This window comes from Nycticebus coucang, chromosome 17 (genome assembly GCF_027406575.1).
Source record: "Nycticebus coucang isolate mNycCou1 chromosome 17, mNycCou1.pri, whole genome shotgun sequence".
Lineage (NCBI taxonomy): Eukaryota > Metazoa > Chordata > Mammalia > Primates > Lorisidae > Nycticebus > Nycticebus coucang.
In genome coordinates, this window is record NC_069796.1 from 3,165,698 (window position 1) to 3,454,055 (window position 288,358).

Consider the following 288,358-nt stretch of genomic DNA (forward strand, 5'->3'; position numbering starts at 1 on the left):
AATGTGAAAAAGATACAGTCACACAGAGCCTTGATGGAGCCCCTGTCATCCCAGGGTGACTGTGCACATGCCCGGGGCTGCACCTCGAGTACTCCCTCAGAGGGGTCACACTCTGGGGGAAATGCACTTCACTAAAATGGACCATTTAAGACACAAAACAAATAAGCAAACAATAACAAGAAACACCACCTGAAGATAATTGGATCCGTTTTCAGTGTTCCTACAATATATTACCTAAAATATCTAGTTTTGAACAAAAAAATTATAAGAGGTGTGACCCACGCCTAGGGAAGACAGCCGGCAGGAGAAATTGCCTGCGATAAGATCCCAGATGTCATATTTAGTAAAAATTATACAAATACATTAAAAAACTAATGAAAACCATGCTTTAAAAAGTGATCAAAAAATGGCAATGTCTCATCAAATAGAAATCAACAGAGAGATAGACATCAAACAAAAGAAACAAAAATTCTTATTTTCACACATATGCAGATATAAATACCATTAGCATTATAAAGATATATGATATAATCTACTCATAATATTATGATAATTAAAGATTGTGCATATAAAACATACACTTTTAATCAACGTGAATTAATTATTATCACTGACATATTGACTTAGCATTTTCAAAACAGATAATTATGTAAAACATTTTATCCGTGTGTTTGTGACAGAGCCAAGTTGGTTGCCACGGACAAGTGTAAATGGGACAAAAACTAGGGAGATGACAACAAAAATAATAATAAAATTGTAACAATTGACATTTAATGTTTGATGTGTATGTGCCAAGAACTGTACCAAGGGTTTTGCATAAATTTGTTCTTTAGTCTTAACAAACTTTCTATGAAGTAGTTGGTTTTAATATATACATATTTTTAAATTCTAGGTCATGAGAGGAAATTTACACTCTAGACTTATTAAAAAGTAAACACATACCTCCATATTTCAAACTGCTCCTAAAATAAGTTAAACATTTATCTATAATGAATCCTTCTATATTCTACAACACAGATTCAAGTACCTAAATAATAAATTTTTCATAAAGTATTGTTAAGTGACTTAGCTGTCACAGGTTAGGCCTTCTTGCCCTACAAAAGCTAGCTCCTTGGTGGGGATTTTATTTCTGCATCCCACAGAAAGGTAAATAGAGTCAGCTCTGAGGTCGTCCTCCCGTCATGTCCCTGGAAACCTTCTCAGCACTGTGACAGGGCAGCGCGCACGGACGCGCATCAGCCCTCACGCTGGACGTCTCTGCAGGGGACAGGCGGGCTTTTCTGAAGGGCCCATGGGGTCACAGTCCACCCCCAGCCAAACCCCACGCACCTGCCGAGCCCCGGCGCACGTTCCCAGTCGGGGAAAGTATGTGCTTAGAGGGGACTTCACCGACTCTAAAATCCTCTCCGTGACATTAAACAAAGCTTTAACTTCCATCGCATTTAAATCATCACTTTGCCATCTTGTGCCTGTCAGCAAGGGGTAGCAGAGGAAGGGAAACCAACCGTGCCCCAAGAGGCCCTCTGCTTAATGTCACCAAACCGAGAGTGTCAGCTGATGTTACCCTGCCCGGCTGCTGGGTCCGCGGCCCCAGCGCGTAATAAAGGACGGCGTCACCTGACGGTACACGTGCCCGGCTGCTGGGTCCGTGGCCCCATGGGTAATAAAGGACGGCGTCACCTGACGGTACACGTGCCTGGCTGCTGGGTCCGCGGCCCCATGGGTAATAAAGGACGGCGTCACCTGACGGTACACGTGCCTGGCTGCTGGGTCCGCGGCCCCATGGGTAATAAAGGACGGCGTCACCTGACGGTACACGTGCCCGCTGCTGGGTTCGAGGCCCCAGTGTGTAATGAAGGACGGCGTCACCTGACGGTACACGTGCCTGGCTGCTGGGTTCGAGGCCCCATGGGTAATAAAGGACGGCGTCACCTGACGGTACACGTGCCCGCTGCTGGGTTCGAGGCCCCAGTGTGTAATGAAGGACAACGTCACCTGACGGTACACGTGCCGGGCTGCTGGGTTCTGGCCCCAGTGTGCAATAAAGGACGGCATCACCTGACGGTACACGTGCCCGCTGCTGGGTTCGCGGCCCCAGCGTGTAATAAAGGACAATGTCTCCTGACGGTACACGTGCCCGGCTGCTGGGTCTGCGGCCCCAGCGCGTAATAAAGGACGGCGTCACCTGATGGTACATGTCCAGCTGCTGGGTTCGGGCCCCAGCGTGTAATAAAGGACACAATGTCTCCTGACGGTACACGTGCCTGCTGCTGGGTTCTGGCCCCAGTGTGCAATAAAGGATGGCGTCACCTGACGGTACACGTGCCCGGCTGCTGGGTCCGCGGCCCCAGCGTGTAATAAAGGACAACGTCACCTGACGGTACACGTGCCCAGCTGCTGGGTTCTGGCCCCAGTGTGCAATAAAGGACAACGTCTCCTGACGGTACACGTGCCCGGCTGCTGGGTCCGCGGCCCCAGTGTGTAATAAAGGACGGAGTCACCTGACGGTACACGTGCCCGGCTGCTGGGTCCGCGGCCCCAGCGTGTAACAAATGACGACGGAACCTTTTCGTGTAGCTTTGGGACTGTTGGGCAGGAAAAGACATCTTCTAAATTAAGCATAAAATGAGTAGAAACTCTGCTGAAATCCATAAAGATCTCGGTACAAAGGATTATAAAGCGCTCTAGGCAAGGACCATGAAGCCAACATTTGCTCAGGAGCCGCGCTGTTTTCCAGAACTCCATCATGTACAGAATGCATGCTTCTAACGGCTACAGATTCTGGACGTCTGAGTCAGGCAGTTATCCGGTGCAAAGCAGAGGCCGCTCTTGCTAAATCAATTTTTTCCGGCTTGGCTGATTCCAAGAGCTCCACTGAGACCTGCCTCAACCCAAGAATAATTCACAAGGCCCCTTGGTTGCTTTGAATTCTATTTTAGTTCAAGACATTTTTTATTTCTAAAATAATCTTCATCTGAAACATAAACGGCATGTCCAATTGCATCCAATTACATTTGCCTGTGGAATCATTAATTCATCAAAAGCTGTCACCCTTGGTATTGGGATCTGGTAAGAAAAATAAGAATTTTGTAATATAGAATGAAGCTGCTTTTCAAGAATATTCCAGAGCAGGATGATTCTCAAGAAAAAGATGCAGCAGCTGGGTGACAAAATATGCAGCTGCTACGAAACAGGCCAGATTGTGGGGAGCTCGGGAGTGGTTCTGGAGTGGTGGGGAGGAGGACAGAGAAAGCAAGCAGAGAAGGCTGTTTAAGGGAAGTGACAAAATCTGGGAGCCTGCATGTTGGTGCCTTAGTCTGAAACTGCCTGGACATCTATGACCTCACAACCATCTCTGTGACATTCAAAGGAAAGAGTGCAAACGACCAAGGGCAAGACCCAGTTCCCGAGAAGCTGGCGCTGGTGTCTGCGTAAGAAGTCACAGGCTGACAAGAATCAAAGACCCTTAGCTTACTTGGTAGAATTCCTTTGCAAGCAAGCTCTTCAAAAACACATATTACCCATTCCGCACACGTATTTATTTCCAAAATTCTATCATGGGAGATTTCTACTGACTAATAACATCAAGGCGATAAACAGTTCCTGCCACTGTTTAACTTGCCCCAGCTAGACATCAAACTGTGAAAAAAACTTCAACTGTTTATTGGGTTTAAAATGTTGTTTTTAATTTCCTTTCAATCCTTAAATTTCCATTAATCTTAAAAATGTTGTTTTCTTGCTATGAGTCCCCCACTGACTGTAGGCTCAAGAATTTTTATAAACCACAGAAATATTTGTCTCAACTTGGGAGGTGATTTCTAAGCCCTGCATTTATTGCCTACTGTTAAGAGATAGATGCTCAGGACTATGGTTGGGGCCCCTCACCACATGTGGACACATGTAAGCACAGATGCTCACTTCAGGAGTTAGCAGAGTTAACAGCCTCCAGTTTGATCACTATAGTAAATGTCCACAGTGGTCAGCAGAACACCAGAACCATTTAGAAATAAAATTACAGAATTGACCTGCACTTGAAGTAGAAGAAAACAATGACGTTATTTTAATAGAAATACAAATTCTACTTGTCTGGAATATTGACCATCAGAAGAACATTTGTGTTTCAGTCAATCCTTGTAAAGACTGGTATCATTACAGGATTTCTGGCTTAAGGAAATTAAAAGAAATCTGTAGAGAGGCAACCTTTTAGAAGATAAAACACTAGCTTCCATCTCAATTGACATCTTTATTAGAGTGTGGAAGTTTGTCAAAGAAGCGAACTCTGGAGAGTAAGACCACTGGGTCTTTGAATATTTACACTGTAAAATTTACAAAACGCCGGCCTGAGTTAAACTCTAAGATTTCTGCATATTTTTGTTATTGTGTGTCAGTGGCCCAAGCTTGGACCTGTCTTGTGTTCTTCACTAAGAATCAGAGTTGACCAGGCGTGCCTGATTTTATCTGCTAGAGACGTACAGGAAGGTACATTGTGGGCTGGGCCAGTCTTCATGAGGGGAGGTCTTATCCTACTCCCAGACTGGGGTCTGAGCCAAGTGGTAAGTGTGGCTGCAGGCAAATATAATTGAGTTACATTTATGACGTTAGCCTTGGTTAGTCTTTGACTAAGAAAATGGGAGCTTGAGTCAGAAAATCACTCTCTTTGGTTCTTCTAAATATTCCCAGATGTGAGGACTGTACCCTTCACGACTCTGGATCTCAGTTTTGTGCTGGAATCTGGTTTTTGACACCGATGCTGGTGTTGTCACTGAGGGCTTCAGCTGCAGTGACAGACACGTACTCATGGCTTTTACAGCCAGAAGCCATATTGAAGGGTCAGAGTGTCAGAGGAATATGGCAAGTGTTTGTGAGGAACCAAAAAGAGACGAGCCTTGGTCTCTTCTGCTCTCTTCTCTTCTCGTTACAGCAGCAGCGTTCTGCTAAGCTCAAGTCTAATACGGTCATTGCTCCAGCCTGGAATTTTGCCTTTTTACAAAGTCATAACCTCTTCCCTCCCAACTGCCTCATAAATTTGGATAGCAGTAAGAATGTGGTTTACGCACTTGGTGCCTTTACCAAAAGAGTCAGCATGTGACTAGTCGTTTATGTCACTCAATCTTCTCTCGCATCTCTTTGTAATCTCTTCGTAATCTCTGTGTAATCTCTTTGTTCAGACTCCGGGATTTTTTCTGTGGGTGACGTGTATTGATTTGAAAGCATGCAGCGTATGTGATACCCCGTTTCCCCGAAAATAAGACATCCTCCAAAAATAAGACCTACTTACAGGAAAGATAAGACGTCCCCTGAAAATAAGACGTAGCACATCTTTGAGAGCACACCTTAAAATAAGACAGTGTCTTATTTTCGGGAAAACAGGGTATCAGCTGAGCTCACAGGGCAGGCTCTGAAAAATTATGCTTTTGGTCTGACAGTACAATTGATATGAAAATTGTAATTGGTTAATGAATATAGAACATTTGAATAATATTCATTTTTCAGATTATTTTCATCAATTAGTTTTGCTATTATCATAAATTCCTATTCATTTTAACTGTCACTTACCAAAATAGGAGCAATATGAATAAATTGAGTGAACCATAGATAAACAGGAGCAGGTCTTATTTTCAGGGCGCCTGGCTATCCTGCACAACTGTGAGCATGAGGCCGCTGGCCTGCTGGCCCTGACCAGGGCCTTGCTCCTGGATCAACACTCTTCAAGCTTTAAGATCTTTAGCTTACAAATGTTGGTATATTGTTCAATTGCATTGCTTTTTGACAATCAACTCTGAGACTCTTTAAAAGAGTCTGGACCGCATACTCTTATTGCTATAACAATTATATTAGGTTCGACTTCGCTTTCCCTATTCAATAATTTCTTTCTACTTTCATGTTTCTTGACACTTTTTCAAAATTTGTCCTCGATGTAGTCACTATAACATATTTATGTTCATCTTACTATTATAGAAAGAGAAAATATCCTGGTTTCTTTTAAGCAGGCATTATTTTAAAACACACAAGTCATAAAATATGAATCCAAAATATTCTTAATAATTAATCTTAATACTTTAAACACACAATTCCTATAATATTAATCCAAACTATTTTCAGTAATTCACAAACATCCTTTGGTCTGATTCACAAACTTTTAATTTCCTTTAAGGGAGGGTCACTGTAAAAACGTAAACTGCTTTGTCCTACAGCACAGCAGAGACATCACGAGACATCCAGGCTGACTTCAGGGAACTGAATTTCAGATTGTGCCACTTGTCTTATTGCTGGTCTTAGAAAACAATTCCATTGCATCCAAAAGGCATGATCCTAAGCAGCATAAGAACGCTCTCTTGTCTCGTCCTCACGTTTCCCACGGTTCCTGACGCGTCAGTTCATTTGTTTAGTCACTGGACGTAGAGCCACTGCTGCACCCTGAACCCATTTATAGTCTATTTCTTTCTCACAACAATGATTACCATGTTCCTTTTACTGACGTTTCTATCTTGATTAGGCAGCTGTTGCTAAATTATCTCAATTCTCACATTCATCACTCACAAAGGAAATCAAAAGTGCCGTGAACTTTATTTCAAGCAGTTTATACCATTTTTAGTCTTATGTTTTGGATGTCTACCTTTTCCAAAAGTGCAAACAATCTTTCTACCTCCCCCCAAACTCACGTTTTAATTATATCATTAATTATACCATTCCACCTTCAGCTAAGATGATTGAATTGTATTAGATGTATATTTTAATGAAAACAAACATAAAATATTGATAAAATATTTCCCCATTATTTTTAATTATTATTGGTACATAACAGTTGTACATCTTTACAGGTTACATGTCTTGATATAGCTTTACAATGTAAGCTAATCAAATCAGGGCACTTGGGGTATCCATCACCCCAGGATCATTTCTTTGTGTTAGGAACACGCTAATTTCATTAGTTGGTTATGTTCAAGTTCACCCTTACTTATTGTTAATTATACTCATTTTGGGTGACCATAACTTCATTTTTTGATTATACTGCCAGGAATACCATGTTGAGGGAAATACAGTTTGTTCTAACAAACAATCTATATTTTTGTGCCCGTTAACCTTCCCTCTCCTCTGCTACTCCTCCCAGCCTCTGGTAGCCGTCTTCTACGCTCCCACATACGAGTGAGAACCTGTAGGATGTGCCATCCTGCCCCTGGCCTGTTTCACTTACTGTTCTCCAGTTCCACCCAAGTTATAGCAAATGGCAGGACTCCGCTCTTTATCTGGCTACACGATATTCCCTTACGAATCCCAGGTCTATGTCTGTGCCTCCGCAGGTGAACACTGAGGTTGATTTCAAATCTTGGCTATTTTGACTCCTGCTGAAATAATCCTGGGAGTGCAGTGACCTCTTAGACATGATGTCCCACCTTCTGGTTCTATACTCAGTGCTGGGACTGCTGGGTCACAGGGTAGTTCTATTTTCAGTTTTTTATGGACGTTCCACACTGTTCTCCATAGCGACTGCAGTAATTTACATGTCCACGAACAGTGTACGAGGGCTCCCTTTCTCCATATCCTCACCCACATTCATTTCTGCCTGTCTTTTGGTAAAATACATTCCAATTGGGGTGAGAGAATATCTTGCTGTAGTTTTGATTTGCGTTTCTCTGATGACTAGCAAGGCTGAGCATTCTTTCATACACCTGTTGGCCATCTGTATGTCATCTTTTGAAAATGTCTATTTAGATCCTCTGCCCATGGTTTAGTCAAATTATTTGTTTTTTTCTATTGAGATATTGAAGATTGTTACATACTCCAGTTATTAGTCCCTTGCCAGATGGGCAGTATGTCAGCCTTTCCTCCCACTCTGCGGATGCCTCTCTACTCTGCTCACTGTCACATTGGCTGTGCAGAAGCTGGTTAGCTTGTGGGGTTCCAGTCGCCCAATTTCGCTTTGGCTGCTTGTGCTTTGGGGGTTTTACTCAAGAAGTCCTTGTCTGAGTTATTGATTGTAAAGAGAAAGTAGAGACATAAATTGGGGTAAAAAAATCATTTAATGAAATAATAAAGAGAACTTCCCAAACCTAGAGAAAATTTAACACAAACTGATACTCAAGACAATATATTTAAAAGTGAAGCAAGTAAAGGTCTTAAATGGTAGTAAATTTTCTACACTGCACTTAAAACTTTAAATTATTGATACCAGTAGACTTAGGGCAACCGCTATGAAACCTATGCTAGCTATACACTCAAAACACCATGAAGTAAGGATGGAATCCTAAAGCACCTCCAATTATCCCACGGGAAGTTATTTAAAAAAGTAGCAAATACTTAAGAAACAGAGAAAAAAAGGGTACCATATAAAAACGGCACATTTCAACCCTAAAACAGCCATGATTACCTTAAACTTAAGTAATAAGAAAAAAGAAATTTGACAAATAATATTAAGGTAACTTCAGCAATAATAAAACCCCTTCATATCATCTACTGGAGACATGAGGTGATGAAAATGAAAGTTTACCTCTGTCAGAACCCCAAACTTATCATGAGAAAACAATAGACAGAAGATTAGGGACAGTCTTCAAACTAATAGGCCAGTAATCCTGCAAACTGTCCCGGTCACCAGAAGTGAGTAAATTCTCAGAAACCCTCACAGTCAAGAGGATCCTGAGGAAACGTAACTACTGGACACGGTCCTCGAAGAGAAAAAGAACATTAGTGGGAAGCTGAGGAAGCAGGAATAAAATGTGGATTCATGTGATTACTTGTGCATAAATATTAACTTATTAATTTCGACAATTACACATTAATGAGAAAAACTGGGTCTGGGTATTTGAGAACTCACTAGTCTTTTCCACAAAATTTCTGTGAATCAAAAAATTTTCTAAAGTAAGAATTTTGTTTAAAAATCAAATATCAAATTATTATCAGAATCTAGTTGAAATAGCTATCTTACACCTTTTTCCTCCTTCAAATGCTGAATCTGATTATTTTACAACACCCCTAGTCCAAGGAGTGACAATAAAACAATGAAATTTGTGCATTTTGGAAAAAAGATGCCATTTAACATATTAAAAACATCAAAAAAGGCCAGGTTCAGTGGCTCATGCCTGTAATCCCAGCACTCTGGGAGGCTGAGGCAGGTGGATCGCTTGAGCTCATGAGTTCAAGACCAGCCAGAGTGAGACCTTGTCTCTAAAATTAGCCAGGCATTGTGGCAGGTGCCTATAGTCCCAGCTACTTGGGAGACTGAGGCAAGAGAAGAGCTTGAGCCCAACAGTTTAAGTTTCTGTGAACTATGATGACACAGCACTCTATCCAGGGTGACAAAGTGAGATTCTGTCTTAGAAAAAAAAATAAATATATATATCAAAAACGTAGGAATAAATCTAAGAAAAGGTGAGCTGCACAGTGTGGTACGCAGTGTACTTATGCACCGCTCAGTGACGTTCCAGTCAGCAGTGGCCCGGTGTGTGAAGGTGTTCAGCAGAACTCCGAGGGGACAAAACCTCCGTTGCCCAGACATGGCTTCGTGATGTTGACCCTGTGTAGGGCTAACCTCGTATGCGTGCTTGTGTCTTAGTTTTTAACAAAAGTTTTAAGTATTTAAAAATATTACTTTTTAAACTATACAAAAGCTTACAGAATAAGAATATAAAGAAAGAAAATATTTTTGTACAGCTTCACAAGGTTCATATTTTAAGCTAATAAATGCACTAACGTACAGTTATGATTTAATAAAAAATGAGGAGAAAAAATAAAAGTTTACATAGTAATAATGTTGCTCTGAGGGTTAACTTATTATTAATGAACTAAAAATTTTAATATATTGACTACAGCCCAAGCACGCAGTGTTTATATGGTGATGTCCTGTGTGATCACATTAACTTGTCTCTCTTTCTCTGACCCACCCAGAGCCACTGTCAGGCTCCCAGGCCCATTCCTGGTGAGGATTCCACACAGGTGTGCCATTTTTTATTTTTTATACCATATTTTTGCTGTACCTTTCTTATGTTTATAATGTGGTCTATGTTAAGATGCACACGTGTTTTCCATCGCGTTACAGTTGCCTCCGGGGTTCAGTGTACCAGCTGAGAGTATTTGCCGTACAGGTTTCAAGTTGAGGGACGCAGCAGGGTTTACCATCTAGGTTTGTGCAGGTGTATCCTGTGATGGTCACATAATGGATGAAACAACCTAATGTTGCTATTTCAGAATATATCCCTTTCATGAAGAATACATGACGGTAAAATGCACATATTACTAATACAATATATAATTGTGTACTAATAGCTATACACTATTATTTACTGATAGTGGTTCGAAAGGGGTCCCTTATGTACTTTCCACCTAAGCCACGGGGAGTCTTTCTTCCAGGAACTGGAGACTATTGCAGCACTGACTGCCCAGCGATACAGGCACCACCTGCGGCGTGTGAAGCCTCTGGGACTAGAGGTCAGTACAAGGCGCAGGGCTCCAGTTCCACTGTGCTTCTCTTCCCCGACCCACGGTGTTTCACCACCACTCCAGTCATGACCTTGCCCAAATTGTCAACAAGCTGTACATAAAACATAGAAAGCAGCAGCCTCATGATAAATATGCCACAGAGAAAAATGAATGAAAGATAATATCCTACTACAGAAACATATTTGTGTCACAAAGAATGTAATTTTGGTGAGTGACTCAAGGCAAGGATTCCACATCTTCTTCTTTTTTTTTTTTTTTCACATCTTCTTTAAAAGAATGAGCCATACAATAAAACAAACGTGCCTTACACCAGCACCATGAGGACACCTTGGCATTTCTTTTTATTTTCTGACAGAGTTTTACAAGTTTCTCTCTAATGTTTCCATCAATCAGTAGCTGAGTATATAAAACTTGTTCCTGTGTCTCTGTTAAACTACAGAAAACATTCTTTGATTAATTTTTTCTAAGTCTGTATGTTTGAAATGTTCATTTGAATTTTAAGTAATCAATCTCCTGCCACTTTCAGCCGGCCCCATACGTGGGCCAACCACGACATGATTAGAGAGCGTCCCTAGGACACCAGAGACTGTGACCCCCGTCTGAGTGAAGCCCCACAGTGCGGCTGAGGGGAGGTGACAGGACATTGACAGGGTCCCGGCTCGGAGAGGAGCGATGGCACCACAAAGCCTTAAGATTGTGTTAGTCTAATGACAATTAAGGTTATGGGGGGGGGGGAAGCAGAAAGAGGGACGGAGGGAGGTGGGTGGGGCCTTGGTGTGTGTCACACTTTATGGGGGCAAGACATGATTGCAGGAGGGACTTTACCTAACAATTGCAATCAGTGTAACTGGCTTATTGTACCCTCAATGAATCCCCAACAATAAAAAAAAATAAAAATTAAAAAAAAAAAAAAAAGATTGTGTTAGTCTGTGTGACTGGGAGGCGACTGATGGAGCACAGGCGCAAAGAAGAGCCGTGTGTAGACTGAATCTGCTTCTGCCAGCACGGGGCAAATGATGGGACCATCAGAAACGTGTGTCGGAAACTGTTCCACTGCATGAACTAGAAGGCTGAGGCTGGAACAGCAGAAACGTTGACAGCTGAGAATCAAGACGGGAACCCCAGAAGTAAGACTCAAAGGGCAGGAGAGTCAGGCACTAAGGAGATGGGTTTTTACTGGCGTTGAACTGACAGCATTATTCTAGTTTAGTAACATGAGAATTTTCATTCTTTCCTTTTTTAAATTTCAGACCCTCTCTTGAATATACCTGTGTTTCTCTCTCACGTGGACATAGAGATGTTTTTCTATTGGTTTCATCTTGGCGTTGAGCACACTGGATGCTTGCCTTTCCTTTCTTGCCACACGTTACTAGGAAGAATGTGTTTCAACTCCATCCAGGGAAATACAAAAGATGTAAAGTCTCCCTCTTTTTTATGTCTGAATAGAATTCCATGACATACACATACCATAGTTCATTAATCCATTTGTGGGTCGATGGGCACTTAGGTTGCTTCCACATCCTGGCAATTGTGAATGGAGCTGCAATAAACATTTCAGCACAGATAGCTTTCTGATAAAATGATTTTTTTTTCCTTCTGGGAGGTTACCTAGTAATAGGATTTCTGGATCAAATCGAAGGTCTATATTTAGCTCTTTGAGGATTCCTTGAACATTAATTTGGAGATATACCAAAGTTTATGTACTATTTGGTTTTGCAATATTAATTTTCACCACCACTGATTTAAAAGTAGCTATGAAAGACTGGGCACAGTGACACCTATAATCCTAGCACTCTCAGAGCATAGTTGGGTGGATTGCTTGAGCTCAAGAGTTCAAGACCAACCTGAGCAAAAATGAGACACCCATCTCCACCAAAAATAGAACTATCCTGGCTTTGTGGCAGGCACCTGTAGTCCCAGCTACTGAGGAGCCTGAGGTAAGTGAATCACTGGAGCCCAAGAATTTGAGGCTGCTGTGAGCTATGATGTCACAGCACTCTATGCAACATGAGAGAATGAGACTCTGTCTCAACCAATCAATAATAAAAATAAAAGTAGCTATAAAATGAAATGTGCAGATTAATATTTATAAAAGTAAACATTTCCTGAGACTCAGTTTGCTAACACTGCTAAATACATTCTTCTCTAACCTTCAGATAATAAAACCTAGAACAAATTTGCACTTGTTCTAGGTTTTATTTTGGTTAAATAAGGTTTTAATCACTTGGAATTAGGTAAAATAAAATTTAGTTTTAAATATCACCTTAAATACTGCAACTTTAACCCCATAGAATTAACTAAAAAGAGGAAAGTTTATAGCTAGTAATGCCTATCAATGTGAAAAAAGAAAAAAATCTTAAAAAAGTAACTTCCCATCCCAAGAAACTAGAAAAAGAACAAAGTAACCACAAACTTAGTGGGAGAGAAATAATAAATATTAGAGCACAAATAAATCAAATAGAGAATAGAAAAAGAATTAAAAAATCAACAAAACTAAGAATTGCTCTCACAAAATAACTAAAAGCAATATAACTTAAGCTAGACTAAGAAAAAAGGGAGAAGATGTCAATAAATTAAATTAGAAGTAAAAGAGGAGGCATCACAACAGACACCCCAGCAGTAAGAAGGATCATAAGAGACCAGAAGGAACAAATTTATGCCAACAAATTAGATCAGCTAGAAAAAAAAAAAAAACATAAATTCCTCGAAACATATAATCTACTGAAATTGGATCAAAAGAAAAAGAGAAGGAATGCACCAATAAGAAGAGATTGAATTAGTGATAAAATACCTCCCAACAATAAAAACCCAGGCCCAGGGACTTTACAGCTGAATTCTATCAAACATTCTCCATTTTTCCCAAAGAATGTAGAATGTAAATGTCTTAACACAATAACTAAGAAAATGCCAGGAAGGCTATGTTAACCAGTGTGATGAAATGTGTCAAACGGTCCATAAAACCAGTGTAGGGTGCCCCATGATCACATTAATGTACACAGCTATGATTTATTAAAAAAAAAAAAAGAATGGAAGAAAAAAGAACCCCTCCTAATTTATTTCATTAGGCTAGCATCAACCTGATATCTAAAGGAAACATACACCAAAACAAGAAAGTTAAACTCCAATATCCCTGATAAACATAGACTTCTCAATGAAAAGCTAACAGACCAAATTCAGACCAAACTAAAAAGCTCATATGCCATGACCAAGTGGGATCTATTTCTGGGATGCAAGTATGGTTTAGAATATGCAAATCACTCCAGCAATGCACCACATTAACCAAACAAAAAGAAAAAAACCCGCATGATTATTTCAGCAGATGCTGAAAAGGCATCTCACAAAATTTAACCTTCATTCATGATTAACACCCCTAGCAAAATAAACACAGAAGGAACTAACGTCCACACAGCCAGGGCCGTACATGGAAGGCCACAGCTGACCCAGTCACCAGGGAAGAGCCGACAGCTTCCCAGCCTGCAGGGCAGAGGGACTACAGTGAATGGTATTGCATTGCATACTTGATCTTAAGTGACCACACATAAGCAAAAAAAAAAAGAATTAAAGATTAAGAAAATTTAAAAAGTTTTAAAGTATTTTGCTAAATAAAAGCTAGCTTATAACCCTGGTTATTACCATCATTATGGCCATCCTCATACGCAACAGTCATTTGGTTCAGATGACTTTCTTTTGCCTTGCTTCATAAAAAAGGTGCTTCAATTTTTTCTAGTAAAGAAAGAACCTACAGTGACATTGCCATGGCAGAGGTGCCATTATTGACATTGCAAATGTCACTCTCCTGATCAGGACTGACTCTGGGTGGATGCCTACAGTTCTGTGACTAGAGATAACATGAGGCAATGAACCCCTCACAGCGTACCCACGGGGGAGAGGGAGGAGGAGTGCGGGGGCCTTCTGGGAAGACTCTTCAGACTTAATAGCTCTCACCAGTGTCTGCTGGACTGTTTTCTTCTTATTAGTTTAACATTACAGCTTCGGGTAGCCAGATACAAAATGAGCTCAGTCATGATTTTAGCAGATTATTCCCCATTATTTTAGCAATTTAGTTTAAGGCTGCTTATCATTAAAGGCGCTTTCCAGTGACTTACCCACAAGGTTTTGATTAACAAAGAACGTGACTCTTAAAGCACACACAGAGTGGAAGTTTATGCCACATGAGCAAATCACAGAACTTGCCTTTCTGCTCAACTCCTGGTTATTTCCGTGGCGTACACTGCTGATATTTAGCTTCAGTTTAATAAATTTGAAATGTGCTTCTGAGCATACACAAACAAGTATTCTGTTTCCACATATTTCCATTATCGTAGTCAAGAAAACCTTTTCAAAACCGAAGAGTTGATGGGGGGGATGGCTGTATTTCCAGCACCCTGGGAGACAGAGGGGGGTGGATTGCCTGAGTTCAAGACCAGTCTAAGCAAGAGGGACACCTTGCTTAGGAAAATAGAAAATAGAAAAAAAAGATTAGCAGGGCTGTTGTGACGGGCACCTGTAGTTCCATCTTCTAGGGAGGCTGAGACTTGAGCCCACAAGTTTGAGGTTGCTGTGACTGGGCAGTCACCATGGCACTCTAGCCTGAACAACAGAGTGAGGCTCTGTCTTGAAAAAAAAAAAAAGCCATATAAGTCCTCTGCTAACTGAATGGACCATTCTTGGCCAACGGGACCCAAGAAACACTTTAAAACTGACTTCTCAGCCATGCCTGGATGGGAGAGATAAAGCGAAGTTACCAATGTGTGTGATTTGCCTTTCATGAATATTCAAGATCCTGTAGCTTTTGAATATGTGTACGCACTGCCCACGCCACTCGTATAAACCACGTTCCCTCTGTCTGTCCTTTGAGGCACACGTTCTGGCTTCTAGCCAGGGCTCTGCTTCCCAGCCTTTGGAATGGCTGCCCAACAGGCAGATACCATTTATGAGAAACAGATCTTCCTTTTTCCAAAATATAAGTATCATTAACATTTTTAGTTAACAGAACTGTTCTGTTTTTCCCAAAATAGGGCCATTTTCTCATAATAAGTCTAAAAGCACTGACAGGGAAAATATAATTAAAGATAAACTCTTTCCAATCTGGAAACCTCTTCACAAAGGTAGAAGAAAAAGAAAACACTTTTATTATTGAAAAACCATTAACAGCAGAATGTGACGCACATCATAGCGCACTCCATTAAAGAAGTTCCAAGAACAGAAAGAATCTACACACCCTTAGACCGCCAAACAGACGCACACAGCTCATTAAAACATATTCTCTAGATTAGTAATTTGTATGTAATTTCTATCAGCTAATTGGCTTAATCCAAAGGAAAAACAAACATCTTCTGTCTTTAACAGGAGGTGATTGTAGACCAAGGAACCTACTTAAGTTATACTTGCGGGACGTTCAAATTTTTATTTATTTATTTATTTTCAGGAAAGCAAAGCAACACTTGATGCCTGCTGAACTCTGTCTAACTGCTAGCTTGAGCAAGACACATTGGTTGCTCGCTTTTCCTTTAGGTAATACCATCCATTTGCAAAGCTGAATCTTCCACAGTTGCTATGATAAAAACAATGGTGTAATCAGTGTGGGATAGGAAAGAAAGGTGGTATTATCTAGTTTGATTTCAAGGTGCACACGTTAGTAATTGCAATTATTTAAAATGAAACAAAAGTATATTTTTTCTTTTAATTTATATGTATTGTTTTTCAAATAACTGTCAAACTGCAGGAAATATTTACTAGTTTTTTGCAATTGCAATTGTTTAGTGAATAAACTCAACTGTTAGTCATTTCTTTGGTTCCAGGTGTGCTAGGGAACAATTACCAAGATGCTAAGTGTGCCATGAAAGGAGAAAATTCAGGAACCCCTGGATCAGTACCCAGTCTCTGCAAAACTATTGCGCTCATCATGGGATTGCAGTAAACTCACCTCATTCTGTGCTTCTGTTCTGCGTACTAATGATGGGAAAAAAGACATTTCTTCTCTCCACCCTCTGATGGGTAAGTGCAGATTCTAAAACAGCCTTATCATCTAGGAGGAAAAAACACTAATCTGTGGTGATGTCTACCCCAGACTCCACACTTCCACCTCCCGCTCCCTGGGTCCACTGCTGTACTGTCGTGGAATAGTGAGCATATTATCCATATTTGCCTGTGCAGGAGAAGGAATTCAGAAAAAATTGGTTTTCCATCAAAATAAAAACATCTACTCAACAGAGGGCCAGACCACCTGGGCCTGGCAATTCACTGAAAAGCAGAGATGCTCTGACAACATAACACTTCATAAATTAGTCATTAATGTTAAATCCAGCAGTTTTGTGATTGATGAAGAGGATGTGACAATGGGAAAGTCCTGTCTTCAGCTCAGTGGGCGTGGCTCATCTCATGTCCCTTCTCCGAGGTTTCCTGGGTACAGAGTGAACATCCACAGTGAAGCGAATTACCTGGGCTAGAAGCGAGAACAGAAGGAAGGATCGGGGAGAGAAAAAGGGCGTTAAACTGCGAGCCGTCCACGCCGTGTGTGTGTGTGTGTGTGTGTGTGTGTGTGTGTGTGTGTGTGTGATCTCCTACCATTCTGGACTCCTGAACCGTTGCCAGCAAAGGTCATTCCCTTCAGCTGGAGTAAAACACAACAGCCGTGCAATTTCCTTAATCGACTGTGTGCCTTCCTTCCGCGCCTTGCATTTATTCCCATCCTCCGTTTCTTTTGTTTCATTTCGTGTCTTCTATTATAATGGTTTTAATGTGCTTACCCCATCTCTCCTTGGCCCACATTCAAACCATTTTCTGTAGGTAATCAGCTCTGGTGTGTCTGAGCCTGCCTCATCCCAGCCTGCCCTGTTCACAGCTGTCTTTCAGAGCAGTCTTCTGATACTGTCGAGGACACAGCAGCTTAGCTTTTTAGTTTCTAGCAACTAATTGCTCTGTTAGACTCATTTGATTAAAACCACAAATCCATTGACATGTGTGCTGCTTAATTAAAAAATAATAGGTTAAGTCAGACAAAAATTCAAGAAGGGCTTCCATGATACTGAGTCTCTAAATCCAAAGTCAAATACTAAGTCACCGCAGGATTGCTGCATAAAACGTGCTCAGAAAGACTTTAGGACAAATTGAAACTACATCCAAGAATTTGCATTCCCCTTATCAAGGCAGCCTGGACCTTTCCCTCAGCTTGACTAAGCTTCAGACAGTCCTTGTGCTGATTCTGGACACCTGACCTCTCTTAGAACACTTTCATTAAGAACCTGTAATGTTGGTCTTGGCCAGGGGTGGTGGTGCCTCACACCTGTAATCCCAGCACTCTGAGAGGCCCAGGTAGGAGGATGCCTTGAGGTCAGGAGTTCAAGACCAGGCTGAGCAAGAGCAAGACCCACCCCAACCCCCATCTCCACTAAAAACAGAAAAATTAGCCCGGCATCTTGGCACACACCTGTAGTCCCAGCTGCTCTGAGAGGCTGAGGCAGGAGGATACCTTGAGCCTGGGAGTTTGAGGGTGCAGTGAGCTGTGACCTCTCTGCACACTCTGCCTAGGATGACAGAGGGAGACATGTCAAAAAAAAAAGACCTTGTAAATTCTTTCTCCATCTCTTTCAGATGTAAATATTTTTTAAAAGCTTCTTATAATTGAGGAATGCCTGTCTTGAGGAGCTGGGAGCAGTTCTTTGACAAGCAATCCTGGGGAGATGCTGCCCATTTCCCAGTTTACAACTGCGCTGGGCTCCCTGCTCCCGGTGGGAAGGTGTGAAGCTACCCACATCCTGCAGATGTGAGAAGTTTGCTTTGCTTTGGATAAACCCTGCTGGCGAGCACAGCTGCCCTGCGTTCTCCTGTCACCCCCCGTCCTAAGCACCCACCTGGGTTTGTTTCCGTGAAGTTGAGTTCTCTCTCTCCTTTGCAATAGCCTTGACTGAGGTCTCTTGTCCGTCTAACGTTGCCTGATGCAATTTTTGCTTTGACACCCTACTGCCTGAGAAACATTATAAAAAGTTTTCAAAACCATCCATTTTACTGTATAGTATTTCCCAGGACTGGCTCTGGACCGTCTGCTGGAGGTTGTAGAGCTGAAAAGTAAGAATCCCGAAGCATGAGCATTTTCATTTCCAGTTTGTATCAGTGATTGATTCGCATTTCAGATTATTAAATTATCATACATTAATAAAAGAAATAAAGTTTGAAAATAAAACTAAGAAATTTGAATAAGAATTTTATCATTCTTGATATTTCCTTAAATTATTTCTTTAATACATATTGCTAATAGGAAAAAAAAAAAAAACATTTAATCTGGACCTGGATATGGCACTCAGCTTATTCTGCTTTGACGTAGTAAAGACTATAAAGCCTTGACTATAGTAAAACCCAATATGTATTCAATAAAGAGACCCACAATGATGTTTAGATGCTGTCCTTTCCTGGAGAATAAAGTCACTGTACACAGTGTTTGATGCTGGTTTTTGTCCACTGTTGGGATAGGATTGTTGATGGGCTTGGGAAGCAAAGTCTGTGCCCACTGGAACTGCCATTAATTAAAAAAGAGAGGGCCAGAGAAGGGGATAGAGGGGAGGGCATGAGACGGTGGGTTCAGGTGCGGCCAACTGAGTTTACGAGGCCTGTGCTTCAGCCCCCAATCACTAAGAGCCTAGCTATAGGGAGACAGGTTGGGGTCAGAGTTTCACATTTGGAAGGTCTGAGAGGAGAAGAATTTTCTGGAGGAGAGAGGAAGCCTTGAACTCTTGAGGTAGAAGAAAATATGGAACAAGGAAGAAATTGGTATTTTCTAGAGAACATGGGGAAATTGAAATGATAGATAAATGTTCATTTGTAAATAGAATGAAAAGAGTTGTACATAAAAGCTAAAAATAGGCTTACTAATAGTCTGCCTTCTCTCTCTAAAGTAAAAGGCAGTGTCACCCACAGTAAATGATATTAGGAGACACACTCAGGGCTTCTAAATGCCTGCTCCCTTGTGGAGAGCTCTAACCAACCAGCCCGCGTGTGGAGCCAGGCAGGTCATTTGTAATCAGGCACTGCCTGTAGCGTTATGTCAACCCATCACTTTCCAAATGACTAACACAGCTGTCACTGTCCTGAATAAACATCTCAGCAGAGCTGGTGAATCACTTCCATTGTGTGTTCTGGTGACAATTTGAACATTCCATCTTTTCACAGCTTTATTGGCTGTATGTAAACACTGGCTGGGTGGTGGGAGGCTAAGGCCGCTCTGTAACTGGTGCTAAGCTTGCCTATAAACTCCTCCTCAATGAGATGCTCTATGGCCAGGTGCAGTGGCTCAAACCTATAATCCCGGCACTTTGGGAGGCTGAGAAAAGGGGATCAGCTGAGGCCATGAGTTCAACCAGCCTGGGAAAAATAGCAAGTCTTCATTTCTATAAAAAGTAAGAAAAAAATCCAGACATGGCAGTGCACATCTGTAGTGCCGGGTACACAGGGGGCTGAGGCAGGAGGATTGCCTGAGCCCAGGAGTTCAAGGCTGCCGTGTGATTTGATGGGGCCACTGCACTGGGTGACAAATACAAGTACTATGGGGAAGAAAGGAGTAAAGGAGGGAAGAAAGAGTGAAAGGAAGGAAGGGGGGAAGGAGGGAGGGAAGGAGGAAGGAAAGAAAGAAGGAAGGAGCCTTGAGAACAAGTGAATAGTATTTTAATACTATTTACTGATGACACTTCTGCAGGCACAGGGCTTGGCCGACTGTGCTGTGCTTCCCTTACTAGACTTCACATTCCCAGCGGGTTATCACATGGTGGAGATTTGAGGCATCAGCCCTGCATCAAGCAAGTCCGTTGGTGCCATTTTACCAGCCTGTGCTCACTTCATGTCTCCATGTCACATTTTGGTAATTACCAAAATATCTCAAACTTCCCCGTTATTACGTCTGTTCCAGTGACCAGTGTCAGTGTCATCCTTTCTGATTCACCTGTGCAGACTTCATCCTGCGGGCGTCAGCTACAGAGCTTGCAAGGGAGCACTTCCCCTACATGATTTTCTCTGATTTTAAAAATGGATTAAAGGAGCCTGAAAGCCTCGAGTATTTGCAACAGGACCCTGGGACCTTCCTCCTTCCCATACAGCAACGTCTCTGTGAGGTCAAGAATTCAGAAGTGACTCTAAGAGGAGGACAGGAGTGGGCATCCAGCCCCGCAGTGACTGAGGAGAATGTGGAAGGAATGGCTGGAAAAACAATCCAGGGTTGAAACACAGTCAGAGTTACATGAGAGCCAAAACATCTCATAAGGACCTTGGGAACTCGCTGAGTAACTGCAACCACTTCTATCAAACCGGATGCCGAAGGCATTAGTTACTCAAACACCACATCCAATCTCCCACTACATGTATGCTGCTCCCTTCTCTTTTAATTTTATAATAAAAAAATTAAAAAATAAATCAGTGACATTTAAGAACACTGACCTGGCAGTCCAGATCGGATCACAGCAGGATTATGTTCCAACCAGGAAAGTTCCATCCAATGCTGCCTCACGCTTTGACAGAGGAGCAGGCGTATCTGTGCTGAATGCGGTGAAGAGAGGCTGGTCAGCTCCCACAGAGGCGAGTCTGCAGGGCACTGGGATGAAACCTTGGTTTGCCAGTTTGATCCAGAGAATATGCATCAGCAGCAGTGTGGGATCTCCTGACGAAAATCCCCCAACAAACTACTTTGAGGTCTCATCTAACTCCAGTAAGATTAGCCCACATAACAAAATCCCAAAACATATTCTTAGTAAAGTATCTCAAGAATGAAAGGAAAAGTATCCATTGTACTCAGCCCTACTATGAAACCAACTTACAGCTTTCATATGAAAGCTACAACCCAATTATAGCCCAAGAATATGGGGAAAGGGGAGAGGGAGGGGAGGGGAGGAGGGAGGCTGGGTGGAGGGAGGGTAATGGGTGGGACCACACCTACGGTGCATCTTACAAGGGTATATGTGGAATTTACTAAATGTAGAATGTAAATGTCCAAACACAATAACTAAGAAAATGCCATGAAGGCTATGTTGACCAGTGTGATGAAAATATTTAAAATTGTATATAAAACCAGCACATTGTACCCCATGATTGCATTCATGTACACAGCTGTGATTTAATACAAAAAATAAATAAATGAAAATCCACCAACAAAAATGAAGTGGCAGAAAGGCGATGGTGGCAACTGTCTTCTCCCAAAGTGGCCACGCCACCGCTGCTCCTCTGGAGGTGCAGGGACCGTCCCTGCTCAGGGAAGCCCACAGTGCCCCGACCCAGAGCTGTCGGGAGGCTTCAAGAAGGGAGCCAGAGAACAGAACTTTGGGGGCCATCCTGCACCAGGACACTGCGTCTGCCCTCACAGCCAACATCGCCATTCAGTAAACTAGTGACCCCTCCGCCTGCCCTACAGTCCTGACCTGGCCCCTGTGCCCTACAGTAAAGACATTGCATGCACAGGTGGTGGCTCTCCAGCCCTGAAGAAGCTGCTCACCCCTACCAGAGTCAGCTTAGGGCACCCCAAGAAAACAAGTGGAAAATGTGTTTTCAGAAATGGTTACAAGAAGGGAAAAGTGCATAGAATGTTGCAGCAATTATTTTGAGAAAATATAGTAACCCAAATGACTTTACATTCTTAACTTTCGTGAATCCCCAAACTTTCATAGTGATCCTTGTACCATAAGTATCAGAGTATCGTTCATGGTCTCCGTTTACTTCTTAAAAGTTTCCTTTGAAATAGTCATTGGTTCATGGGAGGAGATGCTAGTACCGACAGTGAAAATGTTAATATTTTTAGTATGTATGGAATTCATGCTTACCAGAAGAAAGAAAATCTGGTCAAAATTTCTAAATTTATTTTTTTTGGTTATTTTTTCTGTGCTTTTCAAGGACCAATTTTTTAAGTGGATGATAGTTTAAATAGTTATTTGTCATCTTAAAATGAATTCTAGAATAGTGTAAAAAAATTTACTCTTGGTGCATATCTGTGGAGAAACCCATGAAATGAGAAATATATGTCAGGCTATTTCTAACCTAGAAAAAGGTCAAAATAGGGAAAGCTACAGCCACAAAATAATGTTCATTAGTTACTACTTCTTCTAATTGGACATCTTCCCACTGGCATACAATGAGAATTCTATCAAAATTAGTAGAAGAATAGGAACAATGAAAATGAGAAAATACAAATGAAATTTTTACAGAATGTCCAGAAACGCTCCTCCATCAAGAGCAGAAAAAAGGTTCAGAAAACAGAGCATCTTATTGCGGTAGTAAAACAACACTGCCACCTGCTGGTAAAAATGTAAATTACAAGCCTGGAAAGGCCACGAAAGGATTTAACTTTAAAAGTTTTTTACCTTGGGCAGCCTGTGGCTCAAAGGAGTGCGACGCCAGCCCTGCATACCGGAGGTGGTGGGTTCAAACCCGGCCAAAAAAAAGGGGGGGGGGGATAGTGATATGGGAAATTTCAAACTGGAGATGGAGAAAAGGGAACACTTCTACATTGCTGGTGGGAATGCAAACTAATACAGTCCTTTTGGAAAGATGTTTGGAGAACACTTAGAGATATAAAAATAGACCTGCCATTCGATCCTATAGTTCCTCTACTAGGTATATACCTAGGAGACCAAAAATCACATTATAACAAAGATATTTGTACCAGAATATTTATTGCAGCCCAATTCATAATTGATAAGTCATGGAAGAAGCCCAAGTGCCCATCGACCCACGAATGGATCAATAAATTGTGGTATATGTACACCATGGAATATTATGCAGCCTTAAAGAAAGATGGAGACTTCACCTCTTTCATGTTTACATGGATGGAGCCGGAACATATTCTTCTTAGGAAAGTATCTCAAGAATGGAAGAAAAAGTATCCAATGTACTCAGCCCTACTATGAAACTAATTATAGCCCAAGAATTCAGGGAAAGGGGAAGAGGGAGGGGAGGGGAGAGGGGAGGATGGGTGAAGTGAGAGTAATTGGTGGGACCACACCTAGGGTGCATCTTAGAAGGGTACAGGTGAACCTTACTAAATGCAGAATATAAATGTCTGAACACAATAACTAAGAAAATGCCATGAAGACTATGTTGACCAGTTCTATGAAAATATTTCAAATTGTATATAAAACCAGTACATTGTACCCCTGTTTGCATTAATGTACACAGCTATGATTTAATTTAAAAAAGGGAAAAAAAAGTTTTTTACCTTGAGACTGTCACATTTTTATGTCCACTGCTTTAAAATTGCTTAATTTACTTGATAAAATATAATTTTCAGACATTAAAAGATACAATACCTATAAGTAAAAGTTGTGAATTGTGTTCTTTTAATCTAAGAAGTTCACCCCAGTATACACTAATGAAAAAGTGTATATTTGGACCATAGGTCCTGGGTTCAAGTTTAAAATCTGACATTAGCTTTGCGGATTTGACAACTTAATCTTCTTAGGCTTTGGTTATTTCACATGTGAAACAATAAATAGTGGCATAGTGAGTACATAACATGAACACATCCAGCATATTACTCAATGAAACTCCTTTTATAAAATTAATATAGGTCCTGAGTGGGAACTGTGCCTGAATTCTCCAAAGTTTTAGTTTTGGAAGTTCCACGGGTGACCTTAATTGTAGCAATAGTTGCCAACTCCTCAACCCAAACGCTAGTTAATGAATTTTGAAAGATAAGGAATAGATACTTTTGCATAGTTTGAGAGGGAGAATTGTAGTAAAATCATAATTATTCCTTCTGAATAAGTAAAATGTGGATCCAAAGACAGTAAAGTAACTGGAAAAAGTGAGGTCTTAGGAGGCCTTATTTTTACCCCTTGCTACCTTCAAATATGTTCTGCAGAACCGACTTTTTCCACCCTCCTGGCAACATTCTTAAGTTCCATAGCTACCCTGTTTCCCCGAAAATAAGACAGTGTCTTATTTTAAGGTGTGCTCCCAAAGATACGCTAGGTCTTATTTTCAGGGGACATCTTATCTTTCCTGTAAGTAGGTCTTATTTTCGGAGGATGTCTTATTTTCGGGAAAACAGGGTATATGCTCATCCTAGGTATTAGCAAGGCATCCCGTTTCTTGAGCCTCCAATTAGACCTGATTGTGTGATTGTGGAGAGAATCCCACTAAGGCAGGTGTCCTCAAACTTTTTAAACAGGGGGCCAATTCACTGTCCCTCAGACTATTGGAGGGCTGGACTATAGTTTAAAAAAAAAAAAAAAACTATGAACAAATTCCTATGCACACTGCGCATATCTTATTTTGAAGTAAAAAACAGTTTGAGGACGCCTGCACTAAGGGAAGGAGGGCAGGTGCCTCACTAGTCCCTTTTGCCTCTGTGTCCTTGGCACCGGGGAAGACAGGAACAGGAGGGGAGCTGGAAACTTGTGCCCCCAGGGCCTGTGCGGTCTCTTGCTGATGCTGGCTGAGCTCTGTGCTCTCCTCGTGGAAGGCCCTTAGGAGCTGCTTCCTGTTTGAGGAGCTGTTGTAGGTTCACGTTGACCTCTGGATGGGCTGATTTCCAGACAGGCTCATGATCTCCTGAGCTGCCTCCCCCACAGACCTACCCCATTTTGTCCCTGACTGTGGTGGGACCTTGATGGAGGGACTGCAGGGCCAGGGTTCCACCAGCCCAGCACAGGGGGCTTCCAGGTACCTCACTGCCTGGGAAACTCTCACTCGCAGATGTCCCCTCGAGTCACGAGTGCAGCTGTTCCCTTCAGACTCCTTCTGTTTGAGTCGTGGCTCCAGACTTACGCCAGGACCCCATCTCTGTGTCCTGTTACCCGCCTCGGCATGTCAGGGTACACACTCCCATCCAGGGGGCTGCACCCCACAAACGTCCAGCTAGAAAGGAAAGGCTGACCTCTCTTACAGACATCTTCATTCCTCCTGAGATTCCCTGAGGGATTCCTGTTCAACTTGGAGGAACCCCTCAATGGTTAACTTTCTAACCCTGTTTCCACTATCATCCTTTCTTTTGAAGCTGACTTTTCGGGGGGGAAATTGTATGTAGTAAAACTTAAACATACAAATCAATGATTGTTTAAAAAGACACAAATATTGCTGGGCCTGCTGGGCCTTCTAGAGATGTGATAATCGCTAACTCTTCAATACAGCATTAGCCATTTCTCAGAGAGTTCTGCCTTTTTCAAAACAAGTGGCACAACTATGATGATGGAGCTGGGAAAGGAAAGGGAGCCTCCCCCAGATTAAAGCCTCAGAGACACGCACTTTTCTTTCCCAGGCTTTCATGGCTTTATTTCCTAGATATTTCCTGGTTTGTTATATGCCCTTGTTGATTTTCCGAGGCCCAGAGTGATGGTTTTGACCTCACTGTTTAGGTTTGCTGCCTGATCTCACTTGAGGATTTAGTGACTTCGGTGAAGTCACTACTACCAACCCCAGAGGTTCTGCCCAGGCAGTCAGGTGCTCGCGGTGTATGAGGCAGTGATTCGGAGACTGATTGTGGCGTATCAGTGTGACCGATGGGACTCTGAAGAAGCCCAACACTCGCATCCCCTGACCTGTTCAATGAAACGCTTACCTAGACCCCGCGGTAAACAGGCGTTGCCGACGTAATTAAGATTACAGGCCCGAAAGCAGGGAGTTATCTAGGACCGCCCAATCTAATCACACGAGCTCTTAAAGGCTGAGAATTCCATGTAGGTGGCGACATAAAGACGCAGCAGGCGACAGAGCAGGAACCAGGAGCCGGAGAAGTCAGAGGGACCCAGCTGGTGAGGAGCTGACTTGCTATTGCTGGTTTTGCGGATGGGAGAAGCGCGGAGAGCGCAGGAGCTGGAAACCGTGAGAGGTGTCTAAGGCACAGGACAGCTCCCACATGCTGTCCAGCACCGAACAGGGGCCTTGGCTCCCTCTGCCCGGCACTAAAGTTGCCCAGAAAACTGAATGAGTGAGCTGGAGAGCGAATTCATCCAAAGCCTCAGAGCTGAAGGCAGAAACAACAATTTGATTTCAACTTTTAAGACCTGGGAACAGGGAAGCAGGTGAACCACAGGGTGCCCGGACTTCCGACTGACACACCCATGAGATAGAAATGAGTATTTCTTTAGGACACTAAATTTGTAGTAACCTGCAACATCCACAATAAACTCTCACAGTCCAATGCTGGACAAATAAGGTGCTATGAATACTGCGGGCAGGTTTCTCAGTCTTAGGGAAAGGATTTACAAGAAAGGAAAAGGAAGATTAATATGAACTCCAGAGAAACACAGAAGTAGACACGTGGACATGCAAATCGTGGCTTCCAGATGCCATTCATTGAGGACAGGAACCAGGACAAGAGGACCCCGGCACATGTCGTGGTCCTGGACAACAAGGATGTGCTCCAGTCACAACGTGGGTGCTTCAAATAGCAAAAAAAAAGACAGCCTTAGGGTGCTGCCAATGTCCTGATGGAAAACTATTTGACAAATTCCAATTAATACATGTTAAAAAATGCAGTAGAAATAGAAAATCACCTCAGACAAAACCCATACTAAGCGCATGCAAGAATCATCAAGAGATGCCAAATTGGTGGATGAAAATTATAAAACTATACAATGTATCCTACTCATATAAATCATTTTTCAGTCCTTCATACTTATGAACTATTATGTGAAAAAATTTTCCTAAGATATATTTCATAATAAATGTGATTTATATCTAATTGAATACATCTTAAGAGATACTAGAAATCACTAGATTAACTTCCATTCACCTAACTCAAAAGGACATGGATCTCCCATCCCATCCTTAAAATGTATTTGCATTCATAAACAGACATGAGGCAAATTTCAAAACCTGTGTCATTTCATAAAGTCAAACACGTAAAACAATCTAGAATAAATATTCTCATTTAATAAAAGGTATATATTGTATATACACATATTTTGTATAATTGTTTACAGTAAAGGAAATCTTAAAGAAAATAGTCTAAAATTGTATTTACATTTACATAGTAAAGTCAATCGCATACAATTCTCTCCAAGTATAAGAGTTTTACATTTGTATTCTCTACAAATGAGAAAATCTAAATGTTAAAAAGGTTTAAGTCATATTCCCATTTATGTACAAAATCACAACAGGACGACTTATAAATTAAGCTTACTTATAAATTATTATAAATTGTGAAAAATACATATTATGAACTTGTTCTACAAGAACCTTGTCAACTTATATGATCAAAGTGGATTACAAAGTAAAAATGACTGTGCTAAGTTACGGTAGTGTCTGGACCATTGTCACAAAAGGAGGTATTCTTTCTGAATATTTGTGTTATAAACAGAAGAGCTTGACTCTAAGGGCCAAAATTATTTTCACGTCTACGATTTGCTTTAAAAGGTACACTGAACACAGTGCAGGCCTTGGCAATTAGAAATCTTCGTGACCGCCACTACTATAACCTGTTTATCAGACTTCCTATGCATGGGGTGATTTTTCCCTTTTCTCTAAACTAAGTAGCCCTGGTCTGTGCACCTGCTGTCTCCTCCCTCATGTCTCTTTAGTGAGCTCCCCAGAATTTGCCCCCCATGATTTGAGAGCCATGAAATTCTTCCACTCTATTCCCTGCCTCCACACAGAACACAGAGGCCCAAACATTCTTTCTGCCTTGGCTCCAACAGAAATTAGCATTTAAAAAAGTAAACCTCAGGTGAATAATAATAAATATATCTCTATCTATCTATCTATCTATATATATATATATATAATGTGTCCTACTTGCCCAGTCCCTTTGGTTGCTATCAATTTCCTGTTTGCCCCAAACCCGGCTTTTTGGTTCCTACCTGCCTTCAATCTCTGGTAGTTGTACGTACATTTCCAGTTTAAGGAGGTCTCTCTCTCTCTCCCTCTCTGTTTCCTGACCCCGGCTCCTTCCGTCTAACACCAAGTGTGCTTCTCCACTAACTCCTAACTTGTTCCCTTTCCTTGAATTTCACTTTATAATTAGCACTAGGTTCTGGAATCATCGTTGGCCATAGATTACCTCAAAACATGGTCTCTTAAATGCTGATAATTTTTAGTGTTTCTGATCCTGGTTTCCACTGGCAGGTCCTTACTTGAAGCTTATATTATCTCGATCACAGCATATATGAAACACTGTAAAAAACTAACCTAGGGGAAAGCCAATAGGAGAAACCTGATAATGGACCTTATTAACTTCTATTTAATACAAATTTCAAATGTAATCATGTCCAGCCTTGAACTTCAGCACACTAATCAGTAAAATTTTAACCATGATACAAGTTATTTTTGTTGACATTTATGCATCTAGATTCTCCATATTCTAAGCTAAGGTGGGGTAAATCTGACCTCAGAAAAAAAGAGTGAAGTTATAAAGTTGTCAGGATTGAGAAATACTTTCAACTATCAAATAAATGCTTCAGTTAAAGAGTAAGGTTTAATGTTCTAATCCAACAACAGTAATAGATGTATTACATGCCAAACACTATTTTAGGTACCACAATTAATGTAGTAGGTGGTTGGCTTTTATAATAATAAAAACTAAAGTATTAACTATGTAAGTATTTGTCAATACTTCATTAAAAAATCTTTTCATATCTCATTGGCACTTTTCTTTACTGAAGCTGGTACTTTCCTCTGAAATATATGTAATTGAATAATACTATCACAGACTCATAAAAGTTAAGTGTTAATATCAACAATATCGACACATTACCTCCTGGAATTCTTGGGTTAAGGTGAAAATATGTGTATACAATATTGATACTTCTTTGTTTTCACATATCTCTATTATTTTGTGTATAAATATCCTAAATAAATACAATCATATCGAATTGCATCAAACATAAAATAAAAATAATAGGAGTTAACTCAAACAACCAAAGCAAAGATCATTTAACACAAGAAAGGTAATTAAAGCATTATATCCCCTCAGTAGGACCAATAAAATATGTGTAATTATTTAAATAGATGGTTTTATTTTATTTTACTTTCTGTTTTAATAGATTTGAGGATATAAGTTGAATTCCATCACATGCATGTCCTATATAGGGTGAAGTCTGCCTTTGATGCACCCTAGGAGCACGTACGGCACCCCCAAGGAATTTTCATCCTTGCCCCTCCCACCCTGCTCCCTTGTGGGTCTCCAGTGTTCACAATGCTGATATTTCTATTCACTATATACTCAGACACAAAGAAGATGACTAATCTATATTCTAATAGTTTAGTAGCTTGTTTTAATAAGGAAAAGCCAGATTAGCGTCTGCAAATTTCAAAACAAATTATATGATAAAGATGGTTTAAATTCATAGGCTTTCAATAATAATTCCCAGAAATCATCACATAAATGTGATTACATTTTTATACCATAAATTTCCTACATAAACTCCTGGCATGAAAAATTAAAATGAAACAAGTTGTAGAAGGGATAGGAATCATCATTGTTTTCTAAAATGTAAACTTTAAACTAATGGTTAGTTCTTTTTCTTATTAGACAATGGGAAATAAGTGTGTCTGTGTGTGCGTGTGTGCGTGTGTGTATGTGCCCCTGTGTGTGTGTGGTGAGGCTTTTGGTGGTCTTTGAAGGCACGGGTCTGAATCTCGTATTAAAAAAACAAATGCGTCCACACATGTATAAAAATCCCTTTGATTATAAAACATATTTTTAAAATATTATTGTTTCTATTGGGTAAATAATGCTGCCATGGCAAAGAACGTTCTTGGAAACGGAGGTGAATTTTTAAAATCGTCTCTTTGTCTTTACCCTTCTTTTCCTCCTTTGTTGAGATCCGATTGTGCTGAAACCGTCGTCACAACTGCACTCTGGCTTTCAAATGACACATCTGTGCCTGGTGGTGGTGGTTTATACAGAAAGATTGCAAACCCATTGAAGAAAATGGTGATAATTTTGCAAATGACACCTGAATATAAAAAGAAATTAATCGTGCATGCTGAGAAATTCTTCGTGAACACAAACTCACTACATTAAAGGGAAGAATTACATGAGCATTACAGTTATATGTTTTAAATTTTTAAAACATTAGGGAGAAAAATAAAACATTTGTATAAAATTCAACAAACCAGCATTTATTTTCTTTCCAAACAATAATAATGTACAGTAATAATTATCCTATTGATTGTTGTGATTGCATATTCTCGTAAAATAAGTATTGCATAGGATTAAATAAGCCCATATTCAATTTATAAATATAACAGGATACCACATCCATAAAAATCTGAGCAACAAAAGTCTATGACAAAGGAAATGAGCTTACATCATCTTTAAACCTGAATAATAACATGCAAGATTTTCATGTCCAGGTTGGAAAATAGTTAAGAAAATAAAATCTACTTGAGTTCTTTGGAGAAAGCTTATTCTTAGGAGAAAGCTTATTTAGTACTTAACCAGATCTACTTATTGTTATGAGCCAAAAATATGAAATATTAAGATGTACTTTACAAGCTTTTATTTATTTTCCAAAATTCTGATTTTGAGCTCAGTTATGTGAAGTGAAACTCGGTCCAGCTACCCTATAAGCATTTCATGAATGCTGACAGAAGTAAATGTGGCCCCACAGTGTAGTTTCCATAACAGCTGGTTTATTTTTGCTAATCATTAGTATTTTATTTTAAATGTATATTTGAAAAACAAGAATGCTCATTGATCTAACCAGTGTCAGATTCAAGGGAAATTACTTACATAGGTACAACTGGTATAATCTTTGTTTTTGAAAAATGAAAAGTGTATTTGTTTTTTGGGGGGAAACATTCACCTTCATCACTGAGTAGAACAAGGAGAAATTCATTATGTGTGCGTGTTGGCCCAAAAGTACAAATGAAGTGACTAAGTTTAAAACATAAACACATTAATAAAAATGGTTTTAACAATAGGAAAAGTGATGGGATGATTCATTTTGTCTTTTCTAGCCAATATTTAGTCTCCCATTGTTTTTTGAATTTATATATTTATTTCTTCAGTGGGTAGTCTGTTACTCCGTCCTTGTAAATTCAGACGGTATACTCTGGGTTTAAATGCTGTAAGAATAATAAAGCCTAACTGAATACATGTGTCAAATAAAAGCCGTGAAAACCCCAGAGTATATATGTATATATATGTATGTATCGGTGAATATATATAGTCAGGATTTCTTTATTTTTAAATATTTTAACTTCTTAGGATGTTTTTGAAATTTGAAATTTTATCTTACTAGCACAAACTATGCATTGTTCTAATTCCTAAATCTCACCTTAACTTCCACATATTGTTTAACTAAGACCATAAAACAGCAAAAGGCAAAAAGGGTTACATGTCATAGCTACCTTTCTAAACCATACAGAGGTTTCTCACAACATGCCTTAGAGGAAAAGGATACTTCTCTAGTTCAGCTCGACGCATGTCCCAGAGCCCAGACACCCTGATGGCAATCATTCCAGAGACTTTCTCAGCGTTCTATTTGAACTTTGAGGTATACTTTTCAAAACATTCTGAGAGAAGTTGTTTAAAAAATACAAAATGTATGATGTAATAAAAGCTAGTATCTTATTCTCTCCTGTTTAACACTGAGCCATGCAGACCGCATTACAAGCTTCTTATGACAGTTATGGTAAATAATCACATGACGGTTCAACAACGTGAACTGAACATTCCAAAACAAGTGTGACCTATGTGACCAAGAAGGCTTTTGGCGGCATCATCGGTTTACTCTAAAGTTACCAAGAAATCACCACTTACATATGGCTACTAGCATGTGGGCCATCTTGATGTTATCATAAATCCAGCAGGCTCCTTTAATCCCACATTCATTCACATCCCACAGAATACACGTGCTGTCTATCGTGAGGCCAAATATAATTGGTCCAGGTATTGTGCCTAGAAGAATTAGGCGAAATAAACATGAGTGAAGATTATAATTTGTAATGCATATTTATTTATTTATTATTATTTATTTATGTGTGTGTTTGTGTACAGATGAGATCTTATTGTGTTCCCTAAGCTGGTCTTAAATGCCTAGTCTCAAGTGATTTTCCTGATTCAGACTCCCAAAGTGCTGGGATTACAAGCCTGAGCCACCATGCTCATGTTATAATTACAGAATTTTATATGTATGGTCATCGATAGATTTCATTCACTAAAAACTGCTATTAATAAGTTCACATGCAAATTAATTCATTGGCAAGTCCAATGAACAGGCATAAAAATTTTAAGAATTATATGTAATTAGTATGTATTTCTAATCAACTCAAAAAACATTTTAAAAGAAATCTCTAACATACACTGGTTTAACATGTAATTAAATAAATATTTTAATTCATTGTTTTTCTAATACAATGAATGAATGTGCCTTTGAAATTAGCTACAATGTTCTTATAAAGTCAAAATAAATTATTCTTGAAACCCAAATAAGTCTGCTAAACTACAGCATCTGTGTTATGTGGACACGTGTGAGCATGAGCATATACCTAGCTGGGCGTGTAGGGGTGTGTGTGCATTGCAGTGTGAATGTGTACGCACACAGGCACACACACGCGTGGTTTTTCACACTAACATTTGTAAGATTGTCACTATTTGTACATGCACACCGTCATCCCCATGACGCAACCAGATACGAAACATTCACAAAGTTTACAAACTTCCAATTACTACAAATAAAAGACGTTATTTAAGGTGGTATTTCTTAGATAGATTTCAGCTGTATCTAGTCTGTCCTTTCACGACATGTAAGAGTCAAAATCAAAAGAGCATTTGATTAGAGTTAGGTGTCATGTTCCAGGCTCATTTCCACCAGTAATTGTGTAATAATGGGCAGGACCATACACCCCTTGGGGCACTAATCTATTCATTCAAGAAAATGGGGAAGTTGGACAAAGTCATCTCTAATATTCCAGCTTTTTGTTAGCATTTTAATAAATTATCTTAACATTATATCTGTTATGTTTCTCTCTTTCTTATTATTCTTCCTATTATCTGGGGCTTTATAAAATTCTCTAAGTTTCTTCTTCTAATAGTTCTTAACTAGCCACAATATTTATGCCACTGAAAAATTCTGGCATTATTTTTCATTGCTTATATAACACAGTAGTGTCACAAATGGAGATAAAGGGAATTATGTGTTAATGATAATATTTTATGTTGCAAATAAATATGATACACCTTTTAAGGCTACATTTGCAACAGAATTGAGATCAATAGGTTCCCACTCAGGCAAGTGAAAAGTAAACTCACTGCTTTCTTATTATCTGTAAATAAAAGCACATCTCGGGCGGCGCCTGTGGCTCTGTCGGTAAGGCTCCGGCCCCATATTCTGAGGGTGGCGGGTTCAAACCCGGCCCTGGCTGAACTGCAAACCAAAAAATAGCCAGGCATTGTGGGGGGCGCCTGTAGTCCCAGCTACTCGGGAGGCTGAGGCAAGAGAATCGCTTAAGCCCAGGAGTTGGAGGTTGCTGTGAGCTGTGTGACGCCACAGCACTCTACCGAGGGCCAGAAAGTGAGACTCTGTCTCTACAAAAAAAATAAATAAATAAATAAAAGCACATCTCAAACACTGGAAAACAGCTTTCTTCAACATTTCTCTTCCACTATACTTTAATTACTTGCTTGGCACACAACATAAACGAATAAACCAATAACATGTATGAACCAAAATGCAGCAACAGTTATCAACGAATTAAGAAAAACGGCATACCAAATAATCGAAGCAACATAAACTGAATTCCCAATGCCAGAGACCGCTGCCTGTGATTAACACACCTGGAAATGCAAATATATATGAAACAAAAATGGTGATATAGTATATTCATCCCTTGAGCAAGTTCACATTTGTACCTGCTTAGTATTACATGTTATGTACATAAAAAAACAAATTATTTATAAGAGCATATAAATGGTTTAACCTTCTGAAAAGTTACCTGAACTAAAAGAGTCAAATAACACCACAAAAGACACTGGCCTCTGTGAATTTTAACAAATACAAAGCGAAAAGACATTCATTAACCAAAAATTTTTATTAAAAACTCTCAAAGATTATGTATAGAAGGAATGTATCTCTGTATCATAAAGGCCATATATACAAACTCACAGCTAACCACACACTCAGTGGTGGACACCTGACTGCCTTTCCTCTGAGATCAGGGACAGGACAGAGACGTCCACTCTCACATCCGCTCAACACAGCACTGTAGGCCAGCGCAATTAGGCAAGAAAAATAAATAAAAGGTATTCAGATTAGAAAGAAATAAGTAAAATGATCTCTTTGTAGATGATAAAATCATATATGTGGAAACCCTACAGATGACACCAAAAAAATGTTAGAACAAACAAATGCATTTTTTTAAGTGTCAGGATATGAAATCATAATACAGAAAATCAGTTGCATTTCCAAACAGCAACATACACAAGAAAGAAACCAAGAAAACAATACATGTGCCTCATGAATATGATTTCAAACTACACAGTCCTTACCACATAACGTTTTGGCTACAAACGGACTGTATCTATGACAGCAGTTTCCTAAGATTATAAATGGGCTGAAAAAGTCCTTTTGCCCTGTGACTCTGCAGCTGTCATGAGTCACAGTGCAGCATATCACTCGAGTGCTTGGGGTGATGCTGCTACAAATGACCAATGTGCCCTCAGTGGTGTGAAAGGGCAGCCATGCAACTATGTACAGCATGCAGCCCTTAGCAGGGGTGAAATGGCCAGACCACCGGCTCCTGTATTCACTGTACTATGCTTTATCATTGCTTTAGACTGTACACCTCTACCTATTACAAGATGAACTGTAAAAGAACGCCAGGCAGGTCCTTCAGGAGTTGTCCCATCACCACAAGAGATGCCGGCTCTACACGTTACTGCCTCGGAAGATTTCCCAGTAGGGCGTGGAGGGGAAAGATCGTGACCTCAAAGATCCTGACGCCCTGGCAGCTTGGGGGGGTGTGTGTTTGTGCCTTAGTCTTTTATTTTGTTTTCAAAAAAAAAAACCTTTTAAAAGTAAAATAATAATAAATTAAATTAACTTTTAAATACTTAAAAGCTTATACAATAAGGTTATGAAGAAAAAACATTTTTTAAGTCAGACAATGTGTTTTTAAAGATAAGTGGTAGTACTAAAGAAAAGGTAAAAAATAATATTCATAAAGTAAAAAAAGGGAGCTAAGGTTAATTTATTATTGAAGAAGGACATTTTTAAAAATAAATGTAGTGCAGCTTAAGTGTACAGTGTTTATAAAGTCCACAGCATCAGTGTATAACATCCTAGAACTTCACATCCACCCACCTCACGCAGAGCAACCTCCAGCTCTGTAAGTCCATTCATTGTAAGTGCCCTACACAGGTGGACCTTTTATACTGTTTATGCTATATTTTTACTACAGCACTTCTATGTTTAGATGGACGAACACTTGCCCTTGTGTTACAATTGCCTCCTATATTTGGTCGGGTGACATGCTGGGAGGTTTGTAGCCCAGAAACAATAGCCTGTGCCACTTAGCATAGGTGTGCAGGAGGCTGTACCATCTGGGTCTGTGTACATAACTCCATGATGTTCGCAGGGCAAAATTTCCTAATGATGCATTTTTCAGAATGTATCCCTGTCATTAAGCAATGCCTGACTGTACTCAAATCTACACTAATCGCACCTTGCAATTCTGGCATAAAAACAAACATAGACCAATGGAAAAGAATAGAGATACCCAACATAGACCCACATATTTACAGCCAGTCGATCTTTGACGGGGTGTTAAGAACACACACTAGAGAAAGAACAATTTCTTCATGAGTGATGTTGAGAAAGTGGATATCTACACACAAAAAAATAAAAATGGACTCTTCCCTTAGACTATATACAAAGATCAATTCAAAATAGATGAAATAAATATATAACTTAAAACTGTAAAAATTCTAGAAGAAAATATATGAAAAATGCTTTCTTTCTTTCTTTTGTTCTTTCTTTTCTTTTCTTTGTTTTTTTTTTTGGCAGTTTTTGGCTGGGGCCACGTTTGAACCCACCACCTCCCGTATATGGGGCTGGCACCCTACTCCTTTGAGTCACAGGCACTGCCTGAAAAAAGCTTTTTGACATTGGTCCAAGCAATTTTTTGGATACGACACCAAAGTATAGGTAACAAAAGCAAAAATAGACAAAGGTGATTCATCAAAGTGAAAAGCTTATGTGCAGTGAAAGAAACAACAGAACATGGTGGCACCTGTGGCTCAAAGGAGTAGGGCACCAGCCCCGTATGCCGGAAGTGGTGGGTTCAAACCTGGCCCTGGCCAAAAACTGCAAAAAATAAGAAAGAACAGAACAAAAAGACCACCTAGAATGGGAGAAAATATTTGCAGACCATACATCTGATAAGAAATTAATATTCAAATATATGGGAACTAAAACAACTCAATGGCAAGGAAATGAATAATCAAGTTAAATAATGGGCAAAAGACCTAAACAGACAATTCTCCAAGGAACCCATACAAATGTCCAAGAGGAACATGAAAAACAGCATCACTAATCATGGGGAAATGCACATCAAAACCACAATGAGGTATCACTGTACACCTGTGAGGATGGCTGTTATCAAAAAGACGGAAGGCAAGAAATGTCAGCAGTATGAAGAGAAGGGAGCCATGGACACCACTGGCTGTGATGTAAATTGGTACAGTTATTAGGGGAGAAGCTTAGTGATCCCATGTAACAGAGCAATCCCACCTCAGAGCAGACAGCCAGAGGAAATCAAGTCAGTCTACAGAGAGTCATCTGACTCCTGTGTTCATTGCAGCATCATTCACACTAAGATGTGGATCAACGCACAAGTGGGCAACAAAAATGTGGTCTACAATTCTATTTAATTTACCCTTGTAATTGTCCCCGTTGTCATTGTGACCATGTGGATGGACCTGGAGGACATTATGCTAAATGAAATAAGCAGGTGCAGAAAGACAAATACTGCACAACCTCATTCATATGTGAATTCTTAAAAAGTCAAACTCAAAGAAGTACAAACTAGCACGGTGGTTGCCAGGGTCTCGACGTGGGGAAATGTTGGTCCAAGTGTGTGGAATTAACTTGAGCCAGCGTCTCGTGTACAGCATGACAACTGTGGTTAAGATTCCTCCATGTACTTCAAATTTCCTTAAGGAACAGACCTTAAATGTTCTCACCACACACATACACAAATGGTAACGATGTGAGGGAATGGACATGTATATTAGCTTGACTGTAGTTATTACCTCATAATGTGTGTGTATATGTGCATAAATATATCAGAACATTACATTCTGTACTTTAAATAAATATAATTTTCATTTGTGAATAATATCAGAAAAACTAAAGTGTATTTGTGAATAAAGCTGAAAATATTTTAAAAATAAAACCAGCATTTGTACGAAAAAAAAAAAAATACTTATTTTTGGCTATCACTGTTCACTTAAGTTGCAAGCATATGACACTTACTCAACTTCTATTAACTTGAAACCAAGCTCATACCTATAGGATCAGGGTACAAATTTGGTACATGACAAAAGAATTGCAGAAGCTCAATCTGATTTCAACAATAATTATTTAGGTAATTACCATTAAATAAATTGAGACATAACATTGGCACGCAGGACAGATATATGAGAGATAAAAGGTATCAGCTAAAAATAAATCAATAGTTGAAAGATGATTTATATAATTTTAAAAGAATTTTCTTTTTTTTTTTTTTGTAGAGACAGAGTTTCACTTTATGGCCCTCGGTAGAGTGCCGTGGCCTCACACAGCTCACAGCAACCTCCAACTCCTGGGCTTAAGCGATTCTCTTGCCTCAGCCTCCTGAGTAGCTGGGACTACAGGCGCCCGCCACAACGCCTGGCTATTTTTTGTTGCAGTTTAGCTGGGGCTGGGTTTGAACCCACCACCCTCGGCATATGGGGCCAGCGCCCTACTCACTGAGCCCCAGGCACTGCCCCATTTTAAAAGAATTTTTAAAAATCATTTTCTCTCTTTTCTAAATACCTTTGATTTCCATATAGTATAATGTTAACCATTCAATGTTTTTAGAAAGAATCACTAAACTTTCCTTTCTTCAAAAAATGTGAAAATCTGGCGCATGAATATTAAGGAACAAAAACTGGAAATGTTAAAAGCGAGTTTGTCAGGACAGATATGGAAGCAGGACAGGTAGAAAATATTTTCGTAAAGTGGTATAGAAGAAAGGAGAAGAACTGAAAGCTCAAACCACAGGCAAACGGCCAGGGTGTAGCCAGCCTGGTATCAATAGCAGTGTTTACAGGAAGATTTACTATCACGGTACCTAATGTGTAAGGTATAATAGTGTCAGCATCATTCTGATTCTGCATCTGTGTAGTGTATTTTGTCCCTGTGATACGTGTACTCAGATAAAACTGATGTCTTGGCAAAGTAACTAGGAAAATGCCAGGAGGGCTATGTCAACTAATGAGATGAAAATGTGTCAAATGTTCTATGAAACAAGTGTATGGTGTCCCATGATCATATGGATGTACACAGCTATGATTTAATAAAAAAAGAAAAACTGACACATCCCCAGCTCACCACTGAAGCTTCCTGAAGGAAGGAGAGAAACCAACATCAAGTACATATGCCAGGTAGGCAACGTCAAGACACATTCACATACATAGTCTCATAAATCTCATATATCTGGGATTCTATGAGGTAGTTTATTCAGTGCCACAGAATTGATGATCCTGGAAGGGCTGAACCAATAACATAAATCCCACATTAGCTTGAGTCCATTTTCTTCCCATGCAACATGCTGCCTCAGGGAATGCCAACTTCACAACATCATACACACCTTAGGATGGACACAGTCGTGGGAGTACCAGCCATAAATGTAAAGATGACGGTAACAAGGAAAATGCCAAGAAACACAGGCAGGTTTGCACACCGAGTCGCACACCTCCCAGCTTCAGCTTCAGAAGCTAAACTCTCTGCAGCAGATGCTAGTTTTGTTTTCTTCTCAATACAGGAACAATTGTAATACGTCTAGAAATATTAGACATAAAAATAATGCAAGTGTTTATTTTGAAAATATATCCTTTTAAATTGGGTGATCTCTAGACATGGCAAACACTCTCACACTGTCTCACTCCATATACAACAAATGGTACTGGAAAAAAGGAGTTAACACTTAGGAAATCAAGCAACGGGGAGCAAACCATATTTATGGAGCAGAATCATCTGTATTTGACTTCTGTGGTCATTACTTTAACTGAAAACAGATTGGCTCAGGACTTGTAGGAAAAAAATAATAACAATATAATGATTACCTGATCTCACACATTTTAGACTACTTTGAATAAAGCAAAATTGCTCAAATAGTGTTCTCCTGCTAAGTTTCTTCTTTCCTATTGTGAAAGGCCAAGAGACATCTACGGTGACAATCTCATTATCTGCAGGATAATTTTGACAAGGGCCACAGTAAAATTAACTAGTATGTTTCAAAACTTTGGGGAAAATGCTGCTTTTTGTTTTGTTTCAAAGTATTAACAGGGTACATATATTTTCAGTTACATGGAAACCTTTTGTGATGCTTGAGTCACAGCTGTAAGTGTGCCCATCACCAGATAGTTTCACCGCACCCGTTAGGTAGGTTTTTGCCCATGCCTCCTTCCCCATCACCCCTGCTTAATCCCCATTAAGTTGTACATTCCTCTGCACATGGGGCAGTCATCAGTTAGTTCTAGTTTAATAGCAAATAGATGTGGTGCTTGTTTTTCCATTCTTAACATACTATGTCCATCACTTATGATAACAGTCTGTAAACAAATCATTGCAAAGACATTAATTCATCCTATCCCATGGCTGAGTAGTACTCTATGGTATACAGACACCACATTTGATTAATCTACTCATGAATTGATGGGCACTTTGGCTGATTCCACATCTTTGCAATTGTGAATTACGGTGCAATAAACATTCAAGTGCAGGTGTCTTTTTGATAAAATGACTTCTTTTCCTTTGGGTAGATACCCAGTAGTGAGATTTCTGGATTGAATGGTAGGGTAGGTCTCTTTTTAGTCCACTGAGGCATCTCCAGACTATTTTCCCTAGAAGTTGTACTAATTTGCATTCCCACCAGTAGTGTTAGAAGAGTTCCATTTTAATCTGCATTTACACCATCTGGTGTTTTTAGACCTTTTAATAAAAGCCATTTTAAGAGGGGCAAGGAGATACCTCACTGTGGTTTTAATTTACATTTCCCTGATGATTAGTGACATTGTCTTTTTTCATGTTTTTTGGCCGTTTCTCTTCTCTTGAAAAGATTCTGTTCATGTCTCTTGCCCACTTTTTAATAGGGTTGTTTTTTGTTGTTGTTGTTGTTGCTTATTCATTTGAATTCCTTGTAGATTCTGTGTATTAGCGCTTTATCAGATATATAGCTTCTGAATATTTTCTTCTATTCTGTAGCCTGTCTACTTTCTATTTTTTCATAGCTATATCCTTAGCTCTGTAGTATGTTTTTGGTTTAATCAAATCTCCTTTATTTCTGCTATTGCTGAAATTGCCATTGAGGTCTTAGTCATAAATTCTTTGTCTAGGCTCATAGATAGAGATTTTTTTCTACATTTTCCTCTAGAATTCCTATGGTTTCATGTCTCATGGGTAAGTCTTTTAGTCAATTTGAGTTAATTTTTGTAAGTGGTGAGAGGTAGGAGTCTGCTTCCATCTTCCACATATGGCTATCCAGTTTTCCCAGCACCATTTATGGAATAGGGCTTCACTTCCCCTGTGTGCAATGTGGTGTGTTTTGTCAAAGATCAGCTGGCCGCAGGTTTTCGATCTGTGTTTTCTACTCTGTTCCACTGGTCTATAACTCTATTCCTGTACCTCTGTACCAATACCACACTGTTTCGGCTACTATAGCTTGTAGTATAGTTTGATTTCTGGTACTGCAATATCTCCTGATTTGTTCCTTTTGCTTAAGATTATTCTGGATACTTGGGCTCTTTTCTGTTTCCAAATGAAGCATAGAATTATGACACTGGTATTTGGATGGGGTTGCAGTGTATCTGTAAATCACTTTGGGTGATATGGACATTTTAACAATGTTGATTCTGCCCATCTATGAGCATGATTATCTTTCCATTTGTTTGTGTTCTTTGCAATTTTTTACCTCAATGTTTGCAGTTCCCCTTGCAGAACTCTTTCAGCTCTTTGGTTAAGTATATTCCTAAGTATTTTATTTTCTTTGTAGCTATTGTGAATGGTATTGAGTCTTCAATTTGAATCTTGGATTTAACTATAATTTTCTGAATTTTTAAAATTGTTTGACCTTCTTACAAGGGTATAGGTGAAACTTGGTAAACGGTCTGCGAAGCTAGTGAATGATGCCCCATGATTATATCAATGTACGCAGCTATGATTTAATAAAAAAAAAAAAGAAAAAAAATTGACCAAAAGCAAACTGTATCCTTCTAAAAATACGTTTATGACAATTAATAAAAGTTGGTACCTCATTATCCTTAAAGTTATTTTATATAAAAATAACATATTAAATATTTCACATATATGCATAAATATTCATATATAAATAATATGAAATATTGGAAAGTAACATGATTAAAAAATCATAACTATTACCTTAGTAGATAAATATTTCAGTTACTTAAAAAGTTTATTATGCGTACTATTTCATGAAGGCATTTTACATTTCAACTCCATGTTTACTATAAATCTTTTTATACATTTAAGATCGTAATAAAAGCAGAGCAGAGCCAGAGAGATCAAAGAGAAGTGGTAATTTCCTTATTACAAAGGTGAAAAATGAACATTTGGCAGAAAGCAATTCTAAGACCACTGGCACTGATTCAGGAAAACCAAATACACAGATACCTACAAAATTGACTATGATATTCAACAACCGGATGTATCAAATAATGAAGTAACTCAGCTTTTAAAAATCTTATAAAGAGGAACCTAGAACAGTATTTTTTACCTTGATAACATTATAACTCTCATACATAAAGAAGTATATATTTGCCTGCAATATAACTGCTAGTCAAAATATGTTTTTATAATTTGGGTTATTGGTGTGAAATATAACTAATATTATATTACTGTGAACGAATGTTCACAGGTGCTTATTACATTAATATACAAATATTTTGCCTCTCTGAAATAGTCCACAAGAAAAAAAATCTTGTGAATTAATTGTGATATGAATTGGTTGGACATGTCAAAAAATAGACAAATAGAAAATTATGAAGTCAAAATAATCTGCTCTTCTCGAACAATCCTAGAAGACAATTTTCTGTGTGAGATGGAAATTTTCTAAGTATTTGATGAAAATATAAATATTAAATTAACCATATCAAAATAATTAATACCATTTCAAGTGTACTCTGGGAATTGGACTTTTTATTTTTGTTTCCTTGTGCAGGACAGGATTTATGTCTATACATTTCTACTTACATCAATAAAAGTCTTAAATAATAACTCCTTGCCATAATCTTTTAACCAAACTTAGTAACATTTGTTGATCCTATTTATATGCCAAAAATTAGCTATGTATTCACTTCTCAAAGAAATAGTTACCTACCAGGTAGCTCTGATTCTAGGACATTTACCATGCTTATTTAATCTTTACCGTGGAATTTGATTCCTTACAACTCACACAATCTCCTATTTTCTCAAGGTATGTTGAAACTAAAGTCATCCCAGATGCCCACTGGTTTGAAAGTTTGCAGATTAAAATCATAAAAATCTTCCTAAAGTCTTATATAAAGTTTTGACAGGTCCTTTATATTAACAACCTGATTAGTTTTACTACAAAGATTAAATTGTGCATGGTCTTCTATAATTTTTCATAAATATTTTTATAACAGATTTTTTCAATTTTTGTTAGGTAATTATTTAAAAACATATAGAATATTGGGCAGAGCCTATAGCTCAGTCAGTAGGGCGCCAGCCACATACACCGTCAAACCCTGCCCCGGCCAGCTAAAACAACGACAACTGCAACAAAAAAATAGCCGAGTGTTGTGGTGGGTGCCTATAGTCCCAGCTACTTGGGACGCAAGAGAATCGCTTAAGCCCAGGAGTTTGAGGTTGCTGCGAGCTGTGTGATGCCACGTCACTCTACCTAGGGTGACAGCTTGAGACTCTGACTCAAAAGAAAAAAGAAAAAAAAATATATATATATATATATAATAGGTAATATGAAAAAAACAATCTTACCATCTTCAATTTATCTTTATGTGGGAATTTATATCTTTAAAAGGAATGTCATTCATGGGTGGCACCTGTGGCTCAAAGGAGCAGGGCACCAGCCCCATATACCAGAGGTAGTGGGTTCAAACCTGGCCCCGGCCAAAAATAAGGAATGTCATTCACTATCCCATATTTCAAATATTTAAAATTGTCTTACACATGTAAATCTTACATATTTTATTCACTTGTTCTTTTTAAGTTATCACATTACCTATTAATGCTTCATATACTGTATACTACTCGTGATCTAAATATTAGTTATTCCCAAGGCTCTCCAATTTAACTAAGATTATAGATTCAGTACAATAAAACTCTGTCTAATTCTCTTACACTACTTATATTCAATAAAATAACATCCAGGTAAACGTATGTGCATTCTGATTCAGAAAAGTACATTTCCATTTGAGAATGAACTCATTTGCACATTTTAAAATGTATCTATGGTACGTCAAGTTAAATACTTATTAGTTTCTATTATATACGCTGTATATAGTAAAAACAAGTGAAGTTCTTTGCCTTCAGGATTTTAAAGTGCAGTTGAGAAAGACCATATATGGCTGATCCTTGAATAACGTGGGTTTGAACTGCCAGGTCCATAAGTGGATTTACATAGATTTATAGCATGTGAAACCCATGATTAAAGAGGCCCAACCCTTTGATATTTATGAATGGTGGACCATGGGTTCTGCAGGGCCAACTGGGGGACTTGATATGGGGGATATGGGTAGGGGTGGGGGTCCTGGACCAACTCCCCATGTACACTGAGGGACAACTGTAAAACTATAAAAAGGTAAATGATATTTCACTACAACAACAGAAGTGATGTTCCTAAGATGTATACCAGTAACTGCCAAATTGACTTTTCAGCAATGATTACGTGAAGTGTGAAGCTGGAGATTCTGGGGGCTACTTAGTGGAAGAAATCAGGCAGGAAGAAAAGAAAAGACATTGCATAACCCCCACAGAGGGATCAAGATGGACCCTCACAAAGACACAAATATGTCGCCTCATTAGGGGTAGGAGAGCAGACGCAAGTTACCTTTTGTTTATTTTTTGAAACTGAGTTTAAACAACCTGCGAAGCAGGGAGAAAAATATTGGACTCCGTCTTCTCCACAGAGAGGATAATAATATGAGCGCAGACAGCTGCAATTGGCATTACAAGGGGCTACGAAATTTCCCAGTTCTCCTGTCCTGTAAATAAGAAAGGAAAGAAGGGTGGATTATCTATGTCCTAATTTTTAATGCTTCTGCAGTTCAGAAGCATTGTTGTATTTTGCCATTCAGTAATTTATTCACTCCCTCAACACTTTGTCTGTTTTTACTATGTACAGTGTATATAGGAGAAACTTCATAAAGCAAGTAAAATTTCTGCCTTTGCACAGAAAGTTCTTACGGAGAAGAGGCAGTAATTACAATAGTTACATCCGTAAGAAGAAAGATGAGCCAGACTGAGTGAAGAAAGCACGTTTCTCATTTGACGTCAGACAACTCTTTCTCTCGGGGAGCTGATTCTGTGGACTGTGGGGTACGAGGCGGCGTCTCGGGGCCTCCACCCACCACATGCCAGTAGTGTTCTCCTTAACTATGGCAGCCACAATACCTCAAGGTATTACCCAATATCTCCGAGAAGCAGGCAATATTTTAAACCTGGGAGGATAAATACATTCATGTTGTTGAACATACTGGTCTTAATTGAAGGCAAAACTAAGTTACTTTATTTTCCCCTGCCAAGTATGAGGGAGAAAGAAAGAAAATCCTTGCCTTGACACCAGGCCCAGTGTTGTTTCTGCCTCTTACAAGGGAAAAGCGTCTTTATAATAAAGAACTTCCCTAATCTCTCCATACTCATTCACTCAAACAGCACATATTGAGCAAGTGCTAGGCCCTATGATCTATAACAGAAATGCAAAGCTAAGTGGGGCAGTCTCTGTCCTCAGACGTCACAGTTTGGAAGTAGAGATGGGCACAGATAATTAACCACTAACTTGCTAAGTGTGGCTACCGGTGTCTGCAAAGTGCATCTTAGAAGCACCAGGGGTGGGCGGCGCCTGTGGCTCAACGGGTAGGGCGCCGGTCCCATATGCCGGAGGTGGTGGGTTCAAGCCCAGCCCCGGCCAAAAATAAAAAAAAAAAAAAAAAAAAAAAGAAGCACCAGGGGAGGAAACCAAACTGGAGCTGAAGTTTGGAAAGGAGGGGCTGGAGGAGGGACTAGCGGAGGGACCAGAGGAGAGGTTGGGAGAGGAGGGGCTGGAGGAGGGACTGGGAAGGAGGGATGGAGGAGGGACTGGGGAAGGACTGGGGAGGAGGGATACAGGAGGGACTGGGGGAGGAGGGATGGAGGAGGGACTGGGGAGGGACTGGGGAGGGACTGGGGAGGAGGGATACAGGAGGGACTGGGGGAGGAGGGATGGAGGAAGGACCGGGGAGGGACTGGGGAGGAGGGATGGAGGAGGGATTGGGGGAGGAGGGATGGAGGAGGGACTGGGAGGAGGGATGGAGGAGGGACTGGGAGGAGGGATGGAGGAGGGACTGGGGAGGGACTGGGGAGGAGGGATGGAGGAGGGACTGGGGAGGAGGGATGGAGGAGGGACTGGGGAGGGACTGGGGAGGAGGGATGGAGGAGGGACTGGGGAGGAGGGATGGAGGAGGGACTGGGAGGAGGGATGGAGGAGGGACTGGGAGGAGGGATGGAGGAGGGACTGGGGAGGGACTGGGGAGGAGGGATACAGGAGGGACTGGGGAGGAGGGATGGAGGAGGGACTGGGAGGAGGGATGGAGGAGGGACTGGGAGGAGGGATGGAGGAGGGACTGGGAGGAGGGATGGAGGAGGGACTGGGGAGGGACTGGGGAGGAGGGATACAGGAGGGACTGGGGGAGGAGGGATGGAGGAGGGACTGGGGAGGGACTGGGGAGGGACTGGGGAGGGACTGGGGAGGAGGGATACAGGAGGGACTGGGGAGGAGGGATACAGGAGGGACTGGGGGAGGAGGGATGGAGGAGGGACTGGGGAGGGACTGGGGAGGAGGGATGGAGGAGGGACTGGGGAGGGACTGGGGAGGGACTGGGGAGGAGGGATACAGGAGGGACTGGGGGAGGAGGGATGGAGGAGGGACTGGGGAGGGACTGGGGAGGGACTGGGGAGGAGGGATGGAGGAGAGACTGGGGAGGGACTGGGGAGGAGGGATACAGGAGGGACTGGGGGAGGAGGGATGGAGGAGGGACTGGGGAGGGACTGGGGAGGGACTGGGGAGGAGGGATACAGGAGGGACTGGGGAGGAGGGATACAGGAGGGACTGGGGGAGGAGGGATGGAGGAGGGACTGGGGAGGGACTGGGGAGGAGGGATGGAGGAGGGACTGGGGAGGGACTGGGGAGGAGGGATACAGGAGGGACTGGGGGAGGAGGGATGGAGGAGGGACTGGGGAGGGACTGGGGAGGAGGGATACAGGAGGGACTGGGGAGGAGGGATACAGGAGGGACTGGGGGAGGAGGGATGGAGGAGGGACTGGGGAGGGACTGGGGAGGAGGGATGGAGGAGGGACTGGGGAGGGACTGGGGAGGGACTGGGGAGGAGGGATACAGGAGGGACTGGGGGAGGAGGGATGGAGGAGGGACTGGGGAGGGACTGGGGAGGGACTGGGGAGGAGGGATACAGGAGGGACTGGGGAGGAGGGATACAGGAGGGACTGGGGGAGGAGGGATGGAGGAGGGACTGGGGAGGGACTGGGGAGGAGGGATGGAGGAGGGACTGGGGGGAAAGGGTGAAGCAGTAGTGCTGGAGGAAGGACTGGGGGGGAGAGGGTGGAGGAGGAGGGGTGGAGGAAGGACTGCAGGAGAAGAGTCTGAAAGGCTGAGGAAGGGTGAGCCTGGCTAGTCGAGTAGAGGAAGGACACTCCAGAAAAAGCCAGTACAAAGGCACAGACTTGGGAAGCAGCAGCCTCCATAGAGAAATATGAATGATGTCTGAGCGGAGGGAGGTGAGAAGTGGGACTGCAAAGGAGACAGATTCCTGAGAGCCTCGTGGGTCTCCTTTAAAACAAGGAGTTTTAACTCATTACTGATAAAAGGTAATTATTAAAGCATTTTTAGACTGGAAAATGACATCATCAGAAGTTTGTGGTAAAGAAATAATCCTAGGACTTGTAGAAAGTATGAATTTAAAGGAAATGGACCTGGGACAGTACCCCAGAGAGTAAATGGTGACAAGGTAGAGAAGTGAAGCAGACGGGGTATAGAAAGCCCTGGGTGTATCAACAGCAGACGGGGTGCAGAAAGCCCTGAGTGTATCAACAGAATCAGAGGGATTTGGTGACTGACTGATGACTGATTATGACTCTCTCTGTTAAGGATGTCAGTGTTGCGGGCAAATCCTACTGTCTAACTCGGTATTTAGGTGGAAAAGAAGAGCCAGTTTTGGAGAAGACATGATGAATCTGGACTTACGTATACTGAGATTAAGAATCTCAGATTTGGTGAGGAATCTGGCCTGGACCTACCTTAACATTCATTTGCATATAAATGTAGCTGATGAAACCCACCACAGAGTGCAGAGGAGAAGAGCACAGGAGCCTTGGGGTCCATTTATTTAAAACACAGAGAACCCCACTTATGTGTTAGACAACTCAAAGTGGCAGAAATACGTCTAAATGTGAAAGGAAAAAGAAGATGGAACCAGAGCTAGAAATGGGCAGGGCCAGGTACAGAGAAGGAGGAACCTGGGAACTCTTCTGCACAGGGGCATAGGTGAAATTCATCATGACTGAGACACCAAAAACAAAGGCAACAAAAACAAAAATGTGAGACTGCAAACTCATACAACCTTCTTCACTATGGAGAACCCTCAAAGAACTCACATTAGACCTCGCATTTGATTCTGCAATCCCATTCCTGGGCATCTACCCAGAAGAAAAAGAAAATCCTTTGACTATAAGAACATTTGCACCAGACTGTTTATCATAACTCAATTTATAATCGCCCAAACATGGAAACAACCTAAACGCCACCAACCCAGGAATGGATCAACAAGCTGTGGTCTATGTACACCATGGAATACTACACAGCCATTAAAAGAGATGGAGACTTTACATCTTTTGTATTAACCTGGATGGTGGTGAAACACATTTTTCTTAGAAAAGCATCACAAGAATGGAGAAGCAAGAATCCAATGTACTCAACTGTAATGTGAAGACTGTAGATAATCTAATACAAGGTGGGGAGTAGGGGAATGAGCAAGTGGGGAGAGGGGAGGAGGGAGGGGCATGAGGGATGACGGTGTACAGCACGCCTCTTGGGGGTGGGACACAATTATAAGAGGGAATGCATCTAACAGATGCAATCAGTGTAACCTAATTCTTTGTACCCTCAATGAACCTGAAACAATACAAGAAAAGGAAAGCGTATATATTTGGAAATGCATACATCATGTGTTAATCTGATATTAATACCAAAGTATTGAAATATATTTACCCATTATATGATTCTGACACACCAGCAAATGGCTCATTTTCACAGTTGGCATAAATAAATATAAAACTCAGCAGAAATGCAACTCCAGACGAGAACAGTGCAAACTTCATTGTATTTTTACATGCCAGTTTGAATTTTGAAACGAGGAAACCACCTAAAATCTGCCCAAGAGCAGCTCCAGGAATTAAAACAGCCCCTAAAGAAAAGGAGGAGGCAAAGTGAGCACACCCAGTCAGCAGCTCATCATACATTGCAAACATCAAAAACAAGCACCAGGATGGTTTTCACATATAAAAGAATTCATCTTACACAGAATTATATGCATAAATGACTTAATAATTCCACTAAGTGAGGAATTATTAAACTTAATGTACTGAACATTAACAGTAAGACATAGTCTCTTTAGCCTTATATATGCCCTTTCTCAAGTTCATACAATAGATTACTTAATGTCTGAAAATCTGCAACTTTTACCAAACTCAGTATTAAATTTAAATTTCAAGGAGTGCGGTATCCCAATTTATATGCTATGCAATAAATAATGTACTAAGGTAAAATTATTCGATTAAATTAGAACAAATAAAATACTTTACCTCCAAGGGTAGCTGCAAAGCTGGATGTCAATCCAAATTGATTTTCTATAAATTTTGGTAGAAATGTAGCAAATCCAGTAGTAACTAAAGCTTCTGAAGAACTTGATAAAACTAAGCATATAAAGACGGTATTCTTCATCAAATTCTAAAACAATAAAAAGAAAAAATACAGTGCACCAAATGAATGTGATTGTATTACAAAGGACAGCATAAGAATACTAGCATGATAAAATGGCAAAATTTTTAATAAATACAGTGTAATCATCTATAAAATGGCATCATTCTCTCCAGCACAAAAATATAATGATAAATAATTAATAGAATTAAACATAAAAAATCATGGGAACTCTGCATATCTGAAGCACCTCTTGGTTGACAGATAACTCATCAATACAGTACTTACGACTTTTTTGCATTCAAGGGGTCATGGAGAGATGGTTAAAGTCTCGTTGGGAAAAAGTCCTTTCCCAAGTCTTACTGTAGATATCCACACTATACATTTACCCCTGATTTGATCTTTTCATTGTTATGAATTCCCATCTCCAATGAACAAAGAACCTAGGCCAGCACAGAAGGAGTGATTTCTAAGCACCCAACTCATAGTATTGCTCGATGATTCAAGCACCAGTAACTAAGAATATTAGATACAGGCTTACGCAACCTCAATAGGAGTCTATAATTCTAGACCTCTCAGAAGCTTACCTACCTACAGATAATATAGAGATTCATTGTTTTAATATATTTAACCACAAAATGTAAACCAAATTATAGTTCTGAAATATGAAACACAAAAAAATGTTTCATAAAACTAAGCAAAACACACATGCAGAGGTTACAAATGGATGAGAAAAGGGATTTAGAAGTCAAAGCCAGATAACTAGTAACATAAGAATAGGAGGTACAAAAGGAGAGAAGTACCTGGATGAAGACACAGTTTAAAGCAGTATTAATAGTAGTAGTAATAGTAGTATTGTATTAGTAGTAGTAGTAATAGTAGTAGTACTAGCAATAATGTTAATAATCGTGATGGCAGCACTAGTAATAATAGTAATAGTAATATCAGATTTTATTAGTAGTAGCAGAAATAGTAGTAGTAGTAATAGTGTTAATAATAGTAGTGTTGGTGGCATAAGTAGTACTAGTAGTAACAGTAGTAGTAATAGTAGGATTTATTAGTGGTAGTAGTGCTAATAGTGCTAGTAGTAATAGTAGCAGTGATGTGGCACTAGTAGTGTTAGTAGTAATAGTAGGACTAGTAGTAACAGTATTAGTGGTGATGGTAGTACTATTACTACTAGGAGCAGTAGTAGTAGTAGTAAGAGTATCACTAGTAGTAATGGCATTAGTACTCACAGTAATAGTATTAGTAGTAGTGATGGCAGCACTAGTAGTAACAGTAATATTTATTAGTGGTGATAGTAGTGCTAATCGTACTAGCAGTAATAGTAGTACTAGTGATGGTAGCACTAGTAGTGTTAGTAGTATTAGTAGTGGTAATAGTAGCACTAGCAGTAATGAAAGTAGTACTAGTGGTACTAGCAGTAGTAGTGATGGTAGTAATAGCAGTGGTAATAGTAGTGCCACTAGTAATAGTAGTAGTTGTGATGGTAGTATTGGTAGCAATAGTAACAGCAGTAGTATTAACAGTAGCGCTAGTAGTAATGAAAGTAGTAATAGTAGTAGTGATGAAAGTGGTACTAGTAATCACAGTGGTAATAGTAGTACTAGTAGTAATGGTGGTAGTGGTAATAGTAGTAATAAAAGTAGTAGTAGTAGTAATCACAGTAGTGATAGTAGTACTGATAGTAATAGTGCTAGTTTTTTTAGTAGTAGTAGCAGTAGAAGAAGAAAAGAATTAGGTCTCCATATTGGAAAAGATAATAGATTCCTAGGAAGACTTAATGTAAAAAGGCATACTTAGGCATAACCATGTAAATTTCCTGAAATCAAAGATATGTGAAAAATAAACAAACTTACAGAACACATATGCTTCTCAGAAAAATGCTACCATGAAACTTCTCAAATGCAACACATTTAAATAGAATAGAGTAAATAATACCCACAGACCGCTGGAAGAATTATAGGGGAAGAATCTAAAGATCTATTGATCTTGTCAGAAATATCATTGGTAGATTAGAGGCTATTTATGTGGTTTCCTACCCAAGGGAAACCAGAAATAAAATCCTGTCTCCACAGAGACCTGAGACCTGAGTACAAGAGAGATGTCAGAGGCCAAAGGATAAAAAAAACAAAGGTGAGCAACAACTCTTGATGGTAATATAAATTGACATTTATAAAATAAAATACATGGAAAGATATGAAATAAAACAAACTTACTATAAGGGAAAATAATAGTAGTTGGAATTAAATCTTGAGAACAATCTCAGCAAAAGACAAAAATGTTCCCGTATGTGGGCAGAGGAGAAAGGTGGGCTAAGTGGACAAGTGAAAACATTTTAAGGCTTTCATTTGACAAGAGGCCAAAAAAAGTAACAAGAAACAAATAACTTCACATCTTGTAAAAACAAAATCAGAAACTCCCATGTGAACAAAGGTTTTATGATGCTAACCAGAAAGAATGTTCTTCTGCGTATCATCAAATACGATAAAACACTCCTTTCTTAGCTTCCAACCACGTTACCACAGACCACTACCTTTTTCTTTTTCTTTCTTTCCTTTTTTTTTTTTTTTTGAGACAATCTCGAGATGTCACCCTGGGTAGAGTGCTGTAGCATCATAGCTCACAGCAACCTCCAACTCTTGGGCTCAAGCAATCCTCTTGCCTCAGTTTTTCTATTTTTAGTAAAGACAGAGTCTCATTTTTTTAGCTCAGGATGGTCTTGAACTCGTGAGCTCAAGCAATCCACCCACCTTGGCCTCCCAGAATGACCAGTACCTTTTTCACAAAGGAAAAGTATCAGTTTGTCACTTTAAAACCTGTATGAACAATTCAGTGATCACTGATCAATCCATCACCTCAGGGCTGTGGTGCTCGCAAGAAGCCACTGGAGACTCATGCTGTCAATAAGATACTTCGTGCTCTTTCAACCATTCTCTGGACTAATTCTCATTTGCCTAAAGGATCATAAAACTAAATCTTCAGAATAGTTTATAAGGGCTAGAACTGCAGCAAATAAGCAAACAAAAATGTATTAAGAAAAGATTTGTATGCGTCTCTTTACGAGTGTGTATACGTTGCAAGTGGGGTTTTTAATGTGTGTATGTAAAAAATACACAAATAATTCATATATGCACAGGTGACTTGTGCATGTGTATGTGTCAGAGACAGAGAGAAAAAGTCTTATTTTACCTTCAGTGCAGCTGGAAAATCTTTAATACTTTTTCCAAATTTCTCATCTGTATGATGCACGGATATACTGTTATTCTGATGAGCTTGGGAAATTTTTCCAGCTTGAATTTTTGCTGTACCTAAAAACGGTAGTAAATGCACATTCTCTATCACTTCGTTCTTCATTGTTAATAAAAGATTTACTTTTTAATTGACACGCAGTTCCACAAGTACATAAATTCTGTAACGTAAGAAGCCAGTTCCTTTCCTTGTCAACACAATTGTGCAGATACGTAGAGAACCAGACTGTTCTGAGACAGTATTCACTACCACTCAAGGAAGTTCCAACCAGTCTCAACCTGAAAATGAGACAATTCTACTCTAATCTCATAATTGAGCTTTTCATTTAAAAACTCTTGAATTGTTTCTTCCTTCCAAATGGTTCTCTTTATGTATGTAAGGGCTTTTTTCTTTACTCTTTCTAACATGCTTAGCAGATAAAATATTACCATCTGTTACCAGGTCCCTTTGATTTTTTTTTTTTTTTTGTGGTTTTTGGCCGGGGCTGGGTTTGAACCTGCCACCTCCGGCATATGGGACTGGCGCCCTACTCCTTGAGCCACAGGCGCCACCCAGGTCCCTTTGATTTTTAATAGTGGTATTGTGACTAAATCTGAGAAAACCAATAAAAAACTTAATAAGTCCACCTACTTCTACTCTGCTGACTTTTCTCTTGCTAATTTCAAAAAGTTCCTCATCTATCCTGTTGCAAATAATGGAAACAACTAAGCCCTTCAACTTAAAGATAAATACTTCTACAGATGCGGATTTAACTTCACACTTACACAGAAGCAAGATCTCGGTGGGAAAAAAAGGGTATTCCTTTCTGTTAACCCTTTCTTTTTGGAAAGAATGTCCAGTATTTCAATATGGTAAAAAATGAGTACACTATAGTATGACTTGGGTGATAAGTGAAAAACATAAGCACTTGTACTTCCAACTATCAACAATTAACATGATTGACCAAGGCGTAGTGAAGTTAGTGGTGACCTGAATACAACCTGATAGTTGAGCTGGGTACAGTGGTCATGCCTGTAATGTTAGCGCTTTGGGAGGCCAAGGCAAGAGGATCACTTGAGGCCAGGAGTTCATGACCAGCCAGCCTGGGCAACATAGCAAGACCCCATCTCTACAAAAAAATCTATTTTTTTTACTTTTTTTAATTTGTTTTTTATATCAAATTAATATGAGGGTACAAATTTTTAGGTTACATTGTTCTCACTTCCAGGGTAAAGTTCCATGTGTAAGAGCCCCTCACCCAGGGGGGCGTGTTACGCCCCCTCACAATGTGCAGTAGGTGAGATCCCGCCTCCTCCCTCCTCTGTCACTCATCCTCTCCCTCCCCCCCACTTCCCTCTACCCCCAAACTAGACCATATTGTGTTTCACTATTCTTATGAGCATGTAATTGTTTGTATATTGATTTTCTTTTAATATGGAGTGCATTGGATATTTATTTTTCAATTCTTGTGATACTTTACTAAGAAGGATGTATTTTAACACCATCCAGGCAAATGTAAAAGATGTATAGGTATCTACCCAGAAGACAAAAAATCACTTTACCATGAAGGCATTTGCACCCAAATGTTTATTGTGGCTCAATCCATAATTGCTAAGTCGTGGAAACAACCTAAGTGCCCATCAACCCATGAATGGATCAACTAACTGTGGGATATGTCTACAAAAAAATTAGCCAGGCTTGGTGATGTGTGCCTGTCATCCTAGCTGCTTGGATAGCTGAGGCAGGAGGATCACCTGAGCCCAGAAGTTCAAGGTTATATGAACTATAGTCACATCACTCTATTCCAAGTGTCCTCTGTGACAGAAACCCTACCTCTGAAAAAAAAAAAAAAAAAGGAGATAGCGCATCTTGCTACACATAAAGCAGGATTCCCAGTGAAACGCTGATCAAGCACTAAGGAGGTAAATGTGCACACGGTTTTATCAATTATTAACTGGAAATATAGGAATATTAAGATTGCTACCCAATTATTTCCTAAAATAAAGACAGACATTCAAACGTTTGCATAAAACTGACAGAGTGGACCTATGGTTCTCATTAATCATATAGAAAACAACACTTGGAAATAAAATAAAACTCTACTATTGAAAGAAAACATGTTTACCTGGCAAATGTTTTGGAAAGCAAGAAAAAGGAATTATCAAAGACCAAGCAAAGATCCAAGCTAAAAGAAATCCAATCCACCAAGCTCCCAGCCACCGGGGATCATCCTCAGTGACGTCAGGGCTGCAAAACACAAAAACGGGAGGTAAAAGCCGAGTCTACCTTGTTAATTAAAACTCAGGTATCACAACCATAGACTGTAGACTTAGAATTATTATAACATCCAAAATGTTCATGGAGCCATTGGGACACATCAGAAAATCAGTAGCAGATATAAATGAGCTACAAGAATAGCGGTTATAAAGTATTTTAAAATGACAAGTGTGCCATGAAAGTTTAAAATATTTAATAGCAAATATTAGCATGATAAATATTTGAAAAGATACATAGACTTCCTGAACATACTCTAACTTCAGGCAAGTTTTCTCCTCTGGTGTTTTAATTAAAGACATCTCACAGAAAACACTGATCTATGTTAAAAGCTTATTTGTTGTGCTTCAGTTGTGGCATTTCTTAAAATGTAAAGTTATTCTTAAAGTGATTTATCAACAATTTTATATAATGATCTTCATATTTTAATAACGATCAGCCCTTTCAGAAAACACACCACTCCTACAACTCATGTAGCTTTTTATTGAAATGGAAATGTTCTTTCATGTAATTCTCTCTCTGCTTCCAGAGCTTCTCCCACACACCTGTCTCTAAAGATTAACCAGTCACATGCCCATGACCACATCTTCTTAGTCACTGTTTACGGCCACACAAAGAATTGGTCGGTATTTTTCCCAGTGGCACAAAGAGAAAATATGACCTCACCAAAGGCCACAAAATTCTCTATTCAGGAAAAAGAAAAGGTAACTCAGTACTGAAGAGGGGGGATGTTGGAGTCAAAAAAATATACTTCATGTCTTGGCTGTTCACTCGTCAGTGTGCATCAAACTAATTTATGGGTCTATTGAAAGAATTAAATAAGATAGTTTATGAAATAAGTTAACACACACCAAAAACAATTGTAGAGAACGCACTGTAGGATAAATAAATATTAGTATTATCATCCTTCCTTGTTGGATAAAGTCGCAAAACTGTGATCTGTCTGACATTATCAGAGCTACCAAGGAACTTACTCTGAGAATCACAGACTTCTGAGACTCTTCAGGCTCTTTGCCCCCAAATAGATCTCTGAAAACATAAGAGTCCTACTATGTGTTTTTAAAAAATTTCATCAAGGGACTCTGTAAAAAAAACCTTATTGATTATTAAGGACACGACTACCCTAAGAGATGGCATAGCATCAATCCCTGGAGCAATGTGGCCAAAATAAGGTAGTTTATACAAAGTATTTATATTTGATTTTGTTTCTGAAAAATCCCTCATGCTGTACTAAGGAAGTACTGTTAAATGTTGTTTTCGTGATGTTAGCATTATTAAAATAAAATCAATTTAAATAAAGGAAAAATAGATACTGCCTTGCCTGTGCCCCATAGCAACATCAATGTACATGGTGAGCAGTTGTCCTCCCAGCACATAGCCGATCGCGGGACCCAAGATGGACATGGAGTAGCCAATCCCTGCAGAGGAGCAGAGACACTGAACATAGTCACGTGTGCAGCTCTGCCTTGCAAGGCTGACAACAGTCAACAACTAAACACATTTTATCACAGAACAATCTAAGTGAGTAGACCCAGCGAATTGCACATATCTTCACTACCAATACACCGTTTGAATGGCATCCTTTGGTCAATGGTCAAGACAAGAAAACTGAAATGTATGACTGGATGTAAAGGCTGTTTGAGTGTCATAATGATTACAATAAATCCATAAGTAATAAATACACAGAAGTTCCGTGAGCTGGTGGCAGGGTGGTACCTTGTACTGATGCAATGATTATTACTATATACAACATCGTTGAAAAAAACAACATAAAACAAAAAGCTTCTGCAGGTCTGCACAACTGAGAAAGCGTTCTTCATTTTGCCTTTTAGAAGCTGACCCTGAAACCTGGATCTTCTGAGAAGTCTGTTTCTTATAAGCCATTAGGTTAAAATTCTTGTTCTTCCTGACCTCCCCCCCACCCCAATTTTGACATGCAGCAGAATTAAATGAGCCTATTTCTAGCTGTCAGAAATGTATAACTTTGCCATATATGCTTTTGAATTTTTACAGAACAAAATTTATTTATCTGTTTGTTTTCACCAATCATATCTTTTTATGGTGGCTATTGTTTTTCCCTTTAAGCTTCCAAGTATTTCAGGGTGCCAGCTAGATATAATTTCACTAATTTTTCCTTTAATTTTAGCTGACACATAATTGTCCACATTTATGGAGTCCACAATGATATGTTGATACATTTATACAACATATAATGATCAAATCAGAGTAATTAGGAACCCATCACCTTGTTTATCATTTGTGTGTGATGGGAACATTTAAAATCCTTCTAGCCTTTTGAGATCATACATCCTTGCTTTTTCATGGTTCTATGTCACTACATTGATATTTGCACATCTCAAGTAACAGCCATCCTTCCGGTTTTACTAAGTAGCTTTCACAGGGTGTGACTTGTCGGGTACATGAACCGACAGAGTTGGCTGGGTATGGGCTTTGCTCTGGTTCTAGGTGGGACTGCAGCATGGTCTCCATATGAGTATTTCAGCGGCAATCAAAGCAGCAGTGTCTGTGACTCCCTCGGTGGCTCAGGCTGCAGCTGTTTCAGGAGGCTGTGTCACAGCAGTGATCAGGAGAGACACCCAGGGTGAGCCAGTTCTCAGGCCGCTGGGGACAAGTCTGGGCATTAGTGATGTGGGGGGTTCCTGGGCTGCCAGCCCCTGGCTCCCAGGCAGTTTGTGGGGACATGCAGCTTCCTTGCTGCTATAGAAGGTGGATTTGAAAGGAAGTAGGGGCATGTCCCAAGTGGGGAGGTCCCAGGCTTTCCAAGCATTGTGTGTGCGTGTCAGAGGTGGTGGAGGTGGGCTCCGTGCAAGCCAGCTCTGGCCCGGGTGGCACGTGCAGGATCATGCTGGCAGTGGGTTTCCACAGGCCGGTCCTCTGGCAAGGGCAGTGTTTTAGATGCTGGCAGTAGCGGCCAGTGCATTGCCAGGGAAGGTGGTGGAAGGCCAGGTGCGCTGGTCCTTGGCTCCCCAGGAGGCTCACATGGAGCTGGTGTGGTGGCAATCGGCCTCAAGCAGGCTGGTCCTCTGGCCTCTGGTAAACACAAAGCAGACACAAAACAGTCCTGGTCAGCAGCAGCAGGCCCGTGAAGGCAACTCTCCAGCGTGGGGAGTGCATACTTTGGCTCCCCAAGTCCAAGGGGCCACTCTCCGATGTGCCCAACGGTCTGTCCCATGGGACGCAGGGTGCTGCGTGGTCCTGAGCACCCGAGACATATTTGCACAACTTGGTGAGACAGTGCTGAAACCGCATCCTTGTGAGGGATGTGGGAGCTGTCACAGGACCCCAGGGATGTGGAGATGTGAGGGCTGTGGGGGACTCCCAGCAGATCGTTATCTGGTTAGTGGTGGCTCCAATCTCGAAATGGTGCTTGGCTGAAGTAGCTTGGGTCCCAGAGAGAGAGTGGGAGTGACCCAGGGTGACTTCCCTCTCTGGAAGGATGCAGTTATGTGGGCCCAGGGCCTGTGAGGGCCGACATGATGTCCTCTGGCTATGACCGCAGGCATCTGTGGTGGGAGTGGAGACTCTGGGGACATCCTGCTGATATTTCCTCCTGCAGTGGGGAGTCCTCTTGGCTCTGAGCCAAGCCAGCAGAGTGCGTCACTTCTCTCCACTGTCATCCCACTTCTCCGCATCTCAGAGTGTCTTTTAATTTCCTTGCTGAGTTAGTGTTCTCTCTTTGATGCCCCACTCACACAGGTACCTGCTCTTTGTTTTGGTCCTTATTCAGGGAGGAGTCAAGCACTGCGGACCTGTCATCAATCATCCTAACAACATCTCCAGGAAAAAACTGTAGGGGAACACCAAGGTCCCAGTCAATACCATCTTCCAGGTGTTTGCTAACTGCTGAGATTCTCATTCTCAAGAAGAAAAGAACAAGAAACATTAATTTATACCCCAAACTAAGCATGTGTCCATGGCAGGAATCACTTCTGCACTACCTCAAGTCTCCAAATAAGAGCTCAGGCTAGGTGATCTGAAAACATATAGGAACTTCTATTTACGTGCTGACTATCTTAATTTATATTGTAGCTGCATTTTAAATACTAAAAAACTAGTAGAAAAATTAATGTGCAGAATGTATAAATAATCAAGCATAAACATGTAAAGGATTCATGCTCAAAACATTTGAGGATAAAAATACGCAATCATCACCCAGACCGGCGGGGCCTGTCCCTGCTCCCCGTGGACGTCACCCTGTGGGCAGGCGATTTAGACGGGACTCTGCCTGGGTTGCTTTTCCCACGGAGGTTACTGACTTGATACGGTGAGAAATAAGCAAATGACTAAAAGTAATGCTGCATTTATCTAATGGAAATACTTATGACGACTTTACAGCTAACTCTTTAACAGCCTATTTTATGCTTTATTTCAAAATAAACAAGTAATCATGGAAAACGACACTGTGGCAGTGAGCTCACCTATGTAGAGAGAGGACTTGTGTGTGGGCACAGAGTCGTCGATGAAGGCTGTCCCCAGGGTGTAGAGAGGAGTCCCGCCTGTGCCCAGCAACAGTTGTCCCAAGATGAAGACGAACAAGTAGTTAGAAAGAGAAGAAGCTGAAGCGGTGCAGCTCGTACTATTCCTCGTACTTAAGCAGGTGTCTTTAGGAGGAAAGGAAATTAAATCGTGAACTTATAGAAATGTAGTTAACTGCTTAGATATATATCATACAAATTATACTTGCTTAACCTAACATTCTTCAATTATTTCTTCCAATCATTTCATTTTGATTATATTTAATCTATTTAAATTATATATGTATATACACACACATACATATATATATATATAACTGGAAAAAATGATAAAGTATTTCCATGTCAAAATTTAGAAAATATGGAATAAAAATGAGAAATAGTTCAAATGTAAATTCATGAATTGTCAGGTAAGATAATTTAAACACAATTGAAGCAAGGGGTGCCAGAGAAAGAAATTTTTCAGATTAAGAAGGAAAAAGCTGGCCTTTATGTTTTTCCAGATCAAAAGTACGGTATGACTATCATATTGAACTTATAAATCAATACCTTATACACATTTTAAAAATAAATTTAGGTTGGAATGTTTTGACCAAAATATAGTAATCCACCCTCCGTGTATATCTGTATGTATACAGACATATATATATATATATATGCTTTTTTTACTATAAAGAAGCAGTATTAAAGTTATATCTAGTTATTTTTTTATAGCTCAAACTATTTTATTAAGTTTCATTTTTCAAAGCAATCTTTAAGCCTATAGGATGTTCATCTGAATATTATCAAAGTAAAAATGGTTACCTTTAAGATTTGATCAAGATATTTTTCTAAAAATTGTATTCAAACTAAAGACTGCCTGTTTTAGCAAATTCATACTTTCTAAACTCGGCTGATAATATTAATGAGCTAAGATGTTTGTTGAAAATAGTCTCAGTCCTTTCCTTTAGAAACTGGAGTGATCCTCAAGAACATGCATGGTAACAGCAGCCTCAGCTGACTCTGTTTTCATTTCTTTGATACTAGATCGTTTCCTGGCAGATGAGATAAGCACCAACCCTGAGCTTCTTATCATTGGTATTTTTCACATAATGGAAATTGAGAAATTAAGCTCATGATCATCAAATTTATAAGATGCAAGGTTATGTGTAAAATATGTATTTGTACAGTTCAAATTTAAAAAAAACTCTTTAATATTGTATCTACTGGGCGGTGCCTGTGGCTCAAGGAGTAGGGCGCAGGTCCCATATGCCGGAGGTGGTGGGTTCAAACCCAGCCCCGGCCAAAAAAAAAAAACAATATATATATATATATAAAATATAATATATTGTATCTACTTAAGTTATAAAAGGTTGATGAATATTTTGACAGACAATTCATATTTATAATTATGCTTAGTTGGCTGTATTTATGTTTCTTCCATGGCTATGTTAGACATTTGATTTGTAATTTCTGGTTTCAATATTTACTTTCTTATGGTAGTAATTTGTTATTAATTAACACAATGAAATTGACTATACTTACACATATTTCCTGATTTACTATTTTTTCTTATTTTGCAGAATAGGCAAATCATCCTTTTTATAATAGATATGTATGTTTTGTGGTAAGCTAGTAGAATTTTGCTTATATGAGTATTCAGGGGGGTTTGGTGTTTCTTTTTTTCTGAGAAAAAGAAATCTACAATGTTTCAGCATTCTTTTTTTTTTTTGCAGTTTTTGGCCAGGGTTGGGTTTGAACCTACCACCTCTGGTATATGGGGCCGGCACCCTACTCCTTGAGCCACAGGCACCGCCCCAGCATTCTTATTTAAATAAACATATCAAGAATATCAAGAGAAAGATAAAATTCTTCTTGACCTCGCCTACCCTCAGTTCGTGGAGGTAGCCCAATTTAACAGCTCCTTTTATAACTTTTCTGTCATTTAGTCACATACTCACATGTTGTCTATCCATTTAATTTTATTAACACGTGTATGGTCACACTAAAACAGGGTATCTTTATATTCAACAACATCTAGTTTTCACTTACTATGTCCCAGGTTCCTTTGATTTGCACTTAAAGTTATATGTAAGTTTCTTTGTTGGTACTGTTATAATATTCCATAGCACAAATGTTCGGGAATTTATTTACCTGTTCTACCACATATATTTAATCATAAAATAAACAATGTAGCATTAGTACTAATTATTATATTATACATTCACTCCATCTACATTACTTTGTTATTCCTATTACAATGTTGAGTTGTGTATTTTCTAAGTTTACCTTGGCACATTTGTTCAAGTTTATTTGTAGACAGATTACAAACCGTGGAACTGCTAGATCAAAGTGAATAAATATTTATAATTTGATGTTGCCAAATTGCCTTGTCAAAAAGTTACACAAATATTTGAACCTACCAACAATTCAGCAATACTTCACATAATGAAGCATAAATGACTATATCAGTATCACTGGTTAAAAAATGTAATTTTTTGATTTTCATTTCTTAAAATCATCAATGAAATTAGCGTTTTCCCATTTCTTATTGGCCACTGGCGTTTTTTTCTGTGCACTAACTTCAAATTTGCTTTATAGGTTTAGAGTTTGACATGTGACTTACAAAACTCTTCCCTACTCCATGAATACATAAAAATGGTCTTTATCATAGCATTTTTATGAGTTTATGTTTAAATGACATGCATATCTGTTAGCGAGAGAAGACAAGGACCCAGCATTGTGTTGGATTAAGCAAAAAGCACATCTTTCACCAATGTCCCTGCCAGCAGCCTCATTTGAGAACGGTCAGTGGTGGTCACTGACCCACAGCCCCTCTCCAGCACAGAGCTCTCGGGATGACTTTGGCTTTCTAGGGTTTGAAAACCTGACTGAAACTCATTTTACAGTCCTTCATAAAATATGTAATAATTAAGAGATCTATTTATGAAATCTGATACAAAATCTTACACAAAATTGCCCATGAAGTAATTCACTGAATTCAAAAGTGAAGATGAAGAAACACTCCCTGCAAAAAAAAGCAAATGTCATGGACGAACCGTCTACAGAAAAATAGAAAAATGTCATCACAATGTAGATTTTTAAATTACTAATTAAATTATATATTAAGTATGGTGATACTTAAAAAAATGAAAACAACTGCCTCTTAGAAAACAAGAGCTCAAGAAAGGGATTTAATACACTTATGGAAATGAGATAAGGGAAAGAAAAAAAAAATGGGCTGAAAGAACGCAGGATGGATGTGAAACAAAAGAACCAAAGTATCAGCAGCGACGGTCAGACTGGAGCAGCAAAAGACGGCTGAGGCTTACAAGAATAAAGAGAACAGACGAGAAATAGGAACAAAATTAAATTAAAAAACTAAGACATCAGGATTTAAAAGAGAGAAAATTATAAATATAAAATTCAGACAAATGAATTAGGACAGGAACATATACATATTCATAGGTTCCTTTAAGGAACCGTCCCTGAAATAAAGATGGATTTGTAATTTTAAAAGGGCATACAGCATCCTGGGAGACGCCGATGGAAGACCTTACTGGAATTTACAGATGAAGAAAGACTTTTTTGAGTAGTCAGAAGGTAAGATAAAGTCACTTACGCAAAGAGAAATAATCAACAGTACGCTTGGCTTCAGTCTGCTCTAAAGCCACGTTAATCCCCTAGAGGCGATGAGGGAATGTTGAAAGAATAATCAGTGAAAGACAGGGGGACCCACAAATTTTTGTGTTCAGTGAAACTCTCATTCAAATATAAAGACAAAGACAAATATTTAAATGTATTTTAAATCTCATGGAATGAACCTTCCCTGGGAAAAAAATTGCAGAGGGTACATTTCCGTCCACAGAGAAACACTTCATTTAGAGAAGCCATGTGGACCTGAAGATAATTAGAAACAAATATAAAATAATTTATTAAATTTTGCAGTTTATAAAATATCTAGATTTACTTACTCTGAGAATTCTGTAGTACATTATTAGTTGAGGAAACCCTGTGAACCCAAGATTTCATCTGCTAATGGGGAGTCAAATCATTTCTGAAAAATACAGCTGGTTCTCCCTGTCCACAAAGTCACCCAAGTGCAGACCAAAAATACTCAGAAAAAAAAGAATAACAATGCAACAATAAAAATAATATATATTTTAAAATAGTGTGACAAATATTGACAGGGCGTTTGTATCGTATTAGGTGTTATAAGTAATCTAGAGATGATTTAAAACACACGGGAGCATGTAGATAGGATATACGCAAATACTACCCCATTTCACAAAAGAGACTCCCAGGCCCGGGAGCTTGGTATCCGGGGGAGGTCCTGGGACCCAGCCCCAGGGACCCACTTACAGTAATTAAAAGACATGTGATTTGACGATACACCACAAGAGGGTGCTCCTGTGTTATTTATAAATTTAAAGGCACGTTGTCAACAAAATTAACGATTAGAACTTCACACAAGGGACAAACCAGTGACCACTCCTGCCCACTAATATTGGCAGGGCCTGTGGCAAAAAGACAAAAGAAAATTCACAAACCATATGTCAAAATATGTAGAAGTTCAACACCAAGCTCAGCCTCCATCCCACCCAGAGCCCGGTGGCCTGCGGCTGCCAGGTGTTTCTGTAAAGATTTGGAGGCTAAAGGCATGTCTTGTTCCCTGAGCCTACCTGGGTGCCAGGGGTAGGGCAGGACGGACACTATGGTCAGAGACAGGGTTCCACTCTCCCAGCCCCAACTGACAGGATTTCCAGGAGGTGCCTGGAGGACGTAGAGCCCTGGGGAGGGGCTGAAGAATCAGTTCTCCAGGGACCCAGCCTCCCCAGTTCCCTGCACCAGCGCCCCTATGATGCCAGCTTTAAATAAAAGCAGGTTTCCTTCCCCTGGCCCCACTCCCCATCTCCCAGCTACTGCCCTGTCTGAACTTGCACTTTCTGGTCTGGGAAGTTTAGCTCACTCCTATAGACTTCTACTATAGCTTCTGTTCATTTATCCTGTTGCAAATCCTTTGAAAACCTTTCTCATAAAATTTGAAAAAGAAAAAGTATCTTTGAGTTTCGATGTTTGTGATCTGTCCATCCCTCTAAGCTCAGACCTCAGAGCAGGGCCCCTCTTCCTGGGGCCTGAGGGCAGCTGGTGGCAGGAGATTTGAGAACACAGCAAGAACAACACTCTTCCTGAAGGTAAAAAGAAGCACTCTAAGGTTCACATTAAAATCCCTTTCTGTAATCGGCAGGATGTGCTGGATGGAGGGTGGGGTGGAGAGGGATTGCACACAGAATCTTGCAGACATTTTCTTCCCTGCGCTATCTCTGTGGAAACTGAATAACCAAGAGCCTTTCCCTACTAAAATAGAAAAATCCACCACACTATGTGGCAGGTGCCTATAATGCCAGCTACTTGGGAAGCTGAAGCAGGGGGATTGCTTGAACCCAGGAATTTGAGGTTGCTGTGAGTTAAGTTGATGCCTGGGCACTCCAGCCTGGGCAACAGAGTATCTCAGAGAAAGAAAAATCTTCTTTACAGAGGATACCAGCAAGTATTTTTAGTACTGTTTATCAACTGTCACAGCATTTCTGTGCCATTACAAGTGCTTACCAAGTGTCACCTCACTTCTAAATGATTACAAAATACATAGGAAGACAAAGGTTTTGTCTAATTTGTGTACAAATGATAGAAGTATGCATTTATATGTATCATAAAGTTTTAAACATTACCTATTAGATGATAAAGTTTTAAACATTACCTATTATATACTTGTTATTTTTTTCCCTTAATAATATCTAACATTTCACAAAACTAGTACCCTATGAAAGACAATTTTGGAAAACAAACCTAATTAGAAATAAAGCAAAGGCGTTAAGTAAAATAAGACAGTCCCAGATAGTCAAAAAAAAATTAAATTTAATCCTCAGATTTAAATCTGAGAGGGTTGGTGTTGCTGTAAGTTAATGATTGCTATGGACAAGATTTCAGATTTTCAGATTTTTGCCTTTCTCTCTTAATCTCTCTCCCTCCTTTGGCGTAAACATCCACTGGGATGATTTCAACTGTGGAGATGACTCCAAGTCTTAAATTACTTTTCTACTAAAATCATACTCATTGTTCAATTCCAGCAACGCAGACCCTGTCCTGTTTCCCGGCATCTTTTAATTGGGTACATAACAGAGTTCCTGTGCAAGCATCAGTCAGTCATCAGCAGTCAAGGTTAAGAAGGAGACAGGGGAGATTACAGCTCCCAGGAAGGCTGGGTGAAGGGCAAACAGGGACATAGGGTAATGGAACTTTTGAAGAGGCCAGATAATGGTGCAAGTGGGAGAGATCAGGGGGAGAGCAAGGCTCATCTCCTCAGACAGACGTCTTAGCTTCTCAGCCTAAGCTGCTAGTTGATGGTCTCAGCGGCTGCACTGCTGATTTCCCCACACAGGGACAGTCACGTAGACATTCCCCTGACAGGGCACCTTCAGACTCCTTTCTTCTCCATCAGGAGTATAGGAGTGGTTTTTTGCAGGCTGTACCCTGTTTTTTGAAGGGCCTGTGGGATCTCAGCATATCTATTCCCACAGTAGATGTCTTTTCAGGCTGGGCAGAGCCTGTCCTACCTGCACGGAGAGAGCATCTAAAGTCTCAGCATGGGCTCCTGCCAGGAGCTGCTGGCCTGGGACAGGGCCTCTTCCCAGTCCCTGTGCCTGTGCCTCAACATGGAGCAGGAACCAGACTTAGAGGACAACCGGATGCTGGGGGATCAGCTGTCTGGGAAAACAGGCCCAGCACATGGGGATGCCATGCTGGTGATTGGTGCTGGGGCGCTGCTGGGCAGCCCGGAACTCCTCCTCAGGGAGTCACCACGTCTGGCTACTCCATGGTGGTGTCCACGGGGAGAAACCTTGCTTCCCGCCATCTGCACTTGGATACGCCATACTGTGCCTTGAGCACCCATGAGCTTCTCTGAGTGAACCTGAATAACACTGGGCCCTCCTTTGTAGCAGAGATAACCGAGCAGCCCAGCAAAGCCCTGTATCTAGGATGGAAATTGCACGGAACCCAATAAGATATCGCCCTCTGGATAAGGGTAGCCCTATAGGTATAGGTGTAAGTTTAGCCCCTAAGAAATAGTTTACGAGTGACCCGTCCCAGCACCTGAGGTAAGTACTCTGTTGCCCCTCGTCCCATGATAAGGAAGGGCAGACAGTGGGGAATATGTTACAGAGGGAATGGCCAGGAAACAAATGGCAGAAGTATTTTCTATCTCTTCAACTTCTGTGGAACTGCAACCTGCATCCTGCCTCGGGCCAGGGGTTGGGAGGGACAGGGGATGACTGTGTTTATTGTGCCACAGGAGGTAGCTCAAAGGAATCTTCTCAGCTGAAGATAAGATGAGTACAAATCAGGAGATCCTCTTAGCCAAAGATGGGATTAATCTAGGAGGAGGTCACAAGACTGTTGCAGAGGCCACAAAATCTTGACCCAAGATGGGATTATAGGATCAGAGCCTTTACAAGCTCTGTGCTTCTGCTCAGAATGAGAAATGTGGATTTGAAACCACAGCCTGCCATTTTCTTCCTTTACCGGCAAAGTAATAAACTTCTTATTCCTTCTCCTCAAAACAAAACAAAAGAAACTCAACTTCCCTTTGGTAACTAGGACCTCAAAACTTCCCTTTGGTAACTAGGACCTCGAAACTCTGCTACTTTGTGAATGTCTCTCCCTGTGGAATATTTAGTATAAAGAAATAAAAAAAGATTTGGGAACAGACTCAGCTTCAAATTAAGGGGATAATGACTATGTTCTTGATGGAAGCATTCATTCCTGGGGACCAGAATGCAACAAGACCAAGGCAGGAGGCACATACTCCCTTCAGTGGATTATGAGATTCAGTAGTCAGAAGCACCAACCCACTGCCACTCCCCAGTTCCTGCCCTGCACCTTCTGGCCACAGAGAACCCAGCACCACAGGTGGATTCCCCCGCAGTGCACCTGCTATGCTCTGTAGAGAAGAAAACTTTACTCGGCAAGTCGTGCCTCAACAGACATCGCTCTGTCAAGCCAGTGGCTTCTGGATACTCAGGTACATGTCAGGACAAGTGAATTCCATGACTGGGAGTCTGTTACCATACTTCTTTTGTAGCAAAAGACTTTCTTGGTCAGAAGTGATGTTGTGTATTATGTAAGATGTCACATAAGTCAAACAGTGCTGGGTGTTGGTAGAAGCATTACAAGCAGAAAAAACAAATTCACGTCTAGAACTTGTTTCTACCCCAGGAAGGAAAATTGCAACCAGCACAGATATGTAAATAAATAAGTAAATAAAAATAAATAAACAAATAAAAGTCCTTTTCACTCTCCAGATCATCCAGTCAGTTTAACACTATCTGTCTTTTGTGAATTTGAGAAAAGTGAGGTTTATTACAAGAATGTAAGATTAAATTAGATTTCAAAGTGAAAATCTCCTTGTGTTAATTCCATTAATTAAACATTTATAAGATGAGTAATATGAGCCAAGCATATTTTAGCCGCTTGGAAAGATGAACTAATTATTACTCTTGAGTTCCCCAAAATTCCGTTTAATGCAGTAATAATGATAATTAATAACATAAAAGCTAATGCCTTACAATTGCCAGTTGTGTGTTAGAAATATTATAGTAATAAAAAAATTAGGCAAAATGCAAAAAATTGAAAATGTCAAAATATAACAGATCAATATGAAAAATAATGAATAAAAGTATAAACTAAACAATGAAATGATTTAAATGACACATTAGGGCTGTAGAGGATACTTCAGTTTAAAGTAACCCAGAGCCCTGTCACAAATTTATATCTTGGAAAATGGCATATTTAGCAAAAATGAAAGGAATAATATTTTATGCTATGTTTCAGACCACAATATTATAGTGTTTAACTATATATTAAAAGTGTTCAACCACATCATTATGTATTTTTTTAATACTAGGTTCATAAAAATGTCCAAAGTCAGAATACTTTTATTACATATTCATGGATTGTGTTTATAAAACTGAAATTAAAAACAATTGATAATACTATGGAGATAATAGAAAATACCATTTACTAGAAGAAAATGGCATGGGTGTAAATCATTTTTTAAGAAAGAAATATTCTCCACTTATTATTGCTGTAGACTCCAGGAACAATTTCGTAATATTAAAGATTTTTAGAATGTTTTTAATAAATAGGTGAGTACAACTTCTCAGCCTCCACTTGCCCTCTTCCACTGTGTCCAGGGATAACAGCAGAACAGGACCCACAGAAAAGAGCACCCGGCGAGGCGCCGTCTGGGCAGCAGGGACAGGGCTTTCTCAAGACACAATCACAACATCTCGGTGGGATTGCAGGATGTCCATGAACCCTTAGTACCTCCTCCTTTCTCCTTTCCCACCAATAATGACTAAAGAGAGACTTTACTTTCTTCTCACGGGAGAAGTACTTATGCCCTTATTTCTGAAGGAATATAGCTGATGAAGAGGAAGTGGTTAACACACCTGAAAGCTCAGCACAGAGCCAGCTCCATCTGGAGAGCGGGAGGTGAGGACGTGGGGGAGCGGAAACAAAGGACACCCACAGTTTTCTAACGTGGAAGAAAGAAATGGAGGATGATGACGGAAAATTAAAAGGTTTTGTGCCCAACAGTCACTATTATCCTACTAATTTACTTAAATAGTCTTCTAAAACTATGTAAGTTCAGGCTCGGCGCCTGTGGCTCAAGCGGCTAAGGCACCAGCCACATACACCTGAGCTGGCGGGTTCAAATCCAGCCTGCGCCCGCCAAACAACAATGACGGTTGCAACCAAAAAATAGCGGGTGTTGTGGGGCGGGCGCCTGTAGTCCCAGCTACTTGGGAGGCTGAGGCAGGAGAATTGCTTGAGCCCAGGAGTTGGAGGATGCTGTGAGCTGTGATGCCACAGTACCAGGGTGACAGCTTGAGGCTCTGTCTCAAAAATAAATAAATAAAATAAAATAAAACTATGTAAGTTTGGTGTCATCTTTTCCTGATATGTCCAAGAATGTTGTTAAATTTTGATATGTCATTTGACTTTTTAGTATTACCTGATTGTTTTCATTTAAAATAGTAACTCTAATTCCTCTTCAGATGATCTAATTATAGAATACCTAATTATTTTCCATGAACAATTATATTAGGAATAAAAACAAACAAGAGAATTTTTCTTCCAGTCTACTGGAGAGGGAAAAGGTATATTCAAAAAGAAATTGTTGATTCTCTTCTTCAACAATGACCACTTTACAGTTTCTTTTCTCAAAGGGCATATAAAGATTATTTGGACCGTAGGTATGCCACAAGTTATTACCCAAATATTCACAAATATTTATCGGGCACTCACTTTATACATTAACACCAACCCTGCCCACAGGAAATACAGCAGTGAAGAGACTGATTTGGTCCCTGGGCCAGTGAACTTACTTCTAGCAAACATCAGGTAGGTTTTTGGTAGGTGGGGTATGACAGAGCCATTCCATATGTTTTCCTGTATAGGAATGTGACACTGCACAGCTCCAATGACCAGCAGTCATGTAAGCCAGGGATAGTGAACCATGAGTGGCCTATTCTGGCCCAGTGACCACTTCGTAAATAAGAACTTATTGAAACACAGCCATCCCCTTTTCGTGGCATGTTGGTAACTTCCGCATGCTGTAACACAGAGTTAAGTAATTGCCACAGAGACTGAATGACCCGTAAGCCTAGAGTATTTACCATCCTGCACTTCACAGAAATGTTTGCTGGCCTCTTACTGAGGTTACAAAGGCTATTCTGGTATCATGTCACTTCAGAAAGTCTCTCCCTATCCTCCTCATCAGTTTCCATATGTATGGAAACAGATTCTCATTTTGTTTTGGTTTTTGCTTTTTTATTGTTGAATGATTAAAAAAAAAAAAAAGGACTGGCATAAATGAACTCCCTCATGTCCTGCAATCCATGAACCACCTTCATTTCCTTTTAGTAGATTATTTTGAAATAAAAATCTAAGACAACATATTGCTCAACTTTAAATATTCCGTGTGCTGTAGATAGTATTGTCCCAAAATTATTTGCTGCCCGCCAAGGAAATAGATTTACGTCATTGTCTTATTGACATTAGAATTAGCCTGTGTAGATTTAAGCATATAAGTTGCTCTTTCCAATAAACATGAGGGAAGGGGATGTATGTCACTTCAGGACTGATGCTTTACAAGCCTGAGTGACTGGGCATCCTTTCCACAATCTGTAACGTGTAAATGGAGGATCTCAGGTGGGATGGTTTGGAAATTTCTTGAGAATTTTGGCCCAAGAAAAGCATATAGAGTGAATGAGAAACAGGCAGGGTTTGCAAGCCATCGAGATCTCAGGGTTATTTGTTACTAAGCAAAACCAGATCTTTAGGTTAAGTGCCTCTCATTCAGCCCCTCGGCAAACACAGTCAGAGAGGCTACATTGACCTAAGCATTACGCAAGATGCCGAGGATACAAGAAAAAACACACCCCAAGGGCTGTGCTGCCGAAGAAAACGGAGGAGGCATATTTTACCAACTTCTCTTATGAGTATGTTCTATATAAGACTATATATAAAAGAATGTTATATATAAGACGGTATAAGAAGTCACTGAGGTTGAAAAGAAGACAGACCAGCTAGTGACACTGGTACCCAACAAGCAACATAACAGTGACGTCTCTAGGTTTTATTTTTGCATCATCTATCCCAGATTTGGACGTAAATAAGCAGCAACTCAGAAATGTCAAAAGGAGACATATACCAAAAAAAAAGCCATGCGAAAACCCCAATCATTCTATCTAGAAGATCAAAAAAGGAGCAGCCTAGCTAAGCAGAAAAATTTAGACAATCGCTTTAGTCAATTACCATAGGAAACAACAACAACAAAAAACAGCGGTCTCACCCACACCAACCTCAGCAATAGACAGAGGCTGCAACAAGGCACCCCAGTCGCCGTCTAGGTTGGTGCTGGAGAAGGAGGCAAGAAGGGACGTGGGGCTTCTGTCTCCACCAAAGCTGATGAAGGACCCTACCTGGATGCCAGCGGAGTCTGCACTGGCAGTGAGAATTTCCATCCCCACACAATCTCCAAGGCCCTTCTCTTCCTCCCTGCAGTGTGAGAGGAAGCCTGGTGAAGAGCCACAACTTCCCCACAGTCAGAGGGAAGAAGGGCATGCCTCCTCCGCTCTGTGCTGTCTGTAGAGAAGGCCTGAGGAGGAGTACCCAGTCACCCTACCCCTCCCAGACCAGGCGACATTAGTGGAGTTCCAGTGGAGACACAATTGCAACATCCCCCAACAACAGCAAGGAGCCTGCCTCACTACCAGATATCAATCAGGGCCAGCGGGGAGCTTGGACTCCTACCCCACCCAGCAAAAACAGGGCACCACCCACCCCCACCTCAGACTCATCAGCATCAGAAAAAGCAGCCAAAGCAGAAGGTTTGAAAATATAAACGCCAAGATGACGCCTTATGAACATACAAAAACTAGAGCAAACACTCAGAAAGCTACACAAAAAAATCCTCAAAAACTGGTATGGATAGACCAAAACAGAGTTCTCAATATAAAGTTCATGCAACCCACAAGAAGGCGGGAAGCAGAAAACAGAGAAATGAAATTAGAAAGAACAAACCAACAAAATACAAACGTGCAGGCGATACACTCCACGTAAACCGTCTGAATATCACCATCAAAGACAAATCCTGGCAGAGTGAATTGTAAAACATAACCCAACTACGTGTCACCTACCAGAAGCTCGCTGAAGTGGAATGGTATGAATAGGTTGAAATTTAGAGAATGGAAGAAAGATCTATAATCCAGTCATTCATCTAAATAAGGCAGGTGTAGTGTCATTAATACCAGAATAAAACCAACTTCAGAGCAAAGAAATTTACCTGCCCCGAAGAGGGACATCGCAATTAAAAAATAGTCACACTGGCTGTTCCATTCCTATGATCCTTGACTAAGCCGGATGATTTCAGCTCCTTTAATTCAAGTGACGGGAGAGGAGGGGAGGGGAAAGTGGAGGAGGGTGGGGGACTGGTGAGCTGCACCCAGTGTGCACCTTGTAGGCTACACAGCAGACCTTCTGAGTGAAGGGTTCAACTACAACTTGGCCTTTACCTGACAAATGCAAACAGTGTAACCTAATCATTTGTACCCTCGTATTAATACGAAATAAATTTTTTAAAAAAAATCAATCTACCAAGAAGTTTAGCAATCCTAAACACACATTCACCAATGACAGAACTATCAAACTTAAAGCAGAAACTTACAGAAGGAAAGGAGAAACAGACAAATTCACAATAACGATTGGAGATTTCAACACTGCTCTCTGGGCGGCTGATAGATACAGCAGGATGTGAAGCCACTTGGCAGCCACGTCTGCCAAGAGCATCTAACTGACATTTCCAAAACGCTGCACTGACCCACAGCCAAACACACACTTTCTTGTCAAATGCCCAGAGGCCATATACCAACGTAGACCATATCCTGGGACATAAAGCAAATCTTGATGAATTTAAAAGAATTAAAACCTTGAAAAAACTCCAAGATATCATTATGCTCTAATTGGGTAAATGAGGTGAAAGCTAGGCTGATTAGTATGATGTAAGCACTCCAATTTGTACAAATAATCAACACACTGAAATTGGCATAAATGTATTTATGATCTATGTACAAATGACTTAATGCAAATAAAATAAAATTCAAAAAGTCCAAGATATCAATAATGAAATAAACTAGATTTCATTGTTGTTTTTAGTCGACAATAAAACCAAACTAGACACTGTTAACAAAAAGATAACAGGATAGTCTCTAAATACCAGAAACCAAACAATACACTTCAAATAATCCATGTGTCAAAGAGGAAGTCTCCAAGGAAATTAAGAACTACATTGAATTGAGTGAAAATTAAAATGTAATATATCACAATTGTGAAAAGTTAAAGTGGTACCAGAGGACAACTTATAGTTCTAAAAATGCATCATTAGGAAAGAAGTCTCAAATCAATAACCTGCACTTCCACATCAAATACCAAGAGGAAATAAAGGCAACAAAATGAATCCAAAACAAGCTGCAGAAGGACAATCAAGAGAAAGGAGAAATCCATGGATTCGAAAACAGAAAAACCACACAGCAGAGCAATGAAACTAAAAGTCTGTCCTTTGAAAAGCAGGATAAAATTGCAAGTGATATAAGAGAGTAGGGACTATTACCAATGTCAGGAATCAAACAAAAGAGTTCATAACACATTGTGCAGACAACAAAAGGGTAGCAGAAAAATACTCAGAACAGCCAGCTCTGTACAATAAACTTGGCAACTTAGAGGAAATGGGCCAATTCCACAAAAAGCACCTTGACTCTCACTGAGTGAGTGGATCTGAGTGGCTGTTATGGATAACTGTTAAGGATATTACACTTTTATTTAAAAACTGCCCAAACTAAAGCCTACAGGCCCAAATGACTTCACTTGAAGAATTGAAACAAAAATATAACAAAAAATTAAAACCAATTCTAGACAATTTCTCCCAGAAAACAGAAGAGAAAGAACACTTCCTCACTCATTTGAAGCCAGTAATCCCCTAAAATAAAAACCAAATAAAGATCGTTAAAAAAAGAAAATTACACATTGGCATGTGGCATCCTCTATGGATATGTGCATGTGTGAACTCCTAACAAATTATTATCAGATAGAATTCAGAAATGTATCAAGAGGACTTTACACCATTGTCAAGAGTGGTTGAAAGACTGGCTCAATATTCAAAAATTTAAAAAATGTACTCTACTATATTAACAGGCTAAAGAAGTAAAATCACATACTCTTGATCATATGATCAGAAACCACAGGAACAAACAATACGAAACAAGCCTTTGACAAAACCCAATGATGATTCATAATTCAAAATTTTCAGAAAAAAAGTAATAGAAAGGAACCGTCTCAACTTGCTTTAGAACATTTATAATAAAAACCTGCAGTAGCAGGTAAAAGACGAGAAGGTTTTCTCCCAAGACAGGAAATAAGAAGAGTGCCCAAACGCACCACTCTTATTCAAAATGGTATTGGAAGTTCTGACCATGAAATAAAGCAAAAAAGGAAAAGTAGGCATACAGAACATGAAGGAGGAAATAAAACTACCCTTATCTGTAGAAGATGTGACCGTCTAGATAGAAAAACAAACTCCAAGAGATCCACAAAATAACTCCAAGAATTAATAATTAAGTTCACAGGATACAAGATAAAACATAAAACATCACCTGTATTGCTGAATATTAGCAATGAATACAGGGAAACTGAAATTTAAAATACATGATCTATCATTATCCAAAAAGCCCAAAAGAGATAACTAACAAAACATGTGTATCACTCATATGTGAAAACCACAAGACATTGATGAAAGAAATTAAAGATATGCATTTGTGTACACGTATGTGTGCACGTGCATATATATGCGTGTGTATATACGTGTATGTGTGTATATATGTATCTGTGTTTATCTGTGTATATATGTGTATGTGTATATGTGTGCATATGTGTGTATGTGTATCTGTGTGGATGTGTATATGTGTGCATGTGTGTACGTGTATCTGTGTGTATGTGTATATGTGTGCATATGTGTGTACATGTATCTGTGTGTATGTGTATATGTGTGCATATGTGTGTATGTGCATCTGTGTGTATGTGTATATGTGTGTACGTGTATCTGTGTGTATGTGTATATGTGTGCATATGTGTGTATGTGTATATGTGTGTACGTGTATCTGTGTGTATGTGTATCTGTGTGTACGTGTATCTGTGTATATGTGTATATGTGTGCATATGTGTGTATGTGCATATGTGTGTATGTGTATATGTGTGTACGTGTATCTGTGTGTATGTGTATATGTATGCATATGTGTGTACGTGTATCTGTGTGTATGTGTATCTGTGTGTACGTGTATCTGTGTGTATGTGTATATGTGTGCATATGTGTGTATGTGTATGTGTGTATATATGTATATTTGTGTGTGTGTTCATGGATTGGAAAACTCAACGATCCTTCCCTAGTTAGTATGTAGTTTCATACAATTCCTGTCAAAGCCTATTAAGATATTTTGTAGACATAAACATGGTTATTCTAATAATTGTATGGAAATAAAAAGAATTAGAGTGTCGAGAAATTTTTAAATGTAAGAATGAAGTGGGAGGAAGCAATCTGCCATATTTTGAGACTTATATATCTACATAATTAAGATTGGGTCACCGGTGGAGAACACACAGAGATCAACGGGACAGGAGAGAGATCTTGAAATAGATCTGTACATATTTGCCCAACTGATTTTTGACAAAGTGGCAAAAGCATTTCAATGGTAGAAAAATACCCTTTTTAAACAATGGTGCTGGAGCAAATGGATGCCTATAGGCGAAGATGAATCTTGATCCAAACTTCATATCCTGTGTAACCATTAACTCAAAATGTATCAAAGACTTAAATGTAAAATATAAAACTATAAAACATTTTTGAAAAAACAATAGGAGGATATTTGGGGGAGCTAGGGTAGGCCAGGGGCTCTCAGACCTGACAAAAGCTAATCCACATAAGGAAACAATGATTAAAATTAGACTTCATCAAAATTAAAACCTGTTGCTCTATGAAAGATCCTGATAAGAGGATGGAAAGACCAGATGAAGACTGGCTGGATAAAAGCGTTTGCCAGCTACCTTGTAGCAAAGACATAATACTTAAAATACACAAGTAGTGCTCAAAATCCACAGTGAAAAACAAATAATCCAGTTAGAAAATGGGGAAAAAGCATGAAAAGATATTTCACCACGGAGGATATGCAGATGGAAAATTAAGTACAGGCAAAACACTCAATATCATTAGCCATTAGAGAAATGCAAATTAAAGCACAGTGAGATTTCATTACACACCTATCAGAAAAACTAAAATAAAAAATAATAACAATACCTAATGCTGGCAAGGATGCAGATAAACTAAATCACTAATATATTGCTGATGGGAATATAAAATGTTACAGAGGCTCTGAAAAATTGGCAGTGTCTCAAAAACTTAAACACAGAATTCTCACATGCCCAGCGTTTTACTCTTAGCCCGCTATCTCAGAGTGATGGGAACTACACTCACACAAATATCTGTACACTGATGTTAGTAGTTTTATTTGCAATCAATCACCAAAAATTGAGAATAAACCAGATGTCCTTTCACAGTGGAAGGATTAAACAAAGCATGATACATCCACGCCATGGATTGATAATTGGCAATACTAACAGAAACGAACTAAAAATTGATTTTTAAAAAAAGTAATGAATATTCATTCAGACAATTACACACAGTCACAAAATGTAATTCTACAATATTTTACCTGTACAATTACTTAAATATTGTAAAACATTTAAATATAAAAATGTTCATAATGAGGCAATTTATAATACAAAGCGGTTAATGTAAATATTCAAATCTCTGAAAATGGTTAAAATGTAAAATGGAATCCTATTCAAGAAATAAAAATGCTTACAAATTTTAAAATATTATATATGAATACTATAAAGAAGAACATAGGCATGGTAAAAACAGTAAGATGAAGTTGTTTTCCTTAAAAAAAAAAAAAAATGAATTGGGAGTCATAGACCCACTCTAACCAGAAAAAAGAAATGTATTAATAAGAAACAACAAAAGAAGGTGGATTAAGTAATTTATAAAATGAACGAATATAAAAGCACAAGGATTCTGCAGTGCCATCTATATTAATCTCAAATGATGTTCAAAACATATTCTAGAGTAAAGAGAAAAAGGACATATCAAGATTTAAAACATTATTTGAATATGTATGTATACATGTGTGTTTGTGAATGTGATGTACAAATGTGTGTACATGTCACCAAGCGTCCCGGTGTGAGGATGTGGATAAGTGTGGGCTGCTGACTGTGCAGTGTAGTCACGTGTGATTTGTGCACACACGTAGGAAGGCGTCCATACCTTACAAAAGACCAAAGCTTTACAGTAGGTAACCAGGTTGCATTACTACAAAAAAACACTTTACTTTATTCCTTATTCTATTGTTATTTGTTTTCTTCTATTTTCTGAATGCTTTACAAAGTACTGATGCTTGAAATCAGAAGAAAATTTAAGATATTTCAGTAGAGGGAATTTGGCTATTTGAAAGGCAGTATTTTAATGTGTTATTCTAAATGCATACAATTTATCTGAACTACACCAAATAAATTACTTTCTTGTCTTATAAGAAGAGTACAATCTTAGAAACATATCTAATTAAAATATTTTCTAATATGTTACTTTAAAAGAGGTTAGCCAGACGATAAAGATGTATCAAGATGAAGAGGTCCCTGTACAAAAAATAAAATAAAATAAAATAATGTACATAAGGTACAAGTCGCCACACGTAGGGAAAAATGGGAAACTGCAGCTGTGTGTACATCTATTTATGAAATAGTCACGAAATATTTTCTACGTACTGTTGTAGACACGGTGGCCATCAAGTTTGTTGTACACTGTTTTAAATTGCACATGAACCTTATGGCCACGCTGTGTGTGTGTATATATAACATATACTGAAAGATTTTTTATATTATTTTAAACTACTACTTCCAATAACTAAATGAAACAAGAAAGACAGTTACTTAATTATATGAACGTCATTATTATTCATTGCTACTATTTAACCAGAATTACCCCCATCAGAACTGGCCTCATCACTGCCTATGATAATCTCCTATACTGTAGTAATTACTTTTGTCATGATTTAGAGCTGAAGAAACTAGCTCACGTCTGTCTGACCCTAACACCCCTGCTTGCAGCTGCCTGTGCAGAGTATAATGAGTTAACAGTATTAAAACAGAAAAACTACCTTAAAACACACTTGGCCAATTTGTACATTTTTAAGAATAGTGACTAAGAAAATTAAGTTTCCTCATTCCTTTCCGGCCGCAAACCACATTTTTTACTAACGTTTCTGAGGAAGCTACAAAACAAAACAAAAACCAACATTGCTTCAGCATTACCTTCCACACCTTATGTCTGCTTAGAACAAACTAGGCCTGTGCCCTGAATGAATGCCTGATCAGAGCATTTCACTTTATGTATGAAAATAAATAAGGTCTATGAACAAGTAGACCTGACTTTCTAGAATCATCCTGACATTAGGAGCACGGAAGTGAAATCAACACTTAACAAGTAACTAAGATAAAAAGCAAAGTGGAGTATCAGAGCATTCAGCTGCTACTTCTGAGCTGCTCATTCTAGCTTCCTTTTTCAAGTTGCAAATTTTTCAGATCCTAAATCTTACTCATAAAAGTCATATTATGACAAATAATTTTTGCCTTTCATAACACAACTCTTCCTAATACAGTGGCCAAACAGAAAAAAGAAAATGCCCCGTTATTCTTTAGCCCAAGTTTATGGAAAATGTGAACAGTGAATCCCGAAGCGCCTTTTCTTGCATTCCCCATCCTCACCATGTTCTGCGGAAGGACAAGGCATTCGATTCCTAACACGCATCTGTAGAAGGATCCATTCATTCATCAATGTATTTGACAACTCGATAAGTATGTCTTGAGCACCTGCTCTGTATCACGCATTGAGGTGCTCACCCTGATAAAGTTTCTAAACTCAACAAGGACTTTCACGACCACATTCTTAGACCAAAGACGGCAGTGGGCAGAGTTCCCACCTTGGGTCTCTGGGCCATCTGGGGAAGGGAAGGAAGAGTGACGGGGGAGACAGAGAGAGGCAGCAAGTGTGAAGCTCTCACCCCCTAGTCAGAGAGTTCAGAACGCTGCACCTCATTCCCCTAACTAAAGAGTTAGACAACACATTTGCTTTTACAGAGATGGATGCAATAAAGAGATCTGTTTAAATGTCATGTTTTTCCAAACTCATTGAACCATGGAACACATTTTCAACACAAGTCTTGACACCTCTAGGAACTGTGCTCTGCAGATCGTACTTTAAAATGCTGGGACCTGTTTTTCTCTTGGATTTTTAAACATCTACCCAACAGCAAACTATAGTTTGTGAATTGAACTGAGTTTGTGCTAACATCTCACTAATACACTTTTTCCTGTTTATTTTTCCCTGCAAGTTTCCTCTATCTCAGAAGCTTGGGTTAGGTTACAAATTTTACCCAAACCAGCTACATTAAAACACCTGATACTTCATGAGAGTTATATAACTCCTATTTTAAAAGACGATATAAAGCAATAATCTCCTCCCCCGCCCCAGTTGACGTATCCTCTGAAATAAAACCTTTCTTTCTTGACAAAAAATAAAAGCCATAATCTTGAAAAGAAACCTTTCTATGTATACAGTTTAAATTGTTACAGAATAATCAGACCCTAAACTAGACATGCATATCCCAAACTGGACTAAGATAACCTGGATAATTTTTTTAAATATTGATTCCTAAGTCACATTCCAGACTGGCTAAATCAAGATCTCTGAGGGGCAATATTAAATAACAACAATTCAGGGTAAGTCATATCATCTAGGCAATGTGGGGAGACTAAAAGGCCTTTGACATAAAAAATCATGATGGTTTCATCTGGAGCGCTGATGATCCCTAAGGTATCTCTAACCCTCTTACTCAATGGTGATCGCTTGTTTTATTATACCATTATACTTTCTAACCTAAGAAGTCATCTCTCCTTTTTAATTCCTTTATGCATTTCAGTTACAATATAACCCAAACCTAAGAAAAGTAAAAGTACTTCCCATAAAAGAAGTAATAATATCAAAGAAGGAAGATCACTCTAAGTCCAGGCAAAATTAAAGCATCTGCATTGAATTAGTAGTTTTAAAATTCTAAGATCTTTGTCCTGAGTCTTTTCCAATCCAGACAATCATTCCATATTAAAAAAAAAAAAGGTACTGTAAGAATATAAGATTTAGGACAGAAATCTAGTCCAACCGTGAGTCCCAATCTAATTATTTTCTTAGCACACATTTTTAAGTAGTTGACCAGTAGAACCAAATTTCTTTGATCCAACTTTCTCCCCGAAATACCAGTGTAAAACCTTAGAAATGTAATCCTGCAGCTAATGGGAATGTTTATCATCAAAGGTTACATTTTTTTGAGGGAAATGGAATGGAAAAGAGGAATAAGGAAATAATACACCTGGGAAAAATTATGCAATTATTGGTCAATAAATAAAAAGGACTTTAGTGGATCAGTAACTATTTTTCTACAATTCTTCGGTATTTGATAGTGCCTTCCCTCTTACATACTTGAAGAGACAAAAAATCGTTTTGTTTAAAATAACATGCATCTAAAAGAAATCAAAAAGTGTTTAGATGAAAACAAAATGTCGCATGGCAAAGATGGATTTATTGCATTTTAAATATTTTAAAGTTACATTAGAATATGTTGTATTAATGCTTTCCATAAATATTTCAAAAGACAGTTTTAAATATGCTTTAATTTGAAAATGTTTTATGACATTATTCTATTTTCAGGTTAGCATATTAAAAAAATGAAATCAGCTCTTGAAAGTTATGTATTTATTGGGCGGCGCCTGTGACTCAAAGGAGTAGGGCGCAGGCCCCACCTACCAGAGGTGGCGGGTTCAAACCTGCAAAAAACTACAAAAAAAAAAAGTATGTATTTGTAGGTCGGGCCTGGTGGCTCAGGCCCATAATCCTAGAACTCCAGAAGGCCAAGGTGGACAGACACTGGAGCTCATGGTGAGACCAGCGTGAGCAAGACATGTCTCTACTAAAAATAGAAAAACTAGCTAGGCATGTGCCAGGCTCCTGTAGTCACATCTACTTGGTAGGCTACATCAGGACAACTGCTTGAGCCCAGGAGTTTGAGGCTCCTGTGAGCTAGGATGTTAACAGGGCACGTTAGCCTGGACAGCTGAGTCAGACTGTGTCTCAAAAAAAAAAAAAAAAAAATGTATTTAATTTTCTTAATTTTAAGACCTCCTCCTTTTTTTGAATCTAATAACAAAAAGTTAACTTTGATAATCTCCATTCAAAGATTATCATGCTTATGTTTCCATGAAAGTTTCCCTTAAAAACACTTTCTCCCAAACCTACTTATTATTGGAGAATAATAAAAAATTCAAGTTGGCCAAGGGTGGCTCATCCCTGTAAACCTAGTACTCTAAGAGGTTGAGATGGGTAAATTGCCTGAGTTCAGGGGTTTGAGACCAGCCTGAGCAAGAGGGAGACCGCATCTCTACTAAAAATATAAATATTAGTTGGGTATGGTGGTGGGTGCTACTTGGGAGGCTGAGGCAGGAGGACTGCTCAAGCCCAAGAGTGTGAGGTTGCTGTGAGCTGTAATGCCAAAGCACTGTATCCAGGCAAAAAAAAAAAAAAAATTCAAGCTGTTTTCAAGCACACCTTTCTACTTCTACTAACTCTGAACCTCCTTTTGTGTTATTCTCACACCTGGAGAAATTATACATGCTTATCCCGTTTCATATTTTGTTCTCTTCTACTTACGAACTTCGCTGTATTATTTTAATCTCCACTTACAAAGATCACCCCATCCAAAGTGAACATTCACTTTTGTTTCCCTCAGCTTAAAAAAATAAGAACAACAAAAAACTCACATAGGGTATGTTATTTTCCATTTCAAATTAAATTACATGCACGATTTCAATTAATAAAATGACGCCTTAAAGTTATGCTCCGCGTTGTTTCCTAAGATTGTGTACCCCTGGCTTCTAATTTATTTACAGGAAGCTTTCAACTAATTGTTTTCCTTTTCCCACTTAAGTTACCAGTTTTCTTCTCTACTCTCCCTAAAGTGAGATAAATAATTCAGGTTTGGGGTTATAGGTTCCCATATTTGTAAAAGTGGATGTATTTAATTGAGTAGACAGACAAACTAAGTTTTAAAATACAGACCATTATGCTTGACTACTTGAAATTGGGAAGAAATGGTTTAAATTCATAAAAGTACTGAAATCATTCAATATAGTTTATGATCTACCATGACTAATAAGCATAAAAATTTGAAACATTAAAGATTAAACATTAAACATTTGAAAGATTAAACATTCACTATGAAGTCACTTCACTTTGTGCCCTAAGGTTTGGTAAACAAAAGCGTGGGGGTAGCTTTATGATTTCTAACACTCCTTCCATTCTGATGTCTGGGTTCTTTTATAATAAAAGAGAAGGGACACTGAGAAAGGGGCTTTGAGGCGGGTCGGGGGAAACCTGGTCTGTGAACCAGCCGGTGTGGAGGTCCCATGAGAACGCGGGTTTGAAGGACGGAGTCAACCAATGACCTCTGGAATGAGACAGTGACCAGTCCCCCAGGGCAATACTGCAGGGAGGCCGGAGGCCCATGCAGGACTTGCAGCCAATTTTGGATAAAGCATTTATACCCTGCCCGCCTTTATTTCCATCTCTCCTTCATGACAAGGACTTCCTCCTCCATCTCTCTTTGGAAGAGCTCTAACCTTCCTTTTTATTCTTCTAAATAAAGATCTCTCTTTGTGTGGCTTAAAGGAGGAGGGCGCCGGCCCCATATGCCGGAGGTGGTGGGTTCAAACCCAGCCCTGGCCAAAAACTGCAAAAAAAAACACTCTTTGTTGCCCTGAAACTTGTGGAGGTCATTTTCACTCTCTCTCCGCACTGCCTGTGCCGCTCCAGTTTTATTTTCAGTTCTACTCACTTTTGCTTTCAGGCACCACCATGCCTTGGTTGAACTTTCTAGCTCAGCTGAGTAATCGAACCAGGTCAACTGGGTTCAGGGAACCAGGACCCCCGACCCCAACCTTAGATATGCAAAGGCAATTTCCATCTTGAATTCTATGTCTGTTACATTGTACACACGTACACACACACTTCATAGTCACATGTTTGTGTTAAGGAAAACTTGCAGGAAGGGAAAAGAATGCAAAACTTCAAAATCGTAACTAGGCGTTTGTGTACACTGATGGGGGAGAGTAACGAGTATCTTCCTTCTTGAAAGTCAGAGTGACATTTTATATCAAAAATGAGAAGGAGGCAGCCCTTTAAATTCAGTGTTTGTACTTCTAGGAATCAAGCCTAGTAAGTACACATTTTCATAAACACATGTGTCTGAGGATATATTTTGCAACATTGGATATAACGTGGCATCCATACTTAAAAACTCCGAACCAACCCCTGGCTTCCCATCTCCAGTTCTGGTTTCAATGGCTCCAGGTCATCAAGCCAAATGCTAGGGAGCCAAGAGGCATCCCCTCCCATAAAGCCCACGGAGGCCTGTCCCTTCTTCCTCTAAAACACGCTGAGAATCAGTTCCCTCTCACCTCCATTACAGCTACCCTGGTGTCAGCCACTGTTATTTCTCACGTGAACTGCCATGAAAACCTCCTGAGTTTTTTCCTCCCATTTACGCTTGTCTCCCAGAACTCCAAAAGCCAAAATGACCATTTTAACACACAAATAGAGGCAGGGTGTAGTGGTGCACACCTGTAATCCTGCCATTCTGGGAAGCTAAGTCAGAGGTTCCCTTGAGCTCAGGAGTTTGAGACCGGCCTGAGAAGGAGTGAGAGCCCATCTCTACTAAAAATAGAATAATTAGCCAGGTGTGGTGGTGGGTATATGTAGTCCCACCTACATGGAGGCTGAAGCAGGAGGGTCACGTGAACCCAGCAGTCTGGGGTTGCTCTGAGCTAGGCTGAGAGCTAGAGTTCCATAGAACTCTAGCCTGGGGCAACAGAGCGAGCCTCTGTCTCAAAATAAATAAAACACAAATAAGATCCCGCATTTCCCTGTGTAAAATTCTTACACAACTCTGCCCTGCCCTTCAAGCAAAATCTAAACGCCCCTCTGGTGTCTACCTGCCTCTCCAGAACACTCTCCCTGGCTTTGATTATGCTGCTGCCAAACTAACAATTCCTAAACTCTACCAAGCTCTTCTCTGCTGCAAGGCCCTTAGTCATGTTTTTCTTCAGCCTGGAAAGCATCTTTCTGGCTCCTTGTTACCCAGTTATTACACAGTAGCCTTCCTGGGGGATACATTTACTATTTCCTCGGAATATCCTTTCCCTTCATCTACTCACCTCAACTTTCAATTATCTTGTTGATTTTTTATTGATTGTGTATTTCTTCCTGCTCATACATAAAATTCAGATGGCATAGACTGTTCTACTGCCGTTATCTCAGTTCCGTATACGTCCACATCAAAACTTACCTGTTGTAAGAATGGCAGAATAATCTAAGGGCCACCTGAGTTTTTCTTTCATTTGCCACAGATAAGCCATTATTTAAATTATGAGTCTTAATTTAGAGGAAAGAATTTACAGATCAGGCAACTTCTCCATCTAATCCATTTCAGTAATCTACATCTAATCCAATAAAATAATGACAATTATCAAGTAGAGCAACAAGAACTTGATGAAAACCCACGTGGCTCTCAGTAGTGCACTAGCAGTTTGTGATCTGGCTTCAGAAATCTTAACTTCATCTCCAGCCCTGCAGACACTTTAATTTGTAGCCACTTCCTTTTGGGAAATATAAATTGTTCAGATTGGCTGTAACTCCAGGTGTGTATGGCTAGTGATGAAGCTGAGATTACTGAAGACAGATCAGGCTTTTGTAAGGGAAGGAGAGTTTACGTTTTAGTTTGGAGAGTCACAGACTGGGGTTAAGGTTGGCTTACTCTAACCGCCAGAAAGGCATCTGATCAATGAGTGGGTGAGGCCTCAATGCAGCACAGAGATTACCAAGCAAAGGCTCTCCACCAGTAACTTTCTCCTATCATAGAATCAGTATCATGTTTTCTTGTGTGACAGATTGAAATTCAGATTTTCCCTTAGATCTGAAAGGCATTGCACTGTAAGCCCAGGCTGCAGGATGTGCCTTGTTCCTAGAACAACTCCCAGTGGAATCACATCAAGTTGGCCCTGTGCAGTTTTGTTCAGTCTTGAGTAACGTGCTAGAATCTATATAAGTGCTCTTTGTACTGATAACATATTGCCCTTATCTTATCTATTCCACTTTAAACACACTCTCTATTCATCCATCTCCTTGCATGTTCTGTTTTTATTTCAAAAATGAAGTCTCTTTACCTAATAAGTGCACTGCTAAAAACACACTGCAACATGTATACTTAGTTATAAAAGTATTTTCCTATTTGTTGTCATTCTAGAATTGAAAAATTGATCTTGGGAAAGATTAATACTTAATGTTTTAATCCATTTGTGTTGCTATAAAGGAACACGAGGCTGGGTAATTTACACAGAAAGGAGGTTTATCTGCCCTTGGTTCTGTGGGTTATACAAAGACAGGGCACCAACCTCTGATTCCAGTGAGGGCCTCTGGCTGTTTCTGATCATGACAGAGGGGGAAGGAAAGTCAAGCAGGCAGTGAGAGAGGAAGAGGGAGGTGCCAGGCTCTGGTTAATAACCAGCTCTCCAGGGAGCTAATAGACTAAGAATCACTCACTTCTTACCTCTCACCTTGCTGGTAGGCCCAGCGGGCATTGATATGTTAACGAGGGAGCTACTGCCACAACCCAAACACCTCCATTAGGTCCTCACCTCCCACACTGGGATGAATTTCAACATGAGGTTTAGGGGGACAAATGTCCCAATTATAGCAATACTAATTTTTTAGCAATACTAATATTAACATACAAATGTAGCTGTGGCTCAAGCGGCTAAGGTGCCAGCCACATACACCTGAGCTGGTGGGTTCAAATCCAGCCTGGGCCCTCCAAACAACGACAGCTGCAACCAAAAATTAGCCGGGAGTTGTGGTAGGCACCTGTAGTCCCAGCTACTTGGGAGGCTGAGGCAAGAGAATCACTTAAGCCCAGGAGTTGGAGGTTGCTGTGAGCTGTGATGCCGCAGCACTCTACCCAGGGTGACAGCTTGAGGCTCTGTCTCAAAAAATAAAATAAAATAATGCCTATTGTGTAGCTGGCTCCAATTCTCCTTTCTCTCCTAAGCCTTTTCTTACTTACTTAACCCCTGAAAGCTTCTAAATTTGTAACCACATGATTTTATTTCCTCCTTGCTATTAGGAGTCTCAGGAAGGACATAAAATGTTAAGGTCTGCTTTCATTAGCACATTTCTCTGGCTCTACCATAATTGTTTTTCCATTAAAAATGATTTTTTGAAAGAATTTTAAGTAATCAAATTTCCTTCCTTAGCCTTTGAATCACGTAGTTCTTTATCTAACCAGAGCAAAACAACAACATGGGGGAATGCTCTGAAATTCTGTCTGTAAACCAGAGCCAAAAGTGGAGGCAGTTTCAACAGTAAAATTTTCTCAGGAAAAGTCCCACTCCTATAAATGTCACCCCTCTTTGTCTCAAATCAAGTATCAACATGTTCAGGTCCCAGAGCTGTAAGCAAAGAAAATAAAAGGGAAAAACTCCAGCTCTCAGAACTCCAGTGAGGTCACAACACCTGGGAAGGAAAGCAGTCCTCTCTTCTTGAGAAGGGTTGTATGTAAGGTAGGAACAAGAATCAAAGAATTAGTACCTTAGAGAACCACTGAAGCAATGAATAACGTACAGCCCACCTCTGCAATCTCGCACATACCTCACCCAATTCACATCATCGGAGAAGCAGGGAGCTGGAGAAGAGAGGTAAGCCCTTCCTCAGCTGTGCACGTGAGTCACAACACAAAGTTAACAACCTAGTTTTCAGGTGCTTCTTCAGATCAAAGCAAACATCAGCGCCACAGAAACTTACCTTCAAAAATGGACCCCAGCTGATATTCTCCACTGAAAAATTGTGGCAAGGAAAATACAAGTGCTCCCAGGCCTATCATGAAGGACGAGAAGGCCAGCCATCTGGGCTTGTGACCTCGCTCACCGAAAAATGAGACAAACAGAGACAGCACACAGAAGGCGATGTCGTAGCTGGAGGAGATGAGGCCAGTCAGCGAGCTCTTCATTTCATAACGCTTCTCAATGGTGGAGATACTAATATTGACGAGGCCATTCACTACAACACCTAAAGAAAGAGAAAAGGACATTTGTACACATTATTACAACTTTACCATTTTCATTATGATTATGAACACAATCTACTAAAATTCGATTGTTGATTTTTTTTTTTTTGTATTTTTAAATGTGCCAATTTTAACTGTCTGGCAGTGTCCTAGTGAGGCAACCTGAACATGCTTTATTTAAGATAAGATTGCTTTTTAAATGTACTCTTGCGAGTTTTCAGGTGTCCAGAAAAAGTGATGATTGCTTGTGCTCCATGTACTAAATCACAGTTAACTATCCACAATTCATTTTTCTTTAAATGACAAACAAAAAGTCAGACTGTCCAGCCCCATGAAGCCAGTTTGCTAGAGTTCCCGAGAGTAGTGCACCCATGGACCTCACTCAGAAAAAGCATAGTCACAAGGGACCCTCGGACCATCACAGCCACGCTCCGCTGCTTCCCGAGTTCCTCAGTCCTTAAACACATTTATCCATAACAAGAGAGCACCTTGATTCGGTCCTAAGAAGGAGACATTGACCTCTCTAATCTCTATTTTTTCTAATACTATTATGGATATTAACTTGTTTTAGAAGTTCTGCAAAAATAAACATAAGCTAAGGGCCTATTTTGGCCAGTAGCATTCTAAATCATAAACAAAATAAACAGAAAAAGTTAAAAAGAAACTTACATTTCATCTGCTTGTTATAACTACGATGAAGGAAAAGAAACAAGGAAGGACCGAAAATCAAGTTTGACTTTAAAATGTTTTGTCCAAACAGATTAAACTTACAGGACTTTAAACATTAGTATAAACTGAAAATAAACAGCATCTGGTCAAATTTCAACCAGTAACTTCTTCTACTTAAGAGGTATTAGGAACTGTTTTCCTTCACTAGTTAACGGAGTACACGCAGACACGGTTTCTATAATTTCTTTAAATGTTGCTTTATCAAGACTACTACTTTCAGCTTTATCAAGCTGAAAACATATCTCAAAAAAAGAAATACAACAAGTTTCAAAAGTCCAAACATAACTTGTACTGTTACACTGGCTTAATAAAACTATAAACTAATTTACAATTCCTGAGATTTCAAGATAAAAGAAAGGCATTTTCATAAGGAGACAAAGCTTTAATGTAAAAACTTCCCCCATGCAAAAACCAACTTCCCTACACAACCACAACGCTACTAATTAAAAATCAGTCGAGAGAATGTATGGTCTTTATTTATTTTTTTTAATTTATTTATTTTTATTGTTAAATCATAGCTGTGTACATTAGTGCAATCAAGGGGTACAATGTGCTGGTTTCATATACAATCTGAAATATTCTCATCAAACTTTTCAACATAGCCTTCATGGCATTTTCTTCGTTACTGTATGTAGACATTTGTATTCTGCATTTAGTAAGTTTCGCCTGTACCCATTCTAAGATGCACCGTTGGTGTGGCCCCACCCATTACCCTCCATCTACCAAAACCTCCCCTCTCCCTTCCCCTTCCTTGGCCCTTTCCTCATAGTCTTGTGCTATAGTTGGGTTATAGCCTTCATGTGAAAGCTATAAATTAGTTTCATAGTAGGGCTGAGTACATTGGATACTTTTTCTTCCATTCCTGAAATACTTTGCTAAAAAGAATATGTTCCAGCTCCATCCATGTAAACATGAAAGAGGTAAAGTCTCCATCTTTCTTTAAGGCTGCATAATATTCCATGGTATACATGTACCACAATTTGCTAGTCCATTCATGGGTCGATTGGCACTTGGGCTTCTTCCATGACTTAGCAATTATGAATGAGCTGCAATAAACATTCTGGTACAGATGTCTTTGTTATATTGTGATTTTTGGTCTTCTGGGTATAAACCTAGTAAAGAAATTATAGGATTGAATGGCAGGTCTATTTTTAGGTCTCTAAATATTCTCCAAACATCTTTCCAGAAGGAACATATTAGTATGCATTCCCACCAGCAGTGTAGAAGTGTGACCTTTTCTCCACATCCACGCCAACATCTCTGGTTTTGGGATTTTGTTATGTGGGCTACTCTTACTGGGGTTAAGTGATATCTCTTTTTTTTTTTTTTTTTTTTGGCCGGGGCTGGGTTTGAACCTGCTACCTCCAGCATATGGGGCTGGCACCCTATCCACTTGACCACAGGTGCCGCCCATGATATCTCAAAGCAGGTTTGATTTGCATTTCTCTGATGAATAAGGATGATGAGCTTTTTTCATGTGTTTGTAGACTGTGCGTCTGTCTTCTTTAGAGAAGTTTTTCTTCAAGTCCCTTGCCCACGCTGAGATGGGGTGAGGTTTTCTTTTCTTTTCTTTTCTTTTCTTTTCTTTTCTTTCTTTCTTTTTTTTTTTTTTTCGTTTTGTTTTGGTCAGTAGATTTATTTCTATCTCCTTTTTTTTTTTTTTTATGTTGGGGATTCATTGAGGGTACAATAAGCCAGGTTACACTGATTGCATTTGTTAGGTAAAGTCCCTCTTGCAATCATGTCTTGCCCCCAGAAGGTGTGGCACACACCAAGGCCCACCCCCCTCCCTCTTTCCCTCTCTTGCTAATACGTTTGAGTTCTCTGTGGATTCTGGTTATAGAGGAGGACTCCCCAGGCAATTGAAGCAGTATCAAAAATACACTACTGGGACCTGATCAAACTAAAAAGCTTCTGCACAGCCAAGAACATAGTAAGTAAAGCAAGCAGACAGCCCTCAGAATGGGAGAAAATATTTGCAGGTCATACCTCCGATAAAGGTCTAATAACCAGAATGCATGGTCTTTAATGGTAAAACTTCTCTTCTGGACTTGGATTATTTACAAAATATTCTGAGACTGTGACTCAAGTGACCAAGAAATATGTGCAGGCAGATTCAGACTAACCTTCATCTCCCCCTCCCCTCCGGTGTGTCCCCTCCGTGACTTCCCGTTTCTCCCTCTCGTCCCCTGCGCTGGACACACAGCCCCCTGGCAGCTCTTGCCTGTCCTGTTTCCATGAAGGGAGCCATTCTCCCTCCACCCCATCGCTCATGCCTCCAAACTCTCTTCAGCTCTCTAACTCCTAAGGGTATAAAATGGGCTTAATCCGCAACTCCCAAAAGAACCTAAAAGAGATCGCAGCTAGAAAACAGAAGCTGGAAACCAGCGTTAGGCTCGCCCTCCGCAGCGTGGGAAGCCTACGCTCCTGCACCGCGGGCTGCACTGGGGCCTGCAATTCTCTCAAACTCAGGAAACGTGAAGGCAGAAACCCAATCAGATTTCAAATAGCTTTCTCCTTTGAGAAACAACCTACTCTCCGAAGTCCTTCCCCCAAGAAACAATGTAACACAAAATCCCTTTAACAATGGATTCAGGGAAAGGTATCCTTCTATGATGTAAAGTAAGATCCCCCTGGGTAAATCTGCACCAAAGGCAAGTTCTTGTAATCTTGCCCAGAGGTGTAGGATCCGCTAAACTGAGAACACAAAAAAAGGCAGGCAGGTGGGGTAGGGGCAGAAGCTCGTACAGCGACTTTCAAATGCTGCCCTAAAGGGGAAGCTAAACCTGGAAGGCAGGAGCCGTGGCTGGGCCCCGGGGGCGCGCACGCGAAGCACAAGCCTGGGGCTGCCGCGCGCGCCTCCACCGCCTTGGGCCGCACCTGCCAGGGGACCGCACCTGCCGGGAGACCCGCACCTGCCGGGGAACGCACCTGCCGGGGACCGCACCTGCCCGAGGCCCGCACCTGCCAGGGGACCGCACCTGCCCGGGGACCCGCACCTGCCGGGGGACCGCACCTGCCCAGGGACCGCACCTGCCGGGGACCGCACCTGCCGGGGACAGCACCTGCCCGCCGCTCCCGCTCTCCGCGCCCCGCACCCACCTTGCGTGAGCGCCAGCAGGCAGTAGTGCAGCAGGAAGCCCCGCGGCGTGTTGCAGCGCTGCAGACACCGCGGGTGGAAGCTCCCCCAGCCGCACGGCCCCTCCCCGGGCTCCGACAGCAGCTGCGGCCCGGGCTGCTCCTGGGAGACCCGGGGCGCTGCTGAAAGCGGAGGGGGCTCAGGTGACTTCTGGGGCTCCTGGGGCTCACGTAGCTGAGAATCCTCTCTCCGGGAGACGGAGGACGAGGCAGACACGTCCACCTGGGATGGCGAAGCGGAGGAGCGGCGCGGGGTGTCCGGGCTGGGGACGAAAGCCGGGTTCTCGACGCCCTTGGAACCCTTCATGGTCAGGAGGGGCTCTCCCGACGCCGGTGGCTTGGAGCAGCAAATGCCAGGTCACTGTCTGGCTCCTCGCACCTGCAGGTGACAGCACCCACGTGAGGGAGGAGTTCCGCCTCCCCGCCCTCCCTCTCCTGAGGCCGCACGGACCCTCCTCCTCCAGCTCGGCTGCCTCAGGCGCCACCCACCACCCTGCAGGCTGCGCGCTCTGCCTGCGGCGGTGACACACCTGTCGGGTGGGGCCACCTGGACGCTGGGCGAGGGCGTGCGGCCCGGCACGGGTGGGGCCAGAGTCCTGCCGCCGCCCCAGCCGGGAATCCGCCCTCCAGGCGCCCCCCGCGCACCTTCCCCGGAGCCCCGGTCTGGAGGATGAACAGAGGGCGGGATGGGGGGGGGTCCTGTCCAGAAGCTCCCCCAGGCGCGGACCCGGCACCTGTCAGCGGCTGCATCAGGAGATCCGTCAGGATCAGACCCTGCGCCGCTTCTGTTCTGCTGGCCGGGACTCGGAATAACGCGGGGGGTCACCGGGCACGGGGAAAATGGGAAATCGCGGCTAAATGCAGCTTTATTCACAAGATACTCAGTACAGAACTTTACAGAACACTTACAAAATATTCTCTGCCTGTTGGCCTCCTGGTTTTACGGGCACGCGCACGCGCAGTCTGCTCTCCGCGCCCGGCCGTCTCGGTCCCAGACACCTGCTGTTGCGTGACTTTTTCTGTGACTCTGGGGACACTCTGTACTTGGAGTCCCTGAGATTCTCGATCGAACTCTTACCCGTCATCTTCCGTAGAAACAGAAAACCCCCCACCCGCTCTGCCACCACCACTAACATCAGCACAACCACCTTTTCAGTTTTACTTCCCCAGAACCCAAAGAACCGAAATTAGAAAACTTAAAAAGCATACCTAGGACGTTCCCTCTGCTGTGTGTTATTAAGGTCCCAGTGCTGACATCTTCCCGTGGAATAAGAGAAACACGCTGAAGAGCTTGACACAATCGTGTGATAGTCACAACTCACTTGTTCTTTCACCCTCAATAAAGAAAATATTTCCTAGGGGCCAAAAAACACTGCCCCAGGCTCGGGGGTGCACTGGGTGGGCCAGGCTGGCCACTCCTGCCCTACTGTGTGTGCGGCCCTGGCCCTCCTGCCAGCAGGAATGCACAGCGGCTGGCCACAATGTGGTGAGTAAACACTATTTTGTGAATCTTTTGTTTCGGTTATAAGAGCTGTGTTTACTGGGTTGAGGGATTGAGATACAAAATATATATCTTCGCACAGGTGTGCGTTCTGTTCCCTGTTCCCTAGCGGCCAAAAAGTCGTAGGCCTAGAACATGAGGAAAGGGTAAAAGTTGATGTTAAACGTGTTTGAAATGTCTGTTATACATCCGTGTTTAAGCTCTATAAGAGCAGTTACTAGCATCATCTACACTTTAGATGTTGAAGAAAGAGCATCCTGGAAAGGATCCTAACTCTCCAAAGTCACATAGCTGGACCCTTGTTAAGGATTTGAGTTGAGCTCTCTGCACCAGCGTATCCTGCCTGGACTGGGCACTTTCTGTCTCCTAGTTACTGTACTCTACTTCAGCGGGGTTACTACGCAGCAATTCAAAGAGATGAAACTCCTATTTCTCTGATATTTATGAGGCTTAAAATAATGCTTCTCCGGATACCTGAGATTTTGATCATCATTTTATCTATGGAATATCTTTGAAGTAAAGTACCCAACCACCAAATTTTGCTTTGCTGAGATGTGGTTATGGGCTATCAGGGTTTAAGAATATTTTGCAGCTTTGAATTAATAAATTCAAACTATATGATTAAAATCAAAGTGGTACCCTTCCAACTATGTATCAGATCCAAGTTAATCAACTGGGATTCAAATGTAAACTAAAAATCAAAGCAGCATAATCATAATGCACTTAAATTTATACTATCTAAGGAGAACTCTCCGATTGTAAAGGGCTAGAGAGTAGAATTTTGTTGAAAGATTAGCAGAAATGCTGTTGCTTCATCTTGTTCTGACTGAAAGGGTTACCAACGCCACTTTCCTGTTCCCTTACATTCTCTATGCTGCAATAATGGAAGGAAGGGGGCCCAGGTTTTCAGCAAAGACCAAAAAAGAAAACAATAAAACTTGGTAGGTTTCATCTCTAATAATGCTATAGAAAACTGTCAATTTTTAAATAATTCCTTAGTTGATGTAGGTTAAATCTGCCTCTGCTGAGAATAGTCAAAATATATTAAATTTCGGAAGTTAATTGATAAATTGCTTTCTTAAGGTGAATTTCTTAAAATGTATTTTTCTTTTTTTGTAGAGACAGAGTCTCATTTTGTCACTCTCAGTAGAGTGCTATGGCGTCACAGCTCACAGCAACCTCCAAGGCCTGGGCTTAGGTGATTCTCTTGCCTCAGCCTCCCGAGTAGCTGAGACTACATAGGCCGGCCACAATTCCCAGTTATTTTTTTGTTGCAGTTTGGCCGGGGCCAGGCTCCAACCAGCCACCCTCGGTATATGGGGCTGGCACCCTACCCACTGAGCCACAGGCGCTGCCCTGTTGTTTTGTTTTTGCTTGTTTGTTTGTTTGTTTTTTGAGACAGAGCCTCAGGATAGAGGATGGCAGAGAGAACAGAATTCAAATTTTCTAGTAGAATTCCAAAACTGTACACAGGAGCAGATGCCCTGCCTGGGTGTGGGTATAATTCTCTTCTTCCTCATCGGCAAGTGGACAAACCAAGGTAAAGCAGCTTCCTGAGAGAAGCCGTCAGGATCATGTCACGAACTCCCCTGGCCCTGACCCAAGGGATTATACTTCTCTCTCCCACATAGCTATGTCCACGGGATAAAAACACACTGATGGCCTATCTTGTGCGTGTTTTTAATATTTTCCTTCTGTGTTTTTAATTTATGTATTGCCTTCCAATTGCAGACTAAATGTGCATTCTTTAGTAGTAAAATACTCTGGAGCTCATAGTATATTAAAATTGGAGGGATCTTCACAACGCCTAACCACAAACATGATTAAATGTGGCGATTGTTGAGATCATTAAAAATCCTCTGTTAAAGACTTCAACGTCATGGAATCTTATTTTACCAAAATAAAGGCAAGGAAACAATCTAATTGATCATTGTAGTGTTCTGCATTTATCTTCTCTATTTTAGATATTTCATACAATGTATAACTAAAAATAATTATATCTAAGAAAAATATTTAGTGCTGAACTAGATTATTTCCAAAGCTATTTTAAATTACAGATTCACAGAATAACAGTGAGAGAAATGTAGCTATGCTTTTTTCTTTTAATCATGCTAATTAAGTGATATGCATGTAAAATTGCTGAGTATAATTTTTAAAAGAAAATGTATAAACTTTCAATATAATAATTTCATATGAAAACCAACCCAATAGATAGTAAAGAATATACTATGGTGTATAAATTACTGTAAATTATCAATTTAAGTTTTTCACTGACCTGTAATTATTATAATTTACTAGAAACACCATTAAACCCTATACAAGCACACTTATGATACAAATATCACAACATTATAGGAAAGAAATTTAGTTGTATTTTTATGTATTAAGACAATTTTTAAACTGAAGAAATTTTTTTTTATAAATTAGCAATATGTATATCATTTCTAAAATAACTTTTCTACTCAAGATCTGATTTTGGTGCCTGTAAAAAGCCTTCAATATGCTATGATTCTAAAGGAGCATAGTCAAGACAAGGTGCCACCTTTGTAGAATGCAGAAACAGCCAGATGGCAGCCAGGATTGTCCCATCACACATACAGTTGAACCCTACCTGTTTCTTAGCAAAGGAAAGTAGTAAGATGATGACAGTTATGCAAACATAGATTTTTAGAACTACATGGGACACCTAGATATCATTTGTTCTAGCAGCCTGCCTCTGGAAATTTTAATGTCAAAACCACTGCAAAGTTCAATGCACTCTGATGCAAAAAAGAGGCTGAGAACAGTGAAGGTAAGAGAGGAATTTTCACGCATTCTGTCATAGTAATCCTTTCTCAGTTTAGTGGCAAATAGGAAAAGTTTAGAAGAACTAAGAGATTGGGGAAGCTAGCAGGCTGCTATTAATTAGCAAAAAAAAAAAATCACTTATAAGTGCAAGTTAAAAGTCACAGAGTTCAAAGCAGTAGACACGGGTTAATTTTTAAAACCATTGCACTTCTGCTTTATAATTACTTGTGGAAGCTCTACAAGGACATTACTTGTGGGTGGACAAGGACAAAGATTTTGTAACTCACAAAAGAGGTAGGAAAACCGAGAATTGCTTCAGTGACTATGAAAGGGAATGCATTAACCCAACTGTCTGCCCTCTGGAGAGGAGGCACGATAATCTCCATGCTCCAGATCATCAGAGCAAACAAAGATTTACCAAAGGACTGGAGGAAGTAAAAGCTTTCAGCAGTGCTGAAACAAAGATGAATTTTTTTAAAATATAAAAAACTTAAAACCTAACATTAAAAGTACAGCCAATGGGCAGCTGTATTGCAGTCAGGATGAAGTAACAGAAACCAAATTTAACCTCCACCTGAAACATACAGAAGGAAAAAAAAAAAAAAATACAAAATGTATGAAGGGGAAAAAAAAAGGCACTGGATATAAGATAATGAAGGACAGTGTCCCTGAGAGACTGTAAGAACTTAGGTAAGCAGTTTACTTCTGTGAGATAATTTTCAAGTAATTGAGTGGGAAGGGACCCAGGATCCACAGAGAACTCCCTAATGCTAGCTAACATTGGTATAATTTGCAGACCAGAATGCTGGAGAGGAGAAAGCTGGCAGAGGAGAGGTGCAGAATGTGGATAGCACATGGGTGCAAGGTAACTGCTCTAGTCCAGGGAAAGAATCACCCCAGGGAGTAGAAGGGCAGTGGCCAGTACTCAGCTAAGGTCCAGTGAAGGTAGAATAAGGAAGTTTTCAGACACCTAAAAATAAATACTGAAACAATTCATCACCCAAAAATCTACACACAAGAAAAGTTAGAAGAAGTCCTGCAGGCAAAAGAAAAAATGGTGCCAAGTGGAAAAATTGATTTATATAAAAGAGTAAAGGGCACCATAAGTGAGGAAATGGATGTAAGACCCATGGATATGCATATAATATGTTTTTCTTAATATTTTAATGTTTTTAAAAAATAATTACCTGCTTAAGCAAAAAAAAAAAAAAATTAAGAATAATAAATAAAATATTGTGGAGTTTGTAGGATACGCAAAGGTAAAATGTATGGAAATAGCGCACAGGCCAGGAAAAGAGAAACGCAAGTCTGCTGTTGTGGATGTTCTGCACAGAAACAGGTACATCATACGTGCACGTGTCTGACAGGTGAAGGGATGTAATATCGAAGAGAGAATAAGATGATGATTTGCAGGATAAACACTAGAGAAGTTTCTAGACTAGTAACAATAAAAAAGAGCCAAAAAAGGAGATAAGTGAAATCATGAAAAATATTCAGTTAATTCAAAAGCCAGTAAAAGAGGACAAAGAAAACAAAGAATGGATCGTATGGAAGGAAAACCAGCAACAAGTGATGACTTAGACCCAGCCATGCTAATACCACACTAAATGTAAATAGTGTACACATTCTAGTTGAAAGGAAGAGATTGTCAAATGTGGTATAAAAAGCAAAAAGCAACTACATTACTGCCTACAAGAAACACATTTTTAATTAAGGTTAACAGACTAAAAGTAAAAGAATTGGAAGGGCAGTGTGTATCATCCTTAACTAAGAATGGCCTGTACATGTAACAGATGAAATGGACAAATTCCTCACCAGACAATTACAAAGAGGTAATGCATAACCTAGACAAATTTGCTTCTGCCAAAGAAGTGGATTTGTCATGAGGAGTTTTCCCACAGAGAAAACAGTAGGCCTGATGACATCAGTGGTGAATTCTATACAAATTCTACTGGAAAATCAAGGAGAAGGGAACACACCCCAGTTCACTGTGTGGTGCCACAGTAATATGTCATTTGTCTGAACTTCATCATAGCATCTGCCAAAAATTACCCTGTGTCTTTCTGGATATGATAAACGAATGTGGGCTAAAAGAACAGAACCTTTAGTTCTATTTGTACGGTTGAGACAGACTATCCATTTTGGTTGAATGACTACAGCAAAACAGTGATTGAATAACAGATTAATGTCAGCGTAGAGAACTTTAACAAAAGCTAAAAATATCTATTAGATAGGCTTTTAAACAATCCCATAAGCTTAAAGCAATAAATAAAGGCTATTCCAGAATGTTTTTCTGCAATTGGTGAATTGGTGGATTCAGGGCTCTAAGTTCCTCCCGCTTTTTGGTTTTCTCATGTGAGAGGTTTTTTGTTTTGTTTTATTTTTGCTACAGGTAACTTGGGGGGGAGAAGGAAGATGTTTGCACTGGGTGTTTCTCGCCATTATTTAAATAGATCATAGGGAAGTTTAACCCATATACCACTGACCAAATATTGGTCCCTTGTCCCACCTAGATGTAAGAGGGGCTGGTTTTATAGTTGTTATCTGTGACCAGGAAGAAAATAAAACAATTTAGTGTAATTATCTACCTGCTGCAAATATGATGAATATCATGAATACTTTGTATAACAGCATTATGATCAAATAAGCATGACCCCATATCTAGTGAGTTGATACAGTTTTAAAAAATTTACAAATCAAACTTTAAGATGAGAGAGATTTGACTTAACATCAGTAAGTTAAAATTACATGTCAAAAGTAAATGAATGGAAGTCCGGGGTCCAGGCTGAGATGTGCTGTGTGTTCTGCACATCTCAGACGATCTCACATTGTCGCGTTGACCCTAACGTTGCACCAGGTGAAGAGCTGACTAAAGAGAGCAGCCCCAGGATAACTGAAATGGAAAGAATGACTGAAATTTATCACATGGAATTTAAAGAACTATGAAATTTTAACCTGAAGAAAATATATAGAGGTAACATGAGAGCTGCCATAAAATACTTGAGGGAAGGTGTCATCTACAACAGAGATTAGATTTGCTCATTACAGTTCCTACCGTTAGTGTGGCGACCACATAGAAGATTGAAACAGGACCTGCACCTTTCACCCCCTAAAAAATTAATACATGATGGACAGCAGATGCAAACCCAAAATGATGTGAATATGTGATAAGTTTATTATTATTGTAAATGAATTAATAAATATTAAACTGGTACATTTTAATTTATAATATAAGAAGTATTGATAGCCATTTTCTACATAAATATAAACTCTCTGTGATCCAAAATAATTTCTAACAGTATAAGGGGTATTAGGACCAAAAAGCTTAATATCCACTGAAACAGCGGTTCAAAACAAGGTACATTTCCACAGCACATGAGAAATTCTCCGTCACTGGAGGAGGTAGGTGGTCAGTTATTAGGAATATCATGGGAAGCATTCAAATCACAGAAATTTGATTTGCACAACCACGGAAGCCTGTTTTAGATCTGAAATCGATGATGCTAAAATTCCATTATCACTCATTAATTTCATAAAATACTGACAGGAACATGCATTTACTCAAAATTTGTTTTGTCAAAGGCCTATGTAATGTCAAAGCCATAATTAGAATTCTGTCATCTCTCCACTAGACCATTACTATTCCTTTCCTGAGTATCATCCCATCATTATCAACCTTACACATACCTCTAGGCCTTGGCCAGGTGAACAGACTGTTCTGCTCTAACTGGACCCACTCATGTGCTCCCTGGCTAAAGGGTTGCTGGTGTGGATCGCCCTTCCTTTCTTAGTACTTGGTGACTGAATAGACCACAGATCTCAGCCTTCTGATACCCTGTTTATTCTGATTCTCACTGTTCACCATGTCTAGGGCATTCAAAGCATGTATTAGCAAAGAAAGAAAAAAAGATTCAGTGCAGGGATGTGGGTGGGAAGTGAGAAAGCAAAGATAAAGCAGATGGAGACGGACAGTTGGTAATGCTCATGTCCATCCGCAGGGGGAGATGTCACCCGACACCAAGGCGCACACCATTGCGCCCACTACTTTCCCTGATGATGGGCCTGAACATAAAAGGGCTCCTGAATGGATGTCACCGAGGACTCGCTAAAGAAATTAGTAAGTACAATGTTTTTTGAGCAAGAAAAATATTGTAAGAACGAACATTAATTAGTTGGTCTACAGAATTGGCTATAACATTCAAGCATGATGTTGTGTCAACGTTTTGGATTCAATGACATGTTGTTTTATTATTTCCGTGGGATAGAAGTTTACACCTGTATTTCCTTGCCAAAAAAAAAAAAAAAAAGAGTAAAGCCAAAAATCTGAAGTGAGACTGAAGCAGGAAAGTAAAGCTCCTACAAGATACTTGCAGTGGCACCAGCCAGAGGAAGCCGACCTGGAAAATATCTGAGAGTCTCCTACAGCCAAAAGGTACCCTGGAGAAAACTTCAATAGCTCCAGACATTTTGGCTTTTATTATCTAGATATTTTTTAAAGTGGCCTATGTGTTATGATTCCTGCTTCTTTGACAGCAAATGCATTGCTCTCCCTACGGACGGGTTCCTGCTGGTAAAACCCTCCAACAGCCACATGTCTGGAAGGTTCTTGAACTACTTCCTCCTTAACCCCCCAGGCTTCTCGGGGCGGAAGCCCCTAAAGTTACCAGCTGCCAGAACTGCCCCGTCCCTGTATGGATTCATGTAGTTGAGGTACGTGGGGGCATTCAAGAGGTCTGGGAAATAACCGAAGTTGCACATAAAACATTGCATTTATATGAATTTGTTCAGGAGTGCGAGTCTGTACGTGTCATCAGATTTTTTGAGTGCAGTATGATCCCCCCAAAGTTAAGATCTCCTGGGTTAGAACCAGTCTGAGATGCAGTTAAACTTGCCTGTATCTCACCCTGGCTTCTTGAGATTTCTCAATAGAAGGTACACCAAAACCCAAGGGCTCTTTGCTAAATTTTTTCATCTAAAACATCATTTCAAAGAAGGACAGAAAGAACAAAAAAATAAATAACTTCCTCCAGGTGAAAGAACTCCTTCAGAAACTCTGCCTTTCCTATTCCTACCAGTTCCTTAAATTTGAAAGTCACGTAACACCCACAAAGACTCCCACAAAGTCACGCAACACCCACAAAGACTCCCACAAAGTCACGCAACACCCACAAAGACTCCCACAAAGTCACGCAACACCCACAAAGACTCCCACAAAGTCACGCAACACCCACAAAGACTCCCACAAAGTCACGTAACACCAAGGGAGCAGAAGTGCAAAGACTTTCTCTAGGGAAATAAAATTCTTGGAGAAGGATGACTCGTATATATTTTTAATTACATAAATAAAAGACCTGAAAAGTGATAAATTCAGTTTTTAAAAAATCAAGATCTCACTAATATCAGGCATTTTATTTTAAAACTACCCCCGTTTACATTTCCTATTCAGTAAGTAAATAACTTCAGCTCACCCATCACCTTCACTGGTGACCTCCATCCTCCATATCTCTATTTCAATAAACCGTCTCCCTAAAGCCAGAAACCTGAGAAAAAGCCTCATTTTTCCTCATCTCTGATTTGTCATGGTTAATTTTGTGGATCAACTCGATTGCACCATAAGCTTTCCAGATATTTGGAAAACCAGTGTGTCTGCGAGTGTTTTTGAATGAGCTTCACACTGGATCAGTGGACTGGGTCAATTAGATGGTCCTGCCTGGTGTGGTGGCCCCCTCCAATCAGGTGAAGGCTTGAGCAGCACAGCAAGACGGGCTCCGGTTGAGTAACTAAAATGTTATTCTTGCTCTCTCTCTCTCTCTCTCTCTCTTTTTTTTTTTTTTGTTTACACAGAGTCTTACCCTATCATCCTGGCTAGAATGTCGTGGCAATGAAGCTTGCAACAACCTCAGCCTCAAACTCTTGGGCTCAAGCTATCCTCCTACCTCAGCCTCTGAAGTAGGTGTGACTTCAGAAGCCCAACACAATGCCTGGCCAGCTTTTCTAATTTTAGCAGAGATGGGGTTTCACTCTTGCTCAGGCTCGTCTCAAACTCCTGAGCTCAGGCCATCTGCCTGCCTCGGCCTCCCAAAGTTCTAGGATTATAGGCTGAGCCAGCGCACCAGGCCCAAAAGGACATTCTCACGGCCTACAAGTCCCCTTATATTTCAGCCCTTGCCTCCATCCCCCCCCAATCTCAAATCACTTCACCCTTACTCAGTGTGCTGTAAGGATCTCTCTCTACCTACAACACTACTCCCCAGGGTCTTGTAAAGCTGATATTTTTCTCAAAGTCAGTCTCAGCATAAATGTCATGTCAGGGTGGTTTTCTTTGATTTTATTAAAATAGTCACTGTCACACTCTTACACCCTCACACACTCATACACACTCACAAATACACACACATACACTCATTCACCTCGTCCTGTTTACTTTCCTATGTCTTTTACACAATTCACAAATATTTTCCCCATTTTTTAATTATGGCTCTCCTAAACCAGAGCAACTTTGAATTTCCAGTTGTAGCAAAATAAGGTTCAGTACATGGAATGGAATGAATCAAGCACAGACATGAAAAACAAGGAAGGACTAAGGAATGACCACAGATGGGAGAGACTGGGATTAGACCCTGGAACATAAAAATAAAGAAGAAGAAGAAACACGGGTAGAAAACGTGGTGAAATCTGAATAAAGTTGCAGTATAGTTTTTAAAAAGTGATGTGATGTCAAGTTTGAGACTAGGCTGGGAAGGACTGTGACCTCCTCCTTGCACTTGGCCTCCCCGGCTCCTCCTTCTTGCGTGCTGCTCTGATAAAGCAGTTTCCATTTGAGCCTTCCTGCAGAGAGGACCACAGGGCAAAGGACTGGAGGTGGCCTCTGGTCAACAGCCAGTGGAGAGCTAAGGCCTCAGTCCGACAACCACATCAGCAAGTTTGGACACAGTCTTCCCCACATAGCTGGAGGCAGCTGCAGTCACACAGGGATTCCAGCCCTGGGTAGACGGCGCTGAGTTTCCTGACCCACAGAAATGGGTGATAAATGGTTTTGTTTTGAGCTACTAAGTTTCGGAATGATTTGTTACACACAACCAAGATGCATGGTTCTGCACTGCTGTCATTTTCATAAGGAAGAAAAGTGTCTTAAGGAAGTAAAATACCTTGTCCAAAGTTATATAAGCGACAGAACTGGAGTTTGAATCTTTGTCTCTCGGATACAAAGTCTACGGCTTTAGTCATTGCATTACAATGTGCTCACAAGACTCTGTACGACAGTAGTTATATTTCTACTACTGGAATAGTTCTAAGCCAGGATAAACTTTCACAAAGCATCCCAACCTACTGCCAAATCAAATTCAGAAAAAAGAAGAAAATGCTCCTTACCATTTAACTTACGTCACAGTAAAACCGTGTTTGGGAGGAGGTGATTATTCACCACAATTCAAATGGATAGCAAGTAATTATTTTAACGAGTAGTTAAGTTTTCTCAGTTGCTTGGAGATACTTTTCGCAATTAATTTTCCGTGAGCCCAGAGATGAAAGTTAAAATCAGACATTCTGTGAGATTCTATAATGAGTCTGAGGGGTTTCAGGGCGGATCAAGGGAAAAGGTATGACAGGAGCTTTACTGGGGCAGCACTTGACAGGCGTGCATGTGGTCAAGGCATAAACAATACCATCTCCAGAGGCTGCAAGGTGTGAGGGGAGGAAATGGGGAAAGTGGGTCACCGAGGTACTAATATGTCTTGGTAGTATTCCTCAGCAGGCCCGTAGGGTGTCTGGGTTAAAGAACTACAAAGGCCTGGGGTCTTTACAGCGTCAGGGTGTATCTTATCTATGTCTAACAGATGTTCCATAGTTTCCCAGGACAGGCAAAGCAGGCAGACCTCAAGCAGCTAAATATCTGTTATTTGGGCTATGTTGGAAATGACTGGAAGTGTGAAGTTTGAGCTCACGAGCTGCAGATTCCTGTGATAACAACCAACCTCAGGGTCCTCTCTGAACCGTCCGTGTGCCTGATTCATGCTGAAGTGCATCGGCAGCTGACTGGGCCGGATGGCAACAATTTGCCTGGAGATACCTGACAACTAAAATAAAACCATAACTTCAGTTCTTCAGCAGGTAACTCTGAAGTATCAAGGAAGTATTTGCTAAAGTATAGGAGAGGCTCCAAATTCTTTGAGAAAAGTACTGGCCGCTTACCAGGCCTTGCTGCAGTTCTGCCCTGCACACTCCATGAAGCGGGGGGTTTCCTCCAGCCAAAAATAAAAAAATCTTGTTACTTTGGATAGCCACATCTTATTCTGCTACTGACCACCTTCTATTAAAAAGGAATTGACTCTTTTAAATGATAACAACAATTTTGAATTGCAAGCCTGTGGCTAAAAGTACAGCTAGGTCTGGAGATGATGACTCATGCGTCTAATCCCAGCACTCTGGGAGGCCCAGGCAGAAGCCAGGAGGGTCACCTGAGGTCAGGAATTCAACCAGGCTGCACAAGAGCCAAACCACACATCTGCTAAAAATAAAAAGTAAATTAGCAGGGCATGGTGACACACATCTGCAGTTCCAGGTACCCTAGAGGCTGAGGCAGGAGCATAGCTTGAACCCAGGAGTTCAAGGTTTCAGGTTGCAATGAACATTGAGGACTCCACTGCACTTTAGTCTGGGTGACAGAGTGAGACCCTGTCTCAAAAAAAAGAAAAAGATAGAAAGAAAGAAAGAAAGAAAAGAAAAGATGGGTTGTAACAGTCTAAGCTAAGGCAAATGTTAACAATGAAATTTTCTGAGTTTTCTAAGCCTTATATTCAAGCCAGAACTCTAGGAATTAGAGAAACTTAGTTCCTGATAGAAACATCTTTGCTAAGCTGTAATTTGGTATCTGTCCTTTTCAGGATATGCTATTATGTCACATTACAACAAATTGATCCTCAAACTGTAGTGCCTGTATTTCTAGTCCAGCCCACGTCAGTGGGGGTGTGGGGTGTTTGCATTTGCCTGTTCCCTGGGGGCTCAGGTGGCCTGTGGATCCACTGACTGTTCTACCTTCCAAACCATCGTAGACGTGGAGCAGGAGAAGGCAGTCTGAAAAGTGGCCCATTTCACACCTACTCACGTTTCATTGCCCAAGATTAGTAACACCTCACTTCCAGGGACTGAGCGATCTTAGTGGGGAGGGGTGAATGTTTGACCGATGCCGTCTCTGTGATGGTGCCTTTCTCCTACATTTTTGAGAATTAATATGATAGCGTATTAGTTCTTTGTAGCTGCTTCAATGAATGACCACAACACAAATTTATTATCTTAACAGTTCCGGAGGTCAGAAGCCCAACCCAGGTTTCCCTGGACTAAAATCAAGCTGTTGGCATTTCTTGGCTTATAGCTCCCACTTTCGCCCACTCTTATGTCACCTCGCTCTGACACTTGCTCTCTGCTTCCCTCTCTCACCATTTATAATCTTGTGAGTATATTCACCCTGGATAATCCAGGATAATCTTCTCGTTTTCAAGGTCAGCTGACTAGAACTCTGATTCCATCTGCAATCTTGATTTTCCTTTGCATGTAACGTTAACACATTCATAGGGTCTGGGGATCAGGGCATGGACATCTTTCTACTAAACATGATACAGTATAACAATGGTTTGTATAGGGCAGCACCTGTGGCTCAGTGAGTAGGGTGCGGGCCCCATATACCAAGGGTGGTGAGTTCCGACCCAGCCCCAGCCAAACTGCAACAAAAAATAGCCGGGCATTGTGGCAGGCGCCTACTCGGGAGGCTAAGGCAAGAGAATCACCTAAGCCTAAGAGCTAGAGGTTGCTGTGAACTGTGACACCACAGCACTCTACTGAGGGTGACAGAGTAAGACTCTGTCTCTAAAAAAATTAAAAAAAAAGGTTTGTATAATGTCTGCATCCTTGCTCTTAAGATAATGTTTATTATGCTATGCACTGACCTTTACATAAAATTCTCATTTAAGAACTGGTAAACTTCCTTTTATTACTTCACAAGAAAGAAGTAACAGGATAGGTTTTCCTTTCTGTCTTGGAGACCAGGAAGAGGGAAGTCGAAAGCAGTAATTCAGTGCCACAGGCGTTCCTGTATCAGTCTCCGGAACAAGTAAATCCTGTTTTCCTGTAGTCTTACAATTTCTTTCTCCTTGAGAAAAAAAAAAAAGCATACTTCCTGCTATTCCCAATGCTTTTAGAACCAAAAAGAGGTATTGTGGAGTATATTCATAGAAAAATAAAATAATATTAGCACTGCTAAATCGAACAAAAGTATAGAATACTAGGTGCAAAGTGAAAGGAAGAAATATTGAACATTATTCTGCAGAACAAACTTTTCCTTTATTTTATTTACAACCACGTAAAGACCAAACCATCTATGTACTTGGGAGAGAGAATATTCAGGGAAATGAAATAGCATCTCTTTCCTTGAGGAACATAACATTTATCTGGGGAGATGAAACCACCTCCATAAAGGTGTAACTGGGTAATCTAGCCAAGAAGAAAAGTGTTTTATAAATAAATGCCGTAAGAGTTGGATTATGAAGCAAAGAAGTAAGAATGAGTAATTATACTGAGAAAAAAGTCTGATGGAAAGAATAAATGTTAGAAATTCTGAATTAAAAGCAAGTTAGAAGTGTTTGTGTCAGAAGGCCTTAATCTTTTCATAAATGCTGTGACTTAGGGACAAAAATACCAAATAAAATATAAGAAAGCTAAATTCTCAATATATTAAAAATATTATGCCTCACTAGAGTTGATTGAGTGGCTTAATTTTTGAAAACGTATCAATATGGTTCACTTTGATAAATAGATTACTTATTCATTTATTTATTTGGGACGTGGTTGGTCTTTCCCCTCAGTGAGGCTGGAGTGCAGCAGGTACAATCCTAGCTAACCGTAGCCTCAAACTCCTGGGCTCAAGTGATCCTCCCCTTCAGCCTGCCCTTGAAGAGGCTGGGATTACATGCCTGGGGCAATTTTGACAGATTAAAGAAGGAAAGTATAATGTTTATGTCAGTAGAGGTTATCAATTCAGATAATAAAAACCTTCATAGTAAAGGATACATTTTTCATTTTTCATTAACACACAATAATTGTACGTTTGTGTGTTGCACAGTGATATCTTGATAAATGTATATACAATGTGTGATGATGAAATCAGGGCAATTAGCATATCTGTCACCTCATACATTTATCATTTTGTGTCAGGAACATTCAAAATCCTCTTTTTTAATTATTTGAAAACATGTAATAAATCATTAACTGTAGTCATCCTAGAGTAGCATGGGACAGCAGAACTTGCCCTCCTCCCCGGCTGTGACTTTGTGTGACCACCTCCTCCTCCCTCCATCTCCTCTGCTCTTCCCTCCCCATGGTCACGTGTATTCCGCTCTCTGCTGGGTGAGGTCAACACGTTTGGTTTCCACACATGAAGGCGAATGTGCAGTCTTTATCATTCTGTGCCCGACTCACTTCCCTTCACATCGTGTCTTCCAGGTTCATCTGTGTGGCCACGAATGGCAGGACGTCATTCTCCTTGTGACTTAATAGTATTCCAGTCTGTGTGTGTGTCACACTGTCCGTCCACACTGCTATTACAAATCACGCTGCAACAAGTGTGAGGGTGTGGATATCCCTGTGACATACTGATTTCCATTCTTTTGGATAAATACCCAGTGATGGGATAACTGGATCCCACTGCAGTTCTATTTTTAGGTTGTGTAAACGCCCTACTGTTTTCCATGTGGCTGTACTCATTTATGTATGATATCGTTATATGAAGAACAAGTATTTAAAAATCTGGGACATTCCCAAATATTTGGAAATTAAATAACCAATTTATAAGTAACCTATGGGTAAAAATAATCCAGAAGAGATATTTTAAAGTATTGGGCATCCCCTTAAGTGCCATATGAAGGAAAAGTTGCATAACAGCTGGTGTCTTTGAACTTGTCCACCATGAGAGCAAGAGAAGGCTGCATTGTGTGGGAAGAGGTGACCAGCACATAGGGAATATTTTGTAAATATTTTGTACATACAGGGTACATCTTGCTACAATTTCCCATTTTCTCCCTTGTATGGTGAGTCCTTTGGGACACCCTGTATTTGAACTGAATGACACCAAAACACATCAATACATGTAAAGACATCTACATAAGGTTTCAGAAAAAATAGATCATTTTAGGGTGGCGCCTGTGGCTCAGTCGGTAGGGCGCCAGCCCCATATACCGAGGGTGGCGGGTTCAAGCCTGGCCCCGGCCAAACTGCAACCAAAAAATAGCTGGGTGTTGTGGCGGGCGCCTGTAGACCCAGCTACTCGGGAGGCTGAGGCAAGAGAATCGCTTAAGCCCAGGAGTTGGAGGTTGCTGTGAGCTGTGTGAGGCCACGGCACTCTACCGAGGGCCATAAAGTGAGACTCTGTCTCTACAAAAAAAAAAAAAAAAATAGATCATTTTAAATGTGCATATTAGAAAAAAGTGTTTAAAAAAACAATTACCTTCGTTTAATATCCTAGATTAAATAAAAGGAAACTGACCCAAGTATTCACAAAGGATGAAATAATAATGTAAGAGAAAAACTGGTGAAATAGGAAACAAACAGTAGAGAAAAATTATCAAACCAAATGTAGATTCTTTAAAAAAATGTAATGAAGTTAATGCATTCCTAGCTAAACTCATAGGGAAAAATGAAAAAACACAAATTATGGCTATCAAGAATAGAAGAGAGTAACTTTACCACAAATTCCACAGATATTGAAGGGAAAAGAAAATATGAGAATCAATTTTAGAAATATTTGAAATCTTAAGTAATGTTGGCACACTCATTGAAAGATATCATTAATCAAAATTAACAAGATATAACATGAAAAATTGTAATAACTTTATATATGTTAAAGGAATTGTATATACAGTTAAAAACATACACACACACACACATACAACTGCAAGATGATTTCATTGACATGGTCTATCAAGAAGCAAGGGAGGGGTGGGGGAAAGGAAGAGAAGAGAGAGGGAAGGAGGGAGGGGGTGGGGTCTTGGTGTGTGCCACACCTTTTAGGGGCAAGACAGGATTGTAAGAGGCACTTTACCTAACAAATGCAATCAGTGTAACCTGGTTTCTTATACCATCAATGAATCACCAACAATAAAAAAAAAAAAAATTGAGATAAGTAATATCAATATAGCAAAACTCAGGAAACAAAAAAAGAATTCAGTAACATAGGCGAGTTATTTGTTGAGGTCAGCATAAATCTCATACAAGAACAAAGACATTCTGGCATGAAACTGGAGGTGAGAAAAAAGACATTATAAGAAAAAAATAAAAATATTATTTATGAGCATACATTCAAAATTCCTCAAGGAAGTATTAGCAAATCAAATCTAGCAATACATTAATCGTGAAAAGTTAAATGGATGCTATGTTAAGTTATAAAATTTGCTTCATCAAAATGCAGTATTAAAATGTAGAACAACAAGCTACAGAGAATATATTCATAGCATGTATAACTCTCAAAGACAGAGTTCACAAAAATTACATAAGATAAGAAAAGAAATATGACCCTCTGAAAAAGCTACATATTTAGATAACTCACAGAAGAAATAAGCATTGAAAACAAGATTAAAAAGAATATTCGAAGCTTAATAAATAATTGGTGATACCATATTGCATCTATCTGGCTGGAAATAACCACGCTGACCCAATCAAAATGGTTCAATGCTGCTGACAGACCGTTAATTTGACAGCTCAGTTTCAAAGAGAAGCTTGTCAATGTCTGGTAAGTTTGAAAATGTTCATGATATGGGCAGCGCCTGTGGCCCAAAGGGGTAGGACCCTGGCCCCATGTGCTGGAAGTGGCGAGTTCAAACCCAGCCCCAGCAAGAAACTGCAAAAAAAAAAAAAAAATGTTAATGATATGACACAGGCATCCTTACGGGGGTGGATATATGCGTAGGTGTGTGGATGGGTTTGGGTAAATATGTATGACTAACTATGTTCTTTCATTCCCTTGAAGATTTCAGCCACGAACACCAAAAGATTTATAAATGAAAATTAATAGAAAAATTGTTACAGCAAGAAATGTTAAACAATTTAAGTGTGTACCACTTAAATTTACAGAGTGGAATACCATACAGCAAAAAAATAGAGCTACACTTATAAAAATGGATGCAGGTCAAAGAGAGGCTGACTGAAAAATTCCCTAAAATAAAACACATACGATCTGTAACATTTTAAAATATGCAATATCACATATGTTACTTAAGGACATAAACATATGAGATAAAAGCTGTAAGTAATAACCAGCAAATTCAGAACAGTTGGCATCTCTTAGCTGGGAGAAAAGGGCATCAGTGAGAAGTTAATTTCTCAAAGTAAGTGGTGAATAGATAGTGACTTACTTTATACTGAATTCTAATATTCGTTAAACATTTTTATATGTTTGAAATCCTGAAAAATGGCTCAATTTGTTCAATATCCCAGCAATGCAAGGCCATACTATACTGTCAACTTGATTGAAAGCTAGAAGTTAATATCAGTGGTTCCTTTTCTTTCCTTGTTCCTGGGCACCCAGTAGGAGAGACCTCGTCTTTTTAAGGTGAGAACTGTTATAATAAAACTTTGCTGACAACTCTCATGGAGAAGATGCACAGTTACTAAGAACCTGCTGTTAATTCAACATATTACATTATTATTTTGTATTCTTTTGTATTTGATTAATCAAAATAGTACTCACATGAGTTTTTCGTGTTTCATAATTAGGGGAACTAAACCAAAAATGCAAATGAAAACACTTAGTGGTCACATGGCTCTGTCAGACCTCAGGGAAAGCCTGGCCTCACGTCCCAGCTCCTCCCCGGGGTCCCTTGGCCTCCAGGGTGAACCCCTCATCTGCGTCACTCGTCCCCAGTCCAGCAGTCAGCACAAGCACAGCAGGAATATTTCTGGTCTGGTCCCTTTGCACAGGCTTCTTTCTAAAAGGATATGGAATGTCAAGGATAAACATTTGTCTAATTTGCATTTCCTTCTTTAATCACTAATACGGAAATTTGTATTTTTAATAATAAATTTTATTTTCTAATAAGACAATGTGGTAAGTTAAACAAGTAAGTAAATCTTATTACACTAAAGACTATTCTATGTAAATGCTTTTGTTAAATTTTTCTACTTTTATTTTCCGCTACCTGAAACCTGTTCTGTAAGACACACACACATTCTGCCCATGTCCACAGAGGAGTCTCGCCTCATAATTCTTGCCCAAGCAGCTATGAATTTTTGGTGATTATGCATTTTGAAATCAAATGTCCCTTCTCTTTACTACACACTTTCTTTTAAGCAATTTTTTCCCTGAAATTTATGTACCTTTTAATGCCTTTTATATGGTCTATTTGCTTATTTCTCACCAACTTTTAAGAAACAAAACTTACATAATTGTGGTGGGTAAATGCTGGATGCTTATCCAGTATATATCCTCCTCCTTTTTAAAAATAAGTAACCCCAGGTTTTTTGTTGTTTTTTATTTTTCTTTTACGATTACAATGTATACGTGTAATCCCTCTCCAGTCTCACTGCGACTAGTGAGGTTCAAGTGACAGTTCCGGACAATGCCTCTAAGCAGGCAAACAGGTGGGGCTTTAACATGTGGCTTTTCATGTTTGTCTTGGCTCTTCACTGACGCCTCCTGTGAGGATGTCAAGCTGCAGCATGCAAGTCACGGCTGTGGAAAGCAAATATTGAGGATGTCAGAGCAGGAAGCCAGAAGGAACCCGGTCCTTACATCTGGAGCCTCTGCCCGGCCCCAGGCCACTTCTCCCAAACTCTCGTTAGAGACTGATGCCCCTTAATAAATAAAAAATGACTTTAGCAGATACCCACTGGACTGCTGTCTTGTTCTCTCACCGACTTTTCCAGTTAGAACTCTCGCATAAGCTTCTCAATTCAGGTTTCTGGGATTAAGTTGGTGGTTGAGGTAATAATATCTGGAATTAGTCATCAGTTTCTGGCTCTCCTTTGCCCTGCTGTTCTCCAGCTCTGCAGTCACAACACAACTGCAGCCGCGGCCTGCTGAGTCCTGGACCCTGCACGGATCCTCTCTTGTGAGCAAAGATTGCAATGTCTGCAAATCTTACGTGACCACATCTATTTCTTAATATGAAGGATGGGGGGAATCTGAGCAGCTTCATGAGAGGTGGCATTAATTTAAGGAAAAAATTACTGTCAAGGGCTGAGCTGAGCTGAAGAGAGATGAGCTTTCAGGTGTTGGAGTAGTCGACTAAAACAGTCAGACAAAATCATGAAACGGGCAAGATTTCAATCAGTTCCTGGGATAGCATAAGCTAAACGTTTTCCAAGGGTTAGGGGAGATCCCTGCAGAGTTGGAATTGCCTCACTGCTGCGGGAACTCTGAACAAAAGCCTCCTGCCAGGTCACAGACCCAGGGGCTGGAGGTGGTGGAGAGAGAAGGGATGGCCAGGAGAGGACACTGCAGAACACTTAAGACAAATGTCTCTGTGGCATCCAGATGATAAGGCTTCCCAGAGCATCTAAGGGGGGTCTTGCGCCCCTGGTGAGCAGACCTCCCACCTGAAGGGTCTGGGCCGGGGATGCAGAAATCCTGGTGGGGGCAGGGAGTGGGGGTTGAATCCTCCCAGAGTCTACCTAAAGGCCAAATCCGCTGTGGAGAAGGCAGCTTTTCCTGTCTTCTATATCAGATAAGAGGAAAATGTATTTATACTGTCTTCAACAATTGCCATGTAATGACCCTTCCAATGCTTTTTGTTACTTTAAGTGGACTGCCTGGTATTATTTCCTTCTAACTTAAAGGACTTTATTTGGTATTTCTCATGAGGGTTGCATGCTGCAATCAATTCTGTCAGTCTTTTTTTGTTGTGGTGGCTTAATGGAAACATCTTAACTTTGCTTAATTCTTGAAGGATGTGGGCAAGACCAGCAAAGTAAGAATCCAATGTACTCAATTCTAATATGAAACCATCTAACACATACGATCTAATACACACCCTCATAAGAGAAAAACTGAGATGGATTCAAGGTGGGGGGCAGGGGAACAGAGGGAGCAGAGGGGAGAGGCGGGAGGGGCATGGGGGTTCAATTATAGAAGGGACTTCACTTAACAAATGCAAACAGCCTAACTTAATTGTATGCATTTAGAGGAGGGATTATCCGATGTTCCAATGGGGTCTAGACATTTATATACCTTCATTTCACAGGGGAGAGGATAATAGGGAATATAGGTAATTTTGTTTAGAGGCAATTAATGATTAATAGATACTTGGGAGACTAAGTGGATGGGGGGAAACAGATTAACTTGTAGATGATTCTCTTTGCAAATTAAATTAACCTGAGAGACAGGTATAAAGTTTAAAATGATTTGGGTCAGGTCTGTGTTATTCTCAATCTTTCTTGAAGTACATTGAAATAACTGGGAGGGGAGGAGAGGGAAGTCAGTTGCTCCTTTTGATGAGTCCAGTTTTTTCATGAAGATAGAGGGAAAGCTCCTCCAAGGCCTTTTAATCTCTTAGAGTCTTTAATTCAAAATATTCTTTCTACTATAGAGTCTCATTTGGGGTGAAATCTCCAGAGCTCTTATAATCCTGATGATGCCAGCAGATCTCTGAAGTTCTTTTCATTTTTCTACATTTTGTTTGTTTTTGTTCTTCAGATAGAATAATCTCTTTTGACCTCTTTCATTTTCACTGATTTATTCTTCTCTTTTTTTTTTTTTTTTGGCTGGGGCTGAGTTTGAACCTGCCACCTCCGGCATATGGGACCGGCACCCTACTCCTTGAGCCACAGGCACTGCCCACACTGATTTATTCTTCTGCCAGCTCAGACACATTATTCAACCTCTCTAGAGAATTTTTCATTTCAGTTGTAGTACTTTTCAACTTTAGAATGCCCATTTGGTTCTTTTTATACTTTCTACCATTCACTGATATTTAATATTTTGTTATTAGGACTGTCATGACTTCCCTTGATTCCTTTTTATAATTTTGACACTAAAAAGGTATTTAATGAAGCTCAACTTTTGCTGCCAGCTGGCCGGCTTCATTCTCCTGCTGCCCAAGAGGAAGCTGACGTGCAGAGACAGCAGGAGATAATAAATAAGAAATGACTGTAGCAGATAGATACCCACCCAACTGCTGTCTTGTTCTCTCACTCACTTTTCCAGTTAGAACTCTCGCACAGGTTTCTGAGATTCAGTTGGTGGTTAAGGTAATATATCTGGAAGAGGCTCCAGATGTAAGGACCGGGTTCCTTCTGGCTTCCTGCTCTGACATCCTCAGTATTTGCTTTCCCGGCCACAGCCGTGACTTGCATGCTGCAGCTTGACATCCTCATAGGAGGTGTCAGTGAAGAGCCAAGACAAACATGAAAAGCCACATGTTAAAGCCCCACCTGTTGTCTGCTTAGAGGCATTGTCCGGAACTGTCACTTGAACCTCACTAGTTGCAGTGAGACTGGAGAGGGATTACAGCAGAGAAAGTGTGTATTCCACACAGCACCAAGAGGGAGATGGGAGAAATTTCTCAAATCTGCCCTCCTAAAAATTGAGGGGATCAGGCTTTTAAAGGCAGTTTGGTGAGCAGAGGTTTGGGCCCTAGCTGGGCACACGGGGTCTGCTGAGGGTGGTTTCAGGGTGGAGCTGTCCATTATTTGGTGTGGGCCACCATCTGGGTGGGTCAGTTACTGGAACGCGGCTCCCTGGGTGAAGAGTTCAAGACCAGTTGAGTCGGTTCCTGAGCGTGGGTGTGTCAGTCAACCCACCAGAATGCAGGACATGGAAGGTATCGCAAAAACTACCCCTAACTTCCAAATGGGTGATGTTTTCTATGGAGACGTTAAGAATCTTTATAACTACCAGCCATGTCCTCTAGCATAGCAACTATAAAGAAGGGAGCAAGGGGACAGTGGCCAGCTATTACCAAGCAAAGGAGGGGACAGGGGGTGACTATTATCATTATTTGAGCTAAACTAGCTCCTTTACAGAGCCGGGGCCCCTTAATCTAGCTCTCTCTTTACGCCCCTCCATGAATTTGTAAGGGCAGTTTCATTTTCATTGTTATTGAAAAAGGAAAAAAACCTCTTAACTCGGTATTTCAGGAAATCTTATACCAAATAGATAATATTGTACAGATTATTTTCATTACATGAATGAATTTGTGTAGTGGAGAAGTCTAGTTTACCCACAACCCTAAGAGTGTAGATTGTGTCCAACAGGTAGTGTTTCATTTTGTATTCCTCTTTTTTAATTTTTAAAAAGTTTTTAAAATTCTTTCCCCATATTTATAACTGTTTCACTATTTGATCTGCTGAATCCTACATTTGAACCCCTTAGATAGACATTTTTATTGGATTCCTTTTTGTGTGTATGGATTGCGTTTTCTGACATTTGATTTTGTTCTTTGTTTCATGATTTTTACTAAAAGCCAAACACTTTAACAAATGCACTGTAGCTGGATTCTGGATTTGGACAATAGTGACCTGCCTCTATCAATTCTGTGCAATCTATCTCCCTTATATTATAGAACCTATGCTTGTTTTTTTTTTTTTTTTCTTTTGTCTTTATTTTTAAGCCTTGCTAGAGATCACCCCTAGGTCAGCATAGCTTCACAGACAGCCAGTGATTCATCCGAGGCTATCCCCATACACCCTGAGATGCTGAGATTTCCACCCTTTGCTGCTGTATGTGTGTGTGTTTTGAGAGTACTTTCAAAGTTCAGGGAATTTACACGTCTATAACTTTCTACATTCACAAATCCTTATATTTAGCCAGAGGATTCAGCAAGGGGCAAGTAGCTCAGTAGGAATTTTTTGTAAGTGAGCTTAAGTCTTCTGGACAACTAGGGATATGAAGGGTATTAGGGAGTGACCACATTTGACCACATCCTCTTAATTTTCTGAATGACGTACTTTAGCTGTATTTTTATATTAGCCTTCCTTGGTTGTTTTGCTACTGAGATCACTACTGCTTTTGACAATGCCTCTGAGAACATTTTTTTTTTTTTTATCAAGTCATATACACATAGATCATGAATACATTTATGCATACGTGGGGTACAATGTGTTGATTTTTTTATACAGTTTGTTGTGCTTACATCAAACTAATATAGGTTTTGCCTCTTTTACTTGATTATTGTGTTAAGACATTTATATTCTACACTTGACAGATTTGACTTGTACCCTTGCAATATGCTCCATAGGTGTGGTCCCACCTTTTACCCTCCCTCTATCAAACCTCCTCCCTCCCCTCCCTTCCCACTCCATTTCTCTCCTTCATCCTGGGCTATTTTTTCTGTACTCTGGTCTAGTCTGCACCTTCCAGGATGGCAGCAGAACTGTTACATTTTATGGTACCCCTGACGTGCCTGGGGGAAACTCCTCTCCACCATGGGGCTGGAGAGGGAGGACCATACTTTACCTAAAATGCCATATTTCACTATTCTTATCAAGATTCAGTTGATTTTATTGAATAAATATTTCTCGATTTGTAACCTGCTACTAATCAATTTCTAGTCCGTAAGTGGTCATTTTCAATTACTCTGTTTGGCTTTGCTTTTGTGCCAAATAACCAGTCGGCCATTCCAGAAGTCTCACCTTTATTTAATTTTACATATGTAATTGTTCATAATCCTAGAATGTACAGCCTTTGACTATTTAATGGAACTACTGGCCTCATTGTACTGCCCTATGTATATATATATTTCTTTGCTCTTATTGTCTATTTTTCAAATGTAAATCTGTATCCAGGACATATTATAATTGATATAAGCTAACTTAAACTCTCTTTGGAAAGAGGTAGTGGAGAATTTGGGCAAAACATGTAAAGTTATTCATTTATTTTGAAATAGTGATTATAGCCTGTAAAAGACTAAAAATTATTTTTGACTATACTAAAACCAATTCTCTGATTATAATTATGGTTGCTGTTGCTGCTGTTTGAAGTCAAACACTGTTCTTCTCAGTGCTTGAAACCTGTCAGCATTGAAGCTTTATGAGCTTGAAACAATCAAACCTATTTTCATGCATCTATATAGGTCTTTAAGGTAAATATTATTTTTTCTTTAAAAAATTCAATGGTGGGGGCCAGGTGCAGTGGCTCAAGTCTGTAATCCCAGCACTGGGGAGGCCGAGGCAGGTGGATTGCCTGAGCTCACAGGTTTGAGACTAGCCTGAGCAAGACCCCATCTCTCAAAATAGCCGGGCATTATGGAGGGCACCTGTAGCTATTTGGGAGGCTGAGGCAAGAGGATCACTGGAAGCCAAGAGTTTGAGGTTTTTGTGAGCTAAGATGTCACGGCACCCTACCAAGTGTGACCAAGTGTGACTCTGTCTTAAAATAAAATAAAACATCCAATGGAATAAATGAGTTTAATTGTGATAAAGAACCAACAGTAGATATTATTTTAACACGTACAAAGATCAGTAAGGAAGAATTAAATTGTAACAGGAATACCACATCTTTAAACAATATTGAACAAACTACGATTGCTTGTAATATAATAATTTAAAAAGTTGAAGAAAGACAAAAATAAGCTGAAAATTACCTATATAGTATTCAAATGTCTTTCTTTCTGTGAGTTGACTCAGAATCTATTTATTTAAAAATCTTCCTTTAAAATAAGCAGATACGTTAACTTCCTCGTTTGAATTACGTATGCTATCTAGGTGGCTCAGACACTGAGATGGTAGCACCTGGCCAGGCATGGTGGCTCACAACTGTACTCCTAGCACTCTGGGAGGCTGACACAGTGGATGGACTGCTTGAGTTCAGGAGTTCAAGACCGGTTTTTGCAAGAATGAGACCCTGGCTCTATTAAAAATAGAAAAAACTGGTCAGGCATTCTGGTGGGTACATGTAGTCCCAGCTACTCGGAGGCTTAGGCAGGAGGATCACTTGAGCCCAGGAGTTTGAGGTTGCTGTGAGCTAGGGTGACACCATGGTATTCTAGCCTGGGCCCCAGAATCTCAAGAAAAAAAATAAAAAAGTATGCTGCCTAAAATAATATGCTACTTGGTGTAGTAAATCCAATTTTAGGGACCAAATATATTATCAAGTCTATAAGGAAATTTTACGAGATAAGAGGTTGACATGTAGAATTTAAATACTTGTTAAATTATAAAACATTATACTTCAACAAAAGCAAATTCAAACACATTTTCTTAGGAAAATTTGTCCTAGAATCAAATTCAAGATAACGAAGAAGGCGTGCTCCCTTTACACTAACTAAGAAACAGTGAAGAATTCCCTGGCAGAGACGTAATGAAATGACCATGAGGAAGGCTCTGTATACACAGGCTCATCTTGAGAACGCTTCCACAATATATGTATAATAGGATATTTTTCAAGCACAATCTACACACAAATAAACTTATTAACAAGAATATACTCATGTGATTAAAGTTAATAAAACTTTCCCTTCAGGGAAGAAAATATGATAAAAAAAATTGTACACCTTTTTCAGGTTTATCTGGTCCTCTGATTTGTATCCCTGCATTCAGGATAGAATTCAGTGTTTGTGGATGAACACCATGGGTCTGTCATCACATTTCTACCCAACGAGGCTTTTTACTTTCCTGGCCAGGGCTTTAACTATCACACTGCCAAGTGGTTATAAATGGCTTCAATTACCATTTCACTAAGAACGTAATCTTGGCCTAATTATCTGTGTTTCCTCTTGGTAAAATAAGTAAAAAGATGATGTACGGATGAGTTTCAAGGTTAATTTTGATTCTAGAATAACACACATCCTGTCATGAATCATTAAATCCGGAACACGGCACATCTCTCTACTTGTTAGAACAGACAAGCAGCATCTGTGGAAAGCCCGTTTCACACTCAGTCCTGAGTCAGTGAAAACACAAGGAGAGGCTGTCCTTTCTCGCCAGCCTTGTCTAAAACCGTAAAAGTTCAGTGTGATTAAGAAATAAAATAAAATGCAAAGCACTATGTTAGAAAAGGAAAAATAAAACCATCCCCATTTCTAGATGACATGAATGATTTTCTCTCTAGATAAACCACCCTCCCAAACAATCTAAAATAAAAAGCAAGCTCCTACAACTCCTAAGGGAATGTTTGCAAGGTCAATAGAAAATATTAACACACAGAAACCAATCACATTTTTTCTACTTACAGTGAAAAATATAATTCCATTCATGATTGACCCTACAAAAGAAAGAAGTATAAAACTGAAAAATACACGAATACAGAATCTGTATTCTGAAAGAGAGAGATGATTACTCTGAACAAATCAGGATTTTATTTGGGTCAAGACTGTGCCTCAGATTGAGTTCTTTTCAGTTTACATCTATTTCTGGACAGGGCTCATCTCATTCTGGAATTTCATTCATTCAGACTGTATTAGGAAAAGAATTAAGATGATATTGTTTAATAATAGCCCCCAGCATATTTTTCCCAATTGCCTTTGAAACACATCCTTTTGAGGAGAAATATTTACCTATAAAGAAAATAATTCAGTGCTTGAAACTGATCATTTAAAAATTAAACTATATTGGGTGGTGCCCGTGGTTCAAAGGAGTAGGGCGCCAGCTCCATATACCAGAGGTAGTGGGTTCAAACCCAGCCCTGGCCAAAAGCTGAAAAAAAAAAAAAAATTTGAACTATATCATCCACCTGAGGAGGGTGTGTTTGTGTAAGTTTTGAACACAAGCATCTTTGGTTTACAAAATCTAGAAGGCTGTTCTGACCTCTTGTCCTCGGGAACCCTCCGCAGGAAACCAGTCAAGGCCCAGCCCAGGGAATCAGTAAAATTAGAGGATAAAAAACATGATAGGAAAGAGAAGTAAAATGTACTAATATAATGGATACATACAAAACATATAATTTTAAAGAACAGCACATTGAAACAATTCTCTCTTTAAAAAAGAACTAAAAATAATAAATATAACAACCAAGGGAAGAAATAAGAAGATAGCAAGAGAAGATAGAAAAAACAAGGACATTAATAAAAGAGTGTGGTTTTAAAAAAAATACAAAAGCAAGGACAGAGAGGATCAGGAAGGAAACAAAGACGAACTTGGAAGAGGGAAGAACAGATTATTTGTAAAAGAAAGTGATGATACCAAAGAAATTGAAGCGACCAATTGAATCATAAATAGGAAAAAGAATTAGAAATAAAACGATGGATACAATACACAGGAGAATTAAACATCTGTGTTCAAGTTTTCATTTGTTTTCCGTTGTGTGTCTTTTGTGATTGATTTATTGTAGGGAGGCGAAGTCCTTTGCTGATACAAACAATTTATCCCATCCTGTGAGTTCCCTTTATTCTACTAATGTTTTTGAATGAACAAAAACTCTTTTTTTTTTTTTTTTTTTTGTAGAGACAGAGTCTCACTTTGTCGCCCTTGGTAGAGCGCCATGGCATCACACAGCTCACAGCAACTCCAACTCCTGGGCTTAGGCGATTCTCTTGCCTCAGCCTCCCGAGTAGCTGGGACTACAGGCGCCCGCCACAATACTTGGCTGTTTTTTTGTTGCAGTTGGGCTACGGCTGGGTTTGAACCCGCCACCATCAGTACCTGGGGCTGGCACCCTACCCACTGAGCCACAGGCACGACCTGAACAAAAATTCTTAATTTTAATATAATTCACTTCATTAATTTTTATAATAAGCTTGTTTTGTCTTATTTAAAAAATCTCCCTTCCATAGTCAAAATATTTCATTCTAAACACATTTTTAATATTTAATAGTTAGATTTGCAGGCGGTTAGGAATGAATACTTGTGTGTGTGGAATGGAGGCAGGAGTCTAGCTTCATCCTCACGTTCTAAATGGTTATCAAATTGACCAAGCACCATTCATTAAAAGGACAGCATCTTACCTAGTGTATAATTTTGCTTTTGTCATAAATTAGATAAATATATGTAAGTGAAAATGTGATTCTGGACGCCTTAATCATCTTTGTTTGGCTTGTAAACACTATACCATATGAATTACCATAGCGTGATATAAACACTTGGTACAAGTTCTTGATGTAAATCTTGGTCTTTTTCAAACTTGCTTTAGCTGTCATTAATCTTTTGAATTTTTACATTAATTTTAGAATTAGCTCCTTGGTTACCACCATAAAAAATAATTATATTTGTTTTTAGTTAAAATGAGTTATAGAAAAATTGGGTTAGAAATGAAATCATAATAATATTTAGTCTTCCAACCCATGAACATGGCATAGCCTCAATTCTTTTGGGTCTTTTTAAAATTCCTTTAATAATATGTTGTAGTTTTTCATGTACATTTTTTTTTCATTTTTATTGTTTTTTTCCCCTTTCTATATTATAAATATAATAAAGTATATGAAATAAGTATGAATCTGAAAAGTACACAGACAAAATCTATATTCTGAAAGAGAGAGATGATTACTATGAATAAATCAGGATTTTACTTGGGTCAAGACAGGGCAGAGTGCCATGGTATCATCATAGCTTACAGCAATCTCAAACTCTCAGACTCAAGAGATTATCTTGCTTCAGCCTCGGGAGTGGCTGGGACTACAGGTGCCCACCACCACGCCCAGCTGAAAACACACACGTCTTTATGGCTGAGTCGTATGACTGCATTTTCTTTCTCCTCTTATTAGTTGATGAGCACTTTGTTTATTCCATATCTTTGCAATAGTGAATTGTACTGCAGTAAACAGATGATTGCAAGTATTTTATATATATAAATATATGTGATTGCAAGTGTTTTATATATATAAATATATATTTTTATATATTTATATATATTATTTATATATTTAAATATATTTATTTATATATTTATATATAATATATAATATGTTATATGTTTTTATATATAATTATATATATAACAAACACTTGCAATCATCTGGCTAGATACCCAGTAGTGAGATTGGGGGAGATTGCTGGGTCGAATGGTCTTTTGTATCACGCTGGATGGAATTGGAGGCCGTTGTCCTAAGTAATTCCAGAAAACCCAATACTACATGTGGTCACTTATAAGTGGAACTAAGCTGCAGGTTTGGAGAAGCATACAGAGTTGCACAACAAGCATCAGAAGAGGGGACCGTGGGAGGGGGGCTAGGAAAGAAACATCACCTGTGGGCACAGTGTACGCCCTTCATGTGACAGGGACTCTAAGACCCAGATTTCACCACCACACAATTCATCCATGTAACAAAAATCCACTTGTACCCCTAAATCTATAGAAATTAAAAAATAAAACAAATTATCACCACACACGTTGTTGTTCTTAATTCCCTGAGAATGAAGGCCTAGAAATTAAGAAGCAATTTCAAAACATGATTTCTTTCTGCCATCTTTTCTGTAAGATTTATTTCATCAGAAATATGAAGGTACTTTAAAATACCATTGTCATACGTACTTACCCCAATTCACAGATGAATACCATTATTATAGGTGTACGTAACAGCAAGTAGATGGTCTTGCTCTGTAAGCTAATTATCATGTAAGTAATTTCCTCTCTGTGTGTAAAAAACGAAAAGTGTTATCCAAACACATAGAAAAAGGACTGCAGACCAATCTTGCCTTCTTTACTTATCATAATATTTCTGGAAAAAAAGACAAAAATGCCTCTTAAAAAAGATTGGTAACTTTAAGATACTTTATTTTTTTTTCACATGTGGGTAAATAGTTGTATTCCTTATATTCTTTTCTAAGCTTAGATATTTTTAGATAGACAAATGTCTCCTGCTGTGCCCCAAGCATCCGTACAATGCTAACCAGGTTTGTAACCTGGGAGGGCTGGACCGTGCCCCGTGGCCTTGGTGTGCGGTCAGCTGTCAGCTTCAGATTTGTGTAAATGCCTCTGTGATGCCCACACAGCAGCAGAGCAGCCTCACATCGCCTCCCTCAGTGCACCCTGGTCCTTAACGGGAGGAGTGACCTACAGAAAAATGGTCAATTTCCATAAATCCAATATTAAACCCTGGATGAGTAACACAACACTTACCTATTAGAAAATTGCGTGTTGGGCGGCGCCTGTGGCTCAGTGAGTAGGGCGCCGGCCCCATATACCGAGGGTGGAGGGTTCAAACCCAGCCCCGGCCAAACTGCAACAAAAGAATAGCCGGGTGTTGGGGCAGGTGCCTGTAGTCCCAGCTACTCGGGAGGCTGAGGCAGGAGAATCACGTAAGCCCAAGAGCTGGAGGTTGCTGTGAGCTGTGACGCCACAGCACTCTACAGAGGGTGGTACAGTGAGACTCTGTCTCTACAAAAAAAAAAGAAAATTGCGTGTTGTGCTACCATTAAGATGGATCTTTATAAAACAAACACAGTCCTATGTCATTTAACAGGGGCCTGTTCATTCCGAGAAGCACACTTTAGGCTATTCTGCCCTTGTGCTCACACCTGCCAGCTGTGGCGCTGCCCCTGCGCCCCGCGCGCCCCTTCCTGGCAACACCAGCTGCAGGTTTTGTCTGCTCAGGGGTCACGACCAGGGAAACCACAGGAGATGGCGCTGGGGCTGAGAGCCTGCTGTTCTGCTGTTCATGCATGGGGAACCCCACAGGGCACACTTCTTACAGTAAGCCTGCTTATAAGAAGTTGGATTTTAGAGTCATTATTTGAGAAGAAACCTCTAAGATTTTGTATTCACCGTCATCTGCTGCCAAACGTTTCAGTTAATGATGCACCAGGTATACCAGGGTGGGCCAGTAAGATTGGAGTAGTCCAGCTTTTTTGTGTGAAATATGTCATGCAATTAGATAAAAATAAGTATACATTTTCTCTTATTTTCTTATCTAAGCTTTTCAAATTAGACAATTGGGGATGGGATTGGAGGGAGGTGTGGGGATCAAAATGTATAATTAACGCAGAAGGACTACAATTAATGGTTACAGCTACAAGATACCTTCTGTGTCAATAATCAACACTAGATAAATAAATGTATTACCAAAATCTTCAATAAGAAATCTTCAGACCCTCAGAAAGTATTTTCAGATTGAAGGGTTGGTTGTTTGTTCTATGGGGTCTCACTTTGTCGCCCTGGGTAGAGTGCCATGGAGTCATAACTCACAGCAACCTCAAACTCTTGGGCTCAAGCGATTCTCTTGCGTCAGCCTCCAGAGTAGGTGGGACTACAGGTGTCTGCCACCACACCCTGCTAGTTCCTCTATTTTAGTAGAGACTGGGTCTTGCTCTTGCTCAGGCTGGTCTCGACCTGGTGATCTCAAGCAATGCACCTGCTTTTCAGAGTGCTAAGGTTACAGTGTGAGCCACCACACCAGTCAGATTGAAGTTTTAAAAACCTAACATGGTGCTGTATGACAGGCAAATAAGACATTATAATAGCAAATGTTAAACATACAAGGAGTGCTTATAAAAACATCAGATTGAACACACACCTTTACTTCTCAATGTCTGCCAAATAGAAATAACAAAATAAATACAAAACTAAGAGTAACTAATAGTTTCTGGAATGAACAGTAACAGTGCTGAAAACTAGGAAGTTTGCCATTAATAAACCAAAGATTGATACCTTTCTAAACTACAAAATGGAGATTAAGTGCTAAATATTATAAGCAGGAAATCTTCAATCCAATATAAAAGAATAACATGAAAAAAATAAAAGAATGGGAAACTAAAATTTTCATTGCAATTATTTTAAAACTTTGAAACACATGCAATTTGAAGAACACAAATTTTTATCAATTCTAAAACACAAGCATTTCCATTGTATTAGTTTGTATGCAAACCTTTACAGTTTTTCTTCCTTTCTTCTCTCCTTTCCTTTTTCCTTTCCTTTCCTTTCCTTTCCCCTTCCTTTTCTTCCTTCCGCTCTTCCTCCCTCTTTCTTTCTTTTTTTTTGAGACAGAGTCTCACTTTGTCACCCTGGGTAGAGTGCGTGGCATCATAGTTCACAGCAACCTCAAACTCTTGAGCCCAAGCGATCCTCTTGCCTCAGCCTCCTGAGTAGCTGGGACTACAGGCACCACCCAGGACATCCAGCTATTTTTGCAGATGGGCCTTGCTGTGCCACAATCTGGTCTTGAACTCCTGAGCCCAAGCAATCCACCCACTTTGGCTGCCCAGAGCATTATAGGATTATAGGATAATTAGGATTATAGAAATGCGCCACCATGCCCGGCCTTACAATGTTTCTTTAAGCAAAATTAAGCACCAGAAATAATGGAGTCTATGTGGAAATATTGTAGAGGTAAATCACTCAAAAACCTATGTGACTTTGTAACCCCAACTATAACAAAAACATTCAGAATATTAATAATTCTTAGCACGGTTAAGTCCCTGCTAACATTTTTATCCAGCACCACAGTCAATCATAATTTTGTGGTTCTAAATTCTGGGATTCACCTTCCACCTTTAAGATATAGGTCATTAAGAGTATGAATTCCCAAAAGAGACAAGTTTTCATCAAAATTTAAAATATAACATTGGGAAATATCCTTGCAGCTTCTTCATCGGTACTTGAAATTCTACCAGGTACATTAGCACTGTCCGAAGTGTAGTGATTCTTAAAAACATTACATCATTCAAAACCAACTCTACAGGAAGGTAGGGTTTTTTGTTGTTGTTGTTTTTTAGCATTTTTAAGACTTAACTTATTAATAAGATATTCTTTATAATAGTGAGAAAATGTTCCCTAATTTTAAAAAACATGTTAAATTGGTGTTAACCCATGGAAATCCTGAGCGGTGGTACATTACTTCCCTAAATTCTCTAAGAATTAGTGATACACACACATTTGTCTGTAGCAGAAAGCTGTATTTAAGTCTTAACACCACTACCCAATTTATTATTATTTTTATTATACCTTCCCTGGTTTATTTTATGGAAAAAAGTGAGAAAAACATATATCGGTTCATATGAATCTGTACGAATATAGATAATATGAATCTGTACAAATATTGATAATATGAATGTGTACACACTCACATACTTACCACACAGGTACACCTTGCAAGCACCTTCAAAATGGCTCTGAATATTACCATTTTCCCTTATTTCTTAGTTGTATAAATTTCTAAATAATATTTTTGGTCAGTAGAACATTAAGAAATGATATAAGTAATCTAAAATTATTCAATTTTAATTCTCCTTGTAAAAGCTAAAACTACTTCATACATTAAAAACATTATCAGAAATGTTTTACAGGAAGGCACTTTATTATGAAAATGTAGATCCTCATAAGTACATTTCCGCTACTTTGGTAAATATCATTTTTCTCCTTTGAAAGTATGGCACAGCAACGAATCTTGTAGAATCTTTAAAGGAGAGACGTGAGTTTTCACACTCTGATCCTCACATGTTCCGCAGTCCTATGGTTCAAATAGAGGAAGCAAGTATTGAGTTTCACAAAACTTGATTCACTTATAGATTTCTAAAATGCATGTTAAAGTTGAGGACGAAAAGTGCGTAGCAAGGTAAGAATAAATCCTGGTCCCCACTGCCTCTGCCAGCCTTGTCCACGAACAGGGAAATGTTGCTGTTTCCAACCTGGGTCATGGATTAGTGTGAATAACAAAGGAGAAATTTTGTTCAGTTATCAGTTCTCCCAAGAGAACAAAGAGACATTGTAGAGAACTTTGTTGTTTTACAACCATCTTATTTGTATATAACATTTGGAAAATATAATGTGGATGGATATACAATGATACTTAAAAAAGTTACAGCAAAAATTTTCTATGGAAGTACATTTTTACTTAAATTGTTGACACATCTCCTACATTTAAATGTGACTATTTCTTCAAGTGAAATAATTATGATTAATCACAAAATGAAGTACTATATAAAAGTACAAAAAAATGGATATCCACTCAGATTTTCAGGTAGTCCTTACAATAAAATTCAAGTGAGTCTCAAAATACAAAGGTATATTGTATTATTGAATTTTATGTCTACAAAAATTCAAGGAGCATGAATATATTTATTGTAAAATGTCTAATTAACCAAAGACATTCTCTGAGGAAGTCCGTACCTCACAAGTCATGAGTAAATAAAATGCTACATTTTGAAAGTCTTAAAAATGTCTTTGTTTTGGAAAATAAATGTGACTTTAATTTCAATTTTTATTATATGAACTGAATTGGCATATCTAATTTTATTTAGAAATATATTGAGAAATAAATGTCCACAGCCCAAAGGAAAAATACTGCGCATAAACTGTAGGAACCTAATTAATCCCACTTCGCAGAGGGTCGTATCTAATAGGATACCATAGCAGTCAGAATTAGCCAATATATGTTTTCCCATTTCCACTTACCTTTTTCACAGTATTACCTTTCTATTGAAAGCATGAAATGTGTATGTCATTTTAAAAAAAAAAATTAAAATACAAAGACTGTATGATTATATTTATATTCAAAATGGAATAAAACAAACACATGAAGTCAGACGATTATTTTCACAAACTCATCCTAGAAAAGGTGCTACAGACCTCCTTGCTGGATATCACTTTGGTCACCAGGAGGTGACCAAGGAGGATGCTTCAAGGCAGACCTTTGTCACAGTCAGCAATGATGTAGGCAGCCCTTTCTTTAGGAGGCGTTCACAAACTTAATTGTCCAACCTTGATTATTTGATTATATGAGGCATGTTCATTGGAACATGTAGCTACATTATTAGTTTAAATTTTATTACCATAACGTTCCATGGATAGATAACATATAATTCTTACACAATGATGACGGGGCAGGAATACATCACTTCCTTCTTTTTTTCTTTGATTTTATTTTTACGTTCCGCACGAGTGCAGTCGAAATGTCAGTGCTTCTCTTTGCATACCTATTGTATTTGACATATGCAACAGAAGTGAAGATGACAGTGCATAATTTGCCAAAAAAACCTGAATTAAAAAAGAAATACAGAGATCAGAGGTGTTAATGTGTTCAGAAGAAAAATGTTTCGTATGTGGAAAAAAGTGCCATTTACCAAAAAAAGGTTAGTATTTCATCTCTAAAGGCACAAATTTCCCAATTATAGAATGAGATTAATGCACTAATCTTATATAAAGTTACTTTAAAGGAGATTTACAAAATGTTCGTGAATCATTTGATTTCTTAGACCAATAGCCCCCCAGAATGAAAGTTTATGCTAGTCCTTCATAGAATTTGTTCATTCTAAAACATAAAAAATATATTCTATTTTCAAAACTTAATTATCAATAGGAACTGGACCTGTTTAAGGCACTTCATGCACTTTTAAATCTTTCTGAAATATTAATTATTTTCCAAATAGAAACAGCAATAATATAGAAAAATTAATTGTGCAAGGCTGTTTTCATTTTTGTGTTTCAAGCTTCAGAAATATAACACATCACAAGCATTACATAAAAGTACCTGAACTTTGGAGGCAAATGACCTTGTGTTTTAAAGTCAAAAATAGTTTAGAGCAACAATATCAATTATTTGACAAAATATTTTCAAAAGATAAAACAGGAAACGTTAATGAATCCATGTCATTTATAGTGGCACAATAAAATTTCAGACATTTTATAGGAAAGAATACTATTTTCCAGTTGTAGTTATCACTGAGATAGTTGTAACATAATAGCATTGTAAAATAGTAAATAATAGATGAATAATTTTAGTGGAGGTACAGTTTGCGAGGTAAAGTTCAGCAATTATGAAAACAGAAGTGTTTCCAAAAAGAAGGGACTAGTTGTGTCAGGCAAATTAACTGACAACAAAAAGAAAACAGATAATATATTAAAATATTCTGTTTAACAACTTCATAGAGTTAACAAGGAAGAGAAAGGTTAGCATTACAGGGAGGGGAAACGTGGTGCAGTTGAACCGACTTCACTTTTTTTCTCTGACATCATTTCCCATGTTGTACAGGAGCAAGAGGCTAGAAATCAAATATTTTCTTTGGCAGAAGATGCTGTTGAAAAGCAAACTTTTCTGTAGGCTAAGAGGGCTGGAGTGACAAAATTGAAGCAGGTTTCAAACAAATGGTAAGACATTTGCTAAATCCAGGCTTTGCTGAAGAGAAAGTTCTGATCACCCACCATCCACCCCTTGAAAATTTCAAGTGAGTAGTAAACCATATCAAGCCAAAGCTGAACCAGTCCAATTAGAGATTGAATTAACTCACCATCCAATCAGGTAAATGAACAGAAGAAAATGTTGTTTTCTAAAGGTAAATATTTGCTTCACCTATAAAGTTTTTATACAAAAGGCCTGGAATGCAGTCAAATATGGCAAGGCATATGAAAGAGGAAGGAAATAATATATTTAATCAAAAGTGGAAGCAATCGATAAATACATACTCGGAAAATCATGAAGCCTTCTGTCCTTCTGAGCCTGACTTACTTCACTTACCACAATGTACTGTAAGTTCAACCATGTTGTTGCAAAAGACAAGAATTCCTTCTTCGTTAAGGATGAATAGTATTCCTTTAGGTGTGTATTTTATTTTCCATGTATCTGTCAGTGGGCACTTAGGTTGCTTCCATAGCTTGGCAATTGTGAAAAATGCTACAATAAGCATGGCGATGTACATATCTCCTCAACATACTGATTTCACTGCTTTTGCATATACAACTAGTGAGATTGCTGGACCATGTGATAGCTCTACTTCTAATTTTTTGAAAACCTCACTATTGTTCTCCATAATGGCTGTACTATTAATAATTTGCAGTCCCACCAAGAGCTTATAGGGGCTCAGTTTATCCACATCCTCGCCAACATTTGTTAGCATGTGCTTTTTGATAATACACATTCTAATGGATGTGGGGTGATACCTCATGGTGATTTCGATTTGCAATTTCCTCATACTTCGTGATGTTGACCATTTGTCACATACCTGTAGGCTATTTGTATGTCGTTTTTTGACAAATGTCTTTTCAGCTCCTTGGTTTATTTTAAAAACAAATCAGAATTTTTTTTCTTACTACTAAGTTGTTGGAGTTCTTTATATATTTTAGATGTTACCCCTTATCAGATGCATGGGGTGCAAATATTTTCTCATTCTATAGATTGTCACTTCATTCTGTTGATAGTTCCCTTTGCTATACAGAAATAAGCTTCTTGGTGTGATATGCTCTCATTGTCTATTTTTGCTTTTGTTGCTTGTACTTTTGGGGTCATTTCCAAAAATCACTGGCCATATCAATATCAACAAGTTATTCCCCTATGTTTTCTTTTAGTACATTTATAGTTACATACATTACATTTAAGATTTGAATCTACTTTGAGTTGATTTTTGTATATGGCGTGAGATAAGTGTCCAAATTTATTTACATGCATGGGGCTAATTCTCTTTTCCCAGTATGATTTCTTGAAGAGATTGCCCTTCCCCCACTGCATGCTCTTGTCACTTTTAAAGATTGTCTGTAAAAGCCATAGATATACTTACGGGCTCTCCATTCTGTTCCCGTGGTGTATATATCCATCTTTACATGTATATGTCTGTCTTCCCTTAAAAAAATACTTTAACTATAGTTATTTTTAATACTTTTGTTGTTTAAGTTTTACAGTAAAGTTAAAAGTGATTTATGAACCATGGTTACAGTAATAAAGTGTTCTAAATTTGGCTATATTTTCACTTACACCAGTGAGTTTGATACTTTTTTTTTACCTTTTTGTGTGGTTAGATAGCATTCTTTTATTTTAACTTTAAGAACTCCCTTTAGTATTTCTTGTAAGGCAAGTCTAGTAGTCATGACTTCCCTTAGCTTTCATTGTCTGGGAAAGTTATTTCTCCTTTAGTTTTGAAGGCCAGCCTTGCCAGGTACAGTATTCTTGGTTGGCGGTTTTTTTTTTCTCTTTCAACATCTTGAATGTATCATTTCACTCTTTCAGCTTGCAAGATTTCTCCTAAGAAATCTGCTCATAGATAGTTTTCTGTGTATGGATAGATTGCTTTTCTCTTGCTCCTTTATAATTCTCCTTATCATTGACTTTTGAGAATTTGACTACAGTGTGTCTCTGTGAAGATTTCTTTATATTTTATCTATTTGCTGTTTGAGGGTTCCATAAATCTGGATATTCATTTCTCAATACATATTTGGGAAGTTTTCTGTTTTTATTTCTTTAAATAAGTTTTCTCCCCCTTTCCCTTTCTTTGTTCCTTCTTGGACTCCCATAATGTATTAATTGGTTTCCTCAATGGTCTCATAATTCCCATAGGCTTTCTTCACTGTTTTTTATTCTTTTTTTTTTCTCATACGGTAATTTCAAATGACCTAACATCTCATTGATTCTTTCTTTTACTTAATTGAATGTGCTATAGAAGTTCTTATGAAATTTTTTAGTTTAGTTATTATGTTCTTTACCTACAGAATCTCATTTTGGTTTTTTCATGCTATTTATCTCAGTTAAATTTCTTATTTTATTTGTATAATTTTCTGATTTTGTTTATTTGTCTATCTCTGTATTCATGTAGCACACTGAGCTTCCCTAAAATGATTAATTTGCATTCTATGTCAGGCACTTCATGAGTCTCCATTTCTTTAAGGTTAGTTACCAGTGCTTTATTTTTGTTCCCTTGATGGTATGGTATTTTCCTCATTGTGATCTTTGTGGTCATGTGTTAAAATCTAGACTTTTGAAGAAGTAAGCATTAATTTTAGTCTTTGTATACTGGATTCATTCAGGGAAACCCTTCACCAAATACTTGGTCCAGAGACTCTGGGAAGGCTATTTATCAGGGTCCATGGGTAGGCTTGCTGCTGATGGAGTCCTTGGGCGGGCTGGCCTGGTGTCTGGGTCAGTAGATGGGTTGACTCACAACCTTTGTCCATGGAAACTGGCTTGGAAGCTAGATCTGAAGTTTGGGTCTACTATGGTAACCCTGTTGACTGGGCCTTTGACACTCTCAGTCTATGGGGGCCAGCCTGAAGCCAAGGTTCGTGAGGCTGATATGTCACCAGGGAAGATTTTTGAGCCAGAGTCTATGTGGATTGGCCCAGTCTGAATCTGAAGGAATAGTTTTGGAGCTTGAGTCTGTAGAGGCTGGGTATCGTGGTCTACTGGGGCAGGCTTTGACCCTGGGTGCCCTGGAAAACCATGCTGAAGCCTGAGACCACAGGAATGGGCTTGGGGCTAGTACATGCAGTGATGGTCTGGATATGTAGTCTGTAATTACCAGCCTAGAGCCTTGGGCTTCAGAAACCAGCTTAATGCTTAGGGCCACAGGTGCTGGCTTGGAGCTGAAGTTTGTGCATGCCAGACTTGTGTGGAGCAAACCTCTAATTGGGGTTTGTGGATGCTAACCTGATGTCTAGGGTTGTGAGAGTCAGCTTGTAGTTAAGGAAGACCTAGAGCCTGAGTCAGCCCACTGGTGCCAGCCTGGAGCCTGAGGCTGTGGGGCCCCCTAGAGCTGGGTTTCACTGGGGCAGGCCTGGCTTGGGGCCCATGGCAAAGTCAAGTGCTCACCTAGTGCTCATCCCTCCACAAGAGGTTATCTTGCAGAGGGAATCTCCACACTGTGCTGCCAGGCTTGGGGAGGTGACGGGAATGATGTGAAACTGCTTCCTGTCCTATTCAGTGAGAATCTGCTCTTATTTTTGTTCTACTCCTAACAGCTCTGTTCTCTCACCTAATTACCTGAGCCTTGTGAAGGCATTTTCAAGTGTGGATGGTGGGACACATTGATGTTTCTGTGAGGGAAATATCTAGCTGGTCTCCTCCGACCCCTAGAATTCTTATTTAGGGCCTCAGAATTTATGTTGTTATTTATTAATAACAATTCCAACAGATTCTAATTCATATAACTAATTGAATACATTTTAAAATATACTAACTTAAACTATATATAAAGATTAATAATTTTTATTATTTGTATCTTCTTTAAGAGATTATTAGAGGGCTCTCAAGGAGTTCACCAACTTTGTCTATTATGTACACTGTTTGAAAACAGCTAGCCATGTTACAATTACATCTAAAATAACAGTTAAGTTTCAGCAATGGTTTAAGTCTTACTTGGATTGGCGCCTATAACTCAGGCGGCTAGGGCACCAGTCACATACACCAGAGCTGGCAGGTTCAAATTCAGCCCGGGCCCAACAAACAACAGTGACAACTACAAACAAAAATTAGCTGGACAGGGTGGCGCCTGTGGCTCAGTCGGTAAGGCGCCGGCCTCATATACCGAGGGTGGCGGGTTCAAACCCAGCCCCGGCCAAACTGCAACTAAAAAAAATAGCCAGGCATTGTGGCGGGTGCCTGTAGTCCCAGCTGCTCGGGAGGCTGAGGCAAGAGAATCGCTTAAGCCCAGGAGTTGGAGGTTGCTGTGAGCTGTGTGAGGCCACGGCACTCTACCGAGGGCCATAAAGTGAGACTCTGTCTCTACAAAAAAAAAAAAAAAAATTAGCTGGACATTGTGGCAGGCACCTATAGTCCCAGCTACTTGGGAGGCTGAGGCAAGAGAATTGCTTAAGCCCAAAAGTTGGAGGTTGCTGTGAGCTGTGACGCCATAGCACTCTACGCAGGGTAACAGCTTGAGACTCTGTCTCAAAAAAAAGATGCCCTTAAGAACAATTTCTAGTCTCGCTGAATTTCTCTGAAAATTTTAATTTGACTTCTAAAGTGTCATTTTGAATTTTTGATTTTGTTTTTACTTTACTCAGATAAGTTTGCTGAATAATTGACTAATTAATTAGAAGATATTGCTCTATACTTTTATCAAACACATATTTATTTTGTTTTTTTTAATTTTTTTATTGTATTAAGACATTTATATTCTACATTTACTAAGTTTCACATGTACCCTTATAAGACGCACTGCAGGTGTAGTCCCACCAATCACCATCCCTCCACCCATCCTCCACCCTCCCTCACCTCCCTCTCCCACTTCCCTCTATTCTTAGGTTATAACTGGGTTATACCTTTCATGTGAAAGCCATAAATTAGTTTCATATTAGGGCTGAGTACATTGGATACTTTTTCTTTCATTCTTGAGATATTTTACTAAGAAGAATATGTTCCAGCTCCATTCATGTAAACATGAAAGAGGTAAAGTCTCCACCTTTCTTTAAGGCTGCATAATATTCCATGGTGTATATATACCACTGTTTATTAATCCATTCATGGATCGATGGGCACTTGGGCTTTTTCCATGACTTAGCAATTATGAATTGGGCTGCAATAAACATTCTGGTACAAATATCTTTGTTATAATGTGATTTTTGGTCTTCTGGGTATATACCTAGTAGAGGAATTGTAGGATTGAATGGCATATCTATTTTTAGATCTCTAAGTTTTCTCCAAACATCTTTCCAAAAGGAATGTACTAATTTGCATTCCCACCAGTAGTGTAGAAGTGTTCCCTTTTCTCCACATCCACGCCAACATCTCTGGTCTTGGGATTTTGTGATATGGGCTAATCTTACTTGAGTTAGATGACATCCCAAAGTAGTTTTGATTTGCATTTCTCTGATGATTAAAGATGATGAGCATTTCTTCATATGTCTGTAGGCCATGCACCTGTCTTCTTCAGAGAAGTTTCTCTTCAAGTCCCTTGCCCAGCCTGCAATGGGATCACGTGTTCTTTCCTTGATTATACGTTTGAGTTCTCTATGGATTCTGGTTATTAAACCTTTGTCAGAGCCATATCCTGAAAATATATTCTCCCATTCTGAGGGCTGTTTGCTTGCTTTACTTACTGTGTTCTTGGCTGTGCAGAAGCTTTTTAGTTTGATCAAGTCCCAGTAGTGTATTTTTGAAGCTGCTTCAATTGCCTGGGGGTCCTCCTCATAAAATACTCGCCCAGACCAATTTATTCAAGGGTTTTCCCTGCACACTCTTCCAGTATTTTTATAGTTTCATGTGTTAAGTTTAAATCTTTAATCCAGTGAGAGTCTATCTCTCACTACAGTTAATGGTGAAAGGTGTGGGTCCAGTTTCAGTCTTCTGCAGGTTGCCAGCCAGTTCACCCAGCACCGTTTGTTAAATAGGGAATCTTTTCCCCACTGAATGTTCTTAATTGGCTTGTCAAAGATCAAATAATGGTAAGTAGCTGGATTCATCTCTTGGTTCTCTATTCTGTTCCAGACATCTACTTCTCTGTTTTTGTGCCAATACAATGCTGTTTTGATCACTATCGATTTGTAGTATAGTCTGAGGTCTGGTAGCGTAATTCTTCCTGCTTTGTTTTTATTTCTGAGTAATGTCTTGGCTATTCGAGGTTTTTTCTGACTCCATAAAAAACGAAGTATTGTTTTTTCAAGATCTTTAAAGTATGACAGTGGAGCTTTACTAGGGATTGCATTAAAATTGTATATTGCTTTGGGTAGTATGGACATTTTAACAATGTTGATTCTTCCCAGCCATGAGCATGGTATGTTTTTCCATTTGTTAACATTTTGAGTTATTTTTCTTCTTAGAGTTTCACAGTTCTCTTTATAGAGATCTTTCACATCCTTTGTTAGATAAACTCCCAAATATTTCATCTTCTTTGGCACTACTGTGAATGGAATAGAGTCCTTAACTGTTTTTTCAGCTTGACTATTGTTGGTGTATATATAAAGGCTACCAATTTATGAGTGTTGATTTTGTAACCTGAGATGCTGCTGTATTCCTTGATCACTTCTAAGAGTTTTGTAGTAGAATCCCTGGTGTTTTCCAGATATATAATCATATCATCTGCGAAGAGCGAAAGTTTGATCTGTTCTGACCCTATATGGATACCCTTGATCGCCTTTTCTTCCCTAATGGCAATGGCTAAAACTTCCATTACAATGTTAAAGAGCAGTAGAGACAATAGGCAGCCTTGTCTGGTTCCTAATCTGAGAGGAAATGATTTCAATTTAACTCTATTCAATACAATATTGGCTGTGGGTTTGCTGTAGATGGCCTCTATCAGTTTGAGAAATGTCCCTTCTATACCAATTTTCTTAAGTGTTCTTTTTTTTTTTTTTTTTTTTTGGAGACAGAGTCTCACTTTATGGCCCTCGGTAGAGTGCCGTGGCCTCACACAGCTCACAGCAACCTCCAACTCCTGGGCTTAAGCGATTCTCTTGCCTCAGCCTCCCAAGCAGCTGGGACTACAGGTGCCCACCACAACGCCCGGCTATTTTTTGGTTGCAGTTTGGCCGGGGCTGGGTTTGAACCTACCACCCTCGGTATATGGGGCCGGCGCCCTGCTCACTGAGCCATAGGCGCTGCCCATTCTTAAGTGTTCTTATCATGAAGGGATGCTGGATATTATCAAAAGCTTTTTCTGCATCAATTGAGAGAATCATATGGTCTTTGTTTTTTTAATTTGTTTATGTGCTGAATTATACTTATAGATTTATGTATATTGAACCAGCCTTGAGACCCTGGGTTAAAACCAACTTGGTCATGATGTATAATTTGTTTGATGTGTTGCTGGATTCTGTTAGGATCTTGTTGAATATTTTTGCATGTATATTTATTAGTGATATTGGTCTATAATTTTCTTCTCTTGTTGGGTCTTTTCCTGGTTTGAGGATCAGGGTGATGTTTGCTTCATAGAATGTGTTGGGTAGGCTTCCCTTTTCTACATTTTGGAACAGGTTGAGTAATATAGATACAGTTCCTTTCTAAAGGTTTGTTAGAATTCTGTCGTGAAGCCATCTGGTCCCGGGCTTTTCTTTTTAGGGAGATTTTCTATGATTGATGCTATTTCAGAATTTGATATTGGCCAGTTCAACATTTCCACTTGGTTCTGGCTAAGTCTTGGAGGGTGACATGCTTCCAAGTATTGGTCAATTTCCTTCAGATTTTCATATTTTAAGAATAAAGTTTCTTGTAATATTCATTAAGGATTTTTTGAATTTGCTGTGGAGTCTGTTGTTATTTCGTCTTTGTCGTTTCTGATTGATGAGATTAGAGATTTTACTCTTTTTTTCCTTGTTAGGTTAGCCAAAGTTTTATCTATTTTACTGACCTTTTCAAAAAACCAACTTTTTGATTTATTGATCTGTTGTATAATTCTTTTATTCAATTTCATTTAATTCTGTTCTAATTTTGGTTAGTTCTTTTCTTGTACTGGGTTTGGGGTTGGAATGTTCTTCCTTTTCCAGTTGCTTGAGATGTCCCATTAAGTTGTGAACTTCCTCTCTTTCTGTTCTCTTGAGGAAGGCTTGTAGTGCTATAAATTTCCCTCTTAGGACTGCCTTTGCCGTTTTCCAGAGGTTCTGCCCATGTCTTCATTGTCGTTTTGTTCCAAAATTTGGCAATTTCCTTCTTAATCTCATCTCTGACCCAGCTATCATTCAGCATAAGGTTATTTCCAAGTTTTTGTATGAGTATGCAGATTCCTGCTGTTACTGAGTTCAACTTTTATTCCATGTTGGTCTGAGAAGATGCAAGGAATAATTTCTATTCCTTTAATTTACTGGTTAGACTTGTGCCCAAGATGTGATCGATTTTGGAGTATGTTCCGTGGGCTGATGAGAAGTATGTATGTTCAGTTATGTTGGGATGAAATGCTCTGTAGATGTCTGCTAAATCCAAATGTTGGATGGTTAGGTTTAAATCTAAAATTTCTTTGCTCAGATTTTTACTGGAGGATCTATCCAACACTGCGAAAGGAATGTTGAAATCTCCAACTATTATGGAGCTGGAGGAAATCAAGTTGCTCATGTCTGTTAGAGTTTCTCTTATAAATTGATGTGCATTCTGGTTGGGTGCATAAATATTAATAATTGAAATGTCGTCATAGTGGGTGTTACCCTTAAGAAACATGAAGTGACCATTCTTATCCTTCCTTAATTTTGTTGGTTTAAAGCCTATTGTGTCTGCAAATAGAATTGCAACACCTGCTTTTTTCTTATTACCATTTGCCTGAAATATGGACAACCATCCTTTCACCCTGAATCTATATTTATCTTTTAAGGTAAGAGGTGATTCTTATATGCAGCAAATATCTGGCCTGAATTTTTGTATCCAGTCAGCTAACCTGTGCCTCTTTAGAGGACAGTTTAAGCTATTCACATTAATGGAGAATATTGATAAGTCTGGTAAAATTTGGGGTATCGAGTTTTTCGAAAGTCCAGGGGACATTTTTAATCCTTTCACCACTGTGGAAGTTGGAGTTTGATCAAATGTTTCTGAGTGAGTTTACTTTTGTGGTAGAGGATTGGGCTTGTCATTATGGAGGATAGGTCTGAGAATATCCTGAAGAGCTGGTTTGGTTATGGCAAATTTCTTCAACATATGAATGTCATTAAAGTATTTAAGTTCTCTATCATAAACGAAAGTCAGTTTAGCTGGATACAGGACCCAGGGTTGAAAGTCCTTTTGCTTTAGGAGATTAAAAGTCGGTGACCACCCTCTTCTAGCTTGAAAAGTTTCAGCAGAGAGATCTGCAGTCATTCTAATATTCCTCCCTTCGTAGGTAATGGATTTCTTATGTCTGGCTGCTTTCAGAATTTTCTCCTTCGAATTAACTTTAGTAAAGTTAATTATGATATGCCTCAGGGATGTCTTATTTACTGAGTCGTGCTGGGATTCTGAAACTGTCTGCTATCTAAGTTTCAGAATCTCTTGGCATGTCTGGAAATTTTATTTCGTAATTTCATGGAGAAGGGCCTCTGTGCCTTGCAAGACCACTTCATCACTTTCAGGGATTCCAAATGAGGCACATATTAGCCTTCTTTGCATTATCCCAGAGCTCTCTGAGAGAATGATCCATTTTTGTTCTCCATTTCTCTTCCTCTTTGAGAGATTGGGAGCATTCAAAGGCTTTGTCTTCAATGTCAGAAATTCTTTCTTCTGCTTGCACCACTCTGTTACTGAGGGATTCTACTGTATTTTTCAGATCTTTGAGGGCTGCAAATTCTTGCTTCAGTGCATCAAAGTCTTTGGTGGTTTTGTCTTTAAATTCATTAAATTCTTGAGACAACTTTTGAATTTCTCCTTGAATTTCTAATTCTAACTTTTGAATTGCTCCTCAAATTTCAAATTCCAAATTTTCCTCTATTCTATTAATCTTGTTTGCAATCCAAATTCTGAATTTGATTTCTGACATCTTGGCCAGCTGTTTATGAATGGGATCTTCAGTTACATCTGCCACATCTTTCCTTGGGGTGGGGGTGGGGGGTTGATCTATTCTGGTTATTCACGTTACCAGAGTTTTTCCACTGATTCTGCCCCATGATTATTTTACACCATTTGATTTTTCCCCTGGAGCTTTGTCGAGGTCCCATATAGTACTATGGCCTGGGAAACTGGGGACCTGTTTGGTGTGGTGGGGCTAAGGGGTTCTGTCTTGTTTTCAGCTGGTCTCTGTTCAACCCTAGTGAAACAGTTACTCTGGGTTGAAGTCTCAGCTGTGGAGAAATACCAGCAATTAAGTCACCCTGCCCCCCACAGGCAACAATTGGAAAAGGAAAATCAAACTTTCCTACAACCACACACCCAGTAGTCCTTAGGCGATTGGCTCAGTTCAAAGGGTCCAAATCAATTGTCTCAGTCAGCACCTGTCTCAGGTGGGAGAGTTTCAAAGGTCTCTGGTAACTGGATCACAGTGGTCTGGTGACTACTCTGTTATGACTTGCTCCAGTGCTCTGTGGAGTCATGAGCACCCACCCAGCAAATAGATTAGTCTGGGAAGGTTGATGCCTCCTTCCCCACCTTGCACCTTTGTCACAGCCAGTCACTGATAGCCCCGCAGGGCTGTGACCCAGTTACCTCTAGTGAACAGATACTCCAGGGTTTTGCACCTGTCTGAATCACAAGCAAATCTATATCTGCTCAGCCAGGCCTCTGCTCTCTCCCTCTATCCAGCAGGGTAAATGAGGCATGACAACTTTGGGCGCTTGATGGAAGCTGGGGGTGTTCACTCAGGTCCAGACCTGCCCCTGATTAATGTCACCGACAGAACAGAACAGAATAACTTTGCGGGAATTTGTTTCTGACCCTGCTAAATTCCCCTGCAGAAGAGAAGCTGTTTTGAGTTCCTAGAGCCTGTGCTTCAGGCCCTGTCTTTGCTCTTGCAGGTTTGTATTCAGTTAGCTGTCAGTTCTAGCTTCCTGCCTTCCTTTGTCTATAGGCTGATGATTCCCTGAGGGCTGGGTGTGTCTTAGGCTCAGTAAAGTGGTCCTCTGGGTCAGCCCCGCCCTGGGAATTTTCCGGCTCTGCGTGTGTTTTCCGGCTCTGTGTGTGTTTTCTTGTCTCCATGCTCCACCCAGGCAGGTACCGCCTCAGGCAAAGCCTTTACTCACGGGGCCTGTGTTTTTGTCCCAGATCTGTTCCGCGGTGGTTGCCACCTGAGAAAATGCCCAACCTCCTCTGGTTGCCCAGGGAGACGGGGAGTGTGGCTTCGGAATATCCGGGAGTGAGCCTTATTTTTGCCGAAAACAGCTGCTGCTCTGCACCTCGGGGCACTGCCGCTCTGGTGTGGTTCTCTCTCAGCCGACCATCCTCTCCTCACTCTCGTGCCACAGAATCAGCACTGACCAGCTGTAGTCTAGGCCCTGTCCACACCCCTCAAGAAATCACCCAAGAATCTGGACTCCTGGGGGACAGGCCTCCAGACCACAGAGTGAGAGTGGAGGGGAGTGCTGGGAGCTCAGAATTGCAGGTAAAGGATATATACAGTTTTACACAGTTTTACCCCTAGCAGGAGAATGCCATGGTACCCTAGTAGGGGAGGTAGGTCCAGTTTTTAGAGGGTGTCCCCCGTGGAGTGGAGTGGTAGGACCTTTGAACTCTGGTCATTTGTTTGTGGGGCACTCCGAGCTGTTCTCATGGGGGAGGGGACTCTCATCCACTTGGTGATGGATTCTGTACCTTTTGTTTGTATCCTTAGTGTTGCAGCTCGCCTTGGCATGGTTGATGTGCATTCTTCAACCTTCTCTCTTGGTGCAGCTCTACTCAACCAGATTACTTGCTAAATTTCTGTCCTTTAACTCTCCTTCTAGACAAGAGCCTCTGTGGAAAGCTGGCTTCAGTCAGCCATCTCGTCTCCGCCCTCCCAGATATTTGTTATTATTAACTAATAGTCTTCAATTATGTGATTCTTTGAATTACTGAACCTACTCTATAAGATCACTAATATTTTAAAGGCTGGGGGGGTGTTCACTCAGTTCCAGACCTGCCCCTGATTAATGTCAAATATTCAACATACAAAAAAGTAATTATACAATAAAATCACTGAATATTTATGCTGATTAAGACTTCAGAAATTATACAGTATAATATCCTCATTTAACAAATGAGTAAATTAAGACCAAGAAAATCTAATGATCCAGTGAATTTTTTAAAGTATCCTAAATATCGACTTTCCCAACACCTACACCACATTTTATACTACATGGCCTCTCAGTTCTCTGCATCTATTTATTCAACAAATGCTAAATGCTTACTATATTCAAGCACTGTTAACATCATTGAACAAAAGAGGAAATGTGACATTTATAGTCAAGTGTGGTCTTAACTATAAATAACTATAACTTGATGATCTTTAGAGGTACAAAAATTTTGCTCAAATTTGTGCATTTGGAAATATACACACAAATGTGTGTATATATATGTGTGTGTGTATATATATATGCAAAATTACTTTCCTTATAAAAATTCTGCTAATTAAAAGCAAAAAAAAAAATCTGCTAATTATAACCCTTTATTTGGGGTTACATGGAACTGTTGTGTATTTAATGTACGGATTCAAATAAATAAATTCTATAGTACTTCAATTTCCAAACTATTTTCTACGTAATTATACAAGACTCCTTTCATATTCAAAGTATTTTTTTAATCCATGGTGTTTTATGATTCTGCCTTTCCATAAACAACTGTAAGTTTTGAAAATAATTTTACATCTTTATGTTTCTTCAGCAGGATGACTTACATATTCCCATCAGTTGGTAGGCCATTTTTGTCACATTGTAGATCCAACAGTGTCCCGTGTCCCCACATGTGTTGGTATCCCGAAAAGTGCAAGAAAATCCTTCTGATTTTTGAAACGCTAGTGGTCCAGGAATAGTCCCTATGAAAAATACAGTGTTTGTAAATTCTACATGAAGAGACTATAAGTCAGGATCAAAATTATTTTCTTCTAACATTAAGCATATTTTATACACATATAAACACACATACATGGATCATAATATAAATTTGTCATCATATCAATATTTAAAATTATGTGATCATTCACTCAGGATTGATAACCATTCCAAACAAGGTGAGTTTTCAAAATATCTGTATCCCTGTAGATATAAAACACTCAGTACATTTGCATCTTTTTAGAACATTGTACATGCTGCTATTTAGACAACATCTCAATATTTTGTTGAGTTCTACATGAAAAACTTAGGAGAAAGTTTTTACAACAGAGAGACCAATGTACTGATTTTGTGAACTCAGTATGCCTTCAAAGGTCTCTAACTGCGAAATCTTCAATGACTGAAAATGAATTTGCAGCATTTGGTATCCATTGTTTATCAAGATTGAGAAAAGTAACTGAAACTACAGATTCTTTGGTGTGTGTCTGGTTGCCCCAGAGTCAAACAATCTCAGATCCTAAAGGACAGCTGTGCTGCTGGACGGAAACCTGACATACTGTCTGAGATAGCGTCCCCTCAGCAACAATGTGATTTCCGACTAAAAGGGAAGGCACATACAAACACACACACACCACACTCACACAGACACAGAGACACACACACCCCTGACACATCAGAATCAGGTTCTCAAGCTAAAAGAACTCTGAAGGTTGATCATCTTCTTTAAGGAAATATCGGGCCCCCTCTCCCCTCCTGACTCTTCCCTCCCTTCAGATTTCCCCGTCTCAATTGCACTCCTTTTATGGCTGGTCAAAGTGAAAAAACGTAAGCTACTAATTCACCTTTTCTGTTTCCTGCCATCTTTTTCCAATCCATCGTGAATCTTTGCAACACCAATTCCAAACATATCTTGGACACGTTCGTGCTTCCCATCCCCATTACAACTCCTAAAATCCAATTCATTATAACTTAGACTTCAGCAAGTCTCTCTTTTCCTCCACATTTATAAAAGAATTTTTCCCTCCTACAGCAAAGTTATCTTTCAAACATAAATCAGATAAATTCCCTGATGACAATCCTGCGGTTCGTAGGGATTGTCTGTGTCTACAATATCATCTCATTTGACTCTCTCCCTTTCAAAACCACACCAGCCTCCCTGGCTTCTTATACTGATGCAGGAAACTGGACGTGCACTGGCCACGGGCTATTCTCTACACTACTTCTTACCAAGCGGATCATTGTCAAAAAACAAAGATATGCTCAATTTTTCCAAGTTCAAAAAGCTACTTTTAATCACACGTGGATCTAGCTATACAATTTCTCCACCTCCTGTCAGAGGCACTGCCAAAGTTTTCTGCATTCTTTTATCACATGCTTTTCCGTCCTCAATCCAGTCCGATCATGTCTCCAAACCCCTCCAACATTTTTAACCAACTTCTTGAGTCAGACGTCTTCACAAAGTCAGAATGTGGATTTGGAATCTAGCTTTTGCTATGTAAGAGAGCCAAAGCAAACTGTACATTACCCTCGGCAAAATCAATTTGTTCTTAGGAAAAAAAGTAAGTCTTTTAAAACACCAGGTTCAGTGTGTGTTAGTGATTAAAACATTCACAATACTAGTCTAGGTCAGCGACTTCCCAAACACACAAGCGCGGTGGGCATAGCTGCAGGTATTTCACGGGAGCTAAACAAACAAACCATTTGTAGGAGATGATGAATATATTTCAGATTAAACAGATTGTCTCTTCTGATCAAATATGATGCAATGTTTCTGTGTCCCAGGATGAGCTTTGAATTAGGCCTTCTCTCTTCACTTCACTGGCCCCTACACTCTGCCAAGCATCTGCTTTCAGTCATTTACCCATTATTTTTTGTAATCCTATATCCATGTAGACAGACATATCAAAAAAGAAACAATATAATAAAAGGTTGCCAAAAATCCATACCAAATATTCTCACAATCACAAAGCTTATCCCCAAGGCCAGAGTCCGCAGTTTGTCAGGTAAGGTTCTGAAAGCAAAGAGCAGTGGTATCAGCAGCACGCCATTACTTCAGAGAGCGGACGTTACATACAAGGTCAACGTCTATACGAAGTGTCCTTAGCCAGCTGACAGACTTTCCACTGTCCTGCTGAGGGACAGCAACTCCACTCCTGTCTCCACATCCTGTCCCTCGCCAACCAATTCCAAAGCTCCTTGCTCTGTCCAAGGAGGAAGGATTTTATGGCTCTACTTGGCTTACCTTTCTTTTGCCTAAAATGTAAAAGGAAGTTTCTGCCCAGTTTTACATGACCTCTAAATTTATAGTTTTCATCCATATCTGTCTTGTAAGACATCAGTCTTAGGTATAAATTCTTATCTTGAGCAAAATTTGCTCTTCCCCTGGTTCTCCCTGATTGAAAAGTGGAGCCGTCTTGGCTAGGCTCCGTGGCTCACCCCTGTAACCCCAGCACTCTGGGAGGCCAGGGCTTGAGTTTGAGCTCAGGAGTTTGAGACCAGCCTGAGCCAAGCGTGAGACCCTGTCTCTACTAAAAATAGGGGGAACAAAAAAAAGGAGCCATCATTTCATGACTGCTCAACCTGGACCCTGCAATGAGATCCCTTTTCTCACGCACCACAGCCAATCACTAATCAGTTACTGTGATGTTTGGTTAAAAAATGATACTTTTTTCATCATTTTCTTTTTGCATTTTTTCATCTCTAATTCCACTGGCTTATTTCAAGCCTAGGTATTTTCCTAATTTATCTCCCAATAATCATCCTCATCTACTTAGTCCATTCCCCATAGAAGAGATAAAAGTATTTTTCTTTTTTCTTTTATTTTTTTTTGAGATAAAGGTATTTTTCACGATGAAATTCTGATTATTTCTAGTTCCATCCGGCTGACCATAGTTAACTCAGTCCTATTCCTTGTCACCTTCAGACTTTCACCCCATCACCATCCGCGTTCACTACATTTTAGAAGCTTCTCCCCTCACTGGAATCTTTGCTAACCTTGTTCCGACTGTGTGAAGCACTCCCCTTGCCCTTGGCTCAGACATCACTCCTTCCGTGGTGCCCTTCCTAAATCCCCAGACTACCTTGGACCTTCCTGTGACTTTTCTCATTGCACTTGTCTATATTTTGTTGCAGTGTGTTTTTATCTGTCTTGTTAGTGTGACTACATTTGCTCTGTCTGCTGTGCTACCTGCTCACGGTAGCAGGGACCTGGTTTCCTCACAGGGCTTACCTACTTTCCTGCTTGAATCCACACCAGCTGTCATAATTAGGAAGACATAAATATCTTAAAGTACCCGAGGGGTGGAAGGGAAAAAGTTGGAGAACTGGTTTTTCCTAATGAGTAGCTTGATGAGAAGACACAGATAAATCAGGAGTCCTTTTCTGTGTGTGCTTAAAATTTCTTGAAAGGAAAAGCAATTTTCTCGTTCTTAGCCCTGTGAGACCTCCCTGTCTGCCAGCAGTGACCCGTGACCTGCCCCGAGAGGCCTCTGTCAGCATCTGGCCTGCACCATAGACATGCAGGCATCTCAGGGGCAGCATCACACGCCCGCTCACCTCTGAAGACTCCTATGCACGCTGGAATTTTAGCCCCTCCAGTCATTTCTGACTTTAAACACATGATCTTTATCATTTAACCCAGGTTTCCAGTTCTCCACAGGAGGCTTGGCCTGCTGCAGACCCCTGCATCCTGTTCCATTTCCACAGCTTTAATTATCACTCATTTATAATCATTTCATAAGTTATGCCTTTGGCTTTGACTTTTATTGTACTCTTAAAAATTAAAGTCTGTTATTCGAATTTGGAATATAATGATGTACTTTGGAAAGCGAAACAATATAACGTAGGCACCCTGGAGAGACTTGCTTGCTTGTACGTGCACCCCTATTTCTACCCCACCTCCTGAACGTGATCATTTCAATTACTTTCTTGTTCTCATTTTTTATTCAAATACAGGTAGTGAGAAATACATATCTATGCCTATCTTTATATGCCACCCAAGAAGCAGAGTACTATATTCTTTATTTTAATTTTTTTATTATTAAATCATAGCTGTGTACATTCATATGATCATGGGGCACCATACACTGGTTTCATAGACCGTTTGACACATTTTCATCACACTGGTTAACATAGCCTTCCTGGCATTTTCTTAGTTATTGTGTTAAGACATTTACATTCTACATTTACTAAGTTTCACATGTACCCTTGTAAGATGCACTGCAGGTGTAATCCCACCAATCACCTTCCTTCTGACCATCCTCGCCCCTCCCGTCCCTCCCTCTCCCCCTTCCCCCTGTTCTTAGGTTATAACTGGGTTATAGCTTTCATGTGAAAGCCATACATTAGTTTCATAGTAGGGCTGAGTGCATTGGGTACTTTTTCTTCCATTCTTGAGATACTTTACTAAGAAGAATATGTTCCATCTCCATCCATGTAAACATGAACGAGGTAAAGTCTCCATCTTTCTTTAAGGCTGCATAATATTCCATGGTGTACATATACCACAATTTATTAATCCATTCGTGGATCAATGGGCACTTGGGCTTTTTCCACTTTATTTTGATTTTTAATGGAACTATATATTCTTACTATCCCTTTCCACATGAACACAGAAATACTTCCTATTCACTTTTGAGAGTTGCTTAATATTTCATTGTTTTTTTTTTCCTTTATTTCTTTTTTTTTTTTGCAGTTTTTGGCCGGGGCCGGGTTTGAACCCACCACCTCCAGCATATGGGGCCGGTGCCCTACTCCTTTGAGCCACAGGCACCGCCCAATATGTCATTGTTCAAGAGTGCAATCCTTTATTCAAATGGTCTATTGTTCCCTCGCATTTAGTTTTTCCCAGTGTTTGGGTTGTCCATATCACAGATTATCTATATAGCGTTTTCTATAACACATGACATAGATAACTTTGCAGATGTTAATTTATCTGCATGCAGAATATCTGTGATAAAATCTACAAGAACAAGAGCTGGCATGAAAGCTAAACACTCTGTAATTTTATAGGGTATTAAAGATACCTCTAAATAGAGGCGGACCATTTTGTACTCTCTGAAGCAATATACAAGAGTTGTTGTTGCTATGTAGTTTTAAACACAGATTCTGTTATCGAAGTTTTATTCTTGTCAACCAGACATACTACAGAAAGTATTACCACATTACAATCCTAATTTTTATCCCCTTTATTATGACCGTGTCTAAACAGCCTTTCATATTAGTCCTTACATTTTGTGTTATTGGATGCTTGCCTGCTATTCTATTTGGCTACTGATCTTAAGAGCACTTTACAGAGTAGACGCATTCATCTTTGTGAGAGATATGAGTTGCAAATTAATTGTTGCTTGACTTTTGACATTACTCCTTATGATTAATTTTGTGAGTAAAATATATCAGTCTTTCCCTCTTACTTGTAGATTTTGATTCATAGCTCAAGGCATCCCCTTTTAAAGAAAATAATGAAATTAGCCAGTTGTTTTAAGTAATATAAATATTGATATTTATATTTGATATTTTCCAGTATTTGTGTTATTTAAGTTTTTACATTTAAGTCTTCCTTCTATATGAGTTTTACTAGGTATATTAAATGAGCCATAAATATATTTACCCCCCAAATATATCCAGTTATACTAAAACCATTTTCAAAAAGAGTACATCTTTGCAGTACTTACTAAAGATTTTATTCTCTTTGCATATCAAATTACCATATGAGCTGGAATCTACTTTTAGGCTTGTTATCACTCTATCTGTAAGTCAACACAACATTTTACTTCAAAGTATTCAGGTGTGTAAATGTTTTTGTCACATAGATAGCTTTTATAAAATTTAAGTCATTCTATTTTGTTACCTTTAATTTGGCTTAGCATTTGTCTCAGTTCTTGAATAACTGAATTCTATTTATTTCAAGGCATCAGTGAAGTAAATGGTGAAATCTGTTTGCACATAGTCCGTGCTCACTGGGGATTCTTTCACTAAGGTATCCCCAGGTTTATATTGGCTGGTTCTAACTTCCCTGATTATAGATTCTTCATCTCTCTTTGTTAGTCTGTTTTCTGTTGCTAATAATAGAATACATTAGATTGGGTAAAAAAAAAACCCTCATTTCTGTAGAAATCCAAAGTCAGGATGCCTCACCTGAAGACTTGCCCCACACTGGTAGGAAGTCTGTCCAGGGTCCTGAGGCAGCACTCCCTGTCACACAGGGACAGGACAGGGGGCACTAGCCCAGGTCCCCTTCCCTTCTTACGAATAAATCCCCACTCCAAGGACCTCATCTAACCTAGTGACCTCCCAAAGCTCCCACCTCTCAAACACAAATCCCGGCAACTTAGTACTGTTACAAGGAGGATTGAGGCTCAGCATGACGTTCGGAGGGGACAAAGAGTCATACCATAGTAATCACTCAAAGCAATGTTTCCTGAGTTATTCACATTAAGACCGTTTATAGTTGTAGGGAAGTTTGTTGATGTTGAAATTATTACTTCACATTTTCTTTCCTTGAGAACTCTTTGTTTCTCCACAGTCTTCTCCAGAGGAATATTGCTGTTGAGAAATTTATTCCAAATTTTTTTACTTTCATGTGTTTTTATATATATTTTTATATTTCTTACCTTTAAATCCAATAATTTCCCCACGATATATCTCAGTGTTGATTACTCTGGGTCAGTTTCCCTAGATGCATACTGTATTATTTCAATATGTAGACTCAACTCTTATTTTATTCCATCATTTATTTGTTATTTGATATTTTTATCAATTCAGCATTTATTCTGTGTCATTATTTCAGTAAAGTTTAAATATTTATTGTTTGATTTGGTATTCTTCTTTGGGAAGTCCAGCCACGTGTATACTTGATTTCCTTTTCCTGTTATCCAAATTTGTCACTTTCCTCTTTCTTGTTTTTGATTATGTTCTCAATCTCTCTCTCTCTTTGGTTTTTTATGCTACCTAACATACTTCTTACATTTCATTTTCTTCATTGTGTAGATTATTGTTTAGTTTTAATTTCTGAAATATTTTCTTTTTTATTTCTTTTCTGATTTTGTTCCATTCTTACTTCATTACCTCCTCCGTCTAGCTGTGGGGGGAGCAATGGAAATTATTTTGTTGATTGTTTTCATTTAAACTTCCATTTAGTTCCATTTATATTTTTATCTGATTCATGGTAACATTTTTGGTGCGTATTCATTGTCTATAGTAATGTAATTGTCTATAGCAATTATCATTTCTTTCATGACAATTGTTTTGTATGTAGGCAAAATCTTTTTCTTTCTTACTCATATTTGAGATGGATTTTCTTAAACTAGATGGACAGGGCTGTAAAGGAGGAAGATGAGCCAGGATTCCCAATCTTCAAAAGTGCAGGATGATCTCCTCTGATGGTGTAGAAGACCTATGTGCAGCAACACCAGCTGTGCTCCTCCAAATCTGCCTGACGTCAAAGGAATTTCTACTGCCAATCTCGGGTTTCTAAGATCTCTTCACATTTCTTGCTTTAATAGGTTATGCAATTATTTGCAGAAGATGTATTTGCTGCCACTTTTGGAGATTGGCCGCGTCTGGACTCCTGGGCACTTACTAAGCCTTCTCTCTTATTCTTCAGCAGGATACTCTGCTCTATCTGCCTAGATCATGCTTGCAGAGCACCCTCTTGAGATAAGGCTGTCTCTTACAGAGCTCACGTGCATGCTAAAAGCACCTGTCCTTAAGCAGGCATAGTTGCTGAGGCCTGTGATCCCAGCACTTTGGGAGGCTGAAGCGGGAGTGGCACTTGAGGCCAGGAGTTTGAGACCAGCCTGAGTAACATCTTTTCTCTAAAAAGAAAGAAAAAATTAGCCAGTCAGGGTGGCATCCCCCTGAAGGTGGATTGCTTGGAGCTCAACATTCAAGGTTGTAGTGAGCTGTGATCATACCACTGCATTCCAGCCTGTGACAGACTCTCAAAAAAATGAAAGAAAAAATAATATCCAAATCTGTCAGTTGTGAGGTCCAATTTTGGCAACTTACATGCGATTTCAACTTCGTCATTTTTTTCTATCTCTTGCTTTGAAACTAGAGTATGTGTGTGTGTGTGTGTGCGCGCGCGCGCATGTTACTCTTGTTGTTACTCTGTCTAGTTACCAAGGGAAGTGAGAAGATTCAGAAATAACCTTGTGGAGTGTTACCATCATCTCTGTCATCCCACTTCAGGGAACGTATGCTTAGGGTTTTCATGTGAGCTTTAAAGAAAGCATGCTCAATATAATACTGATCGCATTCACTCTGAGCTTTCTTTTCCTGAATTTTCTATTTTAGTTAATAGAACCATCATTAATCCAATTCCCCAAACTTGAAGCCTGGACATAATCTTATATTTCTCCATATTTTGTACCAGGCACATTAAATCAATAAACCCTTTTATCTAAACTAAATATTTCACAAATATTCTACCATTTTTATGTCTAAATTTCACCACTACCTCTAATGCCTTTTCTTTTTCTCCAGCTCTTCTCCTCAGATCCACCTTCCACACCATCTTCAGGGTCTTGACCTAAGCGCAATCTGATCACTATTATTCCTGAGGTTTACGGTCTCCTGTGGCTCTGGGTATGCACACAGGATAACCCTGTCCACGTTTACATGGCAACACAAGGCTGTCCCTCAGCAGACCCTGACCAGCCCCTGCTCTGTCCCGGCCGTATGTAACTAACTTCTTATCAAGACATTTTGTACATTTTTGCCTCTCCTTTCACGGTTCACTTTTCCTGTTAAGGCGTTGCCTCCAACCTGCTTACATTTTAAGAAATCTCTTCTCTTCCTAATCCACCTCAAGTCATACCTCCCATGGCATTTTCAAATCATCTCAGATAGAAATGATCCTCTTCCTTTGTTACCTGATCAACCCGTAATGGCTCCTCGTGACTGAAAGATTTTTGTTAGCATCTTGGGGGAAAAAAATGGAATAAATGACCAACGATTCCATTGCTATAATAAAAATAAATATCAAGTAGATTCCATATAGATAGAAATAATATATGAATAATAAATGTTAGCTCTATTTTGAATCATAATAAACTTATGCACTGAGATTCTGAGTTATTACTCCCTGTACTGATGACATTGATGTTTCCTTCCAGATAAATAGTCAATAAATTCCTGTAGTCGGTGAATCAACATTATAACTTAATATAAGTAAGAATTTTGTACATTTGTGAATTTTTCATGTGTGCTGAATTAAATAAATACCTTCTTTTAAGTTAAAGTTAATTAAGCTAAATGTGATATCTAGACACTTTATGCAAATGAATTACTTACGAGAAAGAGAATGAAATATGTACAATGGATTTTGACAAAGAATAACTTTCCTGTCTGTATTTGCTACCATGAAACACAAAGCAAATCATTTATTACAAAATTATAAAATTTTCCAAACATCACTTTTTTATCTATTAAACGGATAATGATTCTCGATGAGCGTCCTTACCGGATGACTGCCATGGTGAGCGGGACACCAGAAAACCCGGAAAATATGATTATAGAGGACATGAAAGCAATGAACAAAGGTAATGTATAGCACTTTGTATCACATTTCCCCAGGCTGGCATCGATAAAATCACCTTCTTTGTCTGCGGATATTAGTCCCTCTTTAATGCAAGAACAATTGTAGTACGTCTGTGAATATTAAAGAAGGGAAACAGTCTTTCAAAAATATAGTCACGCAACAAAAATTTACATAAGGAAAATTAAATCAGTAACTATAGAGAGACTGGCCAATTTTATTAATATAAGCCTATGATTTATTCTTCAGACATGAAACATGAGTTATGAATTCAAGATATTTTGCCTGACAAAGAATTAGCGTATTAGTGTGTGTGTGTGTGTGTGTGTTATTATGTATGTGCCATTATAGTTATTTACGAAAAGTTCTATTAATGTAAGAAATTTCCCTCAAAATATATTTAAAATATTTCAGTGTCATAGTAATGGTTAGACAGCTATCAAAATTGAGGGCAATTAAAGATAAAGAAAAGAATAAAGTGAGATTTTAAAAAAGGCAGGGAAAAATTACAGAGGATATTGGAGCAGAATAAGGGTGTGCTGGACAGGTCAGGCAAGGACTCGATGGGGAGTGATAGTGAGCAGAGATGTGAAGAAGGTGGGTGGCAGCGCTGTGGTCGTCTGGAAAAAGTGTGTTCCAGGCAGGAAAAAAGTACTGGAAAAGCCCCGTGGAGACTGACAAGTTCAAAGACAGCAAGGAGAACAGCCCTGGCAGGAGCAGGATGAAAAAGGAAATGAAGGGTGAGAGGAAGGGCCACAAAGTGGTGGCAGGCGCAGGAGGAATGTGACAACTCTGCTTGTCCCTCTCACTGATGTGAGGCCAGGGGAGAGAGGTGTCTCCGTATAAATGACATCTTTCAAAGGATCATGCTGACTGCTGTGTTGGACCAGTGGACTGCTTAGACAAGGGGAGAGCAGGCGAACAAGGTGAAAAGCAGGTGGACTGGGGTGTGAGACAACAGTACCGGGGGCCAGAGCAGTATCAAAAAAAGAAATGCTGAAAATGGGTAGATTCATCAGCATTTCCTTTGCAATCAGAAGTGAAAGGAGGGGTTAAAAGGTTCTAGAGTGAACATGGTCACCAGAAGGAAAAATTCGTAAGGGAAGGGCCTCCCCAGGAGAAGCGAAGCCTGCGGTCAGAGGGAAGCCAGGTCGTGGCTCAGGCAGAGAACCCGCGCTCCAGGTTCTCTCTCCCCATCCTTCTGAATTTTCACTAGCATTGCACCTCTTAGGATCTTAATCCGGTCAGAAGCCAGAGCAGCAGGAGAGCTCTCAACCTGCAGCTGCGCATCCCGAGACAAGCAGGATGGAAGAGAAGTTGGGAAGTGGACCTGCAGGACGGTCATAAGATGTAAGTCAACTGCAGGTGAGGGTGAAAACAAGGAAGGCTCAGTGAGCTGACGGCAGAATCAGAAGACAGGAGGCTGGGGAAGGCTGGGGACCTGAGGAGTGCAAGTGAGGGGGAGCGTCTCACACCGGGTGGCTGAGACTGAGGTGGTAGACCGGGAAAAGTTACTGAGCACTAAGGGCCGAGGGTGTGACTACGGCAGGACGCTAGATGAGGCAGGTGCAAAGAATATTACCAGGAAAATATAAGTCAAAGAATTTTTGTATGCGGGCCTTCCCTTGCTTAAAGTTTTATTTCGTTACAATTATTTTTATTGGTATCGATGTTTTCCCATTTTAAATTAATATTCTTCCTATCCAATAATCAGCAATATCTGAATCAGATTTTACTAATAGCTTCTGCTTTTGTTGAGTTTTCCTGTAGCTCTATTATTTCCAGCAGGGCTAACTGCCATGTTGGGTGATTTTGGACAGATTCTGTTCCGTCTTTCAATTTTTATAAAAAAAAGTTTTCTCCAAGACAAATGTTTTTTTCTCTTTTTAATTTTTATTAAGTACCAAATGCCTCCACACAATCTGAGTCTTTGTACATTATTTCTATCACTGTTATTATGTTTAATTATTCCTAAGGAAAATGTAAAAAAATAAATAAAGAGTTCCATGAAATGGAAAGAAAGCCCATAAAAGGCGTTCCCCAGAAAAGCAAGAAAATGTTGGAGCTATGTAATGGATGGACTGTTTAGCTCTTACTATCTCAAGAGAGATAAACACCAAGGTCAAACAGGTCTACTGTAAACTGTGATGACCTGGGGAGCATTTAAAAAGTCATTTGTGTTCCTCAAATTCAGGTGGAGAGCAGAGGTAGGTGGAGGACAGGTGCAGCAAAAATTCCCAGAAGTTAATAATTTATAATTGGTATATGGGAGTTCATTATTCTTTTTTCACCTTTAAAACTTTCCATAGTAGGATATTTTGAGGATTTTAGGCATAGCATGTAACACTTAGGCAGAAAGGTTTTTTTAGGGGTGTACAACATTTTTTATATAAATGTTCAATAAAAATCTGAATATATATTATTAAATTTTAAGCCAGTGAAAACATTACTATGAAGAATTAAAAGTTAGTCAGGTATACCATTATAATATAATTTATATTAGAAAAATATAATTCTTGCCTGTAATAAAATTACATATACATAGCAGGAAAATATACTGTTACATAGGTATAAAATTAATAAAGGACTGGCAGATGCTGGCATGAATGTGGAGAGAAGGGAACACTTTTACACTGCTGGTGGGACTGCAAACGAATACAACCTTTTTGGAAGGACACATGGAGAACCCTCAAAGAACTCAAGCTAGACCTCCCATTTGATCCTGCAATCCCATTACTGGGCATCTACCCAGAAGGATGAAAATCCTTTTATCAGCATGTTAGGACACTTGCACTAGACTGTTTATTGCAGCTCAATTTCATAAGTGTCCAATTTCTAGTGCAAGTGTCAATAATCTGTAAGATGCGAGACTTTGTACCACATTTTTACCTTTTAACTTGCACTAGACTGTTTATGGCAGCTCAATTTACAATCGCCAAAATGTGGAAACAGCCTACATGCCCACCAACCCAGGAATGGATTAACAAGCTGCGGTATATGTATACCATGGAATACTATTCAGCCATGAAAAATATGGAGACTTTAGATCCTTCATATTAACCTGGATGGAAGTGGAACACATTCTTCTTAGTAAAGCATCACAAGCATCACAAGAATTCTTAGAGAAGCAAGAATCCGTATTCAATTCTCATATGAGGACAGTTGATAACCTAGTAGTACATGGTAGAGGGTGGGCGAAGGGAAGATCAGAAAAGGGAAGGAGGGAGGGAGGTGGGGGTAGAGGAGAGCAGAGAGAAGGAAGGAGAGAGAAGGGTGGGTGGTCACAGTGTGTGACACACCTTTGGGGGGCAGGACACAATTACAAGAGGGACTTTACCTAACAAATGCAACCAATGTAACCTGGTTCTTTGTACCCTCAATGAATCCCCAAGGATAAAAAACAAATTAATTAATTAAAAAATGAATAAAGGACTTTATCCCCCGAGTGAGGTGGCATGATACCTGTGTATAAGGAAATACACCCCATGCTGCTCTCTCCAGTTCACAAACACCAGCCAGACAGGGAAAGACAAACATGATGTTTAGAGCCAGACTTCACACCTCTGTGCAAGTGAAAAGGTAAAAATGTGGTACAAAGTCTCGTATCTTACAGATTATTTATGCAACTTTGGATATTAAAAAAAAAAAAACCCAACCCAGTAAGATCATCTACTGCTTTCCTTGAGAAAATAAGAAAATGTTTTAGGAGGTGGTAGAAGGCTCAGAAAAATAAGAGATCCTGATGGTAATGGCCACGAAAATGAGCAGACAGGGACATTTCCACACGGTCCCCATCCGTGTAAATAATGGAATAGCATACATTCACTTCAAATCACTCAGATTACTGCCCTGGGATTCAAATCCTCCTGAACACACTCATCTTCCTACTGGGGCAGAAAGAAAAACAGCAAGGTGTGGAATAAACATTTCAAATTCCTCAGCAGAAGGAAAAGCTGGGAAAGAAGGAATCAAGCGGCTAGTACTGGTCAACCCCTCAGTGTGGTAAAGATCCTCGTTCAAGGTTTTGGGAATTGAGTCCCGCTGACGGGTGGCCCAGAACTAAGACAACTGGAAGGCAGAATGCTCTCTTGAGCTGTGTTTTTGCAACTCTGCTATGGCCAGGAAGTAAATAGCAATTCCCCCCAGTTTTATAATTATAGAACTGGGGTGATATAATACATGTAGACACATTGTAACCTAACAGAATCTATTCCATCCCTGATTTCCATAAAGTCTCTGTGTGGTGATTACATAAAGAGAATTTTCTTTTCTTTATTTTAAAATTAAAAAATAGAAAACAAGAAAAAGCTTTGACAGAGAGCTAGGGATAAAATGTAAACGTCTACGAGGTGAGCATCTTCCCGGAGAGGAAGAAACATTAAGATGATTACCTTTTTTTTGTCTAACACTTTACCATGCGTGCAGCCTGCAAAGCACGGAGAAAAATATTCAATATCGTCCCTTCCACAGATAGGAGAATAAAATGACGATGAGCATTTACATTGCTCATTGCAAGGAGCCGTGAGGATTCCCAGCTGCCCGGTTCTGTAAAACAAGGTTGAATATAATCACATTACCACTGTTTTTAACTTATATGTGGTAATTATATCAGATTTGATAGTTGATAATTTATAATTATCAATGCATACATCAGGATATCAATCAGGTTTATAAGAATGTAATTTTTGAAATAATTTCTTCTTTAACAGCTTGAGTCAGGAATAACTGGCAGGTGCCAAACTGAACGTAGGTAGAGTGTGTAACACAAAAGCTTTTGAGACGCGTACACCTCCCCACAATCAGGCTTACAGACGGCTGTCTGTCTGGCGCGTCAGTGGAGCCTCCGCCCCCTGGATCACACTGATTCATTCTCCCGTTGTTCCTCACTGGTTTGAATTTCCTGATGTTTCATGAAACGGAATCATGCATATGTATTCCTTGGTTCCTTTCAGGCGGCTGGTTTTTATATGGTCTTGGTACAGTGCTAGACCTCCAAGGTTCATTGTTGTTTGATAAATATTTAACTTCTAGCTTCTTAAGAAACTCTCCAACAGCTCCCCATAGTGGCTGTGACATGCTGCGTGCCTATCAGCAGTGTATAAGACTTTCAATCCCCCCCAGATTTCTCATCAACTCTTGATATAATCTCTTTTATTTTGGACATTCCAACAGGACTGTCACGGTTTCCTACTGTGCTCTTTAAGGTGCATTTTGCGCGTGACTAGCGATGCTGACCATCCTTCCGTGAGCTTGTTTTCCATCTGTGTCTATCACTTGGGTAAATGTCTGTTCTAATCCTTTGCCCCTTTCCATGGGGTTTTTTTTCTTAGTGTTACACCCTGAGGATATTCTGAAAACAGTTTCTATGTGAGGCGTGTGATTTTCACATTCCTTTTTACACTCCACAGCTTATTTTTTTCATTTTGTAAACAGTCCTTCAAAGAGCAGTTTTCTAATGTTGGTGAAATTCAATTTGCCAATTTCTTTCTTTCTGCATCATGTGTCTGGCGTCATAGCTAAGAAAATATTTGGCCAAACAAGGTCAAAAGTAGTTTTCCTTATGTTCCTGGAATTTTGCATTTCACATTACATCTATAATCCCTTTGAACGGATTATTTTATACGGTACAAAGTATGGATCAAAGTTACTTTGTTTGCATATAGATATCCAATTATTCTAGCATAATTCATTTAAATGGCTGCATGTTTTCCACTACATCTTATATTTACCCTTCAAAGATAATTCATGCGAGTACACGTGTGTGAGCTGGTTGCTGTAGCGTCTCTACTGATGCCTTTATCACTTTCATGACCAATGTAGCTTTACAAAAGTTCTTGAAATCAAATAACGTTGGCTTTTCTCCTTTGTTGTTCTTTGGAATTGTTTGCATATCTATATAATTTTTTGTTTATAATCAGGATGCATTTATTTTAAAGTCAGAAATTATAAGAATTTCTATATTGAAAAACATCAACGTTAAAAACTTTTTTTAAAAAAAATAAATAAAGCAACCAGTGAGAATGGGGCAGTGCCTGTGGCTCAGTGGGTAGGACGCTGGCCCCATATACCAAGGGTGGCAGGTTCAAACCCAGCCCTGGCCAAACTACAAAAAAAAGGAGAGGAGAAGAGAGGAGAATTTTCATTGTACCTAGAACCTGGACTTAAACCAATGAACATCACAATTCATTTCATTTTCAAATTACTGACAACCAAAGGGGTCTCAGACTGCCCCAGACATCACACAGGCTGGTCTGGAGAGATACAATTTTCCCTGGTGCTTGGCTCCAGGAGTAACAGAGAGAGCACAGGAATCCTGAGACAGACGTGGTGAACGATGCCCTTGGCTTCAGCAGTGATACCGACACACTCTTCAGTGGTCACATGCTTGTCATATCCACCCTCCGTAAAAACTGGAGTACAACATCAAATCCCAGGTCAGCCAAGACAGTTTTGCAGGTGGCCAAACTAAAGCCCCTGGGGTACATGTCCTAACTTGTGAGTGGAATCACAGCATTTAGATAGGGCTCGAGCACCTTAAATACATGAACTGGTTTAATCCTCGTATTAACCCCCTCCTGGTATGTTGCTACCATAATACCCCTTTTACAGAAGAATAAACTAGGTACAGAGAAGTTAGACAACATGCCTACTGTTATACAGCTAGACAATGGGAGGCCGGGGGGTTGGACCAAGGCAGGCCGGCTCTGGCTCTCCAGGCTCCTCACCAGTAAGCAGCACAGCCCCAGAGAAACAGCTACACATTCCTTTTAACTCACACTAACTTCTTTTTTTCCTGTCCACCCAGATACCGCACTTTGCCATGTATAATGTGCATTTATGTTTTTGGCTTTCAGGGGGAAAAAAATCTTTTAATTTTTTTTTTTTTCTTTTTTGAGACAGAGTCTCACTTTGTGATCCTTGGTAGAGTGCTGTGGCATCAGAGCTCACAGCAACCTCAAACTCTCTTGCCTCAGCTTCCCAAGTAGCTGGGACTACAGGCACCCACCACAACCCCTGGCAAGTTTTTCTATTTTTAGTAGAGATGGGGTCTCACTCTTGCTTAGGCCGGTCTGGACCTCCTGAGCTAAAGTGATGTGCCTGCCTCAGCCTCTCTGAGTGCTGGGATTACAGGTGTGAGCCACTGCACACGGCCTAATCTTTGAATTTTTTATTTTGTTTGTTTCTATTTAGGTACTTGTTTTTTTTTTATGTTTACCATTTTTTATTGTTTTTTTAAGTTCAGCATACAAATATCCACTGTATACCATTAGCAATGAGATACATAGAAATAATTATTCAGAAATATATAGTATTTCTACATGGAAAACTTCTAATTATTATTAAAAATATAAAAAGACACGTTTGTATATGTTGAATTTTATTAATGATTTTTTTTTTATTTGTTTAGGTATTCCTTCTGTTATAACTCTAGTTACTGTCTTTCTAGGGATATCACTATACTACATAGCAAATTCAGTTTGCTCTGGGGGGTCAGAAGGATTGTAGCAAACAGTGGACCCATGGGGGGGCATACGTATCCGACATTGGGATTGGGTGTTATTATCATTATGTATATCTATATAAACTTAAAAATTATTTTGCAAATATGTAAAAAAGAATGTGCTTGGATTTTGATTGTGAGTGCATTAAATAGAAACATCAGTTTGAGAATTAAAATCTCAATGAGTCTTCCAACCCACAAACACGAGTCTTCTCCACATTTAAAATTATAGGTCTCTAATTTCTCTTAGTAATGTTCTATAATAAGAAGAATATAGGTCATTCACATTTTTAATCAGATTTATCTTTAAGCATTTCTTTTTCATGACATACGTACTGTTACTAATGGAATTTTTATTTAATATCAGTTTTTGCTTATTTGTATATAAAAATCTTAAATTATTATATCTTGGTCTTGTCTTCTATAGTATTTGTCTTGATATTATATTTAATGATATTATTTTTAATACTAGTTTCTGCTTATTTATAAGTAGTATATAGAAATACTATCATAGATTTTTGAATGTTGATCCTGTGTCTATAATCTTGCTACATTTATCTATTTCTAGAAGCTTTATAATTTTCTTTTTTTGTTCAATTATCAGACTATCACAGGGGTACAAATGTTTTGACTACATGAATTGCTTTCGTACAGTTTGAGTCAAAGTTATAAGTGTGCCCCTCACCTGGAGAGTGGACATTGTGCTCATTGGGTGTGAATTTAACCCTCTCCGCTGCCCCCATCTACTGCTTTCTGTCGAGTTTTACTATAAAATGTGCACATGGGTGTTGATCAATCAGTTCCAGTGTAACAGTGAATACATGTGGTGTTTTTTCTTTCCATACTTGCAAAACTTGGCTTAGAAGAATGGTCGCCAATTCTATTCAGGTTGTTACAATAGGCATTATGTTAGCTCTCCATTTTTGATGGCTGCGTAGTGCTCCAGGACACCACGTGCCGTGTTATATTAATCCACTCATGTATTGATGGGCACTTGGGCTGGTTCCACGTCTGTACAACAGTGAATTGTGCAACAATAAAAATTCAAGTGCACGTGTCTTTTTGATAAAATGGCCTCTGTTTTCTCTTTAGGTAAATACCTAGTAGTGAGATTGCTGGATCAAATGGTAGGTCTTCTTTAGTTCTGTGAGGTATCTTCATATGACTTTCCACTGAGGTTGTACTGGTTTGCCCTCCTGTCAACAGCGTATAAGAGTTCCTTTCTCTCATCTTCAAAGCCAGCATCTGTTGTTTTAGGATGAGTTTATAAATTTCTAAATAGACAATCGCATCTTTAGTAAACATGGTTTTACTTCTTTTTTTCCTACCCAGATGCCTTTTATTCTTTCCTCTTACATTATTGTACAGTACCGTAATGGCCAGAACCTTCACAATAACATTAAAATAGAAGTAATGAAAGCACATGTCCTGGTTTTGTTCCTGATCATTCAGTATTCCATCAGCACCTCCGTCTGCTCAGGCTGCGAAGATAAAATGCCATCGACATGAATAACAGACATTTACTCCTGACAGTTTGGGAGGCCTCAAAGTCCAAGACCATGCTGTGAGCAAGCAGAGGGCCTCTCTGTGTTTGGTGAGGGCCTCTTCCTGGACCGCGTGCTGCCGCTCTCTCAGCAGGTCCTCATGCAGAGCCAGGAGGGCGGGCTCTGGTCTCTTCCTCTGATAGGCTATGAAGCTCATCCTGAGGACTCCACCCTCATGATCTCATCTCTACCTACTTACCTCCTAAAGCAGCAGTTCTCAACCTGTGGGTCTCAACCCCTTCATGACAATGAAAATACATCCTGCCTATCAGATACTTACATTACGATTCATAACAGTAGCAAAATTACAGTGATGAGGTAGCAATGAAAATAATTTTATGGTTGGGGGTCACCACAACATGAGGACCTGTATTAAAGGGTCACGGCATTAGGAGGTGTTAGGAAGGTTGAGAACCACTGTCCTAAAGGCTTTACCTCCTAATTCCTGTGGGATTAGAGCTTTAACATATGAAGGGGGAGGGACACAAATATTCAGCCCATAATAATTTTTAAGAAGGTTGCTGCTATAGGGTTTTATAAATTCCCTTATCATATCAAGGCATTTCCCTTCCATTCCTAGTTTCTCAGTTTATTAGGAATGAATGGTGCATTGTATCCCGTGAGGGTTTCTTTTGTTGGCATCTATCGAGATTTTAATATAGCTCTTTCATTTTTAGCTCGTTAATATGGTAAATGATATCAGGTGGCTTTTAAATCAGCCTTGCAATTACTATGATAAATATTGCTTGATCATGATTTGTTTTCCTTTCAATGTATTATTAGATTCAGTTTGCTAAACTTTGTGTAATTATTTTCTCATCTATGCACCCTCCTGCTAAAATATTCTTTGCTCTCCAGTCTACTTTGTGTGGTATTATACTCCAACTTTCTTTTCATTACTGTTAACATGATACACCTTTCCCTATCTTTTTACAATTAACCCATTAATGTCTGTATTTGAAATGTATTTCTCTTAGTATGTATAGTTGGTTCTTGATTTTTTTATTGAATGTTCACTGCCTTTTAATTGAGATATTTAGATCATTTACGTTTAATATGATTACTAACATGGTTAGGTTCAGATACATCTTTTTTGTGATTTTCATTTGTTCTATACCTCCTAAAGTTTGGTAGAGAAAATACTCTGGTAAAGATGTTTCTCTGCTGGGCAGCCTTTTGATAAAGGAGAATAGACCACTCTGGAATTTATTTTCTGAAGGGGTTTGGGGTCACGTGATGAGGGGGTCTTAGAGTGAGGAATGAAGACTTTGCATTAAGCAAAGTATTGGGGGACCAAGGAACACTGGGAGGAGCCTTCCTGCATAAACCTCAGGTCTTAACATAAACAGGAAAAAACAGTTAAAAATTACTTATTAGACATCGGTACTAGAAAGGGGGAACATGGAAAGTGTCAGACAGAATGTCTCCAATTTGGTTTTGCAAAACTGCAGACCTTAAACAAGACCTCTGCCTCCAGGATTAAGAGACCCTTGAAATCTAGAGAATTTTTACCATGAGCATTAAGCCTGGTATTGCCACACCTCACATGTACATTCTCCCTTGGCAGCCAGTTTTCTCATCTCCTGCACGTACACAGCTCACATGCCATTCTTGTAATTCTCCTGGTATCTCAAGCAGGAAGCAGGTCTTGTGCTAAAGATCAGGCTCAGTCTCCCCTATAATTTCCAGATGGTTGCTTTCTCCCTCCTGATGCCCAAAACATAACAGGAGTTTATTTTTGTTTGTTTGTTTGTTTGTTTTCTTTTACTATTTTCACCTTGAGAACCTGGTGGGACTTCTGGAGATAAGAGTCATGAACGTTTGTGAGTCTGCCTAAGACTAGACCCCCACCTTAAGTTTTTAACTCTCAAGCTCTCACAATCCAATTCCAGTAGTTAGTCAATTACTGTTTCAGATTCTTCTTCAGCTGGGCTTCTGCTCCCAGTAAGCTACAATTCTCCGTATTCTTCTGTCCCTCCAGTTTGGGGAGATAAGTTTGCCTGGTGATCTCTGATGTGTCTGAGTTTTCAGTATCGATAACTCTTTCCTTGTGACAATAGGAGTGATGACTACGAGCTCTTTGCACATCTGAGCTGAAACTAGAAATCCTACTCTTCTTTGTGGTTTTGTATAACTCTTACAAATGTAGAAACCATTCTGAGTTTGAAGACCACACAAGAACAGGCTGCAAGAGGCTGCAATCAGAATTTGACTATAGTTTTCCAGCCCCTGGCTTAGAACATTTATAATTAATTATTGGTTTTGGTTACATTGAGGGTGATTATTTTATTACTTGTTTTCTATTTGTCCTCTCTGCTTTTAATTCTTCTCTTTCTCTTTCTTTGCCCTATTTGAATTATGTGACTACTTTCACAATCATATTTTAATTTTTCTATTGGCATTTTGACTACAACTCTTCATATCTTTTCTATAGAGTTTTTTTTTTTGTAGGATGATATACCTAAACTATATATATATATAGTGCAAAAGAAGTGTGCATTTTTAAGAGAACTTTGATCACTCCCCAAGAGTGTACAAATTGAAAGTAAAGTAGATGTATGCAGTATGTCAAGGTACACTTGACCAGTAATGGTACCTTCAACTCAACTTTAAAATAGATACCATCTCTTAAAATGTTTGTACATTTTGGCACTCTCTGTAGGTGTGTATGAGTGAGTGTGTGTGTGTATACACATATATATTTACATTTAGGTATGCATGTGCATCTAAATCTTATATAGACAGATAGCACTTACCAACGTCAAGGTGATATTTTAACACTCTGCTTATATAATAAAATATAGAAGCCTCATAGTTATATAGGTCCTTTTACTTTCTGCTTTAGGTTATAGTTGTCGTATGTATTATATGTATATTCATGAAGTGCTAACAGTGTTATAATGTATGTTTTCAATAGTCATCTATATTTTCTATCTTTTTTTTTTTTTTTGGCTGGGGCTGGGTTTGAACCCCCCACCTCCGGCATATGGGACCGGCACCCTACTCCTTGAGCCACAGGCGCCGCCCAGTAGTCATCTATATTTTAAAGTTATGGTGAAAAACCAATCTAGGTTCTCTCATATTATTTCGTGCATTCTTCCCTCATCCTCCAACTTCCAGGTTTTCCTCTGATATCCTTTTAGATTGCAGAGATCTCTTTATCTTTTTTTTTTTAGCACCAACAGCAAATGATAATACATTCATTTTATTTTCATTTTTGAAATGTATTTTCACTGGACATAGAATTATGAGTGGACATCTCTGTTCTAGAAGGACTTCACAGATACTATCTTCTGACCCTGTGGTTTCTGATCAGAACCCAGAGTCACTTGCCTTGTGGCTCATATCCATGACACTTCAACATTTTTCTTATTTGATGATGCCAATAGGTCAATCCCTGCAGGCTGATTCTACTGTTTATTTTGTTTTATACTTATGGGTCATGTCCTTGTTCTACTTGATAATTTTTTTTTTTAATGGAAGGCCTTTGCCTTAGGTATTTTGCAGCGTAGGATCATACTCTCTCTATGATACAGAGTGTCAATGGACATTACTAATCACATAGAGACCCAGTTAACTCTTGGCCAGACTGCAGTACTTTAGGAAGGTCCCACTCCTGGGTCTAAGCCTTACACAGACACCAGCTGAGAACACGAAATGTTCACCCAACTTCCTCACCCAGCACGTTCTAAACTCATCCTCTTACGCACAGGGCACCACAATTCTGCTGGAATTCTGTGGCTTTCAGAAGACTTCTGCTTGATTTTAGCCCCTGACTTCATAACTCAGCAAAGGTGCTGAGTGGAAACCCCTCAGGGTGATGAGTCGAGGTGCTGGGAGAGGTATTTGTTCACTTCTTTCTCTGCTCTAACGTCAAGGCCCCCCTGTCTTCCTCAGTTCTGTCTCTTCAGGCTCAGGTGTCTGTCAAAATATTGCTGCTGGCTTCTCATCATCTTTCTAGACTGGATATGCTTTGTCTAATCTAGTAACAACATTCTTTGTACCATTCTCTCAGCTTCTTGCCAGTGTCCACAATCAGCCAATATCCTCAGGGAAGAGACAGCCGCAAAAACTTACTCCTCTGTTTTCTGCTTTCTCCAAGTTTTTGGCCTTTAAATTCCCCGTTGCCTGAACAACTCTCCCAGGCCTTTAAACAAATGCTTTTGACTTCATTCTTCATTTGGCTTTTCTAACTGTTCTCACTGGCAACACTGGACCCCCACCGGATACTTCCCTGAAGCTGGAAGTGGAGGTCTGATTCTCCCGTCTTACTCACTTGGTCCTCTGGTTTCCAATTCCAGTTTTGTTACCTGGCATTGAATATCGACCTCTGCCCAGTTCTGTGAATTTTTGCATGCTTATCTTAGAGGTGATATTCCTAAGCTTTCTTTCAGAGCCACTTGAGCTGCACTCATCAGTATCTGTAAGAGGCAGACAAACCAACTCAGGAGCACGAGGTCAGATCACACTGCACAGGCAGTACCGTCTCTCACTCGCTCCCCGCCCTAAGGCCGAGTCTCACTTCTGGGTACTGAATCTTTCCAATGGGTTTTTTCTTTAGTACTTTACGAGTGTATGAAAAGTCATATCACAAAATGTCATTATAATACCTGTGCTCTTGCCATAAAAGTTAAAACTGTCCTCTACATTTTTTTTATACATCCCATAATTCCAAGAATGATATGACCAGACATCATCTGACAATTAAGTTCAAAAACACATCTAAGGAAAAGTTCTACCTGCCTCATGGCTGACTTTCACTACACTCACCTTCAAAGTGCCCGTTTGGGGAAGCTATCCACCCACACCAGCACCCAGTCCACCCTTCAGAGCAGTTTAAGAATGCTTTTTCTGGAATGGCCATCAGAGCTATCATGGTATTGCCCTGGGTGAGCTGAATGCCATTAAAATGTCTTCCTTTCAATATTTCCTTTATTGACGGGTAAAGATGCCACTGGGAGCCAGATCAGGTGAGAAGGGAGGGTTTTCCAGTTCAGCTATTTCTCCCTCACAGACAATGCCCTGTGAGCTGGTGCAGGGTGGTGATGCAAAAACCATGAGTTGGCGAAAAGTTCAGGTTGTTTCATTTAACGTTTTCATGCAGCCTTGTTCACACTTCCAATTAAGTAAATCTGCTTGACTTTTTGCCCAGTCGGTACAAATTCATAATGAATAATCCCCCCTGTTTCAAAAGGTTAATGCATCATTGTGACTCTTGACTTAGACCGGTGGAACATTTTTGGTCATGGAAAATTGCCTGACTTCCACTGTGCACATGGAGGCTTCGCTTCAAGGTCATTTTGGCACAGCCGTATTTCATCACCAGTGATAACACAGCCCAAAACATCATCTTGCCTCCCCCAAAGGTCCTGGCAAACCTCCACTACTTTTTGCTTTTGTTCACTGGTGAGCTCTTTAAGGACCATTTTTATACGCACCTTTCTCCTGCCAAGATTTTCAATTAAGATTTTCCTAAGTGTTTCTCTATCAAAGTTTATTTGGTCTGCTTTGCTTCTGTCAGCCAATGATTTTGAAGCACAGTAGACAAATTTTTGAAATCTTGTCATCAGCTCTGCTTGTTCCTGGCCACCCTGACCTCGCTTCATGGGTGACACCCACTCTCCCCTGAGAAAACCATTTGATTCATTTGCTCACTGCCGCTGTCTTCATGGCATTATCCCCATAAACTTGAACTAATATTTCCATGATTTCACTTCCACTCTTGCCAAGTTTGACAAGAAATGTAATGTTTGTTCATTGTTCTTGTTCGAGCTCTGACATTCTCATGACAGCACAGAAAAACACACAACAATAATGAACACCGCTCAGGAAAACACCGCCCCATGTGACATGAACACAGCTGTGAGCCCCCGGGACACACCAAATTATGAAACCTTACCGAGTCACTGGCACTAGGCTGCCAAGGTAAGTCCACAGTGACAAGGTCACAAACTTAATTGTCAGACCTCATATAAAGGTTACTGTGTAAATAATTATTAACTAAGAAATCTTCTATTGAATTATAATGTAAAGGTCTAATATGCAAGATTATAATTACCCATAGTAGTTTTCACTGATTCCAGCCATCTGGGCCTGATCACAGTGTATAAAAATTATAGACACAAGTAGTATAATTGTTACAGTAGATGTAACTATTATAAACATCATAAGGGCTCTACTGGACATTTCTAATGTGGAAACAATGTAACCTCCCAGAAACTGGCCAAGTGCGCCTCCTGGAATTAAAACAAGCCCTAGAAGAAAAGAAAAGGAGAAAAACACAGTTAAGAAATAATCAGCTTGTAGTATAGATAACTCATGCATTAATGCAATCTCCTCTGCTCTAAATGTGTAGTAAACATATATTTAAATTTTAAAAAAAGTCCAAAAGTTTAAAAAGATAGTAAATGTCAATAAATTTGAACCTTAAACACAGATGTGTTTGTTAGGCTGACACCATAAGCCTACTGAATTTTAGGACAGTGATAGTGAAGTTTTGCTTTTATGTAGCACTAGCATTTAAAAAATACCCAGGAACTTAATCCACGCAAAACCAAAGATAGAAATTGTCTTACAGAGAGATATTATTAACAACCTGAGCAGATTTACACTTTATCACAAAAGGCGTGATTACAGTGTTCAAAATTCATGCAGATTTGTTAAAAGAATTGAACCAAGCTACTCATTAGTTCCGTGAATGGATGTGCAATGTTAACAGTCTCACAACAAAGAGGGACTCCAGATTAGCCACTGTAAAATGGTTTTGTGTTTAAGCATAAAGAAAGCAGAGAAGGAGGAGAGGGGGGAGAAAGACATGGAGGAAGGGAAAAGAAGAAATGTATTAAAAAATAACCAGAGGAAGACAGCACAGTAAACTCATACTGATGCAAGCCCCTATGCTCCTACTATATAGCAAGGATAGATTCAATTATGGGCCCTGAGAGCTGGCACACACACACACTCACACACACACACACACACTCACACCCAGGCACACCCAGGCACACACCCATGCACACACAAGATTCTCTATCTACTGCTATGGCTGTGAGTGGTAAACTTTCTTTCATTTCTGACCAGTTTTGTGTCTTCTTGCGGCACTCAAGAAACTAAGTTAACTTGTTAGCTTGCAAACAGGGCGAAGTTCAAACCCATCATGGATCTTAGTACTTTTAGCAACAAGGATGGAATGCTGCCAGAGAGAAGGCCTTTTGGAGCTGCAGGCTGAAGTGGACAGCTCCCCAGAAAGGGCCACGGTTCCCGTTAACTCTGCTCTAAGCAAAGGTGCTTCCTTGCCCATCTGGCCATCAGCCCCAGGTCTTCCCCACTGTCACAGTTACTACATGTACTAAGATTCCTTCTGGTTAGACAGAATATCCCCCTGCTTTCAGACAATGGTTACCGAGATGTGCAACCACACTGCATGGAGAAGGTAACTCTCTAACCCCTCTGGGCAGGTACCAGGGAACTATCAGAACTTTGCTGGTGGGAATGAGAGAATGGATTCCGCCATTGTTATTTAAATAAAAACTAATAGCTGGGCTGAGGGTAAACTCCTTTTGCAGTCTCCCTGCCAACCCTGGGTTATTCTAAGACAGCAACAAAAGAAGGCCTCCAAGTTTTTCACAGTGTGTCCAGAATGCTATAAGGTAGCTGTGCTGGGACCCTCTTAGGAAGATTTTCCTAAGACAGACAAATTTGGATTTCTAAATGTACAATTGTATATACAGTTCCTAAATGTATAAGTGGTATATTTATGTTACAAGCTGGTACAGTGAATGCGGCTAAACTTTACTAAAGTAACAGTGGAACTCGTTAAGTTGCTCTCATAGAGTCCAACAGAGACAGCACAGAATCCCAGGAGAAGACAAGAAAGGCCCGCCTTGGAGTATAGACTTACAGACAGCAGGGATAGCGAGAGATAAAGCATCTCACGTGAACAGACCCCAAGTCCAGGGGGAAAGGTTATCAGGAGCTGGAGCCTTACAGCCGATTAAAAACCACCAAACTCAGATGTTGCTCCTGTGGTCCCTGCTGATCCAGACGCAGCCAAGTAAACAGACCTGCTCCCTAGACTGAGAGCACTTCACGTCCCTGCCTGAGGCACTTCTGGAATCCTCATCTGTATCCCGTTGGAAGCAAGGACAGAGCCTAATTCTCATTTATGCTGCAAGGCCGCACATACACACTTACAGTGTTCTCTTGGGAATAACTAACCTTGGCTCTCATTTCCTACAAAGGGCTGGGTAGTGTAAGTACCACTGCCCTCTGATACCCAAACCTTTCACTGACAGATGATATTCTGCTGGGTAAAGTCCAGAAGCCTCAGATTCAACAGATCTTTCTTTGGTATTAACACACCTTCACCAGCAAAGGTAATAGAAAAATTCCAAAAAAAATCCAGAAGACTGCTCATCAGCTCGGGGCGGGAGGGGGCTGTGCAGACAGAATCACAGTGCTGAATCCCTCTGGAAGTCAAGGGAAAATTGCTGTCTCCCTTCCTCCAACCAAAAGGCAACCTAGTGTCACCGTGGCCTCCGAGTATGAGAGACATTAGATGCCTTTCTCGGGCACTCTGCTGGGTCTTCCCTATCACCGGACTCACGGTGACTGTAACCCACAAACCTACACTGAAGTCAGCCATCCAGCTGGGTTATGCTTTGAGGTGCTACACATTTATTGACCCCTTCAAGCCGCAAATCTCCATGACTGATAATTTTGTGCACTAGAGCCTCTGGGGAGAAGGAGACAGCACCCCTACACACCAGGAGCACCCCTTGGCATGTGGGACTCACTGAATTCCTAAAACAGCTACCATTTGAAAAGCGCTTACTAGCTCACTGCCAGCCACTTGTCAACCCCAAAGCCCTGACTCACAGAGATCTTAGAACTCTGTGAACTGAGTTACAGACATGTTTTCAGATGGACCAATTCAAACTTATAACTATTTGGCAAGCATTTGTCAAGTGGAAATGATATATTCAAGAAAACTGGGGTAGGCTGGGCGGATTGGCTTGCCCCTGTAATCCCAGCACTCTGGGAGGCTGAGGCAGGTGGATTGCCTGAGCTCATAGGTTTGAGACCAGCCTGAGCCAGAGTGAGACCCTGCCTCTAAAAATAGTTGGGCACCCTGTAGTCCCATTACTTGGGAGGCTGAAGCAAGAAGATCACTTGAGCCCAAGAGTTTGAGGTTGCTGTGAGCTGGGATGCCACAGCACTCTACTGAGGGTGACTGGGACTCTGTCTCAAAAAAAAAGAAGAAGAAGAAAAAGAAGATAGGAGTCGTCATAGTTGACAATCAAGTGTTTGTAGAAGCACCACTATTAGATGATTTAGCTGTCAGGAGACTGGAAACTTCTCCAAAATGAAGTGGCTCTTGCTTACCTAGGGATGCCTCCTGGAAGGATTAGTGATATGCCAATTATCTCCACAATAGATGAAGGCCAATCAAACAAAATGATACAAAATTTTTGCCCTTGACTTTGGTTTAAATAATGAATGACACCACCTCATCTCTGGAAAGCACTCGGCCTCACTCACTGATCAGCATTGTTGACAGAGTTGCTCCAAATTTCAGTTTTGAAGGCAAAAGTGGAATCTGGAATTGCTAGTACATTACGCTATATTGGATTTCATCTCAGGCTCAGTGGAAGGTCAATCCAGAAACTTAAGAAAAAAGGCCTCTCACTTTTAAAAATACACCCTGAGGACTAAAGGATCTATCTGTCCAGCTGACGGGGCCCAGACCCTCTACCAGGCGTCCTCAAACTTTTTAAACAGGGGGCCAGTTTACTGTCCCTCAGACCGTTGGAGGGCCAGGCTATATTTAAAAAAAAAACAAAAAAAACTATGAACAAATTCCTATGCACACTGCACATATCTTATTTTGAAGTAAAAAAAACAAAACAGGAACAAATACAATCACACCACCCCATGTGGCCCGCGGGCTGTAGTTTGAGGACCCCCCTGCCCCTGGGGTCAGAAATGTAGGTGGTGTCTTCCAGGTGTTTGAATTCTGCTGATAAAACCTTAATCAAATGCTGTAAGAAACAAATTAAAGGTACTTAAGCCCAAATATCTATTGATTAGATCAAACAGAGTGGCCAAAAACATGTTGTATTCATGAAAATAATTATTATGGCTCTGGAAACGTGTCTGTGTCCTGCTGGGCTTTCTAAATGATTTACAGTCTGATAAGCATGTGTCCCCTACCTAAAAATCTCTTCAATCCAGTCAAATTTTCTGAACACATTCACATTCATTTTCTATTTGGTGCCCATGTTTTTTGTTTCTTCTTATTTCTGTTTTGTTTTTGGTTAATTGACTCTCTCATATTAATTGGTTACTATTTTTTATTGGTTGCCCTAAAAGTTACAGGATTTGTCTTGTACATTTGATAGCCTAAAATAATGATTGCATTTGCCACTTTCCCATTCATGGTGGAACTTTACATTTGCAACCTTCATGGTGGAACTTTACATTTGCAACCTTCTTTGGAGTCAATTTTCAGTTTCTAGGAAAATTAAATATGTGCATGAGGACAATTCCCCATTAAGACCTAAATCTACATAAGCCGTTACAAATGTACACCAGGTCTATCAATAAGCCCGTTCACTATACATGGAATGGAAAAGTTGCAGCAACTTCATGTCCATTAATAAGATAATAAATGATGGTACATTCATAAAACAGAATGTCGTGGCACCACTAAAATGCATTAAATAGATATAGATCAACATGAACCTGAAGAGCATAACTTCTGATGATGAAATAAATAGCATAAGAGCATGTCCAAAATAATGCACACAATTTAGAAATAGATCATGTACAGGCAAGCACATGAGCAGTAAAGATGTGCCAACATGTGCGGGAAGGATGTGCTGCAACTTCAGAAGATGTTACTGTGAACAGGAAGGACGAGGGAAGGTTTGAGAGAGCGACACAGAAGTCCTTACAGAGCTTTACGTGCTAAAACTATTGACACAACGATGGCAAAATTCTCATAGTTTTTAAATTTGAGCAAATTGCACATAGCGTAGTTAGGCGTATTATTCCTTGTATTTTGTGTTTGTGTGAAATATTTCACAAGCATGTGTAAGAAGACTTTATGCAAAGTGTCTGAAATGTCACAATGAGAAAGATCGTCTACCTGAAATCACGGTCGCAAAACTGGACGTTAACACAAACTGGTGCTCTAGGTAGGTCGGCAGAAATTCAGCAGCTCCAATGAGAACCAGACTCTCTGAAGCTTTACACAGAGTGAGGCACATAAATATTGGATTCTTTATCAGAATCTGAAATAGAAATAAATTACCCGTCAATTCTTTTATGTTGTAAAGTTGAAGAGGAATAGATATGTCCATTCAACTGTTAATGTTCAATCTGCAAGCTATTGCCTTTCCTAATCTCAACAGAAAATATACAGACAGATGGATAGCCCCACAGAAATCTATTGAAGCAATTCACAAATATACACATTCTAAAAAAGACAGGAGCTGTCTGACCATTTAATGAGACTCGTGACTGAGACTCGTTTTAATTTGCTCTCCAGGCCACATTTAACTTGTATTTGTGGGCTTGGAAGTTTGATGTAAAGATTAGGAAAAAATAAATAGATAAATCATTAGGCAGGTATCTAGAATTTCTTTCTACTTTTGTTTACATACTTAGAAAACACAAAGCAAAGAAAATTTAAGGAACAATCAAGAAAAAATCACTAGGGTTATACTCAAAATTCTATTATATTTAATACTTGGAATTCCACCAACACAAAGAATGATGTTGCTTAAATTCTGCTTTAAACTTGTTGAACTTATTAAGAACTCCTATTAAGATGTAAGAAAAAAAAAAAAGATGTAAGGGTTTACCATTATCAATTATACTATTATACTACACAGAGTAATTAAAAAGACAGCAAATTAGATAAGAATAGTAACTTTCAAGCTTATTTGTATATTTCCTTGGTTCTATACTTGTCTTTGAAAATATTTAGCATTGTTTTATGTTTGTGTTCATGTATTTTTAATAAGTTTAAAGTTTATTTTTCTGGCCTTAAACAGAGTCTCATAGGTGTGGTTGTTCTGGGGCATGGAGAATACATTAGCAGAGATAAGATTAAAAAATTGTTATCCACAGTAGACAAAGTTGCTGAAAATACCACAGAAGCATCATAACCCAGCAAAGGACCCTGAACTCCCTGGATCAAGCAGCATTAGAAGGGCCTTAGGCTTCCCCTTTGCCAACCACGGAGTGTCCCTCCACTCATCCTTCAGTCAACACCTCAGGAGAAGTAGAGACTCGTTTGGACAAGATTGTCCAGCAGGCCAAATGGCTATAAGACTACAAACTACTGTGCCTCTCAATGAGCAATGCAGTTAGTTTCCCAAGGGGCTAGGAAATTTCTTCCCACCTAGTCTTCAAACCCTTTTCGTAATCTCTGTATTTCTTCTCTTGCTGTCAGCTAAGATACTTAACGATACGCATAACCAACTGATGTCAAGTCCACTCTAGAAACTAGAGTCACAGCAGCATGGCTTACAGAGTTGACCCCAAGTCAGCTAATATAAATGTTGCCCGGAGGCATTATAACCTCCACCAATCTTCTGCCCGTTCGCTGGAGCTAGTGGGCGCTGTCCACCCTTCCCTACCCTGGCCTGAGTTACCCCACTGGCTCTAAGTCTCTCTGACACACACACCCGACTAGTGGAGTTGGGGGGCCCAGGGCAGGCGCCACGCCACCCAGGGCCAGCACAGAACGCGACACACACTGGCCGTCAGCAGCCTATGGAGGTGTCCACCAGAAGGGCACATTGGTACCTTCTCCAGCTGACAGACAGCACAGACTCTTGTGTCTAAAATGAGACATAGCAGAAATGGGACCAAGTGGCCGTAGCAGGGAGGAATTGGTCACACACCCCTGAATGACTAACTGCCATAGAATCGTCTTCCCCATAATTGAGCAGATACTAGCCATAGAAAATGTAGGTAGTGTATCTCCTACACCCAGGAGCTTCCCAAACTGGCCCCATAGACCCCCCGAGACCACTGACTGGACCCCTCACCCCACCCTGCCCTGCTGTCCCACCACAGCTCCAGCTGGACAGGAGACTGACCTGCAGGTGCTCTTTCCTAAAAACAGCCGCAGACCTCCAGCCAGTTTGAGCTGTTTACAGAGACCACTCAAAGCATCTGTATGCTCTATGGTTCACCTTCCAACAGGAAGAACCAAATCCCACCCCATTGTAATGTTAAAACTCCACCCCACAATGAACAGAGAACATGAGTCGCACAAATGTTAGTCCAGTGCTCACAAACTCGACTTCCCTCGCATACATTCACAGACTTTCCCCAAACCAGCAAATACACCGTGGAGCTCAGCCTGGAGGACGGGTCAGCTTCCCCTCCCGCCTCAGGGCATGGGCTTCCTCAGTCACTGCACCCCCTCATCTGTAGATTGTCATCCCCAGAAAGAAAGTCCCCTCCCTTTTTTTCCTCCATATATCTTATGGTCATTTGTTAATGGTGATTTAATAAAAAGACAACAGTGTATAGAAATAAGTAAAATTTCTGATTGTATATAAGTAAAAAGTAAAAAATTGTATACAAGCAAAAAGTAAAACATGATTTTATACAACATACCCATTCATTTTAGGAAGAATTAATATAACGAAAAGCGTCTACCTATTCTATTCTTTTTTATTCTATTCTATCAAAGATCCATCAAAGCATTAAGGAGGGAGAAACTCATGTTGCCTAGGAATATAAGACTTGACAGAAGCTCTTTTGGAGAGCAGAAGAGAGAGAAGGACTTTCTGAGCAGATAGATCAGCAGCTACGGAGGGACAGAACAATACAAGTACTTAATGTGTCCCAGGAAGAGCAAGGGGCTGGAATGTGAAGGCGATGAGGATAAAATTCTGAGGAAAAGAAACAGGAAAATTCAGGCGACACTGTTGGGAAGAGTCTCGAGAGTCCTATTAAATGCGTGTGAAATTGATCTACTAAGTAATCTGGAAAATGACTTGGGGAAAAAAAATCTATATATGAGCAAAAAAATTCTGCAAGAAAGATTGTGGGTTTTTACTCCACGGTCTCTGTACTGTAGACCTTCTCACCTGGAGAAGCCGAGAGTTCTCCGTTTGATCTTCTATGAAAGAAAATCTTCTATGAAGATCTTCTATGAAATGAAAATGTTTGTGGGAACATTTGTTAACTTCTAGAGTTCTCTTCTAAGTCATTTAAACATAATAAACAAGTATTGCTGATACTGCCAGGCCATCTCATTAAATTCCATTAAATAATAGAAAAGTAAAATTAAAAGGAAAGAAGAAAAATACTTGCTACCAGTGCCCGACAGCGGCCAACTTCTGGGCTATGCTGCACATGTGAGGTAAGACAGATATTTCTCATTGTCTGTAACATTAATAGGTTAATCAAAAGACTTCAAAAGACCCATCAAGATATGAATCGAACATCTTATGGTTATTTTCTTACGTTCACTATTGGAAAATTGCACAAGTTAACTTAATCGGCTTGTTTGCATACAATATTTTACTTTACCCAGATGGAAACAGACAAATCCTTGATATTCAATCCAGCTTCTGGATCCTTATATTTTCTGTCAAGCAATTGAGGCTGTTTATGTTTCCCAGCTTTTATATTTGTTGGAGCTGTATGTTAAGAAGCAAAAGAATCTTATGACACATTCGGAGATCTAAAATGCAGACATATAGCACAGACACATATCCTAATAAACTCAGCTAGTCCTGGTTTGGCAAAGGAGCTATTTCTGAACAAGTAAAGTCAATCTGATGAATTATAAGACCACGTTCTTCTCCAACACTGCTATCTTAAAGAACATTCCGTGGCAGTGCAAGTTTTCTGCGTCTTTGCTTTCTAATACTGTGCTACCAGCTGCCTATAGCTATTCGGTACTTAAAATGCAGCTCCTACGACTCAGTAAATGAATTTTCAATTTAATTTAATTTAAAATTTAAATAGCCATACTCAGCAAGTGGCTGCCATATTTGCCATAAAATATTAAAGAATAATCTTTGATGTTACTAAAAAAAAAATTTTTATGCCAATTACATGTTCAGTAATTAGGAAAATATTAGATTTCTCTGACTTTACATGTATTTTTCAGTGTTCCCAAAATAATGTTCATCATTATTATTTTATCCTACCCCAATTCTATGGGGTAATGCACATATTAAATAATGCTAAGTAAGTAGATTTACAAATGCTTCATCTTTAGGGCATCTTATGAACTCTAGATATAAATCATTTAATTTTTTTATTTTAACACATTGAAAGGGGCCAAGTTTAATTCTGTTACGTGAATATATTTGCACCACTGTGCTGTTTGGCCTTTCAATACACCCAATGCTTGAGTTATAAAGCAATTTTAAAAGAAGACCATGAAAAGAAAAATATAAGCACTAACAGAATTCTGGTATGTAAATAAAGTAACAATTGGCGGCAGAGCTGTTTCTTGGTTCAGATAACACTAGCGCCTGGGATGGCACCTCTATGGTGGACGACTATGAGGACCCGCGTGTTCACAGAGAAACGAGCACAGCCAGGTGCTGAGGACGGGGGCCAGGGCGGGGGGAAACTACTGGCTATTAGTTAATGAATTATATTTTTATAGTCACCTGTTAAAGTGGGTGGAAAGCATGATAATGGTATTAACGTAGACCATGCGATAAGAGTGACAAAAATAAAATCAATCCACCAGGACTGTGTCCACTGATTACTGACATCGCTGTCTGGAACACTTCAATAGAAATAAAATAAGAAGGTCAGCTTTGGGTATTTTCTTACAACAAAGCCATAATCAAACAGGAAGTGGGGGGGGGAGGAATGGAACGTTTTCTGCTGATTTGTCACTGTTGTTTGTTTTGTTCAGACGGAACGGCTGCCAGTCCTCCAATTACCTGGTTTTCTCTTGTCTTGCAAGATCCTATTTTTTCCCTTTTCTTTCTCGGTCCTAGCATCTATCAGGTGGTAAAAGGTGCTTATTTACTCCTATTGAACTTTTTCTCCATTAGAGGCTTTAAATTCGGAAGACTCTCTCTTTAAATCTTGCCTGTCCTTTAAAATCATTCCTGCCCCCTCCAACATGAAAGACTCGTATAACACAAACTATAGAACCCTGCTGAAAGAAATTAAAGATGCCACAAATACAGGAAAAGGTAGCTTGTGTTCATGGACCAAACAAGGGGATTAATATTAGTATGTTAAAATATTGCTAAAAGATTTAAATCCAAGACATTAAGTGATAAAAATCTTAGAAGAAAGTGTGAGGAAAATTCCTGATGTTGGACTGGGGAAAGATTTTTATAACAAAGACTTCAGCAACCATAGCAACAACAACAAAAATTAATAAGTGGGATTTAATTAAGTTCAAATGCTTCCGCCAGACACAACAAGTAAAGCAACGTTCAGAGTGGGAAAGGTATTTGCAGGGTAGGAATCTGACAAAGGGTTGATAACCAGAATCTACAGAGAACTCAAATTAATCAACAAAAATGAGTAAACATTCCCATCTCCCACTGAGCAAAGGTATGAACAGAACCTTCTCTGATGAAGACAGACAATGGTGAACAAACATTTGACAAAACGTTCATCATCCCTGATCATCAGAGAAATGGAAGTCAAAACAACCCTGAGATATCATCTAACCCCAGAGAGAAGGGCCTACATCACAAAGTCTCAAAGCTGCAGAAGCTGGCATGGATGTGGAGAGAAGGCAACACTTTTACACTGCTGGTGGGACTGCAAACTAAAACAACTTTTTTGGAAGCAAGTACCAAGAATCCTCAAAGAACTCAAATCAGACCTCCCATTTGATCCCGCAATCCCATTAGTAGGCATCTATCCAGAAGAAAAAAATACTTTTATCATAACAACATTTGCACTAGACTGTTCATGGCAGCTCAATTTACAATTACCAAAATGTGGAAACAACCTAAATGCCCACCAACCTGGGCATGGATTAACAAGCTGTGGTATATGTATGCCATGGAATACTAGTCAGCCAGTAAAAAAGGTGGAGACTTTACATCTTTTGTACTAACTTGGATGGAGCTGGAATACATTCTTCTTAGTAAAGTATCATAAGAATGGAGAAGCAAGAATCTAATGGACTCAGTTCAGATATGAATCCAGTAGACAGTTAAATAAATACTCATAAGAGAAAATCTCAAGTCAATTCAAGGTGGAGAACAGGAGAACAAGGCAACAGGGGAGGGAGTTCAGGTGTCTGGCAAACCTCTTGGGGGCAGGGCACAATTGTAAGAGGGACTTTACCCAACAAAAGCAGTCAGTGTAACCTAATTCTCTGTACCCTCAATGAATCTGAAACAAACAAACAAAAATCCTCAAAAAAAAAAAAAAAGTTAAAATAGAATTACCATATGCTTCAGAACCAAAGGAATTAAAAGCAGGATCTTGAGGAGATATTTGCAAGCCCATGTTCATTCAGCATTATTCACAACAGTCAAAAGGTGAAAGCTAGTTAAATGATCATCAATAATAAATAAATAAGGAATTTAGGGTTATATACATAGGATGGAACACTATAATATTCAGGCTTATAGCAAGGCAGAAATCCTGTTATATGCTACCACGTGCATGAAACTTGAAGTGAAATAAACCAGCCACAGAAAGACAATACTGCATAATTCCGATTTTATAAGGTGGCTAATATAGTCAAACTCTCAGGAACAGAAAACGGAAAAATCATTTCCCCTTTTGCAATATTAATAAGTTTCCGATATCTGTTGCAAAACAAGGTGCATGTAGTCAACACTGCTGTACTCTCAAAAATGTTTAGGATGGACCTTTCAGATGCATTTATATGTACGTATTTGTGCTTAGCAGTCACATTTTCTAAAAAATATGGTTATTACAAATTAAATACATGTCTTTATTTATAAGCTACAGTATCTGTTCAGTAAATATATACAAAAGAAAAGAAAATGGCTTACATTATCTCAGAAGTGGACCTGTTTTGCAAGACCTTAACTTGTGGTGCTCCGATCACATACCCCAAGGCATATCCAAACACGGACGCAGCGTCTGCAATGCCTGCAACCCAAACACGAAAAACCAAACAGTCTGACGAGCCTGCTTCGCCGGAAGACGACAAGAGTCAGCTGACGGCGATGGATTGCCCTGAAAGGTTTCCAGGGCACTCAGTAATTGTCAAAGTTGTCCCAAAGAAACAGAAGTTTATATCAGCCAGATATGCAAATGTATATTTTATATATACAGTATATTCCATATATATTTGATAGATAGATGATAGAAATAGAGAGAGAGATACAGACAGACAGACATAGAGAAGGAGAACACGGAGATTGATTTTCAGGAATCGGTTCACCTAGTGGTGAGTCTTCCAAGTTCCAAACTTATAGGTCAGGTCACAGTGCTGGCAATACAAGTAAGAGTTGATCTCACTGTCTTGAGGCAGAATTGTTTCTTTGGGAAACCTCTGTCTTTGCTCTTAGGCCCTTCCACAGTTTGGGTAAGGTCCACCCACATTATGGAGGGTATCTGTTCTACTCAGAGTTTACTGATTGTAAATGTTAATCACATCTTTAAAAAACTACCATCACTGGGCGGCACCTGTGGCTCAGTGGATAGGGCACTGTCCCCAAATATCAAGGGTGGTGGGTTCAAACCGGGCCCCAGACAAACTGCAACAAAAAATCGCCAGGCGTTGTGGCAGATGCCTGTCGTCCCAGCTGCTTGGGAGGCTGAGGCAAGAGAATCGCCTAAGCCCAGGAGTTGGAGGTTGCTGTCAGCTGTGTGACACCACAGCACTCTACCAAGGGCGATAAAGTGAGACTCTGTATCTACAAAAAAAAAAAAAAAATCACAGGAACATGTAAACTGGTATCTCAGCAAATCTCCAGGCATCATAAGCTAAGCTCACATGAAATGAACCATTAGACATACCATATTATCTGTGGAAGTGTTGGTGCTTTCTGGGCATGCACAAATAACTTTCACTGCTTGGAAAATATCCCTTGAAAGGATTATAATTATAGTTTTGTTAATAGAATTCAAAAGTTAAACATATAACATGGTTATATAATTCATTATATCCTCATTTAATCTGTATATTTAATATAAATAATATATTTGTATTTATATTTGGTAGGAATATAAATTCAATGTATCTTACTTCATTTTAACGCGTGGCTCTATAGCAAGGTGATGCTCTAACCTTCTCATGCCCTATCTTCCACCTTAGCGGAAGATGGCAGGGTATGGTAACAGGGGAAACTTCTCCGTTTTAATCGCTGTTTAGTAGAGCCAAAAGTGAATTCCACAGACTTGCTGCCACCCTGAATCAACACTAATAAATGATTGCATTTTTTTCTAAAAGCAACCACAAATATGAATATCATCTATTTTCCTTTACTAATGTGACTTGTTTTACCTGTGATGAAAAATAATTATTTTTGTGAAGAATATTATTTTTTCAAGTTGCCGTCACAATAAGTGTATAAAAACAACTTTGCATTATTTTTCCAAAAATGGTAGTGAGATTACTGTATGTGTACAAATGGATGGCCAGAACCTATTACATTGTAAGAAAGTATGGACTGTTCTGAGATATCTCCAGAATTACTGATGGTAGGACACAGCCGCATGAAGGCTTTGTAAACAGAGGATGCCACTCTGTGTTCAATTATATGCACATCTAAATATGGATGTACACATACACACACACAGAGATGAATATACATGTATGTGGGCCATTAAGGAAGTTTGGAGATACACACAAATCATGAAACGTAAAATCCGTGTGGAAGGGAGCAAAGGAAGGCCTGCCAGCAACACCGGTAAGCCTAGCAAGTTCAAACACACATGCAGGAATCAGAAAGGACGCTGCCGACTGAACCACCACACAGTCTATATTAAAAGACCCACGTGAAGACCCCACAACTGGATCATGTGGCCAGAGCATAGGCTTCACTGCTTAAGACAGTATGCATTTTTTTCTATCAGTCTATGCATTTTCAGTGACATCAGATGATGTGTCTATGATTCTAAATCTCAAGCGGCTCCTCAGAATTAGGTAGTTCAATGTGATTTTGAAGTGAAGGACATCAGTTATCTATTATGACAACATTATTGTAGTGCTCCATATCCGCTTATCCAGAAGCTCAGGGAAAACATAGAATGAGTCTGTCAATCTTTTTAGAGGGGAAGAAACTTACCTAAATAGATACCCACTGAGTGTGTGGCGAGGCTATCTTCAAGGAAGGTCACCCCGAGGATGTAAAGAGGCATTCCCGCTATGCCCTGCACCATCTGCCCCAGGAGGAAGTAAAACACGTATTTTGTTTTGAAGCTGGACATGCTTCTCCGGCAGCCACTGATAACCTTCAACTCCTGGCAAATATCTTTCGAAAAGATGGTAATTATTTTTTTTGTTGTTGTTCATTGAATTTAAAAGTTAAATACACAACACATATGCAGTATTATTTCTCAAATATTTTACTTTGTAGAAGCTATTTCCACCATCATACTTTTTCCAGTTAGTCAATAGGTTATTTGTGTATTGAGAATACCAGTACCACAGTCATCGCATTTTCAGGGAAATGCCGTAGTAAAAGAAAACTCGTGCAAATACTGAAAACAGGCACATATGCATATGATAAGCCAAAACATAAATGTGCACGCATGCTTTACGCCTGTATATTTACACACACGTGTGGGACATATTCCTCCTAAATTTGGCATCCAGTTCTCCTGACTTTTGATCTCAGATATGAATTATCGAAGATTAATCTTATGAGTTTAGTTCTATGTTCACTTCCTTCGCAATCTTTATATTAAACCCATGTCACTCTAGTTAGTAATTTCCCATTTTAGATCCCATAACTTCCCGGGCACTGGGACGAGCCACTCCATGGTAAGCGTTTTCTCGGTTAGAGTTAGTCATGTGCTAGCCACTGGATTTTCGATGCCTCCGGGTCACGGCATATCTCTTCTGCTCAAATTTCCATGGTTACAGAACGGTATTAAATAAATGTTTGTGTAATTGCCTGGGTTGCTCATTTCATAGATCTCGCCAACGCTAGTAAATCATGTTGAATGTGGGCATTTTCGTTGAAATTTAACAAATGCTCTTAAGATATTGTTGTGGAAACCCATAAAGTGCAGACTACACAACAGCACACAGATAAACACTTTCAGCTGGTTTAGTACCTGTATGGAATGATATTTGGCTGCCTATCAAATAAGAGGGGTTCTCTAGAATTTTGATTCCAGTCCTGATGGTTCCATTTCATGTAGATACATTAACTTTGTTATAATGGCAGTGTCTCTGTGACCTTTCCGACATCACCAGCCCCTCGTTTCTTGAACACCTGTCCTCTAGATACTGTACTCCCCTAAGCTACTTACTTTAAATATGCAAAATGGTAGCAACAAACCTCCCCCAATGGAAACTTCGAGCATTTGCACTCTGACCTTCGAGCATTTGCACCCTGTTTTTCCAGCTCACTCCTCCCAGTAACCCAATGCCCTCAACAATGCATAATGTACTCCCTGGCCCTGGTTCCTTTCCCATCTCCATCTCTCTTCCAAGCCTTTATTTCTCTCATCATCATCTAAACCCTTCATTCCCTGGCAGGTCAGGTCACGCAGGTGCTTGGTAAACTGCAAGCTTAGTCAAGTTCAGTTTTCCTCACTCTGTACCTAAACCTTTAAAGCTGAGCGCGGCTGGAGAAAAACACACAGCGAGGCAAATCCGACTTTGAGTTCATGATTAACAAACTCAAGGAAGTCCTTTGTGCTCCCAATAATCACCAAATACGTCCCTAGTCCATTCACCCCTCCCTTCTCCTAGAAAATTCAACCCGTTTGTTTCTTTTGTCCTGGAGATCACAGACTCGAGCTCTCTATTGACAAATATCTGAAAGCAGATATTTTCCCAATAGAATAAAACAAATCTCAATGAGTGCAATGCACACAATTTGGGGAATAGATTATACCCTTAACTTAGACTTAAATGATTACAACCTTAAACTATAACCTTGACTTATGAAAATAATGGATGTGACCAAAATGTATCCCATAACAATCTGAAATAAAAAATATAAATATGTAAACAAAAAGACCAAAAAAAGAGAGAACTTAAAGAAATTTTTTTAATGACACACATTCTCCACCCAACACAGACAGTAATAGTTAAGTGAGAAAAGTCTAAAATCTTTGTGTGAATCACAGATGAGAGTTTGGATTAAACAATGTTTTCGGGTGAACAGATCAAATTGGGAGCAGATTTGAGACTGACAGCAACCGAGTCATTGTAAGACTACTCAGCAGCCTGGGGTGTGGGTAAAGGAAAGAAGTGTGGTTGGGCCAAAAGCTTTCCAGGCCAGAAACTACCCTGTTTCCCCGAAAATAAGACAGTGCCTTATTTTAAGGTTTGCTCCCAAAGATGCACTAGGTCTTATTTTCAGGGGACATCTTATTTTTCCTGTAAATAGGTCTTATTTTCAGAGGATGTCTTATTTTCAGGGAACCAGGGTACCAAGGGCAGTGGTACAAAACAGCTCAGAATGATCATCACAGTGCGTTTTTAACATTTCATATTAACATGACTAATTAATACTTTATATTATGCATTATTAATAATAAACTTGATGTTTCCTATTAAGGGACATAAAGTAAGCTACAAATGAAGGGAAGTAACGAGGAGAATCTGATGAAGGAAGGAAATAGGCTTCACTACACCAGAGGCTCCAATGAAAGAAAATAACTTTCATCTTTGTCAGGTTAGGTTGGAAGAACTGGTGGGTGTAGTCAGAGAGCTGGGTAGTAAACATTTAGGAAGTTCTCTGTAAGGTGGCAACGTGCCCACGGTGTGGGTGATCAATTAAATGCACATGTCCAGACACTGAAGATCAGAATGTGACGCAGGTGTTCTCGTGAACCCATGGAGGAAATTCAGGTTTCACCTCTCACACATGTGGTGGAGTACCGTGACATCTAAATGTTGACTGAGGCCCAGGGGTTGGAGATAACACGTCAGAAGTACAGAAGACTGTGGTGGGATTGGGGCAGCAAAGAAAGAGTAAGAAGAGCTTCTAAAGGGGCTCCAAGAGTCACCCATGTCTCCTCTCTGTAAGGGAAGACGAGCGTAGCCTGAACTGGGAAGAGGTCAGGGCAGGTGAGAAAGTCAGAAATGAAGAGGATGGGGAAGAGTAGAGAAGGTCAATACACACGTGTAAGTGAACGCATGTGCTCATAAACTGAGATACGAGCATGGAATGGAAAAGTCGTTACAGAAGAGTTAAACTCAGAAGCAGAATCAGTGAAATGCCTACCTGGGTCAGTGTATGAGACGAGCACTCTCCTGCTCACTGTTGACCGTGTTTATTGCCCTCCTCTTCTAAGCACAGATCCTCCCCCTAAATACACTAATTACATATTGTTGCATGAATTTTATGCTCTTAATCACAAAAAATAAAATATGTAGAATCTAGATGCTATAAAGAAATCACAAAAGGCAGAAAGACTGCACTGTTCCTACCACCAGGACCCCCTTGAGTACCGGTGAGCATTTCCAAATCGTAACCAGCAGTGTTCCCTAACTTTTCACACTTTCTGCCCAGAATAAGGTTAAGGGAAAGAGAGGAATGAAGTATTTTCTACTCCTTTCTTCCCATAAGTCATCTTCTAGTTTAACTAGCTGTCAATTGTTCCATAAATGCATGGGCATATATGTGCATGTTATATGTAGTGCGTATACCGATACATACATTGTTTAATTTATGTATTATTCAGTATATTAATGTTAATTATTACATTTGTTGTATTTCACATGGACTATTTTTATACTTAATATATTGTAAACACACACCACAAATACACATCATAAGCACACTTTGTAAGCTTCATGGGCACGCACACGCATTCACACACACAGACATCCCCCTGTCTTCCCCCAGATCTTGCTAAAATCCATTTGAAAGTTGCAAAATGGGTAAATGTATTCCAACACAAATATAAGCGGGTACATGACAAGTACAATACACAATAGTGTCAAAAATATAGAGCTACGGAACTTCAAATAACCTTAATCTAGTGGAAATAGTGAAAAGACTGTGGAATAAATATGTTAAAATGACCGGGCATGGTGGCTCATGCCTGTGATCACAGCATTTTGGGAGCCCAAGGCAAGAGGACCACTTGAGGCCAGGAATTTGAGAGCAGCCTGGGAAAGATAAGGAGACCCCAGTCTCTTCAAAAAAAAAATTGTCTTTTCATTATCTAGGCATGGTGTCATACAACTGTAGTTCTAGCTACACAGAAGACTGAGGCAGGAGGATCACTTAAACCCAGAAGTCTGAGGCTGCCGTGAGTCTGATCATGCCACTGAACTCCAACACGAAGGACAGAGCACAGTAAAGGAGTCTCCCATCTTTCAAAGATTCAAGTACTATTGGGTGGCGCCTGTGGCTCAAAGGAGTAGGGTACCAGCCCCATATACCGGAGGTGGCAGGTTCAAACCCAGCCCTGGCCAAAAACTGCCAAAAAAAAAAAAAAAAAAAAGAACAATTCAAGTTCTATTTTGAAGAGCAGCTCCCATTTTGAAATGGGAGGAATAGCTACAAAGGATCTGATCTTTCTTCTTGTGTGTGTGGCTCAGGTTTGTATTTATGTGTGTGCACGTGAGTGTGTGTGGGTGGGTGGTGAGAATAAAGACATTGATTAAAACAGGTGGTGGAATAGATAATGAATGAGCCCAGGTTCTCAAGAGAATCATAATAGTCACGACAGTTGATAAAAGGGGAAAAAAAATGCAAAACAACTATCCCCAAATATTCCTTCTTCTCCTTCATAGGCCCGTCTCTTCTAGGAGAGAGTCTGTGATCTCAGCATGTCTGCTCCCTAGGGAGTTGCCATTAGTCAGTGAATCTGGTCATACCCATTAGTAGGGATGACGGACGTACGAAAAAAAGTGTATGGTGCCCCAGGATCATGCTAATGTACACAGCTATGATTTAATAAAAATAAATAAACAAACAAATAGGTGTCCCAGGGCATTTCAAGTTACTTGAGCCAATGGCTTTAATCCATGTTGTTCTGATATGTGACACTATGTTTTAAAATCTTACCTTCAATTTCCACCTCCTGTTGAATATGTCCACTATTAAAGTATGGAAAAGCAAATAAAAGGGATCCAAATCCTACTAAAAATGAAGACAAGGCAATCCATCTCATTCTCCTTTGTCCTCCTCCGTAGTAGGCTATAAATATTGCTACCAGGCCAGACGAAATATCATAACCAAATGTCAGGAAGAAATTTTCAGTGGTTTTCAGTTTATAGTCCTTCTGCAAGTTGGCAATGCTCAGGTCTGTGAGGCCAAACACAATACCTAAAATGTAAAAAGAAAGCAACGATATACATTGTAAGAAACAAAATAGATCGCCATTATAATTATTACAAAGTGACATTTAATTTGCATAGATTTCTGTTAATTTAACATTATTCTGAATGTTTCAAACGTACAAGCATACAAAGATTCCTTTTCTAAAATACTGACAGGTCTTGACTTTTATGAAATAATTGCTAACTGAATTTTTGAAGCTATTTTTTAACTACTTCAATGAGTAATTTCCTGAAGAATAGTGTTATATCATCTCCCTAGTATTGATCTTTATGTTCATGTGTTCTATTATAGTTATATAAAAATTAGTAAGTATAATGACTGTTTACCTACCATCTAGAATAGGAAATAAAACCTTATGGAAATGGTTGAAGACCAATGCATACTCTACCCACCAAATAAATTGGTGTAGGGATTGGTTACAAAACTAGTACATTTGTTGGAGGGAAAAGGGGGAAAGTTGGCAAATCAAAATTCATAGTATCTATGTAACCAGAGTTACTGAAGGACAGGTGGCTGCTGCTATTGCTGCTGCGGCTGCTGTTGAAACTGCAAACACAACCGGGAAGCCACAAATATAGATGAACATGTCCCTGATTTTCCTTCCAACTTGTCTTGATTAACAAGAAAGGTATTGTTTGTTCATTGCTGTCGTCCTAACTCCAACCTTCTAACGGGGGCACACGGAACCACACAGCAACAGTAATGAATACCATGGAGCAAAACACCCCACACGTCGACAGGAACACAGCTGCGAGACACTGACAGACCATGGTTATGAAACCTACTGAGCTGTTTGTACAGTGTTACCAACACAGGTGCTAAGTTCATGATCTTCATAATTGTCAGGCGTCACATCCGCAAAAATCTATGTTGGTGTGCGTGCACATAAAACAAACAAGAAAAACTGCACGGCTGCTGCCATTTTATTTCTCGAAGTGGTTATGAAACCACAGTTGATATTTAAACTCTTCCTATCTACCGCCTCTTCCACCACGTCTCAGATAACATTCATAGGTTGTTAGTTCCAAGCATACGCCTCATCCTGCAGGACCATACCCCAAACTTGTTGACTATTGTCTACTAGCTGGAGTCTTATCTGAAAGTCTAAGACTTTAATGAGACATTATAATTATCTCTGAAGCCAAGACAATGTTGGGTAACTTTAGATTTAACTATACGTCAGAGTAAGAACTCTGTTCACCACACATGACATTTACCTATGTAAAACAAGTCCAGGACCAAACCCAGCAGTACAAAGGGAAGGTCATTCCCAGCTTATTTAAATAAATTGTTAATAATAGCAATTAGCCTAAAAGGAAGGAAGACGAATTGTAAAGTAACAGTGAGGTAACAGGAATAAAACCCTCACAGGTAAATCTGAGCACACAGTCAACCTATTTAAACAGTAAATTAAAATAAATTCCCCTACGCCTAGGCAATTAAATAAAGCAAGAACAAACTTTATGATGATCAAGAGCACAGTCCTAGTACAGTAGCTGTCACTGTACTAATGTAAATATCAAATAACGTAGAATCACATAAATAAAAGAAAATAAACATAAAGAGAAGTAAACCAAAACAAAACTCAGTATTCTCCAATTATGGTAAATCAAATAAGCAAAAGTTAGTAAAATCATAGAAAATGGCAGAATGTCTTCCTCCATTCACAAATGTTAATTTTTTAGCATATTTCCTTCATAATTTTCCAAATAGTCTATTTTAAGAAGTAAGGTGTTACTATTCACTTGAACAACCCCCTTGGCATGGCTCTTCAATCTATTGATTACATTTTCAGTAACAGTAGACTAAGTAATTGAATTCACTCATTCTGCTGAGAACAGTAAGAAAGCTAAGAAAATGCTTTTATGTTTGAAAGCATAACAGGAGCTAACTAACCACTGCAAAATTACCCAGACAAGATCCAGGAGAGGAAGAACTCTCAGAGAGGTAATCCCTGGCTTACACAAACACCTAACTTAAGTCAAAACAATTTCAGCAACAATGTCGTCACTGCAGCTCACAGCATCACTGCTTCATGTCTCTGTTGGCAATAAGATCATTATTACCTTCAAACCCAATCAGACGAGAGAACAAATTTCAGAATTAACATCTTTTTAAGGAGGCATTTCCTCTGTCAAAAATTCTATTATTTCGAGTTCAATTCGAAAATAAGAGCCCCTCTAAAACTGCATTAAAAATGAGGGTTTAAGAATTAGAATTTAGACTCAAATACTGGGAGCCCTTAGAGAAAGGAGATTGAGGAAGGTGCACACATGAAGGTTATGGTCAGCAGTCTGGGGGAGACCGACAAGGAACCTGGGTGCAGTGGCACATGCCTGCAATCGGCACAATCCCAGCACTCTGCCAGGCCTAGGAGGGAGAATCCCTTGAGCTCAGGAGTTTGAGACCAGCTTGAGCAAGAGCAAGACCTCATATCTACTAAAAATAGATAAACCAGCTGGAGCATCCTGGAGATCACCTGTAATCCCAGCTACTTGGGAGGCTCAAGCGAGAGGATCTCTTGAGCCCAAGAGTTTAAAGTTGCTGTGAGCTGTTATGTCACGGCACTCTACCCAGGGTGACAGAGTGAGACTCTGTCTCAAAACAAAAAACAAACAAACAAACAGACCAACAACCTCCTTTTTGATAGAGACATCTCCCTCTGCTATCTTCCCTCTCTTTTTTCTTCACAAAGTCATCATATAATTGATGTGAGGCTCCAGGTTGTCTGAGAAAAACTGCCTGAGACCACAAGTGGTCAGCAGGGCATGGCTCACCAGGACCCATTCAGCCTCAGGACACCGTGACCCACCTGTAAACATCCTGGAGAGTGACGACTCTCTACTGCTCCTCTTTAACCTTCCAAATCTCACATTAAGTTTTCCTTCGTGGAAAACTGCCAAAGAAAACCCAATGGAGATAAGGCCTTTTGAAGTGGTTCCCATGTTCTCTGAACTGCAGAGGATGTGTGGGGCGGGGTGTGGGGATGGAAAGGAGAGTGGGTGTGATGTTTAGGCTGACACCAGACAATCAGCACAGGATTTTAAAGAGAAAATCAACTACATATTGCTTGTAAAAGAAGTTTTCCTGAGAGAAGAGAAACCGGCCTGGTTAGTCCCAAATGTACACTGAGCACTTTCCTTACTGTGGCTCAGGAATGGGGAATGGTGGGGAATGGGATGCGGTCCAGGTACAACGCTGTGGGCCTGGAAGCAGAAGATAGAATTTGGGAATTATAAAGAAGGTGAAACTGGAAAAACAAGGCCAGTGGAGGAAAGGGAGCACTGGGAAAGGAGAGTCGTGGACAGGTGTCCTAGAATTCCATACAGGTCCCTGACCGAGGGCAGGGCTGCCTGTGCTCAGAGTGATTCCACAATGCCCAGCATAGATTCACCACCGACAGACAGACCAGCAGCTGAACTGAATCCTGAATAGAGATTCTACAGTGCTGGACAGCACTGCAAGTCTAGCCCAGCTGCTGCTGGACCACAGAGTCCCTTTGCCTGTCATCCAACCCAATCAGAGAAGCAGACGAAAGATCCACAGTTTCACTTTTATTTACAGAAAAGCCAGCAATTCCAGTCAGCAGTGGGGGATATCTCCCCAAAGATCAGCTCTGGCTCCTCTTTCTCTTTGTTACTTTTTTTACTTTTTATTCTCACAGTAAAAGTAACATCAGCAATGTTATTACTTATCATAGTACATGTTTAAACAGATTCCTGCTCATACGTTACAGAGGTACACAATATCTTTCTATCTAAAGTGGTTATATCTTCAAAGCATTTTTATTTTAGACTAAATTTATAGTTGTTCAAAACATCAGTAGGTGCCGTCCCCCAGGCGGCAGGTGGAGACCCCACCCCCCACCCTGTGCAGGGAGGTCTGTGTTCACAGGAGTGAGGAGATGCGGGGGTGACGGCGGACCGCAGTGCGCACGAGTTAACCCGCCAGGATGCCAGCCGCGCCCTGCAGGTTAACCCACCAGGATTCCAGCCACGCCCTGCGGATTAAACTGCCAGATTCCGGCCGTGCCCTGCAGATTAAACTGCCAGGATTTCGGCCACGCCCTGAAAGTTAACCTGCCAGGATTCCGGCAGTGCCCTGTGGGTTAACCCGCCAGGATTCCAGCAGCGCCCTGCGGGTTAACCTGCCTGGATTCCGGCTGCGCCCCAGCAGATTAACCTTCCTGGATCCCAGGCGTGCCTGGAGGACACAGCCAACCCAGCCTCCCCCGGCTGCCCTGGGCACCCTGCGCTCACCCTTCCTCTCCCCCTCACCCCACAGCTGCCTTCCCCTAACCCAGTCCCTCAGGCTTACCTTGAGACACAAGCAGGATGCAGAAGAAAACCATGAAGCAGCGGATGTTATTGAAGCGCTGACACCAGGGGATCACCAAGCAGCTTAACCCGCAACCCTCCTCCGGGTTGAATTGCCATTCTTGGGGGTGGTGGTGACGGCCCTGGCTTTTTTCCTTATTCTCTAAATGGCCTAACTTGATCAGGGTCGTCGGTAAGTTGGTCAGATATAGAGGTTTTTTCCCAGAATCCTGGACCCAGCTCCTGGCCGCCCTGGACTGCCTGGCCATGTGCTGAGGGTCTAGGTCCATGGGCACTTCCTGTGCAAACCCCCGGTGTGCTGTGGTGCTGGACATGGCTCACCACCGGCGGTCTGGCCACGTCCCCTGTGCCCAGGTCCTGGGCGGGCCCTGCCTGAGCCCCTCCAAAGCCCTCAGGGTGCGGGCGTCGCGTCAGCCTCAGTGTGGCAGGGCTGGAGACCCCAGGGACACCAGCAGAGAGAACGCTTCTTCTGGGGCAGAAGGCAAACGTCCCTACAGGGGGTTGGCGGTTGTCTTGGGAGAACTCCCAGGACGCTTTCCTTCTTTGCTCCACGAGGGCAGGGGCCGGCGGTTCTGTTAACTGCTAACTCAGACGGCAGCACCCGAGTCACGGTAGGTAGCAAGGGGAGGGGGGAAACGTGCAAAGGCCGGGCAGTGGGGCCGTCCCCCGGTCTCTCCAGGCCGGGCAGTGGGGCCGCCCCCCGGTCTCTCCAGGCCGGGCAGTGGGGCCGTCCCCCGGTCTCTCCAGGCCAGGCAGTGGGGCCGCCCCCCGGTCTCTCCAGGCCGGGCAGTGGGGCTATCCCCCGGTCTCTCCAGACTTACTTCATTTCAGTATCTTTCAACAGTCTCACTGAACTGAACATTGTTGACAGACTGGGAGAAATCAGAAGACGTGGTAACAGTACTCAACCATTTGGAAGAACAGAGATCAGAAAACGCCGTCCTGGTGGCCCTCATGCGAGGTGTTAGATGGGCAGAGATTATTGTCCTAGAACCTCCGTCCCCACCAGAGAACAGAATTACTATTTTCCACTCTAAATGAGGTCATGACACCCAGAGGGCCATTTATTTTCTCAGGTATAAAAATCCTAGTGAAAAGAAAGAACCTGAGCACGTAGCAGGAGGACACGAGACCTGTGCGTTGGGTGGGAAGGTGCAGCTTCTCCCCGGTTTCTTTGCTTCGCTGAAATATAAACTATGTAGGCCACAGAGATGGGAGGTGCCCTTCCAGGAGAGGTGAAACTCTTCTCTCTGCGGATTAGACTGTACTGCCAAAAGCAGCTCCACTGGCCAAGTTAGGGGACCTGCCCTAAGCGCTGTTCTGGTAGACTTGAGGGGGACCCACTAAGAAACTGAGGCCTGAGCTGGACTCCAGAACCATGTGGCTTGAGGGAGTGGAAGTGCTACTTTTTCTGCACCAGAAGACCTGGTTTGTCAAATGTACAACAACACCATAAGCAATGCCCTTGTTGTGGGTCTTCATCATACTCAACCAGATACCCCTCACATGCTTCCTGAAGTTAATAAGCAGGAAGGGGACACAGGATTCCCAGGAGGTGGGAAAGATGGGGGAGGCTTTTATGCTCTGCTCCCTGGCAGTCCCCAAATGGACACTGCCAGGGACCAAAGCAGTGAAGACTTCACTGTTTAAAAAAAACAAATGGCAAGGCTGGGAGTGGTGGCTCACACCTGTAATCACACCACGTTGGGCGGTCAAGGCAGGTGGATTGCCTAAGCTCACACATTCAAGACCAGCCTGACTGGGTCTCTAAAAATAGCTGGGTGTGTGGCAGACACCTGCAGTCCTAGCCACTCGGGAGGTGGAGTTGAGGCAAGGGAATCCTTGACCCCAAGAATTTGAGGCTGCTATGAGCTATGATGCCACCGCACTCTACCAAGGGCTACAAAATGGGACTCTGTCAAAAAAAAATAAAAAATAAATGGCACTGAAAATTTTGCTTCTACTCCTAATATAGAGAGCCACACTCACAACAAGAACAACAACAAAGCTGGATAATATTTAAAAAGTACTTTTTTTAACCCATCAGAGAACTACAACAAAGAATTATCCAACTCTTGGTGTCTATAGTCCCAAGCTCAAAAAGCTCTTGCCTAATTTTTTAAATCTCTTGTTCACTCTATCCTATAATATTGAAAATAAAAGTTGTTTCTAAAGTGAACTATTACTCATTATTCCCTCATCTCTACCAAATATCAGTATGTTCTAGTGGGAGAGAAATGTAAGTTTTCTCACTAAATGGTCTTCACGGGTCTGGGAAGCCCTGCTGTTGACAGTATCAGAGAGAGAACAGCACACCATCGCCATTCGAGTTGCCTCTTGGAGTGTGTTGTGCAGACCACCTTAACAGCAGTGTCATGCTCAGCCCAAGTTTGGGTCAAACAGAATATCAAATTTGGAAGCAGATTATGCTGAGGTCTAATAGTTTTGTAAATTTGTGGCAGGTATGTCAAGGAATGGAAGGCTTCAAAATACCTTTATGAAGGTTTTGACAGCTGAAATGGACTCTAGAAGCTAGAGAAAATGAGGATAAATGTTGAGTCTTTTTGTATCACTTGCCTCAGTAATGGCATCAATGTCCACTGAGAACTATGGTGGTCACACTTAATTTCGCCTTCTTCTTAAATTGTGAGGATTCTTCAGATTCAGCAGTCAAAAAAGGTTTCCAGGATTGTACCCAGAGTGACAAGCTATTCACCTGTTTCACTCACTGAGGTTTTTTTTTATAAAATCTTGTATTTAAATAAAGGTTTCCATAGGTCAAAAACTCTTTGAAAAAGTGTGACTTTCAGAATTAAATCTCCAGGACTCTTCAGATACTGACTGCTGCCTCATTACTAACTTTACTGTGACCTGGATCTTCCAGCTCTATGCGCCATCCTCAGTTCATTGTGACTCCCGAAATATTTCCTGATACCATTTCACTCCACATTACTTCATTAAAGCAAGCAACTGGCTATATTTGTATATAATCCATTATTCTTCACCAAACTGAGAGCACCTTTAAGTCACAGTGCTTAGCCCTTTGAAGCATTTAATCAGAATTTAATTAACTAGTTAATTAAAAGAGTGGGTTTTACATGATAGCTGAGAAGCCAATGGCTACAACCCATGGAAACTGTTAGTAACAGAGAAAGTTTTAAAGGAGTATATTTGAGCATATCGTTGGTGTGAAGATAAATACAGAAATATTGTCCTTGAGTTGACTTACTCTGGGAAAATCATGCTGAGAAAAAAAAAATTTCTATCAGTAGGGAATGTTTGTAAGAATTATTTTTAGCTAAAAATATTAGACTTCCAAGCTACAATTCTAGCAGTATCATTTTACCCTTGAATATCTGTATATCTATGGATCCTGATCTGCTTACTTCAGTAAAATGTGCACCTAATCAAGGAAATTATCTTTCTTCTTTTATTTCTGGTTTTTTCCTTATTGACCTTTTTCTTGATTCCAAGGTCATTTGAGTAATCATTTATACAAGGGAACAACTGTGTGAGAATGTACTCAAGTTTTATTTTTCTTATTTTTTTTCTCTTTTTAATTAATTTATTTTTTATTAAATCATAAACATATAGATCATGTATACATGAATGCATTTATGGGGTACAATGTGCTGATTTCATATAGAATTAGGAACGCTTACATCACACTGGTTAATATATACCTCATCTCATTTACTTATTGTGTTAAGACTTTTATATTCTATACTAATAGCTCTGACATGTACCCTTGCATTACCAATAATGTTTAAAATATTTAGGGAGAAATAAAAGACTTGGCCCCTTAAGAAAGTAAGTTTGGTCACTGATACTGGAAGTGGCAGGTGGCAGTCATAAACAAGGAGACATACTGATGGTGATAAGTTGGTAAGGTGGATAGACAACCTGATTGTGAAAATTACTGTAACGTGGCTTATTACAGGATGACCTCAACTATTATGGGATATAGAACTGTTTTCTCTTTTGGTAAGTGGTCCTCGTTTATTTAGCTTTCCTGGCAAATGACTCTTGCTTCCTCTCTGATTGAGAGTAATGAATTTTTGCTACCTTTTCTAATATGAAGCCTTCTATAATTATGCAGTGAAACTTATTACATCTTCTACACAAAATGTAGGATCTACAGGTGCTATGCTAAACGTGATATTAAATGTGGGTGCTATTCTTCTCAATGATAACAAGTATTGTATTTTAATTTTTGTCCTCCTATGAGTTTCTTTAGTTTATTGAGCATAGTTCTTGCTGTTCTAGGTACAGGCTTTACTGGGTTTGGGTGGTTCACCAAATAATAAGACCTCAAATCAGGGAGGATTAATATGAGCTAGAGAAGGGCTTTGGGAGTCCATCAGGCGTCAACACACATTAAGAATCAGGTCTTCCAAAAGTTTGTGTGGGTTACTGGGATCATCACTCATTGTTGTGGTCTTCTGGGCAAACCTATGAAATTATAAGATAGGAGTGTAATTGTGAGTGTACTAAAGTAGGAACATGTGTGTGAGTATATTTCAGGTAGACAGTATATCTTTTCTATGGGAGTGAATTAGCCTAAACATTCAGGGATTCATTGGAAAACTTATTCTACAAAGGGCCCTGAGTGTTGTAAGACAAATCTTCATGGGTCTCTTATTCCTGCATATTTTATGTGAAGTGAGCTGACGGAAGAGTATTTTAATGTTGAGAAGTTTAAATAAGCCAAGGGTATAGAAGCATGATGCCAAAGACCTGGTTTAAGTATTTGATGAAGATTATGGGAAAAGTACCTAATTTTAAGATAAAATGATTTTTTGTGTGACTCATTATTTGCAATTCATCTCAAAATATATAATACCAAGAGCCAAAAATAGAGATTTATTTAAAGAAGAAAGGCAAGGCAGCAAAGTTCTTGATAGTGAATAATATATGTGATGTGACAGTGAAAAATCCATCAGTGAATTGGTAGAGTTCAGATAAAAATAGGGACATTTAGCTTTAGCCGGGGAGAAGCCAAAAAATTAGAGTGAATAATGATCTTTTAAATGGGATTAAATTTGGGAATTTCATATAGTTGTTAAATGAGCACCAGGCAAGTTTCTTGTGAATATGGAACACGGTGATCGCTCTGCAGAAGCTTGTTAACCTTGGGTAGAATTTTGTTCTTGCAGAGACCATATGATTGCTTTGAAAGCTTTTTTCCATTTAGGGTTTTTGTTTTTTTGTTTTCTGTATGTTTCACGTTTTCTGCATGAACCCATAATTTCTTCTTTATTTGCATTGCCTAGATTATTATTGTCCAATTTAATTGACGTGCTTACTCAGGAAGTCAGTGCTAATCAGGCAAAAGAAATTATGTACAGCCACAGACACCTGTGTGTCACGCCTCTGTCCCAAAGGGGCTTTTCAGAGATGTTTGCTGCTTTACTAAGACAGAACTGCCCGCGACTTTGCTTTGCTCTCCAAGCAAGTATTCTACCATTCAGAATGCCACTCAAACCCCTCTGCTGATATGCTCAGAATAAATTGGATACTTAGGGGATAAGTATCCTAAATACAAAAGGTCATGATACAAAGGTATTTAGGTTGAAATACCTGGGTTTCTTATAGTAATAGGATACATTCTAAAACGTGAAAATCCCACATCTTTATAATTATCTAACACAACTATCTTGCCTGCCTGTTTTCCAATGGGAAATTTTCTATGACATTTATGATCTCTTAAGGATATTAGTTAGACACCTTATATTCCAAAAAAAATAAGAAAAGATCTAAATTAAGTGATTCTGAGTATAATACCATAGGAAAACCTTGCCTAACTATCCTATCTACAGGAACTCATTTCCTAAACCTAGGATGTGAGATTCAAACATGAATGCACATGGTCCCATGACTTAATTTTATTGCCTGCTTAGCATTTTATCATTTGAAATGACCTTATTTATTCATTTATCGTGTCATCTTGAAAAATCGGATCCAAAAGAAGAGATACTCATGACGGCAATATCAGCGAGCCCTCTAGAATAGCAGCTACCAATCAGTGCTCAACAGGGAATATTTATTGAGTGAATAAGTGAAATTGTCACACAAACTTATAATTTGATTTATCTTAGTGACTGGAGAGCCTCTTTGCAATGAGTTGATAATCTAATTATATATGTTTCATATGATCTTATAGTCTTCAGAACACAACGAAAAATCAATTTTATTATTGAAAAGTATAAAACAAAGTAAACAAAACACATATGCCCCTAATATTCTGAAATTTTAGAAAATAAAATTACATATAATTTTAAAGCAGCACTTTCTTTTTAATCTTTCTCTTTTATAGCTATAAAAGAACAAAAGTAATAATTTTATGATATCTCAGGACTCATTAGGGAAAATATTGTCTAGCTCAATAGATGACAGGTATTTTAGTATATTCACCCTGTTGTTAAGTGTATCGAGAAGCAACACAAGAGAAAGTAATTGTCAAAGGTTCATGTGGCAAAGGGACGGTCACAGCACAGTCTTATAATCTCAAGAGTTTCTTCATCAGAAAACATATTTACTGTGGAGAAACTGGCATTCATGATAAGTGTGAAATCCAGACAGTTTTTGTTCTACACCAAGTAAGAAGCAGTAACGTGAGACGATGCATTTGGCAGGGCTCCCTTCTCATGGGGCAGTGTTGTTTCTTCATGGAAGTGGACAGTAAGAAGGACCCAAGGTTGAGCTTTTCTTTCTCTCGGCTACTTTCTCTCTCTTCACTCAAATAGTAATTTTAAGATGCACCATAGGTGTGGCCCCAATGGGTACAGGCGAAACTTACTAAAGGCAGAATACCAATGTCTACATATAATAACTAAGAAAATGCCATGAAGGCGACGTTGAACAGTTTGATGAGAATATTTCAGATTGTATATGAAACCAGCACATTGTACCCCTTGATTGCACTAATGTACACAGCTATGATTTAACAATAATCAAAAAAAATTAATTTTAAAATTAGAAGTAGTTATGCAGAGGGGAAAGTATGCTCCTCTCTCCAGACTTTCAGAATAAGTTACCACAAAACATTTGAATTACTCTTTTAAAAATCTGTATTAGGAGGGGAGACAAGATGGCGGACTGAAGCCAGCTTTCAACAAAGGCTCCCGTCCAGAAGGAGAGTTAAGGGACAGGAATTTAGTAAGTATCCTGGTGGACTTGAGCCTCACCAAGAGAGAAGGCTGAAGAACGCACATCAACACCGCTGAGGCAAGTTGTGATCACAAGGACGCAAACAAAAGGTACAAAATCCACCACCAAGCGGACGGGAGTCCCCCTCCCCCATGAGACCGGCTCTGGAGCCCCACAATTGAACAAGCGGGCAGAAATTAAAGGCCCTCCCACTACACTCCACGGGAGAGACCTTCTAAAAACTGGACCTACCTCCCCTACTGGGGTGCCGTGGCGTTCTCCTGCCGGACATAGGGCTGAATAAAACTTTGGGAATCCTTTGCCGGCAACCCTGAATCCCCGGCGCTCCCCTCCCGCCCACTGAGGTCTGGAGGCCTGTCCCCCAGGACTTCGGATCCTTGGGTGATTTCTCAAGGGGAGTGGACAGTCCCCGAGTTGCGACTGGTCAGCATTGACTCTGAGGCGCGCGAGTGAGGAGAGGGCACCGGGCTGAGGGGGAGTCACGCCTCGGCACTTCCCTGCGGTGCAGTGCACCAACCCTCCCCGGGCATAGGGGGCCCAAGACTGAATCAGACTCTGGCCTCCCCGCTGAGAGCTGAGAACCCCTACTCTCACTCGGGGTCTGAGGGCCTATCCCCCAGGAATTCGGCTCCTTGGGTGATTTCTCGAGGGGAGTGCACAGTGCCTGAGCTGCGTCAGGTCAGCGCTGACTCTGGGACACGTGAGTGAGGAGAGGGCACTCTGCTGAGAGGAAATCAAGCCTTGGCGGCACTTCCCTGCGGTGCAGTGCAGGAGCCCTCCCCGGACCGTAGTATTGCGTGAAACTGAATGAAACTCTAGCTTCCCCCTGCCCCACTCCCAATCCGGGTCTGGGGGCCCATCCCCCAAGAGTTCTGATTCTTGGGGGATCTCTTAAGGGGTGTGGACCCAGCACAAACTGCGGCCGCTCAATGCTGACTCTGGGGCGCGGGACAGAGGAGAAAAGGGTCGCCTGAGTGCCCACACCAGAGCAGCAGTTCCCTGGAGGTAGATCAACAGCCATTTTTTCTTTAACGGCAGAACGCTCACTTCTGGATATTCTGAGGCCACACCCCCTGTCTCCCTGGGCAACCAGAGGAGGCCTCCTGTGACGCGGCTCACAAACCCGGAAGCCTCCAGGGCGGGGCCGACCCAGAGAGGTGTTCAGACGCAATTCTCCGGCAGCAAAGACGTTTGAACTCAAAACAGCCCGTCTCCTGTAGGCGACGACAGGAACAGAGACAGAACCTCACAAAGTTGTCTGTTCTGTTCTGTTCTGTTAGCAGCATCCATCAGGGACGGGGCTAAGCCTGAGTGAACACCTCCTTCCCATCACCTGCATCAAACACTCAAAGATGTCAGGCCCCATCTCCTCCTGCTAGATAGCGGCAGTCTGCGGGGGCCTGGCAGACTTCCTCGCGATTCAGGCAGGTGCAAACCCCTGGAGTGTCTGTTCACTGCAGGCAACTGGGTTAGCCATCTGCAGAGATACCAGTGACTGGGTCCGACGGAGGGGCAAAGTGGGGAAGGAGACGTCAACCTTCCCAGACTGCTCTGTTTGCAGGGTGGCTCCTCCTGACTCCACGCTGCATTGGGGTGAGCTGTCTCAGAGGAGTCACCAGGCCCCTGTGATCCAGTTCCCAGAGACCTCTTGAACCCTTCCACCCGAGACAAGTGCCGATTGAGACAGTTGATTCGGACCTTTTGAACTGGGCTAATAGACTGAGGACTTTTCAGGTGGTGCCCTGGGTGTGCGATTGTAGGAAGGTTTGATTCTCCTTTTCCAACTGGGGCCAGAGGTGGGCAGGTGGGGTGACTTAATTGCTGGTTTTTCCACACAGCTGAGACTTCAAGCCAGAGTAGAAGTTGCAATAGGATCGAACAGAAACCAGCTGAAAACAAGACAGAACCACTTTGCTCCACCACACCAGACAGGGCCCCAGTTTCTCAGGCCACAACACTGTACGGGCCCTCGATAAAACCCCAGGGGAAAAACCAAAGGGAGTAAACCATGGGGCGGAATCAGCGGAAAAACTCTGGTAACATGAATAACCAGAATAGATCAACCCCCCCAAGAAAAGATACGGCAGATGTGATTGAAGATCCCATTCATAAACAACTGGCTGAGATGTCAGAAGTCGAATTCAGAATTTGGTTTGCAGACAAGATTAATAAAATGGAATTAGGAATTCGAGGAGAAATTCAAAAACTGTCTCAAGAATTTAACGAATTTAAAGACAAAACCACCAAAGACTTAGACACACTGAAACAAGAACTTACAGCCCTCAAAGATATGAAAAATACAGTAGAATCCCTCAGTAACAGAATGGAGCAAGCAGAAGAAAGGATTTCTGACATTGAAGATAAAGTCTTCGAACGCTCCCAATCTCTCAAAGAGGAAGAGAAATGGAGAGCAAAAACGGATCACTCACTCAGAGAGCTCTCAGATAATTCGAAAAAAAATAACATAAGAGTTATAGGAATTTCGGAGACTGATGAAGTGGCAGCCAAGGGCACGGAGGCCCTTCTACATGAAATTATGAAAGAAAATTTTCCAGACATGCCTAGAGAATCTGAAATTCAGATAGCAGACAGCTTCAGAACCCCAGCACGATTCAACCCCAATAAGCCATCTCCCAGACATATCATAATTAGCTTCACTAAAGTTAACATGAAAGAGAAGATTCTCAAAGCAGCCCGGCGAAAGAAAACTATAACGTACAAAGGTAAGAATATTAGAATAACTGCAGATCTCTCTGCTGAAACTTTTCAAGCAAGAAGAGGCTGGTCATCAACTTTTAATCTCCTAAAGCAAAAAAACTTTCAACCCAGGATCTTGTATCCAGCTAAACTGAGTTTCATCTATGATGGAGAAATTAAATACTTCAATGACATTCATATGTTGAAAAAATTTGCCATAAGTAAACCAGCTCTTCAGGATGTTCTCAGACCTATCCTCCACAATGACCAACCCAATCCTATACCACAAAAGTAAACTCAATCAGAAACTTCGGATCAAACTCCAACTTCCACACTGGCGAAAGGATTAAAAATGTCCACTGGACCTTTGAAAAACTCGATACCCAAAATTCCACCAGACTTATCCTTACTCTCCATCAATGTGAATGGCTTAAACTGTCCTCTAAAGAGGCATAGGTTAGCTGACTGGATACAAAAACTTAAGCCAGATATTTGTTGCATACAAGAGTCACATCTCAACTTAAAAGACAAATACAGACTCAGGGTGAAAGGATGGTCATCCATATTTCAGGCAAATGGTAATCAGAAAAAAGCAGGTGTTGCAATTTTATTTGCAGATACAGTAGGCTTTAAACCATCAAAAGTAAGGAAGGACAAGAATGGTCACTTCATATTTGTTAAGGGTAATACTCAATATGACGAGATCTCAATTATTAATATCTATGCACCCAACCAGAATGCACCTCAATTTATAAGAGAAACTCTAACAGACATGAGTAACTTGATTTCCTCCAGCTCCATAATCGTTGGAGATTTCAACACTCCCTTGGCAGTGTTGGATCGATCCTCCAGAAAGAAGCTGAGCAAAGAAATCTTAGATTTAAACCTAACCATCCAATATTTAGATTTAGCAGACATCTACAGAACATTTCATCCCAACAAAACTGAATACACATACTTCTCATCAGCCCACGGAACTTACTCCAAAATTGATCACATTTTAGGTCACAAGTCTAACCTCAGTAAATTTAAAGGAATAGAAATTATTCCATGCATCTTCTCGGACCATCATGGAATAAAACTTGAATTGAGTAACAACAGGAATCTGCATACCCATACAAAAACATGGAAGTTAAATAACCTTATGCTGAATGATAGCTGGGTCAGAGATGAGATTAAGAAAGAAATCACCAATTTTTTGGAACAAAATGACAATGAAGACACAAGCTATCAGAACCTCTGGGACACTGCAAAGGCAGTTCTAAGAGGGAAATTTATAGCACTGCAAGCCTTCCTCAAGAGAACGGAAAGAGAGGAAGTTAACAACTTAATGGGACATCTCACCCAACTGGAAAAGGAAGAACATTCCAACCCCAAACCCAGTAGAAGAAAAGAAATAACCAAAATTAGAGCAGAATTAAATGAAATTGAAAACAAAAGAATAATACAACAGATCAATAAATCAAAAAGCTGGTTTTTTGAAAAGGTCAATAAAATAGATAAACCTCTGGCCAACCTAATCAGGAAAAAAAGAGTAAAATCTCTAATATCATCAATCAGAAACAACAAAGACAAAATAACCACAGACTCATCAGAAATCCAAAAAATCCTTAATGAATATTACAAGAAACTTTATTCTCAGAAATATGAAAATCTGAAGGAAATAGACCGATACTTGGAAGCACGCCACCTTCCAAGACTTAACCAGAATCAAGTGGAAATGTTGAACAGACCCATATCAAGTTCAGAAATAGCATCAACTATACAAAACCTCCCTAAAAAGAAAAGCCCGGGACCAGATGGTTTCACGTCAGAATTCTACCAAACCTTTAAAGAGGAATTAGTACCTATATTACTCAACCTGTTCCAAAATGTAGAAAAAGAAGGAAGACTACCCAACACGTTCTATGAAGCAAATATCACCCTGATCCCCAAACCAGGAAAAGACCCAACAAGAAAAGAAAATTATAGACCAATATCACTAATGAATATAGATGCAAAAATATTCAACAAGATCCTAACAAACAGAATCCAGCAACACATCAAACAAATTATACATCATGACCAAGTTGGTTTTATCCCAGGGTCTCAAGGCTGGTTCAATATACGTAAATCTATAAATGTAATTCAGCACATAAACAAATTAAAAAACAAAGACCATATGATTCTCTCAATTGATGCAGAAAAAGCTTTTGATAATATCCAGCATCCCTTCATGATCAGAACACTCAAGAAAATTGGTCTAGAAGGGACTTTTCTTAAACTGATAGAGGCTATCTACAGCAAACCCACAACCAATATCATATTGAATGGAGTTAAATTGGAATCATTTCCACTCAGATCAGGAACCAGACAAGGCTGCCCATTGTCTCCATTGCTTTTCAACATTGTAATGGAAGTTTTAGCCACCGCAATTAGGGAAGAAAAGGCGATCAAGGGTATCCATATAGGGTCAGAAGAGATCAAACTCTCGCTCTTCGCAGATGATATGATTGTGTATCTGGAAAACACTAGGGACTCTACTACAAAACTCCTAGAAGTGATCAAGGAATACAGCAGCGTCTCAGGTTACAAAATCAACATTCATAAATCGGTAGCCTTTATATACACCAACAACAGTCAAACTGAAAAAGCAGTTAAGGACTCTATCCCATTCACAGTAGTGCCAAAGAAGATGAAATATTTGGGAATTTACCTAACAAAAGACGTGAAAGATCTCTATAAAGAGAACTATGAAACTCTAAGAAAAGAAATAGCTGAAAATGTTAACAAATGGAAAAACATACCATGCTCATGGCTAGGAAGAATCAACATTATCAAAATGTCCATACTACCCAAAGCAATATATAATTTCAACGCACTCCCTATTAAAGCTCCACTGTCATATTTTAAAGATCTTGAAAAAACACTACTTCGTTTTATATGGAATCAGAAAAAACCTCGAATAGCCAAGACATTACTCAGAAATAAAAACAAAACAGGAGGAATCACACTACCAGACCTCAGACTTTACTACAAATCGATAGTGATCAAAACAGCATGGTATTGGCACAAAAACAGAGAAGTAGATATCTGGAATAGAATAGAGAACCAAGAGATGAATCCAGCTACTTACCGCTATTTGATTTTTGACAAGCCAATTAAAAACATTCAGTGGGGAAAAGATTCCCTATTTAACAAATGGTGCTGGGTGAACTGGCTGGCAACCTGCAGAAGACTGAAATTGGACCCACACCTTTCACCATTAACTAAGATAGACTCTCATTGGATTAAAGATTTAAACTTAAGACATGAAACTATAAAAATACTAGAGGAGAATGCAGGGAAAACCCTTGAAGAAATTGGTCTGGGTGAGTATTTCATGAGGAGAACCCCCCGGGCAATTGAAGCAGCTTCAAAAATACACTACTGGGACTTGATCAAACTAAAAAGCTTCTGCACAGCTAAGAACACAGTAAGCAGAGCAAGCAGACAGCCCTCAGAATGGGAGAAGATATTTGCAGGGTATAACTCTGACAAGGTTTAATAACCAGAATCCACAGAGAACTCAAACGCATCAGCAAGAAAAAAACAAGGGATCCCATCGCAGGCTGGGCAAGGGATTTGAAGAGAAACTTCTCTGAAGAAGACAGGCGCACGGCCTTCAGACATATGAAAAAATGCTCATCATCTTTAATCATCAGAGAAATGCAAATCAAAACTACTTTGAGAAATCATCTAACTCCAATGAGACTAGCCTATATCACAAAATCTCTAGACCAGAGATGTTGGCGTGGATGCGGAGAAAAGGGGACACTTCTGCACTGCTGGTGGGAATGCAAATTAATACATTCCTTTTGGAAAGATATATGGAGAACACTCAGAGATCTAAAAATAGATCTGCCATTCAATCCTGTAATTCCTCTGCTGGGCATATACCCAGAAGACCAAAAATCACAACATAACAAAGATATTTGTACCAGAATGTTTATTGCAGCCCAATTCATAATTGCTAAGTCATGGAAAAAGCCGAAGTGCCCATCGATCCACGAATGGATTAATAAATTGTGGTATATGTATACCATGGAATACTATGCAGCCTTAAAGAAAGATGGAGACTTTACCTCTTTCATGTTTACATGGATGGAGCTGGAACATATTCTTCTTAGTAAAGTATCCCAAGAATGGAAGAAAAAATACCCAATGTACACAGCCCTACTATGAAACTAATTTGGGACTCTCACATGAAAGCTATAACCCAGCTACAACTTAACAACAGGGGGAAGTGGGAAAGGGGGGGGTGGGTAGAGGGAGGGGAATCGGTGGGATGACACCTGTGGTGCATATTACAGGGGTATTTGCGAAACTTGGTAAATGTAGAATATAAATGTTTTGGCACAGTAACTGAGATAACGCCGGAAAGGCTATGTTAACCACTGTGATAAAAATGTGTCAAATGGTTTATGAAGTGAGTGTATGATGCCCCATAATCATATCATTGTATACAGTTATGATTTAATAAAAAAATTAAAAAAAAAAAAAAGAAACATAAGAGAACTATTAAAAAAAAAATAATAAAAATCTGTATTATATATATTTACCTACAGTCCATTTTCCATTAAGGTTCTAAGATGAGTGTGTATAAATTTGAGCTACTGATGTGAATATCTTTTAAATTAAGATCATCACACTTTCTACAAAGTTCGAATTTATTACCTCTAGATATTGTTAGAAATCACTTTTTCAACAGCTAAAGATTGACTGTGGCTTGAACTTATTGTATAATCTTCTGTGAAAAGGATTTGTTCATGCAAATGCTCCATGATTAAAAATTATGAAACCTACAAATGGAGGATATGTCAAATCTGGGTATATGTTACCGATAGAATCCCAGGCTTTAACAATTCCTTTTAAAAATTTAATAATGATGGACATGTTTGGTGTCTCACAGGAGGACGGCTGCTCTGGGGATCGCCTTGTTTTGTGTGCTCTGAACATGACCATCAGGTTCTTACCAGCATATTGTTTTCTACACTGAACCTGAGCATAACTGACCACAGTTGGAACCACAACCTTCTATACAACAACGTTATTTATATGGTCCTGCCCCTCAAGCCGGAGTTAACTGAAATCATTATACTTTTCTTTCATTGACACTTGCCTATAAGACTCACACATGTAATTAGTTATATCCAGATAGCTTTCATTTTTCAATCAGCCAAAATTTGTAATGAAGATTGAATATGAAGAACATTAATTCTGATAAATTGACTATACCTTCTTTCTATTTTGTCTGTAATTATAAAGAATATCTCCATGGAGTTTTGCCAAGAAAGCGGTTGCACTTGACTTTTTTAATCAATGCTCACAAACGATGATTTCTACCCTCAATTAAAAATTTCACCACACAGGGAACTTTTTCTGATTCCTCTGATTAGGATTTCTTCTCCCTTCTGTGATAATAATAGAAGACGTGCTCGTCTAGAATTCCTTCCCAGCTTTGGGGGAGGTCACATCACCCAGGCTGAACCAGTCGCATTTCCTCATCTCCAGGCACATTAATGAGTCTCATTTAACTCAAGCAAAAGCAATAGGAATCTTCCTCAAGACTAAGCTAGAGATGCCAGCTTTTTCCACTAAGGTTCTAAGATGAGTGTATAATAAATTGGAGCTACAGCAGTCATCTGCCATGCCATATGAAAAGAAACTATCTCCAGAAAGACACCAACAAACCAATTAAAAGCAAAGATGGAAACAGAGACAGAATTCTGATGAGATCATTTCAATTTCTGACACCTGAAGCAACTCTTTAATCCTAGGATTCTGTGCCAGGGAATCCCTTGGTTTTTGCTTTCCTGAAGCTCATTGGATTTGTGTTTTTGTCTCTTACAACTTCATGATTCCCAGCCAATACAAATTTATATTTTTAAATGTGGTATAAATACAAAACACCAGATTATTGAGTAAGTCATTAATTCTATTTGAGGTTCATCAGTAAATGCTTTTTTTCTTTTTCTCCTTTGAGTCTGTTTAGACTTGATGTACTACTGATACTGTGGTGCACCTATCCTGAAAAACTTAGGAAAACCTTTTGTTTCCCTGCTGTGAAAACACCTTTGTTATTCTTATTGTCCCAGGGTGGCCTATTTCTCTCAGCTTACAGCGGCTAGTTGTTATCTTACTGTTGTTTTTGTTGTACTGAATCCTCTGCTGCAATGCCTTCCTCTTCAGATTTCACCTGCATGCCTCTACCCAAGCCTTTGTGATGTAAAATGATGAACCCTGGAGGTTTGGAAACTTTTTTTCTCTGTGTGGCTCTTTTCAGTATACCTTCCAGTAGTTTATCTGGGTCTTCTCGTCTCCGTGAAATCTGCAAACCAAGTTAGACAGAACTACATAATGCTGAAGGGAGGTGGGGAAGAAGGATCCCCAGTGGGGATCTGGTCATTGACAGAGAAAGATCTGAAGCTCCCAAAAGCCCCATCTGAAGACGGATGAAAACCAGGTCAATGGCTTGTCACCTCTCTGGGCTCTCTGGAGGGAACAAACATTCCCAGACAGCGTGACACAGCTAAATACCCCTGCCTGACTGTGGTTGGTAGGCTTTACTGCACTGGGGAGCACTACGAGAGATGGGGTGTGAATTATCTCCCAGAAGCAAGGAGGAAGGGCTGAGCAAAACTCCTGATTAATTGTGCCGGGTAAGAAAACAACAGGCCAACAGGGGCTGCCCAACTCTTATTTTCAAAACAAGATAATTAAGCCTATTTACCAAGTGGCCACTGTGTGTTATTTTAAGCAGTCTACGTTAGGCTGTAAGTCAAATAATTTTGTGCCTTATAATCACTTATTTTGGCAAACTGTGGAACTTAAAGATTGGCATGTTTCCTCTTTAAATTTCCATAGTAATGATGTTGGCCTTTTGCATCCTAAAAATGAAAGCAAACTAAATTGATGAGATGGTGACAACTCCTACAACTCCTCATTAGGACTGAGAAGAGAATTACTTGAGATTTTACTAAGTTTTCTAGCATTTCATGATTTTTTATTATGCTGTAAATTGTGCCTTCAGGGAACAAATGTTGAGGAGGCTAATTTGTTTCTGTTTTTCTATGTTGGTTTTTGCAAAGCAAAAGTCTGTATCACAGAAGCTAAGTAAGATGACCCCTAGGAAACTACAGTGAGATACACAGACGAACACTTGTACATATTCAATTTTCATGACTTATTGGGGTAAAAAGTGGAGATAGAACTGAAGTAGGTATCGTAGAACACAAACTAACAAAAGGAAAAGGAAAAGAGACAAAGAGAAAAGACACCCCTAAAAGCGTACAAGCAAACGAAATAAAACCATGACAAATGTGTTTCCTAAAGCCCTTAAATTCAAACGCTCCTCAGAGAATTTCATCTGGATGTTTCTGAAATCGTAAAATAACTTCCTTGTCTTTCATTTGTCACAATGTTTTTGGTACAGCCGTCACCACCGGAAGTGTGTGTAAGACGCACAGTCTGTACACTCAAGTAATAGTTAAAGACGCACAGTCTGTACACTCAGGTAATAGTTAAGGCTGTGAAAAAAGCAACAACTGATAGAAGGAGGTAAATGAAAGGAAAGGAAAGGAAAAATGGTCTAGCCTCTTCACAATCTTATATAATCGATTTAATCAGAGTTATCCTCTGAATGTGAGAATGTGCTTACACACAAGACTCATTTAAACTACTTTCCTGAAAATAACATAACAATTTCATCAGCCAAATGTTCAACTTATTTAAAAATGAGAGATAGTTTGACTTCCCCTGTCGCCACGTGGATATCCTTGATGTCCTTCTCTTGTCCAATTGCAGTGGCTCAGAACTATGTTGAAAAGTGGCCGTAGTGGTCATCCTTGTCTGGTTCCAATTCTAAGTGGAAACGGTTTCAGGTTAAGCTTCTCATGTGTACCCTCACATCAATCTGAAATAGTAAGTGAGTAAATAAATAAATAAGGTGGGGGGGAGAGATCCTGCTTATAAGGTTGAAATACTTGATCATTTGAGTGAACTGATCGACAATTTGGGCCAAAAATAATCCAATCACAACTGCATTTATGGAGATGAAGTTATTCAAATTGCTTCACAGTCCTAGCATGTCACCCAGGCTCTCAGGACCGTGGCTTAGGTGTGTTCATGCTTCACAATTTCTTGTTGAATCACAGTGTTAGAAAGACTTCATGTTCTCTCAACCTGAGCCTGATCAGTTTGGAGATCCATTTTAAATGACAGTGAGAAAATTTATTTTAGGTTCTAGAATACAATAGACCAAATATGATCACACGGACATATTTATAATATTTAGGTAGTTTCAAAATGGTAATCACTCAGTTATTCATTATGAGTAAATCTTTTAAAATGAGAGAGAAATTATTAAAGGGAACTTTCAGTAACTAGATCAAGAGCTCCCTATAAAGACAGCACACATGTATGAAGACTAATGGAAATTTCTCATGAAATGTCTCTGTCCATGCAGCTGACACGGGGTGAGGGCTTGCAAAGGCGCCGAGCAGCCTGACCACCTGGTTTTTAGTGCTGTGCTTTTGGAAACAACAGCAAAGAACTATTTATAGCAAGACCTTTTAATACTTTAAATTTCACAGTATATTTGCTTTAATAAACTTGAAGTAAATTATAGTTGCATAATCTGTAAATTGGTCTTAATTTCCAATGTTTCCTTCTGAAGAGCGGCTCTGGCATTGGGCCTGGTCCCGGCATGGATTCAATTCCTCCTTCGTCTTCCGTTTCTACCTTTGGAACGTGACTCCATTCCAGAGAACCAGAAGTGGATCACGTTAGCAGAGCCATTTTCATCCCGTCAGCACAGGACTCTTCCAGTCTCCCTGTCAGGGGCCAGAGTGCAGAATATTTGCTTCAACCACAAAGAATTACCAACAGCTGCAAATGACTTTACCGTTTCCTGTCATTATTACACAAACATGCACAATTAATAACTTTTCTTTAGACGAGAACTGTCCTACTCAACCCATGTAATGTGATGTCTTTTCTTTGTCGCTAGCAAAAAAAAAGAAAGAAAGAAAGAAAGAAAGAAATCAGACATTGGTTTTGATGATCAAGCTTTAGGGGAGTGCTGATCACCTCAAAACACCACACTGCCAAACGCGCAGAAAGCCCAGTCTCTTCAGCAGCAGCGTTTTTGTTGCACATTAACTTATAGAATTTAAATAACTGAAAACTCTGGGACTAAGTGGAGACACAATCTGAGTGAATGGCAAGGAAATGTAGGTGAAAGACTCAAATCTGCACCCTGGAACTGCTCTGCCAAAGCCCTTAGTTTCAGCAGATGTGTTTCCTCCTTACTAAGTTGTGCAAAACACCTTACCTCTTATATCATCAGAATGTTGTAAGGCCGTTGTAAGAAAATATACATAGACTTCCTCTGAGAGAGGAAATTTTTAAAATGTAAATTCATTACACAAAACCCTTTCCATTAGAAGAGCTGAAACAGGATTCAGTTCCAACAAGCAGAGGTCACTGGGCGGCCCCACAGGAGGCGAGGGCTTCTAGCCCATTACAAGCCAATTATTATTTTCATGCATAATATCTGTGATAAAATGTATACAAGTTATTATATACAATAGTGTAAAGCTTTATAAATGAAATCTTCTGTAATTTAAAGATAACCAAGCTTAATGTACATAGAAAGTTTCTTCTATTAGTAGGTGATAAAAAACAAAAAACTGTTGTCTAAAAAGCTTAGAATTGCATTTTTTAACTTAGCTACATTAAGAGTTGAATCAAAACTGCACTGAATAAGTGCAGTTTATTATAAGCATCTAGAATAAGCAAGTTTATTATATAAATTGTCATACTATAGAAAAAATTCTGTAAGCTGTAAATGAGGTAAGTTTTCTTAATGTTTTGTAAATACGTGATACACTTCTGTAACATTAATCAGAGGCAATATATTCAATAGGTTAAACAATGTGTATTAAACAAGATGAGGAACAATTTAGCCCTGGAATACTCACGGCTGCAAGGGGAACGACACCACGGTCTTGACACCACGGTCTTGGCCTGTGCTGCTCCTCAGGGACTCACGTTGCTGGGAAACAAGAAATTGAGGAAGCTCTCCAGGCCTCCGGGATGACCGTTCTAAACTGAGCACATAAACAGCGCCTGGTCGCAGAAGAACAACAGAACAGCTGACCTGCAGTGACAGCACGCCCAGACCTAAGAATGCCTTTCCAAAGAAGATGATTTTTTTCTCCAAAATCCACTGTCTACATGAGAAAATTTTGTGCTTTGTTCCTCTTGGAAGACATTTGGTCCAGTGAATAAACCCTACTGAGTTTTTTTTTTTTTTTTTAATATTCTGGTACAGAATATAAAATTTTTAAAGTCTTGATTTTTCAAAGATGTATACCCTCTAAAATGTACTTTTCACAACATAAATATGGAAGAAAAATAATGGCATAACCTCAAATAAACCAATTCTCCAAAATTGGCTACTGCCCAAATTTTCCTGTTTTATAGGTGTAATTTAGTATGTATGTAGCCATTTAAGAAAATGTTCTCTTTTCATCAGATGAAAGAGGCTTCCATCAAATGAATCAAAGAAATACAATGAGACAAACTATATTTCTTAGCATTACTAATGTAGAATAAATTAAAGTCTTAAAGCCCGACTGTAGATTTTTTTTAAACATACAGTTTTTTTTTTTACCCTCAAATTGCATTTGGTTTCTTATAGTAAGAACTAGCATGTACTATTAGGGTATTGTAGGCTATAGTAAATGTTTATGTTGAAACTGGTTCTACTCAATTAGTTGAAAATAATGAATTTTCTAGGTAATTTAAGAATGCTTCTGATGAGAGTGCAGAGGAGAGTTTTATCCCGCCTCTAAATTAACGTAGGCTTTCCTGTAATTGCACATCTCAGAACAGGCACAAATCTCGTGTAAAATAAATGAAGTTTTATCCGGAAATTAACTTTTAAAATTAATATATCTACAATTACATCACTGTCTGTTGAACTAGATTTCCCCTTTGGTGCTTTTATTTGTCACTTTAGTTTTTATGAAGTGTTACTGTCGATCCCAGATCATATATGAACTCTAAAAAGACAACTACTCTTTATTCATCTGCGCACTGCTGACCCTTGAACTGTGTCTAGCACATGTTCAAGGCAGAATTAAGTTTTGAGGCTAAATGAACAAGCAAGTGAGTTATTTAACTCCAAAAGGCTGCACCATCAACTCCTTGTGTATTCATTTTATATACTGGCACTGCTGCTAACAATATATAACAAAATGAAAAACTTTTTAAATTTAGAAGCATAGGGGTTTCTTGTTGTATAGTACTATAATTCAATCTATCGTTTTATCTTTTTGAGAAGACAAGTTTTTCATTATTCAGTGTTTGAGATTTATGCAAGATTATATAGCACTCCCCCCAAACACCAACTCTGTCTTCTATTAAGAAAACAGCAAGTGGAAAGCTTGTGTTTTATACATTTGACTACTCTCTGGCATTCTCTTTTTTTTTTTCATTAAATCATAAACACATAGATCATGTGCACATTAATGCATTTATGGGGTACAATGTGCTGATTTCATATACAATTGGGAATGCTTACATCACACTGGTTAATATATACCTCATCTCGTCACTTAATTATTGTGTTAAGACATTTATACTCTATACTAATAGACCCGACATGTACCCTTGCATTATGCACCATAGGTGTGATCCCACCATTCACCCTCCCTTAATCTGATCTTCCTCCTCCCCTCCCACCCCCCCCTCCCTCCTTCATCCTGGGCTGTAGTTGTGATCTATTCTTCATACGAAAGTGTGAGTGATTATAAATTGGTTTCATAAGGCATTCTCTTACCTTGAGTTCCTAAACTACTATCTAGAAATAAGATTCGAAATAAAATAAGAATGTATAAAAAGTAGGGTAAAATTGACAAGTCACAGTTCTTCCAATTCAACCATCAGTATCGATATTTTAAGAATCTTTTTCTGGTTATACACTAGATGGAGCCATTTGCTTACAGTACTTGTAAGAAAATTGAGAGGCTGTTACATTCACTGATGTAAGAACCTACCAAATTGTTTTCCAAAGTGGGTCTTCCGTTTCACATTCCCACCAGCAACATATGAAAATTCAAGTTGCTTCAGACCCTCTGGCACTTGGCTACTCTTTTATTTTAGTCACTCTAATATCTATACGGTGGCATCTTACTGTAGTTGTAACTTTCACTGCTTTAACAACTAATGTCAACCTTCTTTCTTTGCTGAAATATCTATTCAAATCCTTTGCCCAAAGGTGGTTGTGTTGTTTTCTTAATGTCAAGTTCTGAGCGTTCTTAATATTACCATGCTACCCATAAATCCCACTTCTTCACACTTTTTCAAGATAAACCAAGACCCACATCTGCACAAAGATCAATATACTAATGTTCAGAACAACTTCTATTCACCAGAACTGAAAATAGCCCATCAGCTAGGGAACGAGTGCAGACGCTATGCCACACCCACACGGTGGAACAGTACTGAATAGTCAGAACTCCACACAGCAACGTGGATGAGTCTCAAAAGTGTAACGCTAAACAAAAGAAGCCAGACAAAAAAGACTCCATGCCCCAGGATTCCATCCATGTGACATTCTTGGAAGGAAAAACTAAAGCCACAGAAGTTGCATTGGGGTTGCTCAAGTCCTGGAAGTGGGGAGGGGGGACTGAGGGCAAAGGATCATAGACAAACTTTGGGGAGCAATTAAAGAATTCTATATCTTGTTTGTAGTCATTTTTCAAAAGTCATTGACTATACACCTAAAAAGGCTAACTTCTATTGTTTGAAACTTTTTTCTAATTATAATTGGATATTTTCTTTTTCATGATTAAATATTTTAATATTCAAATAAGTGACATACCAGAAATTGCCAGAGAGAAAGCAATTAATATTTTGAATATTCTGAAGAATTCTGGTAGTTTTTGTCCAAAAATCTCTGTTAACATGCAAATCTTAACATTTGTTTCTCTTTCCTACCATATCTTAAGGACATACATTTATATTTTCTCATAAATTTGTATTTATTTGAAAGGTTCAAGGACTCTAATGTGATAGGATTATATTTACTTTGTAAGGAATAAACTAAACATAAGCTGGGAAATAACAGAACAGAATATCTTGGTGATCTGTACGAATCAATTGACAACACAAATTGTACTTTCATTAAAGGATACTTTCTTTAAATATATGTGAAAATTATTTTACTATTAAATATAAAAAAACAAAATTTTTTATTAGGCAGAATTTTGAGCTATAACTATGACTATGTTTATGTGTATATGTGTTTATATCATACACATATACAGACATAAATCATATCTTTCTCTTAAGGCAGATGATTGTATCTCTATGTGGAAGTTACATAATAAATAAGTTTAGGTCTACTTTTATGGTCCAATATTTATAAATAAAATTAATTTCATCTTTAAATATGTCCCATAGTAACGTCCATAGGTATATCATTTGGAGTAGCTGGACTTGGGATTTTTAGAAAAATGATATCCAGCATACCTGAAAAAATGTCATGCTCTGTTGACACTTCTTAAAATATATACAGTATGGTTTATCATATTCATCAACACATACAGTATATCAAATACCATATTTAATTCATGTAGTGAGATGATCAAGAATTTCGTAGCCTATGAGAAGGCCAAGAAAGAAGGTTGGCAGAAAAGCTTCAACAATGGGACAAAATACGAAAATATATTTGAGTTAATTTGGCCTTTAGAATTGTAATAAAGGTATAATCTCCAGCCCCATAGAAAAGGAGGCAGTGGATTATAATGTGGCTTCACACCCATAAAGTAACATAGTGTGGGCATTCCAGCAAGTGCTAGTCAACTTCTCCTTGGAGAACCCTGTCTCCCTCTTGGCTTCTGATTTGGAGAAGATGTCCAGGAGTACCAAAGTGGTCATAATTTTCTATCAGATAAAATGGGTCTTTACTTGGGGAGCCTGAGAATTGAGATTCCTCATACAGCACTTGATATGGAGGACTCTCCAGCAACTACTGACACCATAACAAGGGTACAATTCATATTGCTTCTATTAAAATAGTCAACGACACATATTTATTGAGATTCTATCATGTGTAAGAATCCAGTCCAGGCACCACAGGGAAGCAGAGACCTGTGAGTCACAGACCTGCCTTCACTCACCTGTTCGTTTTTCTTATTTGTTAGTTTTGTTTTGTTGAGATAAAATGCAACCAATTTAATGGGTTGTAGTATATTCACCCTTATGTGTAGTCATGAGAGTTTATGTTGGAATATTTTTACCGCCTCACAAAAACTCTATACCATCCCATCCCCTCTCCCTCCGAGTGCTAAGAGGCCACTATTCTGCCCCACTGTGTGCACATTTCCCTATTCTGAATTTTCATGTGAATGGAAGCATAATATGTGGCCTTTGGGACTGGTTTCTTCCCTTAACATAATGCTTTGAGGTTCATTCGTGTTGTATCATGTATCAGTACTTTGTTAGGAAATAATATTCCATTGTACATATACTGCATTTTATTTATTGGTTAACTGACATTTGGGCCATTGCTACTTTTTAGTAATTAAAAAGATGCTGCTACAGACATTCAAGTACAAGTATTTGTGTGGACATGTTCATTCGTTTCTCTTAGAGTTGAACTTTCGGGTTAGACGATGCTCTGTGCCTAATTGAGAAACTGCTAGAAAGTTTTCCAGAGTGGCCGCACCATTTTCCATTCTCACCAGAAGTGGACAAGGGTTCTGACTCCACCTCCTGGCCGATATTTAGTATCCTTTTATCCCACCCCTCCGAGCGGGTGGGAAGTGTGCTGCCCCGCACTTTTCACTGTGTCTTCCTGATCACTGATGATGATGAGCATCTTATCACAAACTCCTTGTTCATTTCTGAAAAATAACTATTCATATCCTTTGCTTACTTTTAATTATGTCACCTGTAGTTTTATTATTATATTATAGAAGAGTTCTTTGTCCAGTTACAAGTTCCTTGTCAAATATACAGTTTACAAATATTACCTCTCATTCCCTGGGTTTTCTTTTCACTTTCCTTACGATATCCTTTGAAGCACAGAAGTTTTTGACTGAAATTAAGTCCAAATTGTTTTTCTTTTATTGTTTCTGATTTTGGTAGGATTTCTATGAACTCATTGTGAAATCCAAGGTCATGAAGATTTACCCCTGTGTTTTCTTCCTAGAGTGTTATAGTTTTTGGTCTTTGATCCATTTGGAGTTAATTTTTATATATGGTGTGAAGTAATGGTCCAAATTCAATTTTTTTTGCATTTTGTTCCAGAATCATTTGTAGAAAATACTATTATTTTTCCTATTAAATGGTCTTGGCACCCTTCTTGAAAATGTGTTGACCACAGATGGATAGATTTACTTCTGGATTTTTTATTCTATTTCACTGTTTTATATGTTCATCCTTATGCTGGTACCACACTGCCTCAACATGGCTTTATAGGAAGATCTCATATTGGGAAACATACATCCTCTAACATTGCCTTTCAAGAATGTGTTGGAAATTCTGGGTTCCTAAGGATTCCATTTTAATTTTAGAACCAGCTTGTCAATTTCTATAAGTCAGCTGAGATTCTGATAGAGGTCACATTGAATAGGAAGATGGATGAACGTTGAATTTTTTCCATTTATTTAGGTTTTCTTCAATTGTTTAAACAATGTTTTCAGTGTATAAGTTCTCCAGATAGTTATCTTCTGATAATTCTGACCAGTTTGTGTTCTTAAGTACATTTAATGTAGAAGTTTACAGCATCCACTCTTCATGGGAGATACAATCACGTATCACCATGGTAGTCTGTGTGAAAACAAAGGAACAGGAGCTGGGTCCGTTTGCCTTCTGACATAGTGCTGCTGGGCTAGTTTCCATGTTCTCCGTTCTTACTGTTCTCTGTTCTCTTGCTCCAGAGTCAGCTGAAAAAAAATAAAATCTTAAAAAAGAGAGAGAGAGAGCCAGGCAGAGACAGAGAAACCCATAAGATTTGTCAAGGAAAAGAAAAGAAAAGTAAAACTGAATCCTCTGCCTTGCCTCATCCCCTGGACCAGTATGCGAGTGTCTAACTCTGATATAGGAAGAAAAGCCTCTCAGTTTGGCTTAATCGTAAGCACGCTTAGTTCAGCTGGACAGTGCTGAACAGAAACATTTGAAATGCTTTGACTTTGGTTAAAGAGATTGAGGTACTTCCTATTGACGCCAGAAAGTTGTAATAATTGGTGGATACCTGGGATGCAACATATAACCTGGTTTTCACCATGTCAGCCAGCTTATTCATTCTACCCTCAACGGGTCTTACAAAGCGGCTGTATTCTACTTGAGCAAACAACGCACCCGTTCACGACCAGTGGGTTTACTACTATGTGTTACGACTGTGACTCTCCAACTTCATGCCTGTCTCCTGTCCGTTCTTCTGTAATTTTGGTCAAAACATTTACAACCTCCATCTAAATTGATTGTGATGGTTAATTTAATGCGTCAATTGGATTAGGCCAAGGGATGACCAAATAGCTGGTAAAACATTATTTCTGGGTGTTCTGAAAGAGATGAGCATTTGAATCAGTGAACTGAATAAAGAAGATGGCCCTCACGAACGCAGATGGCACCGTCCAATCTACTGCAGGCCTGAAAGCAGAGGAAGTGTGAGTCTACTCTCTGCTGGAGCTGTGACACCCATCTTCTCCTGCCCTCAGACATCTGAACTCCCAGATCTTGGACTTTTTTTTCTGGACTTGAACCAGGACTTACACCATCAGCCCTCCCCTGGTTCTCAGGCCTCAGACTAAATGGCATGGCCTGATTTCCTGGTTTTCCAGCTTAAAGATGCAGATTATAGGATTTCTCAGCCTCCATAATCATGCCAGCTAATTCCTATAATAGATAAATAGATATGTATGTTTGTGTATATGTAATTTGTGTGCTAAGAACCAATAGGATATATATGGAAAATGTAAAATTATGTATATACACATACATATACATACGTATATAAATCTCCATATATCCTTTTGATCTGCTTCTCTGGAGAACCCTGACTACTACATTGGCACAAACGGTATTATAAATATGACTGTCTTGATCTTTGACTCAGGCATCGCATGTGGTAATAATGACACTTTATCACCACAGGGATTAATGAGGGACTTTCTTCACTATGTACGTGTTTGAATACAGCCTGACTGGAAATAACTCAGAATGATGGAGGAGAATTAAGCTGTAGAGTTTCCATAGCATATTGGAATTTTTTTCCTTACTGAGATGTCACCATAGATCATAATTCACTTGAGATTACGTGACTGGCTCTCTGTGGTCCTCTCGTCAGAAATAACTGAACAAACAGCAGCCTCTCTTCCACGGAGTCCCTCTTGTCTCACAGGACCCACACCATGTTATTATTGTAGTATCTTTTTTGAATTATGTCAGAGAGTCCATGAAATCTCTTGGCACCAGATTCTGAAAACGACTGCGCAATGAGATACGGGGAGAGGTGTGATTCATTGTCGGGAGAGGAGCACAGGGTCACGACTCTTCCTCCTGACAGGTGCTCCGACCAGCGATGCAGAGCCAAGGAACAGCATTGTTACAGACATTTGGCCATCTGCTCATTTTCCCCCAGAAGAGTAATCCCTCTTCAAAGGTTAAGAAAAAGTTTAAAACCCTGTTCATGCACTTCATGAATTTCCATCAATTTCCAGAATTATGAGTCACTCAATTGTAACCGCAAGAAAAGTTAACTTCAAACAGGGCAAAGACCGTCAGAGCTGAACTGGTAAACTGGAACCATGCCCCACACCCCAAAAAGGGGGTTTTCTAAATAAAATTTGTGCTAATATTATTATAATAAATTTGATATCACTTACCTTATTGTTTTTATTATAATCCTAATCAAATACCATTGGGTACTAACTATTGTATGCCATAACACACTGTATTCAATGGGGTTCGAGACAGGCTAATCCAAAATATGGGTGCTTGGTATACTGAATATTCTAAGCTAAAGGAATTTGAGAAACAGTGCATAGAGAAAGTTCTCTCTGACCTTCCCCTTCATCTGTTCCCTGAAGGAGGTCATCAAACCTAGGAGGGATTTTTTTCTGACCTTCTGCTAAAGGCCTCATAAGACTCTCATGTGAGCGTCCATAAGAAAGAAGCATTTTTATGTCCAAAGACAGCCAGACACAGAGAATGATCTGCATAAAAGTCTGGCTAAGTTTGCCCAGTTTCTTGCCAGTAGATCATACTTTTGGCCCTATAATATTTCTCCACAATTATCCACCCTTCATCAAACCTATTATAAAAAACACATTCGGGTTTGGTTGTTTATTTAGAGTCTTCATTTCCTTATGAAGGCTCCATGTCACGTAACATTTATAATAAGTGAATTTGTATGCTGTCTCTCATTAACCTGTCTTTGTTACAGGGGCCTCAGCCATGAACCTAGGATTTGTGAGGAAAAGATATCTTTCCTCCTGTGAGCTAAAATAAAATCTTAAGCCCCCTTCCAACTTGTCCCTTGAGCAAGGGACAAGTACCCTAAAGCTGAGTTGCTGGCCCTGATCAGGGAAGTTGGACGTGAGTCATGATGTCCCCTCTCTGCTTAGAGGTATCCTTTGTCACTCACTAACAGCCCTAAGGCTAACAGGGCAAAGCTTCACCCACACACCTGCAGTCCATCCTTTACTCAACAGATGGCTTGAGTTTCAGTGGCTTGTCTCTGAATAACAGACAAAGCTTCATTTCTTTAACAGCTACAAATCAAAGAACCTTTAAACCCATCTATAACCTATAAGCATCCCTTTCCTTGTTTACAGATGTCCCGCCTTTTTGGGCCAAACCAATTTATGCCTTCCAGATATTGACTTAGGGTCTTATAAGTAATTCTTATTTCCATGAATGTATAAACCAAACACTTTTTTGGGCATGGCTCTCTGGGCCATAGTTACATACAGTTGGCTCAAAATAAACCTCTTTAAATTGTTGTACAGAGTTTGAATCTTTTCACGTTAATACTTCCCTACATATTACACAAAGGAAACATTAGACTTCTCATCCAAGAGCATTTATTTAGACACAACAAATATAAACAACTTACAAACACAAGAAAGTTTACCAAGAAAGATGTGTGGACTAAAATAAAATCTTAAGCTCCCTGCTAAATGAATGGACCTTCTCTTGGCCAAGGGACCCCGAGAGAAACCTTAAAACTGAGTTCCCAGGCTCGGCGCCTGTAGCTCAAGCGGCTAAGACACCAGCCACATACACCCGAGCTGGTGGGTTCAAATCCAGCCCGGGCCCAGCAAACAATGACGGCTGCAACCATAAAATAGCCAGGCGTTGTGGCGGGCACCTGTTGTCCCAGCTACTTGGGAGGCTGAGGCAAGAGAATCGCTTGAGCCCAGGAGTTGGAGGTTGCTGTGAGCTGTGATGCCACAGCACTCCACCCAGGGTGACAGCTTGAGGCTCTGTCTCAAAAAAAAAAAAAAAAAAAACTGAGTTCCCAGCCATGACAGAACGGGAGGTCAGATGCAACTCTTTAGACCTTCTCCCTGGCTAATGGCCATCAGGCTTTTTAAGGGCAAAACAGAAACCCATCTTGTGATCCAGATCACCATGCTTTCCTGACAAGAGACCACCAACCATGGACTGGTTAAAACCAGTGCAGATAGGAGCGTATTCCCGCTTTCAGACTCATGAGTCTTCCTGTGGCTTGGTAGATAACGTATATTTAACTATCTTCCTCAGTACAAATTCACATTAGCACTGTCTCTCCCTCCACACACGTGTTTCTGCTTTGTAGCCGGAACTCTGCCTTCCAGCCAGCCCCAGGCTGCTCTCCTTTATGAGAAATAAAGTTCGCCTTTACAAATATATGAACTTAGTCGTTTTCTCCAGTTAATATGTGTCTATAGACCACATGCTGAGGGGATAGACGGGCATGTCAGAGGCCCAGTTCTGGCTTGCACTTTCCGTGAAAACTTGAAGAATGCACAACCTTTCAAAGCACTTCAGTTAGAACGAGTATAATCTGATGATAATAAGAAGACCCACGATTAGGAAGTGCCAAGAACTGTAAGGTATAAAAGAGCAGAGGAGATGACTGATGCTAGAGCATAGAAGTAAGGAAATTCACCCATATGTCAAACAAAATATTTTCCACTGGCTGGAATACGTGTGTGTGTGTGTTTATCTAGGAGTACATACTGAATAAGAGACAGACTTTCTTGAAAATAACTACATGGATTGACTGATCAACCCTACAATCGTAACTTTCAAGTATCTACATAAATAAAATAACTCATAGAATTATCTTCTCTTTAGAAAATGAGTTTGTAATTGCAATCAGTTTTGCAAAGCCTAAGTCAACTTCACTGGAAAGCTTTGGAATTTTCCTGATGCTTTTTCTTGGAACTGCCTTCACTGGGGTCTTCTGTGAAATTTCCTCCAAGCATCTGAAGCTACAAAGCCATTTCTAATTCTTATCACTTATACACTATAGAACAATAGACCTTGTGCCAAAATTACAAAGGTTTTGAATTTAACAAATACTTACTTAGTGTCTATGATGGGCTGAGTTTTCTCAAGCATTTTTTTCAATTCTTACAAAACCGTGAAGACATATTTTAATGATTATTTCACAAACAGGCACATTGTCTTAGAGAATTACGAATCCAATAATAGCTGGCAAAGCTGGAATCAGAATTTAAGTGAAATCTGTGTGTGTGCCTGTATGTGTAGGCATGTGTGCACCTGCGTGAGAGAAAATGCAAAAAATGAAAGAATGAAGTCAATAGAAATTTTTACTACTGCTGTGTTGCCTCAAAATCAAAATCTATTCTCATGAGAACAAACAGCCAACAAACACAAGAAAAAAACCTCATCATCTCTAATCATCAGAGAAATGAAAATCATAAACTGAAAGAACCAGACCAGCGCCATCTTAGGAGTTAAGTTTCACTCCCCCCCACCCCCCTCCCACCCCCCGCCATTTCACTCAGTAAGTTTCACCTTCCAGGCAAGCCCAGGCAATTCCCTGGAATCATGAGACAACTGCCCACTAATCAGGGACCCTCCCCACCAACTGACCAATCCAGAAGCGCCCCCTTTGTTTCAAGCTGTGCATGCCCACCCGCTGCATGGGACCATAAAAAGCCCCTAGTCCAGGGCCCCGGGCTCCTGGCTTGGATCCGTTGTGACGGAGACCCCAGGAATCCAAGTCCGAACTTGCAATAAAATGGCTTCTTTTGCTTTTGCATCAGACTCGGCTCCTTGGTGGTTTTTGTGGGAGATTTCAGGATCTGGGCACAACAAAACCACTTTGAGATCTCACCTAACCCAAAGTGGACCTTAAACTTAAAAAAGCAATTTATGTAACTTTATCATGTGTATCCTCATATTAACCTGCATTTTTTTTTTAAGAGAAAGAAAATTAAAAAAAAAAAAAGAAAAAATCAAAATCCAGGAGTGTCATATGGAAAGTGTGAGGAGAGGACTTAACCACAAGGCATCTGTGTATTTCCTTTAGTTGAGATGGTAATTGGCCTTTGCCAAATTATTTCTCTCTGTGCCAGTTATCAATTTATTGCAGTTTACATCGAAATATACCATTCATTATCTGCTTTGTGATAATGAAATGTTTCTATTTGAGGAATTCTTTGCAGGAATCACAATAGTAAGTTTTTTTCAGTAGACAGGGCTAGAAGTACATTACAGGAAAGAGAAGCTTCTCTTTCTGTTACTTATATTTCTCTTTGTTTCTTCTTATTCCTACCGTGTGGCAGCCAGAAAAGCGAGGGTGGGGACACCTGGCAGACATCCTACCCCTGCCCAGAGCACATAGCACCTGGTGGACTCGAAGTTTCCACCCTTGTTTGGTGACCGCTTTGCTGCGACCTTCCTGGCTCCTACATCACACATCCCAGGCTGGGTACAGCCCTGCTGACTCCAACACCCTAAATCTTCCTTGTGCCTGCTCTGTAGCCGTGGCTCAACCACACCTCCTATGTCCTGGCGACTACAGGCAGCTCTGACCATATGACCCCATGAAACTCCCAACCTGGTAGCAGGCCACAGCCACGCCTTCTTCAGCTTGGGCTGACTCCAGTAGGGGACAGGGCTGCCCTTCTAAGTGTGTCCCTTCCCTGATACACTTTCTTGGCCCTAGGATAAGCTTCAGGGTTCTCTTGGCATCTGAATAGTTAGTTCACTGTTATAATAATTCTTACATTAAATTTTCACTGTTCAAATATTGTGTTTTCTGACTTAACATTTTTCAAATAAGCACATCTAGACTATGATTTTCATACCTCCCAAAAGAAGAATTTCAACACAACTTCCATCACTGCTAAGGAAATTTGGTTTAGCAGGAAACTGGAAAAGAGAAAGTTGAGGAAAATTGTTTTTATTTGACCAATTGAAATGTTTAGCTTTTTTTTTAATTAAATCATAGCTGTCTACATTAATGTGATCATGGGGCACCATACACTGGTTTCATAGACCGTTTGACACATTTTCATCACACTGGTTAACATAGCCTTCCTGGCATTTTCTTAGTTATTATGCTAAGACATTTACTTTCCACATTTACTAAGTTTTACATATACCCTTGTTTTTTTTTTTTTTTTTTTTTTTTTTGTAGAGACAGAGTCTCACTTTATAGCCCTCGGTAGAGTGCCGTGGCGTCACCCAGCTCACAGCAACCTCCAACTCCTGGGCTTAAGCGATTCTCTTGCCTCAGCCTCCCGAGTAGCTATACCCTTGTTTTTGAAGGTGATTTGGTCCTAGTTCTGGCCTAAGCTCACAATCCAGAGATTAGCTCAACAGAATATTCCTCTCCCGAGTTTACCAAGTCTTGTCAGTCCAAATTTGGAATATAATTTTTCTAAAGAAAATACTAGGAAAATCACTTCAGGAAGAATTTAAATCAAAAATTCTAGTTTCAAGTTTTCTGGAAAGAACTAGGCATAAAAACTGTTTTTCAGATTCTTTGTTACACGTCAAGATTTTTCCTGAGCACTTTTATGTGCACCATTAAGTTAATAATAATTAATTAATAATTTAACAATAATTAACAATTTAATATATTTTGAGACTCTAAGAAAAATCCTATTTTTCTTAGACTAAAGTTTCTGCTTCATCTGAAATTCAGATAGTAAAGCCATTACCCCCAAGGTGATGTATTAGGGGGAGCGATCTTTGGGAGGTAATTAGGTTTAAATGAGGTCATCGGGGTGGAGCCTCTATAAAGAGATTAGTGCCCTCTTGAAGAAAGGAGGGACCTTCTTCTCTGTGCCACAGGAAGATACAGTAAAAAGGCAATGACTTTGCAAACCAGAAGAGAGCCTCACCAAGACCCAAATCTGCCTGGCCTTCATCTTGGCTTTCTCAGTGTAACAATTGGGAAAATTAAATGTCCGTTGCTTAAACCATCCAGTCCATGGTGTTTTGTTCCTTCTGCCTGAGCTGACTGAGACACCATTGTTCACAGAATGGGATTGAAGTTCTGGTCACACCGAGCCACTCTCTCAGTTCTCAGAACGGGCCATGTTCTCTCAATGATGGACTTGGCACGTGCTGGTCTCCTTACCTGGACACCCTTCCCTTTAATAATCCTTTTCTCCTTCTGGCCAACCCCTGTGTATCAATCAGATCTCGGCTTAGATATTACTTCCTTCAAGAAGACCTTCCCTCTGACTGCAGTTACCCTCTCCCCATCAGACACAGAAGTGTCACACTGCATTGGGTCTCCCTTTCATATACTCCAACCCTCAGTACAGAATACGCTGCTGAGAACAGGAATATTATCAGGCCCTCCGTGCCCAGCACATGATAGTAGCCCAGCACTCTGCTCTCTCTTGGCTTTTTAAAAAAAAAAATCATATCTACAGCCTCAATTGTTCTCACATAAAGTTGCTCTTAACATTGAAGAAAGGTAACAAAGTTTACAGATAAAATCTATTTCAAACGCACGTTTTATAACCCGGGAAAGGTAAGGACACATTTGGAAAAGGGAAATACTTGCCAAGTCACAGCTATGAGTGGCGATCTCAAGAATTAACTAAAAATCTTCACAAAGACATTTTTGGGTGCTTTACAGATAATCTTTGGAAAGCATTTTTGCTCATTCTCGGCAATGAAGCAAATTTTTCAAACAACAAATCTTGGCAGAAACAGACGGAGCTTTTGCATTTGTTCTGTAACACCTGGGAGAGATCAGAAGCTTTTCCTCAATTTAAATGTCTTAACACAATAACTAAGAAAATGCAGTGAAGGCTATGTTAACCAGTTTGATGAAAGTATTTCAAATTGAATGTAAACCAGCACATTGTACCCCATAATTGCATTAATGTACATAGCTATGATTTAATAATAATAATAATAATAAAAGAAGCCTCATTGCCTCTGTAAAACTGTAAACACATTTTCTCAAGGCAATACTGACCTTTTGGGAGCTAACAATGAGAGATGCAATGTCTGGAATTTCTGAGCAATCTTGCATGATGTTGATAGAGTGAGGATTTTATGAGAACCTCACTAATGGTTTATTTAGAAAGTGGCATTCCTTTCAAATAATCTAATTTTACTTCTCTCTTTAATTGATTATATCATCAATACAAATATACCTGTTTTGTCAGCTAAGAGGAATAAAATTACTGGCAACTTCAGAGCATAATGGTGAAAATTGCTCAGGTAGGTCTCTGTGTGTGAGTTTGTTTCTTTTACTAGCGAGAAGGGCTGTGAGGTGATAATGCAGGAAGAGACGGTCACTCTTTGAAATGATATTTAAATCCTCTAGAGCCAATATGAATCGGCTATTTAGGTGAACTGCATTCAGAGTATTCTGCCAAATTATGAAACATGTGAAACAGTGTGGAAAAGACCCAGAAACGGGCCCTTAAGTAACTTAACAATATTTTTCTAAGCTGTGCCACAAATAGATGAGCAAAAAAAGATGTTCCATCTTCCAATTCATAGCTGCTCGGGAGAGGGGACACTTTCTTAATAGAGTTCTTGGCAGCTGGGGGTGCACTTCAGCTTTGGCTACCTCCGCTTTCATCCCCAGCTGGAGTGTAACAAGCATCTTCACACTTGCCATTATGGCAGCGATATTCAGGGTAGTCCAGCTAAACTGTTTCCGTCCTTTGGAAGCTGCAAACAAGTGTGCATAATATGCATAGGAATGAGCTAGCCATGCATTCATTAAAGTACAAGAAAAACTCTGATTACAGGGTAAATAATTGGTGTCACTTATCACAAACCTTCCCACCCGGTGTGAAAGGTAATTAAGATAACAGGCATCAATACGGGACTCCAGTGCTCTCCAACTTTTGGCAGGTGCAAATGAGTGACTGGGAATGGCATAAAACTGTGCACATCAGGCCACAGAGTTTTCAGAGATTCAAAATCGATTGCAGATTAACAACCAAGAAAATGCAGCCAGGAGAAGAAAATGGCATCTATGAAGTGCAAGTGTTTGTGACACGGGGCCACTGTCCAGGAGAGTGTTTTGGAAGCAGATTGCACAGCCGTGCATCACCTGGCTCTGCTTTCACGGCGTCTCCCGCATGTGTCACTCAGCCACGTGACCTTCTCAGCCTCTTTTCTCTCCAGGAGGGGGGCACTTCGTGTTCCAGGAACACACCTGTGGCGGACGGCCTTTCGCGAGCTGTCACCTTCCTCTAACGTCACGTTCCTGCTTCTTGTCGTTCACATCTCAGTTTAATTCTCACTTCCTCAGTCAGCATTTGTCTTCAGGAAGTCCCTTAGACACTTTACCCTATTTTATACTCTGGCACTTGCTGCTAATTTACTTCTTATTTGTTCACGTGTTTGCTCGTGTGTAAAACGTGAGTTTTAGGAGAGCAAAAATCTTGTCTATTTTACTCATTGCTAGCATCCCAACACATAAAGCAATTCCCACCACCCACTGGGCATTCAATGGATCCTTGTTAAACTCATGATTCTTGTTCCTGTAGTGTTTCATTAGGAAGAAAATGTAAAGAAAACAAATAAGCTCAGTGCTCTCAAAAAGTAATAAGTAACGTCATCTGATATTAACGGCCTCAAATGCTTTGGAAAGTAGGTGAAGTATAAAGAAATAAATACAATGTAGAAAATCTTTATCTGAATCAGGGCCCACCAGAACATACAAAAATGTATATTTGTAAAGAACTAACTCCATTAAAGAAAAACACATTTAATAATTCACTTGCCCATTGTCCTGGAAATAACTACCTGCTCCATTGCAAATTCGTACATCTATAATAATAATAATAAAGAGACAGATTAAATATTTTAATACAGAGACTAATTAAAAATACTAATAACCTGGTTTATTTAGTCTAATATTTTGAAGGAGGACATATATTCTGAAATGGGGACTGAAGAATGATCTAAAAGAACCAGCTAGGCAGAAAATAATCCATAGATCCGATCTTGTTCTATCAATGCTTTAAAAGATGGGCCACAGGGGTTGCTATTTGGATTAGAGTTTGAATCAAACAAATCCCCTATTCCAGAAACTGACATCTTGTGCAGTCGTCATTCCCTGTTACTCTCTCAAATTACTAATTATTGTATCTTTAATGTAACGTGCTCATTGTCCACGACTTCATCCCTTAGCCAGAAAATAGCCAGAGGAAAAGGCCTAGAGACAAAATTGTATATGGTAAGAATAATAAATACATGTTGGAGAGGGAATTATAGAATGTATTATTTAAACTAGTATCTCACATATAGTATTAAATATTTTTATTTGGCAGAAACCAGATCATAGGCTGAAGAATAGTATGATTACCCTTAGAAATAAATCTTATCTCTCAGAAAAACTGTAGCTATTAAAATGTATCTCAAATAATGGGCACAAAAATGGTTGGGTTGCAATGTCGTCTTGCAGTCATTATGGAGTACCAGAAACTTCCCACTATGAACAATTAGAAAACTAGACCAGTACATATTAAAGGATTTGGTGACATTGGACTTTAGGCAAAATAGAAATGTGATTCTGAAAAAAGGGAAACAAATGAGGTTAGTCGGATAATTGCCCAGCTTTCGGAATCCTGGAAAAGAAATGGAGATCACAAGCAAAGCCTGCAATTTACTAAATTAAAAGGCCAAAAAATTAAACTCCAAGGACTAAGGCAGAATTCTAGAGAGGAAAAAGCTACAAAGAGAACCCAATAATTCTTCAAAGCCTGTAAAAAACAACTGAAACTTGAAGAGTTGAATTATTCCACAGTTCACTCAAGACTAGAAGATGTTCCATTTAAGTAAAGTGGGGGGTCCTTGTAACATTCAGTAGAGATCCAGGCCAGCTCTCGATGGTGGGGATTAAACTATTACAGGAGAAAGTCAACTCTAGACCCATAAAAACAAAGCTAGCTTGAATAAGCCAAACTAGCTATCAAAACAAAATCCAACTTTCTTTAAAGGAAAAAAATCTAGACATTCAGCAACGTAAGATTCAAAATGTCCAACACCCAATGACAAATTGCTAGATATTTCAAGAAGCAGTAAATGCAGCCCATACCCAAGAGAAAAACTAATCAGTAGAAACAGTTACAGAAATGACAGAGGCTATGAAATTTGAAGAAAAAAAAGTATTAAAATAGCTATTTTGACTAGATGCATGTATGTAAAGAAAAATGTGAATAGAATGAGGAAATAAATAGAAAATGTTTTTAAAGAAGTAAATGAAGATCCAGAAGAAACAAAAACTAGAAAGTGAAAAATTAACTGGAAAGTATTAATAGCAGTTTAGACACAGCAGAAGAGAGGTAAGTGAACTAGAATATATAGCAATGGAAATTGTCCACAATGAATAGAGGGGGGCAAATCAGCACACGGCGACTTCTGGGCTATTACTAAGCTGTCTAACATACATGTAATTGCAGTCCTAGAAGCAAAGGGGACAGGAGAAAAGAAAAACCACTGGAAGAAATAATGAGCAAAAATGTTCCAATTTAATGAAAATTATAAATCTACTAAAGTAAGAAGCTCAACAAACCCCAAACAGGAAAAATAAAGAAAAGAACACCAAAACACACCATTTTCAAACTCTCTCAAAAACTAATTTGGAAAGAATGTTGAACAGCCTATCAGAAGCACATTACATAAGGGGAAACAAAGACAAAAATAACAGACAAAAACCCACAACCATCGTCTACCACCATCCTTGTAGGCCACTATTTTTTAAAACAGAGAATATTTATGAATAAAGTGTCTTAGGATGGTCACCAAAGATTACTTACATCAGTTGAGTTGGCTTGGGTCTGTGTGCAGGGATTCAAATGATCGCTTCTTCTCTTTGCGCACACAGCTGGCCCACGTGTGTGGCCATGGGACAACATTTTGGCTGGTGGAACAAAAGTGGATCTGATTTATGTAACATTCAGGTTTGACCTTTAAAACTTTCCACTTGATTCCACACTCATTTCTGTGTCCCCAGCAAGCAGAGGACTCTGACACAGGGGCTGACAAACCTCATAGATGCCTCCAAATAACCCAACCTGGTTATTTGCATCTGTGTCACAAGCAAGAAGTATCCTTTATTGTATTGAGTCGTTGAAATCTTAGAATTTTCTATTTATATCAGTTACCCTACCTTTACCAATATAGTCAGTTTTTCAACACTTAAGAATCATACAAATCTAGCTAAGACAATAGACATTGATGAGCTATTTTATGTAGGAGGTTGACCAAATTTATACAGTGAATAAATGCCAAGATGAAAATTTGAACCCAGAACTTTGTGACTCCAAACCCCTTTGATCTTTTAACTGCCTCACGTCACATAACTCATATACTTATTTCAATGGGGGAAAAATTGGAAAAATGAAGTAAGTATGGATTTATGTCAAATTAGGATAACCAGAAACATTTTCTAGTTCATTAGCATTGAGCTCTGAGCAGCTAAAGGCAAGCATATTCTAGGAGAGTAAACCAAACCAAAACTAGATAGAGGCAGTCTGTGACAGAGCCGCACATCTCAGAATTAAAAGGACTAATTTTGCTATTCTCGTTGCATTAACTAAATTCAGTATTTATAGTCTAATGTTTGATTTATTTCTCTCACATAAAACCGGATAATAACTACCGATGGAATGTTTTTCATTTTCATAGCTCTGAAGCAAATAATAAGCATCACTTTTTTCAATATTTTATGCTTACAACATTTAACACAGCCTATTTCGCCCATCAAAAGGTGTTCACATATTAACATAAAATGAAGTAAGGAGTACTAGTACCTCCTTCCCTGCAGATGCAGCATAATGCAAATCTATCACAGTTAGAAACTGTGATTTTTCTCCTTAACTTCTTGTAAACTCTCACTGGTCATTAACACATCCTCCAAATAGTGGCAGACTCTTTAACACACCTCAAGACTGAATTTGCATGAATCACATCCATTTTTGTTCCACCAGGCATCATTAACAATGGGAAAACATCTTTTATTTCTTTTCAAATGCTATTATTTACCCTTTTAGATATTGTCCAAATTCAAATAAATATGTCCAAAAATGCCCGCCCTTTGTCCAGGGAAATGTTTATACCAAATAATCCTAAGGGAACATAGAATGACTACAATTTCCAGAAATATGCTTTATCCCTTTGAATTCATTGCCTTAAAAATAAGTATGTTTTTGATGCAGCAATCCCACTTCTCAAATTTATTTTAAGGAATGATTATAAATATGCCCCCCAATTTTTCCTTAACTTTATTTATTGCAGGAATTATGCATTTATTGTGTAACACTCTCTTTGTCACTAAAAAGGAAATGGTTAATAACAAGGTAAGGGCTAAAACATCTGTATTTTTTATGTGTAGGAAGGGAGCACTTCATTGTGGATGTAACTTGAATTTTGCCATAGCAAGACATTCTAGACCTATTCAAACAAAACAAAAGCTTTCCACTTTGTCTTAAAACCCTGACAGATTAAAAATAGAAGAAATAAATATTTTTCAAAGTTTTGATGTCATATAAGCACACCCTAAAGTGTATGCTCAGTAAGAGAAATGTACCATTGATCGCGGAGCATACTCAATAACTAAAGATCGTTCTCTGAACACATATCAAGTACATGCATCTAGTTTAACTTCCTATCTGCAGAACACTTCTAAATTGGTACTTGATATTGTTTATAATAAAGGCTTTTATGGTGCCCTTAGAAACTCTTCTATCCCCTCAGAAAATGATTGGCCAAAGGGACTTTCAGCTAATGAGGTTAACTTGTGTTTCACTGGTTGTGTATTTCTAAGTCCTTTATGAACATTTAGAAATTTTTAAAGATGATAGTGGTGATCATGGCTGCTGAAAATCCTTTATAAAAGATCAGCTTTTCTTGGGTGGTGCCTGTGGCTCAGTCGGTAGGGCGCCCGACCCATATACTGATGGTGGCGGGTTCAAACCTGATCCCAGCCAAACTGCAACAAAAAATAGCTGGGCATTGTGCTAGGCACCTATAGTCCCAGCTGCTCAGGAGGCTGAGGCAAGAGAATTGCCTAAGCCTGAGAGCTGGAGGTTGCTGTGAGCTGTGATGCTACAGCTTGAGGGTGACAAAGTAAGACTCTGTAAAAAAAAAAAAAAAAAGAAAAGAAAAGATCAGTTTTTCTCTTTAATTTCTGGATTCATAATTACTCTTATTCTAAATGCTCTATTTTAATGCTCTCTAAATAAGATGATTAATTTGCCTCCCTAACAATATTGCTTGTAAATGACATTGATATGCCAAAAACAAAAAAACCCTGAAACATCGATGTCTTGTGCTGAAATAATTTTAATCTTTTTTTCTCGAGTCATCAATTAAATAATATTGCCAAAACATTATCCTTCTACTTTATTTTAGGTCATAAAATAACTCATTATAAGAAAACCTATTATTGGAATGTATTTTTCCTAATTTGCATGGCCCTCCCTCTTTTTCTTACAATCATTTGGAAGGAACCCAGAAGAGAAATGGCAGGTGCACAGGGCCCTTCCTTCACACTCAGGCATACTGAAGAGTTGACTTTTTCTCAAGGTTTTCAGGTGTTATCCAAGCATGAAGTTATTTATCCTTCCTTCACAAAATTGCACAGTTTTGGGAAACTTCGGCTTACCTGAAAAACTCAGAAAGGAAGAAGAACAAGAACAAACCAAGATGATGAGAATCCACCCTCAGGCCAGCGTGTTCCAGAGCAGACCCAAGATTCTTTGCATAAGAATGATCATCTGTCACATGTCCTTTAAGTGGAAGAGATAATAAGGTTCAGCACTTTTCAAGAATGTCATTCCAGGTTCGTTCTTACAGCAACCAAATGCAGGGGAAGCCGGGTCGGTCCCTTGCTCATTGACGTGGCCTGAGTGGAGATTCAGCCTGGGTGCTCAACCTATGCTCTCAACTCCTTTCCTTGCAAGTGAATGAAAACTAGCTCAAACTTGTTGCATATTTATTAAAGACAGCAACAAAAGCAATCTTAGTCTGATGTCCAGCAGATGTTATCAGAAACCTGTTTTCTCTCCACTTCTTGGCCATTTGCCTCTCCAGGAGTGTCTTACTGCTCGTGATCACAGGAGAGAGAAAAACCCTTTCTCCTGTAGCAACCACACCAATTCATAAAAAGATACTGATGCTTGGCTTAAGTCACTTCCCCTCCTTGGATCAGTGTACACCATGGAGGACGGCCACTCCCTGTCAGTCCTGCTCACACACTCACCTCCCTCTCCCCCCTTCCCATATTCTTAGGTTATAACTGGGTGGGAATGCAAATTAATACATTCCTTTTGGAAAGATGTTTGGAGAACACTTAGAGATCTAAAAATAGACCTGCTATTCAATCCTATAATTCTGCTACTAGGTATATACCCAGAAGACCAAAAATCACATTATAACAAAGATATTTGTACCAGAATGTTTATTGCAGCCCAATTCACAATTGCTAAGTCATGGAAAAAGCCCAAGTGCCTATCGATCCATGAATGGATTAATAAATTGTGGTATATGTACACCATGGAATATTATGCAGCCTTAAAGAAAGATGGAGACTTTACCTCTTTCATGTTTACATGGATGGAGCTGGAACATATTCTTCTTAGTAAAGTATCTCAAGAATGGAAGAAAAGGTATCCAAGGTACTCAGCCCTATGATGAAACTAATTTATGGCTTTCATAGGAAAGCTATAACCCAGTTAAAAAATTCTTGAAATAACTTTTCCAATATGGTATTTATGTATTTATTTTCACCACCAGATGGCATTATATAGTTTTTTTAAAAACAAAACAAAACCTCATAGTAGCATAATATTAGCAGTTAAAAAGTATTCAGAATAGTTTAATATAAGAGTGAATAGTCTGAAACAAAAGAATTGTCAAAGAAATGGATTAATGTCTTTCTGTCATTCCAGCACTTTCCGTTTGCTCATGATGTCACTTCTTAGAAATCAGCTGAAGATTAAACATGTCTCAGGTGCACCCCAGGGGCACTGAGAGAGGAGTCCAGGGCTACTGGTGCCAATATTGAAAACAGACTGTTTGAAAATGAGTAAAGGTAATTAGTAATAATGATGTCTTGCCTGCTCTGAGCAGCTACCTCCTCAGAACTCAAGAGTTTCTTTCACTATCTCATTTATCCCCAGAATCTAGTCATGACATCAAGGATAAAATGGACACACCTATTTGTTTTGTTTTTCTTTTTTACCTCTAGACAATAAAAACTCTTCTTGACACAACGGATCTACACAGTTAGATGGTTACAATTCCAGATACGTAAATGACCTGCAGGTTGATTAATAATTAGAGATGGCTTTTGTCTGATTTTACCTCCACTGTCACTGTACTACCGTTTCTCTAGAATCCTGAATTTCACAAATGTGAAAAGACTGACAATGGTTTGTTTTCTAAGAAATCATAGAACGTGAAAGCACAAAGTTACGTATGTGTTCATCTAAGCAGAGGTTTAATTTGTTAAAATCTACTTACAGATAAATTGTCAACTGATAGGATTATGCCAGCTCAAGAAGTAAAAATTTTTAGAAGCTAAATTTTAAAATATGAGCACTTTAGAAGAATTTAGCTTAAAATTCATTTCTCTCATATACACAGCATCTAAAAAAAGTAGAAACCATGAATGTTAGGGGCCTACCAGAAAGGAGTGAATCAGATCTGAAACCCTTAAAGAAACAATTCAGATTAATCTGAGGATATGTACCATTAGGTTGCATAGTTTGCATTTATAAGGTTAAAGTTCTCATAGTAGCTGTGCCCTTCACCCAGGAAGTGTGCCGTGTACCCACGCATTGTACCCGTTAAGTGGGGGTCCACCAAACCCCTCTCCCCTGCCTATTTTGTTCATCTGCTAATTTCAATTTAGTTCTTGGTACATGGGGTGGTTGTCTTTCCATTTCTGAGATACTTCACATAGGAGGACATTCTCCAAGTCTGTCCAGGTTGTTGAAAAAGATGCAAAATCTTCATCTGTTTTATTGGTGAGTAGTGTTCTGTGGTATCCAGATATCTCAGTGTAACAGGATTGCAGGATCAAATGCACGGTCTACTTTAGAGCCTTGGGAATCTCCACACCTCTTTCCAAAGAGGCTGAGCTAGTTTGCAGTCCACAGACAGTGTTGCATGCTCTCCGTGACAAACCAGCTTCTGTTGCTTTGGGACCTGGGAATGTGGGCCATTCTCACTGGGGTCGGTGATATCTCAAAGTGGTTTTGATTTGCATTTCTCTGAAGATTAGGAATGATGATGGTTTTTTCATGTGTTTGTTGGCCATTCTTCTGTTCTCATGAGAAAAGTTTCGGTTCATGTCTCTTGCTCCGTTTTTATGAAGCCCCTTTTTAAAAATTCTGGATGGTTCCCTTGATTCATAATTATCTTCTCTTCCATTGTTTGGTAGCCTGCTTCCAACTTTTCACTCTAGCCCATTCTCTTCTTCTCCCAAACCTGCCAATCAGTACTTCCCCGGCTGAGGAGGGCAGCCATCAATCCCTCTCCGTGAGGTTTCCACTTTATTGGTTAGAGACACGGGAGGCCTCAAAGGGAATAAAAATTTTCAGCATCAACATCCAAGAGATACAACCCTCTTCCCTCAGGCAAAGCCCTTGATGAAGTTACTACCAGTTTTCACAAAGATTTCTCTCAATATTTAAAGATACTATTATGACTTCCTTTTCTGGTTCTTTGGAATTGTAAGAGAAGCAGTATTTCCCCACAAGTCGCTGTATCAGATGACAAAGAGCATTAAATGAGATGGAGTTTGAAAAGCACTTGTCCCTATGCCACTAGGACACCAGTCAGACGCCCACTAAGGACATTTTAGAATTGGTGCTCGCTGAGCAGCATTTTTTTCTTTTAAGCCAGGTAATTGGTCACATACTATCTCTATTTCTCCCTAGCAACTTGGAGGTAAACACTTTATTATTCTCAATATCTTTTTTTTTTTTACAATAAGAAACATGAATTTAATAAAGTTCAAATCTTCTTTTTCATAGTACATTTTCCAATACCCTATTAGCAATTCCAAAATGCTAAAATTGTGAAAACCAAAGGTTTTTTTAATGTTTACCATTTTAGTATTTTTTTAAGTTCAATATACAAAAACCCATTGTCTACCATTGACAATTCGAGAAGTAAAGTTAACATGACAACACAAAATATGAAACACATAGAAATAATTCTTCAGAAATATATATAGTTCTGGTTATTATTGAAAATAAAGACACATGTCTGTATATGTTGCAAAATTGTTATTAATAATTTTTTTTATTTCTTTAGGTATTCCTTCTGTTTATTCTCATCTCTTAAGAAGATAATTTTACAAAGCTAGCAAGTTGTGGGGCTAGATTCAAAATCATGTTTTGTTTTGTTTTTTAATTTTCAGCCTAAAGTTTTTCCTTGATACATTTTCAAGGAACACAACATTGCCTTGGATGAGATATCTCCCAAAGGACTGTCACAAGGAGCTTCTATCCTGTGCTGCAGCCCTCAGGTCAAAGTCCCAGTCGTGAAGCCTGCTCGTCAGGTGCGTGCAGGGAAGACAGTGGAGCCACCGCCTCCCTCAGGGGGAGACCTCTGATGCTTTTCCCCACAGAGGATGGGTTACCGCAGAATGAGAAAGGAATAATTGTGCAGTCATGAGATGGGCGGATTCCCCAAATTACTGGTACCCCAAATGTAATAGCACAATTGCCATAGCAGATACCTGGAAGTGTTTCCCTGCACCTGTTTCCTGGAACAAACCCTCAAAGGAGACAAAAGCTTCAGCATGAAAGGCAAGAGAATGAACAGAAGATGCCAGGAGCCCGTCGAAGGGCTCAGATGCCCTGAAGAGCAGTGCCGGCCTCTGAGCGAAGCTGCTCCCTGACCAGGGCAGACGTTCTACCTGCGTCTGCCTTCGGACTGGCATCGCGTGATGAAAGGCTGCTGTGTCAATTTACCATTAACGAACTCAGGATCTGGCACCTACATTAGTAAGTTCACGATTCAAAACGATATTGGAAGCCAATGTCTAGTATGATCAATGTCTGTCATTCGTGCACAAACGGAAACTTTACAGTGGCTGTGGTCCATCCTCCCTGGTGGACTGGAAAATACTAACTGCTCCATTGTGTTCTCACTTTTACTTTGCATTCTGTTTCACCACCCTTATCCATCACTGCTAAGATTTTTAGCTTACTGAACAGGAAATTTGATTCTCAACTCTGTATAACACTTTGTACATACTTTAGATTATGTAGCAATATTTTTGGAGCTCTTGTAGCAAAGATTTAAATTTGTAAACTATTTTTTCATGCTTAGATTGCTTGAAATCGATATTCTTAAATATTAGCAATTAAGCCTTGAGACATACTTCTGCTCCTCAGATTTTTAAATTCGTTTTCAACTTTTTTTTGTGTGTGTGGAATCTGAACCATTGCTGATTTGGTGTGTGTGATTATATTTATGTGTGTGTATAACAGGGTTCATAAAGCATTGGATCCCCTAATGTTTCTAGGAAAGACGATTGTGTCTTTAATATTTGACCTGAGCTCACTCCCAAGCTGCAGCTTCCTCAGTGCTCTTTTCCAGACCAGCTAGTTTTGACCCAGACTTTTTACCACACTTGTCTCCACTAGACGCTCTTGTGAACCAGACCACATGCTTCTCACATAATGCTGCTTTTCTCAAGCCAGAATTTGAACTGACACACTTCTTCATTCCCTGCCATTTGAGAGTCATGAAAGAACACCTTCCCCTGGTGTCAACACCTTCCAGAGGTGCCGCTTTGGGTCTGTTGGTAATGAGCTTCGTGATGACAACGCTGCCTTCCTATATAGCTTTCACAGACCTCTCCACCTTTCTAGACCACACGGTACTGAGCACACACTTTTCTTCCCAACTCCTATCATTTGCCATCATCCTGAATAACAAATACTAAGAACACATTCAGAATTCGGAGTCACCTCTGTGTCTTCCTTTCCCTGCATCAGAGCCGGACGCCCACCTCCACCCCAGGATGTTGCACTGCAGGGGAGGGATGGGAAAGAAGCCACTCTCGGAAAAGTGGCTGACGGAGGTTTGTGCTTTGCCAGATTTGAGGACCATGACCGGGAGCCACACCCAAGAAGCCTTGAGCATGTGGACTGGAGGTGGTGGGGTCACAGATTGGTTTTTATCCAGTTTAGGGAAACAGGGATTACAGCTGAGGTCATAAATCGCTACGTGGAAAACATACGTTGGTTCGGCCCCAAAAGGTGGAACATCTGGAAGCTGGAGCTTACAGGTTATAGGTGGTTAAAGATTCTTCAGCTGACAGTTGGCTGAAAGAGTTATGCTCTGTCTAAAAGGAGTCAGTGAAAAGGAGAGCTTAAGATAAAGGCTCCGTGGATTAGAGACAAAGTACCTGACAGACTCAGGTGGTTTGTTATGTATATGGGGACCCACCAGTGGGTGCTGCACGGACTTAGGCCTGTTAGAAAGTCACAGAGATGTCTCCAAGAAGGAGAGAGGGGCTGATGAGGCCTGGCTGATCTCCTTTCTCAGGGCCAGAAACTCAGTTCTAGGATCCTCTTGGCCAAGAGGGATCTAGTTAGTCAACCACTTAGGGGGAGTCTTCCGATTTTATTTTAGTTCACAGGGATCTCATTGTCACTAAGCACCACTCTGTGACCAAGACGCCAAGTTTGCTGGGTTTGTATTCTGACAACAGCCTCCTTCCCAGGTATCCCGGATCCCCTCTCAGTTCACAGTAAGCACTGTGTCCTCCCCCATGGGCCTGCGGTCACCCACCCCCTGCACTTGCCCTGTCTCTCATGCCCTTTGGGCTTTCCTTTGTTTATTGATTATTTTGGGGGGAGATTCACTCTCACTTAAACTATCCAACAACACCCCAAGATCTATGGGGTGCAGTTTACAGCTCAGGAGAGGAGACAACAAATTCGTGTGTGGACGTGTCTAGCTATTTCCTCTTCAAAGAAATGACGAGGACCTCTGTCTTGATTTGTCTCAAAGTTAACTCAGTCTTCTTTCCAGCTTCTCCATCTCTACCTCCAGATTTTTTTTTGGGGGGGGGGAGGGACATAATCTCATTCTGTCATCCTTGGTAGAGAGCTGTGGCAGCATAGCTCACAGCAACATCAAATTCCTGGGCTCAAGTGATCCTCTTGCCTCAGGCTCCCGAGTAGTCGGGACTACAGGCGCCCACCACAATACCCAGCTAGTTTTTCTATTTTTTGTAGAGACGGGTCTCACTCTTGCTCTGACTGGTCTTGAATGCCTGAGCTCGGCCTCCCAGAGTGATGGGATTACAGGCGTGAGCCAACTTGTGCCTGGAGTAAGGGAGGACTAGAGAAAAATAACATTGATTTGTCCTCTTCTCTTGTAAGGATGTTATAAAATTTTCCTACATCCATTCTGGAAAGTTATTCTTGATATAATGCTTTTGAGTACTGTCTTTAAATTTTATGGTGAATTTGAGAATAATGTAGAACTGGATAGCCCCTTGTGATGGTTAATTTATGCGTGAACTTGGGTAGGCTACAGTGCCCAGATTTTTGATGGAACATCAGTCAATCTAAGTGTTGTTATGAAAATAGATTTTAGATATGATTAACGTTTACATCAGTAGGCAGGCTTTAGGTAAAGTGGGTGGCTCTCCATGGGAGTATCTCGTCTAATTAGTTGAAAACAAAGAGAAAACACTGAGGTCTGTCAAGGAAGAAGGAATTCTGCCAGTAGACTTTTTTTGAGCTGGGGCTATAGCATCAGCTTTTCCCTGGGCTTTTTGGCTGGCCTGCTGAATCAGACTTACCAACCCCCATAAACATATGAGCCAATGTCTTATAATAGATCTCTCCTTATATCTGTGTGCACATATATGGATATGGAGATATAGATATGGATACAGATACAGATATAGATACAGATACGGATATAGATATGGAGATATAGATATGGATACAGATACAGATATAGATATGGATACAGATACAGATATAGATATAGGGTGATAAACAGCAGCCCCCTAAAAGACCCAGGTTTGTCTTAGCCTGTTTCAGCCTTAGTCCCCCAAATGTCCCCCCAGTTAATTCCTCAAACAGGTTTCAGAATAGAACAAGGAAATTCCCTGAGTTCCCAAAAACTCCTAGCAACAGGTAAAACAATGGTAGAACTTACCCCAACCCCCTAGCAATGGTAAAAAGTTTACTCAAGCTTAGTTTCCCAGGCCACGTTTGTCCCCATGCCAGCTGCCACGATGTAACCCCCCGACTTACTGTAACCCTGCCCTCATGCCAACCACCACACTGTAGCTCCTCTGAGCCAACTCTGTAACCCCACCTCTGAGCTCACTGGCCATGTTCTGCTTCTGTTTTGGCTTAGCTTGCCACGTAGCACAAAAAGGGTATAAAATCACCCTGCTCCTCTCTTCAGGGCCATTTGCGCTTTGGGCAGTGGTCCCCTGCCTAGGTATAATAAATCACCATCTGATTTATACCTGAAGTGGGGTCCGAGTTTTTCTTCCAGGTGGCAAATGAGTTTTACAACATTTCATATAGATATGAATATGGAGATATAGATATGGATACGGACATAGCTACAGATACGGATACAAATTTAGATATAGATATAGATACTGCTATGGATACGGATACGGATATAGATATAAATAAGGATATGGATATGGATACAGATACGGATATGGAGATATAGATATGGATACAGATACAGATAGAGATACAGATACAGATAGAGATATGGATACAGATACAGATAGAGATACAGATACAGATATAGATATGGATACAGATACAGATAGAGATACAGATACAGATATAGATACGGATACAGATACAGATAGAGATACAGATAGAGATACAGATAGAGATGTAGATAGAGATGTAGATACAGATGTAGATATGGATACAGATACAGATAGAGATACAGATACAAATGTAGATAGAGATGTAGATACAGATATAGATATGGATACAGATACAGATAGAGATACAGATACAGATATAGATATGGATAGAGATACAGATAGAGATGTAGATACAGATGTAGATAGAGATGTAGATATGGATACACATACAGATAGAGATAGAGATACAGATACAGATACAGATATAGATATGGATACAGATACAGATAGAGATACAGATAGAGATACAGATAGAGATGTAGATACAGATATAGATATGGATACAGATACAGATAGAGATACAGATAAAGATATAGATACAGATATAGATATGGATAGAGATACAGATAGAGATGTAGATACAGATGTAGATATGGATACAGATACAGATAGAGATACAGATACAGATGTAGATATGGATACAGATACAGATAGAGATACAGATAGAGATACAGATACAGATATAGATATGGATACAGATAGAGATACAGATACAGATGTAGATACAGATATAAATATGGATACAGATACAGATACAGGTATAGATACACATATGGATACAGCTGTGCCTGTGGATATGGATCTAGATACAGATACAGACCTAGACTGGCATCTGACTGGTTCTGTTTCCCCTGGAGAACCCTGACTGGAGCATCAGGTGAAATTGCATGAGTCGATCAACATGATACAATAAACTTGGATACATAGATACCTCAACTATCTCTTGCTAGAAAATTGTCAAGAAATATTTTGCTTTTTCCTGCTTGGTTTGCTTACCATGTCAACAACCAGCAAACTAGCACGCACTCTTAAAATTCCACTAAGACAGAAGTAGCGATTGTAGCGTGAATCATCAAATATTTGGCAAAAGTCAACATGTTGCTTCAGTTTAAATAGACTTCATTAATGGTGGCTTCTCCTTGGGTGGTGGGATTATAGGATAAGTAGTTTTAAATATGGCATAATGTAATTTAAATAAAAATAACACTGAAAAATGTGTTTCCACCTCTCAGATACACCGGTACCCATTTTTTCAACAAATGACAAATGTTTCCATGTTGTTTTCAACAAAAACCAATGTTTCCATGTTGCTTTTACAGAGGGAAAGTATCCGAGTTACATTAGCACATAAAGTAGAGAAGACATTTTCACTCCTTGTTCAGGCCAGACTCAGCCTCCTGCAGAAGAAGGACAGGGACTAAATTAGATAACAGGAAACACGACCCAGCTCAGCTGGACACAGGGCACACTGCCATGTTGGGGTTTTGTCATGATGGTTATAGCACAACAGAGAACTAATCATGGGCAACACTGAAAAAGTCACGTTAGTAAAAAAAAGGTGTAACTGGAATCAGAACAGATCTCACAGAAGATGGAAGGGAGAGAAATCCATCCACAGTGGGAGAGCAGGAGGAGCTGAAGGAGCTCACGTCTGCAATGTCAGAGTATTTTCATAACAAAGAGTTTATGAAATGTTTAGAGACCTTGTGGGTTGACTAGCTGTTGTTTTTGAGGATTTGGAGAAGATTGGACAGGTTTCAGAAAATGAGAAAGGTGATTCTGTCTCAGAAAGAAAATAAGATAATAACCCAGAAAATTATAGAGCCAAAAAACTTATTAGCTTTGTTAGAAAGAATACTGAAGGAAAACCAGGCAGAGATGAGTTGCAAGATCCTTATAGAGAACAGGGCAGTGGCTGATAAACCTGCTTGCTTTCTTAAACAATCAACTTTAAATAATAATTTCGTCTATTGGAGGTGATGTTCCTGGCACACAGGGCAGATCTTAATCTCTCACACACTTATCTTAGGATCCCACATGATGTTCTTTGTTAAATTTGAAGAAAAATATGTCCACATGGCAACGATAGTGCCTGAGCGTTTACCAAACATAACTGGAAAAATGAGGCCAACGTTTTTTGTCTCCCACAGTGAAATTTCTAGATAAGGTGGGAAGGGAGTTGGGGAAGCAACCCACCTGTGCATAGAGGGGCACTGTGGCAGTTACAAATAAAGACTTAATATTCACAAATGCCCTAAGTTTAAGTCCTCTTTCTGTTTCTAATAAGTAATGGGCTCTCGAGCAATTTACACAATCTCCTCAAGATTCACTATCTTTATGAATAAAACTGGGAATAACAATAATATCATGTCATGAAAAGAAAATGAGATCATAAAAGTAAAGGACTTAGCAGAATGACTGTTCGATCAACAGCCGCCCTAGGGGATTTAATAATTTATTAACCCAGAGATTCTTCCCACTAAATTGTGAGTCCCTCCAGACCACACACTGCTCCACTGTGTGTCCTCTGCCCACAATAAGAAGCTTAATGTAAAGCACAAGCCTGCTATAGGTTTACAGTTTTATGTTTAGTGCTCATATTCCATACTTAATAATTTACGTGGGACAGAATTCCAGAGTCACAGTAAAGAAGAAGAAACGGGAACAGTGCAGCTGCACACGAACGGGTTTGGAGAGGCAGGAAGGGGAGGGATGTGCTTCGTCTGACTGGAGAGAAGGGCCAGTCGGCTCTGCATTGATGGGGACAAGTGAGAGTCAGACACAGCAGGAACGCAGGTGTGAGCTGCATTCCTGCCCTAAGCACCTTCTACTCCAGCCTGTTCTGTAATTCCTGTTGGAATCATAGATGTTTTCAGAAGAAATTGTTACCTGCAGATAGAAGTAGTAGACGGTGTGTGCATTTTATGACTAAAGGAAACATTTAATAGCTAGGCCCACATGGATGCTTTTATGCCTTAGAAGAACTGAAGGGAAACCAGATAACCATCCATTCATTTCTTCAACAAATGCTGCGGAATCCTTATTATGTACTACAGAGAGATACACACCAATTATGTGCTACAGAGAGATACACGCCAATAGCTCTCGGCTTCTATCTGTTGGTTGGAAAATACTGGAGGCAGATATGTAAACAAAAAAAGCACAACAGAAGTAGAGAGGGGGTCACTGAAATACAGCAGACCCTCCATAGCTGACCACCTCCCCGCACTGTCCACCTCCCCACACTGACTACAGAGGACTGAGTTAGACCTTTTGCTCTCATGATAAAAATCTGACCACCTCCTTACACTGACCACCTCCCTGCTCTGCCCACCTCCCTACACTCACCACCTCCTTAAACTGATCTAATTTAATAGACCAGACATGCGCCACATGTGAGCGTCAGTACAGCAGGCCTAATTCCTTACGTTGCCCACCTCCGTGCACTGACCAGTTTGTTACAGTCCCTTGGGTGGGCACCTTACAGGATTCCACTGAACATGCAAAGCACTGTCAGTGCCCTGGGAACAAACCTCTCACAGTGGGCTGCACAGAGGCAGTAGTGTATGGGGGGAGTGTCCAGGGTGGGGAGGCTGCTGACTCACAGCAGAAGGAGTGACACCAGCACTGACCTGCAGCTGGGAGGGACACCCAGACTCTGCACTCTGACTGGGGGAGGCTCCAGGCGCTGGCCTGGAATTTAGAACCACGCACAGCTGGTTCTAGCAGTCTCGTTCATGGCTCACAGCATTTTCACTTTCAGCTTTAAAAGCAGAAACTGCTTTTATTGTATGCTATGGCTTAATAAATGGTTGGAGTGTCTAAGGAGTGGTTATCAGTACGTCATTATCAACCTGGATGAGATATCCAGGAACATATTTCATTGTGATGGATATTGTGCTCAAGGATTCCTGCACTTTCCTCAGACTTGGATAATGGGAAGCAATTATGGTTACAGGATCCCAAGGTGAAAGAAAGCCCAGAGGACTGAGTTAGACCTTTTGCTCTCATGATGCAATCTGACTAGAGACTAGAATCAACTTGGCCAGGTAAGGAAGGTCAGATGCTGGCAGACTTAGGGAGAAAATTCAAAATTAAGGAAAGGAAGATAAAGTTGGCTGGATATTAAAAAAAAATATGGCGGAAAATGTATTCAAGTCATAGTACATAATAATTGTCCTATCTGATACAAATTGCTAAAAGATTTCTTTAAAAAAAAAATCCCACATATAAAGGAACTTCAGAAACTAGAGGGTAATTAGTAGAGTGTCATAAAAATGTGTTATAGCTGAGTGCGGTTCAGTTTTCCTATCTTATTTATTTCCCATAAACTACTCGCAGCAAATGTCCAGGTCCAGCTGTCACAGAAACAACTACACTCCTTTCAACTACTGTTAGGGGTTAGGAAGTGATCCAACTGCTGGTGCCCCACCAAGTGTCAGGGGACATTCTGTCCTGCTTGGGTCCCACCAATTGTCAGGGAAGCCTGAGGCCCCACTCTCACTAGTGACCCTAAGCCCCTCTGTAGTGATGGCCCAGGTTTTATTCCTAATCCAGTAAACACCAACGTATTTACAAAATACTATGGAAGTGATACTAGGTAAATTAAATTACAAAACTACAAAAAATTACAAATTAGAAAAAGACAGGTCCTTTGGACACTGAACATACCTTACAAACACAAATAATGTAAACTAATCCTATATGCCCTTGTATTAATCTGAGATTAAAAAAAGGAAAAACCCTACAAGTCCAAATTGTTAATTATTATATTTAACAGCCATAAATTACTTTGTAAATTGCTTATAAAGATTTCTAAATCCTTACTTTTGGTATCTTTATCTATTCCATCATGGACCAGTAACAGACAGTCACGGACCAGCACAGGTCCAAAAACCTTGCTTGGGCAGCCCTGATGTGAGCCCTGGTGCACACGTCTCTGACGGGATAAAACCAATCAGCATAGCAGGGGAGGCAGAGAACGTCAGGAAGTGGTATCAGAAGTCCAGTACCAGAGCCTGGGGCTGTGTCCACACCAGCTCTTTCACTCACCAGAACTCTGTAGTGCTCCAGTTTTTTCACCTGGAAAATTATAAGATTAGCTACAAAATCCCACATTTTCATAATCAGAGATTTAGAAATGAAGCCTTCGGCTCAGTCCTCTACCACGGAGAAGAGAACACAAGTGTTGATTACGAAACTGCTGCGTTTGCATGGACGCAGCTCATTCTCCTCCTGTGACCCACACAAAATCACATGTGGGTGTAGGCACAAACTTTTGCCACTCCAATTACCACCTTAACCACCTACAAACAATCAGGAAGACTGCAGTAAACTTTAGACACGTCTAAATATTCTCGACACCTCCCCATTGATTACAACTCTGATGCTAGTGCCAACTGTCACAGCTGAGGTCAGAGGATTAAGTTCTTGAACTCATCTAGAAAAGGCGCTACATACCTCATTGCTAAATATCACTGTGGTCACCTTGCAGCTGTGAAGCTATGACTGATGCCAGCACCTAGTCCATCCTTCAAGGCGATTTTAGAACTCTTTTTCTGGACTGGCTATCAGATCTGTCATCATAACACCCTTGTGTCCTGACTGTCATCAAAATGTCTTCCTTTTAATATTTCCTTTAGCTTTGGGTAAATAAAAAAGTCATTGGGTGCCAGAAAGGTGAGTCGGGTGTGTTCCAATACAGTTATTTGTTCACTGGCTAAAAACTCCATCACAGACAGTGCCAAGGCCCAGTCCACTCTTCAAAACACCTTTTTCTAGGATGAGTTCAAGAATTTAATTGTCCAACTTTGTGTGAAATGAAAATGTTTTATGAAGAAAGTTCCGCAAACAGACTGAGGAACTTCACTGCCCCCAACAAGTTAGTTTCCTTCCTTTCAAGGTTCGACAGCCACCTGGAATCAGTGCTTCCAATTTCTGACTCTGAACTTGAACACAGGATGTGCTGAGATATTTCTATCTGCATCTGAAGTTCTGTAACACTGAGAAGCAGGATGACAGGCCACATCTACACACTAACATACAATGACTTTACTTTCATTAGCTCTTCACCGCTGAAAGCCACTGTGGCTCAACTCCGGAATAATTTATCCAGAAAGGTTACGTATTTTCCTTCTTTGAAGATCATGAAACACAAGATACCTTTAGTTTCCCAATATGATTTGGTCATGAAAATATGAAAACAAAAGAGTGAACAAAAAGGAATCCAGCGCTGTGATTTTGGTTGTATAATTATTTAATCCTTAACGTCAGAAAACATTCGCTGGTAATAATATTCAGCTTAATTCTCCTGGAAATAATGACACGTAGTGTTTCTACCCTTTGGCGCCACTGCCTTTCTTCAGCTTTCCAGTTCTCTGTCTGGGCCATCACGGGCACCCCCGACATTTCTCTCTCACCCCACTTCCGGATCTGAATTTGAATTACTTCCTCTTTCCTGTGCTTTTATCAGAAATTAGTCCTGAAGCTATGGACTAATGGACACAGGCATGAAAGTAGGTGACTGCCTTTCTAGATCACTAAGGATTCTGTCCCGTGAGGAAATTATTACAGCTCAGCCTTTTTTAAAAGGACACATCATAGCCACTAAGGTTCAGAGATAAAGATACTCTCCATCTGCTGACCTCACCAGCCTCTGAACAGGGGAACTGTTCCTCAGCTGCAAACAGAAAACTGGGAAATTGCTGCCTGCACTGACCACCTTAACTAAAAAGTTCATTTCACCTACAGTATCCATCCTACCAAGTTCCACAGTGGAAGTAAAGTGTCTGCCTTTGCTTGTGTGAAATGAAAATGTTTCATGAGGAAAGTTAAACAGACTGAGGAACTTCACTGCGCCCAACAAGTTAGTTTCCTTCCTTTCAAGGTTCGACAGCCACCTGGAATTAGTGCTTCCAATTTCTGACTCTGAACTTGAACGCAGGATGTGCTGAAATATTTCTATCTGACTCAAATGAAAGCGTGTCCCCAAAGCGCATTCATTTCAATTCCACAGAATGTGTCCTGGCATCTATCAACTGCAGTACACTTGTGCAAAGTAATATAAGTCAATATACTCAAGAAATCCCCACCTAGCTGAGGAGACAGACGTACACACAGGTTACTCCAGCAAAGTGCAATGACAGAGGCTCATACACCTCCAGGAGTGAAAGGAGAAATCTGTTAGTGTGGGGAGGGCTCGAAGAATGGGTCAACATCTTTTTTAATATATATTTCTTAAGTAATATACTTTCACTGTGGGGGAAAAAAATAAAATAAATAAAAATCACATAAAATCCCCTCACCTGAAAAAAAAACACTTGCCAACATTTTTAACTGTACATATGTCAACATCAATATTCTTTAAAGAAAATTTAACACCGTTGGGGATCACAGGTATGCTCCCTGATAATCTGCCTTTTTCAGTTAAAAATACATAATGAACTTTTTTTGACATTAACTGTTCCTATACAAAAGATATAGCTCATAAGTTTCATGTTTTCTATATGTCCTTAACCTGAATCTGCTGCTTTGAGCTCCGTATTAAGAGGATCATGAGACCACGTATGAACTGAGAAAAAAATGCAGTTAGCAAGTCTCCACAGTTCTCGCTGGAGGAGCCATGCTACAAATACAAATTTTTTATGACTCATTTCTCCTTTAATACTTCGTATTATTCTATCAATTTACCTAGTATCACTTCCATAGTATTTTGTAAATACGTTGGTGTTTACTGGATTAGGAATAAAACCTGGGCCATCACTACAGAGGGACCTAGGGTCACTAGTGAGAGTGGGGCCTCGGGCTTTCCTGACAATTGGTGGGACCCGAGCAGGACAGAATGTCCCCTGACAATCGATGGGACCCAAACAGGACAGAATGTCCCCTGACACTTGGTGGGGCACCAGCAGTTGGATCACTTCCTAACTCCTAACAGTAGTTGAAAGGAGTGTAGTTGCTTCTATTATGGTTGGACATGGACATTTGCTGTGAGTAGTTTATGGGAAATAAATAAGATAGGAAAACTGAACCGCACTCCGCCATGACACATTTTTATGACACTCTACTAATTACCCTCCAGTTTCTGAAGTTCCTTTACACGTGGGATTTTTTTTAAAGAAATCCTTTTGTATCAGATAGGACAATTATTATGTACTATGATTTGGATACATTTTTCCACCATATTTTTTTTAATATCCAGCAACTTTATCTTCCTTTCCTTAATTTTGAATTTTCTCCCTAAGTCTGCCAGCATCTGACCTTCCTTACCTGGCCAAGTTGATTCTAGTCTCTAGTCAGATTGCATCATGAGAGCAAAAGGTCTAACTCAGTCCTCTGGGCTATCTTTCACCTCGGGATCCTGTAACCATAATTGCTTCCCATTATCCAAGTCTGAGGAAAGTGCAGGAATCCTTGAGCACAATATCCATCACAATGAAATATGTTCCTGGATATCTCATCCAGGTTGATAATGACTTTCTGATAACCACTCCTTAGACACTCCAACCATTTATTAACCCATAGCATACAATAAAAGCAGTTTCTGCTTTTAAAGCTGAAAGTGAAAATGCTGTGAGCCATGAACGAGACTGCTAAAACCAGCTGTGCATGGTTCTAAATTCCAGGCCAGAGCCCGGAGCCTCCCCCAGTCAGAGTGCAGAGTCTGGGTGTCCCTCCCAGCCGCAGGTTGGTGCTGTGTCACTCCTTCTGCTGTGAGTCAGCAGCCTCCCCACCCTGGACACTCCCCCACACACCACTTCTCAAGCAACAGCTTGAGATGCTAAGATAAAATGATATAAAATAAAATAAATAAAAAGTAGTAGCTAAATTATAGTGCAGAAAGTTGATGCCAAACAAATTGAAACTATATATGAATGAACTACTTTTCTGGCTCCTTTCCCTATACTATTACGTTTTCTTTCTAAATTTTTGCCCACCAATTTGACCTGGCACATGATCAGTCTGATAAGAAGTTCACATCCGGAGGCGACCAGAGAGGATAAAAGGGTATTCCAGTTGCAATAGGCCCATAGTGAAAAGGATACTATCTCAGGACTCCTGTAACCCACAGGACACCTGCAACCCACAGAGCACACAAAGGCTCAGTTCTGCTATACCCTTCATTTTTTTTTTTTATTAAATCATAGCTGTGTACATTAATGCAGTCCTGGGGTCACAATGTGCTAGTTTTATATATAATTTGAAATATTTTCATCACACTGGTTAACATAGCCTTCACGGCATTTTCTTAGTTACTGTGTTAAGACATTCATATTCTACACCTAATAAATTCCACATGTACCCTTGTAAGATGCACCATAGGTGTGGTCCCACCAATTACCCTCCCTCCACCCATCCTCCGCTCCCCTCTCTCCACTCCATCTCCCCTTTCCCCTTCTTCTTGGGCTATAATTGGGTTACAGCTTTCATAAGAAAGCTATAAGTTGGTTTCATAGTAGGGCTGAGTACATTGGCTACTTTTTCTTCCATTCTTGAGATACTTTGCTAAGAAGAATTTGTTCCAACTCCATCCATGTAAACATGAATGAGGTAAAGTCTTCATCTTTATTTAAGGCTGCATAATATTCCCTGGTGTACATATACCACAATTTATTGATCCATTCGTGGGTCTATGGGCACTTGGGCTTCTTGGTTGGTTGTATCAGAAGTTAACCACTTCTGACAGAATATCTTTAAATCTTTCACTATGACCACTATGACATTAGACTGCCCAACTGTCTTTCTAATTCTCTCAGTTCTGGTTTTACACGAGGCTATACTGTGAATGAAGAAAGTTATCATTAGTGTATCATTGGGATGGGTGCTCATTGTGTTACTGGGTAGTGTCACGATCTCCATTCATGCTTTCTGCTTTAATTATATTTTCTATATTATTATACAGTTTCTTATTTGTAAGAAGCATAAAGCTGGATTTTTTTTTTTTTTTTTTTTTTGGCCGGGGCTGGGTTTGAACCCACCACCTCCGGCATATGGGACCGGCGCCCTACTCCTTGAGCCACAGGTACTGCCCCATAAAGCTGGATTTTTAAAAAATATCTAATCTGACTGTCATTCTTTAGTGGGTGAATTTAAGTTACTATTGAGATTTCTTAGCTATTTGGATTTATTTCTAACATCTTCATTTTGTGGTTTTTATTAAATACCCGTTTCTTTTCAACCCCTTGCATTTGGTGGGTTTGATAAAGTATTCTGCATTTTTGATGTAAACCAGTGCTGGTTTTTAATCTTAGATCCTAATCTTAACATGTGAAATTATCATTATTCCACATTCTGACCCTCCTACAAATTCAAGAACCTAGGCAGTCTTTAATATCACCACACCTCATGTTATTATTTCATTTAAAAAATTAGTTTGAAATTAGTTTTAAAAACTATAGATTTTTTAGTGTGCAGATAAATTTACTGATATATTTTACCAATTTCTGTTTCTCCTTGTTTCTTGTACCTCCCTCACCTCAGCCCATTGCTCACCTTGCAAAGTTAAACCTGAGTTAAATCCTGAGCTCGTTAAGGCTTAGAACATCTTTTGCTCACATTCTCAATTTATAGCATAGCTAGATATAAAATTGTGCAACAGAAATTATTTTCTCTATATGTATTTCATTTTATTCTGCAATCTGCCAGTTTAATTTTCATTTCTTTTTTTCTTTAAAAATTTCACATTGATATAATGGCACAAATGATTATGTTCCATGTTGCATTTCTGATATATAGTTCAAGCTGTGGTATAAATTTCATTTCTTTTTCCCTTATAAGGTAAATATCCAGTAGCTTTAACCATTTTTTTAAAGTCTGATATTGTCTTTCCAAAAGGAAGGTATTAATTTGCATTCCCACCGGCAGTGTAGAAGTGTTCCCTTTTCCCCACATCCATGCCGACATCCCTGGTCTTGGGATTTTGTGATATGGGCTAATCTTACTGGAGTTAGATGATATCTCAAAGTAGTTTTGATTTGCATTTCTCTGATGATTAAAGATGATGAGCATTTTTTCATGTGTCTGTAGGCCGTGCTCCTGTCTTCTTCAGAGAAGTTTCTCTTCGAGTCCCTTGCCCAGCCTGCGATGGGATCACTTGTTCTTTTCTTGCTTATACGTTTGAGTTCTCTGTGGATTCTGGTTATTAAACCTTTGTCAGAGACATAACCTGCAAATATCTTCTCCCATTCTGAGGGCTGTTTGCTTGCTTTACTTACTGTGTTCTTGGCTGTGCAGAAGCTTTTTAGTTTGATCAGGTCCCAGTAGTGTATTTTTTAAGCTGCTTCAATTGCGTGGGGAGTCCTCCAAATATTATGCAGCCTTAAAGAAAGATGGAGACTTTCCCTCTTTCATGTTTACATGGATGGAGCTGGAACATATTCTTCTAAGTAAAGTATCTCTCCTGTTCAGTACTTCAGTTGTCTACACCAGTGACTCTACTGGCCCAGGCTACCTTCTCCATCTGGATTTCTTTTTTCTGTGCTTTTGTTTGGCTGCTGTAATTTTTAAGTATTTGAGTTTGAACAGATTAGCACTGGGGGGGAGGGGGTTTCCACATTGTGAGGGGGAACCAAGAAAATTTTAAATACAGTGTATTTTCCAGCTTCCCATCTTTACACCAAAATAAAGTATTGACACTCACAAGAAAAAAAAAAAGAATGGAAGAAAAAGTATCCATTGTACTCAGCCCTACTATGAATCTAATTTATGGCTTTCACATGAAAGCTATAACCCAGTTACAACCTAAGAATAGGGGGAAGGGGGAAAGGGAGGGGAGGGAGGGGGAGGATGAGCGGAGGGAGGGTGATTGGTGGGATTACACCTGTGGTGCATCTTACAAGAGTATATGTGAAACTTAGTAAATGTCTTAGCACAATAACTAAGAAAATGCCAGGAAGGCTATGTTAACCAGTGTGATGAAAATGTGTCAAACGGTCTATGAAACTAGTGTATGGTGCCCCATGATCGCATTAATGTACACAGCTCTGATTTAATAAAAAAATAATAATAATAAAATGAAATAAAATAAAGTCTGATATTGTGCAGTTTCACTATGGCATTTCTAAGAAAGACCAGGTATTAGATTTATTACTATTTTGTTATTCAGAGTTACACTGATCTTAAGACTTGTTATTTTCTTTAGTTTGGAAAATTTTTAGCAACAATTTCACTCACTATGGCTTCTTTGTCATCCCCTCAACTTTATTTTCCCTATGAATCTGTTCTCTCTAACTGCTCTTTGATTTTTGTTTATCTCTTTTCACGCTGATTTCTGGGTTTATTCCTCAATAACAGTTTCCAATTCCCTATTTTTTTCCTACCAAATTTATTTTGTTTATTATCGTGGCAGATTGTGTTTCTAAAGATGATCGTAACACTATCTCCCAACCCACATGCTTTTGGCAATGAGATTTGTCATTTCTGCCAGGGTAAGATTGAGTCTCCGTCCCTTCCTTGTAGATCTGGGCGAGTCCCAGACTTGGCTGACCATGACAGAGGGACACTGTACACATTCCAGTCCCCTCTGAGGCTGGGCATCTTTGCTCTCACACTCTCTCGAAGAAGCCAGCACTGTGCTTTACAGACACACAGGCTAGACTGCTGAATGAGGAGACACCAGGTGGAGGGAAAGGTGGCACATGGTGACACCCTGAGACTCCTGAATGAAGACTCGTGGGACCTCAGCCCAGCCCAGCCCAGCTGCCAGCTAGCCACAGCCAAATGGGTCACCCTGCCCAGGCTCCCAGCCTAGCATTGCCCAAGGTCCCAACTCAGAGTCAAGAGACGTCTCTTGTTTTAGGCCTCTATAGTTGGGGATAGTTTCTTACACTAAAATAGATGAAGAAGTCACTACATTTTTATTTCGATGACTGCATTTTTCATTTTTAAAATGTTTAATCAATTCTATTTTGTGTCTACCTGCTTCATTTTTAAAGTGGACACCATGCTTTATTTGTCTCTTTGAACATTTTAAGTAGACTTATTTTAAATCTTTTTCATCTAGAGCAAATTCATCATGGACCATTGATTTTGTTGTCTGTTCTGGCAACAGATTTCTTTAGGACTTTTAAGGGGTGGGGACATTGAGACTGCATTGCAACTGAGAGGCTTTTTCTTTTCATTTTTTATTGCCTTTGTCCATATCCATTTCATTCTGTTGGTTTTGCGGCTACCCCATAAGGAGATATAATTTATATCCAAGAAAAATTTATTCTACATGCTACTGTGTTGCATTTTAAGAGATAATAAGAGATAACTACTACTAAAAGCTGAGCCAAAAGCAATGGAACTCTAAATTCCTTAGGCTAATCCCATGAGGGTGATCATGGGGTGAGAAAGGTCTTGCAGGAAAAGCTCAGGCCCACAGAGAGAAACTCAAGTCCACCAGGAAATCTCCCACACTTACTTGTTTTAATCGAAAACCTCAACATTGACCCAACTTTCACTAAAGTCCGCCATCATGAAAATGTCTCTTGTGTGTAATTCAGAAAGATGGCAAGGAAGGGGAGCCAAGTTCTAGTCCCTGACATGTGCGGGGAAGAAGTGAGAAGGCCAGGTGGTCACAGATGTGAGATGCAAGGACAATGAAATTAAAAAGCTCAGAAACTTTGAACTTGACAGGGCCCTGAGAAGGTCAAACAACCCCCAGCATACAAAGTTATTTAAAGAGAACCTGAGGCTTCTCATGGGATAAGAGCTTGAACTAAATATATTTTGTTTGAGTTTCAAAGACAATGACAGTCTCCCCTGAAATCTGAGTTACAGTTTAGACAGTTGTCAGTCCTGGAAGAATGCTAGAATCATCTGGAGAGCTGTTAATAAAATCCCCCATCACTTGGGCCACACCCTGGAACAATGAAATCAGAACCTCTGGGGATGGGCCCCAGGCATCATTATTTTTTTTTTTTTAATTTCAGAACGTTACAGTGGTAGAAATGTTTAGGTTACATGGATTACTTTTGTACTGAGACAAAGTTATGAGTGTGCCCATCACCCACACAGTGTACATGATGCCAGCTGGGTACGATTTCACCTCTCCACTTCCCCTGCACCTACCCAATATCCACTGAAGTTTACTTTCATCTCTGCACCTGCTCCAATTAGTTCCACTTTAATAGTGAGTACATATGGTGTTTGTTTTTCCATTCTTGCAATACTTCACTAAGGAGAATGGTCTCCGGTTCCATCCAGATTGACACAAAAGGAATTAATTCATTTTCTAATGGCTGAATAGTGCTCATGGTATACCTATAGCACATTTTATTAATCCACCTATGAATTGATGGGCACTGGGGTTGATTTCACATCTATGAGATTGTGGTTTGTGCTGCAATAAGCATTCGCATGCAGGTGTCTTTTTGATAAAATAATGTTTTTTTTCCTCTGAGAAAATACCCCTGAGCAAGTAGTAAGATTGCTGGATCAGCTGGTAGGTGAACTTTTAGTTCTTTGAGGAATCTCCATGCTGTTTCTACAGAGGTTACACTCATCTCCAGAACCTCCAACAGTGTATACGCCTTCCTTTCACTTCCTATCCATGACAACATCTATTGTTTTGGGACTTTATGATGAACATCATTAATATTTAAACCTTGCCCAGATAATTGTATTGTGTAGCCAAGGGTAAGATCTACTGGTTTAAGCTGTGGAAGTATCTTTAGAGAATTCTTACTTTTAAACAAAGGGTATGAGAAGAGAAGTAAATGAATCAGGTGTTCTAAGCAATAGAAGAAAAAAAAAAGAAACACTAAATCAAAGACACAAGGAGAGGATTCAATTCTGCAGGGAAGTGGAGCGCACGGGAGCGCAGAGGAGCCTCCAAATGGGACTGTGCGAGGGCACCATTCTGCTTTGTGAAATGTGTTGGTAAGATGATGACGACAAAATTCAGATTACAAAGTTTTAAAATGGAAGAGAGGGAAGGGGAGAAGAAAATGTCAGTTCCTCTTTCAACATATTGAAAGGGGCAATGAGGTAAAAGATGGAGAGCATGTCAGGGAAAGGCCTGTGAAACAACCAGGGAGCACAGACACCGGAAGCCTTTAGGAAATAAAGACCAGATTTGAATAGTGAGAATATTCTGACTGTTCTGACCATGTGACTGTTCTGACCTTGTGACTGTTCTGGACGTGTGACTGTTGTGACCGTGTGACTGTTGTGAATGAGTGACTGTTCTGACTGTGTGACTGTTCTGAACGAGTGACTGTTCTGACCGTGTGACTGTTGTGAATGAGTGACTGTTCTGACTGTGTGGCTGTTGTGAATGAGTGACTGTTCTGACCGTGTGACTGTTGTGAATGAGTGACTGTTCTGACCGTGTGACTGTTGTGAATGAGTGACTGTTCTGACCGTGTGACTCTTCTGACTGTGTGACTGTTCTGACTGTGTGGCTGTTCTGAACGAGTGACTGTTCTGACCGTGTGACTGTTGTGAATGAGTGACTGTTCTGACTGTGTGGCTGTTCTGACTGTGTGACTGTTCTGACACATGTATTTCTTCATAGTCATAAGGGAAAGGGCTGGGAACCCTGTTGATACAAAAATGGAAAACATTCCTTCACTTTTCTCCATAGGAGGAGGGACAGAGAACAAAATTTAATTATAGCACAAAACATATTCAGCTCTAATTTAACCAAATTAACCATTTATCACAAGAGCCAGTGGTTTACTCTTCTGTTGAATGTGTCACACATTCATAGAGACCCGGGCGCCACAGAATACCAGATAGCAATAACGTATAGGATTCAGGTGACCAATTTATGCCAGCGGATGAGTGGTTTGAGTTTTTAGGTCCCTTAGAGAGATTTGCCTTCTGAAATATAGAAGGCCTATTAATATACATGAAACTCTATTTGGAGATCTGAGGAAGACATTCGCAACAGACGGCCTGCAGCCACGTTTTATACTCCAGCTCGAAATGAGTTTTTCTTTGAAGTCAACTTTTATAAACCAGCCCTAGCTTTTCACTGCCTCTACTTGTAAACCCCAGGTCACCCAAGAACGAGGCCGTAGCCAGCCCTTGCCCAGGGGTGGGAGAGTCCTGGCTGCCCAGGCACGTGGGATTGGAGGGCAGCGTCTCCAGGGAGAAGTGCCCAGGTCCCCTGCACAGGAGAGACCATTCAGGGAATGCAATTCATTCGTGGACGTTATTTGAAGACCCATTATCAAAAGCGAAGTAAATTTTAGGCTTGATAGAGCCACTCTTGAACAGACTTTAATAGAATTCCAGAGTAAAACTGACATCCACACGGCAGAGACCCTATTTACGGATGTGGACAACGCCAGACTGCGGAACGGCCTCCATCCCTGCAATTTACATGACTTCACTCTCTTCCTTTGTTTTGTAATCATATCCATCATCTATAAATGCTTCATGTTCTGGGTACTACACATAGATTCTCTTACTTACTCTCCTCACATGATGCCATAAAATGTTCCGGTTTATAGATGAGAGACTAGAGGTCACATGTGCGGAGTGGCTCACCTCAGGCCACATAGCACACTCGCAAGGGAGAGTTAGATTTATTTGGCTCCAAAGTTTGATTTCTTTCATTAGACACATTCTACTAGTTTTCTGCAGTTTGCAGTAGCTTCACATCTATATAAGAAGAGACCACTCACTGGGATGTTCTGGGAAATTCTAATGGCTCTGAAATGCCCCTGTGCCACAAAATTTCAACTCAGTGCTACACAAAGCAGTGAGCTTTCTGGAAAAGTTAAATGAGTGTTGAGGGAAGCTGCTGGTAAAATAGGGCTACATAAAGAATAAGCAACATCAGGTCTCAGCCGTTAAAAGATGCACTTCTAGACAGCTAAGGAAGCACACATTGTGCTGGCTAAGAGGAACAGGTCATACATAATACCCTGGCTTTAGCTGCAGAAATAACTCTAGGAATAGTAGGCTGAATGTGTGAGGTTGACGAGACTCAAAATAATAAGAGCCATTGCACCAGCTGACATCAGAGATGGGAAAGGGCCCCTGTTCTCTGCCTTCTGATCCTCGGAAGAAAGTGGTACAGATTTAAAATTTTGAAATTGTTGTCAGGTGGGGGGAATAACAAATTGCAAAAACCTAATAGGGTAAATGGATTCATAACCAAAAAACATTATTTATTCTGCACAAACTGTTATTGAATTCCCTTTATGTGTCAACACTGCCAGGTGCTCTGAATGTGAACAAAACAAGCAAAGCAAGTTCCCTCACCCCACCCCCCAATGGCTCATAATATGATTAGGAGACAAGGTATACATACAAACTATATATAATTCAGTGCCAAAGTAAGAGGTACTGATAATAAAGGCTATAAAAGTCGTAGAATAAATAAAGAAATGAGGACTGGCTCCCTCACTCGCTCAATGATGCATTTATTAAGTACCTCCTGTAAGCCAACCAATGCAATACGTTATAATTAACACTATGGCTAACCAGGAGAGGCTTTCAACAAGGGAGAGGTTTCAGGTAAACTTGCAAAAGAAAAGAATATTTAGTTAGGCAGGTAAAAGGGGCAAGCAGCTTTCCAAATAAGTAAAGACTTTAAAGGCAGCAAACTAATCAAATTCCAGAAGATAGGAGAAGGGAAGGGGGTTCGATAAGTTCCCACCTAATGGGCTCAAGGTACAGACTAGGGCACATTTCCTGGGTGAAAGGCTCAACTACAACTCGAATTTTACCCTACAAAAGCAAACAATGCAACCTGATGTATGTACCCTCCTATTAATCCAAAATTTAAAAAATTAAAAGCAGCAAACTTATTACAGTGCTAAGCAGTTTGTACATACGAGCTCAATTAATCCTCGTGGGACCTCAGTGAGGTCGATATCATTAGTATCTGCATTTTACAGATGAGGGGCCTGGGCTCAGGGAGGTTGAACACTCTGAAGTCTACAAGTACAAAGTGGCACAGCCAGTGTTCAGATGGCGTGAGTAAAGGGTTTAATTGCTTTGCCATGTAGCTCCTCTGGCATTTTCAGGAGGACCTGCCTATGCCAAAAGCACAGCCTTTGCACACCTGCACAAGCTGTAACCAGAGCATAGGTGACATCAGGTCTTGTCTTACATCCTGGCAGCCCTGATTAATTTCTAAAGCAATGGTCCTCAGACTCTGTGGTGCATCAGATCACCCAGAGAGTTTATCGGAATGTTGACAGCTGAACCTCACCCCATACTTTTCCATTAAGTGGCTTTGGCCTGCCTGGACCCCACAGTTGCAGTTCCAAACAAGCTCACAAGTGGTGGTGACCTGCTGGCCCAAAGACATGCTTTGAAAACCAATAATCCAGAAAAGAAGTTTCCAACCTTCTCTGAAAATCTTACAGGTAAGACCTTCCATCACTGAGCACAGAACTGGACCCCAAGAGTTTCACGCCCAGCAGGTCTAGAATTGAAACCACTATCTTCTCACTGAAAATACGCTCTGCATTTTGCGAGTTTAAGTGATAGCACAAGGTGACAGGGCTTTGGAGACATCCTTGAGTCTTCCCACCTTCCTGCATTCCATCAAAGCACCATGACATCTTACTTTTCTCTCTTTAATACCTCTTTCAGCAAATATTTATTCAGTTCTTCTATGCTGTGCGCTGGATTCAAATTGAGAAGGTTGAATTCCTTCAGATATCAAATGACCAGATGACTCCCTCTCTGCAGGGATAGAGACTCCCACCTTGAAAGGCAGCGCCAAAGAGGAGGGAGCGTTTTTACACTGGGGGGGCCTGGCTTGGATAGTTTTAAGAAACGTCCTTCAAAGCAGAAACTGAATTGGGACTACGCAATAGTCCTGACACAATAGTTTAGCATTGGTCATCACAATGAGATGAAAGTCTTAAGAAGTAAACTGTTGTTTGATAAGTGAGCTATTTGCCTACCCCCCTGACTGTTATCTCAGATAATTTGATTTTCACAAATTACCTGATGCAAATATTGCAGCAATTTATTGGTTTACTGTCTTATCTTTCTCAGGCAAACATTTTCTGGAACAAAATACTAACTCACGTTGACACAGGTGGTCTCTATTCTTAATCTGATAACTCATCATGCTTATTTGGGTGACCATAGTTCTCAAAGATGTTGTACCCTTTGAGATTTAAGGAACTTAGATACTGGTGAGCAGGCAGACAGGTTTCCAAAAATAGACTTGTTTGTTGAAATTATTTGTAAGGTATAAACTACACAGAGAGGAAGAAATAACTATCAGAATCTTCTTGCAGCAGGAAGCCTTCACGGAGACAGTAGGGCAGACTTAGAACGGAGAGGGGAGGAGGGCATCTCGGCTCAGCCCGAGGAAGAGGAGTGTGTGAAGCCCCACACGCCTAAGCTTAAGTCCAGGCCTTGTTCTTTCCCTCTGCTCTCCGTGTTCCTGTCTTGGACGCATATGTCCAAGTCACCCTGCGATACAGCTGTCTGTCCCCAGGAATGTCTTCTCCAGCCTGTGGAAGGGGCACAGTGCAGTGCTCTCTGGAGAGGAGAAAAGACGGCCCAGGAAACACAAGTCTTCTCCGGTTATGTGAATACCAGGAGTGGCCCCTTCTGCCGCCCAGCCTTGCTTGGTAAAAGTGTACACCCGTGCCCTTCAGGGTGGGCAGAGTGTTTTCCCTTCTTTCTGAATAATGAATCCAAATGTGTCTGATTTCAAAGAGTATCCAAGTAGGTCTTTACCTGAGGTTTCCATTGTTAAGATACAAATTGTGTTGAGTGGTGGGGTGAGGTTAGCGTTGGCTTTGGAAGGCTTTGGAGCTCTCATTTTGTCTATCCCCCTTTGTTTTCCATCCCTGGGGTCCCTCCCTAGACCCCACCTCTGCCTGGGTGCTCCTCTCAACAGCAGAGCCTCCCAAGGACACCGCCTCCCCCTCCTCAGGACAGCCGCTCCTTGGTTCCACTGTGCTTTGAAGTTTTACTTTTTTTCTTTCCCCCACCTTCCCCCCAATTATCACATCTTTGGCCTCTTAGTGAGTCTTGGAAGCCTTTATGGCCCACCCCGTCGTATGCTGAGGGTGATGGTTTAGGGTTGGAGTCAGGCACAGCCATCACCCTGTCCACCTCTGCTGCTGTTTAAGGGAAGAAAGGGAATTTCCAGTTCTGGAAAGAAAAGGAGAGAAAGAACATTGGGGAACATGGGGGTTGATTGTCCACTTTAGACTGCAGCTAAATTTTATTTTTCCATTTTTCCTAAAGAAAAATGTCCTATCTAATCCCCCCTTCTCAATTCCGGGCCCCTTCTCCCTATAAGGACAGCCCCATGACACCTCTCACCCAGCCAACCCACATAAAACCCTCCAAATTGCCCCTTTGCCCCTGCAGACAGCACGTGACCCTGAGCAGCCACTCCTTAGCTCTGACCAATAGCTGCTGTGAGAAAACGCAGACTCACTATAGCAAATTTCCAAGAGAAGCCAAAAATCTGGGTGTTCAAGTGAAATATTCTTATTTTTAAACCTTGGATGATACAGACAAAAATAAAACAAAGATGAAAGAGAAGGCTCATCAGAAAAAAACTGTATCTTCAAATCTCTGGCCTAAAGGATCAAGTCCAAACCTCTTGGACCATCAGCTCCTAAAGAACTGGCCTCTTCCCCGGCCTTGTCTCAAATTACCTTCAACAAGCAAAGAATGCAACAGCAATATTAAACTGTGGGAGCTGTCAGAGCCCTGCTTCCTTTGCTTTTGAAAGTGCTGTTTTCTCTGCCTGGAGACCTTTTATGTAATAATTTTGTCTACCTGACAAATTCTTATTACTATATTGAAACCCTTTGGACAACCTCCTCTTGGAAGGCTTCCTGGATAAATCTCCCCAAATCATGTTCTCTGCCATATCACTCGTGTACTTTATACTATTTTTATTATTATCATTATTTTCCATTTCTTGATTGTGTACTTTGTGCCAGAAATGATAATACAAAGGAAATTAAAGAGGAGAGAAGTGGCTTAGTTAAAGGCACACGGTCAGAGGAAGGGGCAGGGTTGTAATCGAGGCCCATCTAGCTCCAGAGTCTGCACCTCCACCGCTGCCATATCCCACCTCTATCTCTGCATGGATTGTTCATATCAATTCTCCCTGTTTCTCAACTGGGATTAGCTGACAGCAGGTTCAATGTTTTATTCATCTTTGTATTACCAGCACTCGGAATATGATATGTCTTCAATAAATGTTTGTTGAACTGAGCTGAACTGTGTTTTAAATGCAAATCTTATGAGTTTTATTTGAGATTGCTGTATCTTCATTTCATTGTTTAATTCTTGGTACTCATATGAATTCATATTCTTTTAATCATTAAAAAGAAATTTGATGCCATGTTTTTAAAATTTATTACCTTCCAAAGGGCAGGACTGTCATCATGTGAACAGTGGTACATTTGATTCAAGTGATCATTTTCTGGATGAAACAGAAAATGTTTAGGAAACAGAATACTGGCTCTATAATTCCCAGATTTCAAATCTTGATTTAGCAGAAAAAGGCCAAATCTTGGAAAAGACTTTGAATCGTTTGTTCCAAGCAGCTAGACTTAAGCTACAGTTTGCATGTTCCCCCTTTATCCCAGGAATTTTTACAGGAGAGTTCAAGCTGTGATTCTGTCTCTACCCTAAGCTATGGGTGCCACACACGTTCTTCCTGTAGGAGAACTTGCCCAACTTGCCTCCCGGGTTTATTTCCAGCAAAGAGGAGCAATTTGTGCTCAAATCTTCAACTGTTGTCCCAAATTCCTCACAAGAGGAAAATGCATAGCCTGAGGCAGTGGTTCTCAACCTTCTAATGCCGCCCAGGGTCACCACAACATGAGGAACTGTATTAAAGGGTCCCGGCATTAGGAAGGTTGAGAACCACTCGCCTAAGGGGAAAGAGAATCTAAACCGATGACAACCGTCAGTGAATAGAAATGGTGAACGGGATCTTCCTGCCCCAGACTCCCCAGACTCAAAGCAGCATGTAATGACCTTTTCCCTGCCCCAGGTCCCCGGAGGAGTCCAGGAGACTGTCATCTGCAATGTGCCAGACCCCTCATGTGGGAGGAAAAAGGACTTGGGGAGAAAGAGAGACTCTCACCTGAGGTCACTCAGAATGCCAGGAGGCTGGGTGGGGTTCCTCACCAGTGACTGTGACCAGACAGGCCCAGAAGGCACTGGCTCCCAGCCCCACACAGAGCACCACACCACTCCAGAGGGGGTGGTGGGTGCACTGTCTCCTTGGGGACATTCACTTCAGAGATTGAACTGAGTTGTTGTGAACAGATTAACCTCCAAGAGATTTACTTTGAAGTATCCTGAGTATAACTGTCCTGAGCTGCTGAAAATACTTATCTCTATGTTTTGGTGAAAAGAGGTAAAAGAAATTACTGTAATCTTAAAAATAAAAAAAATGAAGGACGTTTCATGTGTTTGAAGTGTAACTCTTTTCTGATTAAGGCATTAAAGCCAAGTGCCTCCTTTCCTGTCCTTCATTCACAAGGCTCGTCCCCCAGCCTGTCCTTCAATCACCCACGCTGGGGACAGCGTGTCTCTCTCAGCCTTTCATCTCCTCATGTCTGTCTGGGAGTCCCCAAAAGACAGACCCTCTTACATATACTCAGAGTCACACCTGGACACTGCATTTTACTGTTCTAAATCCTACAAACCAAGTGTCAGGCAGAGTCATCCTGTTCTTTGAGATGCAAATAAAATTTCATTTGAGCAAAATGGGAGTCTCCAGTAATCCTCTGGGTTACTGGACGGTAATGTCACTGCTCAGAGCACTCACTGCCTCCATCTGTCTCTGGGCTGCTGTACCATGACGCCCTGCTGAGAAACGCCCTGGACTCCCCCGTGGGTGGAGATGAGGCCCCCACGGCCTCCCTGTGCTGGAGCAGTGGTTCTCAATGTGCAGCCCAGGGACCAGCAGGGCCAGTGTGACCTGGGAACTTGTCAGGAACACAAATTACTGGGCCCAATACCAGACTTCCTGAGTCTCAATCCAGGGGGACAGGGCCCAGGTAGCCGTGTTTTAACAAGCCCTGGTTCGTTCTGATGCTCACTAGAATATAACAGTCACAACTTTAGAGCAGAAGTATTCAAGGAGTGGTTGGTAGCTCTGCAGCAGCAGCACAACCAGCTGGCTGATTAAAATTCAATTCTCTAGCCACACTCTAAACTTACTGCCTCAGGATGCCAAGATTCTCTCTCTTGCTGAAGTTTGAGACACACCTCTTGAAAGCATTTCCCTTCACTATTATTCCTCAGGCTCCTCATCCGGTGTCTTTTTAGCACAAGAACAAAAAGGCTGGAGACCCCATTAATGCAAATCTCTCGGCTCCCGTCCTTCAGCTTCCCACAGGCACAGGTACGGCTGAGGCTCTCGGGATATGATGCGCCAAATGCTCCCAGGCTGCTGCTGAGCCTAGCCCAGCAGGAGCTTTTGCATAAGGGAACATTTCTCCAGGAGTTCAAGAGCATCCCCCAGGAGTCTATGACAGCTAAGAAGCCTTTGCCTGCTCAAAGCACAAAGAAAAATGAAACAAAACTTCCCTCTGGGACAGGAACTAAGAAAACAGAGTTTGTCAAATCATATGCACATAGTGTTGATGAAAGTTGGCACTGCCATGGCCAGTGCACCCTGTTACAAACTCACGGGTAGAAAGAATATTCAGAAAGGCATCGTCACTTGTGAGCAGGCTGGGTTTGGTTTGACTGTGAAAACTGTATTGCATTTTATTTGCTAGGATGGCAAATTTTCAACAGAAAGAGAAAATATGAAAACAACAAGATACAAAGAAAGAACTCACTGTGTCTCTTAAATTTTTATTTCCTTAAGAGCACAGAGTGTAAGTAAAGTCACTCAGGCAGCCTTGCTCATATTGGGGATATTGACTTAGAATGTCTGGCCTTGTACACAGGGGTGTAGGTTATTGACTTAGAATGTCTGACTTTGCACACATAGGGGTATCGGATATTGACTTAGAATGTCTGGCCTTGCACACATCAGGGGTGTCGGACATTGACTTAGAATGTCTGGCCTTGCACACATCAGGGGTATAGGATATTGACTTAGAATATCTAGGCTTGAACACATGGGGGGGTATAAGCCATTGACTTAGAATGTCTGGCCTTCTACACATCAGGAGTGTAGGATATTGACTTAGAATGTCTGGGCTTGAACACATGGAGGGGGTATAGGGCATTGACTTAGAATGTCTGGCCTTCCACACATCAGGAGTGTAGGATATTGACTTAGAATGTCTGGGCTTGAACACATGGGGAGGGCGGTGTCAGATATTGACTTAGATTGGTCTTGCACACATCAGGGGTGTCAGATATTGACTTAGAATGTCTGGCCTTCCACACATCAGGGGTGTAGGATATTGACTTACAATGTCTAGCCTTGCAGCATCAGGGGTGTAGGTTATTGACCTGGAATGTCTGGCTGGGGAGCTGCTCTAAGAGCAGGCACTAGGTAATGCAGAGGGAAGGCCATGCAACCATCAGGACTGGGTGGAGAGCTTCAGAGCTCACCTGCCAATCAGTGGCAAGGTTGTTGCTGGACGCCTCCTCATAGCTACTTTCCATTACAACAAACTCATAGTCAGCCTCATAGATGGCTCACACATACATCCGGTCATTTTGCTTTCATAAGGATCTCAGAGAATGTGGAGGGAATCTGCCAAGTCAAATAATATTTTACACGACCACTCATCTGGAAAGCATGTAGATTTGAGTACTGGCTTAAAAATGAAAGTATCAAAGAAGTTTTGACTGTGTCTGTGTTCATCCAGCAAAAATTCTGGGAACACATTTTGAGTATAATAAATAAAAAGTAGATTGGTATTATTTGTTGTTTATTAAGAGATGTATATATGTTGTGTGTATATATATATATATTTAGTTGATAACTAAAAGAGGAAAAGTAGTTTCCCAGGTTTGCCCCATCTGTATCTCATCAAGTCTATTTTCGTTAATGTCCGCCCCATTCTTTTCCATGTTCACGATGCTTCTCTAAAATTTGCCAACACCTATTTCTTTTTCCATGAAAAAAAATTATTTACTACATTTAATCTGACTTAGAAAAGCAAGTGCTTCTTATAGCACAGGACAGCGGAGTATACGACCCAAGCATAAGCAGTCTGTTTTTATCAGCACAGTAATTTGATTCTTTGGGGTGTGAGAATGACTAAAATTTGCATCATTCAAAGAAGTAAGGCAAAGATGGCCAATTAGAAGGTGCAAATTATTTCCCTAGAACTCAGGAGAGGCAAGAATTATTAAAAACGACCACAACAACTAAATAAACAGCTAATGGCCAGACAACAGAGTGACAGATACACAATGGGTATCACCAAAGCCTTCAGAATATGTGCCCGCCCTCGTTCATTGTTTTCTCCCATATTTTGGATGGTAAGTGCAGTAAACCTTTTCAATCTTTTCTTTTAAAATACACATCACTGCTGGTATTCCAGTATCCTCTGAAGCTGGGACTTGTTTCATAGGACTATCAAGTTCACATGCCATTTAGAATAAAGGATTAGAACCCCAGACATCCCAGAAAGATCTTGTAATTTGTTGAGAAATGAGTATGGGCACCTGTTCTTTATTTCTATCCATCCCTCTAAAAGTAAAAATCTATGATTATACACTGGCTGTATAACCTAGTATTTGTTAAGTTCTTATTTATCAGAGATGGTAGGACATTTATTATAAAATGTCAAAGTTCAGAATGCTTTAGGAAGTATTTACACTTACAGACACATTTCTCATTGAAGAAAAATATCCTCCCAAGAAAGTTTAAAAGAGAATCCAGATGAATATCTTTTCTGATGAGCCACAAATAAGTCCTAGTTTTAACAATTCCCCAGAGCTGAAAAACTAAAGACAGTTCTACAAGATCATATTTCATAAGCAGTACAGTGCTTCCCTGCTAAAGCAATAACATGGTTTTTATCTCAGAAACATACACCATCATGAATAATGCTTTCAACCCAAAACAATGGACTGATGGGCACCATTTGTGCTGAAACTGGGCCGGCTAGCATTAGTGTGAACGCAGACCCGCCTGCTCCACCTAAGTAGACATTCTGAACAGACTAGAAGAAATGTGTGGTAGAAGATCAATAAAGGAGTAATTAAAAGTAAAAGGCTCTTAATGATTATCAATGAAGCTGAGAACACAAACTCAGATCTCAATGACCTGGAGTTAGGACTCCAGAGCAAAGGTCTGTTAACATCTGTTTCTTGGGTAAGAACGTTTTTCTTCCAGAATAACAATGCTACGTGAATCAACAGCTTCCAAAGGAACCATTTCCTACCATCCAACCTTAGGTCTCAGACCTGAAAAAGCTCACTGATCTTTGGTGAAATCTCAGTTACATAAGTAGGAAGTTATTTTTAAAACCACAGCAGATGCTACTATTCCTCCTCATTGCCCCCACATGGATGTGCACTGTTTACTCAGAACTGAGCCAAAAACCCTGAAATAAGGAACTTAAGGAGGACTCTCTGACAAAGTAAGAGAATAGAGTTTCATGTGGTGGCTCTGTAAATATTTCATTTCATTTTATTATTTGGCTGGAGCTTTTGAGCTGGCCACACTCGCACACACAGAAAAAAAAAAAGAAAAAACACAGAGATTTTCTGTGGAGGCACATGTTTTCATTCTGAAACTGACAGCAGGATTCCTTCCTATTTTAAATCATTTTTACAGCCTCCTTAGTGAGAATAAAACATTAACAGCTAAGCTACAACCGTGACTCATCATTTTGCCAGAAGAAACATGAAGCAGTCCATGCTCGGCTGTCAGAATTAATCTTTGGTAACACAAAAATGGTAATTAATTCAGTCAAATTGGAATTCAAGTTAAAAGGATTTTTTTTGTCATACTGTACCCATGGTTTGAAGGGTTCTTTCTACTATGTGGTTTTTTTCTGTATGATGGGGTTAAAATTTGATCATCAGTAAAGGAAACTATTCAATGACCAGATCTCATTGAGAAAGTAGGCTCCCGCATTTAGTAGGGTCATGTCACAGATGAAATGTCAAAACCACACACGCTTGTCTTGTGTTTCTCCAGAGAACACGTTTATTCACTGGTGTCTCCCAGTTCCTGGAACTGGAGCTAGGAAGGATCCAATAAATGAAGGAACAAGGGACTACATTCAATTATTAGAGCAACATGTTTTAAGGTCATAATTGATTATAACTTTTTAATTTTCCAAATCATCAATACCATTTCCCACAAATTAAACTTAAATTATCAGGATACTCTATTACCATAAAGTTTGATGACAACTCTCACTGCCCCATATATAGTGGTTAAACACTCTCTAATATAATTATTTACCATCTAGTTCCATGTAGAGCTACCAATATTATTAATATTATTTACCTTATTTATATGTAGAATGACCACTGTATCATTAAATAAAATTGAATCATTTCTTTCTTTTTTTTTTTTTTTTGTAGAGACAGAGTCTCACTGTACCGCCCTCAGGTAGAGTGCCGTGGCGTCACACGGCTCACAGCAACCTCTTAACTCTTGGGCTTACGCGATTCTCTTGCCTCAGCCTCCCAAGCAGCTGGGACTACAGGCGCCCGCCACAACGCCCGGCTATTTTTTGGTTGCAGTTTCTCTCATGCCTATATAATACTTAGAATAAACATTGACCACCTTGCCAAAGCCTATGAAGCCACGTATAATTAAGCTTCTGTTTATATTTTGAACCTTGTCTCCCACCATTCTTTCTTGGTCTCTTTACTAAAGCTTATTTCCCTTGTTGGAGTTCTGGCTTTCAGCAGTGGCCAAGTAGTCTGTATCAGACTCATGGTTAACAATTAGAAACTTGAGTAGAAAAAAACTACTGTTCAAGGAGTGAAAACATTTGAAGGAGATTCAACCCTTGAATGAAAAGAGCCCCATGGCCAGTATACAGCCCAGGGTGGTTGAAACTCAAGTAAAACATTATCAGCTTGAGGAATCAAAGCAGAGAACTGAGGGCTGCTCCAGTGGCTGGGTATTGAGAGGGTGAAATTTTAGAAGGGAGGCTGCTACAGAAGAGAAAAACCCTAAGTCTATGTGTAACCCTACTCAAATCCTTGTCTGACTTCTCAACTGTAAATATGTAGAATGAGACTCCAGGGAGCTTGGGGAAAGGCAGCAGTTAGCTGAGACTTTAGTGAATATTTACTAGAGGAGAGTGAAGATTTGGGAAATAGAGTTCTGCCAACTTAGAGTGGCCTGATAAATACATCAGGATTTCCATTAAAATCCCAGAAAGAACCACACTTTGAAATTGATTAAATACTATAAACCAGAGCTAAGTAATTTGACAATAATGTAACAGTCTGGTTAAAAATATGTGTATAGACTCCTCAGAGGAAAGTCATTGAGTCTCTCTTGCATGTAATTATGATGTCTAGTATGCAATAAAAAATGACTAGCACATGAGAAAAAAAGGAAAAATGGGACCTGTGGTCAAGATAAAAAGAAAAGTTAATATATAAAGAAAAACCACATGTTAAGATTAATAGACAACTTTAAAATTACAATGACAAATATGGAAGAGACTCTGAAAGGAAATGCGGATATAATGTGATTAGGGAATTTCGGGAGGTATATGGAAAATATTTTTTAAAAAAACCCAAAATTTGAAACTGAAAAAATATATATATATTTATATATTCAGAATAAAAAAGTATTGGATGGAATTCACAGTGGATTGAATACAAAAGAAAATAAATTAGTCAACTTGAAGATAGTCAAAAGAATTCAGACACACCAAAGCACCAAGGGAAGTGTATACATATTAGATATGTTTCCACTCAGGTTTAAATGCAGTCCAATCTGAAAATCTAAGTAGTTTCTATGGGTAACAGTGTCCAGTCTTCCTTTCCCAAGGTGATGCCGAGATGTGTGATCAGCTGGTTTACCTTGCGGCAGAGGGGAAGGAGCAGGGTCCTTGGGGACAGGACGGGGTCCTCTGATCTCTGGGATAACAGCCCTGTCTACCTGAATTCAGGATTCTCCTCTGGCGCTCACAACTAAGTCTGTCACCAGCAGGGCCGAGACTGACTTCCTACCAAGGCTCACACTCCTACTGGCTCTTTTTCCAGCCTCTGGGTCCATTGGTTTAACCTCGGGTTCTGCTGCAGTGACGGATTCGCTGGCTCGGCTGGAATCTGAACGTTACAGCCTCCTTCCTGAGCACTGAGTGATCTCACTGGTGCAGGTGGCTGAAGATGGCGCCGATGCAGAGAGGCAACCACTTCTTAGAGTTCCAAACGGGAACAAGATGACAACTTCTCTTCTCCTGCCTCCCCTGCCTTCCTGCGTTCTTCCTCTTCATCTCACTGATTCTCCCCAATGTATCTCATACTTTCTGGACTCCAGTTTGGAGAGACAAGATCTTTTTTGCTTTCTCTGTAATCCCTAACAAAATCCCCAGGCCAGGAAAAGGTACCTTGACTTCCTGGAGTTCATATCCTCTCCTTTCTGTTCTTAAGAACCATCCCTTGTCTTCATTGTCAAAGGCAGAAGTGAAACTCCTCTGTTCTGTAGAAGAATGCTGGGAGCAGGGTTCTGTATCTCAGCACCTGAGCTAGTAAGAACAGGAAGGAGACTGAGAAAATTGGGAAATCCGGTCTTAAGACAATGGACAGGCTCTTGTGTTGCTTTATAATCTCATGTGGCAAGGCCAAAGCTGGGTATTCTCTGCTTTTGTATTCTTTTTCCAGTGAATTCTGATCTCGCCCTATACATGTGAGCTGACGAGGACAGAGAGGAAGGAGGACGGATGCAGGTGCACTTTTCCAACGTTATCAGCACTTTGTTCTGTATGACTATGCAGGATGGACAGAGCTGTGAGTTATAAATCTATTTCAAGATAATTTTGATAGTCACGTGAGTGTTGAAGCTCCTTGAACTCCAGACAGAGCTTCTTCCCATGGGATGCCCAAAGTGGGGAAGAGCTTCATGATAATCACTTTATGAAAGTGATTCCCCTTTTCCTCAATTCCCCGAATTTGTGTTTCACATCAAATGTAAGCTTCTCATAATGAAAGTGAAATTTGGAGGAAACAGTATCTAAGCCCAGAAATTTCCTGGTGGATTCTTTTCTCCAACTTTAAATATCACCTCCTCTGGGTCATTAGAAACTGATAGATTCAATTCATATCAAGACTTGAATGATGGCTTAAATTATCATACTAAATTATGATTATTTTTTATTCCCAGGTACATGTTTATTATTGGAGGAATGCTCTCTATTCTTTTTCAAACATGTTCTCAAGTGAATCTAATGATAAATTTCTAAATTTACTTGTGGTAATCAACAAAAGAAGATTTAGCATAATGATTGATTGTGTGCTCATCTGGAGACAGATGTTCATGGGATTTAATTAAAACAAGGCAAGTCTTCAAACTTCTACATTTTGATTTTATACATATATATATTTAGATATATATTTCTCACAGAAAGATCTCCTCAGGAGAAGTGAATTTCAGATGTATTTTCTCTACTGTTTTATTAATGGCACTGTCTGGTGGACACCAAAGAGTCACATAAGGGCTGTGACAGATTCCCGTCTTTCTTTAAATGTCTTGTTCTAGTTCTATCAATACAGCAAGATAAAAAACAACTCAAACGTGTGAAACTTAGGCTGATGCAGCAGTGAGTTGTATGTATATAACTAGCATTCTAAATATTTCATATACGGGGCTATTTCTAATTTACGAAACATAAAGTCAGTGCTCCTGAAATCCCACAAGCTTGTGTATCATTTTAAACTCAAAAGTGAAGGTTCAAATGCCTTCAGGTTGGCATTTGATGGTTCAGAGGAAATGAAACCATTTCACAGAAAACTGCCACACTTATTTTTCTGGAAAAAAAAAGAAGGAAATTTTTTAAATGTATTTTATTTTCTATGATATTTCTCATGATCAGTAAAGCGTAATATAAATCTCAATAGTATTATAGAAAACAAAGTGACTCCTCAGAAATGAGGTGTAGTATTTTTAATGGAAAAATTATAACTACTCCAAAATATTGGACATCTTTTCCTATAATGTCGTATTATTGTAAAAGCATTAGTACTCTCTTCCTTAAGCTTCAACATCTGTCACAATGTATAGCCTACCTCTATTTAGTAGTTTTAATAATAGTAAGAGTGTGAAAAAATTAAGTATTCATTGAACAAATATAGTAGGCACAGCTCTAAAATTGCACAGGTCAAAAAAAAGAAACCAGGATGAGTTTTAACCTCACCAGCATAACCACAGACATGTATGTGGTATGTGTGTGCATTTATATATAAGGAAAGAGAGACACAGACGCACACACATGCACACGTACTCTGTGTGGAGAGACACACGCATGTACACATGCACCCATGCACACGTACTGTGTGTGGAGAGACACACACATGTACACACACATGCACACATACTGTGTGGAGAGACACACACATGTACACACGCATGCACACATACTGTGTAGAGAGACACACACATGTACACACATGCATGCACACGTACTCTGTGTGGAGAGACACACACATGCACACGTACTCTGTGTGGAGAGACACACACATGTACACACATGCATGCACACGTATTCTATGTGGAGAGACACACACATGTACACACGTGTGCACACATACTCTGTGTGGAGAGACACACACATGTACACACACACCCATGCACACGTACTCTGTGTGGAGAGACACACACATGTACACACGCATGCACACATACTCTGTGTGGAGAGACACACACATGCACACGTACTCTGTGTGGAGAGACGCACACACGTACACACAAGCATGCACACGTACTCTGGGGAGAGAGACACACACATGCACGCCTACTCTGGGGAGAGAGACACACACGTACACACACGCATGCACACGTACTCTGTTGGAGAGACACACACATGTACACACGATGCACACATACTCTGTGTGGAGAGACACACACATGTACACACACATGTACACGTACTCTGGGGATAGAGACACACATGTACACACACGCATGCACACGTACTCTGTTGGAGAGACACACACATGTACACACATGCATGCACAAGTACTCTGTGTGTGTGTGTCTCTTCCTCTTTGGTCCCTTAACTGTATCCACCTGGAAAACCAAAAGCTCCAATGGTAGCATAAAAAAATTTTCCACCTGGTTGGAATTTTTAATGAGAAAATCCTGTCTCCTTCAGGTAACAGGGACCTATTAGACATGAAAAGCAGCAGAAAACAGACAGCTTCCTTCCTAAGGAAAATTATCACAGTAGAGGGTTTGAGGGATCTTTGACTAAACATGCAAACCAAATGAGGGTTGGTTTAGGTAACAACACCCCTTCATTTTCAGATAATGCTAGGCTATTTGGACAGGACAAGCAGAAACATTCCAGTGTTTCGAGAGAGAAAAAACCCTTTACATTATTAGAAGCTGACATCTCACAAGCAATTCAGGAACTAATTTTCCAATATTTATCTTAAATCTCATTTAAGGTACTGAAACCTACAAATAAGTCTAATTAGCATAAAAGGAACACATGTAATGACATTTTAAATATAAATCAGCATTGAACTCTGAGGCCTAACCTGAGACGTACTTAAAATTGACTGAATGGTTTCCAGTGCTATGTCTTTAAATTAATTTATGTTGAACACAGTGAGTACCAGAGTCTATTCTGGTTGCTATGACAACAGACACTGAAAATTTAAAGATCCGGCAGCAGGCTCAATTCCCTGCAAAGAGGGCTATTTTACATTAAAATTACATACCACTGCAACAGTTTCAATGAAACATGTCACACAGACACACGTGCAAGCCATCTTTTCTTAAGACAATTTAATTAGCATTTGTGAGATATGATGTTTATCATTTTAACTCACATTTCCTCATAGCTAGATTTAAAGAGTGAATTAGAATCTAAATTTCAGAAAGCCAGCAACTAATTCTCAAAATGCTACACTAGGGAAAAAGAGGAGATATCCAAACTAACCATGTCATAAAACACTACAGAGTACAGGTCTGTGAGATTTGCTTTGCAAATATATCCCTGGCTGGTGTGCTATTCTCATAAGATAGAAACTTAAAAGAACCACCACAAAAACAAAAGAAGGATCATGCATTCATAGGAATACATTACATTTTTAATGTATTAGATTCAATTCGTATCTTGATAAAATGCATAATAATTTCTCTAGAGTCTTTTAATTGGTTGTAAAATTACTGGATTTGAAAATGATTGTGTTTTGTATTGTTCCAATACAGTTTTTATGGGGTCAAGGCTCATCAGTTCTACCAAATAAACATACCCATTCATGTAGCCCCCCAGTCACCTTGTGTATATAAACCAAACGGAGGGAAGCGAGCCATGAGGGGCTGTCAACCAGGGTGTGCTGGGGGGAGGAAGGCGGAAGCCCCCGAGCTGGCCCCCTTCTCTCCTCCCATGGAAGCAGGAAGGGCAAGGGAAACGCGCGGCTGGTTACAGTGAAATGCACGTCCTGACAGCCCAGTTTCCCAGTCAGTCATTAAAAACACTCACGCGCTTTTCAGGGGAGGCTGTTTTCCTGTTGTTTCGTCTCCCAAAGTGTAATATCACTCTTGAGCCGGCTCATCTTGAGACTCTCATTAAAATTGGTTCCCTGGGTAGTGTCGCTGATGCCGAGAGTTAATTCTGTTTGAAATAGAGAGATTTTCTTCTCTTTGCTCATTTTATGATTCTCAGATTAGTTTCTTTAATCAAGTTTCATTTCTCAAACCTTGTTTGAAGGAGGAGCAGGAGGTGGTTACAGAAAGGAGAGAATTATCTCCATCTCCTTCAGGAGGCTCCCTATACAAAGATTTCACCCAACACACCAGAATGAGGTCTGTGAAAGATCTTGAACATCTAAGGGATATTAATTTATTTGTTGACTCCATATTTTATAGTTCATTGGCACATTTAAATTTCCACTTTATTTCTTATCCAAATTTTCCTACTCCACAAAGACAAGAATTAAAAAGAAAGAAAATACTACTAAAATCCAAAACATACAGTGTCCTTGGAATATAGGTTGTGTGGACAAAAATCAGGAAGAATGGCCACATTTCTTTTTTTTTTTTTTTTTTTTGTAGAGACAGAGTCTCACCTTATTGCCCTCGGTAGAGTGCCGTGGCGTCACACAGCTCACAGCAACCTCCAACTCCTGGGCTTAGGCAATTCTCCTGCCTCAGCCTCCCGAGCAGGAATGGCCACATTTCAAATAAATTTCAGAAATGGAAAATCAAACCATTTCAGTATGTGAAATCCAATATTGCTTCTCCAGTCTGAAATTATAGGATATTAATTACATTGAAAACATGTGCATGATTCAGAATAAGTATTACCCATGATGATTCAGAGGGAAAAAAGTCTTTCATTAGGAAAAAAAATACATGGGCTCAAAATTATTAAAACTTATTCATGTTATGTAAGTTTTCATTTGTTTCTTTTCAAGTGGTTTAAAAACAAAGAATCTGCTAAAATCCTGTGGGTAGAGAAGTATAAACAAGATACCAATTTTGTATTTTTAAAACTGTGTTTATATAATCTAAACGGAACAGTTTGTTCCTTTAAAACCATCTTTCACTCTGCAAGAGTCCTCTTCAGGTATTTATAGGCCTTGAGATAGGCGCCAGCTGTTACAGTTTACAATGACTTTTCACACATTCCTATTTAACGTATCAGCAACAACATTTATAAATGTGCAACATGGAAAAAAATTATTTTTATTTAATTTATACCTCTTAAAAATAATTCTATGTCCATGTAGAGTAAATAATACTAAGCTGTTGAAGATGACTAATTGGGTGCTACAACTGAAAATATGTATCTTGCCTCCCTTTAACCATTCAGGAAAAAATGTCTAATTGTCAAAGAAATGCAAATCAAAACGACTTCACTATATAACCTAACCCTAGTGAGAATGGCCCATATCACAAAGTCCCAAAGCTGCAGATGCTGGCGGGGTGCAGAGAGAAGGGAACAGGAACACTTTTGCGCTGTTGGTGGGATTGCAAACTAGCTCAGCCTTTTTGGAAAGAAATATGAAGAACCCTTAAATAACTAAACATATACTCCCATCTGATCCTACAATCCCATTATTAGGTATCTACCCAGAAGAAAAAAAATAATTTTACCATAAGGACATTTGTACTAGAATATTTATAGCAGCTCGATTCACAATTGCAAAGATTAGGAAACAACTCAAGGGTCCATCAACCCATGAATGGACAAATGGACTGTTATCAATGTGTACCCTGGAATACTATTCAGCCATAAAAATATGAAGACTTTACATCTTTTGTATTTATCTGGATGGTTATGGAGAATATTATCCTAAGTAAAGCATCTTGAAAATGGAAAAGTAAATATCCAGTGTACTCAATACTAATATGAAGCCAGTCAATTAACAACTCCAGGCTCAAACAAGAGAAAAACACAATTAAATTCCAGAAGCAGGGGCTCGGAGGTCCCCAGCTATTGGTTGCAATGTAGGGGTATATGGCAAACTTCCTGGATACAACTATATCCTGGACTTTAGACTTTACCTTACAAACACAAATCATGTAACCTAATCATATGTGCCTTCATACTAACCTTAAATTTAAAAAAATCAAACTATATTGAACCACTTTCATGAGCAAGGCACTCTAAGGGATGTAATCTCATGGGAGGGATAAGACGACACTGATATTGATCATGTAAATAATGATCATGTAACAGGAGGCGGTAAGGCTTATTTCTACTTGAATGTGTCAGGAAAGACTTTCCGGAAGAGCTGGTATTTGTTCTAAAGCTTGAGCTAGCAGAGCATAGAGCCCTGTGCAGATAGAAATGAGGGACCTTCCCAAAAGTAAGGCCAACAGAAAGACACCAAGGGGGAACATGTCATCTGTTCCTGAGGTCCTACAGAGACCTACGGGGTGACTGAGTCCCTATCCAAGAAAATTTCCAATCCCAGTCTGAAGAATGTGACATTTGTCATTTAGGCAAGAAGATTTTGAAGCAGAAAAATGGCAAGAGGTGAGGTGTTTCTAAATAAAATTCGCACGTCTGAAGTCTGCAGATGGACTGGAGGGGGAGCCACAAAGTAAAGACGTAAGTTAGAAGCTATCATGCAAGCCGAGATGGGAAGGTCCGGACTAGGACGGCAGCAGGAAGAGCTGAGGCAGGGCGAGTCTAAACAGGCTGCAGAGGCCGAGGAAAGAGCATGTGGTAAGCGCCGGGTGGCACCTCATCCAGGGGTTCAGAGATCTGACATGTCCATGAACATGAATACATGGGAGCCGAGAACGTTAGTCACGCTGCGTTTTGGAAGTGTGGAGCAGGCAGCAGTGTCTTCATTTTATCTCAGCTAATGTGGTCTTCCTTTTGATCCTTCATCCCGACTCCTCTGCTAACTGTGTAGGCAAAAAATGGACTGCATGGCCAATTGTTTGCAGCTTCATAAAATTCAGTAATTCCAGTAGTCCCCTGGGCGGTACTTGGGCTCCATGAGATGAAAACCCTCCTTGTGTAGCTGCTCTCGCTTTTCCCCTTCAGTGGTGAACAGGCATGCGTGGAGGTGCAGGAACTTTGTCGCATGATCTTGTGCTGTCATTTTGAGGTCATGCTATCTTTTCGTCCTCTAATTTCAAGTGATGCCCTGGGCTATCTGGTCCCTAGAGCCCTGAGGACCTCTAGTGCAAAAGCCTAGGAACTGAGATGAGGGTTTAATCGCTAGGCTCACGTGTTGCTCCTGTGAAGCCTCCTCCCTAACCTGCACTCACCTAAGCTTCTGCTCTGGACCCACCAGTGTGCCCTGGGCTGCCCGCAGCCCACCTCAGGCTCTCCGGCTGTCCCTTCAGCAGTTCTTGCTATGGGGCCACCTTCCCCACTTCCCCCACTACACCAAACACCTCTGGTAATTTCCTGAATTAGACTCTTCTTGGTGCCATAAGGAAAACAATGACAGGTTGGAAAACTACTCATTAGGACCTGAGTCACTGGTCCTGCTGGAAACCTCCACCTTGATTTGCCTGTGACTGCGCCGTAGGTCAATAATACCGGGGCGTCTGTGAGATAATGAGGAAAACAAGAGTCCTCCTCTGTCCTTACAGACACACCTCACTCACTCACAGACCCACCCCTGGCGAAACAAGTAAAAAGTCTAAATACCTAAATCACGGCCCCTCTCTCTCTCTCTTATTCATCTCCTAATAGTTCAGGCTCAGAGAGAGGCAGCTTTTTATTTACCCCCGGTAGCATAGTAACATAATCCAAGAAATTCTGTTGTTAACATGGCAACAGAAGGAACCCAAGGAATTTAGAAAATCCCTCCTCAAGAAGTAGCCCAAGTTATAAGATTATCAACTTGCTGGACAAGCCTATCTTGAATGCCAAAACTCCATATTACCTGAATATCTAAATTTCCCAGAGACAGAGAAGCCTCAAGTAAGTTGGAAAAAGAACAGAAAAGGCATGTTACTATCTTTCAAAATATTACCCATTCTGTAAATAGATGTATGTAATTATTTACAAGGCATTTGGAAATTAATAATGAACAAGAATACGGAAGTGTTCACAATGGGTATGATGTGTACTGCTTGAAGGTGGGTCTCACTCCAGACCGTCAGTAACACTGCTCTGTACAGAGACTGAGCAGAGCGTGGTGTTTTGTCTAGGACGAGGGGTGAGAGCTGAGTAGGGGCTTTGGTGCTCTAGGCATTAAGTTAAATAATTTAGTAATTTCATTTGTCAGTGAATTGACTGTCTGTCTGACCCACGGACTGAAGCTAGCAAAATAGGGATGGCAACACTTAATTCATGTTGATAATACCGGCCCCGTAAGCTTTCTTTCTCTTTGTTCTGTTTTCTTCCCATAATTCTGTTTCTTTTTCATTCAAGCTGAATAACCACAGAACGCTTCCTTAATTTCTTACATGCCTGTGTTTCTCCCCCAAATGAAGACAGAAAGCGTCATCCAAATTGCATCCTTTAATTGTGTAAATCTCCACCATGACTCAGGGATCTGTGGGAAGTCTCTCACCAGTAGGAGCATTCATTCTCCTACCATATTTTTTAAAGTCACCTCACACTGTCTAGATGACTACCTGTTGCTTCAGACCAGTAATTTCAATCTCTGTCATGCTTAGCAACAGAGTTGGCCTCTCCACGCTTCCATCTCCTCTCCTGCAAAACGACGACAGCGCCTTTCCTCCTTGCTTCACTGGACACTCGTGAGAATCAAAATTAAGCTCATGTAATAATTTGAAATGTCTCTGTAAACTGGGAAGTGCCTTAGCCATGGGTGGGCATCATTGTTCTTACCTCCCTCCCTGAGGCTGGTGCTGAGCGCCCCACCCGTCTTCCCTCTGGACTCACTTCTACAAACCCAAAGCTGCTCACTGAGGGCATCTGTCTCTCTGGCCACAGAGAAAACTCAGCTCGCTCAGGGCAAGTGGGACGTGCCAACTGCTGGTCTTACAAGCAGCCATCGAGCATGGACAAATGAGAAATGCGGGGAAGATATGTCACCTTCCTTAGCTGTGAGGCTCACCTTCTACCTAGACACTGGACTTTTCCAGTGAAAACTGCCGCCAGCAGTAACCTGCTTGATGTACGTAATGAACTAGCAACTGCCTGTCCTTCCCTGTCTAACTCACCTGCTCCCTTGCTGCTGTTGACCGGGATGACCCTGAATGAGCCACTGGCTCTGAGGCAATTATCTCTGGACCATGCCTTGCCTTGCCTGCCTGAGAGAACTCTCTCCTGAAGCCTACCTCATACAGGAATTCACGTCCAAAGTGCTCTCATTTCCCTTTTTAATCCTTCATTTAAAACCAGAATGGCAAACATTCCCTTAATAAAAGGGAGGATGTTTTTCCGCGATGACTCACTCATCCTGCTGTCTAGCAGGCAGGAAGATGCCCCGAGCCCCTGGAGAAGGTCGGCAAGCTCTGACTCAGCCTTACCCTTCCAGATTCACACTTGGAGTTAGCACATTCTGCTACCCAAACATGTTTTATATGGAATGATAAATTCAACTGAGAAACTACAGATTTTCACTCTGAATGATCTAAGATTTTAATTGTGTCATTAGTCTAAACTTCATGTTTTCTTCACGTTTCTACAAAATCTTGTATTAGTCAGTCTCTTCTGGAATAATGAAACACAAACACTTTCTCAAAATATATTTTTAAAGTGTTTCTTTTAACTGAAAATCACAGCTCAATCTACAGAGCTCTGAGGACCTGGCTTCAAATCCTGGCTACAGCTCTCGCCAGCAACACTACCAAGCTCATTGCTTAACTCTTAGGACTCATCTCTGATTTCTCCAAACCAGAAATAACAAAGTGGCTAGATTTTACAGGGGCCTTTAAGAACAAATGAGATGGTCTGTATCTTCCAACACATAGTTAGTATTCGTGTTAATTTATTTTAAAAGGATCTAGTAATACTTCATTCACTTACCCAATTAACATTTATTGAGCATCTATGTTTTGGCAGAATAAAGAAAATACATAAAACACAATCTTTCTCCTATCCTTCAAGTGCTTATGATATATTGGGAGACAGATATACTTTTTAAAATTAATAAGTAAAATATACACCATATTCAATATACATACCATTGCATATTAGTATTAAATTGGGTGGTAATTATGATTAAGCTTTATTTTTTCTTGAATGCTGCAAAAGTGCTGTCCAATGTTTCTTTGCTTTGTGGACCATAGCAATATACACACACTTTTCCTGTTTTCAGCAGATGAAATTCCATAACACTATAAGTCTTAGGAACAATTTTTTGCCATTACTAGCGTGTTAATGTTTGCATGGTTGGTCCTGAGGGTGCTGCTTGAGCCCTGAGTCACAGTAAATGGGGAGAGAAGATGGCACCATGTAAGCCTTTGCAGAGGTCCAACAGGAATGACTCGCTGGCCTGTGTACCTTATCAAGTCTCTCTGCTAAAATTACCATAGGTGTCACAAACAGATAGCATTGGCTAAGTGCTTACGGGCCTGGGAAGTTTAATAATCTCCTGTCAAAAATACTTAGTAATATCTTTCCCACCCTCCCTGTTTCCAGCAGGCTCTACTCTTACCAAAGCCAGGGTTTTATGTACACAGGGCATGCTTTTGACCCAGCTCACCCCAGACCTGTTAATCTGAGTAGCTGATCCTCCAGTGCTATTTCTCAAACAGGAAGCACGCAGCTCACACGCCCTCCCAGACCTCTCTCACATCCCTGAGGATGGGCAGGTGCTGTTGGCTGGGGTCAGTCACTAGAAAGTGAGTCTGCGGGGGAAGTGACATGCGCTCTGACATGTCACCAGCTGTCACTGGTGAGGTCTTCAACTGAGATAAGAGGAGATGCGGCCGACACTCAGAACTCACCAATAAAGGACTGTTTCCATGTTAATTCCTGGATCTCAGACCTAATTTTTAAATTGCTTGATCCTGATACTACATTAATTCATCACCAATGTTCTTGAAAGAATGATAAAGGTAACTCTGGCAGCACTTGGAATGTCAATCAAACCTTCACCTTAACCTTGTCCTCTCATCTTTGCTAAAGCAAATACTCAATTTATTTAAAGAACCATTTGCCTACAAGAAATGAATTTCTGGGCGGTGCCTGTAGCTCAGTGGGTAGGGTGCCAGCCCCACATACCAAGGGTGACGGGTTTGAACCCAGTCACAGCCAAACTGCAACAACAACAACAACAAAAATAGCCGGGTGTTGTGGCGGGCGCCTGTAGTCCCAGCTACTCAGGAGGCTGAGGCAAGAGAATCGCCTAAGCCCAGGAGTTGGAGGTTGCTGTGAGCTGTGATGCCACAGAACTCTACCGCAGATGATAAAGTGAGACTCTGTCTCAAAAAAAAAAAAAAAAAGAAAGAAAGAAAGAAATGAATTTCTAATAACTATTCCTACTCTGGAAACAACGGTACTTACCTTCCTCTCACTTCTCCAGATCTCAGATGTATCCTTTATAATGACAAACAGGACTTTATTTCTGCTCTTGAATAAGCCTTACATTTTCTTTTATGAAGAAAAGGATCGATTCTGCAAATAAACATCCATCCGACCATTTTGTTTTCAATTGTAGAAGAAGCTTATGTTTGAAGAGACCTTTTCAGCATACCTGACCTTTTCTATCACAAATTCAGTCACTTGTTTACTGGGATGGAGAAATGTGAAAGGTCAAGAAGAAGTGGCGAGAGGCAAGAAACACCGCTGTTTTGAGTTTGCTGTTGTTGTTTTGTGCAAACCGCACGTGAATCAAGGAAGCAGAGCCCTGGGCGGCTCTGGGCCAGGAGGAGGAGGCTATGGGCACGGTCCTGCAGGCTGACAGCTAACCCCCAGGACCTCCCCGGACGTCCCCGGAGAATCACCAGTGCTGCTGCTCCTCCCTTGTGACTTTCAGAGGGTGGTGAAGGAAGCTCAGATACACCATGGATTAGTACAGCCCAGATGAACTGTAGGCACATACAAGGAGGGACCTCGGGTAACTGAACAATTCAAGGCTGTTTCTAGACACTCAATGAAAGACGGATAACCAGTGAGTGCAGGGCATGGAGAGGCTTTCTACTGATTTTTTTGAAAAATACACCTCTCACCTAGACAGCTGCTATGACTCACCCACATTACTTAAATTTGAGACTATCCATGCAGTACAAGCCCTTCATTTTACAAGTTTTAAAGCCAAAGTTCAATGGTCCTTACCTCAAACCACTATTCAGTGGCAGCATTGGATTAAAATAGAAATTTTCTGCCTCTTGCCTCAGTTCCTTTTTACTCTGCCTTGGCTAAAATACACCCAGAATCTGAATATTGTTATAACAATCAAACACAGTTACCCTTTTTTGTGTATTGAGTACATCCTGTGCTTCAGCCACTGTATGGGGGTTTTATCTATTAGACTACGCCATTTAATTTCACAATGATTTAAATGATAGAGATGCTATTCCATTTGTATTGCGTGGATGAAGCAATAACTTGGTGATACTGAATTACATGCAGCGTAAAATCTAACGACTAGTAAGTGGCAAAACCACCATTTGGATCTACGTCTGTCTAAATCTCACTGGAGTTCAGGGCAAGTGGTGAAGTTGACTGTGGCCACAAGATCTAAGTCTGGGCCCTCTTGCCTTCCCCACCACTACGGCCTGAGTTCAGGGTTTTATCCTTGTTTTGACTATTGCAATAGAGTTCTAACCTGTCGCGGACCGCCAGTCGAATGAGTCTCAGTCTGAGGGCTTTTCAGGGTGGAACGTTACAGGTTGATTGAAAAGGTTGACGCAGGATGGTTTTTGACAGACTACTAAGTAGCTGTAACTTTACTGAATTTTAAGAGTGTCTTTTATACATTTTTGACAAAGCATTACAAATCACAAAAGACATTTTTATGACTTGTAGGTGGTCACAAGTTCTTATCTTGTCTTACAAACGCAGGCATTCAACCATCTATCTTTCACAGTGTTTTGCCTGCAAGGGGGAACAAATGGCAGCTGTGAGGTAGCTGATAAGCAGTAGTTACTTCTTAGCTCCTTTTATCTAAAGTTGAAATGTGTTTTTTAATATATAACACTATTTTTTTTTATAGTTTTAGTTTTATGATTATATATAGTTGTTATGATTAGAGGTTTATTATGAATCATATAAGTGATTAAAGTGTGAAGGAAACATGAGAAATAAAAGGATATTGTATGAAAACTAAACTATATTGAAAGTGAGGTTAGGAAAGACAAGGTTAGAGATAGGGGGAAAGGGTGGGTGGATATTCTTTTGATGTACTGTATATTTTTAAGGTTTTTGTTTTAAAGAAGTGGTTTCATTAGTAACACCTGGTTGCTTCTCCTTATCTAGGAATGTTAAGGCTTGTAACTTCTCTTAGTTCTTTAATTGGTCTCAGTTTCTTATGATCTCTCTTAAAAACAGCTGAACATATTCTTTTATGTATAATGTTTGACTACTTCTATATATTTTTACTCTAATTAGTAACTATATTTTGATTTATAGTTAATTGCTTGTTAGGTATTAAACTACTCTATTGATTTGTGTTACATATGAAAATTAGTGAAGTAAGACATTTTTCTAAGTAAAGTTCTACTGCTGGAGGTGTCATGTTGGAACATCCTGTTTGCCGTGTCTGCATTCTCTCGATGTACTATTTCAATTCACTGACATTTATGGTGGGGACGTGCTGTTGTACAGGCTCTCTTGGAGCCACTGAGTCCGGCACAGCCATACTTGCTGTGTTAAATTGTGGATCAGTAAGTCACTGTGTTTATTCTTAGTTTCTCAAAACAATCAGGCAATAATCAGTCATTCAACTGAACAGACAGGTTTCAGGGTAAAAGTTTCTTAGGCTTTTATGCCGCACCTCATGACTTCCTACGTTCACTAAAAGGCATGCTAGGCAACTTATGCGCTGCTGTCGCAAGCCAGGGGGACTGGGGGCAACGCTCCGAGGAGCACCCACCGCCTTACCACAGTTTTTACAACGCGGACAGAGCCATCCCGCCACGGCTTGATGCCGGGGGTGCGGCATTTCCCCCTTTTTTGTTAATGAAACGTAGTTCAAAGAGGTCTTGGTGAACAGTTTTTAAGGAGGAAAAGACACAACGAAGAAGACATGGTAACAGTAAAACAACACAGAATATCAGGCATCTAATAATGACAATAAACACAATGTACTGAATTTAAGATATAGGATTTAAAGACTTAAGATTGTCAGAGAGTGATTGAGTTAGAGCATCGAGAGATGTACTAGGTAGGTGAGCTTCACTGATGGCAGTGATATCCTTTTGGAGGGTATGTAAGTCATGTGTAATATCATTATTCTTCCACACATCTTGTAAATGTGTTTTTGTTTTGTTTCAAGAGGTGGAGAGGTTATAAGGTAGAGGAGTGACACAGATAGCTGGAAAAGTAGAGTGACATCTAGTTTGAAGTTTATGTTGTATAAACTTTATATCTTGTTTTAGGGTTAAGACTACTTCTTTTAAGATGTTAAGTTTAGCTTTAAGTTTATTATCTATACTGGTTTGAGTTATTAAAGTTAGAGTGATGTTGTTGTTGAGAGAGTTAACAAAGTGAGCTGTGTGAACTTCTTGAATCAAAGCAGTAGTGGCTACCGCAAATGTTGTGACTATAGAAATTAAAGTTAAAATACTAAGAATTAAAGCAGCTATAAACTTCTTAGGTTGAATTAATTGATTAACAGTATGTAAAACTTGTAAAGCAGAATTATCATACCAAGGATTATCTTGTAAATTAACAGGTAATAGTACATAAGAGGGTCTTTTTACAATTAAAACAGAATTAAACAATTTTTTATTGAATAAATTAGTAGAGGTGAGACAATTAGTCACTTTACAAACAGTACAAGAAATATGATAAGAGTTTTTAGATTGTGTAATAGTTAAGTACTTATTTGAAGTTAAAAGTAGAGCATATGGATACCCAACACAAGTTTTTACTGACATTGTATTTGGTTTTGGTATATTAGGTTTTTTTTTTAAAATTAAGTTGGATGTAGTAATAAGTTTAAATAGGTTATAATGTATTTGAGTTTTATTTTTGTTTTGAGTGACCCATATGGGTTTAACTAAACCAGGTGTAAACCATCTGCGTATTGGTTGAGGGGTACTAGACCACTGATATTGATGATATTTATCTAATTGGTTTGATAGGTATTTATTATGATTATAATAGGAAGTAGGAGAATAGTCCCAGATGATTGTGTTTGAATTTATAGGAGAATGCTTGTTGGTGGCATCTGGGAATTCACAGGAAAGCTAAGTAGGTGTTTTAGTTAATGATGATTTTCAGAATTGATTTTTATCTCTATATTTTTTTTTATAGTTAGGGAGAGGTAGCGAGTTCACAGATAAACAGGTTTTATTATAATTAGGACTTTTAATAGTTTGTAACTTATATTTTCAAACATAACGTTTATTTGCATCATAAGGATTTGGAGCATCAGTTAAAAACACCCTGTAGCTAGTAGGTAAACAAAAAGGAGGTGTGTTGCCTCTTAAAGTAAAGCAAATAGGTAAGGAGTTGGCTTTGCCAGTGAAATTAATTAAAGCCGCAGTATGATGTCTGGATTTTGAGTTAGTTAAACCTCTTAAGCGGATAGAATCATTAGAAAGAATTTTTATGGGGTTTGGATTTAGTTAGTCCACAGGGTGTAGCAGTGGAGGATTAGGAATATAAGACTAATAAGTTGCAGTTTCTACCTTAGGAGTAGAGATTAGTGATAGAAACGTAAGAAAGTACATTGTAGGAGTTAGAGGGTTTCTTTGAGACATGAGAAGCTGTTTAGCTTGTTTCACCAGGGTACGGATCTGTGTTCATGTGATTTTGGAGGGTTTCGGTGAAACTTTCACAGCCGTTCTCATTTGTGTAGATAGGATCTTTATCCGCCGCAGGCGTAGTTTTCTGCGCCGGGGTCTTCGGAGGAGCCGGTTTGATGAGCCGGTTTGGAATTTAGATGGGAGAGTTGGTATTTTGTGGAAATATGTAAGTATAGCCTCGTCCGGAGGTTAACAATACATCAGGGTTTTTCCATTGGCCCGATAATAAATCTTTCTAAAGAACTTTAGGAAGGGTGGCAGCCGATTGTGGCTGCCAATGGGAGAGAGCAGGGGTTAAATTGTTGGAGTTTACATTAAGGTGATTTAGGACGAATAAAGCATGGGTTAAAATATGATGAGGGGAGAAATATTTATGAGCCTTTTGTAGGCGTTTAATTTGTAATTTTAATATTTGATTAGTTTTTTTAACAATTGTTTGACCCTGAGGATTATACGGGATCCCCGTAAAATGAGCAATTTTCCATTGTGTATAAAATTGTTCAAATGTTCGAGAGGTGTAAGCTGGAGTATTATCTGTTTTTAGTTGAAGAGGGACACCTAGTTGCTGAAAGCAGTAAAACAGGTGTTGTACAACATCTTTATAGGTCTCGCCAGATTTTGCAGAGGCACAGATAAAATGAGAAAAGGTATTAACAGTAACATGTACATATTGTAATTTTTTAAAACTAGACATATGTGTTACATTCATTTGTCATAATACATTGGGGTGTAAACCCCGAGGATTGACACCGAATTTTAAAGGATGATGAGTAATAGGACAGGCTTTACACTTTAAGACTATTTGTCTGGCCTGTTTTCTAGTAATTTGAAACATTTTTCGTAATGCGTTAGCATTTTGGTGATGTAAGGCGTGGCTTTTTTCAGCTTCAGCCACTGATGCTACCATAGTACGTGTTAACAAATCTGCAGTGGCATTTTCTTGGGCCAAAGGGTCAGGTAAATTAGTATGTTTTTTTATGTGACTAATATAAAATTGATTATTTCTTTGCTGAATTAAAGTTTGTAGTTTCTTTAATAAAGGTAGAATAGTTGAGGTTTCTGTTAAAAGAGTAGTTTCAAGAGCTGGAAAAAGAGAAGCAATATACTTAGAGTTTGTGTATAAGTTAAATTTTTGTTTGAAATTATTAAAGGCTGAGATCAGAGCCCATAATTCTGTTTGTTGGGCGGAGGCTTGTGTAACTTTTTTAATAAGAGGAGACAGACTTGGACTAAAAACTACAGCTCGTCCTGTAGAGGAGTTATTTGTGAACAAAGTTATTGCGTTAGATAGAGGTTGTTTGGAACACATAAGAGGAAATATAAGTGAAACTGTTTTTGTAAATTCAATTAAAGGATGTTTAGGATAATGGTATAAAATTTGACCTGTATAGCCTTGTAAGGCCAATACCTAATCATTATTATTTTGAAATAGTTGTTTTACTTGAATTTTATTATAAGTAGTTACAATTACATGAGGATTTTTACCAAATAATTTTCGTGATCTTTTTCTTCCTTTATTAATTAATAAAGACATCAGGTATGGATAATCAGTAACAATCTTTGTCTGAACATGTGGTAAATGAATCCATTCTAAGATACCTTCCTGCCACAAGCAGGCTGTAGGAGTATATTTAGTAGAAAAAATAAGTAAAAACCATGGATTTTGATAATTAATTTGTTTAACCCTGGCCTGGGTTAAAGCTTGTTTAACAACTTCTAAAGCCTGCAAGGCTTCTGGAGTTAAATGTCTAGGGGAACGGGGATTAGAGTCCCCCTGTAAGATAGCAAACAAAGGACTAAGAGTTCCTGTAGTAATTTTTAAAAAGGGCCGAATTCAATTTATTTCTCCTAGTAATTTTTGATAATTATTAAGAGTTTGTAATTTATCTCTCCGAATCTGTACTTTTTGGGGTGTAATATAGTCAGAGTGAATCCATTGTTCTAGATAACTTAATGGTTTATCTCTTTGAATTTTTTCTGGGGTAATTACTAAACCAAATTTAGTTAATTGTTCTATAGCCTTTTCTAGCATTAGCTGTACTTGCGGTAGCTCAGGATGAGCTAGTAAGATATCATCCATATAATGAATTATGTAAGCACTAGGAAATTGTTTTCTCAGTGCTGCCAATGCAGCTGCCACGAATTTTTGACACAAGGTAGGGCTGTTTTTTATGCCCTGTGGTAAAGTTTTCCATTGATATCTTTTAAATGGTTTCTGTAAATTTAAAGAAGGAACACTGAAAGTAAAACGAGGACAATCTTCAGGATGTAGATTAATAGTAAAAAAGCAGTCTTGTAAATCAATAATTATAAGTGGTCATTGTTTAGGTACTGCTACAGGAGATGGGAGCTTAGGTTGAAGGGAGCCCATATCTTCCATAATGGCATTAACTGCTCTTAAATCTTGTAAAAGTCTCCATTTGCCAGATTTTTTCTTAATGACAAACACAGGAGTGTTCCATGGACTAGTGGATTCCTCTAAATGTCTTTTATCTAATTGTTCTTGTACCAAAATTTGTAATGCCTGTAACTTTTCTGTTGTTAGGGGCCACTGACTAACCCACACAGGAACATCTGTTAACCATTTTATTTTACAGGCATAATTTTCTGCAGTGGCCCCTATGAAAAACACTGATTGTTCAGCTGATCTCCTGTAACTAGTTTCATGTCTAGAACATGTAAAAGATCTCGTTCCCACAAAGTATAGGGTAGAGAGGGTAACACATAAGGTTGAAAGTAAATTTTCTTATCCTTATATTTACATAATAAATGAGATGTACTCCGCATAACACCAGAAACAGAACCTAAACCGACTAATGAAGACCCAGTCCGATGTACTGGCCAGGATTTTGGCCAGTCAGAAGCTGCAATGCAGGTCACATCAGCTCCTGTGTCCATTAACCCTTTAATGGGTCTGCCCTCAATTTTCATTTTTAATATTGGTTTATCATATAAGTCATGTATGAGAGCTACACAGTCCTGATCAGTAAATCCAAATTGACCCTCTCCCCTGGCATCATGCAAGTGATAGGTGGGGAGTGGTATATATGGCAACAACAATAACTGAGCAATTCTTTGTTCTTTATGAATTTGTGTAGTTTCTACTAAAGATTTTACCATGACTTTAATTGTATTCTCAGTATCAGAATCAATTACTCCTGGAATAACTTCAAAATGTTTAGTGTAATTAGAACTACGACCTAAAATAACACCAACTGTGTCCGGTAACAATTTTCCTTTAATTCCAGTAGGAACTAGAGTAACACCATCATGTTTAGATATAATTACATCCTTAGAGCTGGCAAGGTCTAGGCCTGCACTGCCAGGAGTCCCACGTGGGAGATCATGAATAGTCCATTCAGGTGGTATACAATTAGTAGTAGATGTGGGCTCTAAAATAGGTTGTACCGTAGTAGGCACAGTTATTTCTCCCTTGGGGCCGGGGCTGGGAGAATGCCCCTCATCTAGTTTTTTGACTTATTGCCATTATTAGTATATGTACCCTTGTTAGACAAGGGGGTTCCATCTTTATGAAACTTAGATTTACATTCATTTCTCCAGTGTCTGCCCTTCTTACAACGAGGGTATGGTCCCGGGGGTAGTCCACGAGACTTACTATTATTATTATTAGTACCGGTGGATTTCTTACAATCCTTCTGTATATGACCTGGCTTCCCACAATTATAACAAGTGGGTAAGTCATGTGGGGGGTCACACCCGAAACATGTATTGCTGGGGTCTTTATCAAAAGCACTTTTAACATATGAACTGAATTTCTGACCCCGCATAGCTGCAGCGAACGCCATTCCCTGGACGATCGCTGGTGAGGCATCCATGCATGCTTTAATA

At 39.9% G+C, this 288,358-nt stretch overlaps 2 protein-coding genes across 2 annotated transcripts; both read right to left on the bottom strand.

The window, feature by feature from the left end:
- Window positions 1-27,242: 27,242 nt before the first annotated feature.
- SLCO4C1 (solute carrier organic anion transporter family member 4C1) lies at window positions 27,243-92,965 on the bottom strand. The gene is made up of 14 exons (XM_053567440.1): window positions 92,786-92,965; window positions 91,541-91,955; window positions 87,448-87,711; window positions 59,727-59,909; window positions 56,609-56,705; window positions 55,139-55,260; window positions 52,975-53,093; window positions 49,665-49,809; window positions 49,072-49,267; window positions 44,644-44,797; window positions 39,187-39,377; window positions 34,065-34,129; window positions 32,114-32,251; window positions 27,243-30,302 (listed from the first exon to the last, which is right to left on the bottom strand). The coding sequence occupies exons 2-14, from the start codon at window positions 91,881-91,883 to the stop codon at window positions 30,142-30,144; spliced, it is 2,178 nt and encodes a 725-aa protein (XP_053423415.1). The 5' UTR covers window positions 91,884-91,955; window positions 92,786-92,965; the 3' UTR covers window positions 27,243-30,141.
- Window positions 92,966-93,182: 217 nt separating this feature from the next.
- SLCO6A1 (solute carrier organic anion transporter family member 6A1) lies at window positions 93,183-190,369 on the bottom strand. Its single transcript, XM_053567373.1, has 13 exons — window positions 190,081-190,369; window positions 185,488-185,748; window positions 180,574-180,759; window positions 178,330-178,429; window positions 175,993-176,102; window positions 174,896-175,005; window positions 171,486-171,630; window positions 166,395-166,590; window positions 155,683-155,836; window positions 151,217-151,404; window positions 143,700-143,764; window positions 141,600-141,737; window positions 93,183-93,205 (listed from the first exon to the last, which is right to left on the bottom strand). The coding sequence occupies exons 1-13, from the start codon at window positions 190,367-190,369 to the stop codon at window positions 93,183-93,185; spliced, it is 1,965 nt and encodes a 654-aa protein (XP_053423348.1).
- Window positions 190,370-288,358: the final 97,989 nt, after the last annotated feature.

Bases quoted from the DNA above. Each gene is read 5' to 3' on its own strand.
- SLCO6A1 (XM_053567373.1), bottom strand. From the start codon at position 190,369: ATGGACCTAGACCCTCAGCACATGGCCAGGCAGTCCAGGGCGGCCAGG. The intron at 166,591-171,485 runs GTAGACGATCTT...CTTTTCTTCTAG, and splicing joins TTTTGCGACCGTGATTTCAG to GGCTTGTTTTAATTCCAGGA. The intron at 141,738-143,699 runs GTATGGATTTTT...TATTTTTCATAG, and splicing joins TGTGATTGTGAGAATATTTG to GGACTATTCCTGGACCACTA.
- SLCO4C1 (XM_053567440.1), bottom strand. From the start codon at position 91,883: ATGAAGGGTTCCAAGGGCGTCGAGAACCCGGCTTTCGTCCCCAGCCCG. The intron at 49,268-49,664 runs GTAAAGTATTTT...CCTTTTCTTTAG, and splicing joins CTTTGCAGCTACCCTTGGAG to GGGCTGTTTTAATTCCTGGA. The intron at 39,378-44,643 runs GTAACTTGCGTC...TAATATTTCTAG, and splicing joins TTTCAAAAAATAAACAAAAG to ACGTATTACAATTGTTCCTG.